Raw genomic sequence first — 288,358 nt, 5'->3', positions numbered from 1 at the left:
ACATAAGTACTTTTTTGTACAATCACTGCACACCACACTGCTCTGATTGACTTTGTTTACATCTCAAAGAGTGAATTATGCAAAAAGAGTGGAACTCCAATGAAGGTGCGAGTATAGCACTTGATAAACAAGTGTTAGCAATCTAACTTTGGGTTCAACTCAGGCTTAACTGTGTCATGACAGCTTAATCACAACAGCAGTTTAGTCTGCTCTCCACAGAGGGACTGCTGCGAGGGCAATACTGCTGCAGTTGATCTCTAACTAACTCTTATTAACTAATCAAATCTGAATGGGGCGGCACGGTGGTGCAGCAGGTATACTGTCTGTGAGGAATGTGGTATGTTCTCCCTGTGTCTGCGTGGGTTTCCTCTGGGTGCTCCGGTTTCCTCCTACGGTCCAAAAACACACGTTGGTAGGTGGATTGGCGACTCAAAAGTGTCCGTAGGTGTGAGTGTGTGAGTGAATGTGTGTGTGTGAGTCTGTGTTGCCCTGTGAAGGACTGGCGCCCCCTCTAGGGTGTATTCCCGCCTTGCGCCCAATGATTCCAGGTAGGCTCTGGACCCACCGTGACCCTGAACTCGATAAGCGCTTACAGATAATTAATGAATGAATGAAAATCTGAATGGAAATAACAGGTGAATTTTGCTTTGAGCATTGACACTGAATTATGTACAAGAAATATTCTCACTACAGTGTAATAATATGCAACATTTCAGATGTTAAAACTCCCTAAAGGCCATAGCTGAACTGCAGTATACAGAGCATGTTGATGTCTTTTTCTTTTACACCATGTTTGAAGGCAGTGTAGCCTACCAGCTCAAAAACACCTGTGTATTATCCATTTACAAATATAATTAATTACTTAGAAATACAACTTGATTTTATCATTTGTCACTTTCTTTCTGTAAATATCTCACGTCATTGTACCGTGAACATCGGCAGCATTGCTCTGGCTCCACAAATTCAAACAAACGAACACAGGGCGCTCAATAAAAAGCGAGTTATGGACTAATTCTTGAGCTTGCTTTAGTCTAGAAAGGCCAAATTCAGACTTACAGCATGAAAAACGTTAGCATGGCCACAAAAACCTAAACTGTGGATGAGGTTGAATGTATATAAATAGCAGCTCTTGCAACTTGGAAATCATACTCTTTCAAACTAGGATTTCAATATGAAAATAGCTCACAGTGGAAGCCCAAAGCTACCAGTGAGCCCTTAAAATCAACCATGAGAACGCCTTGCCCGTTAACCTGGAGGGGAAATTCAAACAGCTCTGTGTATAATCATTACTCTGAACAGTGTGAGTAATCATTAATGATGTGGAAACACTGTGTGTGAAAGCTGATTTCCTCTGTTTTTCAGTCCTACCTGAAGGTCCTTCAACATGACACCGACGTCTGGTCTGTCCTCTGAAATATCGGCCTCAACAGGTAGTGTATAAACACCACAGCCTTGTCCTGATCACACCAATAGTGATGCTAAAACACAACTGAGGACACACACACAAACGATGCACTACTGAAATAGCTTATATCATGGACAGGTCCTTTTGGACCTATGGCAAAGTATTATAGTTTCAAAATGGACGCCTCACTCCCCAGTGTATATGAGGATTTCCTGCCACAACAACCCATTTAAACGACAAGTTGTTGTGATGTCACATATGCCAAAACATTTGAAAAAGTGTTGTTCGATGCAAGGCAAGGCAGGGCCCTGGACAGGTAACGATGCCTATCACAGGGCCCCACACACCTGTGGAGAGTTTAACACATTCAGAGTGTTTCAAACTGTTTGTGAACCATATAGTTACATACCTTCTTCATTTTCTGTGGTTATCACTTTCCTTTTACTACACTGATGGGCTCATTAGGCTCCTACTTAGCCTTTGATGTCATGAATGCTGCTTATTTATGCCATCTATTTGAGATTTTTATTCAGACACTGCATTATATAAAGCCTGCATTAATGAAGCTTTAGAAAAGAGCTGAATCTGGGTCTAAAGCAGAACAGAGGAGAGTGCAGCGTCAGCGAGAGACATCAGGCCAAACAAAGACAGCATGTCAACACAGTTTAATACAGGAAACATCAAAAGAGAAGCACCTTCCCAATCAACCTGAGCAATGCCACTCAGCACTAAGTGTGTATGTGTTCATTATACAACAGGTGGAAGATCACCAAAGGCTCTTCTGGGGGGGTGTGGGAGACGCCCATTGACGTTATTAATTGGTCCCGAAATAAATTACTTGTATAACTAACGTTATCGATTGCTCACCACTTAACTAACTTATTAAGATGGATTTTGGACGTCCATTGACGTTTAAAATATGTCCTTGACAGACAGACTAATTTTAGACCTATTTTGAACGTCCAGCGACGTTCCTTGTTTACTGGGTCACTACCTTTTAATGCCCTTAAATTCAGAGGAAATGTTGGCTTATTGATTGTCCACAAAGTTTCTACACATTAATTCTACACAATAATCGCAACAAATAGTGGGGAGGTTAGGACTTTACCCCCGTCACATTTCCTTCCACACACTGGTGCTAATCCAAGAAGACAGAGCCAGGACGATCTAAGGCACCTGCAGTAAAGAGCAGAGAAAGGTGATCTGTTGCGTAACGTGGGTCAGATGTGATGCTGTGTTGAACCCACACAAGGCTGCATTGTTGTCCGTTTGGCAGCAAGCCTCGTGCACAGCATCCACAGACAATGTGACTCCTATTCAGGGTGTAGCTGCCTAACAGAAATAAGACGCAACTCCAAAAAAAGTTAAGAAATGCTACAACAATCAGCTTGAAAGTGCAAGACACCACAAGCTGCTGAGCTGCTCCTTGCCAGCTTCTCACCTATAAGCTAAGTCAACCATTTAAAACCCAGATCCAGTGGCAGGAGGATAGGGTTTCAGGGGCGAGCTCACAGCTCAGGCCTCGTGACTTTTGCTACTGGGCACCGCACCATGTGTACTGATCACTTGACTGCAGAGAGAAACATCTCTGCTCCTTTAAAGTGACAATACACAGTGGAACATTTCCGTAGAGACGTAGCTATTTAATAGCACTGGAGCAGAAAGGTATCCACACTATAGGTCCGAGGATTTGTACACACTCCATGAGGTACTGACCAAAGGAACGTGACACTCTGGAGCAGCTGCACATGAGACCCTGGTCACCCTAGAGCACCATACAATACCTCTGGGATGAGTTGGAGTGGAGTTTGTGATCCGGAACTAATCATCTAACATCAGCACCTGACCTTACTGATGTTTATCTGGCCGAATGTCATCAAATCCTCACTGCAATGATCCACTATCTAGTACTAAGACTACAAGCTACTGCTGTAGTACAGGTGGCAAACTTAGTAACTCTCTTGGTTTCAAAAGAAACATATTTCAAGCACTGTACATAGAGCTTTACACATTCACCCTGTCACTCACTCACTCACTCACAGCTGGAGGACCTGGAGAAAGCCCACACAGACACAAGGAGAACACACCAAACCCAGACACTGACCTGAGGTGGGGACTGAACTCTGAAAGCTTTGTGGCAGCAACGCTACCTGCAGCACCACAGCGCGCACATAAACATGAACTGTAAATACCACAGAACATTGCATCATTTCCTTTACCACAGTGTTTCCCAATCAGGGTTCGAGAGCAATCCTGCCCTGCCCATTGTGATCTTTTCTCTAGTAAATAATAAGCTATTTAAGTGGGTATTTTCTGAGAGTGTATTTCAGGCCTGACAGATAGTGAGGTACTTATCAGGTTGTGTAAAAGTACTCAAAAGAAAATAGATGAGTGTGTCACATTTAAGAGGTTTAGCCTTAAAATTACAGCTCAAAAATGTGCTGTGGTGCAGCAGGTAGGTGTCGCAGGCACACAACTCCAGGGACATGGAGGTTGTGAGTTTGAGCCCTGCTCCGTGTGACTGTCTGTGAGGAGTTTGGTGTGTTCTCCCTGTGCCTGCGTGGGTTTCCTCCAGGTGACTGTCTGTGAGGAGTGTGGTGTGTTCTCCCTGTGTCTGCGTGGGTTTCCTCCAGGTGATTGTCTGTGAGGAGTGTGGTGTGTTCTCCCTGTGCCTGCGTGGGTTTCCTCCGGGTGACTGTCTGTGAGGAGTGTGGTGTGTTCTCCCTGTGTCTGCGTGGGTTTCCTCTGGGTGACTGTCTGTGAGGAGTGTGGTGTGTTCTCCCTGTGTCCGCGTGGGTTTCCTCGGGGTGCTCCGGTTTCCTCCCACAGTCCAAAAACACATGTTGGGAGGTGGATTGGTGACTCAAAAGTGTCCGTAAGTGTGAGTGTGAGTGAATGTGTGTCTGTGTTGCCCTGTGAAGGACTGGCACCCCCTCCAGGGTGTATTCCTGCCTTGTGCCCAATGATTCCAGGTAGGCTCTGGACCCACCGCAACCCTGAACTGGATAAGCGCTTACAAATAATGAATGAATGAATGCATACTTAGTTCCACCCTTTCACCCTGTTCTTCAATGATCAGGACACCACCACAGGTGTCCTGTGTGCACTGGAGAACGACCAGCACAAACTCTGTAGCAACAGACGAGCTACTGTCGCTGACTTTACAACTACAAGATGGTCCAACAAGGTAAGTGTGTCCAACAGAGTGGACAGTGAGTGTTTAAAAACTCCAGGCGCACTGCTGTGTCTGATCCACAGAGCAACACACACTAATACACCACCACCACAACAGTGTCGCCCTAATGTTGTAGGGGTCCTGCTCATTAAAGGACAAGATGAATGGGGGGAATGTAAGCAGAGCAACAGCTGGGCATATGTCTGTAACTGTGGAGTTACAAAGTGTTCCAGTGGAGCTGAGAGAATGGAGTGTAGATATAAGGAGGTAGTCATAATAGAGATTATAGAAACAGTGTGTGCATGGCTGAACAATTCTGATGATGCTGATGTTGTGAAAACACTGCTATTATAACAATGCATTAAAACAGCTATAAAACAGTAACATAAGCCCTGTGAAAATGCATAAAACAGGGCGGTGCTATTGTAAATTGTTGCAAGGCTTAAGCCGGGACAGCTGACAGGACATCTCTGACTCCCCATGAAAGTTAATTTGGTTTTACAGAGAGCCTCGGAGCACGGAAGCAGAAACAAGATGATAAAAAAAACTCCTGTGATGCTTAGAGGGCCTGCTTGAGTAGCTTGTGTGTTGTGTCATGCAGGGAGCAAAAACCCGGCTCATTAAAGGATCCTCCTGAGGACAACAGGACAGAGAACCGGTCTGTCAGGCCCTCCACACACACCTCAGTGCCCCAAACACACAAGACGCCTGCAGGTGTTGACGCACATGTGCAACAGCAGCAGACCAGAAATTCGCCAAAACTGTTTGGCTCTGTTATAACGTGGCGTGCGCTCTCCAAACTGAAACCAGGCTGAAGGCTTGTGTTTGATGAGCAGTGACAGTGCGTCATGTTACCGAGGCGCACTGAAAGAATGTCTCACTGAGTGTTCATTTGGCTGCTGCATGGGGGTCGCAGCTGCCCCAGAGCATCTCATTTCATTCCCTGCCTCCCATTTCACAGTGGCCGCACTCATTATCAGTGGCCTCTACAAAGTTTTCAAACACGGATGATCACACAGCTCAGTTTGGAAGGGGACTTGTCAAACCAGTCAAATATCTGATTTCAAACTGGGCCTGAGTAACAGGTTGACAAGCCAGAGCTGTGAAAACACAATCAAAAAGCAGTATAAATACGGCTTTATCCAAGTGCCCAGGCGCGTGATCTTCACCGACAGCCTGACTGCCCCATAAACTCCTCACTGAGAGCGTCCACACCAGCCTGCACTCATCAAGCAGAAAGAGACAAACTGGAAGGGGCATGCAGTGCTGTATTTAGCATTTAACACCAGCACACCATGTTTTAACTCTCCACACACTGCCATTCGAATGAAGCTGCCACATTACACCACACAGGGGCGTGGAAAAAAAAAGTAGATCCTTATGATCTTCTGGTCTGAGGAGAGACACACTGTGTCACAACAGTGAGTGAACACATTGTTTAAAAACTTCAGCAGCAGCTGCTGTGTCTGATCCACTTATCAGTGTCACTGCAGCGCAACCACCCAATCATACCTACTCTGCGGTGGTCCTGACCATTGGAAAACATGGTCTCCATGTACCCAAACTTTTAAATAATACAGTGCACTGAATTAAGGCGTGTATCCACACAGAAAAGACACTCGGCTGGTGTTGTAAACAATAACAGTGAATATAAAATGGTAATTAATTTTAAACTGCAAATCATAGGACTCTCAGAGTACTGTCCAATACAAACCAGCAGCAGCAGAGTGAATGCAAATAGAAAACACATGCATGCAAAATAACAAGGAAATATATAAAGAGAAGTTAATATTGAGCAAAAAATACAAAAAAAAAAAAAAACAAGCCTCTAACTTCAAAATGCATCAGAAAACCTTCTCCGGTTCTAAGTAAGTTAATGTAAAGTTTGAAGCATTTCTATTGGTCCATTCTTCATGGCAGAATTCAAAAGGCATCTCCTGTGTTCATACGATGGAGAAACATATAAAAGCAAAAAACAAAACTACGAGTAGTTGTGGATCCAGTCCAGGTCCGTTTGAGTCCAGTTTAAAGCTGACCTCTGGGACTAGAGCTCTCTGCTGTGACCCAGATTCGAGATAAAGAGTTGTAAACAGTGCTGTATAGAGGTGGGATCCAGTGAAACACACACTCACCTGCTCCTCTCAGCAGAAGCTCCGCAGCTGGACACACCGCACGCGCTCTCACTCTGGGTTTTGTTTCTGTAACACGTGACGGGGAGGCGTGGTCTGAATGTTGAGGGGCGTGACTGAAAGTTATTCCATGTAATAACAGCTGATGTTTAATATAATCATACTATTACACGTTATCATAGAACGCTGCTCTGTTATATAAAAAATTACACATTTTTTCAATGATTAAAAAGATTAAATTCTGTACTAGCATTGCCATAATAAATTACACAAAGACTGAAATCTACTAATGTGTCGTTTATTTAGTTTTACTGGTTATAATTTGACACTATATTTGGCTGGTAAAGAGGCTTGAGATGTTTATTTTCTTTGTGGTCATAAATATTAAAGTAATTATAATACTAAAATACACATTCCAAACAATTGTATTAGAAATATTTGTGTAACGATAATTATATACATTTTGAAAAAACATAACGTGACCTCATTTGGTCAGTGGTGAGTGTAGTTTTTAGCCACAACTTTGGCGCCATCTGTTGTTTTAACTACTGTACAGCAGGCTTAAAGGACCCATTCATATGTTCATTGGGACCACGGCGTCTCCACATACTGCACAGGGCTCCAGTCCATCGCAGGGCATCACACACACACAGTCACTCACAGATTCACACTAGTGAACCGTTTCACACACACACAGTCACTCACTGACTCAAACCCTCTAGATCTACCAAACCGCTGCCATTTGGCAATTAAACATTTAAATCCCAAAGAACTGCCATTTGGCAGGTGTGAACAGCTCTTCTCACCTCCAGTGTTATGTAAATGAGGCATTTACATTTGAAAGGAGACACTCTACTGCACTCCACACTCTTGTCTGCAGCAAATTGGTGAACCCCCACCTCCCAAAAAAGTCAACATTACCAGACATTTAGATTCAAGGTAGTTTTATTGGTATATGAACAGGAAAGAAACATTTTGCTTGGTTTCCCTGTACAATGAAATAGTAATAAAGGAAGTAATAAAAGATAAAATAAGCATGCAACAATATGATAACAAAAGTATTCATAAATAGAAATATAAACTATACAGAAATATAAACTATGTTCTTCATGCCACACTGTGCCATCTTTTGCCGTCTCTGTCAGCCACTCTTGTGTCTCCATGCGACCTCTCTTTCCTGGAGGTGGTGAACTCTCCTCATCTACAGGACCATATGTTTGAGATTTGATTAGTGAAAGGTTAAAATAGTGTGAAATTAGCACAAACATCGTATTTGAATTATAATTCCAAAACATCTCAAGTATGCCTCCTTTGTGCTAATGTAGGATTGTTTTCACAGCGCAAAAAGTGGCATATTGATTAGTCAAAATAGCTCTGATATGTTGTAACCTTATTTTAAGTAGTTTTTGTCTTTTGAAAAACTGCCAGTAGGTAAATATATTTTTACATAAATTTATCCAAAAATCAACCCTCAGCTACTTGTAAATAAGACATTTTTACATAAACTTTTTAAAACCCAAAGTAAAAGAATCTTATCAGGACATTTTGTCTTGTTTTAAGTCAAAATACAAGTCAAAATTACTTGAATTAAAATAGAATAATATTCTTGAGCAATTTTAACTTATCAAGATTGTACTTTTTGCAGTGTGTCTCTTCCAAAATCACAACAGCCATAACCAGCAAACAAACATAGAAAATTTAGGTAAATCTTGCCAGAAGGGATTTCAGAGTCACCGCTCTGATCAATAATAATTTCTTCTCCAGTTACAGGGGTTGACGTGGTTGAGGATCATGTCCAAAGCCTGCTGTGTACTGTAAACCTTTGCCATCTTTGCTTCTCGGTCAACAGAGTAAGTGAAATATGTGGTGATGTGGCTTTTTATCCACATGGAGGTAGATACATACATAATCGTTATCATCATCGTTCACGCTATCACCCACCACACCCATCCCTGTTCACTGTTACCTGTTACGGGCATATTTCGATCTAATGGCTGCAACAACAACATTTTTAAAATAAATATAGAACCCATCTCAGTTCCCTCCATTGTGTATATTTGTAATATTGTATTATAGTGAGAAATGTTTATTCTATTTTATTTCACTCAGCATGTAGCCAGATAGGCTATTTACTTTGGTGCAGTTTATTATATAAAGTTTATGCACTTTATTAACAAGTTTTCCAGTGTCTGCAGTCATCTTTCTCTTTATTCTAAAACTGTTACAAAGACATTATTTGAACTATAATTCCAAAACACCTCAAGTCTGCCTCCTTTGTACTAATTTTGGATTGTTTTCTCATTGATGATTGGTCAAAATAGCTAAAGTTCAGATTTCAAATAATTTTGTCTTTTGAAAAACTGCCTCCTTTGCGCTAATGTAGGATTGTTTTCACAGTGCAAAAAGTGGCATATTGATTAGTCAAAATAGCTCTGATATTTTGTAACCTTATTTTAAGTAGTTTATGTATTTTGAAACACTGCCAATAGGTAAAGATATTTTTACATAAATTTATACAAAAAAACAACCCTCAGCTACTTGTAAATAAGACATTTTTACTTAAACTTTTTAAAACCCAAAGTAAAAGTATCTTATCAGGACATTTTGTCTTGTTTTAAGTCAAAATATCTCACCCCATTGGCATTTTTTTTTCTCTTGACAGGTAAATATGACTCAAATTAAGATTAAATACTATTTTTGAGCAATTTTTACTTAACTGTTTTTTTTATTTATATTTCTCAAGGTTTTTGTAGGTTTCACATCAAATAATACTGCATTAGATCAACAAATATAAACTAAAAAGCTTAAATAATTATTTATTGTGTGTATTCTAAATAAACAAGTATTATTTCATCATATTTTTGAAAGATTATAATAATAATTTTTATTATCAGCAGCTGAGAAAACTGCCAAAGTATCAACATATTTTTTATTTGTTGAGACTGTTGCCCTGAACTAAACTTCTGAAAGTCTGTGCCTTCTGTGACCCTCAGAGCTTTATCAGTCAACACAGTTCACACTATCACCCATCCCCCCCGTTTTAGCACCTAGTAGTGGCTTAATGTACATAACAAAAGGTGGCCTAATGGGATGCAAATTACCCCAGCCCTGCCATTTGGCAGCCTCTGGTAGAAAAAGGGGTCATATGAAAATCCTGGTAGTTCTAGTGATAGGACAGTTTCACACATTCACCCAGTCACTGACAGATTCACACCAGTGAACAGTTTCACACACACACAGTCACTCACAGACTCACACCAGTGAACAGTTTCACACACACACAGTCACTCACTGACTCACAACATAGGACAGTTTCACACATTCACCCAGTCACTCACAGATTCACACCAGTGAACAGTTTCACACACACACAGTCACTCACAGACTCACACCAGTGAACAGTTTCACACACACACAGTCACTCACTGACTCACAACATAGGACAGTTTCACACATTCACCCAGTCACTCACAGATTCACACCAGTGAACGGTTTCACACACACACAATCACTCACAGACTCACAACATAGGACAGTTACACACATTCACCTAGTCACTCACAGACTCACAACATAGGACATTTTCACACACACACACACAATCACTCACAGACTCACACCAGTGAACAGTTTCACACACACACAGTCACTCACAGACTCACACCAGTGAACAGTTTCACACACACACAGTCACTCACAGACTCACACCAGTGAACAGTTTCACACACACCCAGCCACTCACAGACTCACACCAGTGAACAGTTTCACAAACACACAGTCACTCACAGACTCACAACATAGGACAGTTTCACACACACACTGTCACTCACAGACTCACACCAGTGAACAGTTTCACACAATTACTCACAGATTCACACAAGTGAACAGTTTTACACAATCACCCAGTCACTCACAGACTCACAACATAGGACAGTTTCACACACACACACACAGGCACTCACAGACTCACAACATACGGCATTTTCACACTCACACAGTCACTCACACACTCACAGCATTGGACAGTTTCACACACTCACCCAGTCACTCACAGACTTACACCAGTGAACAGTTTCACACACACACAGTCACTTACTGACTCACAACATAGGACAGTTTCACACATTCACCCAGTCACTCACAGATTCACACCAGTGAACAGTTCACATAATCACCCAGCCACTCACAGACTCACACCAGTAAACAGTTTCACACACACACAATCACTCACAGACTCACAACATAGGACAGTTACACACACACACACACACACACAATCACTCACAGACTCACACCAGTGAACAGTTTCACACAAACACAGTCACTCACAGACTCACACCAGTGAACAGTTTCACACTCACACAGTCACTCACAGACTCACACCAGTGAACAGTTTCACACACACACAGTCACTCACTGACTCACAACATAGGACAGTTTCACACACACACACACAATCACTCACAGACTCACACCAGTAAACAGTTTCACACTCACAGACTCACAACAGTGAACAATTTCACACTCACACAGTCACTCACAGCATTGGACAGTTTCACACACTCACCCAGTCACTCACAGACTCACACCAGTGAACAGTTTCACACACACACAGTCACTCACTGACTCACAACATAGGACAGTTACACACACACAATCAGTCACAGACTCACACCAGTGAACAGTTTCACAAACACACAGTCACTCACAGACTCACACCAGTGAACAGTTTCACACTCACACAGTCACTCACAGACTCACACCAGTGAACAGTTTCACACACACACAGTCACTCACTGACTCACAACATAGGACAGTTTCACACATTCACCCAGTCACTCACAGATTCACACCAGTGAACAGTTTCACATAATCACCCAGCCACTCACAGACTCAAAACAGTGAACGGTTTCACACTCACACAGTCACTCACAGACTCACACCAGTGAACAGTTTCACACACACACAGTCACTCACTGACTCACAACATAGGACAGTTTCACACAAACACACACAATCACTCACAGACTCACACCAGTAAACAGTTTCACACTCACAGACTCACAACAGTGAACAATTTCACACTCACACAGTCACTCACAGCATTGGACAGTTTCACACATTCACCCAGTCACTCACAGACTCACACCAGTGAACAGTTTCACACTCATACATTCACTCACAGCACTGGACAGTTTCACACACACACAATCACTCACAGACTCATACCAGTAAACAGTTTCACACTCACACACAGTCACTCACAGACTCACACCAGTGAACAGTTTCACACACACACAGTCACTCACTGACTCACAACATAGGACAGTTTCACACATTCACCCAGTCACTCACAGATTCACACCAGTGAACAGTTTCACACACACACAATCACTCACAGACTCACAACATAGGACAGTTACACACATTCACCCAGTCACTCACAGACTCACAACATAGGACATTTTCACACACACACACAATCACTTACAGACTCACACCAGTGAACAGTTTCACACACACACAGTCACTCACAGACTCACACCAGTGAACAGTTTCACACACACACAGTCACTCACAGACTCACACCAATGAACAGTTTCACACACACCCAGCCACTCACAGACTCACACCAGTGAACAGTTTCACACACACACAGTCACTCACAGACTCACAACATAGGACAGTTTCACACACACACTGTCACTCACAGACTCACACCAGTGAACAGTTTCACACAATTACTCACAGATTCACACAAGTGAACAGTTTTACACAATCACCCAGTCACTCACAGACTCACAACATAGGACAGTTTCACACACACACACACAGGCACTCACAGACTCACAACATACGGCATTTTCACACTCACACAGTCACTCACAGACTCACAACATAGGACAGTTTCACACATTCAACCAGTCACTCACAGACTCACAACAGTGAACAATTTCACACTCACACAGTCACTCACATCATTGGACAGTTTCACACACTCACCCAGTTACTCACAGACTCACACCAGTGAACAGTTTCACACACACACAGTCACTCACTGACTCACAACATAGGACAGTTTCACACATTCACCCAGTCACTCACAGATTCATACCAGTGAACAGTTTCACATAATCACCCAGCCACTCACAGACTCACACCAGTAAACAGTTTCACACACACAATCAGTCACAGACTCACAACATAGGACAGTTAAACACACACACAATCAGTCACAGACTCACACCAGTGAACAGTTTCACACACACACAGTCACTCACAGACTCACACCAGTGAACAGTTTCACACTCACACAGTCACTCACAGACTCACACCAGTGAACAGTTTCACACACACACAGTCACTCACTGACTCACAACATAGGACAGTTTCACACACATTCACCCAGTCACTCACAGACTCACACCAGTGAACAGTTTCACATAATCACCCAGCCACTCACAGACTCAAAACAGCGAACGGTTTCACACTCACACAGTCACTCACAGACTCACACCAGTGAACAGTTTCACACACACACAGTCACTCACTGACTCACAACATAGGACAGTTTCACACACACACACACAATCACTCACAGACTCACACCAGTAAACAGTTTCACACTCACAGACTCACAACAGTGAACAATTTCACACTCACACAGTCACTCACAGCATTGGACAGTTTCACACACTCACCCAGTCACTCACAGACTCATACCAGTAAACAGTTTCACACTCATACATTCACTCACAGCACTGGACAGTTTCACACACACACAATCACTCACAGACTCATACCAGTAAACAGTTTCACACTCACACACAGTCACTCACAGACTCAGAACATGAACAGTTTCACACACACACACAGTCACTCACAGACTCACACCAGTGAACAGTTTCATACACACACAGTCACTCACAGACTCACACCAGTGAACAGTTTCACACACTCACCCAGTCACTCACAGACTCACACCAGTGAACAGTTTCATACACACACAGTCACTCACAGACTCACACCAGTGAACTGTTTCACAACCACAAAGTCACTCACAGACTCACACCAGTGAACAGTTTCACACACTCACCCAGTCACTCACAGACTCACACCAGTGAAGTTTCACACACTCACCCAGTCACTCACAGACTCACACCAGTGAATAGTTTCACACACACACCCAGTCACTCACAGACTCAAACCAGTGAACAGTTTCACACACACACAGTCACTCACAGACTCACAACATAGGACAGTTTCACACATTCACCCAGTCACTCACAGACTCACAACAGTGAACAGTTTCACACACACACAGTCACCCACAGACTCACAAAAGTGAACAGTTTCACAGTCACTCACAGACTCACACCAATGAACAGTTTCACACACACACAGTCACTCACAGACTCACAACATAGGACAGTTTCACACATTCACCCAGTCACTCACAGACTCACAACAGTGAACAGTTTCACACACACAGTCACCCACAGACTCACAAAAGTGAACAGTTTCACAGTCACTCACAGACTCACACCAGTAAACAGTTTCACACTCACCCAGTCACTCACAGACTCAAACCAGTGAACAGTTTCACACACACACAGTCACTCACAGACTCACAACATAGGACAGTTTCACACACACACCCAGTCACTCACAGCCTCACACCAGTGAACAGTTTCACACACACAGTCACAACATAGGACAGTTTCACACACACACCCAGTCAATCACAGACTCACACCAGTGAACAGTTTCACACTCAGCTAGTCACTCACAGACTCACACCTTACTATGAGGGGCATGTCGGTTTGAGTCACAAAGCATGTCAGCCAGTTAGAACACAGCTCATTTACATATGTATGCACCTTTACACTTATATAGCGCCTTTCTAGACACCCAAGGACGCATCCACACTGCTCAGAACGCTCAATCCACACACACACACACTGGGGAGAAGCCGCAGCCAAACGCGCACAGCGTACTCTCGACCAGTACTCAACGACCACCTGGAGGACTGCATCGGGACTAGGGTTAAACCAGGCTAGAGCGCCAATCCATATCTGGGCTCACACACATTCATTCACACATACAGACATTCATTCACTCACACACCAGGACAGTTATTAGAGAAGCCAATTCACCTACCCTCCATGTTTTTGACTGTGGGAGGAAACCGGAGCCCCCGGAGAGAACATGGAAACTCCACCCAGATGGGACTTGAACCCAAGATCCCAGCGCTGGGTGGTGAACGTGCTAACCACTAAACCACTGTGCCGCCAATAGTATGTCAGTGGTAAAGTCACCGGAAAAGTGACAGTTTTTTTAAGGGATACAGGAAGGTTGTAAAATTGTAACATTTTTACTTTTTTATTTCATACAACAATGATATAAATGTAACTCAGTAGATAAACAATTGTGGATAAGTAACATAACCAATAGATAGACAGGTAGACCGAGTAAGAAAGAGAGAGAGAGAGAGAGAGAGAGAGAGAGAGAGAGAGAGAGAGAGAGAGAGAGAGAGAGAGAGAATGATGTAAAACAGTACAAAAAGAACACTTTATTAAACCTGGATGACTTACCTTCATCCCTTCATGAGACAACTCCACACAAGCAGTCCCAGCACTGACACTGACTGACCAGGAGAGGGCAGCCGAGACAAAGCAACAGAGGAATGCCCTGCCTTGCTGTTGTTTAGTTTAATGTTCTATTGTTATACGGTTTTAAAATTTCGTAGTGCTGTTATGTGTTGGCCGTATATCATTATAGCACAACCCCAGTCCTGCAGGCTGCCCAGCAATGTCATAACATAATTCACAAAGATAATATCTGAATGTTCTACTGGATCCTAATCTAAATATGAAATATGCAAACTCTGGACACTGTTCCCTACCTTTTTTCATGACCTGCATGAATAATCATCGCAGTTAGAACAAAGAATGGTTACATTTCATTAGAAAGAAAACCATTTGTAACTTGTAAGCTAAGGTAGGTTTTTGCATTACGGCAACAATATGCTGATCTTGGGGTTTTCTTACAAGGAACATAGCCTCTTAAGCACTAGAATAATATGAACTGCTGTTTTGAACAAGTGCAGCATATAAAGTGAATAGTACTCAATATATTTTTGTTTACTAATGAAAAAAAGCCCATTTATCCTAACCCTTAATACACACAGTCCCCTGGCACTTAGCCTTGTAGCTATCTGCTACAAAAATAACTAGATATCACATAGTAGAATTAAGCAATGCAGGTTTTATAAGGATATATCAGTAAACAATCACATTTACACACTGTCATAAAATTTTGTAATAATAATTACAATTGTAATAAAGTTAAGACTTACTACTTTCCATATGAACAACATTTCATGTTACTAATCACTGGCTTGATATTCATTAGCTTCTTGATATGTCCAGACTTTTGTGGACACCAGCATTTCTTCTGAAACTGGGACATTAATGAGTAGCTTGTGCCTCTCAGCAATAACAGCCTCTACTCTTTTGGGAAGCTTTTAGACCAAATGGTAGAACATTTGAGCCAAAAGTTTGTAGACAACCGTTCACCAAATGTTTCTTCTGCAATCAAGGGTTTGAAATCCCTTCTCTGTGACTTCTTGGTTGTTGGAGTAACAGACTTTATCTCCATTAGTGGAGACAGGTACTGATGTTGGGAATATTAGATTTGGATCACAAAAGCCACTTCCAGCTAATTTGGAATGTAGTTTTCCATCACCCTGGTGAATGCAGTTCCACTGCTGCTTGCTGATACATGACACTGAGCATGAGGGCCTTAAGCTCTATTATTTTCTACATTTTGATTCATGCTTTCGTATGATGATTATACAGCTGGGCATGGACAACTAAACATCCATGTCCACAGTGGGTGTTATTTATACAGTGGGAATTCTTATAATTATAAAGTAGGCCTAGAAATGTTTGGACATATAGCATACCTTAGACATTATATGTGACTTTTGTCTTTCCCTGAAAGGGGACATGTTTAAACTGGATTTATTTAATGTCCAGTTACTGGTTTAATTGACTTGTAATTTTCTCTTGGTATCCAGTTTGTAAATAGTCTGGTAACCATCATCCCAGGCGTAGACTTGCTTCTCTTTGGGGTGGTAGTGCATGCCTGAGTGGCTTGTGTAGCGCTTGGGGAAGAAAATCACAGGGATCTCCTCAGCCAGCAGAGTATCGTGGATGTCGAAGAAGCATTTAATAGTGGACCGTCCTCCAGATTGTGAGTTATAGACCACATACATTGTGCCACAGATTATGAAAGCCCCTTCTGCATCGTAGCTTTTGCAGTTGGTGTCCCAAGTGTGTTCCAAAGCCAGACTGTTGGAGTCCAGTTTGGTGACCACAAGGTTTCCCCCAATATCAGGGTCAGCATGGATAGCCCATAGGCCTAGTTCATCCACTGCTAGGTCAAGCAGAGTGTGAGGGGAGAGGCCATAAGCGGGTATACGTCCAGCACCAGGTAGAAGCATGCGGTCAGTCACAGTGCGATTGAGGAGGTGCACCTTCAGAACCTCATTTCTCGTGTCGGCGTGGTGATAGTAGATGAAGCCATTGTAGACCACATGGCCAGTCCCCTGCCAGGCCAGTGGCAGCTGGATAACCTCAGCCTTCTTGGTCCAGTTGGAATCAGTGAAGGCCTTTAGAGAGATGAACTCCAGCAGTGTGTTGTTCCTGGAGCCACTGAAGAAGTAAATCCTGGAAGAGCCTTTGGTAGGGTCCTTCATCCAGGAGCCATCCAGGTCGCCTGCTTTCTTGACAATTTTCTGTGACTTGATTCCAGAGAGCTGAGTGCTGCAGTCTGTGAAAAAAAAGGGGGGGGGGGATTAATATATATATATATATATATATGTTAAGCAAACCTAGGTAGTATTTTACATTAAAATTACAGCTTAAAAATAATTGCGATGCTTCACTTAGCTGTAATAGGGAGACTAGAGCTTCTATCATGTTTACTCTGGGCTCAGCACTGCAGAAACTGCACTATGTAACTTTTGGAGGAAAGTAAGGAGCCATCCACCAACCCTTCTCCCTCGATTTCAGGACAATGCTGTAAATGTGAATTACACTCTTTAACTGTAGAGGGAGCAAAATACTAAATTTTATACATTCATTCATTCACTGTCTGTAACTTATCCAGTTCAGGGTCGGAGTGGGTCCGGAGCCTACCCGGAATCAGTGGGTGCAAGACAGGAACACAACCTGGAGGGGGCACCAGTCCTTTGCAGGAAGACACACACTCACACATTTACTCACACACTCACACCTACTGACACTGTTGAGTCGCCAATCCACCTACCAACGTTTGTTTTTGGACTGTGATAGGAAACCGGAGCACCCGGAGGAAACCCACGCGGACACAGGGAAAACACACCACACTCCTGACAGACAGTCACCCGGAGGAAACCCACGCAGACACAGGGAGAACACACCACACTCCTCACAGACAGTCACCCAGAGGAAACTCATACAGACACAGGGAGAACACCCCACACTCCTCACAGACAGTCACCCGGAGAAAACCCACGCAGAAACAGGGAGAACACACCACACTCCTCACAGACAGTCACCCAGAGGAAACCCACACAGACATAGGGAGAACACACCACACTCCTCACAGACAGTCACCCGGAGGAAACCCACACAGACACAGGGAGAACACACCACACTCCTCACAGACAGTCACCCGGAGGAAACCCACGCAGACACAGGGAGAACACACCACACTCCTCACAGACAGTCCCCCGGAGGAAACCCAGACACAGGGAGAACACACCACACTTCTCACAGACAGTCACACGGAGGAAACCCACACAGACACAGGGAGAACACACCACACTCCTCACAGATAGTCACCCGGAGGAAACCCAGACACAGGGAGAACACACCACACTTCTCACAGACAGTCACCCGGAGGAAACCCACGCAGACACAGGGAGAACACACCACACTCCTGACAGACAGTCACCCGGAGGAAACCCAGACACAGGGAGAACACACCACACTCCTCAGACAGTCACCTGGAGTGGGACTCGAACCCACAATCTTGGACAGCGACACTTACCTGCTGCACCACCGTTGCCACCCTTGCTCTAATAATTTTAATACAATAATAGTAATTAGTAAATAAATAAAAAAATTACCACTGGCACTACTGAAACATTTCTGTAAGGGATTTGATGGCATTCATGAGAGTCATGAGAGCATTAGAGATGTCAGGTATTGATGTTGGATAGATGAATAATTATGGGCTAGATCATCCCAAAGGTAGAGATAGAATTGTCCAAATTTAGAGCTTCATCAGTCCAAACAGCACAGTTCCACTGCCCCACAGCCCAATGCTGGCAGACTTAATACCCTTCTGTTGACACTTGGCACTCAGCTTGGTGAGCTTAGGCCCATATACAACTGCTCTGTGGCAATCCCTTTTCAGATTTGCTTTGGAGATTACACAAGCTGTGCATGCACATTTGGAAACTACAGCATATTTTGTCTCACAAATTTATTTATTCACCTCACTACTTTAGCCTTTTCTGAAGTTCTCTAGTTCTCAAGTAATAATGAGATGACATTTCTTTATTCTTACCTCATTTATACATATGTAACAATGTTAGTTTCTTTGCTCATGTATATTCTTTATTCTTTGTTGTGCTGCTGTAACACTTGATTGTTCTTGTGGGATCCGTAAAGTATTTACTACTACGTTAGTACGTATGCTACTCAGATACTCCCAACATTTGTACCCTTTGATTCATATTTATTTTACATTCATTAAGTGAGCAACCACTGGTGGCACTGTTTCACTGCCTCCACTCAAACTCAACCTGTAGAAGAGCTTTGTGAGAGTATTGCACAAGTAGATCAAGTTTAGGCTCATGGATAGGTTTAAAAGACGAAGAAAAGATGACTTTTCAAACAAAGTTAAAGGTTTGTTATTAAGATCAGAGTTAGGTTTAAGGTTAGGGGGTGACGGCTGATGCTGAGTCATCAGAAATTCATGTGGACATCCACAAATATATTTAGTGCCAATTCCTGGGAAAGGTCTTTCAGTAAAATACCCATGAGTTCACCTTAAGACCCGCCTGCTATTCCACCCACATCTGACCTTTCTTCAGAATATTATTTATGATCTCCTTGAGGCATCTTAATCCATCTGCCAAATATACACAATCCTCTAATTATGCTTCTGTGCGTTACCTCTATATCCTTTATCTGCAGGAGGAGCTAAGGGCCTGAATGGAGAGTAGGGTATTATCTTAATGTTTACCTTTGCCCTGCGTGATGATAGCTTTCTTCTTTAGCTGGGCTTCTTTTACCTGTTCCTCCAGAACAGATTCTTCTACCTCCACATCAGATGTGTCAGGGATTTTATTCTGCAGGTACTCCACATCCCTTTCCACACGGTCCACTCTCAAAGCCAGACTGTCCACTTGACCTTGGACCTCCGACTTTAGAGTGTTTACACTGCGAAGCTGACCGCGCATCTCAGACGACATGTCATACACCTTCTGATTGAAGCTCTGGAGGTCCAGATCACATCTTATTAGACGTTCCTGTGTCAAAGGAGAAAGCCACAGAGGTGCTTGAGTTCAGCTTCTGTTCTTCAGGCAGGGTAGCTTTTGATGCTCTGTTTATGTTAGACATTTTTACATCATTTCTGGTCACAAAGGAAGTTTTTGAATGAAGTGGCAAATAAGTGAAAATAATAAGTGGCTATTCCTAGTGCTTTCTAAATGGATTTACAGGATGTTATATCATATTTAATACAATTTATAATAAGTGTATATATAATAATTTATGTATTTGTAAAGACAGGTTTCTATAACACAGTATACTATGTGTTTATAAGAATGTTATGGACCAGAAACTGTCGTGTTTGTGACCTTGAATACCTGAATACTGTATTATATTCTTATTTTAGTGTGATATAATAATTTAATTTCACCTACTATAATCACATATACAAGCTAATGCCTGGGATTTTAAGCAGTTTTGAATGCAAGTGTATTATAAGCTCAAATCCCAAAGGTGACCCTTCAAAGTGACTGGATTTAAAACTCAAGCTGGACTAAATTTAACTACATTCGCGCACATACCGGAAAGCTCCAGAACTTTGCAGGCTTTGGCTGAATAACCAGATGCTCCCCAGACGTCCCTCAGATGTGTCTGAATCTCTTACCTCCAGCTCCTGCAGACGTCTCTGAAAGTATTGCATCATGAAGACGTCCTGGGTGGTTCTTTGAGCCTGTCCAGTGCCCAGGGGCAACAAAAGCAGCAGGGGGAAAACTTTTAAAAGCATCCTGCACATCTAGACTTTTCCCAATCACGTTCACAAAGTCCTGGTAACTAGTAGAAGTTCTGAGGCGTCCAAGTGCAGCTCAATACAAACTGTGACTGGTGAGATTCCGGAGGCATCTGGTTGTTTGTTATTCCATGCTGGGCTGGTTCTGGGATGGGTTCCGAAGGATCTTCAGAGGCAGGTCCTTACAGGCAGTGTGTTGAGCTTTAATCATCTCCAGATGTCCTGACACGTCCCCACACATTACAGGATCATTACCACCAATCACTTTATGCATTAAATAACACGAGGATCGTGAATCTGCCCTGTTTTAGGATCCTAAGCTAAGAATTCTACGTGTTTGATTCATAAAAGCAGGGCATGTAAGCATGGAGCAGGGAATGGAAATTTAACTCGAGGAATTTTGGCAGGTGATGAACAAACAGAGCTTTTATTAGAATGGGGTCAGTCTAGCTCTGGGATCATGCATCTTGCTTTAGCCGTACACACACAGCATGAGGCTGAATTTCAGTTTAGCCACGAATCATAAGTGAACTGAAGTTTAGAATCAGGGTTGTGTCAGAAAAGCAGGCCTTCAGAACTGTGTACACTAACCCACTAACGAACAAGGTCTGTTGGGAGCAGTGCTCCTGAAACTGGGGAGTGTTTGATTAAACTGGTCTCCAAGTTTTAGGGTTCTAGGTTTGTAGGTTTCCAGGCTGCAATCTTCACCCACATTTATAGTTTATTCTCAGCAGAGCACTTTTTGATGCTGGTATTTATTTTAGAAATTCTCACCAGTAGAGGGTAGCACACTGTAAACTCAACCCAGTTCAAAAAAAAAAAAGAAATCCAAACTATGAACTGTGTCCAAAAGCAGTGTTCTCTTAGTTCTGAGTGTCAGCACAAACTAGATACATGCTGTCCTTCCTACATTATTGACTCAGATAAAGATTTTATTACCTTTAATCCATAAAAAACAATTTGTTTTTGAACAGAAATACCATAGAAAGTCATTTTGATGAACAAAAAGAAGCAGAACTATAAAAGTGATTATTATTTTAACACTTTCACTATAAAGTGTAAGTCCACATGAAATAAGTGACCCCTGCTTCACAGAGTGGGCACTCTACAAGTATCAATGTTTCTAATAGTTTTAGTAAAGTCCCTTCTGCCTCCAGGCCACTAGGTGTCACTATAAAGTTTGTTTTATGAATTTAACATTTCTGTTTACTTTTTTGTATTATTAAAAGTATAACTCTGAGGTCACTGCCTATAAACGATGCATTAGATCTCAGAGCTGAATCGATAGCTGAGGAGTTGACCCCATGACGTGTGGGAGTGTGTTTTCAGAGGACACTCTGCAATGCTAACAGGAAGTGGCAGCTCAGTAAAGTAGCGAAGTCTGTGGCCCAGTTTAGTCACAGCTTCCACCGCCAGCCTCAAACTGCAACTGAAACAAAGTGCTTAAAAAATAGAAAAGCAATGTATCATAGTTTTCCCACAGCCTCTCAGGACCTTGTTTAAACTAAGTGTTCACACTGGAGAATAGAATCAGATGCACTGTTAATGCCTAGGTGATTTGATTTTCAAAGTGCTGAAAAGTGAATGATGTTAGCAGACAAACAATAGAGCGATGAGGCATTCCATTTAAAGTTAGATGTCAGAATTACCGAGTTCCAAGTAGAGAATTTCAATTTCCAGAGTCTAGAATCCAAGATGCACACATATTAGCAGTGTGTAAATCAGTCGTATCATATAGGTCATTATTGATACTATCTATTTTTGTCTTATTAAATCAGCTGTACATACAGTACTATCCAAATGCTGTTTCCATGGTGTTTTAATTCATAAAATATTGCATAATGTACTGTTATCAACTGGTATTGCTAACAGTGCTAACCGAGAGCAAGCTAACAATGAAAACCTAGGGCATAGGATTTTCTGAATGTTTAACTGGAACGTTGTCAGCTTGGTTTGATGTCTTTCCCAGCTCCTACACCCAACTTACGAGCATTAGTGTTGATTGGTGACGGTTGTCTGATTAAAAACCTAGGCATGGCCTGTGCAGCCGAACTATGGAACAGTTCTTTCAGACGAAGGATATTAGACCAGTGAAAAACCTAGTCATAATCAGATGGATCTACTTCTTCTTTCGACTGCTTCTTCCCATCATTGGACCATCGATCTGGCACAGTTTTTATGCTGGATGCCCTCCCTAATGCAACACTCCCTCTTTATCCAGGCTTTGGGACTAGCACTGCAACACGATGCGTTCCAGTGGCTAGCTTCATAATCAGATAAAACTGTCAAAATGGCCAGTGAGCAACAGCCAATGAAAAGCTTTGCTATGGACAAATAATAATGTTGTTCTGGTCTTTGATGCCTGACAAATTATAAGCTTAATATTTGCTGATCGGTGGCATATGCTGGTGTAAGCAGTAAAGAACATCGTTCACACCAAAGCGCCCAGTATAAACCTCCACTGTATCCAACAAGGAGTGATGAAGACCAGTGAAGCAGTGCTTCTGTGAATAATACTGTCAGTAGATTCATAAATTCGTTATGCCACATTCAGTCCCTGAGCTGCTGTCCTACATGGTCTACTGTACTCTGCTGTCCACCGTGCCATGCAGCAGTGCACGAGGCAAAGGCACTTGAATCCCACTGGGAGCCTTTATAAGTGAAGCGTGACCCTGCCTTTTCACCGTGTGTGTGTTCCTGTGTCAGGCCTTTGCTCGTGTTGTCTGCAGAGATGTTTGGATGTCACCTCAGTGTGAGATCTGTATAGTCCTGGGCCTGTGTGCTCCGTGCTGTGATGGTAAAGATTGATGATGTAACTGAGGCCCAGTATTATGCAGTTCCTGCCCACATGAGGCTCGGCAGTGTGAGCGCTTTTAAAGCTTGATGTTAATTCCTTCTGAAGCGATGGTCTATTCTATCTCGCTCTAACTCTCACTCTAGCCACTCTCTGTAATGGCGCATCTTCACACATGGGGGATGTGGATATCTGCCTGGAAATAATGGCTGATGTGAATTTTTGAATACAGGACTTAGCTTGAATATAAAGTACAGTACTGTTTTCCCTTTTTGGCAAAGGACGACAGGTCACTGATCAGCTAAAATTATGCAGATCAACAGATAGACTACAGTCTGTAATTATAGAACTACATAGTGCTCCTATATGGTCAACAGCACTAATAATAATTATAATAATATTAAAATTAATCTAATAAGTTAGGCGGCACGGTGGCATAGCAGGTAATGTCGCAGTCACACAGCTCCAGCAGCCTGGATGCTGTGTGTTTGATTCCCGCTCCGGGTGACTCTCTGTGAGGAGTGTGGTGTGTTCTCCCTGTGTCCGCGTGGGTTTACTCCAGGTGACTGTCTGTGAGGTGTGTGGTGTGTTCTCCCTGTGTCCGCGTGGGTTTCCTCCGGGTGACTTTCTGTGAGGAGTGTGGTGTGTTCTCCCTGTGTCTGCTTGGGTTTGCTCCGGGTGACTCTCTGTGAGGAGTGTGGTGTGTTCTCCCTGTGTCTGCGTGGGTTTCCTCCGGGTGACTGTCTGTGAGGAGTGTGGTGTGTTCTCCCTGTGTCCGCGTGGGTTTCCTCCGGGTGACTGTCTGTGAGGAGTGTGGTGTGTTCTCCCTATGTCTGTGTGGGTTTCCTCTGGGTGACTGGGTGTGAGGAGTGTGGTGTGTTCTCCCTGTTTCTGCGTGGGTTTTCTCCGGGTGACTGTCTGTGAGGAGTGTGGGGTGTTCTCCCTGTGTCTGTATGAGTTTCCTCTGGGTGACTGTCTGTGAGGAGTGTGGTGTGTTCTCCCTGTGTCTGCGTGGGTTTCCTCCGGGTGGATCCCACAGTCAAAAAAACACACGTTGGTAGGTGGATTGGTGACTCAAAAGTGTCCGTAGGTGTGAGTGTGTGAGTGAATGTGTGAGTGTGTGTGTTACCCTGTCAAGGACTGGCGCCCCCTCCAGGGTGTATTTCCCCCTTGTGCCCAATAATTCCAGGTAGGCTCTGGACCCACTGCGACCCTGAACTGGATAAGCACTTACAGATAATGAATATATAGAAATATATATATATATATATAATATTAATAATAAAATAAAGGGGAGGACACTTATACCTGTAGAGTGCAAATGTACTGGGAGAAGAGGTAGATCTTTAGCTGGGATTTAAAGGCAGAAAATGAAGAGCAGAGACGAAGACAGTGGCTGTAGAAACAAGGAGGTGGCTTTAATGCTGTGACTGATTGGTATATAACTCTGCAGTCGTACTAGAGACATACATACAGAGTCACATCGGTGAGATTCTGCTGCTTTAAGTTTCCTCTCTTTTTGGACAATGTTCACACTGCTGAACATGGCTCTGTGATGACCTGGTTATAATTACATAACATTAGTTTACATAAGTATTCCAAAAGCTGATTAATCAAGACTGTACTTTTTAATCAAACTGTTATCGTACTGGAGCTGGGATTATAAATATCTGTTTGATATATTGTGATACCCTACTATTATTGCCTGGAGAGTGGAAGATATTGTGATATTAATTCCATATCACCCACTCATACTTTGTGACTCATATGTTTCTTTGCTTGCATCATTATTCCCCTCAGTGCTGATCAACTTTGAATTTCATCACGAAGCGTTTTTTCCTTAATGGAAAACGGTTCACGTGTGCTGTGAATTAATCAAACAGTTTGCGCCTTTTTAATTGGACTATGACAGTGTAGAGGAATACCAATTACACCACTAACTGAGTCTGACAACAGGGCAGGAAAAAGCTATATTTCTTATCACTAGGACCACACGGAGGTCATAGTTTGGCTCTTGTACCGAGGGGGGACAAATTCAGGCCCAGAAAGAAAAAAATCCTTCCCAGGACACTGTTTAAACTGCACTGACACATTTGATGGGGGTTTGATTTGATTAGAGTATGATTTGTGCATAATTCGTTTTTAGGTACAAACCTGGTGTGATGTTGCAGTATAAATTATGAAGAATTTACATTACTTGTATATTATATTATATTATTATATTTAGGGCGGCACGTATATTTAGATGACTGTTTGTGAGGAGTGTGGTGTGTTCTCTCTGTGTCTGCGTGGGTTTCCTCCGGGTGACTGTCTGTGAGGAGTGTGGTGTGTTCTCCCTGTGTCCGTGTGGGTTTCCTCTGGGTGACTGTCTGTGAGGAGTGTGGTGTGTTCTCCCTGTGTCTGCATGGGTTTCCTCTGGGTGACTGTCTGTGAGGAGTGTGGTGTGTTCTCCCTGTGTACGCGTAGGTTTCCTTTGGGTGACTGTATGTGAGGAGTGTGTTGTGTTCTCTCTGTGTCTGCGTGGGTTTCCTCCAGGTGACTGTCAGTGAGGAGTGTGGTGTGTTCTCCGTGTCCGCGTGGGTTTCCTCCGAGTGACTGTCAGTGAGGAGTGTGGTGTGTTCTCCCTGTGTCCGCGTGGGTTTTCTCCGGGTGACTGTCTGTGAGGAGGGTGGTGTTTTCTCCCTGTGTCCACGTGGGTTTCCTCTGGGTGACTGTCTGTGAGGAGTGTGGTGTGTTCTCCCTGTGTCTGCGTGTGTTTCCTCTGGATGACTCTCTGTAAGGAGTGTGATGTGTTCTCCCTGTGTACGCGTAGGTTTCCTCTGGGTGACTGTCTGTGAGGAGTGTGTTGTGTTCTCCCTGTGTCTGTGTGGGTTTCCTCCCACAGTCCAAAAACACACGTTGGAAGGTGGATTGGCGACTCAAAAGTGTCCGGTGTTAGTGTGTGAGTGAATGTGTGAGTGTGTGTCACCCTGTGAAGGACAGGCGCCCCCTCCAGGGTGTATTCCCACCTTGCGCCCAATGATTCCAGTTAGGCTCTGGACCAACTGCGAACCTGCACTGAATAAGCGGTTACAGATAATGAATGAATGAATGAATAATTATATTTTGCAGGCAGCAGTATGACTCTAGATGCATATATATAATATGAAGTACTGTGTTGTCTTCATTGCGGTGGCACCCCATTGTTCAAGCCCCATTCCGGGTGACTGTCTATGAGGAGTTTGGTGTGTTCTCCCTGTGTCTGCGTGTGAATTGGTGACTCAGAAATTTGTCCATGTGAGTGTGTGTACCTAGCCATTGGAATGCATCACATTGTAGTGTCAGTCCCAAAGCCTGAATAAATAGTGAGGGTTGTGTCAAGAAGGGCATCCAGCATAAAAGAAAAAAAAAAAACTGTGCCAAATCAATAATGTGGACTATGGCGACCCCTGAAAGGAGCAGTTGAAGGAAGAAGAAAGTGTTATCTTCATTGAACGTCCCAGTGTTTGACACAGTACCAAAGTAAACCTCATCATAATCATCAAATTCTTTTTATATTATATCTTTTCAGACCCGAGGATGAATCAGAAATTAACAACAGTTTTAATAGGATGTAAAATCTTGCCCCTTGGCTAACATTTATCTTTGCCATTGTAAGGGTTTTTACTGCAGTCACGACACCATTTCACCAGTAAACGGAAGTTGACATGGATAATATGGCCTTCTACAACAGAATACCACCAAAACAGTGGCGACAACAAAATTGGTCAATGACTGAAGAAACCCTGGAGAAGAGTTTTACTTTTAAGAGTTTTACTTTTTTAATGTTGCCCTACTCTAGAATTGACTCTAGCATCTGCACAGACACAATTAAGCTCAAAGATTTTCCACAAATAGCTTCTAACACAGCATGCCTGGCTTTATGATCACAGGAGGCTGTGATCTGTATAGTCCTACAGCGACACGTCAGCACTGCTGAGCTCTACATTCTTTTTAAAAAGCATCCTCACAGACATGAACGCCTCTGTTTCTGATCCTGTCTGAACAGGTCGTAGTAATGTATGTGGCCTTTCTACCTGAAGAAGTCATAACTTGTAAGTCATTCGCTCTTAAACACTCACTCACGTACTCATTCACATTTACCCAAATGCTCCACGAAGGGTCCTAGTCCAGTTACATAACGCTTCTTTGATTACTTACGTTACATTTTTGAGTGTCAGTGATGCTCCCTGTTAGACACAGGAGTCAACCCTGAAGAGAAATACACACTAAACATCAGTGCAATATCATACCACAATATTTTGTGATGAAATATTTGTCTGGGAAATATAAATGCACATCTGTAAATGAAGAAAATTCCAAATAAACCACATTTTAACAATGAAACCACAGCACTGCTGTAACACTTGCAGGGTTCAAAACATTACAAAATCTTCATGATTTAATGAAGATTAAATAAAAAAGAATTACAAATGTGTTTTCAGTTCCTATAACTCTTCAGGCTTTCTGTGAAGGCCTGGACAGCCCTGAGGACTCCATTGTATCATAGAAAAATGCCTGGATTCTGGGACGCCTTCTGTCCACCCACAGCATTTCCTGGACAGAAGTTTAAAATCCAGGATTTCTATCCAAGAAAATCCTAGGAGAATAAGTGTAGTACAAAGTTAGTGTGTACAGTTTTTAGCAAAATTTCCAGATGGCCTTAAATGCACAACCTGCTTTCAGGGAGACATATTATCTAAGTATTTTGGGGGGTTTATTGTAGTGAAATTTAGTAAACTTTCTTTTGATTTGCTCTTAATAATGCCATAATGCTGTGTAATGCTGTCCTGATTCGGGTCTCTTAATCAGCTGCTTCTTCTGTCGTTTGCTTGTTTGAACAGTCTTGTTTAGCGCTGGCTTCTCGGCGTAAGGAACACAGTGAGCTCAGATCCTTCCCTCAAAGCACATGCTGTATTTGAGAGAGAAAATTAATCAGAGTCAAAGCTTCCTGTCTGGTACCTTGGGGCTTGGTGGGAAAGCAAACGCTCCACTTTCTCCTCTTTCATTGGTGTTTGAATATTCATGCCGTATATCAGCGCCAGCGTCACTAACGCACATCAGGGAAGGTTTGTGCACATGTTGCAGTATTATCCTTCATTATTTCCAAAACTGGAGACTCCTGGAGGCCCCATATTTGCATACTGGAGTCCCCTTGGCTCTCACAACTTTATGGATGCTCCGGTTTGTGTTATGTAATGTTTGATAGGAGCTGTGGTGAGATATATGTGTTTTGGAAGGAAAAATAAGGTCTGGAAAACCATAAAAACCCTGCACAACAAAACCTATTATGTTCAATATAGGGCCTTTACATGTGATGGAATTTTACATAAACATGTAGCTTATAACAAAAAGGCATCAAAACTTGGGTACCTGAGTACAGGGTGGGCCATTTATATGGATACACCTTAAAAAAAATGGGAATGGTTGGTGATATTAACTTCCTGTTTGTGGCACATTAGTATATGGGAGGGGGAAAACTTTTCAAGATGGGTGGTGACCATGGTGGCCATTTTGGATCCAACTTTTGTTTTTTGAAACTACGGATACTGGAAGCCTGTGCTAGCATTTCTGCTGCTGTGTTGCTATCAGTGTGTGAAGAGTTGGAGAAGAGGGTTGCATTGACAATCCAACACAATGGACAGCACTTTGAACACATTTTATAAGTGGTCAGAAATTTTTAAATAACTCATGAAAGAATACAGTCACGTTAAAACCAAGCACATCATTGTTTTTCTTGTGAAATTCCCAATACGTTTGATGTGTCACATGACCCTCTTCCCATTGAAAAAAACAAAAGTTGGATCCAAAATGACTGACTTCAAAATGTCCGCCATGGTCTTGGAAAGTTGTCTCCCTCCCATATACTAATGTGCCACAAACAGGAAGTTAATATCACCAACCATTCCCATTTTATTAAGGTGTATCCATATAAATGGCCCACCTTGTACATTAGCTGAGGCCACTCCCACTCCTCCCATACATACTGGATGGGGCTCCATCACTCCAGAGAAAAGGAGTTCCACTGTTTCACAGCTCTGAGCTGTAGTATTAGTGTATGACATATTTGGAAAACAATTCAGTACACTCAATACTGCTTCGCTAAACCATAATAGGGACAAAAGAGCCTACCCTATAGTTGCTACTCTGGGCTCAGCACTGCAGAAACTGGTAATACTTACTTACCACCTCCATGACAATTTTTCTGAGACTGAACTAGATTCAGATGCATGTAAATATTATTAATGAGTTAAGAGTCATTGCTGTATCACACAGCTGTACGATCTCTGTATGTTCATTAGAAACTAATAAGATAGCTGTGAAGCTAAATTGCATTCCACAGTGACACAATAAAAAGAGACAGCGTGCACCAAACTGTTCTCTGCAAGACACAATCATTAGATATAATCTCTTTTCATGAACTCTGTAGCTAACCTTCATTTCTCTCCTATATATAATGCCAGGAATTCCCCTTCACTGCCTCAATATTAATGACATACACAGGATAAACATACTCTGTCTTAAATGAAATATAGCTGTGGCATTTGTGGGAGAATACAGCATCTTTCTCTACGGTTCCTTTACGTCAAGTGGTTCCTTACCCTAGGAGAAGATAAAAAAACCACCATATGTGAAGTTATGCTAATAACATAATTTTGGGAGTAGGACCACGCCCAAACTCCTCCTCTCAGCCCTATATATACCCTGCAAATTCACGTCATTCCTGCGACAGACAAACTCGCCTCATTCAGTTCAGGAGACGGATCTCGACTCGACTGCTTCACGACGTCAGCTCGCTCCTCCGCGCTGAGTCATTCCTGCTGATCCCCATATTCGGAGCCGTGTTCGGCCTTTATCAAGCCCACTGAGCCTCCTGTTTTAAACTCGCTCCTGCTAAACAGCTATGGGACTGCCCGGTATCTGAAGTAACGTACGGCCGTTGTCACGCCTGCAACCGCTTCAACTGTTTTGTGCTCTGCTGTCTTACCCGCTCCGGATCGGTGCTCTGTTCTCCTGCTTCTCCTCCCGCCGCATTCGGCCTTCCGAGTGACCCCCTGCATATCCCTCCGACGCTGGCGAAAGGCTTCGAGCCTCCCCTTAACTTTATCTTCGGCTACACTGCCACGGGACTGCCTCGCGTTTTGGGGAACGCGAATCTACCGTCGTCACGGCTGCGGCTCCACATCTACGAGCTCTACAGCGCCTTGAGACTCCCATTTCCTCCTCTCCGGCAGAACAGCCTCGGCGTTCCAGCAACGTGCTCCGAAACAATGGCGTCGCTCACTCAGCTAAAGAGAGAGAAACCCGTCTGCCGGTGTAAGGATCCCCCGCGCAGCAATGCGATGACATCACAACCGTCTATCTCCGACGCCCCCTGCTGGAGTATCCTTCGTCTTCCCGTTACCCTTTCTGGTCGTGTCTAAGCTGGAGACATTAGCCTCAATGTCTTATAGTCTTTGCTGTCTCACAGGTCGGTGCCTTAGAGGGCTGTTTTGATAATAATATAATTATCTGAGCTGAATTGGATAATGGCTTAGAATCTGCATTATTTATGCACATCTCCCATGCAGTAGTTTACCTACACTGCTTGCCAAACTGGTCCTATCTGAAATGTTGGAAGAAAAAAAAAAAAAAAAAAAAACAAAAAAACAGGCAGCATGTTTAAGCCTCCATTCCAAACCGGCTCCTCTTTCCACCTGAACACTACCTTGATTGACAGCATCGCACCCATTTAGACAGCCCTCCGAGTTCATTTCGTTCTCTCTTATCCTCTCTACGCATCATCCCACCCCTCCCCTTATCATCCCACCCCTCCCCCTTTTTTCTCTCTTTACGTCTGTCTCTACGCATCATCCCACCCCTCCCTTTATCATCCCACCCCTCCCCCTTTTTTCTTTCTTTACGTCTGTCTCTACGCATCATCCCTCCCCTCCCTTCATCATCCCACCCCTCCCCCTTTTTTCTCTCTTTACGTCTGTCTCTACGCATCATCCCACCCCTCCCTTTATCATCCCACCCCTCCCCCTTTTTCTTTCTCTACATCTGTCTCTACGCATCATCCCTCCCCTCCCTTCATCATCCCACCTCTTCCCCTGTTGCAGCCGCAGCTGCATGCCTCAGACCTTCTAGCTCGCACCCCTCGATAGGTGCTGCGGCGGGCCCGTCACCTGTCCAGCGCTCTGACCACTCGACGCGGTCTACTCTTCGTAGGTCTACTCTACGCATCATCCCCCCCCCCTTCATCTCCCCATTTTTTCCTCATTGCAGCCGCTGCTGTATGCCTCAGACCTTCTAGCCCACGCCCCTCTATAGGTGCTGCGGCGGGCCTGTCTCCTGTCCAGCGCTCTGGGCACTCGACGCGTTCTTCTCGCTGCATGGCTTCCTCATTGCTGATTCAATTTCTTTCCATCCTCTTCCCCTGCTGCTGCTCTATGCCTCATACTTTCCAGCTCACACCCCCTCTATAGGTTGCTGTTGCGGGCCTGCCTCCTGCCTGGCGTTCTGGGCATTCTATGCAGTTTCCTTGTTGCACAGCTTCCTCACCCTAGATTCGCTCTCATCCGATCGTCTCATTCTCCCAGCCTCTACATCAGCAGCTTGCATACTTCATGGACGCTCATCCCAACCTCTTTCATTTGCGGCCACGCCATACCCCGCCTATAACATTACAATTCTCATTTTTCTATTTAGGTGCTGCTGCAGACCCTCATCCTGACTCCTCTGCTGATGTGCTTCTCCCAACCTCCGGCTCCCAGTTTATACTCTCTTTTCAGATGCTGCCGTGGACTATCGTACCAGACCCTCCTCTGTGCTGCCTTGCTGCTCACACTCTACAGCTTCTAATTCCTGCTCTGTTTTCAGGCACTTCGGTGGACCTTCATCCCCCACTTCTTACAGCTGCACTACTCAGAGTCCCTGACTTTCCAGCTCATCATCTTCCCGGGCGCCGTTACAGGCCATGTCCTAATCCTCCGCTTTGCATCTGTCCCGCACCCCGCCTCTTCCTTTACAGCACACCCACTCTCCTGATGTGGACCTTCATCCTAATCCCCTTCCCCTCGTGGTTTCGCTGCATCCTGCCTCTTCCTTTACAGCCCTCCTCTCTCATGCCACAGACCTTCGTCCCAACCCCATTGCTTTGCGGCCGCACCATTCCAGCCTATGCTCTCTCCCTAGGTTACCTTGGACCGACACTTGATGCCACCTAGGGCACCTGTTATTTCAACACCCTCTAGGCATCTTCGTTATCTTGTAGTCAACTTTCTACTTTGCCACCTTGCTTGAGCACCTCGGCACTTTTTGGATTTCCTCTTCCAGAGTTTTCTCCCGTGCGACAAAATGCCTTCCTTTCTATCTCGCTTTCCTGCGGTGCTGACCTTTTTGGGCTTCTTAACTGGCCTCATCTGTCATCCCTCTAGATCACCATTCCGTTCTCTATTCTCTCTATGCCATTGGAAAGGCACCACCAGGGGGCACACTTGCCAACGAAGAATATCTCGCTTTATTAACACTGCCCCTCTGTAGTACTTGACTTCAAGGCTGCTACTAATCCACTTTTCACCCATTATTGCCAGCCTCAGACCCCTCACTATTACCCAATCACCATCAATTACACTGAAGTAGAAATTGGACTTAGCAACACTATGTCCAGTGCATGGCGGCCTAGATAAACGTCACTATTATTGTTACTCCGTAGCAAAATGACATTTAGCTGGTGATACGTTAAAAATTCTATTATTAGTTGATCAATTTGATTTCTGCCAATGCGATGATCTTGTCCATCTTAAGACCAACTCCGACTTTATATCACTTCTCGCAATCATCACCTCTTTACCCTGTGGCATCTGAATACTCGAATTACCAGTCACACTAGAATTTCCGTTATCATAATCAACAAAGGACATTCAACTTACTCATGCTATTTTCTCTACCGTCTCACATGACACTCAGTCATACACCAGTTAATTAAAGGTAGTTCATTCAAAGACTCACTAACCCCTTCATTTCACTTAAACACAATCAGGACACCAATCAAACCCTTGACCAGAGTACCTGAACCTATCCATTCTGTAGCACTTAATGACCAGCATTCCTGTAAATTTTTGGGGGTCCGGCTTCATACGCATTCATAAGCCGCCCTAAACTCTTCCCCAAAAGACTTCTGAGTTTGCCTCCCCGTTTCAGCCTCTGAGGGCGTGGTCCGTACTAGCAAAGTGAAGTTATGCTAATAACATAATTTTGGGAGTAGGACCACGCCCAAACTCCTCCTCTCAGCCCTATATATACCCTGCAAATTCACGTCATTCCTGCGACAGACAAATTCGCCTCATTCAGTTCAGGAGACGGATCTCGACTCGACTGCTTCACGACGTCAGCTCGATCCTCCGCGCTGAGTCATTCCTGCTGATCCCCATATTCGGAGCCGTGTTCGGCCTTTATCAAGCCCACTGAGCCTCCTGTTTTAAACTCGCTCCCACCTCCACCCCATCTCCACCCTTTTCTCATATTACTTTATCCAACGGGGGGGTCCGGCTTCATACGCATTCATAAGCCGCCCTAAACTCTTCCCCAAAAGACTTCTGAGTTTGCCTCCCCGTTTCAGCCTCTGAGGGCGTGGTCCGTACTAGCAAAATATATATATATATATATATATAGTAAGCATGTGTGAAGCAAGGAGATGGAGTCCTAATTGTTTCAGCCTGTGAGTGCTGCAGTTAGCGACTAATAGCAGATATTGGCTAACCATGTGCGAACGAAATCCCCCAATGGCTGAGCTGGACTAGAAGTGGCCAATCCTGCGCAGAGCTTTCTGAGTAAGTGATGCATGCTAACTGCACAGGTCTAATTTCCAATAATTCCTCCAGGTTGTAAATCATAGGCGTGTAGACATGAGGTTTATGGAGCTGCCGGCCTTATTGCTCTCCATTTAGAGGCAAGAGCTCACGAGGGGCTGCAGTGATGGCTCAAGTGATGAAGGCCCGTTAAAAACACAATGAGTATGAGAGAAGCCAAAGAGGTCCCCAGTTACTACTCAGGAACTCTGCAGGAAAAGGTGTGAGAAGCTGAAGGAAATAGGTTTTGTATCAGTGTAAAGTAGGAGCCAAACCAGTGTAGAGTTAAATGGGGACATCTATGATTGTGAGTAAACAATGTTCTCTCTGTTTTTTTTTTTACATTCTGAAGCTCTGTCTTTTAAGGTGGAACGTGTAATGTTGTACATGTACGCTGAAGTGTAACTTGTCTGCAAGTTTTTGTTGACTTGTTGAATTACCACAGAAACTCATTTGTTTAGTTTTGTAGCACTGTTGGTATTTGCAGTTAGCCGTCTTATGAATATGGAGACATTCCAGCTTAAATTATAAGAAATAGCAAAAGTAAGTCTATGTTACCTATGGAGCAGGAATAGAGCAATAACCTCACCTCTGTCCATGTTTTTCAACATTTGGAGTTCTCTCAATTGTCTAAAAAACTTCAGATGCCTCTCTCTCTCTCTCTCTCTCTGCTCATGGCTTGGCAGAGAGAGAGAGAGAGAGAGAGAGAGAGAGAGAGAGAGAGAGAGAGAGAGAGAGAGAGAGAGAGAGAGAGAGAGATACACTAACGGACATTTTTGTTTTTTACTATATTTTAAACTATTTTTTACTATATACAGACACAGGAACTTTGTAAACACACAATTTGTGTGTTTGATTTATGGTCTATAGCATGCAAACAGACTAAAGAGCAGCAAATGTTGGGGAAACATCCTCAAATTTTTATAAAAAATGTGTTTTTTAATTGAAATCATGAACGTTGTCTTAAAGGGACCAATAAGTTATTTTTACCACAAAAAAATTTTTTTTGGGACGTATCGGTTTATGGTATCTTTATAATCCTTTAATAATTCAGTTTATGCTTCATATAGTGGGTCCACCACTCTATTAAAATATTCTTTTTAAAATCTACTTAAAGCTCGTTCATAGATGTTGAAAAGGGATGCAGAGCTAAATGAAACTCAGCTTTAATAAATAAATAATAGCACTTACCACCTCCATAGCAGTGTGAAGACCCTGAAGCTAACAACACTAGCAAATGTTTACAAATGTGAATATTCATAAAGATAGCAGAATGTAGGTGTGTATGTGTGTGTGAGATCGCTTAATTACGTTAGCCTGGGGTGAACTACGCTGCTGCAAAATTGCATTTTCAGTTGTCCGCTAAACCAAAACAGTGATTAATCTTTATGTTAATGAAGGAGATGATTAGCTGCTAGTTTAGCATTTCACAAGGTTTCCAGCCTTCCTCAAACCCTTCTCAACAACAGAACCTAGGGTTAAACAGGAGCTGAAGGAAACAGCTTCTTTCCAGTTGTTGGCTAAATGATATTGCTAGGTGGCTCATCTTGAAACTACTATGCTAGCAGTTACACACACAGCAAATGAGTCATATTCCCCTTCTCTTTATCTTACAGTTAGCTTTGTTTGTTTATTTATTGATTTATTTAGTTAACATATTATTTAGTTAGCACCTTATATGTTGGAGTTTTAAATCCCTGCTCTGGCAGTGAAATTAGCAAAAAAAAAAAAAAAAACCCAAACAAACACCCAAAATCCCCCATAAATGTGCATTTGGTTTGCTCTGAAACATGATTACAGTATCTGGTCGGTGGAGGTCTTATTGTGGCTCTTTTCCATCGATTAACAGGTTATGGGGGGTGGAGGTGGTGTGAGAAATGATACAGCAGTTTCTGGTCAAACGGTAAATGAGTATTTCATTTAGTGTTTCTGTTAGGCTTTTAAACAAAAACAAATGTCTAGAAATAGGCATTTTTAAATATTAAATTAATTTGAATGATCTTTTCACATTCCATGTGGTTGGATTATTCCAATAACACAAAATGTAATAATGATTTGGCAATTAAATATTGAGAGAGAAAAATCACAGTATTTCTTTTGGTTTAATTGAATAATCTCCTCATTAGAACATCCTCCCTAACACTGGCTGGCTTTTATTTGGAGGTGTAAGAGGGGAAATATGAATGTAATTAAGTGGAACACCCAGGGACATAGTGTCCAAGTTGGCATTTACAGATCATCTATTGCCAATGCTGCAGTTTCAGAAGCTTTTGCAGTGGAATAAAACCCAATATATGCTTGTAGCCTTTGTACTGGAATAAAACACAGTATTTACTTGCCTCCTGCATTAGGGCAGATTAGCTCAAATTCCACTAATCTTCAGTGATACCGTGTCATAGTTTTAAATACCTTGTATCTTTTCCTTCAGTTATATTATTAAAATGTATGCAATTTAGCAATATTTCCTAAGTCGCCCCAACTTTATTCATCCCTTTCTGCTTCTGAGGTGGAGGAATACACAATGAAGAATTGTTCACAAATGTGACCCAAATCCTCTTTCCTCTGCATCGTAACCTAATGCTCTACCAATGACCCTTAAAAGCAGGCTCATAAAACTGAGTACAAATGTGGCCTATATAGACCCACCATGTCAGTTTCTCACTTTGAAGCGCTGTATCACAGAGAAGGCAGCATGCGGTCCAACACAGGGCAGAACCGTCTGAAAATATTTGGAGACTAGTTGCTTTCGAAACTGGTCACTGCCGAGTCAGCTGCGAATTAAAGGAATTAAAGTAGTTCTCAGAATCGACAGAAGGCACCAGTCCATTACTTAGAGCTTGGAGAACCTACTGCAGAGGATTTCAAACCCTGCGTGGCACCCGACTGGGAAACTTTAAACAAATGCAAATGAAATTGCAAACAAAAATATTTAATTGACTTTTTCATAAAACTTTTTATTTTAAATGACACCTTTTCTGAGTAACCAATTCACCTACCAACACATGTTTTGGGAGGAAGATGGGGCATCCAGAGGGAACCTACATGGACACTAGAAGAACACAACGAACTCCTCACAAACAATCACCTGGAGAGAGGCTCGAACCCACAACACCAGGACCCAGAGAGAACACACCACACTCCTCACAAAGTCACCCGGAGGAAACCCCCACAGACACAGGGAGAACACACCACTCTCCTCACAGACAGTCACCTGGAGGAAACCCACACAGACACAGGGAGAACACACCACACTCCTCACAGACAGTCACCCGGAGCGGGACTTGAACCCACAACCTCCAGGCCCCGGGAGCTGTGTGAGAACGATCAGTTGCATCACCTGAAATAACAATGGTTAATTTTATTTTATCAGGTGAGAAAAGTAGATCACAACTTCAGAGTTGAGCCTGCTTATAAACCCATGGAACCCTGTTCACACAAGCAGAGAAAAGCTCTTATTGTTTTCTGCTATATTTTATTTTATTGTGTAAAATAAACCAAAATAAAAAGAAGCTCTCATTGCCATGTGCTTTTTTTTCACAATACACACAATTCAATCCTGGACAAATGGTTGGTTTTAAAAGTTGCAGTGCCCTACAGCAATTTCTGAAGGTTTTGTGCATAATTAAGTGGTTGAAATGATGTCAATGTCTGCATTTTTCACAGTGATAATGACAGCAGCTTGTCTGGCGAACTAAGTGTCTTTAAAACCACATCTAAAATAGTTGTTTTATAAAATATTTACAAAAATGTCAGACAGTAGAACCACTTACACAACAGCAGCCCTGACTCATGTATCTGAAACCCCTCATTTTCCACACCATTATGTCTCTTTCACACTTTGATAAAACACTTGGGTTTTAAAAGTGAAGATCCTTTTATCAATATGGAAACAGCCGTTTGAACCAGCTATAAACTATATGGCAAATAATTGATAAATCACAGTAGTGTGCTAAAGCAGAGACATGGATCATGCGGTTGCCATGGAGAGCAGTCTGATTTGACGCTGAAGCATTGGACAGTCTTACCCAGAGGCTCTTCAACATCTCCTAGACCCAAACTCCTGCAGAGTGGGCTCCAGAGCTCAATCTAACACATCCAGATGCTCCTGAAGACCCTGATTGTCTGGAACAAATGTGCTAGATGAGGGCTGGAGCTCGGCTGGGCACAAGTGCTTGAAGAATCGCTGGCCTGTTAAATAGGACCGTATGTGGACATTTAGGTCAGCCTGGACCACAGGGACTCACAGGAAGTCATAATAGGCAGCTGTGCTTCTAGTGAATGAAAGAGCAGAAGAGTCTGTGGAAATGGCTGCTATATCAGTGTATTTTATTAAGCCACTCTAGACATAAACATTTGCAATATAAATGAATGTAAAAGTCACATTTTAAAGGGTCGAGATCATGTTGTTCAAAAGTGTTTAGAAATGTATTGAAGAATATAGACAAAATATATCATTCACACGGTGTAAAATTTAGGCTGTAAAATCAGCTCGTTTTGAAATCCTGTTTTTTGTGATGTCACAGACAATATTTACACATATACATTTATCCACCTGTTTAAACTACACTGTAAAAAATTGCTGTAAATTTACAGCGAGTCTGCTACACTATTTTACTGTAAATCACAGTATTTACAGTAAATTATTGTATTATTCAATTACAGTAATATGCTGTAAATTTGAAATACAGTAGTGTTCCTGTAAAAATACAGTAAATGGCTGGGAACTCTGCTGTCAGTATTTTACTGTAAAATTTACAAGAAATTTTTTACAGTGTATTCATGGTGAAGTTATTAGGACTGTTTGAGCCTTGCTTTTTTGAAAGAGGACCAACACGGAGCGGCCAATCAAAACAGAGCTCATTAACGTGTAAATGAGTTACAGTAACAAAATATTTAAGTATATCTGAAAATAGTTTTGGTGCATAACCCACAAAACCATAAAAATGCACATAAATGGACTTAAGAACCCTCAAGAGACAAATGTAGCATATGGCACAAAAACACTCAAAAATAAAAAAATAATAAAAAGAATACGTTATATACCATTGCTATAATTATATTAATGAAAGAAGACAAATATAACTTGCTTTTAACCAGGTGTGTGGGAGGAGAGTGTTTTAAAAAAAATAAAAAATAAAAAGAATGTTTCGCTCCCACACAGCATCAGTGCATTGTTATGTGGTTCAGTGCAGATTCACAATCAAATGATTTTGCTGTTGATGGGACCCACTGTCAATGAGCTGTATTAAACAGAGCCACATGAAAACATTATTCAAGTGGATGCGCAATGCTTCGGGCAAGCGGTCAGCTTCACACAATTTTCAGTAAACCGTGTGGATCCTCAGCTGTCAGATGAGGCCTGCTTTCCCATTCAGGATAATTTGTTTCCATCAATCGGCCAACTGCAAAATCAGATACGGCAGTGAGCTGTGATGAGGATTCAAACCATGGCCTCATGCTTCACCACAGGGCTAAAGGCCATGTTCCCGGTGGCTATGTGGTCATAAAGACTCAAATATCCAAACCTTCTGCTGTATAGGCCCCAGGGGAGTCCCTCTCTAACACACTGCCAGCCTGATTCCGCTCACTGAAGGTGAAGTCTAATTCATAGCCCATTAGGAAGAGGCAATAAATGAGAACCATTAAAATATACGAGTATTGGATGGTCCATTAAACCTTTAAATCCAAAATCATCTCATTTCTGTCTTTTAATCTACTTTTCTTCACTAGAAGGCCTATATAATTCACATTCTGTGCTTTTATGAATAAAAAAAAACACATTTAAACCTACAACTGAACAAGGTTTTTTGTAGTTTTGTTACTGTGATTAAAAAAATAATAATTTTTGAGTGATTTCTTTCCAACCCACAAACTGTCAAACAGTCTGAAGCCATGGGATAAATTAGACCCATTGTGATTTTGTAGATAGCTGGGATTTCAGAGCTGTTACACCTCCTCACTTGAGTCTCCAATCACAGCACTGGACCGGTGTTTATGTTAGAGCACAAAGACTAGGTTAAGCAGCGTAAAACAGACACAAATAGCACAGAGAATAAAGAGTACTGAGTAAAATGTGAGAAAATGAGAACAGAGAAGAAAGAAATCAAAGCAGAGATGACCTGCATTACTGCTCCTCACCCAACCACCTCAGTTACACACTGCTTCGACAAGTCTAGTGGTGTCAGCTGATTATATTTTTTGCAGTTTGTACATAGTGTATGTGGTACATACAGTAGCAAAACAGCTGTTCCATTTTAATGTAAGATACAGTTAAGGAGATGAGGTGGGCAGAGGGAGGGAGAGCTTAGCCTAACTATGATCAGGCCTCCACCCCCTCAGGCTCTGTGCTAAATAGGCCACAGGGGCAGTGGCTTCGCTAGTGACACACCAGGCTCCAGTGAGCCAACTAGGACAGCACATATTTGGCTCAGCTTTGCACTTCACAGAGATGCCTCTGCTAAATAATTCATATCTGGAGTGGTTATTAGGGAGCGCTTACTGGAAACAGCTTTCCGGCGCCCTGTCTGGCTGCCCTTGATTCACGTGAGGTTAAGCATTAGCATTAGCTTAACGGCTCAATGCAAAGTCATGTGACCTGGGTTAGTTCTGTCAGGTGTCATTTGGGATTAAAGTTGTAAATGTTAAGTAAAGAAAAGGGTTTAAGGGGAAATGTTGCAGGTTTAAGGCTGAATTAATTTTGCAAGGTCTTAAAACGTAAATAACTTTAGTAGATTAAACCCAATTAAACCTTTATTTAAACGGTCACTGTCCAAAATGTTAACATTCAATTATCCATTCAACATGAATGATTTCAAAATACTGAGAATATTTATTAGGGCAATGCTAAAAGTGAAGGCCCTGAAGTAACCTTAATGGACATTGACCTGGTAAAACAGGTAACCACTCCGAATACAGCAGACCTTATCAGAACTGCTGTACTGACTTTGTCTACCTTGTCTTGTCTATATTACGCTGTACCACAAGGAGTTTTATAATGACTGTGATTTGTGTGCTGGAGCTAATCAGGCTCTTCTACAGGGTGTCAGTAATTTCCAGCTCCACCTGTTTGCCTGCAGGAGGATCTCCGCCATTATCCACCTCTTGCTGACTCTGTGTGTGATTGATACTAGTGATTGATGTTCATTTTTAAAAGCTTAGACTCCACCCACAGATCTGACTCTGAGTCGCCCCATGTGGAAGGCTTTGTGCAGCAGGATTTTGATTAAAAGTCCATCACTCATTGTTTGTTACAGCTTGCTTTTTTTCTTTCCTCACAGGGCCCTCAGTGGCGCCCCCTTGGCAATCCACTTATTTGAAGAAGACTCTGGCGTCAGGTGACTGATCACAGGGAGGGGAAAATGGGAGCTGCTGTCAGTACTACAGAGGTTAAAGGGTTACTGATGTGAGAACAGTGAGTCTCAGTGGCAGATCTCTTGTGTTCAACAAAGACATCTGGTTACCAGGCAATTTTATGTGAAATCTGCACTGAGATTTCAGGTTGCCACGTACACTGTGCATACCTTTTACATACCTTCAAAAAAACCCCTGTAGTTAGTGGTGTTAGACAGCCAGCTACTTAATGTTAAGTGAGGAATCAAAACAAATACATATATAATTTACCATTGTTTATCATCATGTAGTGATCAAGTAGTTGTACATTGGAGGACCATGTACATTTCTTCAGAATGTATCAGTCTTTCCCATAATTCCGGCCACTGCCGTATACGGTGCAATTCCGCTCTCTCTCTTCGCCATTCGCATTGGGTAAAACAATAAAACGTAAGTTCAAGCCTTAGTAGGGCATTTAAATATCAGTCTTGCAAGAAATCACACATCTAAACAATATTTAAGTATCTCTAACAGTGTTGTACTTCTTTGTGTGCAAAACTGAACACAACACATTTCCATTTCACGACAGATATTTCCCTCAGTGTAAAAGTTAGCTTAGCGGTTAGCTTCCTTTCTCTGAGGGGAAAATCTACCGCCATTGTAATCCTCACATGTAGAGTACGGACACCAACACAGGACAAATGTAATCTCATTGTGAACCTCTCAAAACCACTGAATGTGGTAGCAACTGTCTCGTTTGACTGTCACAAGCAGGGGCAGTGGCTTAAGTTAGTGGGCGCTAGTAATCTTAGCAGTATTGGCACCTACTTAAACAAAAGCGTTTTTATCTAAAAACATATTTACTTTCAAAGTCAAGCAAGTCTTGGACATTAATCTACACACATATTACACCTGAAAAATGTTGATTTGAGTGAGTAAAATACTTCTATTTATTTAAAGTTAGCTAAGATTTCTAATATTGTAATTAAAGTGGCCGGAAGTTGGGGTAATTACGCTATATATTTCTTAATCAGTAAAATCAGTATCTAGGATTTTGCCTGATGTTGGATATGGTGATGCATTAACTTTTTAACATTTTTTTATTGATTTTAATTGTTTCAGATCCTGTGTCCATCATTTTGAGTGTTCGTAGGACTTTTATTTGCTGTATTTTTGTAACTGTGATGCATTTTTTTCATTCACATATATTAGTTTTGATAAGCTCTAATCACGGACAGACGACTTTGCTGTTGTACTTCTGATGTATTTTCATACAGAATGATAGGCATTTTACACTGTAAGAACAAAATTACACAAAATAGAGCCCATGCACTGCACTCAAAACATCAATGAATTATTACAATGTGTTATACAGATACATAAAACATGACCATGTCAAAAAATACTTACCTCTCAAATAGAGTTTAAACAAATCCGGAACCAGAATCTGTTTTTTTTTGTTGTTTGTACATATCTTTCTTCTTTTTTTTCTATTATTATTTTTTAAAATATTTTAAACAAAAGCCTACTCACACGCACAGTCACTTTGACATGCATTAAAACCATTTTCTCATGGAAACGTCCCAGGAGTGTGCCGCTTGATTGAGTGTGTGCACACATTTGGAGTGACCTTTAGCTGAGATGTCTCACTTTTCCCCTTGTTTTCCCCAAGCGCTGTGATTTGGGCTCAGCTCCTTTCTCTTGAGCCAGAGCTCGGATACATCTTTCAGGGTGATGGAGGCGTCTTGAGAGAGTTGCAGGAGCCTTGGCTTCCACCAGCATTTCCCTGACCACTCCACTGGAACAGAGAAGTAAGGAAGAGGGGGTTAGGCTAGGCCACATTGCTTCCACCAGGTTATAACAGTGGGAACAGGTTACGGCAGGACAAGAATCTCTACCCAGCACATCAAATATTTAAATACAAACATAAATAAACTATTTGTTTTGAGATTTAAGTTCACGTTTACCTGATAGAACACATAACTCCCATAAAAAACCCAGTTACCATCTATAATTCTGGGTCTAAGCTCAGGATCACTTTGGGTTCCACCTCCTTGAGCTGGTTCCCTTTACCTGACTTGAATGAGGATGTGAATCCTGAAGTTATCCATACTTTTCCTGATCTTGACCTTTGCCAGGATAGTGACGATCCATCCCACCCTCAGGAGTCATCCTATACCAAACTATATCCTACTATCCTGACCTCTATGACTGATCCCCTAAACCCTGCCAAGCTTCAGACCACCTTAAAACCCTGGATCTTTGTTACCTTCACCGATGCTGTGCAATATGAGGAGTCTGGTGTCTAAACTAGCCTTGCCCCAGATGTGGACACAGTCCTCTGAGGAATCTGAGCTAAGTTAGCCAACGGGTAGATCATCACTGACTGTCTACGATAAATTATTTTGCACCAGTGTTCAGTTCAGTTAAGCACAAAAGTGAGGTTAAACAGAACAAAACAGAGAAATGAGTACTGATTAAACATGTAGAGAAGAAAGAGAACAGAACACAAATGCCTAAACGCAAGGGATTATACTCATTAGTCCTGGAGTGAACATTATCATTTAAAGGCAAGGTTGATAATTCTGTGGAACTGCTGTTCTCTCTGGTTTGTTTAAGTTCAGAAGCACCTTTTAATGTGGAACACTGTTTGTGTGTGGCTGATGTTTAAATTGTTCAAAAATATTTATCCAGTGTTTAAATTACAACAGAAACACATTTGCAACTCGAGTTGTTTATTTTTTTGTTGTAAGACATTCAATATGTGTTTTTGATTTTCATGCAGTTAGTACTCTCCTGAATTTAGAGTCAGATCTGAAACAGCAAATATAAGTCAATATTGCTCACCTATGAAGCTGGAATACTGCAATATCCTCATCTTATTTCATGTATTTCAATTTATTTGGAGACCTCACCATTGTCTAAAAACCTTCAGATGCCATTTTTCTTCTTTGTTTTTTCTTTTTTTTACAAAACCCATTTCTCCATAAACACACAAGACTGGTTTTGAGAATGTAAACAGACTGGAGAGCTAGAAAGCCATAAGGAAACATCCTCAGAATTTTATAAATAAGTGTTCTACGGCTGTTTACACAGGGTGAGGTTGGTGCTGTGGTGCTGCTTCATTGTGGAATTAAAAACACAGGGATCTGTGTTAAGATAGTAATGTCTGCTGTTAAACAAATTTAGTATTTTATCTCAAAGTAATTTGAGATAAGCCTTTTCACTAGGAAAAAAGTAAGCTTGTTTTTTGTCCCCTTATTCTGAAGGAACAGAACTAAGCTGTTGTAAAGTGTAGGGAATGTTCTAGATTCCTGGATGTTTCAGAAAATAGTTGTCTACTTTGTTTAGTCTGCTTTGAGCTACTGACTGCTTTAAATGTGTACTAAGTATATCAAGATACTGTCTGTGATGTGTTTACATTTTGTCTTGATGTGCAGACATGTCCTCATTGTGCCAAAGTACTGCAAATAATTTCTGAAGCTAGTCTAATCAAAATAACTCATTTGAGGTCTGTCTGTACTGTGAGATATTGGCAGTGGTGTGTTGATCTACTCAGCCTTTAGCCTCTGCACTCCTGCTAGTGTATTATTCTGTAAGTATATCCTCTAGCACTGTCCTTATGGATGCATTCGCTGCCCACAGCAGGGGCTAGGAAATGTATTAGTTAACTACTTGACCAGTCTATGCAAACACTTACTGAGTAATAGTTGGTTCAGCATTGTCCCAGCTGGGACGAATTTGAAAAAGTCCACCAGATTAATTCTAATTCCTCTACACTACACAGGGAGTATGGAGAGGATCTGGGCTATCATTATCAACCCAGTGCTCTAATTCAATTTTTCAGAATGACCCCCTCTGTGCTGGACATCCCCGCCGGGTGTCATTTCAGGCCTGGCATTAAATCAACTCCCAGCCTTGTGGGATACGCCCATGATAGTCCTACCTCCCTCCTCTTAAGGGAGCAAATAACATCTCTAATTGAATTTGCTTCCTTTTCCTGCCTTCAGACTGATTCCTCCTGGCCTTCTGGGCTGAGCTGGCCTGGTGTTTTCATAAGCCTTTATATGAATAGAGCTCTAACAGGGAGCGCTTTCTTTTTTCTTCACTCTCCCATACACAAATGTGGCAATAAAACCTCTTTTTTTGTTCACTGAAGAATGAGGATGTTCAGAGTGTTTAACCTTGGCTGGACTGGCCAGGGATTTGAATTATTGAGGACCACACAGTCTGCAGTCTTACAAGACTAGCTCTATCACTGCAGCTAAAGAGTTTCCAAAAGTGAATTATGTGCAAAAAGCCTCTGAGAGGGAACGAGAGAGAAGATAAAAAACGAAGCAGCAGTTCCTGAAGAGAGTCCGGGTGGGACTGTGTGGTGCTCAAAGAGCTTGAAGGTAAAGAAAATAAAAAAAAACACACGTTGGCCTTTACGTCTCACTTGAGTCATCCACCTTCCTCACACTAGACACCAGTCATCATTTTAAACATAACTTAACACTGTGTTTCTGCTTTTTCCTCAACAGTTCCTCTCAAAAGCACTGCACATATACGACATCGTAGAGTAACAATGCCGTTTCACTAAAAGTATATTTAATTTAATTTTAATTTAATATTTGGGAAGTGGTCTATGATACAACAAGAAGTATTTCTTTTTTATACAATGCACGTCGTTCCCTTTTATCACAGTCTGACAGAGCATTTTAGAGTACAGTGCTGTGCAATACAAAGAGACCAGCGTTCATGTACCATATATTTATTTCCCCAGCATTAGCGGAAAAAGTAAGTAGCAGATTTTGCATTGAACATTGCACCGAAGCCTTAGGGATTTAATAAATCTCTTTTTAATTGTGTCCAGGTTCCTTTGCTTATATTGCTACTTCAATTTTATCCCTGGATACGATGATCTCTCCATACTTCCAAAGTTCAGTCTTAAAATTTGGTTGAATAGTCCACAAAAAACAGTTATTCCTAAACACATTCAGTGACGTTGAGGGCTTGACACTCTTGGGACACTGGTGGGTCCGGCACCAGCACATGCAGAAATTTGATCACGGATGCACCCTGGTAGATGATTGGTTATTAGGTTTTTAATCCTGGATACCTAGATATCCTCAGTTTCTTCTTTTCGGACACAGGAAGGAGCAGTTTTTACTTCATAAACACAACTTTTAACTCCAACCAAACTTATCTACCTAATAAATAAAATGTCTTACCTATAATTTTGTGTTGAAGGCTCTTCAGCCAAGGAGCTTCAATGCAGTCAGTACCAAAAGAAGTGGAGATAGGTTTTTAAATATTACTTCTCACACAAGTATTATTTAAAAAAAGAATTGTCTGTTTACTATAGAGCATGTAGACTTTCTCTAAATGCAGAAAAATATTTGGATTTGTAGTCCTCCTTTTATCAAACTCACACCACCGATATATACAGGATGAACAGTAAATGTGATCAGGACTTTGAAATCATATCGTCATGATTAATTTATGCTAACCCAGTTTTACCATTAAATCAGGAATGGCATTACATATGAAGGGAAACAAGATGCCATTTATTTACAGATGTCAAAGTTTGAACAGGGTGAAATGGACCCTAAATATTAGATCTTGTGTGTATACACTGTCTGCGAATTGTTATACATTACCATACACATAAATATGGCTCAAGTCCAGATAGAGAAAGCTGGCTTTAATGAGGGTTCAGGGGCAGGGTTTAAAGAAGAGGCTGTTGTTTTGCTGCATTACCTCTATGAGTGGGTGCCAGTGGGCGATGGGTTTGCGGGGGTACGTCAGCATCTCGTTCCAGTGGTCTCGGCCTAGACTCTCTGCTGTGTTCCCCACTCGACACACACCGATGATCTCATTGTGGCCTACGCTGTGGAGGGTAGAAGAAATACACACATTCTTTAAAGATTCAGACTGAATTAAGACCATAGAGAAGTGAATGTGTTCTGCTTTGCTATAGCCGTTGGGACTTTGCTGCTCACCCTTCAAAATACAGCTGTATTCAGTAGCTACTTAATGAGAGGGTGTTGAAGGGTTTAATAGTTTAAAGAACTTCCGTGGAATTACTTGATGGATACTGAAAATGGCTTAGAATCTGTATATTACATAAATATTAGCTTCCAGGTGGGTCTTTCACACTTCTCAGTTACAAAATGCAGATGGTTCTTCCTTGGCTTCACTCCAAGAAACTCTTTTTGACAGTTTTTAAGTCTTCTTCTGTTAAGTTGCTGGATATTTTGTGTACAGCACTTTCAAGCTAGGACTTCCTCTTAGACATGTAAACAGAGCTGCAGATCCACTATAAAGCTCAACACACTTTGAGGAGAATGCTAACCAGACTTTACTGTTAATTTCACTAACAGAAGCCCACTTTGGCTCATATTACAATGACTTAAGAGTTAAGAGTCAAGCCAGTTGTGCTGTTTTACTCGGACACTTGGATGGCTGGGGCATCACTGGGATCTCAACATTTCCTAATGATAGAACTGATTCTTAGACTGTATTGACTCAAAATTAAATAATCTTAAATTACCGACAGTGTACGTGTCACAGTAGGTACCACAAGTCAACATCCATCCCTATAGACTTCAGACTCTTCCCCTTGGACTTTCAATGCCAGAGGTTCCCACTTTTCCAGAGAGTTTAAGTATTTTCTCAGGGTCTGGGTCTGTGATAGCACAAGCAGCCCAGTGGTACCCCATGACAGTGTAAGTGTAAGGAATCTCAGATAGCGTCCTCAGGCCTTTCATTTCCAACCAAGTCCACATACAAAGGGTGAACCTGGGTGAAGTTAGGTAAACTTGGGCAAAGCACACTGGGAGAACATCTGGGGAGAGAAGTAGCTCAAAGCTTTTAAGGCCACCATGACTTTACTTTAAATAAAATGTTTCTTCCTTTTCTCTAACACAACGGGTTTCCTCAGAATGCTCTTTAATGTCCCCGGACACGGCTTCATGGAGATGATCTTGTTGGAAAACTAGCCTTCTACTTGCCGCGGTTTGATTGAGACTTTAATGCACGCCTTCCCAGTGTGCATTGTGGCGAGGCTGAGAGGTCTACAGGATGGGTGGGTAACGCTATTTGGCAGATTATATCATCTCATAAAATATTCACTCTTAACAACACTAGGAAGCTAAAGCCTACTCCATTTCTTTCTATCCCTCTCTGTCTCATTCTTTCCTCCACTTTGCTCTTTATTTGTCTTCCTCAAACCATTATCATTTTCCTCTTTTACTGCAAGTGGTGAATACTCCTCAAACTTGGCAGCATCTATATGCATGGTCTGAATTCGTTGCTGAGTGATCATTGGAGTTCAGAGCTCTTCTCTTAAGCTCACTCTGTAGGAGACAAAGCCATTGCTTCGAAAAGCAGCTCGCCAAAAATGCAACAGATCTTTTTTAAATGAGACGCCTCTTCAGCTCTGATTCTGACCCTGAGCGCTGACTGCAGCCCTCTCCACTTCAAAATATATTCAGCAGCTTCTAAGAACAAACAAGGACAAGCTTTATATCACCGCTGTCTAAAGAAAAAAATGTATGTTCGTTTTTTGTTGATTTTTAGTTTACTTCATCATTTGAATACAGCAGCTGTCCTTCACACTGGGTGAATTTCAAGAAGAATGGACCAATAGAAATGCTCCAAATTTAGGAAACGTCACGTTTGGATTAGATCTATCATGATCTATTAGATCTATTGATTCATGAGTGTGTTAACCCCAGCAAACACTCAAGTGTATTTATTTTCATGCACAATGTTGAGTATGAAAATGCATTTTATCAATGTTATTTATACATTCATTCACTTCTGAATGCCTTTCATCCTACTGAGGGTTGTAGTCCGTCTGGAGGCTACCAGGAATCATTGGGTGCAAGGCAGGAACACACCCTGGACATGGCTTTTACTGAGAATATTAATAAGTGAAACTTTAAATGGTTTGTCTAGCCCTATGAGGTCACAGACAGTTAATCTGTATGTATTTATTAATATATTTGTGATGATGCAGCATATAGAAATATGTTTCTGCCATTTCCTGAATGACATTCCCTGAGTCTGCCATTTCTATTCCACTTTAACACGAGGTTGTACACGACTTGCATCGAGAGTTATGTGAAGTCACTTAAATCAAATAAAATGGGACGTCATAAAAAGCCAAACTACGGCTAAAAATCGATGTGAACGCGAGAGGTGTAAACAGCCTAAGGCTAAATGAGATTCGTTTGGAGTGGGCAAGGTTTCCAAATCTAAACTGTAGTTGTATTATGAAGCTACAGTGGTTGTCATAGTAACCATGCAGGTTTGAGCACACTGATGGTGGGAATACAAGAAGCATCACACCCTCAATGACAAAAATGTCAATATCAAACTGAGGCACATGTTCTGAAATCCCCATTTGAATCAAATTTGTAAAGACCTACAAATGAGGCTGGAATCAGACTGGGGAAGAGAGTCAGACTTCATGTGGCATTGTGTCATTCGGACCAAAGGGGAAAACACAGTAAACTCAGATTTTGAATAATTCTTGATTATTCTTCCTAAAACATTTGTTATTTAAAGATTCTTTAAAGTTTATAAAATATCCGTAAATACAAATTTTATTTACAGTTTGGTTCTGTAAATAATCATTCACTGAGGGAATCATTAGGGAACTAAGAACGGTTCTTCAATGGCATCCCACAAATTGCTCTGTTTGGCACATTTATAATTAAGCGTGTGGTTTCTGAAGTGCCTCTCACCGATCGTAGTCCATCACTGCTATTAAGAGACTTATTTGGTCGATGTTTTCAGGAGGGACGTCAAAAACTATGGCTTCGTTGTAGATGGGGTTGAGTGTGTTCCGTTTGGTGGATGTTTTCCTCTTTTTCAATCTCCGTCCATCGCACATTAGAGAGACCTTAACGTAGGGATCTGAAACCACAAACGTCAAAATGATTTAGGGTGCAAATATCAGACAGTTGTGCACGGCATATCAATGTTCTTAAATACAATGTACTGTACATTAATGGGAAATTCCTCCAAATGTGAAATTCTCCTTTCTAGAAATATTTCTCAAGTCAGAACTGTTCATACTGGAGATAAGAACCAAATATCTGAAGCATTGTATGTCTTAATGTTAATAAGCATTTTCTATTATTAACATATTCTTTCAGATTTACCACTGTTTTATAATTTGTTATTACCCAAATAGACCAGCTTCACTGGAGGATGTGGATATTAAATAAAATGGTTGTAGATGTTGTGACCTGGTAACTATGACCACCCTCTTCAATTAAACATTTCACATCAAATCTCTCTGATATACTTTGTTTACTCTCAATGTTTGTATCGTTCAGACATTTTTAAAATGGCAGGGCTATTGTCCTTTAATGGAACAATGGTTTTGGAAATGCTTGTGAGATACACCAGCGCATATGTTTACCAGCACTCTGTTTACTCTGACGTCTGATATAATGAAGATTTTAATGAAGATTACGATAAAGACTCTAAATTACCAGAGGCTCCTGTGATGTCCATGGCTTTAAGGTTTCTAGCTTTGATGATTGTAATGGTCAGTCGGCCAGCAGTTGGAAGATAGCAGAGGGAAAACATCAGGTCACCCAAGTCCACATTATCCTGCAATGCAATCACAAACACACAGGAATCCTCAGCTTTCATCTTTGAAAGGAAATCCTTAAGAACAACCATTTGCAAAAGACAATATTCTGCAGATTTGCGCTTGTAAGGACATGATGTGAAAGTCCATACTGCTCTACCTCAGCCACTACAAGTGTATTTCAATGGAACACTAACATTTAGCAATACACAGTTTGATTCAGCCAGCTTCACAAGTGCATGCCATGTTCAATTTTCTCTAGTTTTATTTAATTGCAATTTTTTAAAATTCCAAATATTAATTAATTTTGAAACATTTTGACATTTTCATATTATTTTTTAAGTCAGAAGAGAAGACTAAGTGTAATGCAGAGTAAGAACCTCATTGTTCAGTGCTTGTTTTACAGTGCATATGACAATAAAGCTCTTGGATTTTGAATGAACACTAAAAAGGAATTCCCCTAAAATCACCACGACCCTGAAATGGAGAAGCGGAAAAGAAAATGAATGAATGAATGAATGAATTCCACTAAAATTTCAAATTGTTCATTTTTTATTGCCTTTTATTGTCTACACCATTGTAATTACTATTCAAAGCACCAGTGAAATATCATGCGTCTTCTGCGTTTTTGTGTATTGCTAATTTGTTTAAAAAAAAGACAAAATAAAAGGAAAAGTTTCCTTTTCCCCAAGTAATCTGTTCCCTCCTTATCCACAACCACTGACTAGACCTTTCAACTGTTTCTGATAACTCTTTCACAGCTGCCCTTAGTTTCAGACTTGGCTATAAATCCTCTAACATCTATCTCCACTGGTCTTACATGTGCCTGCCACCCACGTTCCCTCACCTCAGCAGCCAGGTCCGCATACTTCAGCTTCCTCCTTTCGAATGCTTCATCTACTGCATCCTCAAATGGAACTGTTAACTCTATGAAATAAACTATCTGTTTACTTTCAGAATAGAGCACCATATCGGGCCTCAGTGTAGTGAATGAAATGCACTCTGGGACCTGCATCTGTTTTTCTACGTCCACCAGCAATTTCCAATCTCATGCTTCACCCCATCTACAAATATTAGCAGCCTGCACCTGTTCTAGAAAACATTCCCCATCACACACAAACCTAACCATTTTATTACTACAGGCACTCGTCAATGCATTAACTATTTGCTGTCCAACAAACATGCTAAAGCCCTGTTTTGTGTGAAACATCTCTGATACCATCTGTTTATTTCATTATGGATTTTTGTTTATTGAGCATTTTCAAAAGGTGGCTGGTCATTCAGAAAATAGTTATCCATTTTCATGCATTATAAAAAGTTTGATATTAGAATTTCTTCTGTCAACAATAAACTATTAATACAACTTGTAGTACTATTACTATAGATAGTACATTATATTTTTAAGTGAAAACAAGTTACATTAAATAGTATTAAAACATAATTTAAAATGTTCTGGTTTTCCTATTGAATTTCAATGGCTTAAATAGGCCCTTGTGCATGCACTGCTCTACTTTTAGGAAGACATAAGTTAATTTTACCTAACAATATTCATCAAAAATATTATAATGATAATGAATAAGCAAGTTTTGCACCATAGAGCGGGTGTCCCACATGAGGGCAGACATATTTTTAAACAGAATTAGTGGCTAATTCATGTTGAGTATACTCACTGAAAAAATTACTGAGGCTAAATGTGTGAATCTAGAGCCTAAGGTTTTGCTCAAAGTAGGAAACCACTCAAGCGAAATGTTCAGACTAGTTCTCAGCACTGGATAAGTTACAGTGTCCTCAAGCATGTCTGCTTGAATGTGACAAAAATCAGCCAGATGAGGTACAAACAGCACGCAGCTGGCTGTAATTACACTGTACCGCTTCCTAAATGCATGTGGTGCATTTTGATGAGTGGAAATCTGGACTGGGTTTAAAGAACCAGTAGACAGTGTGGGAAGAGTTGAGTGTTTGGAGATACAGCCCCCCATTAGGGAATCCTGCTCCCCCTGCTCTAGTTTTGCTTTTCTCACCCTCAAGCGGAGACCTGCTCTCTAATTAACACCTCTTGTAAAAATAGCACAATTTCACAAGAACACACCGTCACACAAATTCAAATTTTTGTTGTTAATTGAGAAAATGCGGTGATAAAATATTTGAAGCCGAGTCACCTGATGTTGACTTGGAGATCTTCAATGGAATTGCGCTAGAATTGAACATTTCTGTCTATATTTGATCTATTATTAGATTTGTTTAAAGGAGACAGCACTGTGCCAAAGTTTTAGGCACCAGAGATTATGAGATTTAAAAAGCTATTTATCTGAGCAGTATGTGTTTATTTGCTAAAAAGCAAACAAACATGAAACAAATAATGGCCAACATTAGAATAAAACCAAATAATGTTATACCAGTGTGATCCTCTGTGTGTGAATGTGTTAATTTAACTTTTTCTAAATCATTCCAGGAGTCCATATTATTTGAGGTTATCATCCAATATGTAGTTTTAGGGGTTAATAAATAATGATTTTAAATAATGTGTGCTGCTGATTCACGAAAATCAAGGAGAATCTGAACAAAATAGTGTTCTTCAAACTCACTCTCACCTACGACTTTATAGAAAATAATAATGATATTTTTTATTTGTTTAATTTTATTATTTTTATTTGTATTTACTGTGATTATATATAACTTTATACAGGAATAACACCCAGTCAGTGTCTTCTGGTCTGCCTTAGTTAGAAAACATGGCATAATTTGAGCTGTTTTCCTTTTGTTCTGCATCTTAAATATATAAACATTTCATCACAGATGAGTGAATATTTGCAAAAAAATAATAAAGTTTATCCGTTTGGACATTAAATATCTTGTATTTGTAGTGTATTCAATTGACTATAGGTTGAAAAGGATTTGCAAATCATTGTATTCTTTCATTCATTATCTGTAACCGCTTATCCAAGTCAGGGTCGCGGTGGGTCCAGAGCCTACCTGGAATCATTAGGGGCAAGGCGGGGAATACACCCTGGAGGTGGCGCCAGTCCTTCACAGGGCAACACACACACTCACACATTCACTCATGCACTCACACCTACGGACACTTTTGAGTCAACGTGTGTTTTTTGTAAACATAAACTAAAGCAGAAAATCTAATTCTAGAAATTAGTGCAGCACTAGAGATGGCAAACGTGTGTTTTTTGGACTGTGGGAGGAAACCGGAGCACCCGGAGGAAACCGGAGCAAACCCACGCGGACACACCAACTCCTCACAGACAATCTCACAGACAAACGGAGTGGGAATCGAACCCACAACCTCCAGGTTCCTGGAGCTGTGAGACTGCGACACTACCTGCTGCGCCACCATGCCGCCTCATCATATTCTGTTTTCATTTATGTTTTACACAACGTCTCAACATCGGAATTGGGGTTGTAGTTATTCAGCTTGATAACAATTTATGAGCTTGATGCCTTGTAGATCTGAGAAGTCATTTCTGTTGTTTGAGTAACAATGATTTCCAATCCATTACTGGATCATTCTATTGAACCAGCTTCTTTCATTGAGTCTGTGGAATCAATGTAAAAAGTCTGTTTAATTAAACTTTTCTTTAGCACGGTTTACATCTGACATAGGTTTAAAACTCTCAAACTTGGACTAATACGAAACAGTTCAACCTTGTGGATTCATAACAGGAAATACCACATATATAGAGTTAGCATGTATTTTCTCCCTGTTGCCTGTAGCTTCCTGTGTTGTGTCTGTGCTGCTATGTGCTAACGCTAGTTGCCGGACCAAACTGAAATAATCCAAAACTAGTTGAACCTCGGTTCTCAAACATGTATAACTCAATAAACCTGTCAAAACGGGCCAGTCCACCACTTTTGACTCTAAATGAGTTGAAACTACATGTGGCCTGTACTGAAAGACAATGCAGCACACAGGTTGATAACAGGAAGACACAGATATTGCAGTTTTTCTCAATCACTTTGGAGCATTTCTCAGATCAGTACTGATTTTCTCAAAATTACTTGTTCAAACTTCACATCATCTAGTTACTTGTGCACCTCATAAAAGCTGATTCTCATTCATTTTGGACAAACAGTACATGCTTTGGTTAATCGTGCAGATGATTTTGCACAGCTATCTGCGCTTTTGTTCATGATCAATTTCTTTTAACATGTTGATCAGAATGCATTAGGCTGGTTCTTTGTTGAACAGTTTAACCCCCCCAGAATATACAGGCAATGGTTCATTGCATAGGTCAGTACACTCAGAAATGTTGATCCAGTTCGCATTAGCTGTAAAGATTTTAAACATTTTTGTTGGACATTTTTGGTAATGACTTTCACTGATAAAGGGGAGTGTTTGAAGCTTTAGATCAACCAGTGGTCAACATTTTGACTGTCCTGTTCATAATCACACACACAGCTCCAGGGGCCTGGAGGTTGTGGGTTCGATTCCTGCTTCTGATGACTGTCTGTGAGGAGTTGGTGTGTTCTCCCTGTGTCTGCGTGGGTTTCCTCCGGGTGACTGTCTGTGAGGAGTGTGGTGTGTTCTCCCTGTGTCTGTGTGGGTTTCCTCCGGGTGACTGTCTGTGAGGAGTGTGGTGTGTTCTCCCTGTGTCTGCATGAGTTTCCTCTGGGTGCTCCGGTTTCCTCCCACAGTCAAAAAACACACGTTGGTAGGTGGATTGGCAACTCAAAAGTGTCCGTAGGTGTGAGTGTGTGAGTGAATGTATGAGTGTGTGTTGCCCTGTGAAGGACTGGCGCCCCCTCCAGGGTGTATTCCCGCCATGCGCCCAATGATTCCAGGTAGGCTCTGGACCCACCACGACCTTGAACTGGATAAGCGCTTACAGATAATGAATGAATGAATGAATGTTCATAATCAATGACACAAGGTCTTATAATTCTGACGACACTGACATGTTAATTGACATAAAAACTTCATTTTAGGACATAAACTAAAGCAGAAAATCTAATTCTAGAAATTAGTGCAGCACTAGAGATGGCAAATCTGAAATTGTAATGCCAACTGAACCAGAAAACTATGCTGAATTTAAGGTTAATGTCACTGGTACGTCAACATCACCAGGCTGTATTACAGCAATGTCGTAAAGTTTTATATTCTTCAGCTGCATAGTTTCTCCTCACTCTGTGCACCAGAGACATGATAGGATGGAGAAGCCTGATGTCAATAAAGCATACATAAGCTCTAAATCATTATGTACATATCCTAAATGGCTTACTAATGCAGCCAGGCCTTACCCAACCACACAGCTGCCAGAACTTCCATGTGCTCCCAATTATTCACTGATATACGTTAATGGAAACCACTCCACTCCAGACTGGTGGTAATGTTGCCAAGAGCATTTTATGGGTCGTACCATGACTATTACCAATGCTGATCACTCGGAACAATCTTAATGCACTCATATACTAAAGGCTAATTGTCATGGAGGCCTCTTACTAATATCTTAAATTAGAATTAGATCCATGATACGGATCCAAAATCACTCACTGACCTTAAAGGCGCCCTTCACCTATAAGTGCTTGAATCACTATTACTGCTTTTGGATGTATTTATTTATTCTTATGCATTGGAAGGTATTGCTGGACCTACAAGCTTCATATCCTTTGCACATACCAAAGTGTAGCAATGTGCTAAAGTCATAGACAATCCTTATTTGAAGTTATTAATTTTTCAGGAGATTTGTGTTTCTGGATGGACGTATGGATGGATGGATGGATGGGTCTTGGCAGAGAGGTGAAAATTCAGCATTAAATATGAACAAACATTGGACAATTCGCAATGGGTTTGAAAGAGTGTGTAGCTGGTGGGGTACAATGACTGATATAAGAATATAGATAATTGGAACAAATCAAACAAAAGAGCTGTTGGTCTTGTAAGGACAATGGACTGACCACCCCCAAACCCAGACTTCCACATCTTTGAATGTGCTTGAATTTACTTGCAAGCAGCTTCTCTGAACTTTGGAGGTGTGGAATAAAGTCCTGAAAGTCCTGTGTTCTCAAAAAATCTGGAACTGTCTAAACCAAAAAGTGGGCCCCCAGAATACTAAAAATGATTTAATATTTAATTATGTTATTTCCTCTTACTGTAAAGCAAAGAAAATAGTCTTAATTGCGGCTTTGAAAATATGTGAAGGTTGTTTCTGGCTTTTGGTCTTTACTATGCATTAAAAGAAAATTAATTTTGGTCATTGGTCATTTATTTAGAGCAGTTGCAGTTAACTAAACACACTCTTGTCCCATGTTCAATAACCTAACTTACAAATATCTCACCATCTCTAACTTTTAATAAACGATATTGAGTAAAATCCTCTTTCCGTCCACAACACACTACATCCCAGATCGATACAGACGGCCTCTAACTAACACCTTGCTGAGCTGACTTGTGCCTAACACATCCAGGCTCTCTGCCCATGCTCTAAGGGCTTGGAAAGATAAATGGGCACCATTCTGGGCAGTTCAGGGTGGTTCAGGACCCACAGGTTTCTCTCTCTGCAGGAGATTTCATTTATTATCTCAGTACTGAAAGGTCAGTGGGGGCTGGCTGCAGAGAGGGGCTCATTATCGGAGCAGGTCCCCCAACTGTGCCTAGCAGGCTGGGAACAGCGTTCATTACCGCCCAACTGGGAGGGCGTAGCTGCTTCTGGAGCTGCTTAGTTACACAGAGGTACCTTTAAATACAGGGGATTAGTTACATACAGTTACATCAACCGCAATATAGCAATATATGTTCCAGCCTGAACCACACTGCAGAAACTGTGTTCCACCAACGTTCCTTTCACTTCTTCTTGCATTTCACAACCACTGTCTCCAGCTCTGTTTAGGGTGTGGTCGAGTTGCCAAGTTGCATTTTGCCTGCCTTACAGGAACAGTAAGCAATTCTTATATTAATATTACAAGTTCAAAATCATTGTGATGCTCCACTGACCTGTAATATGGAGAACAGCGATTCTGTCGTTGCTACTCTGGGCTCAGCACTGCAGAAACTGCATTATGTAACTTTTGGAGGGTAGTAAAAAACTGCCCCTTGCATCCCTCACACCCCAATGATTTTAGGACAATGTGAATTACTCACCGCAACTCTAATGAGAACCCAGGAGCAACACAACAACAACAACAACAAAACGAACAACCCCAGTAAACATTTAGCCGTTGATTCAACGTTGAAATAACGTAATGACTGCCATCTAATCAACATTCTCTTAAGGTAGAAAATGAACGTTGAAAAGACGTCCAAACACAGACATTGAAAAGACGACTGTTAGACGTATTTTGGACGTCCATTGATGTTATTAATTGGTCCCGAAATAAATTACTTGTATAAAACGTGTTTTGGATGTCCACTGACGTTATCGATTTGTCACTACTTAACTAACTTATTTAAATGGATTTTGGACGTCCATTGACGTTTAAAATATGTCCTTGACAGACAGACTACTTTTAGACCTATTTTGAACGTTCAGGGACGTTCCTTGATTACTAGGACCAAACAACCACCACAAAAAATATTCTTACCTTGTGTTCCTTAAACATGCAGAGAATTCTACATTTATTTTTTTTATATTTTTTTATATTTATATTTTTTTTCCTTAAACATGCAGAGAATTCTACATTCATATATAAATAAACATAAAAACAATTGAGTATGTTGCAGTTGAACATAAGGAAAGCTATAAGCATATGCATGTAATAACCTGTATATAGCCTTGACTCTGCTTTGCTTTCACTGTGAATCTGATTAGCTGCTTGCTCCGGAAAAGTGTTGAACTGGGAGCACAGCTTAACAACCACATGGAATCAATCTTTGTAGAAGAAAAAAAAGAAAGCAAACGTTGTTCCGTTTTGCTTCAGACACAACGAGCTGACTTCAGTTCTGTGCTGCCGATCCCGTCACCTTGAAATGGAGGCTAGTCAACAAAGGAAGGCCTCGGAAACCAGCCTCTGTTTAGCCTTTGTGAAGCATCCACTGAGATCAAAGAAATGCCTTGGGCTTGTGATGATATTATATACGCTTTTCTGTTTATTTCTTGAGCATTGTAATTAATGTCTAGGGAAAGGTCCACTATAAATAATGCTGCCTCTTGTTGGCAGCGTCCTCTCTCTCCATTCAAAGCACAGGCCCTCATTAGCAAAAAAAGGGTGAAAGGGTCAGATCTTTTGCAACGACCTAAATTGTGAAGTTGGAGCATCCATTTCTGCATCAATACGAGTCCTGGCTGCTTCGTTAGGATGACAAATGGGTGGAGGAGAACAGTAGAAAACAAGGTGAAGTTACTAAGTAGGAAAGCTATGAACACTTCTGTGCTCAACCTTGCTCATCAGCCTGTGGAAAAAGTATCAATTTATTATTCAAAACAGATCGATTTTGGTTGTAGTGTGTTAACGACTGTGTGTGAAGCGTGGTGACATTTCCCCTCCAATGCCCCCATGACAGTGCAACAAGCTCTTGAGACTACACCCAAGTCTGGGTTTTTAACCCAGTGCAAATGATTGTAGCACTCACTCTCTTAGCGTGAGTGAGACATTAAAGGCTGGACCTCATGAATCCACCCATTGCTCTCAGCCTGCCTAATTCAATTACGCCCTTCCATCTGTAGACTATAGGATAACAGTCGCCTCCGTTCTCATAAGCACTTAAATCAAGTCAGCGGTGAAATTATGGTCACTTGCGGACTGTCAATGAAATTACCGTGCAGTTGTGAAGAGGTTCAATATGGCTGAGAGAGAGAGTGGAGGCGGTCTATTATGAGTGGAGGCGTGTGATTATCTGGGTGTGCTAGTCCCCCCGAAGCACCTTCAACCTTTCCACTCTTCCGGGGGCCTCTTAAAGGAATACTTCACTAGGCTGACAAGATTAAGGATGAATTAATGTTAATGGTGACACTGTTAACATGATAGAAATGTGACCATAATAAACCCCTAATAACTTTAACTGGTTATGATCTATGATCACACAAAGTCATTTCACCCTGTCCTTCAATAGTCAAGACCCTCACAGTGGTGGTGGGTCTTGTCAGTGCTGTAGTGACACTGATGTGGTGGTGGTGTGTTGCTGTGGTGGTCCAGCAGTGCCGCTGGAGTTTTTAAACACGGTGTCCACTCACAGTCCACTTTATCGGACACACCCATCTCGTTTCTCCACTTTGCAGACTGGGTATCTTTGGTTGGTGGAACTATTCTCAGTCCAGCAGTGACACTGAGGGCTTTAGAAACTCCAGCAGCACCGCTGTGTCTGATCCACTAAGACCAGTGCTGCAAAACACCACCACCACATCAGTGTCACTACAGCAATGAGAATGATCCATCACCCACGTCATATCTATATTGTATTTAAGGCCTTTTAAACTGACCATTGCAAAATTATATTAGTTCTAATATGCATCTGAACCTCTGTCTAGACAGTAAACAAACATTTTTCCAATCTGTTTTAGATCTATTCTGTCTAACAGTGTGGCAAATATTCAGGTATCATCCAGATATTGAAATGAGCACTCTGCAAGCAGAACAGATCCCAGAATCATGTTTAAGTGGCGAATAAGAACATGACTTTCAATGTCTTTGTACAATTATTTCATTAGTGTTTCTCCAGATATGCCATTACATTGGTAAATGTGAAGAGGTGAGGCTCCCTGACAGCCCATTCAGAAGCACTAAATCATCATGATTGACCTTTTACTCTTCCGGATTAGAGATCCTTCAATCTTGCTCTCCCTCGTTCTCTCCGGCTGAGAGAAATGGATTGCCCTTTACATACATTAACTAGCTTTTATTTTATTTATAGGTGGCCCAGAGATTACTGAACACAACTGACCTGGGATCATCTTTTACCATGAGTGGAGTACGCTACAGTGCTATTATAACTCTCAAAACACTCATTCTGAAGCATGTATATTATCTCTGTACAATTGAAAACATATCTCCATTTTTGTGGATTTTTTTTTTGTTTACTGTGTCATTTGAACCATCAATTTGTGGTAAAATGCAATGATGAATGAACCAATAAAAATGCTCCAAAATTTTAAATTGACTTCCATTGAAGGTTAAGATGTCTCTTCCCTCCTGTAAAGTTGCTATTTGGGGAGATATGTGGTATTTAGTTGGACAGTAATAATATTCTACCCCTGTGAGGAGTTGGTGTGTTCTCCCCGTGTCCGCGTGGGTTTCCTCCGGGTGCTCCGGTTTCCTCCAACGGTCCAAAAACACACATCCGTAAATGTGTGTGTGTGTGTATGTGTTGCCCTGGGAAGGACTGAAGCCCCCTCCAGGGTGTATTCCCCGCCTTGAGCCCAATGATTCCAGGTAGGCTCTGGACCCGCCGTGACCCTGAATTGGATAAGTGGTTACAGATAATGAATGAATGAATGAATGAATGAATATTCTACCCTTTTTCCACATTAAACATCTGTAAACCGTTTTTTTGCCAAAATTCAAAACATTAAACATTACAGCAGCATAGAGTTATGAAGCTACATTTAATACTAACGAGATGGAGTGGTGTTTCTGATCCAGAATTCACCAAACCTCATAAGTGGCTGAATGCCATCAAATGATTCAACATAAATTTTGAGTTACAAACTCAAGCAGAGTAAGGAAATTCAGATGAAGCTTTGTCAATGAACTTTTGGCATCCAAGCTTTTTGATAAAGACTGATAAAAGATAGAATTAAGCTTAGACTTAAAACAATTAATTTGCATAGATTTCAGCGACCCATGCTTTAACCCTGAGGTACACCAAGGTTATGTTTCTGTTGTTTGCTGGTAATAAACTGAATACATTTTTCAAACAGTTCTCAAGGTAAAGAAAATGCAGAGTGAATTCTGTATCCATTAAACAACGACTATGAACAGAGGCTGCTTTCTCTAACATCTCCTTTGATCCAAAAAATAAACCTTCCCTACAAAGAACAGGAGTTGAAGCTATGTGGCAATATTACATTTTTTATTTCTGTTTTTTTCTTCTTCTAGAAAACACTGCATGCACATTTCAAATCAAATCTTTCAAACAAAACCTTCTAATCATCCTGATGTCACCAAGTCCTTCAACTTGATTCTGTAAACATGCAGAGATACATCTAACCATTTAGATTGTAATGGAAGGTTACCAAGCCCCTATTCCATATGAGATGTTAAATTAACAATCAGGGCTGTGGAAAATAATTTACTTATTTACAAATGTACAGCTTTGGAGACTGCCGGTCCCTAGCCACCTGTCCCAGGAGATACGGCCTACATATGAAAGGCCTGTGATGCCTCTGCTGCTGTCACTTTAAAGTAGACCCACAGAATCCATAGTAAAATCCCACCAGCTTTCGAGGAACCCCAGGAATATCTTGAGGAACCAAGAATATATCTAGGACAGGCACTTTTGCACAACTAATCCACCAACAAACGTGTTTTTTGGACTTTGAGATGAACCCAGAGCCCCCTGAGGAAACCCTCAAAGACACTGGGAGAACACAGCAAACAGATGATTAACCCATATTTTGGATTGAACACATAACCCCAGGCTCCTAGAGCCATGTGGCAGCTACAGCACCACTGGGCCATTCTGAAACTCTCAAAAATCTGGAACTGCACAGTTCCTTCTTATATAAAGACATTTTTAATGAGACGTGTGGACACAATTATAATAGGAATAATATATGACTGTAATCAATTTCCCCAGAGACCCAGACACTGCCCTGGAGGCTGCACGTCAGTGTGAATGCAATATGTCTCTGGAGCTACAGCTTCGTGTCAAGGCGAGGCCTGTCTTGCCACATCGCATGTAGGTCACTTCAGCGTGAGCCTCCTCCTGCCATCATTAACTATGCACACAAAGTATATTTTTATGTTCCAGCTCTGGAAGCAGAAAAAAAGATCTGCAGAGATGGTCATATATCTTCAAATAGTCCTATCCCTGCCAAGTTGAACTGAGCTGAACATGTTCTACTCAGAGTATCACAGAAGGACGGAGCCACGGTTCAGGAAAGGTACAATAAGGTCAAGGAATAATATCTCAAGAACTATGAGCAACTCCTGAAGTTATTAGAAGCTAAAGTTAAAAAGCACCCATCAACTTCTTCTCTACTGAGTTCAGACTGTCTTAGCATATGAAGCATGAATCAGCACAAGATCAGGAGTATTTGGGTCCTACACTGTCAGCAGAATTGTTCGGGTAAATTGTTGTTGGCTAATGGTGCAGACAGTGTATATCTCCCTCCTAAGGTACAGCAGTAGTCCAGGAATGCACACTACAGCCTCTCTTCCAGAAGCAAAGATGAATGTCACACTCCTATCAAAGAAAATGTCTTGTATTATGGGTACAAATGTACAAAAGCGCTTATCCAGTTCAGAGTCATGGTGGGTCCGGAGCCTACCTGGAAACACTGGGCGCAAGGCAGGAACACACCCTGTAGGGGGCGCCAGTCCTTCACAGGGCGACACACACTCACATCTATGGACACTTTTGAGTCGCTAATCCACCTACCAACGAGTTTTTTTTTTTTTTTTTGGACTATGGGAGGAGCACCTGGAGGAAACCCATGTGGACACGGGGAGAACACACCAAACTCATCACAGACAGTCACTCAGTGCGGGAACCCACAACCTCCAGGTTCCAGGAGCCGTGTGACTGCGACACAACCTGCTGCTCCACCGAGACGCCGTTCAAAAGCTACAGTTCATGTAAAATATGCTACAAATATTGGCAGATTATCAAGATACTGAAGCATACTTTTGAGGGTTGCATGCATCAGCTTCATTATTTGAAAGAATCCATGATTTTGAATATTTCTGTGTTTTCATTCATCAGTGCTCGCTCACTCCCTCCCAGTGTGCCTTATGCAAATGCATCATGCAACCACTGACACCCCCCACAGCAATAAAGAAATCCAGACTGCTGGCGTAGTCACTAATACAGATATGATAAATAACATTTACAGACATGTTCAGCATCCGAGCAGAGACATTAGCTTGCTGGCTCCTTTCTGCATTAGTCAGCTAGTGATAATATATGACTCTCTCCTTCAGTATGTGTTATAGGAAGAAAGTTATCACAGTCTTTAAACAAGAAAAACTCACATTTTGGACTAATCTGGAGACTCTGTAAGGCAAGGAAAGGCAAGGAGGCCCCCATGGCCCGTTCATTTTGAAATTTTAAATAAGCTAACAGCTCCAGCACGCTCGCTTCTCACTTCTGTGTGCTCAGGCTGGAGTGGATAGTGGCTCCTTATCATTTAAAGGAGCAGGGGCTGAAACCTGGAATTGGCTTTATTTACATCAAAACATGTCACAAACGTTACATGATGTTAAAGAACTTTCTTCATGTGTCCTCTACTTCTCGTTCACTCCAATATCTTCTTTTAAAGAGAGACATAGAGACACCTCCAATCTCACAGAGTCAAGGGAGGCTCCTGTTACAACTCAATTAGCCTCAGAATATTCATAGAGCAGAGCCTTGATGTTATCATGGAGGAATAACACTGAAAGGTGCTTGCGTCCAAACACTCCAATTATCATAATTTCATGGCCAATTAACTCATCTTCATTTTTATTGCTTAAAGAGGACACTTTTGAAAACAGCATGGGACCATGCTCTAATATTACATAATTATAAATGACAATGCTAATGAAGAAATAATGAAGAAATAATCCATTTTAAAAGTTGCCGCAACAACAACATGACACTAAGCACTGCCTCTTTTCTCTTCCCTCGCTCCACCACTCCCTCGTTTTACTTCTGAGCTTAAGGTCCTCTCAACTTCAGCAGCACAGCAGAGGAGACTTTTCATTTCCTGTAATCGAGGACCAAAAAGCACATTTTTCCATTGAACCCTTATTACTATTATTGTTTAATGTGACTCATAACTTGTTAGTCCCGTCTGTGAAGCAGGACAATTCCCTCTCTCTCCCAGAGCACTAATAAGCTCAGTGCTAAGGGCTCTAGCTCTAGCTGACACTTAACATAGAGCAAACCTGGCCTAATGGTTAGGTTAGGCTTGGGACTGGAAAAAAAGGGACGGGAATGTAAAGAAACAGCACTGTCTCCTCCCTCAACATCCACAGATAATGTACCCTTCAGCCAAGCAACTAACACTCGATGGCTCCCTGGGTGCAGGGATGACTGCCTGCTGCTTCAGGTGTGTGTTTGTGTGTGTGTGTCTGCCACAAATGGGTTAAATGTGGAGGAACACAGGGCATGGAGACCTTAGGCTCATGTGCAGCTGCTCCAGACCAATGCATTCTACTGATCAATCCTTTTCTTTATAAATTACACTTGTGCCAGCAGTGGGTATACCCTCAAACTTAACATAACTGAAACACTTGGCCATACAGTGCACTTTGAAAACTGAAATCCGTGTGATTCCACTATGAGACCACTTCTGTAAAGAGAGCTGGCCCTAAGCGTCTCACTTTTCTAGACAAAAACCATCAGCTGCTATTGATTTTCAGCGTAATAGCCACGTCCAGGTGTTGGCTGGCTTTGTCACTGGGGCGAAATCCCTTCCTAAAGGATGATTTGAAAGTCAGATGAGAAAAGCGAGGTGATTTGGAACATCCTTTTTACTTTATTTTTTTATTTCTGATTCGATTAGTCATTGATTTTGTGTTTGTTCGGCTGTCAAAATGCACTATTTTGTTTGCGGTTTTTCCCCCAAGTGTGTTTTAATTGTGCCTGACCCTTCCATCGATGTACAGATTCCTTGCATTGATTTCCAATACGAGTTGAGGCTCATGAACTCTTGCCTGTCAGATATAGTAGTGCTGGGTACAAGCTAAAGCCAGTGATTTGCTGCGATCACAACAGTAAACATGCCCATATTCACTATATGGTCTACAAACACTATAAATGTTCTGTTTTGGTGAATATGTCTCCTGAGAGGGTGTAGACCATTGTGGAATAGCTCCTTCCCAGTTTTGATTTTAGCCAGACATCATTACTCCTATATATTACCCGCCTTCTTAGAGTCAGAGCCACTCGGTAACTTCATAATGAATGAAGATATTTTTCCAGAAAGGTCTTAATCTTTTCAGTAAACTTAATGAAGCACACACCAACCAGCCACAACATAGAAATGACCTTGTTTCTACACTCACTGGCCTTTCTCTCAGCTCCATTGGCCATACAGGAGCACTTTGTAGTTCTACAATGGCATATTGTTGTCCATCTGTTTGGTCTAAGCTCCTCGTACAAGCTAGACATTATTTAAGCATTGTGAATGAGCATCTACTACAGTAAATATAACAAATGTAAACGTATGTTGAGGAAACGTCTTACCGCAGTGACGTAGACAATATCTTTGCACAGTTTAGTTTCTCTGGGGAAGTCAGGCAGGTCCAGGAAGTTGTCCACCACCACCTGTCCAATCAGGTCATGGCGGGAGAAGCGGTCAAAATCGTAGACGCTGAAGTGCAGTTTGCGAGTGTGCAGCTCGGCGTAGGCAACGGGGAACAGGAAGACCTCGTCGAACACGGGGTTCAGAGTCTTGCGGTGCACTTTGGTCTGATGCTTGGTCTTGCGTTCAGGCAGAAGGTAGATCTTCACGTACGGGTCTGAGGTCCCTGAGAAGTCCTTGGCGGGCAGATCCTCTGCCTTGTGGATCTTAACGATGAGCTGCTCCAGGTCGCAGTCGTACTTGAGGATGAAGTGTAGTCGCCCACAGCTATCCGCGCGCCGGCCATCATCCGTGTCCACCGAGCGTTGCTTGTAGAGCTCCGGTTTGATCCGGCCAAGACCCGGTCCGGAAAGAGACTCCTGCCTCTGGAACTGAGCTGGGTTGAAGTCAGGGTTGGACAGGTTCATTTGTCTCCGGATAGAGTTATGTCTGCAGTAAGAAGACAAGTGAGTGTTTAATGAGGATATTTTAATGAATCTGTAATTTATGTGTAATTTATTGTGTTTACAGCATGATTTTTCTTTCTCTCCATATGAGCACAATAAAGCTTTATTTTGTTCACTGATCATTAGCCAGCTGTCTAGTCGTTTCTGTCAGTCTGGCAGATGTCTTGTTTCTGCAAAACAAGCGACTACATCTTGGCTTAATAATGTAATCAAATATGAATGAATATCCATACCTGTGAACATCAGTGTATACACATCAACTGAACCATCAATAACCTCAGCTTCATTTTTTTATATCATAGAAGAATAACAAAGAAACCCAAGATTTTGCCAACGTTTCTCCCTAGTTATTAGTTGTCACCAATTTCCACTCTTCAGCAAGTCTCCCCCATTTGCACATAGTGCCACGAGCCTCAGGAGGGTGCGCTTCCTCTGAGACACAAAACACCAACCACTGCTTCTTTTTTAAACTGCCACTAACGCAATACCACTGAAGAGCTACGATAACCCCACAGTGTGAGGCTAATTATGCTTGCTAAGATTTCTGGGCTCTGATGGCTGGGTTCAAACTCATGAGCTCATACTTTCTTCATTCATTCATTTATTGTCTGTAACCGCTTATCCAGTTCAGGGTCACGGTGGGTCTGGAGCCTACCCAAAATCACTGGGTGCAGAAACACTCCCAGGGGCTCATACTTTTTAATAAATATATTTGTTTTTCAAACACAATTTCAGAAAATCCAAAAAGCAGTTTCAGTTTTAACGTGTGTATTCCTTTTCTGTGCAAATAAATCCTCAAGTGAGTTGTGTATTTTTTTTGTATTTAACAAATTCATATTCACAAAAATGTGGACAAAATTCAACAAAATTCATAAAAATTATTAGTTTTGCATTTTTTTTTCTAAATGCATCGCACATGAAACGAACAATCAAATTGCTTTGAAGTCCTTGAATGAACAAAATTACTCTCCATAGAGGGGGTCCCACACAAGGAGTTGAATCTATGACACATCCAGGGCACTAGATGTCAGTATAATGGCTGTTAAATAACATGAAAAAGACTCAACTGGTCCTTTAAATCATACAGAAAAGCTCTTCTGTGACTGAATCTAAGACACATTTCATGGTACCTTCCCAAATAAAAACAATGCAGTCTGAACTGGGATACAGATAAACTTCACAGCGACAGTCAAGGACGAGGACACTCAGGACCAGGACTTACCGGACAGAGGAGGTTGGCTCTGTGATCTGCCTCTGGACGCGAGCGATGTGAATGTGGTTGTGCTCCTTGGCTTTGGTCTGAGCCTCCAGATGGATGTCTGGTGACGTGTGGCTGATCTTCATGGCCGACTCGGGCAGCAGCACTGGGCTGGACGAGTCCTTGGGGAACTCTGCACTGTAATCGCGCTCCAACAACTCCTCCTCGGTCAGAACCAGCTCCTGCTCGCCCTGCTGACCCTTCAGACTGGCCGGCAGAAAGCGGTCTCGCCATGGCACCCAGAATAGCTTCCAGGACACGAAGAGGGAGACACCAAATAGAGCCAGACCACAGGAAGTGACCATCAACGACAGCAGGCTCACCGACACATCTGGCCACACACAAACAAAAGAAATCTAATCATTATTAATAATTATCACGTTACTAGACAATTTAAACAAGTAAATACGGGAAGAAAAAAAAATACTGCTAACCCTATTACCCCTGATAGCTAGGACCCCCATCATCGAAACCTGTCTCTGCGCTATGAGGATAACTCTACATTACACATGAGGAATTAGGACTGTTATTGCATTGTTATAATTCAGTACTATAACCAAGAGGGGATTAACTTTTGTAATATTAATGTATTTATATTCATTGCAAATCTTTTTACTCACTAAGTGTATTGTCCTTACTTTGTTTAGTTTATTATTGTACATTATCCAGAATTTTCACATTTGTTATGTCAATCTACTTGGTGTTAGGTGTTTACTGCTTTGGTTCTATGTCTGAACACTAAGGGTGGGCGATATGGCCCTAAAATAATATCACGATATTTCAGGGAATTTTGGCGATAACGATATACTTGGCAATACGAACAAAACACTGAAAAATACATTGCAACAAAATTAAAGTTATATTACATTTAATATATTTAATATACATATTAACAATATTCAAGACTTCTTTAATTTCTAACAGAACACCATGGTTTATTGCAGTGGCGGATGCTGGTCTTTCAAGGAGGGGAAGCTCAATTTCGGCCTACATAATAAAATGTGTTGATTTATTTATACATAAATTCTACCCTCCGTTCCTTTTCAAGAAAATGGTCTCTGACCCTGTCGTACCAACAAGGCGTCTTTTCCAGGGACTTGACTAGTGTCCTCTCAATGGCCAGCAGAGCTAGGCTACTTAAATGGCCTTGACCCATGTGAAGTGTGTCCGCCTGTGAGTGCTTTGTGACGGTGGAAGGGCTCAGCAGCACCCGCTGGACAGAAACTGCGATAGAAGTCAGAAAAAGTCAGTCTCCAAACACATGCAGCTACAAAAAAACCCACAAAAATAGAAGCTTGATTTGTCGCAAGTCGTTTTTAATAAAGAAAATGCCAGTAAGTGGATTAAAAAAGTCTCCGGTTGTCACGCCCTCGTCTCGTCATGTCTGGTTTCCCCGGTCATGTGCTCTTTTAGCACATGGCTATGTTTGTTATTACTTTAGTCCCACCTTTGTCCCGCCTCCTCGTCTGTCATTTGTTAACCTGTCCCCTCGTTATCTGTCCAGGTGTGTCTCGTTTATGTCTAGTATTTAAGCCCTCTTGTCTCACGTCCTGTTTGTCGAACATTTCTCCTTTGTCCTATGTCTAGTTAGTCGTGTTATATAATCTGTCCGTCTGTCTCCACAGTTTCTCCTTTCACCTTAGTCTTTTCCCTAGTCATGTCGTGTTGTTTATCTCCCGTTTCTAGTCATGTTTGTTTCCTAGTTTTGTCGTTTAGTGTATTTCCTGTCTCAAGTAGTTTAATATCCCCGTCTTGTTGTTTCCTTTATAGCTTGTCTGTGTTTGTTATATCTTTTGTTAAATTAAAACTCTCCATGTTTTAGCAAGTGCGTCCGCCTCCGTCAGTCCGCCCCGTGAGCCGTGACAGAATGTTTGACCCATACATGGACGCAGTTTGCCCGGACTATTATTTCAAGGAGTGTGCTATTCGCCGGACCCCATTTCGCACAGGCCCCAAAGATCCTGTGGAGGAGGCTTTAAGAGCAGCCTCAGACTGGAGTCGACGGCATCAGCTCTGGCCCGGCGCGGTTCCTGATCCCCTAACAGAGGACTCGATTCAAGAGTCGACGGATTACTCCAGTATTAAGCGTAAGAATCGCCGTAAGAAACGTGCTGGAGTTACCCCATCGATGGTGGATTACCCCCTCAGGTCCGGGGAAATTTTTGGGGGGGGTTGAAGGTTGGGGCTGTTAGCCTCAAACTATTGGATTCGGGAGGTGAGGCTAACAGGGGCGCATCTTCGGGGGAACCACGGTTGAAAAAATCCCTCAGGAGTGCGCCCAACAGTCCCCCTAAACCCTCTACAGCTCCAACGCGAGCCCGACGAGCAGCACAAGCCCCTGCCTCCGTGGAGGTCGTCGCAGGTTCTCCTGCCTCCGTGGACGTCGTCGCAGGTTCTCCTGCCTCCGTGGACGTCGTCGCAGGTTCTCCTGCTTCTGTGGACGTCGCCGCAGGTCCCCCTGCCTCCATGGACGTCGTCGCAGGTCCCCCAGCTTCCGAGGACGTCGTCGCAGGTCCCCCAGCGTCCGAGGACGTCATCGCAGGAAGGCTTACCGCTGCTGCTCCACTAGGCGCAGCGCCTCCAATCACTCCTGTCCCCGTGAAGGCGGCGAACCCAGCCGCTCCTGTCTCCGTGAGCGCGGCGCCCGCCTCTCCTGTCTTTGTGAGCACGGCGCCTCCTGCCTCTCCTGTCTCCGTGAGTGCGGCGCCCACCTCTCCTGTCTCCGTGGATGGCGTCGCAGCAGGGCCTCCTGTTTCCATGGATATCATCGCTAGGCCCCCAGTTCCCAAGCACCTCTCTGCACTCTCTCCTGACCTCCAGGAGAAGCTTACAAGCCTCATGGCACGCCTGGAGGTCTCCTTGAAGGCGGCGTCCGCCGCTCCTGTCTCCGTGAGTGCGGTACCCACCGTTCCAGCGTCAGTGGACGTCGCTGCCCCCGTGACTGTGGCTACGGCCGTTTCTGCCCCTGTGACTGTGGCTACGGCTGTTTCTGCCCCTGTGACTGTGGCTTCGGCCGTTCCGGCATCCGTGACTGTGGCCCCGGCCGCTCTTGGTCATGTCCGTAGGTCGGCCCGTAGGACTTCGGGGCCGATCCCTAGAGTTGTGCCCAGGCTGGCTTCTCAGACTTCCACTCAGACATTTGCCAGTCCTGGGCACCCCCCTGTTATATTGGTTCCCCTGTCTGTCCCTGTCCTGATTCCTGTCTCTGTCCTTGTCCCTGTACCCGTGTCTGTCTTTGTCTCTGTCCCAGTCCCTGTCACTGTATTCGTGTCTGTCCCCCTGAATGTCTTGGTCCCTGTTCCCCTGCCAAGTCATGTCCAGTCCCCTGTTAATCATGTCCAGTCCTCTGTCCCCAAACATGTCAAGTCCCTGTATCCATCCCGCGTTCAATCACCTGTCTTGTCTCAAGTCCAGTCTCCCTTTCAACCCTCTGTCCTGTCTCAAGTCCTGTCACCTGTCTCCCATTCTACTTTGTCCTATGTCTAATTAGTCGTGTTATATAATCTGTCCATCTGTCTCCACAGTTTCTCCTTTCACCTTAGTCTTTTCCCTAGTCATGTCGTGTTGTTTATCTCCCGTTTCTAGTCATGTTTGTTTCCTAGTTTTGTCGTTTAGTGTATTTCCTGTCTCAAGTAGTTTAATATCCCCGTCTTGTTGTTTCCTTTATAGCTTGTCTGTGTTTGTTATATCTTTTGTTAAATTAAAACTCTCCATGTTTTAGCAAGTGCGTCCGCCTCCGTCAGTCCGCCCCGTGAGCCGTGACAGAATGTTTGACCCATACATGGACGCAGTTTGCCCGGACTATTATTTCAAGGGGTGTGCCATTCGCCGGACCCCATTTCGCACAGGCCCCAAAGATCCTGTGGAGGAGGCTTTAAGAGCAGCCTCAGACTGGAGTCGACGGCACCAGCTCTGGCCCGGCGCGGTTCCTGATCCCCTAACAGAGGACTCGATTCAAGAGTCGACGGATTACTCCAGTATTAAGCGTAAGAATCGCCGTAAGAAACGTGCTGGAGTTACCCCGTCGATGGTGGATTACCCCCTCAGGTCCGGGGAAATTTTTGGGGGGGGTTGAGGGTTGGGGCTGTTAGCCTCAAACTATTGGATTCGGGAGGTGAGGCTAACAGGGGCGCATCTTCGGGGGAACCACGGTTGAAAAAATCCCTCAGGAGTGCGCCCAACAGTCCCCCTAAACCCTCTACAGCTCCAACGCGAGCCCGACGAGCAGCACAAGCCCCTGCCTCCGTGGAGGTCGTCGCAGGTCCCCCTGCCTCCGTGGACGTCGTCGCAGGTTCCCCTGCCTTCATGGACAACGTCGCAGGTTCCCCTGCCTCCATAGACAACGTCGCAGGATCCCCTGCCTCCGTGGACAACGTCGCAGAATCCCCTGCCTCCGTGGACAACGGCGCAGGATCCCCTGCCTCCGTGGACAACGTCGCAGGTTCCCCTGGCTCCGTGGACAACGTCGCAGGTCCCCCTGTCTCCGTAGACGTCGTCGCAGGTCCCCCTGTCTCCGTAGACATCATCGCAGGTCCCCCTGCCTCCGTGGACAACGTCGCAGGTCCCCCTGTCTCCGTGGACGACGTCGCAGGTTCCCCTGCCTCCGTGGACGATGTCGCAGGTCCCCCTGTTTCTGTGGACGACGTCGCAGGTTCCCCTGTCTCCGTGGATGTCATTGTAGGTTCCCCTGTCTTCGTAATGACGGCTGCTTCAGCCGCTCCTGCCCCCGTGACTGTGGCTACGGCCGTTTCTGCCCCCGTGACTGTGGCTACGGCCGTTTCTGCCCCTGTGACTGTGGCTACAGCTGTTTCTGCCCCTGTGACTGTGGCTTCGGCCGTTCCGGCATCCGTGACTGTGGCCCCGGCCGCTCTTGGTCGTGTCCGTAGGTCGGCCCGTAGGACTTCGGGGCCGATCCCTAGAGTTGTGCCCAGGCTGGCTTCTCAGACTTCCACTCAGACATTTGCCAGTCCTGGGCACCCCCCTGTTATATTGGTTCCCCTGTCTGTCCCTGTCCTGATTCCTGTCTCTGTCCTTGTCCCTGTACCCGTGTCTGTCTTTGTCTCTGTCCCAGTCCCTGTCACTGTATTCGTGTCTGTCCCCCTGAATGTCTTGGTCCCTGTTCCCCTGCCAAGTCATGTCCAGTCCCCTGTTAATCATGTCCAGTCCTCTGTCCCCAAACATGTCAAGTCCCTGTATCCATCCCACGTTCAATCACCTGTCTTGTCTCAAGTCCAGTCTCCCTTTCAACCCTCTGTCCTGTCTCAAGTCCTGTCACCTGTCTCCCACTCTACTTTGTCCTATGTCTAATTAGTCGTGTTATATAATCTGTCCATCTGTCTCCACAGTTTCTCCTTTCACCTTAGTCTTTTCCCTAGTCATGTCGTGTTGTTTATCTCCCGTTTCTAGTCATGTTTGTTTCCTAGTTTTGTCGTTTAGTGTATTTCCTGTCTCAAGTAGTTTAATATCCCCGTCTTGTTGTTTCCTTTATAGCTTGTCTGTGTTTGTTATATCTTTTGTTAAATTAAAACTCTCCATGTTTTAGCAAGTGCGTCCGCCTCCGTCAGTCCGCCCCGTGAGCCGTGACAGAATGTTTGACCCATACATGGACGCAGTTTGCCCGGACTATTATTTCAAGGGGTGTGCCATTCGCCGGACCCCATTTCGCACAGGCCCCAAAGATCCTGTGGAGGAGGCTTTAAGAGCAGCCTCAGACTGGAGTCGACGGCACCAGCTCTGGCCCGGCGCGGTTCCTGATCCCCTAACAGAGGACTCGATTCAAGAGTCGACGGATTACTCCAGTATTAAGCGTAAGAATCGCCGTAAGAAACGTGCTGGAGTTACCCCATCGATGGTGGATTACCCCCTCAGGTCCGGGGAAATTTTTGGGGGGGGTTGAGGGTTGGGGCTGTTAGCCTCAAACTATTGGATTCGGGAGGTGAGGCTAACAGGGGCGCATCTTCGGGGGAACCACGGTTGAAAAAATCCCTCAGGAGTGCGCCCAACAGTCCCCCTAAACCCTCTACAGCTCCAACGCGAGCCCGACGAGCAGAACAAGCCCCTGCCTCCGTGGAGGTCGTCGCAGGTTCTCCTGGCTCCGTGGACGTCGTCGCAGGTTCTTCTGCCTCCGTGGACGTCGTCGCAGGTTCTCCTGCCTCCGTGGATGTCGTCGCAGGTTCTCCTGCCTCCGTGGACGTCGTCGCAGGTCCTCCTGCCTCCGTGGACGTCGTCGCAGGTCCCCCAGCTTCCGAGGACGTCGTCGCAGGTCCCCCAGCTTCCGAGGACGTCGTCGCAGGTCCCCCAGCTTCCGAGGACGTCGTCGCAGGTCCCCCAGCTTCCGAGGACGTCGTCGCAGGTCCCCCAGCTTCCGAGGACGTCGTCGCAGGTCCCCCAGCTTCCGAGGACGTCATCGCAGGAAGGCTTACCGCTGCTGCTCCACTAGGCGCAGCGCCTCCAATCACTCCTGTCCTCGTGAAGGCGGCGAACCCAGCCGCTCCTGTCTCCATGAGCGCGGCGCCCGCCTCTCCTGTCTCCGTGAGCGCGGCGCCTCCTGCCTCTCCTGTCTCCGTGAGTGCGGCGCTCACCTCTCCTGTCTCCGTGGATGGCGTTGCAGCAGGGCCTCCTGTTTCCATGGACGTCGTCGCTAGGCCCCCAGTTCCCAAGCACCTCTCTGCACTCCCTCCTGACCTCCAGGAGAAGCTTACAAGCCTCATGGCACGCCTGGAGGTCTCCTTGAAGGCGGCATCCGCCGCTCCTGTCTCCGTGAGTGCGGTACCCACCGTTCCAGCCTCAGTGGACGTCGTTGCAGGTCCCCCTGCCTCCGTGGATGTCGTCGCAGGTTCCCCTGCCTCCGTGGACAACGTCGCAGGTTCCCCTGCCTCCGTGGACAACGTCGCAGGTTCCCCTGCCTCCGTGGACAACGTCGCAGGATCCCCTGCCTCCGTGGACAACGTTGCAGGTTCCCCTGCCTCTGTTTGTTATATCTTTTGTTAAATTAAAACTCTCCATGTTTTAGCAAGTGCGTCCACCTCCGTCAGTCCGCCCCGTGAGCCGCGACACCGGTTCAACTCAGAACAGAATGAAAATGAAATGCTCCCACGGATCTTTACACCAAAGGATCGCTGATTCGCTCATTTCGCTGTCAATCAAAAAGGGATTCAGCCTCAGACAGATCATCCAATCATCATGCAGAAGCTGAGCGTCTGGGCCAGCCGAGGCCAGCCTACTGCCCCGTAGACCCCCAGAGACACTCAGCGTCCTCACTGTTTAAGGCACTGTGAAGCTGCGGGAATGATTGAGAGGAAAGCTGCATCTTTACCAGTGATAAGAAGCTGATTCTGAACAAAAGTTGAGCGCGTTGTAGTGCATGTTTATTCAATGACATGTACACACAACAGTATATATTTGATCACTTATTTTTTCACATTTTAGGGGAAGTTGAGATTTCCTTGCAGTCTTAGAGCAATCGCCTCTGGTTTATTGTACATATGATATTTAATATAATTTAATATCCTCCTCCACGCTTCAGCCCAGCTGCCCATGCTCCAGCAACCACCAAGTGCCTTGAAGCTGCCCCTACACTGAAGTTCTCACGGACTACTAACTATTATTACCAGTAGATTGACCAGAGGAGGATAGATCACCCCTTGTGAGCCTTGGTTCCTCCCAAGGTTTCTTCCTCAGCTGAGGGAGTTTTTCCTTGCCACTGTCGCCCCTGGCTTGCTCACTTGAGGGTTTTTACATTTATTTTTACATTTCATGTCAAATCTTTGTCTTACTGGAATTCTGTGAAGCTGCTTTGTGACAACATCAGTTGTAAAAAGCGCTATACAAATAAATTTGATTTGATTTAATAACCACCTCCACAAGCCATTACACTTTTTTGGAGCAAATTCCTCCACCTCAGAGCCACTTTCCACCCTACTTTACTGTAAAGAACGTATGCCGTACTACGGGTAACTGCATGATGTCATTACATAAACAAGTCTGAATATCACTAGTATTACGATTTTTTTAATCGTTTTAAAATTTATGACGATATTACTGTGAACGATATGATATGGCACAGCCCCCTTGAACAGATCTGTGGCCCTGTGTTTCTGACCAGAGAAATCTCATGGCAGTGATGGTCACTGAGGTAGAACTCCATGTTTCATCTTTAACAGGCTGCATGAGCAGATTGGCTCATTACGAGGAAGAAGCTCATTTCTGAGAGAGCGAGCTGCTCTGACAGTAGGAATGAGCGAACGATCAAGTTGTGTGTGGAAAACCTCTCTCTCTTTGCATTTATCTTCTCCATCTCCTCTCTCTCTGTTTATTTCTCTACCTGTACCTCTCTCTTTTTACCTCCCTCATTCTCTCTCTCTCTCTCTTCTTCATTCATGCTGTCTGGCAGTTCTTGTGGGATGCTCTCCCTCTCTCTCTGTGAATTAGGCCACACAGACAGAGAGAAGTAGTGTGTGGACTGAATGAATCCCAGGCAGACTGCTCCTATCTTGCTCATTTGCTTTTCATTCCTGTCCACCCCCCCTCTCTTTCTCTCTCTCCTTCTGCTCCTTTTTTACAGGCCAGAACCAGACACTCTTTCCATTTCATCTGTGCTCCACTTAGCCCTGGACACTGAGCATGAGGAAGAGAAACAGCCAGTGATCACAATACTCCTCAAACCATGTGATTAAAAGAGAAAGAAAGGGAGAGAGATAAAGAGAGAGAGAGAGAGAGAGAGAGAGAGAGAGAGAGAGAGAGAGAGAGATGGGGAGATCAGATAATGGGGTAAGTGAGAAAGCAAGGAAAAGCAATAAAAAGAAAATGAACGAGAGTAAGAAAGTGAAATTAGAGAGAGTAAGAGATAGAGAGAAAAAAGTAGACAGAAACAGAAAAAAAGAGGGAGAGAGGTAGTGATAGACAGGAAAACAACAGAGTGGGCAACAGAAACAATGAAAGAGAATGATGAAATAATTAAAGAGGTTCATCAACAAGACTATCATACTTGGAGATCAATGATGCCTGTGGCACTGCTCAGCTCTGTGGTCAGACACTGACCATTGGTGAAGGTTTAGAGAAGGGTTCATTCAAGCTGTGTATCAACAGATGAGCTACAGTCCACTTTTGGCTCTCATGTGGAAATTAACCCCACAACACAAAAGCTTCCACACCACTAGCATGTCTGTGTGACTGCTGTGCTGAGAACGGTCAGCAGTAATAATATCAATAATATCTGGTCAGCAGCAATCCTAAGGTCAGGCCCTAAAGGGTTAAAGGATACAGTGATCAATCGTATGCACTTTTATGTGAATTCAAATCCAGTTGTAACATTTTTTGGATGTTACAGATTGAACACAGTCATTTGAAGCATGTTAAACACAATAGTCATGTTCACAGCTAAATGTTTATTTTACCTTCCATGTTGCAGTTTTACAGTGTCTCTTTCAGTAAATGACCCTGGTATAGAGCTGCCACTACTGCTTTCCAATTCTAACAGTGGATTGGTTCATGGCTGCTTCACTTACTATGTTTTATTTTTTCTAGGTGTCAGCAGTGGCCCCTCTTTTGGCACATCCTGTCTGAACACTTAGCACTTTTGTAAAGAAATAAAAAAAATATCACAGTCTCACAAATCTTTCTTTAACTGAAAAACTAACCAAAAATGATAACCAAAGCTTTCACTGATATTTTATAAATGTGAAAAAGTTTTGCGTAGTTAGATGTCTCTAACACAATCTTGTAAGGTAAAAATGACCACATCAATTGGCTGCTGAGTACAAGACAAGTGGTTTGGGTCACATCAATCACATAGATTTGTTCTGACACACCTAGAGCAAACCTAAATTTGCACACAATCTGTGGACATTAATGCAATGCATTATGGAGCTTGAGGATCTCTGATCTAGAAGTAGCCCTTCTCTTTGTGTAATATTCTTCAGGAAATAGATTCAAAGACCGAACTCAGGTCAGTCTGCTTTGGCCTGTTTCTCTTGTGATCCCTGCTCTTCCTTTTGTAGCCCTCAACAAGGTGCAACCTGCCTCATTAGACACCGTATCACAGTCCCTGACAGAATAACTGGTGATGCATTCAAATTAACATTCACTGCTAATTGCACGCTAAGACTGGAGAAACGTGGTGGCATGTTTAATTTTATTTGCATAACAGAAGTACTGGACTTAATCAATGCACATCGTATGGATATGACCCTCAAAAGTAAAATAAAAAATAGAGCAACAATGGAGGTTTTGACCTGTTGTTTGTTGGAGTTGGAGACAGAGACAATTGCATCTGTTTGATCCATCTTCCATTAGTGACCAACTTTCTACCATTAGCATCAACTTTCATCTATTAGAACAGAATATTAGTGCAAAATAAAATGTGTAACTATATATTTTCCATAATAACAAAAGGCGCTGATAACCCTAGATATTTGACCAATAAAAAGCCATTGCTTATAGCTGCGAAGTCCTGACACCTGGTATAGCCCATAGGAATGGTAATAGCCAACAAATACCTTATTATACCATAGGAATGCTACTAGCATCTAGGAGTATGATTTGCTTAGAGGTTAATCTTACCACAAGGGAAATGTTAAAAGCCAATAGGCATTTTTCTGTACACTTGAAATGTTGCTAGCCAATGGGAATATTCCATGGGGATAATTGTAATTATCCATATCTGTGGTGCTAGACCACAGAAATATTCTAATGCTTTTATTTGTTCATGTTTTATAATATTTTGGAAACATTTTTAAAAATATATGTTGTTTCATTGCATTATTTTCCATTTTATACACTTTTATTATAACTTTTTATTATTTGTTGATCATGTAGTTACACTGTTAATCCTTTAATTTGTTTCAAAGAATTTCTGTAAAGTGCTTTGAGCCACATTTATGCATTAAATGTGCTTTATTATAAAGTATTATTATTATTCATTCATTCATTCATTCATTCATTCATTATCTGTAAGCGCTTATCCAGTTCAGGGTCGCCGTGGGTCCAGAGCCTACCTGGAATCATTGGGCGCAAGGCAGGAACACACCCTGAAGGGGGCACCAGTCCTTCACAGGGCAACACACACACTCACTCCTACGGACACTTTTGAGCCGCCAATCCACCTACCAATGTGTGTTTTTGGACTGTGGGAGGAAACCGGAGCACCCGGAGGAAACCCACGCAGACACAGAGAGAACACACCACACTTCTCACAGACAATCACCCAGAGGAAACCCACGCAGACACAGGGAGAACACACCACACTCCTCACAGACAGTCACCCAGAGGAAACCCACGCAGACACAGGGAGAACACACCACACTCCTCACAGACAGTCACCCGGAGTGGGAATCAAACCCACAGCCTCCAGGTCCCTGGAGCTGTGTGACTGCGATACTACCTGCTGCACCGCCGTGTCGCCCATATTAGTAATTTTATTATTATTATTATTATTTAATATCATGTTACTAGCTAAATATTAATAGCTAGGAAAAGCCCATAAGAATGTTGCTATTTTGAAATGTTACTAGCCAATGGCTACTTTACTGTTCAGTTGGAATGTTGCTAGCTAAATGGATGTACTTGTTTAAGGTTACTCACCAATCGGAGCGTTATTATCCAGTCAGAATGTTATGAGCCTAGAGGAATTTTACTACTCATTTAAAATATAACTAAAGAAATGAAAATAGCTCAGAAAAGCCAATAGCAATGTTACTATCCAGGGGAAATGTTAAATTGAAAATGCCTACATTGAAAAGCCATTGGGGATTATACAAATCATTTCGAAATTTTGCCAGCCAATGGAAATATTACCAGTCTATCAGAATGATACATTGCATATCAGAATGTTACTAGATTGAAATTATGCTAACTTAGCATGTTGGAACGTGACTAGCCAAATATTTCTAGCTGGGAAAAGCTAATAGGAATGTTACCATCCAACTGTTAACATCCAAATGTTATTAATTAACTGAAATGTTACTTGCCAAAAATGTCACTATCAATGAGATTTGAAATGTTGCTAGCCAATAGGAATGTAGTTTTTAAATTAAAATATTACCAGCCTTCCCATGCTACTCCCTTATGATAATGTAACTACTCAAACATTTTAACTAACCATTAAGGAAGCTATTATCCAGTCTAAATATCACTTGCCAAAGGAAATATTACCATCAAGTGGAACTATTATGCTCCACTTAGACAATAACTAAGCATTTAAAGAACTCGACTTGCACTGTGTATAAGACAAATACACAAGAATCATGAGAATATGCTATGATACCTGCCTGGTATAATTACTTTTCCATGCACGTAGCATTCATGCATACTGCTGAGGGCCATCCATGTTGATTAACACTCTCTGCTAGTGCAGTGCACCAAAGAAAATAAAGTATATTATGTTAGCTCATTTCATTCCCCAATGTACACCAGGGTTCAGCCTTGAAAGTTTCTGGCATGTTGAAAATTGAGGCTATTTGGGATATTACAACCTCAGCATGCTAGAGGGCAGCCAAACAGATCTTAACCCAAAGATCAATAAGAAGGAGGAGGAAATAAATAAATAATAATAATAAAAAAACGTGCAATCATTATGCATCTGGAATATAAACACAACGAAAAACATAGCAGTTACTGTGTGTTTGCAATGAGCTGAGGATCATGGACGGTGAAACACATGAATGAACCTTCCACAAATATCAAACAAGTTCAAAAGATGCAGAGGTGCCAGTTCCACTAGACCACACCGGGGAGAGAGAGGTGAAGTGTTATTGGCTGCTTAGAATTTCTTTCAGCTTGAAGGCAAGGAAGAGAACTGTCAGCATTTTCCATACACTTTCTGAAGGATGTTCTCAATTAGCCTTTTAAACTCCCAGGTGGGGGTGGCCTTCCATTCCTCAGTCCTATATCTAAGAGTAATTCCACAGAAATCACAGAAACAGATGTCAGATGATTTAAAAAAGTAAGATCAGAGAAAGTTGACAGGACATGAAATGGTTATGAATACAAGGGGTCATGGCTGCACCGCAGGTTTAGTGTCAATGAAACACAGATCCTGAGGGTTGGGGTCTTGGGCACGTGGGGTCACTGTCTTCGAGGAGTTTCCCCATGTCTATGTGGGTTTCTTCTGGATGCTCTGGTTTCCTTCCACAGTCCAAAAAGACCCTGTGATCCAGTGTGATCTCGAAGAGGATGACGTGGATATATAAATGGATGGGTTTTGAATATTTCGCCTCCTTCCTGAGACACTGTACAACAGCTAGGACTAGTTGGACTAATGCGTGGTGTAGTTATGGAGTGTTTACCAGGGCAGGGAACTGAACGTTGGTCTGTTAAATAGAAGCAGACACATTGCTGTGGGGACATTGGTCATAAACTAAATATAAAACATGTGTAATAATATAGATGGTGTTTATCCAAAAAAAAGCCAATCGGGCTGACCAGGAACGACCGTCCACCTGGAGGACTGCATCGGGCACTAGGATTTCACCCAGAACAGAGCGCCAATCCATATCTGGACACACACTTATTCACTTACACACCTGGACAGTTATTAGAGAAGTCAATTCACCTACCATGTTTTCTCCCTGTGGGACCCCGGAGGAAACAGCAGGTAGTGTCACAGTCACACAGCTCCAGGGGCCTGGAGGTTGTGGGTTCGATTCCCGCTTCGGGTGACTGTCTGTGAGGAGTGTGGTGTGTTCTCCCTGTGTCTGCCTGGGTTTCCTCCGGGTGACTGTCTGTGAGGAGTGTGGTGTGTTCTCCCTGTGTCTGCGTGGGTTTCCTCCGGGTGACTGTCTGTGAGGAGTGTGGTGTGTTCTCCCTGTGTCTGCGTGGGTTTCCTCCGGGTGACTGTCTGTGAGGAGTGTGGTGTGTTCTCCCTGTGTCTGCGTGGGTTTCCTCCGGGTGACTGTCTGTGAGGAGTGTGGTGTGTTCTCCCTGTGTCTGCGTGGGTTTCCTCCGGGTGACTGTCTGTGAGGAGTGTGGTGTGTTCTCCCTGTGTCTGCGTGGGTTTCCTCCGGGTGACTGTCTGTGAGGAGTGTGGTGTGTTCTCCCTGTGTCTGCGTGGATTTCCTCCGGGTGACTGTCTGTGAGGAGTGTGGTGTGTTCTCCCCGTGTCTGCGTGGATTTCCTCCGGGTGACTGTTTGTGAGGAGTGTGGTGTGTTCTCCCTGTGTCTGCGTGGATTTCCTCTGGGTGACTGTCTGTGAGGAGTGTGGTGTGTTCTCCCTGTGTCTGCGTGGGTTTCCTCTGGTTTCCTCCCACACTCCAAAAACACTCGTTGGTAGGTGGATTGGTGACTCAAAAGTGTCCGAGTGTGTGAGTGAATGTGTGTGTGTGTCTGTGTAGGACTGGTGCACCCTCCAGGGTGTATTCCCGCCTTGCGCCCAATGATTCCAGGTAGGCTCTGGACCCACCGCGTCCCTGAATTGGATAAGCGCTTACAGATAATGAATGAATGAATAAATAAATATCAATAGCATGAAAATCATCCACTTCAATAACTACAAAACATAATTAAGGCATGTGAGGAATATAAGGCCTGCTGCTTTTTTGACAAATATGATGGAGTCATGTTGTTGTAATGTTGTTGTTAATTCTAAGACTCGTTACAACAAAACTTACAGGTTCCTTTCTTTATGTTTAATTGAAAAAGGGTAGATATTAAGAGCGTTAAGAGGATAGTAAACTTATGCTTCTGAGAGTTTGGTTTATTTGTTTAACGGTCCTGTCCCGTCATGCATTTCTCCTACAGTGGATTCTAAACCGATGATGAGGATTTGTGTGAAATCTCTCAGGGATCATCTTTAGATCTTGTTAGGCCGAGAGAAGGACATGGAAGCTGCATAAAAGGTGGTTTTGTTCAAGTTTCCTGAGTGATTAACATGCCTTTTGGAGTTGACTTCAAAGACGTTTCTGTGTTTCCGTCTTTATATTTCACTCACTCCCACCGCTCTAATGAAAAGAGCACAGACAGAGCACTGTTTGAGGAAGGAAAAACACACACACACACACACACACACACACTTTCACATAGCAGTAAGCTGACTGCAGCTGTGCATCTCCCCCGGAGTTTGGAAGCTCTGTCTCCATTTAACCACTATATTCACACATTTGAATCTAAAGACCACTCTGTGTCAGAAATGCCTCTAAAATGCCCACCACGTCCCTCATATGAAACATTTTTCCCTCTGATGTTTTCGGAAGCACCTCCACTGAGACTGTCATTAGTGTAGAGTCACTAGTCTGTGCTGTAGTGAAGTGAACAGGCTGAGGGGACCCCCTGTAGGGCCTACTGATGTAGAAAGGAATAAACGGTCATTTCTATAGCTGAGAGGGTTTGAATTTGTGAATCATAAACAGCCAGTGAATGACCTCTGTCTAAAAGCAGAAGTCTTTCTTTGCTAAAGGCCTTAGCGATAGATTAGCACGACATCAAATCAGCTTTACGCTTGGTGTTAATAAGTGCACAGGAGTAGGAAGCAAGAATGTGTAGGTTCCAATAATATCTGTCTGCAGAGCCTTAGTTTTAGGCCACCAGTGGGCTAACACAATTAATCATTAAGCAATGCTAAGAAACAAGAATTAGCATTGATTAGCATTCTTTTTTAGTAATGCTAATTATTGTCCTGTTACTTAATACCATCTGTAGTAAGGTTACTTAATGTACCCTTATTTCAAAGTGTTCCCAGGGAATCAAACATTTCTAAAATCCTTTAACTGCATTAATGAATATTAATACATAGACATGTACTCATTTACCAAGATTAATAAACAGCTTTAGCTTAGCCTGTACTGCTAAAGCAATCTTTTCATTTGAACTTGTCTTAAAACAAGTAAACAAGCAAAAGAATAGAAAAAAGTTTACTTTTAACACCTTTTACCTGTTATTATATTATATTAATATTAATGCCAGTGTAAACAAAAACAAAAAAATAAACAATACATCAATAAAATAATGAATGTCAAACCGGGCGGCACGGTGGCGCAGCAGGTAGGTTTCGCAGTCACACAGCTCCAGGGACCTGGAGGTTGTGGGTTCGATTCCCGCTCCGGGTGACTGTCTGTGTCTGTGAGGAGTGTGATGTGTTCTCCCTGTGTCTGCGTGGGTTTCCTCTGGATGCTCCGGTTTCCTCCCACGGTCCAAGAACACACGTTGGTAGGTGAATTGGCGACTCCAAAGTGTCCGTAGGTGTGAGTGTGTGAGCGAATGTGTGAGCCCCCTCCAGGGTGTATTCTCGCCTTGCGCCTAGTGACTCCAGGTAGGCTCTGGAGATGCATGTTTCACATCTTTTAAAGAGGGAAAAGGAAAAGAGGACTTATGGTCACCTATTTGATCTCTTTCTTCATGAGCTAATGTCATATCTTAAGCTTTAGACTGAAAAATAAAATCGTTCAAGTGCCTACAGATAGTCACAGCCTACATATTACACAAAATGCAGCTTATTTGGGATTGGTAAATGAAGGGTAATACAGACATCCCATAAAGCTTGTGTGAAGAACCACTACATAAAATGGTTCAGGAGGTTGAGCTGCCTTCAAGGCAGAACAAATGTTATTGCTTATTACCTAACTGGCAGTGCTGAACATTACTGGTTAGCACACCTTGGACGGAGATTTTAAAATACAGTGTCATAAACAAGCAAAGCGATGCCTAGAAACAGACCGCTAGTGTGAGCTATATATCTTTCTTTTTTTTTGTTATTGTAGGCTTAGACAGGTTTAATGTGGTTTGGCTTCAATGGAGGATCCCCCATCAATCATACATGAGTGTAGGCCTTAGAAGCGAACACCTTAATTACATGAAATAATTATCAGCACAAAATATCACTCTATTATCATTGAATTGCAAGGGTCATATTTGTCTTGGCTCATGCATGGGCTTTAAATTGTACACATACACAACATTTGAAGCATATATTTGCATTACAATATCAGAACCCCAAAATAGTGCACTATATATGGGGCTTTTCCACTGTGTTGGATCGGCTTGACTCAACTTGATCTCACTTTTAGCTCGTTGCTTTTCCACTAGTGCAGCTCCCCGGCCGAATGGAACTGTGACATTGCATAACCCTGTCTCAAAGAGAAACCGCAGGCTTTGAAACCACAACAACACGGGCGGTAAAGTCAGGCACTGTTTATTCGTTGTGTATCCACAGAGGGCTTTTTTTGGACTGAACACGGTTCTGTGCCCCAGTTCTCACAGATATGTTTTCTTCGTGGCATGTTGGAATTTTGCTGGAAAGTTTAGTTGGCCACAGACTTAGACTCTTTGAAACCTCTTCAGAACACCTCAGGGTAATGTTATAAGCTGTGAGTCGGATAAAAATAAATGTGAAACTAGTCGTAACTTCAGAGATTTTCCAACAGGTGAGTTATGGAGCTCTACAATTTGTGGTAATTGACAGGTCTCTACATGCAGAGTTTACACTTAGCACCTACTCAACTCGGTTGGAACCCGGCATGAGCAGGGACTGAAAAAGTACCTGGTTCCCAGGACCAGATATGGCCAGTGGAAATGCAAAATAGACTAGCCGAGTCATGTAGGTTCCATGCAGTGGAAAGGCGCCTAGGTTAAAAGTGACTAGGGAACAATTTTGCACAGAGCATGAGTCTACATCACCTGGCCACCATCCATTCATACTGAGTATGGGGCGATAGAGCACAAGTAACCACTGTAGAAAGCAGTTTTAAAGGAACAGTAACACAGTCTGATTATTTTTAAGGAGCACACCGTAAGGAAACCTCAAACATAAGGATAAAATACGAGGGAAATATATATCTCCCTTTAATGGCTCATTTTGAGGTTGCTGTTTTTATGATGTCACAAAAACCAACACCTCTATGTGTCACTTTCCTATTCAAACTACAGTAATATCCATCCATAGTGAAGTTAAAAATCATGAAATACAGGCAGACCACCACAAATGATCATTAATGTGAGTGGACTTCAAGGAAAAGTAAATACAGGATACAGGCCTTTTAAGAAGCATGTGCATGAGCCCCCACACTCGCATGGGCATATGAAGTTATGACATACAGTGCGTCAACGGCATTCCATTCCACAGCTCGACTCTCTTCTAACAGCAGCTGGTGATTTTCAGCACCTCTGTCAACCGCTGATCTAAATTTGAAGGTGTGGCGTGAGGCCTTAAGTGTTACAGACGAGGCTCTCACAGAGCACTGGGTTGAATCAAATCAAGGACTGGAGGACGGAGAGATGTTCTCAACCACAGAGAAGATAAATATTCACAAGACAAGCCATTAAACTCTCCTCCAACTAAACCACAAAGCCTAGACATGGAAGCAGAGGAAGACATGAGCATCTTTGACTTAAATGCGCAATAAGTCATTTTTTCCACCAAATAGGTGTGAGGTTATTTATTTTTTCATCATTGTATCTATGAAGTGCAACTAACATGAGATGAAGAATCAAATGAGTTCCTGTCCCTGACTAAAGCACTTACTGTTCTACAGAGTAGTGCAAAGCCATTGACACATCCAGGCTACTAGGTGTCAGTGTAATGGCTGATTCATAACATGGAAAATCACTGGAGAAAATTACTGATTGCTCCTTTAAAAAGTGACAGTTCAGCCAAAAATCTAGTTAGTTAGTTCATTCATTTAATCATTTCTTCCTGATCAGGGTTGCAATGGGTTCAGTGCCTGCCCTCAGTCATTAAATATACAAAGCACTCGTTCACTCACACCTGTGCACAGTTTCACACTTTCACTCATTCACGCACTCACACCTGTGCATAGTTTCACACTTTCACTCATTCACGCACTCACACCTATCACAGTTTCACACTTTCACTCATTCACCCACTAACACCTGTGCACAGTTTCACACTTTCACTCATTCACGCACTCACACCTGTGCATAGTTTCACACTTTCACTCATTCACGCACTCACACCTGTGCATAGTTTCACAATTTCACTCATTCACGCACTCACACCTGTGCATAGTTTCACACTTTCTAATTCACGCACTCACACCTGTGCATAGTTTCACACTTTCACTCATTCACGCACTCACACTTGTGCATAGTTTCACACTTTCACTCTTTCACGTACTCACACCTGTGCATAGTTTCACACTTTCACTAATTCACGCACTCACACCTGTGCATAGTTTCACACTTTCGCTCATTCACACACTCACACTTGTGCATAGTTTCACACTTTCACTCATTCACACACTCACACTTGTGCAGTTTCACACTTTCACTCATTCACGCACTCACACCTGTGCACAGTTTCACACTTTCACTCATTCACGCACTAACACCTATGCATAGTTTCACACTTTCACTCATTCACGCACTCACACCTGTGGACAGTCTGACTCGCTCACCCATTCACTTTCACATTTGTGGGCAGTTTCACTTGCTCACCCATTCACTCTCACATCTGTGGGCAGTTTCACTCGCTCACCCATTCACTCTCACATCTGAGGGCAGTTTCACTCACTCACCCATTCACTCTCACATCTGAGGGCAGTTTCACTCGCTCACCCATTCACTCTCACATCTGAGGGCAGTTTCACTCGCTCACCCATTCACTCTCACATCTGAGGGCAGTTTCACTCGCTCACCCATTCACTCTCACATCTGAGGGCAGTTTCACTCACTCACCCATTCACTCTCACACCTGAGGGCAGTTTCACTCACTCACCCACTCACTCTCACATTTGTGGGCCGTTTCACTCGCTCACCCATTCACTCTCACATATGTGTGCAGTTTCACTCGCTCACCCACTTACTCTCACATTTGTGGGCAGTTTCACTCGCTCACCCATTCACTCTCACATCTGTGGGCAGTTTCACTCACTCACCCACCCACTCTCACATTTGTGGGCCGTTTCATTCGCTCCCCCATTCACTCTCACACTCTCACATCTGAGGGCAGTTTAACTCACTCACCCATTCACTCTCACATTTGTGGGCCGTTTCACTCACTCACCCATTCACTCTCACATCTGTGGGCAGTTTCACTCGCTCACCCATTCACTCTCACATTAGTGGGCAGCTTCACTTGCTCACCAATTCACTCTCACATTTGTGGGCAGTTTCACTCGCTCACCCATTCACTCTCACACTCTCATCCGTAGGAAGTTTCACTCACACATTCACTCTCATACTCACATCTGTGAGCAGTTTCACTCACTCACCCATTTACTCTCACATCTGTGGTCAGTTTTACACACTCACCCATTCACTCTCACATCTGTGGGCAGTTTCACTCTCTCATCAGTTCACTCTCATACACATCTGTGAGCAGTTTCACTCACTCACCCATTTACTCTCACATCTGTGGGCAATTTCACCCACTCACCCAATCACTCTCACATCTGCGGGCAACTGCACTCTCTCATCAGTTCACTCTCACACTCACATCTGTGAGCAGTTTCACTCACTCACCCATTTACTCTCACATCTGTGGGCAGTTTCACCCACTCACCCATTCACTCTCACATCTGTGGGCAATTTCACTATCTCACCAGTTCACTCTCACATCTGTGGGCAGTTTCACTCACTCACCCATTCACTCTCACACTCACACCTGTAGACAGTTTCACAATCACCCAGCCACCCAAACAGTGCTGCTTATTTTCCCCCACACACTGATAAGACATCTGCATTACCATTTAATGTGGAACAGGACATAAAAAAAAGAGGCTTGAGTGCCGATGCTCCATTTAAGGTGGAACAGGATGGTTGTACTATGAAATATATGTGTAAGTTCCTGATAATTTAGATAGGCACTTAGCACAAAGCTAATGAGTGACCATAAACCTTTTACATAGCTACATAAGCCCTTAACTCCTGAGTCTCATCCTGCAGCTGCATTAGAGATGATGGAAAAACTGTGGTAATTTGATTTCGGCATGAACTACGACTTAAAAGATGCTCCCTATATACACACTGACCACCGCATAAGAGCATAATGTAAACAGTAGCTGGTCAGTAATGCACGTTTTCTACACACAGGCCAAAATATTCAATGGCATGAGCAGTTCCAACAGTCCCATAAATATTACAGCATTGTGTTATTAACGTCTGACAAAGCCGTGCTCCCTTGGGCTCTATTACACCACACCGTTGGTGTCGTAAAGGAGCTTCTCCTGGTCCCCTTTGGGCTGGACATATATTTCCTGAGATTTCTTGTATCCCGTGCAGAGGTTAGTCTCAGCTGCTCACTTTCATTAGATTCTTGTGTAACTTCTCTTAGGGGAAAGGAATTGTGAGCACGGTTCAATAACCCTTCAACAGCAGAGCTATCAGACTTCAAATATATAGTGGTCTCTAAGGACAACCACCATTTGAAGACAGTCCATTCTGGGTAAGGGGGTGGAAGGGTGGTGGGGGATATGGCAGCTGCTGTAGACCTTTGTGCAATCCTAAGATAAATGTAGGATAAAAGGCATAGGGCCGGATGTAAGGGACCCAAGGGGGAATGGGTTATTGTGGATGCTGCTGGCAATGGCATTAACAATATCATAAAAATAACACAGAGGTTGAATATGGCACATAACTCTTCAGTGCTCTGCTCCATAGACTTTTTTTCTCAAAATAATCTATATTTTCAATGATAGCATGCTAACACCTTACTCACTTCCTGTTTAAATATGTGACCAGCAGGTGAGATATATGGATAAAGCAGGGGGACCTTTGGAAAGCCCTGCAGGTGACCTAATTAAATCAGACCTAATGAATTCTCAGCAGCAAATGAAATAAAGGCTAATGAATTCGGCCTGTAACTGTCGAGGACCAGCGATGAACCTTCACACTTTCCCAGTGTTTTTCCATTTGTTTAACACAGCTGCTCTTTACACTTTGTGGAATGTTCACAACAGATGGACCAATAGCAATGCTCTGGCTTTGAATAAAATCTACCTACATTTACTTCCAATTAATTCAAGAAGGTTTTGGACTTGCGTAAAACCACCGTTTGGGCACTTTGTTGTTCTTTGGACAGTTACAAAGTTCTAATGACGTAGCTCGGTTATTGTCTCTAGTTCGACATGGGCACATGCTGCCCTTTATCCAAAGTTAAAAAAAATTGTGACCTTTTACTGGCCTGAGTCTGTAGTAAACTAACTGTCCAGTGAAAGATCACCGGCTTCAGCTGGGCACATCTATCAGGTCATGCAGTACACGTCATCTCTGGACTGCCATGCTTTCCCCACGAAGACGACAAAGAGACACGCTAATGCAACTTTGGGATACAAATTCGAATGGAAATTACATTAAACTTCTCTCCTAAAGCTTCCATTCATAATTCATGCAGCAGTCCCTGGCTAAATTCAAAGACCGCCCTTCATTTCTGATTCTCATTTACCATTCAGTTTCATTTCAAGTCAAAACAGGCCATGATCAAAGGTCTCATTGTTTACTGTGTTCACCGTTTTTCCTTATAACAGTTTCCATAGTTGTTGAGACCGGCGGTCAGTTTCATTAAAGCAATCTCCAGACTTTACCTTCCACACATTCAAAGCTCAGAAGTTAGAAGTTGGTGCCATTTGATACACTGATGATATTGGGAGATAATTAGTTGCAGATGCTATTTTGAGTTCTGGAATTTAGAAATTATTTATTACTACATTTTCTAACAGACTGCTACTTTTATTGCTAGAGACTATCATTATCATAATCATTGTCAATCAGATGGAGTCAATTACAACAAATGAATATTTTCTACCATGACATAACCTGTTATTGTGAGTGAGACATAATATAAACATAAATATATAAATATATGAGAGCAGAGAAGTGGGCTTAATGCTTCCAGTTGGGATGTGAAAGCACTTATTGTCAGTAAATGGGTGGGGCTCCTCCACAAAGTCCATCTCCACATCTACAGGCGTGGCTTTCACAGCTGCCTCTGAAAATGGCTTTGTAAAGCAATGGGATCCTTCTGTGAGCAGTGTGTAACAGTCCAAGAAGGTGACAGAAAAATGCTTACCCTACATCAACAAGTCCTTTCTGGGGGCAGTTATTTTCTGGGTGCCTGGGTGTTCTTTTTTTGTGTGTGTCATCAACTAGTTTTATTGGCTGTAGTTTAGTGAGTGTAAATATGTTGAAGCTATGAGAAAGATGCACTGTAAAATTTTCTTGTAATTTTTACAGTAAAATACTGGCAGCAGAGTTCCCAGCCATTTATTGTATTTTTACAGGAACACTACTGTATTTCAAATTTACAGCATATTACTGTAATTGAATAATACAATAATTTACTGTAAATACTGTGATTTACAGTAAAATACTGGCAGCAGAGTTCCCAGCCATTTACCGTATTTTTACAAGAACACTACTGTATTTCAAATTTACAGCATATTACTGTAATCGAATAATACAATAATTTACAGTAAAATACTGTAGCAATTTTTTACAGTGTGGACTGAAGTGACTTGAAAATGGCCCTATTTCCACAGGGACAAAGTCCAGCAGCACATGTCCTCAGCTTAGCTTTTGAAAACAAGTCTATTGGTGGAGTATTACAAATACATGTAGCAATTTTTCCCACCACAAAGACTCCAGAACCAAAATGAACCTCAGGGAACTGGGGAAAGTGTACGGAACCTGGACTGTGTCTCTAGATATGGCCATTAAGTAAGTTATAATAATTTGAACAAGTTTCTCACAATCATGACTGGCCTCTGGTTGCTCCAGATCTTACGACTCACCATCTCAGTGATGACATACTATCTCCCGGTAATGAGGCACTACAACTCATAAGCCATAATAGTGATTTACTATCTCATAATAATGACTTAGCACGTATTATCTCCTTAAGATCATGAATAGAGAAGTGATAAGTCACAATAATGGATTATGAACTGTTGGAAATGCTGGGTCAGATACGTCTTGTGTAAAAACGTGATGGAAAATATGCCCATACGACCCTCAAGAGGCATAATCACACAAGTTGTACCACTACGTTTCACTCAAAACCATTACAATTTTGACCATTTGTGATTAGTTCTTACAGAAACTTAATATAAAGTGCGACCAAACTTCAGGATTAAAAAAATTCAACACACTGCAAAGGAAAAGACTCTTGAGGAGTGGGGGAGGTGTGAAGGGGGGGAGGGATGTCCACGCTTACCGGAGTCGGAAAACCTCGGTCTGCCCAGGTCTCGGAAATAGTAGATAAAATCCATGCAGTTGTCATTCTGCACTTCTCCAGAGGAGCAGAGCTCGGTCAGGAGCTCCAGCGCCTTTCGACAAATCTCATCCTCTCTTTCTGCAGGCATTTCCTAACAGCATCCTCCTGAATGGACAGGCGACCCTCTGCCTGACCGCTCAATCTGGCGCTCAGAGACTCAGCGCTGCCGGGAGAGCGCACTTCATCCTCGCGCGTTTCCTGTTTGTTTCCAAGGCTAGCGCAGATATCCAGCAGAAAAAGCCAACACTTTAAAGCACATAGCGCTTTGACTGGAGAGAAATGCACAGTGTAGACACCATCCGCCAAGAATCCAAGTCCAAAAGTTCCTCCCGCGCTCCGGTGCTCGGCGCTGTCCGCGGGGCGTTGGTGCTGACCCGCCGCTCTCTTGCCGCTGAACGGACGACGAATTCTTCGGAACTGCTGCTGCGCGATCCTCCCTTATGAATGAACGCGCTCGCTTCTCGGACCCTTCACTTTTCTGAGCGAGCCCCTCCTCAGCAACCCCACCACCACCCCTCCCTCTTCTCAATGATCCACTAATAACACACTTTTATTGCTGTAGTAAATTGGTCACGAACAAGAAACGTGATTTCTTAAAGGACCCACAAATAGGACCTCCTTGAATCCACAATTAGTGTCCATTTGTCAGGCTCCACTGACCATACAAAAATCACTTTAGTCCATCTGTTGCTATGCATACTCTGTTTCACCTTATTCTCCCATGATCAAAACACTGAGGACCACCAGGTCTAAAGCAGGTGGCTGGGAGTCATTTTCAGCACTGTGTGTTGTGCTGGACGTTGGTTGGTGACTGTTGTGACTACAGTTTGTAATTTTAAAACTACAAAGTGCTCCTGTATGGTCAGTGGAGCTGATAAAATGGAAAATGTGTTTCCCATGACTTATGCACTTCTTTGCAGCAGAGTGTTTAGGGGGAAGTGTTTTAACATCAGTGCATGATTAGAAGGAGATTTGATGTGGCGTTTGTCTCGAAGAAGACAAGGACCACAGTCATTTTAGGCAGGATGTGTTCTTTTTTTAAATTTTTTTTGTTCTTTTGTTTATTTTTTCTTTTGAAAAAGTAAGTCTAAAAACCTCTACAAGGACAGAAAATGCCTCACATAAATGGACGGGGTGCCAGTCCTTCACAGCACGACACACACTCACACCTATGGACACTTTTGAGTCGCCAAACCACCTACCAACGTGTGTTTTTGGACTGTGGGAGGAAACCGGAGCACCCGGAGGAAACCCATGCAGACACAGGGAGAACACAAAACACTCCTCACAGACAGTCACCCGGAAGAAACCCACGCAGACACAGGGAGAACACAAAACACTCCTTACAGACAGTCACCCGGAGGAAACCCACGCAGACACAGGGAGAACACAAAACACTCCTCACAGACAGTCACCCGGAGGAAACCCACGCAGACACAGGGAGAACACACCAACTCCTCACAGACAGTCACCCGGAGGAAACCCACGCAGACACAGGGAGAGCACAAAACACTCCTCACAGACAGTCATCCAGAGGAAACCCACACACACACAGGGAGAACACACCACAGTCCTCACAGACAGTCACCCGGAGGAAACCCACACACACAGGGAGAACACACCAGTCCTCACAGACAGTCACGCAGAGAAAACCCACGCAGAAACGGGGAGAACACACCACACTCCTCACACCCGGAGCGGGACTTGAACCCACAACCTTTAGGACCTGGGAGCTGTGAAACTGCTACACTACCTGATGTGCCACTGTGCCACTCATATACAGCCATGTTCCAGAAAAAAAAATGTTTTTTAAATCAGCATTTCTTTAGAGTTTTTTTAGTCACTTTAACACGGCTCATTTACATTTAACACTCACCAATTCTGACTTTAATTGTTTTAAAATGTGGTTATAATTTTTTGTTTTATTATTTTTTTATTTAATTCAATTATGTTTCTAATAGTGGTTACACCATTGACCCTTTTACATTTCATGTTTGTGTTAAAGCAACATTTATGAGCTGCATGTATGTGCTTTACAAATAAAGATTATCTTTTAGTTGTTTGTACTGTTTTCTATTAAAATATAGATTTATTATTTACACATCATTGAATTTTGCACTGCGTCCCAACTTTTCTTGAAACTACCATTATATCTCTCACCTGGGTGACTGCATGTCAAGCAGGAAGCCATTTTGCATGGCCACGCCCCTTTAATCCCCACATTAAACCGTGGGAACCAAACAGGATGTCAATACGTGTTTTTTTTTTTAATCTGACTAAAACTGTCAATACTGAGCAGATCAAAAGCCCTCCCCTGTTGTGTTCTGTTGTTTGATAGCTGTGCAGCTCCCGTATCTGACCCAAGCTGAGGCATTGTGTTTGTTTGACACAGTTCAATACCAGTGTTTGTTATTCAACACTGCAATGTACAACATTATAATGCAATACAAACACTATCTATCTATCTATCTATCTATCTATCTATCTATCTATCTACCTATCTATCTATCATTACACTGCAATAAAGACTATAATTCCTTACACTTACGCGTACATGTACACTGATTAAATGCGGCATACCAAGCTGCAAATGAACAGTCAGTTCTTGAAGATCACATATTGGAAGCAGGACAATTTGCAAATGTAAAGATCTGAGCACCTTGAAAAGCTCCAAACTGTGATATCAATAAAGTTTTGGTCAGAGAATCTCCAAACCTACAGGTCTTGTGGGGTGTTCCCTGTACGTAGTGATTAGTTCCTATCAAAAGCGGTCCAAGAAAGGCTAATTGGTAACAAAGGATAGGGTGATAGGTGCCCAAGGCTCATTGATGTGTGAGAGAAACGAGGGGCCAGCGTGGGCATGCAGTTTTCTACACAATATAATAGCACAGATCTTAGCAACAAAGAACACTTCCGGGCTGAAGGGCTAAAGGATAGGATTTCCTTCCTCTAAACCTGTGAAAACAGCTTCTGATTCTTTTGAACAGCAGCTAACAAACTGCCATTGGATACATCAACACACTTGGAGGAGAACATTAACTGTAAGCTTTGTTCTGAGTGAAGGGTAGAACATGAAGCAAAGTTTATGACCCTCTCTTTCCTACTGAGAACATTCATAAGAAACTTGACTTGCTGCGGAAACTGAATATATTTGGGGTCAGTGTGGACACTTGATTCCCTAAGAGAATCTATTGTGATCCGTGACACTATCGTGTCTCTGCACAAGGTGCAAAAACATCCAGTGTTGTTCAAAGCAGCTGAAAAAATAATTGGCTGAAAGCAGAAACAGGAAACTGACCTGTAGAGATGTGCACACGGAGCTACAATAACTAATGCCAGAGCTCCAATTTTTAAAGAAGGGCTTCTGGCTGCCAGAGAACACCAGTAGCCAAAGAGAATCTCTAGAACACATCTCTTATTCCAATATCAGTTCACTGAACATGTGAGGAGTAGAGCAAAGTTGGGTGTGTTTCCCAGTTTGGGCAACCACCGCACAACACCAGTAAGAGTTCTAGGTCAAGACTCCAAACGCTGCCTTTCATCCGCAGAGATAAATGAAATAGATCCATAAAGCAACAATACGCAACATTTTTATTTTGAAATTACAGTTTCAAAATAATTATGAAGCTTCACTTAGATGTATTAGGGAGACTAGAGACTCTGTTATTGCTACTCCAGGCTCAGCACTGCGGAAACTGCACTATGTAACCTTTTGAGGTGTGCAGGAAACCACCACCCACCCCTGAGTCCAGATGTCTCATGCCTGTCTCCTCCTGAATTTTAGTGGAGCTCTCAGTGGAGTATCACACTGGGCTCAGATTTGCTGAGATAACGTTTACCTGCAAAATAATAATTTCTCAAGTCCACAGCCATCTCAGATTTCTACTTTTTGTCTGGAGCAGAACTGTTTCATGTCTCCGGTGTGCTGCAGTGACCTAAAGGGGCGGGGCTTTGTAAAGCTGTTCTGAAAATCCAAAATGGAGGAAATGCCAATTGTAGCTGCGTGACAGCACAAAGGATTTGTTATAAAAGTCTGAGCTGATTATAGCGTGGCACATAAACACAAGGTGCCCTGGAGTCAAGAGGTCAAATTAGACGGTAGACGGCTCTTGTGGTTTGTTTTTACCGTTTGCTCTTGGCCAGTTTGTTCAATAATAACGTTAAAATGGATTATAGCAATTTAGCAATTTTCCAAAATGCCTTAAAAACAACCTTGTATTGTTCCACCCTCTTTTTTGAAATGTAGAAGTCAGAGTCCCTGGATTTATAGCTCTGTATTTTAGGGAAAATTGGCTTGATTATTGGCAGAGAAAATCCAAACCTGAACATTTGAGGCCCCTGTTTCTCAGGAGTCGACCCAGTCGTTCAACACTGTTCTGACTGTGAACATTACCGTGTTCTCATTGATTGTTCTGGGAGGCATTTGAAGTTAGAACATGTGATGTGATATTATTGGTTATGTTTTTTTCTTTCTTTCTTTCTTACTTTCACCCACACACTCACATGTGCATGCTCACACATCTAGCGCTCTCAGAGAAACATCATTGTTCACTTAAGGCAGAAACAGCGTATATTTTCCTTTTAATAAAGCTTCAAAAGTGATTTTAAGGTCCAGTTGTGTTCCATTCTCTTCTCCAGAAGGATATGTGAATATGTGTATGCTTTCATACAATGGTGCACTTTAAAAAATTGCTGTAAATTTACAGTGAGTCTGCTACCGTATTTTAAATTATTGTATTATTCAATTACAGTAATATGCTGTAAATTTGAAATACAGTAGTGTTCCTGTAAAAATACAGTAAATGGCTGGGAACTCTGCTGCCAGTATTTTACTGTAAAATTTACAAGACATTTTTTACAGTGTGCAACAAAGTAATGTATATATATCCTCGAGGGGACCACCATAGTGACAATTTCTTGGAAAGTTTAACAGGAGGAAATTCCCTAAACCCGGATTAATGATAAATAGAAGCATGTATTCCATTTCAGCTCAAATTTAAACTTATTGTTTCTTAATTTTTGGAATTTTTGGAGAGTCAACATTAATCTCTTGAGAAATAAAAGAGCAATGTTTGAGCGCTAAAATTGTATTACGTTAATAAATCTGTAGAGAAATTAAAGAAGAAAAAAGGTCTGTTTGGGCCATGATACAGATGTATCACGACAAAGTCTGTACATTGCTTTATTTTTTTTCCCTTGTGTCTTTTTTCTTTTCTTGCCTGTCTCTTGTTGTCTATGGCAACTAAGAGACTAAAGTTTCTCACAGAGACTCCCTACGCAGCCATATAAACTATTTATGCATCTCTACAGGTGACAACACACACACACACACTATTATTAGGATCTTGTTGCTTAATGAGGGTGTACTGCACATATGGTATTTACCTTATTCCATTTTTACACACCAATCAGCCATTACATTAAAGCCACCTCCTTGTTTCTACATGCATCATCCATTTTAGGAGCACTTTGTAGTCCACCTGTTGCTCTGCATACTTAAAAAAAAAAACGTTGGTGTGTCCAATAGAGCGGAAAACGAATAGGAACAGGGTTTAAAAACTCCACCACGTCAGTGTTCACCATTTAAATCCCACCTGCCAAAATAAATACAGGATGAAAGAGGACTAACAGTATGCAGAGCAACAGCTGGACGACAGTCTTTCTATTTTCAGAATTGGGACGTTTTTGTCCTGAAAACTTCTGAAAACAAACAGATCCAAACACACACACACAAACACACCCTCACATTCTCACCTAAACAGCACACACTCTTTCTCTCTCTCCTGTGTGTTCTCTCCTCTTTAACACCCCGTCTCTCCTGTTTTAATTAGCTCTTACTCCAGCCATCACTTTCCTCAGTGTGGCAGGAGAGAGGCGGGCTTCTGCTGAGGTATTTATAGAAAGAGTAGACAGACAGGCAGACAGACAGAGACAGGTCAGTCAAAGATTGATACCCACCATCTCAACACTGGGATAAAGTGTTCCACACGGTGCGAAAAGAATGGGACATTTATAGGTCATCCCTTATTCTGTAATTCTCCTGTCTATTTACATAATAAGGATGGAGGGGGTGCATCGTGATGCGCAGGATGATGTTTTTTGTTGTTTCCTTGGGGTAGGCAAAAAAAAAAAAAAGACGAAGAGACTTCAGTTTCCCTTCAAAATGACTTTGATCTATTCTGGGAGAGTGCAATTAGACCCCTAGCTGAAGCTCAGTGTTGTGCTATGGACAGTATTCTCTTCTGTGAAATTTGGACTTGTAAATGTGCCATGTAAACAATTTGATTTGGTTTTCCATAAATAAGTAAGAGAAATTTTATACAACACTTTACAGCTTTTGTATTAATTGTTTTACCAATTTCTCCCTAATTTAGTTGTTGTTACTTCCACCCATTAGCTAAGGCTCTTAGAACAACAGCACCCAGCCTTGGAGGACGAAGCGCATTCTTCTTCTGAAGCGTGTGAAGCCAGCGACCACTTCTGTTCAAACTGCTGCACAAAAACGCAACATGCTTGGAGGAGAAAACTCATTATTATGTCAGCTAAGAGTTGCTCAGGCTGTCTAGCACTGTGCTTGTGATGAGGGTAGGAGGAGTGTCATCCTATCCACCCAGAGAGAGAGGCTTGTACTGTTCTCTTGGACTCCCAGTTGTGGACGGAACTGTAAGAAGCAGCTTATGACTTTCCAGATTTTGCTGTTTTGTAAATTTGTACTGTAGAAATTTCAGTTAACTGTGATTAATGGATGTCAGTAGAGTTAAGTTTAGGATATTACACATATTGGCGGCACGGTGGCGCAGCAGGTAGTGTCGCAGTCACACAGCTCCAGGGGCCTGGAGGTTGTGGGTTCGATTCCAGCTCCGGGTGACTGTCTGTGAGGAGTTGGTGTGTTCTCCCCGTGTCCGCGTGGGTTTCCTCCGGGTGCTCCGGTTTCCTCCCACAGTCCAAAAACACACGTTGCAGGTGGATTGGCGACTCGAAAGTGTCCGTAGGTGTGAATGTGTGAGTGAATGTGTATGTGTGTGTCTGTGTTGCCTTGTGAAGGACTGGCGTCCCCTCCAGGGTGTATTCCTGCCTTGCGCCCGATGATTCCAGGTAGGCTCTGGACCCCCCGCGACCCTAAAATTGGATAAGCGGTTACAGATAATGGATGGATGGATATTACACATATTGCTAGTACAAATTATATTGAATACACAAGAGTACAAATCCCAGGAAAGTTATTTTAATATTATAAAATATTTACATAAAAACAACAGCAAATGTTACATTTCATTACATGTTACATTACATTTAATCCAAGTCACTGTACCTCAGATTCCTCTGCTCTAGTGATATCCTTCTCACAGAGGGAAAGACTGATGAAGATGTGTGACAGTAGACAGTGGGTTTCCAGAGTCTAGAGTCTGAAGGGTGTGCTGCCCCTTTATGTCAAAGACTATGAAGCCTGAGGCCGTGGACCTCTCTCACGCTGGTTAAAGAGAGAAAACTCTGCTGTGTTTTCAGCAGCTACAGACCTGAAGGGGGGGATGTATTATCTATGTTGTGATGTGATTCTCACTGTGCTGAACAGATAAAAGCAGAGAAATCCCTTCTGCATGGACATGGTCTGTTTTATAAGAATCAGGACCTTACCCAAATCTAAATCAACCCTTATATGGGAACAAAGCTGATGTATGAAAGATTGTGAGAAAAAGATAGAACATACTTTTGAAATGAGTATTAACCTTTTGATTCTTCAAAAATATACTTCATATAGTGTTTCCTATGGGGGATTACTTAGTGCATGTGGTGTGGTAAAATGTGGGGCAGTCAGCCCTAAATGGGTCATTCACACTGGACTGTGATAATACTGAGAGATAGTGTGATAATTATATATATAATTTACAGTGAAAAACATACTCTATTGGATATACAGGGGTTGGACAATGAAACTGAAACACCAGGTTTTAGGCCACAATAATTTATTAGTATGGTGTAGGGCCTCCTTTTGCAGCCAACACAGCATCAATTCGTCTTGGGAATGACATATACAAGTCCTGCACAGTGGTCAGAGGGATTTTAAGCCATTCTTCTTGCAGGATAGTGGCCAGGTCACTACGTGATGCTGGTGGAGGAAAACGTTTCCTGACTCGCTCCTCCAAAACACCCCAAAGTGGCTCAATAATGTTTAGATCTGGTGACTGTGCAGGCCATGGGAGATGTTCAACTTCACTTTCATATTCATCAAACCAATCTTTCACCAGTCACGCTGTGTGTATTGGTGCATTGTCGTCCTGATACATGGCACCGCCTTCAGGACACAATGTTTGAATCATTGGATGCACATGGTCCTCCAGAATGGTTCGGTAGTCCTTGGCAGTGACGCGCCCATCTAGCACAAGTATTGGGCCAAAGGAATGCCATGATATGGCAGCCCAAACCATCACTGATCCACCCCCATGCTTCACTCGGGGCATGCAACAGTCTGGGTGGTACGCTTCTTTGGGGCTTCTCCACACCGTAACTCTCCCGGATGTGGGGAAAACAGTAAAAGGTGGACTCAGAGAACAACACAGGTTTCACATTGTCCACAAACGGACGTTTGGCATTGGCGTGAGTGACCAAAGGTTTGGCTATAGCAGCCCGGCCGTGTATATTGATCCTATGGAGCTCCCGACGGACAGTTCTGGTGGAAACATGAGAGTTGAGTTGCACATTTAATTCTGCCGTGGTTTTATGTTTTTTGGATACAATCCGGGTCAGCACCCGGACATCCCTTTCAGACAGCTTCCTCTTGCGTCCACAGTTAATCCTGTTGGATGTGTTTCTCCCTTTTTGGTGGTATGTTGACATTACCCTGGATACCGTGGCTCTTGATATATCACAAAGACTTGCTGTCTTGGTCACAGATGCGCCAGCAAGACGTGCACCAACAATTTGTCCTCTTTTGAACTCTGGTATGTCACCCATAATATTGTGTGCATCGCAATATTTTGAGCAAAACTGTGCTCTTACCCTCTGCTAATTGAACCTTCACACTCAGCTCTTACTGGTGCAATGTGCAATTAATGAAGTTTAGCCACAAGGCTGGTCCAATTTAGCCATGAAACCTCCCACACTAAAATGGCAGGTGTTTCAGTTTCATTGTCCAACCCGTGTATGTGCGGCATTTTGATTAACCAAAGTAAGATCAGGGTCAGGGTGTCCACAGCCTATCCTATATCACTGGACACAAGGTATGATCACACCCTGGACAGGGCACAGCAAGTCCATTGCAGGGAAACACACACACAATTTTGTAGCCAATCCACATATCAGCATTTGTTTTTTGGACTGTGGGAGGAAATGTCGCACCTGGAGGAAATATGCAGACACGGGGAGAACACAAACCTCTCACAGCTAGTGAGAGTGACACTAGGCAAGGATTGAACCCAGAACCCTCAAGACCCTGGAGCTCTGTGATCATGACTCTACCTGCAGTGCCAGCGTGCCACTTTAAAGAATATATAAACTCTTCGTGATCTAGCTGTTTAGATTTGTATGATTTTCTCTGAAATATTCATATTACATATTATTATACTATTACATATTATTACATATTATATATACATATTACATTTTCAGTTTTTTTCTCCCAACAATGACACACTACAGTATATCTGACAGTTATTTATCCAATTCAGGGTCGCAGTGGGTCCAGAGCCTACCTGAAATCATTGGGCGCAAGACGGTAACACACCCTGGAGGGGGCGCCGGTCCTTCACAGGGCAACACACGTTCACTCACACACACGGACACTTTGGAGTCGCCAATCCACCTTTGGAGTCGCCAATCCAACATGTGTTTTTGGAGCATGGGAGGAAACCGGAGCTGTTTAGATTTGTGTGATTTTCTCTAAAATATACATATTTTTCAGTTTTTTTCTCCCAACAATGACACACTACAGTATATGTGACAGTTATTGCATATAACGCACATAGCTATACATCAGTAGCACTGTTGTTTTATCTCCAGCAGTGGATTAAAACTGCTTTGAATTCACATGATCAGTTGCGTATGAATAAAATATATCACATCCACACAATTGCAGTCTTTTAGTTTATTTACTTTTGGCAAGAACATAGGTGTGTGACATATTTTATTCATGTACACCCAGCTGGCACATTCTAAGCATGTTAATTAAAAAAAGACTATACTTGATTTGATATAAACCAATGACTTTCAAGTAAAAAATTCAGAATGTCTAGCCCTAAATGTCTGTATGTGGTCCACATGCTAACTGCTAATGCTAATTGCTTCAGGATACAATGCTAAGTGAAATTTGCTAAACACAGTGGTTACAGTAAGAAATTTGATATAATGACAATACTAACTCATATTACAGAGGAAACCAAACTGCAGTATTTGGTTGATGACTGGCTTAAATGTTTTCCACAAACATCACTGGACAATAGATATCTTCCCTGCTGTTGCTCTGCCCATCCAGAAAAGCAGTTGTTTAGCCATTTTCAGCTCCTGCTGTTTTTTAGAGAGATTTCGCTGTCAGTCTGTTTTTCTGTAAGTGAAATACCCAGGGGGACTGAGCTGGGATGATTTATTGGCCACTGCAAATACTCTACTTTTTGGCCCTTAAGGCTCCACAGTTGTCATAGTTGATTGGGTCACTGGTGCACTTCAAGGGGAAGTACCATGTTTTTGAGGCTTTTTTTTTTCATATCTGAGTAATTATAGTAATTTTATAGATTTGAGAAATCTTCGTGCCACTGCTGTTTTCCTCTGTATGATCAATAAAGGCAGTTGGCATAGACACATAGACACCTGAAGTTCTGCATTTACTGCATTTACAGACACACTACCTTGTAATATGTACATTAACATTTTAAGTCCTTAGAAGTCTATTTATAATTACTTTGTGATCATGGTGTGTCCAACGCCTACCCAGAATCCCTGGGTGCTACATTAAGACAGTGTTGTTCCAGTAAATAAGTATTTAATGTTAAACTCTAAGCAGAATTTTGAAGGTGGAACTTGCGCCCTATCTGATGGAGATAAGTAACTGTATGGAACACAAGGAAGTATTTTTAGTACCGTGAGTTGTGCTGCAGCACAAATGTTCCAGTTCCCTGAGTTGATTCATTCTACGATTGCTTCAGGTCACAGCACCTTGGCCAGTTTTGAAAAGTTGCACATGAGCTCTCTCCTCCTATTCAATCTCTTTCAGTCTGTACAAATCAGCTCTCTCAGCCATGGCACTAACCTCACTCAGGTGACCAATCCATTGAGCCAAAATTATTTTTTAGATTCCATGTGTGATGTTAAGTTTATTTCCCAAAAAGAAAAAAAGAAAACCCAACAGCTCTTTCAAATAAGTATTTCAGTCTTTACATAGTGACTTGGAACAGAACGATACACAGTGTGGCCAAAAGACTGTAAAAACAAACCAAATCAAATGCACAAACAACAGCAAACAAATTATGCACAGAACACATAGCTATGTAGTTTCATTCAGTTGCTCAGAAAAGCAAGATGTAACCATAAATATACTCACATTGTACTTAGGTCCAACAGGTGTCAGCAAGGGAAGATTAGGGAAATCTTCCTCAATACAGGGCTTTCCCTCAATTTCACTACTGACTCTTCTTTGATGCTGAATTTTAAACCACTTAGCTTATGTCTGCCCCTAGTGGGCAAACAAACTAACTACAACATGACACAAACTTTATTTTATTCATTAATTCATTGTCTGTAACCGCTTATCTAGTTCAGGGTCACGGTGGGTCCGGAGGTGTTCATTGGGCACAAGGCAGGAGCACATTCTGGAGGGGGTGCCAGTCATTACACACTCACAATTGTGGACACTTTTGAGTCGCCAATCCACCTACCAATGTGTGTTTTTGGACCGTGGGAGGAAACCGGAGCACCTGGAGGAAACCCACTCAGACACAGGGAGAACACACCACACTCCTCACAGACAGTCACCCGGAGGAAACCCACGCAGACACAGGGAGAACACACAACACTCCTCACAGACTGTCACCCGGAGTGGGAATCGAACTCACAACCTCCAGGTCCATGGAGCTGTGTGACACTACCTGCTGAGGAGTGTGGTGTGTTCTCCCTGTGTCTGCGTGGGTGTCCTCCGGGTGACTGTCTGTGAGGAGTGTGGTGTGTTCTCTCTGTGTCCGTGTGGGTTTCCTCTGGGTGACTGTCTGTGAGGAGTGTGGTGTGTTCTCCCTGTGTCTGTGTGGGTGTCCTCCGGGTGACTGTCTGTGAGGAGAGTGGTGTGTTCTTCCTTTGTCTGTGTGGGTGTCCTCCGGGTGACTGTCTGTGAGGAGTGTAGTGTGTTCTCCCTGTGTCTGCATGGGTTTCCTCTGGGTGTCTGTCTGTGAGGAGTGTGGTGTGTTCTCCCTGTGTCCACGTGGGTTTCCTCTGATGGTCCAAAAACACATGTTGGTAGGTGGATTGGCGACTCAAAAAAAGTGCCCGGAGGTGTGAGTGAACGTGTGGACTGACGCCCCAGGGTGTGTTCCTGCCTTGCGCCCAATGATTCCGGGTACACTCCAGACCCACTGTGACCCTGAACTGGATAAGCTTTTACCGACAATGAACGAATGAAGGATAAACTGAAGTAGATAATATCAAGTCATTAAATTTACAGTAACACAGCTGAACTATCAGAAGCATTTAGGGCAACTTAATTTGGACTTACATATGAACAAATCCAAACACCAATAAAAATCTGAACTGAAAAGTGTTGTAGTATATAGATTTGCTATTATAAAGTGTGCTGGGGTTGCGCTGTCCATTTTATCTCAGCGTAGCTGTCTCTATGAAGAAATTATTGTTCACTAGCAGCTCAATGCAAAATATTTCACACACACACACAGAATGAACACAGCCCTTGCTGTGGGGAAGTGTATTATATTCAATTAAATGAGTGAAAAATATCTCAGTCGACTTCCATTCTGCTGGTACGCTGGCCTCTAGGAGGCCTTGAGAAGAAGGCAGCCGTATACCTGGTGAGTGAAAGGAACGTTAAAATTTTTTAGCTGTGCATAAATAGCACATCAGGAGCACTACCGTTCGCTTCTGGATACCGCTCAGAAGAAGACGGACGCCAGGATCGTCGTCTCCGGCCCCCTACCCACCTACAGACGAGGATGTGAGGCGTACAGCAGGCTCTTCGCACTCCACTCCTGGCTCCGGGTTCGGTGTGGCACTGTCGGCGTGGACTACGTCGACCACTGGGAGTGTTTTCGGGAACGTCCTGCCCTCTACCGCCGGGATGGGCTTCACCCTACTCGTCTAGGTTCTGCAGTTCTCTCTGGGAACATCGAGGATGTTCTTCGCCAGGCTTGACTAACCCCACCCACCAGCACAAACCAGGCAAGTAGATTACACAGCGAACAGGTAAGTGATTTTAAGGATACACTTACAGATAATGGCCATTTTTTTGCCCATAGTAAGGGTATATCTACAAAGCTTGCTTTAAGAAATATAGAAATTTGTTACAGTATCAAGACTGTGTCTGTCCCCCGAATCAAACTTAAACCCAGAAAATATCAAACAGCGTGCCCCAATAACCTAATCACTATTAAACCATCAGAAACAGAGGGTAGTATCATCCCCACAGACCTAAAGTTTGGCCTACTCAATATAAGAGCACTTAACTCTAAAGCAGTCATTATACATGAAATAATAATGTATCAGAAACTTGATGTTTTATGCCTTAGTGAAACTTGGGTCAGAAATGATGAATATTTAGCACTAAATCAAGCCACTCCTACAGGCTATAAATATGTACACAGCCCCAGACTGACAGGCAAAGGGGGTGGATTATGTATAATTTACAAAAATAATTTAATTATTAACCAAAAACATGGTTACAACTGTACTTCCTTCGAAATTATGTACATTAACATAATTAACCCCGCCACAAATAAGAACACTATCTCCTTATTAAACATTTATAGACCACCAGGGCCCTATTCAGAATTTATAAAAGAATTTGGTGAACTAGCTGCTAATTTAGCAGTGTCATGTGATAAGTTAATAATTGTAGGAGACTTTAACATTCATTTTGAGAAAAGTGATGATCCCCTAAAAAAGGCGTTCACATCAATCATAGATTCTGTTGGGTTCACACAAAATGTATCAGGTCCTACTCATTATTGTAATCACACACTAGACTTGGTTTTGACCCTGGGCACGAACATAAAAAACCTAAATATTCTCCCTCAGTCTTCCACGGTCTCAGACCACTACCTAATTTCATATGAACTGAGTTTAGATATTAAAAAATGTACATGCCCACATTATTATCTAAAGCGCTCATTAACCCCATCTACAGCCCCTAAATTTACTGAAAACATCACTGATTTATTGACCTCAGTCAGTAGTCTAGCAGACCCACTGGAGCTGGACAGACTAAAGCTGGAGCTGGTGTGGATGATATAGAACAAAACATAGAAGAAAGACTAGAGGACTTTGACCCACTACCACAGCTAGAACTGGAGAAAATCATCTACTCGTCAAATTGTACGACCTGCACACTTGATGCAATACCAACAAAACTATTTAAAGAAGTATTACCAGTCATAATCAATCCCATCTTAACAATCATAAATTCGTCCCTTAGACTAGGTCACATACCCAAAGCATTTAAACTAGCAGTTATTAAACCCCTGATCAAAAAACCAAATCTTGATCCTAGTTTACTATCCAATTACAGACCCATCTCTAACCTTCCCTTCATATCTAAGATCTTAGAAAAAGTTGTGGCCCAACAACTTAGGTCATACTTGCATAAGAATAACATATATGAAAAATTTCAATCTGGTTTTAGGCCACACCATAGCACCGAAACAGCTTTAGTTAAGATAACAAACGACCTTCTTCTAGCCTCTGATCGAGGCTTCTACTAGAGTTCTACTAGACCTCAGTGCAGCTTTCGATACAATTGATCATACTATTCTGTTAGAAAGATTAAAAAACATGGTTGGAATAACAGGAACAGCCCTATCATGGTTTAAGTCTTACCTCACAGATCGCTATCAGTTTGTAAACGTAAATAATGTTTCTTCTACTCATACAAAAATGAGATTTGGAGTTCCCCAAGGCTCCATTTTAGGACCTTTACTATTCATATTATACATGCTGCCACTGGGCAGAGTTATTAGCAGGCATGGCATTACCTTCCACAGTTATGCAGATGACACACAGTTATACATATCAGCCAAACCAGATGACAAACCTACACTAAAGAAAATGGAGGACTGTGTTAAAGAAGTGAAGCATTGGATGTCATACAATTTCCTTCTGCTAAACAGCGACAAAATCGAGGTTCTCCTTCTAGGTCCAAAACCTGCTATAAATAAGGTATCAGACTTAATACATAATTTTGACTTCCCTGTTCTCCCGAGCTCATCAGCTAAAAATCTGGGTGTTATAATTGATTCAGATCAATCATTTGATCAGCATATAGGTAACATTACAAGAACAGCTTTCCTACATCTTCGGAACCTCGCTAAGTTAAGAAATTCCTTATCCCTCCCAGATGCGGAAAAATTAGTTCACGCTTTTATTACATCAAGATTAGATTATTGCAATGCACTTTTATCAGGATGCTCCAGCAGAAACTTGAGTAAACTCCAGTTAATTCAAAATGCTGCAGCCAGGGTCCTCACTAAAACTAGAAAATTTGATCATATCAGCCCTGTCTTATTGGCCCTTCACTGGCTTCCAGTTAAATTCCGTATTGATTACAAAATTCTTTTACTCACGTATAAATCCTTACATGGTCTCGCCCCTGAATACTTGCAAGACCTCATCACACACTATGAACCACCAAGATTACTCAGATCTCAGGGCGCCGGCCTCTTACTAGTACCCAGAATTCATAAGACTTCAGCGGGGGGGAAAGCCTTCTCCTACAAAGCCCCTCAGCTCTGGAACAATCTTCCAGCTAGTGTTCGGGACGCAGACACAGTCACTATGTTTAAGTCTAGGCTCAAAACACACTTGTTCAGTTTAGCCTTTGGCAACTAACCTCTGTCTAGTTTAAGGTTGTCGTTTCAGGAACTCATGGACATGGATAATCAGGGTAAACGTGGATGATGTGCTCACAATTTCTCTTGCTTGGAACGAAAGGATGTCTTTGCCTGAGCTCCTTCTGGTTTCCCTCCTCCCAGTCTGTTACAGTCAGATCCGTCACTACACTAAAGAAAATATTCACATGCTCTTATTCTCTGCTGCACTCAACCAAACTAACTGATTCCCTTTACTGTTTTACTGTTTTCTGAGAGAATGGTGGCCCACTGATGGAAGATTTTTTGCTGGATTCTCCTGCAGACCAGACCAGATGCTCACCTTATTATTATTATTATTATTATGTAGCATAATGACACTTCATTGGTGATCATTTAAAATTCAATCTATAGTTTGATCAGAGGAGGATGGGTCCCCTTTGTGAGTCTTGGTTCCTCCCAAGGTTTCTTCCTTCAGCCTCGGGGGAGTTTTTCCTTGCCACTGTTGCCTTCGGCTTGCTTGCAATGGGCTTTGATTTAAATGTTCTGTTTTGAAACTGTGAAGCTGCTTTGTGACAACGTCAGTTGTAAAAGGCGCTATACAAATAAATTTGATTGATTGATTGATTGACTCCTCACAGACAGTCACCTGGAGGAAACCCACGCAGACACAGAGAGAACACACCACACTCCTCACAGACAGTCACCCAGAGGAAACCCACGCAGACACAGGAAGAACACACCACACTCCTCACAGACAGTCACCCGGAGGAAACCCACGCAGACACAGAGAGAACACGCCACACTCCTCACAGACAGTCACCCAGAGGAAACCCACGCAGACACAGAGAGAACACACCACACTCCTCACAGACAGTCACCCAGAGGAAACCCACGGAGACACAGAGAGAACACACCACACTCCTCACAGACAGTCACCCAGAGGAAACCCACGCAGACACAAGGAGAACACACCACACTCCTCACAGACAGTCACCCGGAGGAAACCCACACAGACACAGGGAGAACACACCACACTCCTCACAATCCCTGGAGCTGTGTGACTGTGACACCTACCTGCTGCGCCACAATATATATATATATGGCGGTTGACTGTTCAGTTCCATTGGAGTCCTTGTTACAATAAGGATAATGAACTGAATTAAGTGCTAAACTGGGTCTTATAAGTAGATCTGACTGTCCTTGCAGATGTACTTTAGCTATAAGCCACAGGAAAAAATAATAAAACCAGTCTAAGGAGCACTCTCCTCAAATGCATTATCCCTGATGTCTCATTTAATGTACATTTATGAGCCATAACAATAAAATGCTCTCTTTTCTCAGCTTCACTGGGCATATAGGTGCACTTTATAGTGCACTTGTGAACTTGTGGTTCATCGGTTACTCTGCATACTTCATTCCCCTTTTACATTGTTCTTCAGTGCGACACACACAGGACCTCCAGCACTGTTGGCTGGACATTTTTGGTGTGTGGACTATTCTCAGGTGTCTGGAGCACTGGTTTATGATTTCAAGAGGATGATGGGCAGCATTAAATACAGTAACATGGAACAAAGAATTTATATAAGGAAGCCATGCAATAAGGCCATACCTGGAAAGTGTGATCATAGGTGGGTCGTCCATGTTTTTGCCACTCTCTGTGTATTTAAATCTAAAGTAAGAAGAGATGTTCTATGACCTCAATAACCAACATCACATTAAAAGTACGTTAAGCCAAAGCAATTACTCATTAAAATAAAGCCCTGAGCCTTTTACCAAATCATCCTCAAAAGAAAGCGACTCCCAATATAGGACATGTTCATTTCTCAATGATCTCCCATAACAACAGCATGTTGTCAGCAGGTCTCACGCGTGTTCACTTCTAAAGGCCATGTCCCAGGAGGGCCTAACGCACCGCTGCCGCATACTGTTACCATAGCAACAGGGCCTCTGCTGGTAGAGGTGTTAAGCTCCTTCGGTAACAAGGTTAAAAAAATATTATCGTGCGCATATAATTCGTTCCCATGGTGCCTGCATTCATTCAGCATCGAGCTGCAATTCATAAAAAAGCTATCTGACAGAATCTAATATAGCAGCAGGCTGACGGAAACAAACATGTTCACCACAGCCAAGTAGGAGACTGCAAAACTCTGTCTAATTCACCCCCAAATACACCTTACATCGCCAAAAGGTTTTGGACTCCTGTTTGTCCAACGTGAAGGGTACGATGAGAATTTGTCTCCATTTTGCTGGAAGAAACAGCTTCTGCATTTCTGGCCTGGGTTTTACTCAAAGATATTGGAAGATTACTGTAAGGTCTTGATTGCATTTAACAACTAGAGCATCACTGAGCTCAGGTACTGATGTTAAATGGTTCTGGAACAACAAGGTCATCCCCAAGCTATGCGATGGAGTTCTATAGTCTTAAATGTTTTTAGAGCAAAGCCATTGAAGAACAATTTTAGTTCCATTAAGGACCATTTTTGCGAATAAGTTTTATATTTGTTTGAGAAATGTGTGAGTGTGAAGAACCTTTTAACTGTTTAAAGATTCATCACTTGATTTTAAGGTACTTTACCCTTTTTAACTTATTAGCAAAAATGTTTTGAACAAATGGAGGTTGTTTTATGGCATTGCTTAAAGAACCCTTTGTAGCACTGTTATGTTTAACAGTGTACCCCTTCAGATAAAGCATTTCTGAATCAAATCAAAGTTTGTTTGTCACATACATAGTTATACACGGTGCAAATTGCAGTGAAATGGGTTGACGACTGACCAACGCCGTTTAACAAAATACAAGTTAAGTAGAAAGGAAATAGAATATATGAATACAAATAGAATAATATAGAGTAAAATAAAATATATAGACATTCTCAAAATAAATAATTCATTCATTCATTCATTCATTTTCTGTAACCCTTGAGCTTACCAGAGCTTACCTGGAATCATTGGGCGCAAAGTGGGAATACACCCTGGAGGGGGCGCCAGTCCTTCATAGGGCAACACACACACACTCACACCTACGGACACTTTTGAGTCGCCAATCCACCTACCAACGTGTGCTTTTGGACCATGGGAAGAAACAGAAGCGCCCGGAGGAAACCCACGCAGACACAGAGAGAACACACCACACTCCTCACAGACAGTCACCCGGAGGAAACCCACGCAGACACAGAGAGAACACACCACACTCCTCACAGACAGTCACCTGGAGGAAACCCATGCAGACACAGGGAGAACACACCACACTCCTCACAGACAGTCACCTGGAGGAAACCCACACAGACACAGGGAGAACACACCACACTCCTCACAGACAGTCACCCGGAGGAAACCCACGCAGACACTGGGAGAACACACCAAACTCCTCACAGACAGTCACCCAGAGGAAACCCACACAGACACAGGGAGAACACACCACACTCCTCACAGACAGTCACCCAGAGGAAACCCACGCAGGCACGGGGAGAACACACCACACTCCTCACAGAGAGTCACCCAGAGGAAACCCACGCAGACACAGAGAGAACACACCACACTCCTCACAGACAGTCACCCAGAGCAGAACTTGAACCCACAAAATAAATAATATTAAGCTAAAAAGAATTAAAAGTAAAACTGTACAACAAAGACACAAGAAGAATAAAACTTAAATAAATAAAAAGTATAAAAAATATAAAAAGTGAGCTGTGCATATGGCATACAGATGTGGACAGAAGTGCATAATGTGCATCTGAATATGCAAATTAATGCAGTGCAATATCTAAGTGACAATGAAAAAGTCTGTGCAGTAAAAGCAGTTTACAGTCCTCTATGTGGTGTAAAGTGTGAGCTGGATGAAGTCTGGGTTTAGACCTGGTTCAGAGTCTGAATAGTCATTGGAAAGAATCTTCTCCTCATCCTCTCTGTGTTCATTTTCAGGAAGTGAAAATACTCTCCTGATGGCAACAGAGTGGAGAGTTTGTTGTTAGGATGACTGAGGTCCTTCATGGTCTACGTGGCTTTGGACCAGCACCGCTTCTCATAGATGGTCTGGAGGTCAGGAAGCTCGACTCGGATGATACGCTCATCTGAGCACACTAAGTCACTTAGGCGTTGGAGGTGAAAGAGACACTGACGGGCCTCCACTGCCAAGTTGTTCATGTGGGATGACCATGACAGGTCCTGCAAGATGTGAACTCCAAGGTACTCCAAGGTTTCTCCTCTGTTTCCTGCTGTAATCAGCTCCTTGGTCTTGGTGACCTCTTCTACCACTTCACAGTCCAGTGCTTGGAGGGTTTATACCTCTTTAACCTACATTTGGTACATTCATGTAGTGTCTCACAGTTCCAGGGTCTTAGGGTCATGGGTTTGAACCCCCTCCAGGTGACCGTCTGTGAGGAGTATTGTGTGTTCTCCTCATATCTGCATGGGTTTGCTCTGATTTCTTCTCACATTGATTGGTGGATTGGCTTCTCAAATGTGCCCAAAAGTGTGAGTGTGTGAGTGAAACAGCTACTTCAGAGCACGCCGTGTCATTGCAGATTATATTGTTTTTGCATATTTCAATGTCTCTTTCCAAAATACTCAAACCTTTGGATATTTAGTTCAGTTAATGTGCTGAATTACCTATTAGAATTAGCCAGAAGGCTCGTTGTAATCAGTTGTTCCTGGCCTGATTTAAGAATACCCTCAAATAACTCAAATAACAAAAAAATGCAAAATTAAATCTTACCACAAAATGAGATATAACTTGACATACTTGAATGAAGATCTCGAGAGACTGGACCAGGTGAACAAAGAAATCTAAATAAAGAAATTATATATAGAACTGATACCATAAGGCCATGCATGGACAATGTAGGTGTAGGTCAATTGACCATGCATTTGGCAGTTCCAGTGTAGTTAAATATAAAATATGAATAGACGTTCTGTGAACTCCATAACAAACAACACATTAAGAGTACATTATGTTGAAGCAATTACTGTTTAAAATAAAGCCTTGAATCTGCTACAATGGTGTCTGAATGTATCCTATGTTTCATATTGATTTTAGTCATCTGGTCATATAAGTGATCAGAATTACTTTCTAGTTTATTGTTCAACACTGTGGAAGTAAAATGGCAGTGAGTCAAGCACAAGGTTGCCTCAATATTAGAGCTACAAAAAGTAACAGAAAAGCTTCATTCCAAAATGTACTTGGACCACTGTTGCATTCTTTCTATCACCATGGAAACCCATTTCAACATGTGTTGAACCTCAGGTGACCCACCGTGGCTGAGACGCTCCAAACTCCACTCGGTGCAGAGCCTTAACACTGGCCTTTGAGCTTTCTAACAGTGAATCTCCATATGCATCAAGCCTAAATGTCGCGTGTTGTCCAAACTAAAGTCCTCCCTGATGTTATTACCCTTTCAAATGTCATCTGGGAACCACCAATGGACTCTGGCATTTACAAAGCAAATGAGGAAAATATGCAGGTGTGAAGATCTTATCTGTAAACTCTTGAATACAACAAGTGATGAAGGAAGGATTTCGTATAGGGGTTAAGGAAAAATCAAATGGACATATTTTCCACTGATCCCAGATAGAGTCATATCGACAAGACACATTGATGATCCAGGTTTTGTTTTTTAGCTTAGAACTGGAGCTACAATGCTAATGTTGCTAACAAACAATAGAAGTCAATAGTCACCCAAATAGCCTTAACCATAAATGTATGACAAAATGGTCATTTATTTACCCTAAAACATGCCTATAAGCCCTATAAGCTCAGTAAATATATTTGTATTTATGCCAAATGAACTGGAACTGCATTACACTGTGTTTTCCAGTGGTATTCCACCTATCTGAGGCTGGAATGCTGGACTAAGAAGGATAGTATATTCCACTAAAGAAAAAGGTGATTCCCAATTCTCAAACACATTGACTCTATTCCACTAACTAAAAGCCACATGCTGGCTGACAAAGGTTTGTGAGTGTGTATTACAAAGGCTAATTGGGTGACTACTGACATCCAGTGTTTGTTAGCAACATTAGCCTTGTGGCTCTAGCTTTAAAGAAGTTTAGGAACTGCTCCACCCACATTTTTTTCTTAAATCAAAGATATTAACAGAAAGGTGGAACACTTCTGCTGCAGTAATAGCCTCTTAACTTCAGGGAAATCTGTTGTAGATGACGGAACATTGCTGTGAGGCTTTAATAGCAGGAAAATAGCAGTGATATGGTCAGATACTGATCTTGGATGATTAGTTGTGTGTCACAAAAGCTACTGCCACTCTTCAGAAAGGTACAGGATGGTGCTCCACAGAATATGTTTATACAAACTTATGTGTACCACAGTCCACTAATTAATAAGTATTGTCTACATACTTTTGGATATACAATGTATCAAGTCAGCCTAAAGTCTGAAGGTTAGATATTAACCTACATTCTATGTTAAATATAGTATTTTCCTTAATATTACAGCTTGAAAATCATTGTGATTCTTCACTGTCCTGTAATAGGGAGAATAAAGCCTCTGTTAATGTTACTACTCCAGGCTCAGCACTGCAGAAAATCCACTATGTAACTTTTAGCACTTTTACACCAAAAGAACTCTAGTTCTTGAACCGATTCTGTTCCTGATATTTGGAAACTTGGTTCTTTCCAGTGAAGCAGCCTGCGTTTCTACAAATTTGGGGGTGGAACCAAGAATAGGTCATCAGCGGGGGGCATTGCTGTAGCTCAATACAGCACCAGAGCTACAGATAAACTGAAAAAGAGCCATGACAGAGTCATTGGAGTCAAACCAAAGTGACCTATAATGCTGTGTAAATGTTGAAGAGTTCAGAGCTGTTCTGCTGAGCTTGTGAACAGTGGAGAAATGTAACCAAGAGAACACTTCTGCTCTGACCAATATGCATGGTGTCACACCAAACACAGCCCCAGAAACACACACAAACAGAGCATGTTCCTGTTTTATTTCCTGTTATTTATTTATATGAAAACGTGAAGTGTATTTGAGGCTCGAGCTCTTTGCTGAGTTACTGAACCTCGACACGCCCACTACACAGTGTCACGATATGTGCTGAAAACCCTTTTTTGGTTCCTGCTGGAAACTAACTTTTAGGGTTCATAAACCTGTTTATGTCGGTGGAAACGAGCCAAAAGGATCCAAATTTAGCTTGCGAACTGAAACTATTCCAGTTGCTCGTTGGTGGAAAAGTGCTATTTGTGAAGGGGGCAGTGCCCCCACTCACCCCTTGATTTGATGCCAGCTTTGTGAAAATTTATTACACTCTGTATTACACTCTGGTCAATTTTCCTGGCTTGGACACAAATAATATAATATATAAACAAACCTGGCGCAGCAGGTAGCGTCACAATCATGTAGCTCCACGGACCTGTATGTTGTGGGTTCAAGTCCTGATCCGGGTGACTGTCGGTGAGGAGTTTGGTGTGTGCTCCCCATTCCTCCGGGTGCTCCGGCTTCCTCCCACAGTCCAAAAACACATGCTTGTAGGTGGATGGATGACTTAAAAGTGTCCGTAGGTGTGAGTGAATATGTGAGTATGTGTTGCCCTGTGAAGGACTGGTGTGTTCCTGCCTTGCGCCCAATGATTCCGGGTAGGCTCCAGACCCACCGCGTCCCTGAACTGGATAAGTGTTTACAGACAATGAATGAATCACAAGTACGCCACCTAATTTTGAGAGCTGTTCAAACTCAAACAATCCATGAACCCTGTGGAATATTTTTGCTCCGGGTTCAAAGCGATTCCTGTGTATTTCAAGCTGCCCCCAAAAAGACCAGAAGCCATTCTATAGCTTTCCAAAGCTTCACTCTCTGATGTGTGTTCTGTTGGTTTGGGACAGATAAAGATACATTGTGTGTGCACCTACAGGTAGTAAACAATACAGACGTGATGCACTAGACGTCCCACAGGAACTATAGTCAGATACAGTCCAGTTAAGTTTAACTTTACCCAGTCAACACTTTCAACCAGTGGAGATTCTGAAAGAGAGGGTAAGGGCTGTGGAGAGACAGACAAAGAGAGAGAGACAGAGAAAAAGAGAATCACCTTGCCAGTTGCTGTCCATGGTGACAATGGAGGTCTATATTTATGAGCTGACACTGCACACCTAAACTATAACAACAGTAAATGACCCCCCCCCTCCACCCCCCCCCCCCCCCCCCCCCCACACACACACACAAAGGCTCTACATACCTGAGGTATGCATTTAAGACTTTTCCATTTGGCTGATTACTGGCCTGTTTTTCACTCTCATTAAGACCCCATTCAGCTCCTGGCCTGTGCCCCACCTTTCCCCCACAGTCTGCAGCTGATCAATACAAGTGAAATTAGCCTGATCACAGGGGTTACTGAAATCACAGGGTATGACTGTTTGCTCAAGTTCAACTTAGCAAATGTCCCTGAGCCATTGAATATATTCATCAAGTTCCAAGTAAGGACTTCAGCAGCTGTAGTGTGAGTTTGCTGAGATGTGGGACTGTGTAGTGAGAGCCTCTGCGAAGTAAGTCTCTGTAGTGTGAGCATCTGAGATGTGAGACTATAGTGTGAGTCTCTGAGATGTGAACACCAAGTCAGTCTTCAAGTCCCTTACATAGGAGTCATGTCAGTGTGGAGTCTCTGTGAACTGAGCTCAAGTAAAGTCATGATTCTCTAAAGTGGTTCCAGCTGGAGTCTCAACTTTATGTAGTGTGAGTCAAGGTCAAGTCTTGAATCTATTCGATGCGAGTCAGAGTCTAGTCTTGAATCCCTGAGTTAAGAGTCCAGGTCAAGTCTCTGCTGTGTTTGCCTTTGCACAAAGAACATATGTGTGCATGTGAGGACACACTATTTACGTTACCGCTGGCTCATTTTCTATTCTATGGCTTGCCTCAAGTTTAAATGTGCATGATATATGTGCATCTCTCTTGTCTATTTCAGACAGCACAGCATAACATTCTGTCACAAGAAATATGGAGTATATGATGCACTCATTCATTCATTATCTGTAAGCGCTTATCCAGTTCAGGGTCGCGGTGGGTCCAGAGCCTACCTGGAATCATTGGGCGCAAGGCAGGAATACAAGCTGGAGGGGGTGCCAGTCCTTCACAGGGCAACACACACTCACAAATTCACTCACGCACTCACACCTACGGACACTTTTGAGTCGCCAATCCACTTACCAATGTGTGTTTTTGGACTGTGGGAGGAAACAGGAGCACCAGAGGAAACCCTTGCAGACACAGGGAGAACACACCACACTCCTCACAGACAGTCACCCGGAAGAAACCCATGCAGACACAGGGAGAACACACCACACTCCTCACAGACAGTCACCCAGAGGAAACCCACACAGACACAGGGAGAACACACCACACTCCTCACAGACAGTGACCCGGAGGAAACCCACGCAGACACAGGAAGAACATACCACACTCCTCACAGACAGTCACCCGGAGGAAACCCACGCAGACAAAGGGAGAACACAGCACACTCCTCACGGATAGTCACCCGGAGCGGGAATCGAACCCATAACCTCCAGGCCCCTGGAGCTGTGTGACTGCGACACCTACCTGCTGCACCACCGTGCCGCCTATATGATGCACTGTGATATAATTTTGCATGCATTTTTACGCACCTCATATTTCATGTAATATTACACGTCAGTATGCATAACATTTGCATGTGTGATGATTCAAGTATAATATTTATTCCCAGCAAGAGGTTACAGTGGATTAAGTCTCTCTCTTACAGACTTCGCTACTGTGTGCTTTACAGTACGCTACATTACACATGATTTACTCAGAGCACAATCACTGAGAGCAAAAACACGGCTTCACAGTGGTGCTAGGAGCATCAAAACGATGAGTCAAAGGCTCAGACTGTAATTACACAAGCTCTGCTTCATCAATTTTGAAATTGTGAAGGTTTTGGACAAGGCCATTTATGAAAAATACCAGGTATCCGATCAAATAAACGGATTTAACTACAACAGTGGTTCCATAACATGTCGACTCTAAATTTTTGACTGTAGAGGTTCACTCTTATTCCCTTTGTTAATGATGAGTAGTGTCATTCCAAGGTTTGAACTGATGAATCAGCAGCTGTTTTCGAGGCTAATCCACTTGCAAATGCATACACTGCCCGACATGTCTGGGCATGTCTGGACATGCTATTGATCTATCTGTGTTTTCTGGCAGATAATGAATTATTTAAAGCCCTTTGTCATATCCACTGTGTGTGCTCCAGTAGGTGATAAAACACTCTGAATGGGGAGTGTGAATGGTAGCAATGGTAATATTTAACATGAATATTATATAAGATATATATTTTTGTTGTTATGGCCTTTCTAAGGCCCTGGACTGTGTAAGACAAAGGCTGGAAATTCTAAATCAGAGAACAGTGGGAGATTGTTGGGGGCCTGGCATGAATTACTGCGCACACACACACACACACACACAGTGGTTTGTTTTATACAATGCCAAGATACTGGGTTATACCTGTTTCCAATAAGTGTTATGCACAAACACTATAGGATTTATGTGTTTTACTAACAATTCCCATGTGTTTAGTGTGAGTGTGAATGTTGTTGCTGTGTTAGCAAAACCTTGACTCTCCATTTTTCACACTGTTTACAGTGAATCAACAGAAATCTAAACCTGTAAGTTATTGTAAGTTAAAATGGGGTCAGTATCCAGCTCCACTTTCTGTTAAAGATGAAACAGATGGTGCTGATTCTAGATCAGTCTCCTTACCTCGCATATGCCTGGTGTAAATGGCCTCAGTTTGGGTTCAGAAGTGTGGGGTTTATTCAATAACATCTGTGTGACTGATGTTAATATGAAACAACTCTGACCTCAGAACATGAGTCAAAACCGAGAAGACTGCTCTGAGCAATATTCATAGCTGAGGTGTTTTTTAAACTCTGGATATGAACCCTCTTGTTCCTGAATAGCAGCTTCCTGAAAGGCTGCTGAGTGGTTAAGCCAAAGCACAAATCTAAGTTTTAACAACAGTGTTACAACATTCGGCCATTTCCATTCATTTTATTAGAAACAACTCCACACTTCATTCTTGCACTCCCTGACCACTTAAAGGGCTATATTGTCTTTACTGAGCTCTGTGTAGGTCTCATCCATGGTCCAGACGTAAAGCATGAGCCGCCAAACAGGTTGCAGCTGTAATATAGCCTTATAGAATCTAATCACTCGTTTTGTGGCCTTGTCTGCACTGTAAAAAAATGCTGTAAATTTAAAGCAAGTCTGCTACAGTATTTTATTGTAAATCACAATATTTACAGTAAATTATTGTATTACTCAATTACGGTAATATGCTGTAAATTTGAAATACAGTAGTGTTCCTGTAAAAATACAGTAAATGGCTGGGAACTCTGCTGCCAGTATTTTACTGTAAATCGCAGTATTTACAGTAAATTATTGTATTATTCAATTACAGTAATATGCTGTAAATTTGAAATACAGTAGTGTTCCTGTAAAAATACAGTAAATGCCTGGGAACTCTGCTGCCAGTATTTTACTGTAAAATTTACAAAATTTTTACACTGTGTGCTAAGATGAATGGGTGTAACAGGTGCAGCTGGTGCTTGGCAGAGTGATACAGTTATTTTGAGAAATAATAACAAGAGCATAAGAGCATCAGTTGTGCCATTAGAAGTAACTGCTGTACAAACCATTACATCCTTTCTGACACTTTAGGCACTACAGTTTAACCCATTCACCATAGGTTGGGTAATGTGTGTGTGGTTCTGTATACGTGTATCCTGCATGGTGGAGTTACTGGAGTTGGTACACACTTAAGGGTCACTGCTGGGTGGTCCACAACCCAAAAATATCCAAAGAAAAGTGACTGACTGAAAGACTAAACAAGGCATTAAGAAACTGTACCAGCAACTTGGATAGGCCTCTAATAAATTGCCCAGAGAATGTTTTCATATTTGCCCTATGTCAGATGGGCAGTAATCAAACATTTCCTTTGAAAGAGCTCATTAAGAGGTGTAATTCTGACACTTTTCCAAAGAGGGACACTTAGCTGCTAGGCCGCAGTGTGGTATTTCTTCACGTCTGGAGCGTGGCGAGTCTTTGAACGTGTTTGGCCTCAGTGGATGCCTCTACCTTGCCATGGATATTTATATATTATGCATCAGCAAAATGTCTCTCTGACAACGGCGAGTAAATGTTTCATGAGCATGCCATGTAGGCTTGTGTGTGTTGCCATAGCTACAGCTGCGCAGGATAACAACACTGGGATGATAGTTAATTCATTTTTATGCTCAGTGGAAGATTAGGCCAGAGGCTCCTTAGCTTACATGCGTTCACACCAAACATTTGCATTTTGGCTGTTGCGTAATTTCCCATTGGGCTGAAGGCGAACTCGTAAAGGAGATTGACTGGTGGTGTGGCCTCGTTTGACCTTGATCATCAGCGTCCTGAACATCACCACTAAATGGGATTTACACGGATCATCCAACCTTTCTGCATAATTCTAGTAGTGGGATGTACACTGACCTTCTGTGTTGTTTGCTGTGAAATGGTTCATTTTTGAGAAACGTATCAACATTTGTGGTGATAGGAGCCTGGGGTTGCAATTACTCTAAACCAAATATAGGCACTTTATCAACTATGGACAACTTCATCAACATCTGGTTGCTATTACCACCAAATCTGACAATTATAGACTTCCCCACAACAGTGCATTTCACATCAAATCACTTTCTATGACTTTATTTACAGCTTAATGTACTTTATGTTGTATAAATGCAACTTAATTCATAACCCTAAATATGAAATGTTGCAACAGTTTAGTTTCTTACATTTCCTCACTGTCAAAACATCTTTAAAGCAACGCTTTATGTATATGTATATTTTTACCTTTAAATTACAGATTTAAAATCATTGTGATGCTTCACTGACCTGTAACTGGGAGAAAAGATCCCCTGTTGTTGCTACTCCAAGCTCAGCACTGCAGAAACTGTACCATGTAACTTTTGGGAGGATGGTAGGAAACCACCCCAATCCTCCCCTTACCCCTTGATTTTAGCACAGTGTAATAAACATGAAATAAGTCAAAATAAGAATCACTTGAATTTATTATACTGTCTCAAATTTCCCCTTGTTCACTGTTAACAAATATTTTAATATAAAATCTAAGATAAAAGGGGGAAAAAGTATATAACCATTTAAAATGTGTTGTTAAATTTCCTGTCCTTGTGAAACAACAAAAAACAATGGACTCATACACATTGTTATAATGGAAGGGAATGGTAGATTCTATAAATCAGGTGACCTCACAGAATTTATAAAAATTTTGTGATCACAGTATAAAGGATCCTAATGATTTAATAAGTGACCTGTTACTGATTCAAGATGGATTTGAGGGTGTTTAAATGAGTTTTAACAGTGTCCTTCAGGAGTGTAATTAAAGTAACCATTAAGGAAATTCCCATAAGCTAGCAAAACAATGCTAATGTTTCTAATTGTCTTCTTCAGTAGGGTCATATTTAAAGATATTTAACACATTTTCTAAGATGCAGCATTAATTACATACAAATTTACTGAAATGTACTTGTAGGCAGTATACAGTATGTCCTAGTACACAAGAATTTAAACTTTCGATCATAGGGTCGAAGGCTATTTTATCTGTTTGGTTACTACCCCCTCTAGCGGAGAAGAAACCGTTCCATAACTCCTGGACAGGATCGACCTTTAACATCAAGACATTTACACCAAAGATATTAATTTTTATACATTCAAATTCAAATACAGGGCAATGACAGATACTTATTTAACCAATAATAACTGTTTTGAAACAAATTTTAAATTATTTAAACATTAAGTTCTATGCTAAACAGTGTATGTTAGCAATGCTAGCATCCCAAATTTGAAACTACTAGCCATATTTACTAATTGTTTGTGTGTGTGTAGGTTATACAGTAGTGTTTTATACAGTAATATCTTTCGCAAACAACTTGGCAAAATGTATTTTGTAGACGTTTACAAACTGTTTGAACACAATTATTACATTTAGTTCCAGTTATCTGTCTTGGTCATGTGCACTTCTGAAATATGAGGATTTATTTATTGATTTATTTATTTTTGTTTACGATTTATCAGCTCTGTTTATCAATCTGAGCACGTCTTTTTTTTGTGGTTATTTTATTATATTATTAAGTTTAATGTACCTACACACCCACATATTAATGTTTGGCCCATGACTGAATGCCCTCCAGGGTCAGTGATGATAGCAGGATGGGTTACACTAGAGCCCACATGGTCAGTCCACCTGAAAACACAAAATCTCTATAACTTTAAACAACAATGCGGGCCCCATATATAGAGAGTTACTGGGATATGCAAATTTATACAATTCAGACAGCCCATCTGGGTCCCACCAAAAGCCTATTTACCAACACCCCAAGAGCCAATGTTCATCCCATGTGGGCCCAACTAAAGTGTACTGCATGTCTTACATATACCAAGCTTATAAGAATCACATTATATATTGAAACTTTAAATCTTTTTGCATAGCACCATCTAGTGGTAAATTTGCAGAACTTATCAGGAGACATGAAGAACAGTTTGTCTCCCTCTAGAGGACAAGCTGTTGTAAAACACTTAAACCATTTAGCTGGTGTACAGCTGCTTTAGAGTGGCCTTTCTCATTTCAGGCAGTTGTTTGAAGATTATACAGACTGTGAGTGCAGAACAAAACCTCTGTGTCAATCGAGTGTGCACATTAATAGAGCTTTAAGCAGTTCACTACGTTTAAGGGATGTCTACATGTTTTTGAACATGTAGCGCATGGTGGACACATTCCATTTGACAGGGAAGAGGAAGAAGAGAGATAAAATATGAAAGGGTTAAGAGAATCTGAGGTATAAAGATAAAAAAAGATAACTCATAAAGTGGTATGCAATGCATTTTTTGTCACATTTACTTTTATTGTAAAGGTGATTTATTCCAAAATAGTAATATATTGCAGAGGAGTGAGGGGGAGAGAGAGAGAGAGAGAGAGAGAGAGAGAGAGAGAGAGACTACACATGACTTTGGCAAGAGTTTCGGGTGTTGAGTATATCAAAAAATTCCACAGAAAAAAGTTAGAAAGTGTCTAAAATTAGAACTGCACACCTTCACTCCCTACTGTGTTACATCAGCCTCTACAAATTATTACAGTGGAATAAAAAGTCACAACGTACCTTGTACTTTCAAGCTAGAACCAACATGTCATGTTTTTATTACGAAAAGACTCGGAATGATTATTCTTACCTGTACTTTCTGGCCAGCAATAACATTTCAGACAATCCACAGGCTATTATATCAATTAATATCTGCAGCTTGCTTTGAAAAACAGGGAAAAAAAACATCCTTTCCAGCTGGGCGTCTTCTAGATGGTGCGGCAAAACTACTTTGTAGAGACAATGGAAAATCAATCCATCCTCAGCAGATGGTTGCTGTCCAAATCGATCGGGCATTGATTGCGGGCGACCCACCCTTGATAGCGGTCAATAGCGGTGTCTTGCTGTGGCCGCGCTGACCCTTGGATTAGAGGCAGCGACAGCTGAGAGGGAGAAAACTTGACTGAATTGCAAATCCTGGGTGATGCCCTTGACAAAGAACAGCACACTTGTTTTTTCCAATTCCGGATGGGACTGTAAACTGTGATCCGACAGCTACGGCTTTCTGAGGCCTTTTTCCAGCCTTGGGATAAGCCTAAGAACTCTCTGCTGTTGTCACCGCTCAGGCTCGGTTTAAACAGCCCTTTTGCGCTGAGATAATTTTGAAAAGAAGAACAAAATCATGGTTTGTTGAGGTGTACCAGGCCTATATAGTGCATTTACACTTGGGGACTGTAGAGTGCATGCTAATGGAGGGGTGCAGACAGATTTAGTGCAAAAAATAAACAATACAAAAAAGATATTACTCATGTTTTAGTATGTTTTAGTGTGCGACTGGTGAAGCTGAGTACTGTGGGTTATAGAATAATAATAATACATAGGCCTTGCTGAAAAGGCAAAACTAAATCTAATCACAGAACGTCTGCCTAGTCCTCACTCGCGAAGTGAGGAAGACTCTAAAAGCCTACGAGCTCTGGCTGCAGAACGCAGGGCCTGGCCAGTCCAAAAAAGGCCTCACACTGAGCGTGTGTGGGTTTGTGTGTGTGTGTTTATGTGTATGTTTGTTTACTCGTATCTGTGTGTGTGTGATCGGTTTGTAAGGTGTTAGCAGGGTTGCACGTTGCAGGCACGGCTCTCCTTCTTGGGCTTGCAGCTGCTGGACCGTGAGGCTTTTGTCCTGATGGCCATCTCTCGCCCCTGGACGCCTCCGCCGCATGGTTTGGTGCAGTGTGACCAGCTGGACCACGGGTGGAATTTACAAACTGTGAAGAGAAAGATGGTTTGGAGTTTTACTGAGGTAAATGTGTGTCTGCACTGTGGGAGGGAACCGTACACACTCAGTAGTGTTTATGGACAGACCTGGAATTTCGTGGCCTGAAAGAGCGGATGCTTTTCCGTGTCTTCCTCCTCGTTCTGGAGCATTCTGCTTCCCGTTTTTCGGCTCACTGGCTCGTGGGTCACGGTTACACTTCCTGATCCTACACCCCTTCCTCTGTATAGTCTCTGGACAAGGAGCGCCACCAAACTGTGGCTCCAACTTCACCATACGGGTGCGGATTACGTGGCCCTTCCCACAGGACTTGTTACACTCTGACCACGGGGTCCACTCGGACAGCATGCATTCCACAGCTGTGGAAGAGGGGAGAGAAACAGACAGGAGGTTTATTCTTAAGAATTTTGGTTATACATGATATAAGACTGCTATAAAATACTTATAGCAGTGTTTCCTCTAGAATTTTGTTTTGCAGGGTTTTGCACCCCCCCCCCTCCCCCCACCCACACACACACACACACACACACACTCACACACACTCACACACACACACACACCTACAAGCTACATGTTTACCTGAAATATTTGTGTGCATTTATAAGAATCTAATTCTGGCAATCTTAACCACTGATGATAGAAACTATCCCAAAATATACAGTTGCCACCACCATCCATCCATTATCTGGGGGCGCCAGTCATTCACAGGGCAACACACACACACATTCACACCCACGGTCACTTTTGAGTCGCCAATCAACCTACCAACGTGTGTTGTGGACTGTGGGATGAAACCGGAGCACCCGGAGGAAACACACAGACACAGGGAGAACACACCAACTCCTCACAGACAGTCACCCAGAGCGGGAATCGAACCCACGACCTCCAGTTCCCTGGAGCTGTGTGACTGTGACACTACCTGCTGTGCCACCGTGCCGCCCTGTTGCCACCACCTCCTTATCACAATGCAAGTGTAAATGTTGCATAGTCATTAACAGTCATTATGAAGATTACTCCTGTGTGTGTGTGTGTGTGTGTGTGTGTGTGTAATACTCACGGCATTCTGGCATCATACACTTTTCCACTTCCTCCAGTGGTTCTCCACACTGACTGGGCAGCGAGGGTGTCTTTAGCATGCGCCGCCGAATTCGCATGCCCACCCCACATGACACGCTGCAGTAACCCCAGTCGGACCACTCTGACAGCATGCAGGTCAATACATCTGCATAAACACACACACACACACACAAGCTTGTGGAAGTGGACTTGGCTAATCTTCCCAGAGCTGTGGGAAGAGGTGCATAGAACATCATGATGCAGCACTGCCCCCCCACACACACTGAAGCTAACAGTGATAACACTTTCAGCCAAAAATGCTTTTTGGCTTCAGCTGAAAAGGAAAAAGTGCACATTGTCCATGATGTGATTGTGGACGATTCCTAAACAGAAATAAATGTGTATGCGAATGAGTGAGTGTGTTACAAGGCAGTTCCTGGTGGAACATAAACAGTAAACAGGCCTAAAGGTGCTGTGTGTTTCTGGCGCCCTCCTGTGGCATTAAACAGAGACTCAGTAGAAGTGATGTCACTGTGTGGAAGTAGTCCATTATTAAGGCGTTACAGGAAAATAACTATAAAGAGACTTTTAATCACTGTAGAACTGACACCACATTAAAACAACTGCGAAACACAATGGTCCACAGCACAAATGCTGTGCAGTCAGTGATTTAAAATAATGGGAAAAATGAGAAAATTGACAAAATAAATAAATAAATAATGTTTTAAAGGGACAAAATACACCCCTTTTCTCACGTGAACACACTTCCCTGGGGTCTTAATGAAACATCTGGGTTTGTTTGGTTAAAATACCACAAAGATTATACAACACTGTTTAAACAGCACTGTTCAAAATGACAGCATCTGTTTTTTTAAATGAATATTTATAATTAGTTAAAACTAAGTGTAGTAAAAATGTCAGAGCAAACAAGAGAACAGAGTGAGGCTCAAAATACTCACTGCACTCTGGCTGCATACACTTCTCAACTTCTTCCAGCTGTGCTCTGCACGGAGATCCGTCTGAGGCCTCCATCTTCATCATCCTCACCCTTCTCCTCATCCCCAGGCCACAGCTCACAGTACACGGCTCCCAGTCCCCCCACTCCGTCACTATACAGCTGCTGGGGGCTATAGCACATGCACAAGGATCAAATAATTACTGTACATTGAAAAAAGAGATGTATAATTCTACTCAGATTTAGATTCAGATTCAGAACACATCAGTTATTCGTAAAATTGAGTGATTTTTTTATGATGAATGGACCAATAGGAACACTTTATATTTAAATGGAATAAAGGCTTTTCACATTAACTACAGGGCCATGTATATGGATACACCTTAATAAAATGGGAATGGGGAAACTTTTCAAGATGGGTGGTGACCAGGGTGGCCATTTTGAAGTCAGCCATTTTGGATCAAACTTTTGTTTTTTCAATGGGAAAAGGGTTTTAACGTAACTTTATTCTTTCATGAGTTATTTACAAGTTTCTGACCACTTATAAAATGTGTTCAAAGTGCTGCCCATTGTGTTGGATTGTCAATGCAACCCTCTTCTCCCACTCTTCACACACTGATAGCAATACTGAATAACTGATGTGTTCTGAATCTGAACACCATTGTTTTTCTCGTGAAATTCCCAATAAGTTTGATGTGTCACATGTCCCTCTTCCCATTGAAAAAACTAAAGTTGGATCCAAAATGGCCGACTTCAAAATGGCCACCCATCTTGAAAAGTTTCCCCCATCCCATATACTAATGTGCCACAAACAGGAAGTTAATATCACCAACCATTCCCATTTTTATTAAGGTGTATCCATATAAATGACCCACCCTGTATTGTAAAAAAATGGCAACTAAATCAAGATTAATTGCTTTAGGCCTTAATTATAAATAAAATAAATCAATAATAATAATAAGTAACCAAGGAGGCTCCATTATGATTAGATGTTACTCCATAATTGTTTTACAAAACCTGGACATAAGACCACTCTTGGCTGACTGATCACGTCTTGGGGAATCTGTGTAAATTAAATTTTATAAATATAGATTGCGCCTAATTTTCTTTAATGCAGATGTTACAAGTTTTTCTTGCCAGTGCTACCACTGCATTCTCCTCATAGTCTAAACATAGGCCCAAAGCACTGGGAAATTAGGCTTCAGTGCTAATAGCTCCATTAATATTACCCTCAATAATCACTGAATGAATAAACTCTCATCTTATTTCTAATAACAAACACTGTTATAAATAGAGGGACTTAGAATTCGTAATCATATTACACAGGAATGCTATAGAAGGTTAGCAGTCTTGCCCAGTGGCTCTTACTGGAATTGTATTCTATACCAAGTACTATTCAGGGACCAAAGCATCAAATCATAGAAACACACAAACACACACACACTCATCCATTTTTGGGATCCATAATAAGTCTGATGAATCCTTAGTCACACTGTCAGTGGGGATCCTTCAGAGAAAATTCCTTTTCGGGCAAGGCTTAATCCCCGCTCTGCCTTCTAGCAGAGTTCTGTTCAATGAGCCCACAAATAACCATCAGGAGTCTTCTCCCACTCTCACACACACACAAAACCACACACAACCACAGCCACACTCTCTCATACAAAGCCCTGTCTACATGGTGTCAGAGCTACTAGCCTAAACCTACTCTCCACCACTGCCCCTGAGCCCAGCCTTAACTTTAAACTAATAATTTAAGACATGTTTTCACCTTGAAATGTTATGGTTTAGGTGCTGAAGACATCATTTGTGTCCCTATAAGTAAGACAGGTCCCCACAATGTGATATATTACTGGACCACTCACTGCAGTCCTCGTTGACCACACACTTCTCTGTCTCCTCAGTGGGCTCCCTGCAGCTGGACCCATCCTCAGGATACTGTTTGATGTAACGTTCTCTGGACCTCATGCCCATTCCACAGGACGCACTGCAGGGTGACCAGCTGATCCACTCGGACAGCATGCACGTAGACGTCTCTGAAGAAAGAACACACACAGTTGAGGCCTTCATGTAATGTTACACAGGGTCACACAGTTTTGTTTAGCATGTCCACACACACACACACACACACACACACACACAGGGAAGCCCAAGGCTAAAAACGTCTATCAAAAGATTCAAAGCAACAATGAATTATTCAGAACACAGTAAAATGTAAAAGGCAACCTGTCTGAATGTGTACGGCCTTCACTGTACTATAGTGGAAGCTATGGAAAAAAATAAATCACATGAATAATAACATGATGCATGATGGGATGTCCACTTCAGGCACATTGATTAGGACAGAATTTACCACCGCTGCTGACTGCATAAAACATAGCACATTGTGTGCCTTATTTTTTTTATTTGCCTCACGTATGTTCACAACCTTCCAAGCATTTCAACTGACGAGCTCAAACACACAGTACAGACTCACAATCGCACACTGAGCAGTCCGTCACATAACACAACTGATATGAATCTGCTACATGTGCTGAAATGGGCTGTATGGTCCAATTTGATTAAATTAATTCACATTTTAGGGCGGCACGGTGGCGCAGTCACACAGCTCCAGGGACCTGGAGGTTGTGGGTTCGATTCCCGCTCCGGGTGACTGTCTGGGAGGAGTGTGGTGTGTTCTCCCTGTGTCTGAGTGGGTTTCCTCCGGGTGACTGTCTGTGAGGAGTGTGGTGTGTTCTCTCTGTGTCTGCATGGGTTTCCTCCAGGTGACTGCCTGTGAGGAGTGTGGTGTGTTCTCCCTGTGTCCAAAGGTGTGAATGTGTGTGTTGCCCTGTGAAGGACAGGGTGTATTCCCGTCTTGCGCCCAATGATTCCAGGTAGGCTCTGGACCCACCGCGACCCTGAACTGGATAAGGGTTACAGATAATGAATGAATGAATAAGTTAAGGCCATTTAGAACTGGATCTGGTTCGAAAACCCACCATTACCTACATGGCCAAATGTTTGTGATGTGTGATGTTTGTACATGATTTCATTCGATTATTTTCTATGGACGTAGAGCATGTAGCGAGTGTCTCCACACTGACGTTTTCCACCTCTTCAACTTTTCTCCCCATTGTCCACCTCTGTCCTTCACCTCACTCTTCTCCTTCTCACGGCTGATAAGGCATCAAACTGCCTCACTTTATCTCATCCCTGCCGCTCCAATTAGCCCCAAAGCAGGAGCTTGTAAATAGATTTGTTATCAGGGCTGGACGGAGGAACTTGGGGCCGCTCTCCACATGCTGCATCCCGGTGAGACTGATCGGCGGTGGGCGCTGAGCTAATGAAGCAGAACTAAGTGAATCATTAATAAGAGATGTAAATAAATAAGGCCCTGACAGAGGTGGAGAAGAAGGGGGGCGGAGGGCTCAAGCGAAGGCCCCCAGCACGGCCAGGACCGTCATCAATCAATGCAGCTCATTAACGGACCATTAAATAAAAATAAAAGAGCGCGGTGGAGGAGCGCCGTTAATCGATGGGGAGCGGTGGAGGAAAAACAAAAGCCTGCTACTGGAACTCGCCACTGGAACGTCTGGAAGAGTACAGCCGGGACGAGGACAGATGGGTTGGTGTGTTTGTTTATTTATTTATTTATTTCAAGGGTATATTTCACTACTTAATGCATGTAGATATGACTGTGTTACTATCATCTATAGATACCACAGCAGTCAATGACCAGGAGTCCAACAAGACTAAAACTACACTGTAAAAATTTATTGTAAATTTTAAAGTAAAATACTGGCAGCAGAGTTCCCAGCCATTTACTGTATTTTTACAGGAACACTACTGTATTTCAAATTTACAGCAATTTTTTACAGTGTAAGACTAACTATGACAATAAGGCTAAGACTAAATGTGTCCTCAGTCTCTCTCTGCATTCTCCTTCTTTCGCCAAAACACTGTGAGTAAAAATCTGAGTAACTCAACTAGCAGTTAGTGTTCTCCTCCAAGCGTGTTGTTACATGCTGGCACACTAATTCATTAAAGATCAGAGACAGAGAAAACAGCGAGAGAAAAAGTGAAAAACTGAAAGGAAAGAGAGAGATGAAGAAAGACGAAGTAAGTGGGAGAGGGAGAGGGAGAAGGAGTACGACATGAACTGTATGAACTGGTGGAGTGTCGGTACACCATCAGAGTACAGTGAGATCCACAGCAGAGACAGATCCAGACCAAGAGTGGCCACAGAGACAGACAGGTTTAAGAAGACCTGGCTGCCAGAGACAGACGTGTGTGTGATCACTGGGACAGTTGTAAGGTCAAGACAGAACTTGTTTTCAGTTCCTGCCAAACATCAGTGTGACCCTGAGCATGATGAAGCGGTTACAGAAATTGAATGAATGAATGAATGAATGAATGAATGAATGAAAGAAAAAGTGAGTACAATCAATTTAATGTGAATAAAAATTTAGAGTGATACTTTTTTCCTCTTAGTTTTATTCAAACAATTTCAAATTATATCAACACTCTTTGTGCTGAAGAAGCTGTTTTGGGAGTTTTTTTCTGAAAAGACTCGCCTTATCCCAGTCATTCCTAGTCCACACAAACCTCATTTATTTCTGTATTGCTGCCAGTAAATGACTCACAGGGGTTGCTTTTTATATATAAAAAATCTATTTACTCGTTAAGTATGCTCAAAGCTTTCAACCTTGAAACTATTTGAAATAAATCCAGTGTTTTCTGTTTACTGCATTCTGCAGTAAACTATCACTGGGAAAAGCTGCATAAATACACTCTGTACACCATCAGAGTACAGTGAGATCCACAGCAGAGACAGATCCAGACCAAGAGTGGCCACAGAGACAGACAGGTTTAAGAAGTCCTGGCTGCCAGAGACAGACGTGTGTGTGATCACTGGGACAGTTGTAAGGTCAAGACAGAACTGCATTTTCTCCTCCACTTTAAAAATATTATACAATTTGACAAATATATGAACAAAACAATGAACAATCCTAACTGCAAAATATGTAGTAAACTGAAAGCGAGAGAGAGAGAGAGAGAGAGAGAGAGAGAGACATAGAAGGAATGACAGCACTGATATTTTATGAACGTATACGTTTTGAGAGAAAGAACAGTGCAGCAGAGAAAAGGAGGGAGGTAGATAGTGCTTGTTATTTTTCCTCCTCATGTTTAAAAGCTTATACACTATTTACACAGCTATTTTTCATAGTCTCAGCACTGTAAATATGTACACTACTTTGTACAATAACAAAAAATGCCTGTTTAAATTATTTTGCCTTAAATCGCATCCAAGTAGGGAGCACATTTCCCATTGATCCTTTTAAACGATAAACTACTTCCAGAGGTAAACTTCTTTAAAGTGTCTCAAGAAAACAAGGCTGAGCCACTCACACTGACACTGAGATATTATTTGCATAAAGACAAGCATAAAGATGATGACTGTAACAGGAAGAGTGACAAACTCATTTGCATTTCATAAGTCCGGGAGATAAAGATATTTATGTAAAGTAAAGTAACAGAGATTATTTTTCATATAAATAAATGTTGCTGATATGAAGCTTCATCCTTTTGGATGTATATCTGTCTCTCCAGCCATCTCTCTCTGCGCATGCGTGGGCGTCCGAGTGAGCGGAGTGCGGTTTGTGAGAGCGACCGGATCTTTTTCGGTTTATTTACGGTTTCTAACTTTTTTTTTTTCTTTAGTGTGTTTGTTTGTTGTTTGGGCACAGAGGAGTGAGGGGTTTAGGGGCAACGGGGTAAGGGTTTTTTCTCTAAGCCTCGGCCGGATGTAGGGGGGGTATGGGGTGGTTGGACATAGAAGAACTTTCTCGCCGGCATGGCGTCAAAGTGCCGGTCGGAGTGGAGTGCTCGGTGGAGGAGTGTAGTTTAGCGGTGGGGAATGGCGCTATTCAGACGGCCTCTAGAATGAATGGGGCCATCGTTATGTTTTGGATGAGGTAGAGAAGGTGAACGCACTGGTAGAAAAGGGTATTGTTCTGAAAGACACACACACAGCGGTGTTTCCCCTCGTTAATCAGGCTAGGAAAGTTATCATTAGCAACGTCCCCCCGTTTGTTAAAGACGAGATGTTACTGCGCGAGCTCTCCCGACACGGACAGATTGTTTCTACAATTTATAAAACCCCTTTAGGCTGTAAATCTCCTCTGCTGCAGCATGTCGTCTCGTTCAGGAGGAGGGTGTTTATGGTTTTAAAGAATAATGATGAGGATTTAAATTTGGCCATAAAATTTAGAATTGATAACTTTGACTATGTAGTTTTTGCCACGACTGCTACTATGAAATGTTTTGGATGTGGTTTAGAGGGACATTTGGTGAGATCATGTCCGAATAAGGCCGCAGAGCCTCAGCCCGGACCGAGTCACGCCGAAACAGCTCCCGCCGGCGGGAATCAGCCGGAGGCCTCGGCTGACGGAGAGGCGGGAAACGCGGACGGGCTCGGGGCGAATGATGGAGAAGGACACAGTGGTCGTGAGGGTGAAGGAAATGGGGATCAGGTGCAGACGGACAGTCAGGATGTCACTGAGGAACAGGGGGATGTAGGGGCAGACCAGGTGACTGAAATGGAGGTGGGAGAACAGGTGCTGAGTGAGGAAACGAAGGAGAAAGAGCCTGTGTTTAAGAGGCCGGCAAACAAGGCTAAGTCCAACAGACGCGCCAAAAAATCAAAAGCAACTAAACCCCCAGCATCTCCGTCTCAGTCACAGGCGGCAGGGAGTGAGTCCGAGAATTCGGCCTCGGAATACGAGTGCGACTCTTCGGACTCCTCTCTCACCGAGAAGAAGGCGGGTAAAGCGGGGGTGTACAGCGTGGAGCAGGTGCGCAGGTTTCTCGATGACACCAAAGGTAAAAGGAACGTCAAAGTTGAAGATTATTTTCCGAATCTAGAGCTGTTTATTAAGTCTGTGAAAGGTTTTATGAGAAATGAAGGGGAGGGGGGGATAGGGGAGCCCGAGATGCATCGGCTTAAAAAATTACTGTTGAAAGTCCGCATGCAACTAGAACGCGATGATGACGCGAAGACCTGAGCTCTGTCTCGTGGCTCTCGCACTGAGTTGGTTGTTAGCCACTTTTTTGTTAGGAATGTGTGACGTTAAAATCTTGACACTGAATCTGAACGGGGCGAGGGACATGAGGAAAAGAGCGGCGCTGTTTGAGCTGCTAAGGGTTAAACGGGTGGACGTTGCTATGGTACAGGAGAGACACAGCGACAGGCGGAATGAAGCGGACTGGCACAGGGAGTGGGGGGGCACGGAGGTGATGGGACACGGGAGTTCCACCACTGCTGGAGTGGCTGTGCTCTTCTCAAAGGGTTTTTTTTTCCACAGTCTTATGTTTACGAGGAAGTGGTGTAGGGACGGCTTTTAAAAATTACAGCTAGTTTACTGAAGTCAAGCCAGCCCCCACTTAGATTTGGTGGAACGTCGTATTCTGAACATTACGGTAATAGCTTGCAGAGGAACAGATTTCAAAATAAAAGTCAATGACAGGAAATGTATGTAATAAATAAGTAATTTTCTAAACAAATAATAAATGGATAAACAACAAATATTTGCTATTTTGTGGAAATGATGAAGATTTTAGGACATGACTCTCAAGTCACTCTGATGTGCCATTTAAAAAAAAAAGGCTTTGTGTAGTCCTATGTCTGTAAATTTATTTCCAAATTTATATAATTATTAAAAAGAAACCTTTAGTTTGCACAGAAGATTTTCACTTCATAATCATAGTACCACACCTGATTATGTCACTCACTGAATATCAAGTCATTCTGATGTGTCATTTCAAAATAAAGGCCCTTTGAATTGTCCTATGTCTGTAAATTTATTTTCAAATTTACATAATTATTAAAAGTGAACTATTAGTTTGCAAACATTAATTTCACTTCATAATCATAGTACCACACCTGATTATGTCACTCACTGAACATCGTCATTCTGATGTGTCATTTCAAAATAAAGGCCCTTTGAATTGTCCTATGTCTGTAAATTTATTTCCAAATTTACATAATTATTAAAAGTGAACTATTAGTTTGCAAACATTAATTTCACTTCATAATCATAGTACCACACCTGATTATGTCACTCACTTAATATCAAGTCATTCTGATGTGCCATTTCAAAATAAAGGCCCTTTGAATTGTCCCATTTCTGTATATTTATTTCAAAATTCAGATCATTATTAAAAGGAAACCTTTAGTTTGCACAGAACATTTTCACTTCATAATCATAGTACAACACCTGATTATGTCACTCACTGAATATCAAGTCATTCTGATGTGTCATTTCAAAATAAAGGCCCTTTGAATTGTCCTATGTCTGTAAATTAATTTTCAAATTTACATAATTATTAAAAGTGAACTATTAGTTTGCACAGAACAATTTGACTTCATAATCATAGTACAACACCTGATTATGTCACTCACTGAATATCAAGTCATTCTGATGTGTCATTTCAAAATAAAAGCCCTTTGAATTGTCACATTTCTGTAAATTTATTTCCAAATTTACATAATTATTAAAAGTGAACTATTAGTTTGCACAGAACAATTTCACTTCATAATCATAGTACCACATCTGATTATGTCACTCACTGAACATCAAGTCATTCTGATGTGTCATTTCAAAATAAAGGCCCTTTGAATTGTCCCATTTCTGTAAATTTATTTCCAAATTTAAATAATTATTAAAAAGAAACCTTTAGTTTGCACAGAATAATTTCACTTCATAATCATAGTACCACACCTGATTATGTCACTCACTGAATATCAAGTCATTCTGATGTGTCATTTCAAAATAAAGGCCCTTTGAACTGTCCCATTTCTGTAAATTTAATTTCAAATTTATATAATTATTAAAAGGAAACCTTTAGTTTCCTGAATATGAAGTCATTCTGGTGTGCCATTTTAAAAAAGAACTATTGTAAATGATCACATTTCAGCTATATTCACTCCGGATGTTGGAATTCTTATTAAAAGGAATCCTCCAGTTTGTAAACACTACTTTCACTTCATAATGATAGTACAGCACATGCAAGCATCAATCATTTAATGTCATACTTTTGTAGTGTGTCTAATTTGTTCATCCACTCATTACATCCAGATCACATTACTGATTTATGTGCTCCCAATGAGCTCTATTATGCTAACGAAGCAAGTCCAATATGCTGCTGTAAAGGTTCTGACTTGATGGAAAACAATGGATTACATTACACCTGAACGTCAATCACTGAACTGGTTATTGGTAAGACTACATTATATATTTTAGGAATGTTTTTTAAATTGGCTTTATGGTCATGTTCCTATTTTACCTTAGTGAAATGATTGTACACTATTAAAAATAAAGCTGCTGTCAGAGGTTCACTGTCACGCCCTCGTCCTGTCATGCCCGTTTTCCTCGCAGTCGCCTTTAGTTTCCCAGTCGTGTTGTTTCTCTCCCACATCAGTTCAGGTTGTTTTTGTTTCCTAGTCGTTTCATTTTGTTTCCAAAGTCATGTCGGTTTGTGTAATTCTCATTTGTAGTCATGTCATTTCGTTTTTCTCCCCAAGCCTTGTCATTTCTTTCCTCTAAGTATCGTTGTTTTGCCTCCAGTGTATCCATGTCTTGTTTCTTAGTTCGGTCTGTCTCTGTCGTTTTCCTCATTTCATTTCATATGTCTAGTTGTTTCTGTAGTTGCCAATCTTTGTTTTGTTATATCTTTTGTTTAATTAAAATTACTGTGCTTTAGCAAGTGTGTCCGCCTCCATCAATCCACCCCGCTAATCATGACAGAATCACCAATCACTATAAGGACGCAGCTAACACAGACAATCCTTTTGCGAGGTGTGCTATTCGCCGGACGCCATTCCGTATAGGCCCGTAAGGGTATGTTTTAAAGGCGGCTTCGGAATGGCCTCCGTGGACATCGTCGCAGGGCCCTCTGCTGCCAAGGACGTCACTGCACTCCCTCCTGATCTCCAGGAGAACCTTGCAAGCCTCTTGGTACGTCTGGAGGTCTCCATGAAGGCGGCACCCGCCGCTCCTGTCTCTGTGAAAGCGGCACCAACCGCTCCTGTCTCCGTGAAGGCGGCACCAGCCGCTCCTGTCTCTGTGAAGGCGGCACCAGCCGCTCCTGTCTCGGGACACGGGACAGAACAGGAGGCTGACAAAGGGGGGCTACAGGAGAAGAGACTTGGGAAGAGACTTGGGACAAGACAGAGGACAGAATCGCTGCACTCCCTCCTGATCTCCAGGAGAACCTTGCAAGCCTCTTGGTACGTCTGGAGGTCTCCATGAAGGCGGCACCCGCCGCTCCTGTCTCTGTGAAGGTGGCACCAGCCGCTCCTGTCTCCGTGAAGGCGGCACCAGCCGCTCCTGGACCCGTGACTGTGGCTCCGGCCGCCTCTGCACCCGTGACTGTGGCTCCGGCCGCTTCTGCACCCGTGACTGTGGCTCCGGCCGCTTCTGCACCCCTGACTGTGGCTCCGGCCGCTTCTGCACCCCTGACTGTGGCTCCGGCCGCATCTGCACCCCTGACTGTGGCTCCGGCCGCTTCTGCACCCCTGACTGTGGCTCCGGTCGCTTCAGGTCGTGTCCGTAGGTCGCCATAACTGTGCACAGGCTGGTTCCTCAGACTTCCCCTCAGACATTTGCCAGTCCTGGGCATCCCCCAGTTGTTTTGATTCCCATGTCTGTTCCTGTCCTGGTTCCTGTCTTAGTCCTCGTCCCTGTACCTGTGTCTGCCTTTGTCTCTGTTCCCGTCCCTGTCACTGTGTTCGTGTTAGTCCCGGTAAACTTCCTGGTCCCTGTTCCCCTGCCAAGTCTTATCCAGTCCCCTGTTAATCCAGTCCAGTCCACATTTCAGTCTAATGTCTTATCACCTGTCTCTTCTCCTGTCTTGTCTCCAGTCCAGTCTCCATTTCAACCCTCTGTCCTGTCTCAAGTCCAGTCTCCTGTCCTGTCACCTGCTCCTGTCCAATCTTCTGTCTCTGGTTCTGTCCTGTCCTCAGTTATGTCCCCTGTCTCATCACCAGTCTCTGCTCCTGTCCAGTCCCATTACCCAGTTCTGCCATATGTTCTGTCTCCATTCCAGTCCCCTGTCCTGTCACCTGCCCATGTCCAGTCTTCTGTCCCTAAACCTATTCAGTCACCTGCTTCTGTCCCGACTCCAGTTCCTAGTCTCGTCCAATCCCTGTTCCCATCCATTGTCCTATCCAATGTCAAGCACCCTGCTCCGGTCCAGTCTCATGTGTCCACTCCCGTCCTGTCTAGTCCTTTCCAGTCTCAAGTCCTGTCTCCTTTTCCCTTTTTTCAGTCACCCGTTCAGTCCCGTCTGCTAACCAGTTTTGTCTCCAGTCCGTCCCCCTCTTCATTCCAGTATTTCATCACCCGTCTCTAGTTCCGTCTTGTCCCGTTTCTGTCCTCTGTCTTGTCCCAAGTCTCTTCTCCTGTAGCCCCCCTTTGTCAGCCTCCTGTCCTGTCCCGTGTCCCGAGACAGGAGCGGCTGGTGCCGCCTTCACGGAGACAGGAGCGGTTGGTGCCGCTTTCACAGAGACAGGAGCGGCGGGTGCCGCCTTCATGGAGACCTCCAGACGTACCAAGAGGCTTGCAAGGTTCTCCTGGAGATCAGGAGGGAGTGCAGCGACGTCCTTGGCAGCAGAGGGCCCTGCGACGACGTCCACGGAGGCCATTCCGAAGCCGCCTTTAAAACATACCCTTACGGGCCTATACGGAATGGCGTCCGGCGAATAGCACACCTCGCAAAAGGATTGTCTGTGTTAGCTGCGTCCTTATAGTGATTGGTCATTCTGTCATGATTAGCGGGGTGGATTGACGGAGGCGGACACACTTGCTAAAACACAGTAATTTTAATTAAACAAAAGATATAACAAAACAAAGATTGGCAACTACAGAAACAACTAGACATATGAAATGAAATGAGGAAAACGACAGAGACAGACCGAACTAAGAAACAAGACATGGATACACTGGAGGCAAAACAACGATACTTAGAGGAAAGAAATGACAAGGCTTGGGGAGAAAAACGAAATGACATGACTACAAATGAGAATTACACAAACCGACATGACTTTGGAAACAAAATGAAACGACTAGGAAACAAAAACAACCTGAACTGAAGTGGGAGAGAAACAACACCACGTGACTATGAAAAAGGAAGAAACAACACGACTGGGAAACTAAAGGCGACTGCGAGGAAAACGGGCATGACAGGACGAGGGCGTGACAGTGAACCTCTGACAGCAGCTTTATTTTTAATAGTGTACAATCATTTCACTAAGGTAAAATAGGAACATGACCATAAAGCCAATTTAAAAAAACATTCCTAAAATATATAATGTAGTCTTACCAATAACCAGTTCAGTGATTGACGTTCAGGTGTAATGTAATCCATTGTTTTCCATCAAGTCAGAACCTTTACAGCAGCATATTGGACTTGCTTCGTTAGCATAATAGAGCTCATTGGGAGCACATAAATCAGTAATGTGATCTGGATGTAATGAGTGGATGAACAAATTAGACACACTACAAAAGTATGACATTAAATGATTGATGCTTGCATGTGCTGTACTATCATTATGAAGTGAAAGTAGTGTTTACAAACTGGAGGATTCCTTTTAATAAGAATTCCAACATCCGGAGTGAATATAGCTGAAATGTGATCATTTACAATAGTTCTTTTTTAAAATGGCACACCAGAATGACTTCATATTCAGGAAACTAAAGGTTTCCTTTTAATAATTATATAAATTTGAAATTAAATTTACAGAAATGGGACAGTTCAAAGGGCCTTTATTTTGAAATGACACATCAGAATGACTTGATATTCAGTGAGTGACATAATCAGGTGTGGTACTATGATTATGAAGTGAAATTATTCTGTGCAAACTAAAGGTTTCTTTTTAATAATTATTTAAATTTGGAAATAAATTTACAGAAATGGGACAATTCAAAGGGCCTTTATTTTGAAATGGCACATCAGAATGACTTGATATTAAGTGAGTGACATAATCAGGTGTGGTACTATGATTATGAAGTGAAATTGTTCTGTGCAAACTAAAGGTTTCTTTTTAATAATTATTTAAATTTGGAAATAAATTTACAGAAATGTGACAATTCAAAGGGCTTTTATTTTGAAATGACACATCAGAATGACTTGATATTCAGTGAGTGACATAATCAGGTGTTGTACTATGATTATGAAGTCAAATTGTTCTGTGCAAACTAATAGTTCACTTTTAATAATTATGTAAATTTGAAAATTAATTTACGGACATAGGACAATTCAAAGGGCCTTTATTTTGAAATGACACATCAGAATGACTTGATATTCAGTGAGTGACATAATCAGGTGTTGTACTATGATTATGAAGTGAAAATATTCTGTGCAAACTAAAGGTTTCCTTTTAATAATTATGTAAATTTGAAATTAAATTTACAGAAATGAGACAATTCAAAGGACCTTTATTTTGAAATGACACATCAGAATGACGTGATATTCAGTGAGTGACATAATCAGATGTGGTAGTATGATTATGAAGTGAAATTGTTCTGTGCAAACTAATAGTTCACTTTTAATAATTATGTAAATTTGGAAATAAATTTACAGAAATGGGACAATTCAAAGGATCTTTATTTTGAAATGACACATCAGAATGACGTCATATTAAGTGAGTGACATAATCAGGTGTTGTACTATGATTATCAAGTGAAATTAATCTGTGCAAACTAAAGGTTTTCTTTTAATAATTATGTAAATTTGAAATTAATCTTACAGACATAGGACAACAGAAAGGGCCTTTATTTTGAAATGACACATCAGAATGACTTGATATTCAGTGAGTGACATAATCAGATGTGGTACTATGATTATGAAGTGAAATTGTTCTGTGCAAACTAATGGTTTCTTTTTAATAATTAAATAAATTTGGAAATAAATTTACAGACATAGGACTACACAAAGAGCCTTTTTTTAAAATGGCACATCAGAGTGACTTGAGAGTCATGTCCTAAAATCTTCATCATTTCCACAAAATAGCAAATATTTGTTGTTTATCCATTTATTATTTGTTTAGAAAATTATTTATTACAAACATTTCCTGTTATTGACTTTTGGCTTTTATTTTGAAATTTGTTCCTCTGCACGCTATTACCGTAATGTTCAGAATAAGACGTTCCACCAAATCTAAGTGGGGGCTGGCTTGACCAAGATTTTCCAAGTGGGGGCTGGCTTGACTTCAGTGCTAGTTTTGAGAAGGTTCACCTGGTTTTAGTGTGTGTTTATGCGCCTGTGCTGCCGAGGGAGAGGTGTGCTTTTCTGGCGAAGCTTTCAGAAACAATAGAAAAGTGTGACACTGATCATTACCTGGTGGTAGGGGGTGATTTTAACTGCACTTCCTCGGTTTTAGACAGGAACCATATTGAACCTGATCCTGCTTCCAGACGCGTTTTAAATGATTTAATTGAGAGACATGATCTGACGGATGTGTGGAGAATTAAACATGGCACGGTCCGACAATACACATGGGCACACACTCGGGAGGGGTTTATTTCTCTGGCTAGATTAGACAGGTTTTATTGTTTTAAACACCAGTCGCAGGTTTTTAAAAACTGCAGTATTTTACCTGTGGGGTTCACTGATCACTCTCTGGTGATTGGCAGTGTTTATATAAACTCTGTTAAGTCTAAAAGTGCGTACTGGCGTGGTGGGACATCGGTAAAGTGCAGATCCAGCAGTTTTGTAAACAATACACTCTCAATGTCACCAACAGCATCAAACACTCTGTCACTGAGCTTGAGAAGGAGATAGTGTTTCTTCAGAATTTGGTGGAGTCCAGTGGGGAACAGGGTCACATCCAGACACTTCAAAATAAAAGAACATCTTTGGCAGATCTGCTGGGGGTGAGAGCGCAGGGAGCATTGATCAGATCTCATTTCCAACACATTTCTGAGATGGATGCCCCATCAAAGTTTTTCTTCAATTTGGAGAAAAAGAACGGACAGAGCAGGATCATTCACTGCCTCCGCTCTGCTGACGGCTGGGAGCTGACGGACCCAGCGGAGATTAGAAGGCGGGCTGTGGGCTTTTTTTCGGAGCTGTACTCTAGTGAGTATAGAGAGGACAGGTTAATTTCACAGCAGTTCTATGACGGACTACCGCAGGTATCACCTGAACAGAACGAGGAGCTAGAGCGGGTGATAACCATGCAGGAACTACAGAGAGCGTTGCAAAGCATGGCAACAGGGAAGGCTCCGGCCATCGATGGCCTCCCGGTTGAGTTTTATAAATCTTTCTGGGACGTGGTGGTGGGGGGGGGGGGGGGGGTTTGCTGGCTGTGCTCAATGACAGCCTGGTCGGAGGACGACTGCCGTTGAGCTGCAGGAGAGCGGTCCTCGCCCTACTGCCCAAGAAAGGCGACCTCAGCGAGGTTAAAAACTGGAGGCCTGTGAGTTTGCTGTGCGTTGATTATAAAGTCCTCTCTAAAGTCCTGGCGAATCGCCTGGTGGACTGGGCCTGGAGGAGAGCGTCTTTTTAGTACACCCTGATCAACTGTCTTTTTATGGACTCCCTCTCTTTTACAGCAGTGTTTTTAAAACATGGACTTTATACAAGGTGGGAAAACAGACACCAGCTAACTCTGTCTACTGGCTTCTGAAGGAACCAGTCCTCCATGGGGCTCGACTCTCCTTGACAGACGGGAGTAACCATGGACAGTCTGAGAGGATGAGGAGCGCAGGTCTGATCACAGTGAAGGACCTAATAACATCTGCTGGAGTGGACTGTGACAAACCTGATGCTCTGGCACAGAGACTGGGGATGAGGTCCTGCAGGGTCGCTCTGCAGGTTTCAACGGGCTCTCACCGAAGACGAAAAGAGACTGCTAAAGAACTGGGACTGTCTACAAACAGGTCAGGAAACAGAGGAGCCTTTCCCCTGTCTGTGGATCAGCCCCAGACTCCCGGCTCCTGACTCTGGGAGCCCCCTGCTGAACTCTGGGGGTTTGAGCGAACTGCGTTTTGACGGTCTTTCTGCACGTGTGTTGTATAAAGGGTGTGTGAAAATGTTAAATCAGACTGAACTGACCGACCAGGTGGATACGCCCTGGCGAGCTCATTTTGGCCTCGCCAGTGACGTGAAGCCTGCCTGGAGGGCACTCTATAAACCACCATTGACTAAGTCAGCTGGAGATCTGCAGTGGAGAATTTTACATGGTATTGTCGCTGTCAATGCGTTTGTGTCCATTTTAAACCCCACTGTGTCTTCGGAGTGTCCTTTTTGCTCATTAAGAGAAACAGTGTTCCATTGTTTTACACAGTGTTTTAGACTGAACGCATTATTTAACTTCACTTTTTCAAAATTTTGGTGAATGTTTTAATCTTCATGTTTTTATCTTTGGTTTTCAGTACTGTCAGAAGAGAAGGAAAAAGTGTCAGTTGTTGAACTTCATTGTGGGTCAAGCCAAAAATGCCATTTATTTTAGCAGAAAGAAAAAACTGGACTCTGGGTTGAATAGTGATGTCTGTCTGATTTTTAAAGGGTTGGTGAAATCCAGAATCAAAGTGGATTTTTTGTTTTATAAAATGATGAAGAACTTGGACAGTTTTATAAATGTATGGGACTACGATGGGGCTCTGTGCACCACAGAGGGTGGTGTTTTATTTTTCTCTGACCTTTTAAAATAAGAACTGAATTTAATTCCTGATTATTTTCTTTTTGTAAAAAATAGTGATTAAAGTTTGTTTAAAAACTCAAACTCTCTCTCTTGCTTGCTTTCTTTTTTCTCTCTCTTGCGCTCTCTCTCTCCTCTCTTTCTCTCTCTCTCTGTCTCTCTCTTGCTTTCTTTTTTCTCTCTCGCGCTCTCTCTCACTTTTTCTCTCTCTCTCTCTCTCTCTTTTCCTTTCTTTCTCTCTCTCTCTCTCTCTCTCTCTCTCCCAAGTGCTGAGATTGCAGTTTGTGAACTTGAACCTGCCACACACTCTCAGCTTTAGAGCCCAAAAGATTCCAACTGTGTGTGTGTGTGTTTAATCTGTCCCTTACCCTCCACTCTGCAGCCAGGCCCCATACAAGGCTCAAAGTCCTGTGTGTGAAGGCAAGGCACGTTGACGTCAAGCTGAGCTTTCAGCATCCTCTGCCTCATTCGCCGGCCCTTATCGCAGGTGGATGAGCTGCAGGCTGACCATGGAGACCAGTTGGAGTAGATACACGTCTCTGGAGTGTTGTCTCCTGCAGAGGACAGAGAGGGAGAGAGTATATAAAAGGGGACAGCAATCTTTGAAGGCCTGGTACATGACTGGACTGCCTGATCACACTGCCCTAATCTTCAAACCTACAAGAGATTTACTCCAGTCAAATCTGTACATCATTTCCATATAAATAAGAAACACTATTTGTCCAAAGGATGGTACACTTCCCGTATAATTGGTCACTTTAGTTCCTTCAAAACACAATAAGCATGAAAGTTAATGGGACACACTGAAGCAGCTGCACACAAGCTTACGATCACGTCTGGGCTACAGGGGAATACAGCTGCATTGGTGGAGATGCTCACCTGGGGCTAGGACCCAGAATTCACTTCCCTAACAACTTGGAGACGTAATCATTGGGCGCATGCGAGGAACACACACTGAACAGAGTGCCATTGAAAAAAACACACCATCACACACTCACCCAGACATTTTTCACAGGAGTGTGTGTGAGAGCGTGGGATGCCATCTCTGCGCAGGGTGTGTTCCTGCCAAACATCAGTGTGACCCTGAGCATGATGAAGCAGTTACAGAAAGTGAATGAATGAATGAAAGAAAAAGTGAGTACAATCAATTTAATGTGAATAAAAATTTAGAGTGATATTTTTTTCCTCTCAGTTTTATTCAAACAATTTCAAATTATATCAATGCTCTTTGTGTTGAAGAAGCTGTTTTGGGAGGTTTTTTTCTGAAAAGACTCGCCTTATCCCAGTCATTCCTAGTCCACACAAACCTTATTTATTTCTGTATTGCTGCCAGTAAATGACTCACAGGGGTTGCTTTTTATATATAAAAAACCTATTTACTCGTTAAGTATGCTCAAAGCTTTCAACCTTGAAACTATTTGAAATAAATCCAGTGTTTTCTGTTTACTGCATTCTGCAGTAAACTATCACTGGGAAAAACTGCATAAATATACTCTGTTCAAACAAAAATTAGCTCATACAACACCCCTTCAAAATGAGAGTGATCTTCTTAGAATGACTTACATTGCATGTTGGATGGTTTCTATGAGGATTTGATGGAATTCAGCCATGATAACTGTAGTGAGGTCAGGTACTTGATCACTCCAAATCATTTATAACTTCAGAAAATGCAGCTCCACTGCTTCTTCACGGCCCACTGCTGAGGGAATTTATGTCCCTTTAGCCCAGGCTTGTTATTGGACATACTGGCATTGAGCTCATATACAGCTGTTTCAGAGAATGCGATAAAAAGCCATATATAATGTACAGCACTACCACAGTGCTGACACACTTAGACTAGTGCATTACACTGTTCATAGGATTGTCACAACCACAGTAAACCGAATAACTAACCAACTAATGCGTACAAGAAAGAGAGATCAAATTGCTCCCATTCTAGCATCATTACACCAACAGCCTGCTTCTTTTAGAGTTTATTTTAAGATTATTTCATTGATCTTTAAAGCTCTCTCTCTCTCTGTGTCTGCGTGTGTTTCCTCCGGGTGACTGTCTGTGAGGAGTGTGGTTTGTTCTCACTGTGTCTGCGTGGGTTTCCTCCGGGTGCTCTGGTTTCCTCCCACAGTCCAAAAACACACATTGGTAGGTGGATTGGTGACTCAAAAGTGTCCGTAGGTGTGAGTGAATGTGTGAGTGTGTGTTGCCCTGTGAAGGACTGTCGCCCCCTCCAGAGTGTATTCCTGCCAATGATTCTGTGGACTGTGGACCCACCGCGACCCTGAACTGGATAAGCACTTACAGATAATGAATGAATGAATTACTTTTTTTTAGACATATTTAGCTTCATCAAAAATACATTTAACTTATTAATAGCTCTTACTGTTATCTATTTACTTTTACTTATTTGGATCTGTTTTTCTAATTTATTTTCTATTTTTATATTATTATATTCAGTACTGTTATCATAATCCTTTTATACTTACAAAGCTGTTTCTTTTTTGTTGTTAATTACTGTTATTGTTGGTATTCATGTATGAAATGTGGTATGTATATAAAAGTATTTATTATTATTATTATTATTATTTTTATTATTATTTGCAGTAGTAGTATCTGTCATTTTAGCAATATTACAATTTGATTTCATGGTTGTCTATGACAATTCTATTAGCTATGTGTTCACAACTAGATACTACCTTGTATCACTGTATGACTTTATAATAAAGAGTGTTCACACACCCGTGGACGGACACTGTATTAATTATTTGGGAACTAGTAGTGTACACAGCCGAAGTGAGTTTTAAAGCTGTACTTGAACTGGAGTGCTACAGTCTTGGACACTACACTGCAGTTGAGCTTTAGCTTGCTTTACTATTGTTATACTGAATGCTCAAACTTGGAAACTACATTAATGGCTTAATAAAAATGTGGTTTTAACAATAAGGAATCATTTCTGTATTTGTTCCAATGAGAAATAAACAGACTGTTTCTAAGACTAGGAGTTCTACACCACGCTGAACCAGGATTGCTGATAAAAGACCTCATCCACTGAGCAATCCTCCTTCCTATCTTTCCCCAACCTGAATGATTTGGACACCAGAGGGAACCTCATTTACTGCAGCTACAAATTAGCACGAGAGCCTGTTGGGCTGGCTGATCGTAAATTACGCCCCACTCTCTCTGCTGCTGTATGGTCTTATCGCACCACGTCTGGAGGTTTACACAAGGAATCCTGCCTGCTGCTGTGTTAATTAAACTGTCCACTGGCTATGTTTTTGAAATGAGTCTCGACGAAGGAGATAAGATAGAGTGGCTCTCGTACCTTCCTCTGTCTCCTCCGGAGCTATGTCTGCCACGATATCATCCACAGTGTCTGGAACGGTGTTACACTGTTCTCCCTGCGGGTCAGAGGAACATAGAAGAACATTACAGCGCATGAGAGAGTGCACCACTGGCTGTCTGATTGCTATCTGCCGCAGGTAAACAAAAGCAGATTGGTGTGGGAAAGTGACTGGGAGCTGGCGCGAGGTTAAAGATCCAGAGCTCTAGTACGAGCTTGGTCCCAGTCGTGAGGTAGAAAGGAAACATCTGTGTTCTGAAGGATAACAGAAAGTCTGTAATGCCTCTGCTGGGCCCATGAAGGTCTACAGGGCTTTGCAGGACATCTGACACAAAAATAGTGCTGGAAACAGCAAAGTAACCAAAGCCCAGAGGAGCTTAATTGAATCTTTTGTGCCGGTTGATTCGTGACTCATTCTCTGCATGATTTAAGATGTTTTTGTTATGCTCCATGGTTTAGTTTCCTCAAGTAAATGAAATGTGCATGACTCAACGGTTCCAACAAAGTCCATCTCCCTGTAACACAGTACAGCTGCTCACACAAACATTCTCAACAAATCAATCAGTGCCAAAGAGCATGGGAAGAATCGCAAAGGAATTCAGCAAGTGCAGAGAATGTAAGATAGCAAGAAAGAGATGTAAGCCAGCAACCGGAAAGGTATGGGTTCAAATCCCCTGAGCATGACACTTAACCACTGCCCCCAGCTGGTGCAGCTATGCTAGTGACACTTCACTGACCCCAGACTAGGCTTAGCATAGCATTAATTATGACAAGGTATGGAGGGCAACAAATGAAGTACAGTGTGAAAAGACCTACAATGTGCACCAAGGTCAGTGGAGCTGATGTAATGCACAATAAGTGAAAGAAAGAGGTCATTTTAATGACATCTGTGGCTCATCAAAGAAAGCTTTGGAGGCTCACTCAGGTTACTACCCTTAAAGTGGGCTGGGAAGTAGAAAGGCGTGACTGCCAGTGCAGAGCAACTGTCAGGTGGTTGCTATGGTTGATAAGGTGTTTCTAGGAGGTTGCTCTGCAATGCACAACCTGGAAGAAAAACACAACTAACAGTCGAAGCAATAAAAGGAATATTATTATTAATATATATTCATGAATACATTTAAATGACACACAATATTAATTTCAACTTCTGCAACTACAAACAGCACACAAAGCAGCCTTGATGAAAAAGAGATGGGCCATATTCAGACACTGCAGCAATAAGGAGAGTACTGGTGCTTTTCCACTGCATGGTGTCTACACTACTCAGCTGTACTCGCTTTTTGGTACCTGGCACCGGGTGTGATTTCTGCTACCACAGCTCCTCCCTGAAACTGAAATGTATGTAGTGACATCACAAAACAGCAGGCTTTGGAAACCACAATAATGGTGAAGGTAACGTTAAGCATAGTTTATGAATAATTGTGTATTCACATGTTGTTTTTTGGGACTGAACATCGTTTAGCCATGAATCAGTTCAGACAGATCAGTAGAGATTTTACGTTCCTTGTTGCACCATCCAGCTTTTGCTAGCGGCTTTTGTTAGCCACCGATCCAAGGAGAGTTTCAACCTCTTCAAAAGACCATGGTGTAATTCTGAGCTGCTCTTGTGAGTTGGATAAACATAAATACGATTTCTGTGGTGGCGCAGCAGGTAGTGTCGCAGTCACACAGCTCCAGGGACCTGGAGGTTGTGGGTTCGATTCCCGCTCTGGGTGACTGTCTGTGAGGAGTGTGGTGTGTTCTCCCTGTGTCTGCATGGGTTTCCTCCGGGTGACTGTCTATGAGGAGTGTGGTGTGTTCTCCCTGTGTCTGCGTGGGTTTTCTCTGAGTGCTCCGGTTTCCTCCCACAGTCCAAAAACACATGTTGGTAGGTTGATTGGCGACTCAAAAGTGACCATAAGTGTGATTGTGTGAGTGTGGCACCCCCTCCAGGGTTGTATTCCCGCCTTGCGCCCAGTGATTCCAGGTAGGCTCTGGACCCACCGTGACCCTGAATTGGATAAGCGGTTACAGATAATGGATGGATGGAAACGGCGAGTTTGTGCTGGATGTCTGTTTTGCATCGTGTAGAGTGGCCAATCAGAGCTCTGTAAGGTTTGCACATGGTTTAAACTTTTGGGTTGCATGGAAACACGAGGGAGCAGTTACTGAAAAAAAAAAACATTACCAGGTATCAGGGAACACATTTGCCTAACAGGGACCTAATGGAAAAACAAAAAGGCAGATTAGAGTCAAGCAGAGTAGTGTAGGTACCATGTAGTGGAAAAGCACCATATGTGGGACTTAAGCAGGAATCACAGTTGTGTAAGACATTATGCTGTTGTATAAGGTGTACACACCTTTCTGGCAATCCTCTCCACCACCACTCGGGCCAGGGGCGTGATAGGACCACCCAGGGGGTCATAGAATGGGCTTTGGGGGTGGTCCAAGCTGCTGAGGGCCCGGATGCGCTCCTGGGGGTTGCTGGGTTTGTTGGGGGACTGTGTGAGAGAGAGAGAGAGAGACACTTGATGTTAAATACAATTTATTCAGGGAACATTTATAAGGGGGGTGGCCATCTGTCAAGGGCTCCCACCTTCATCTCCATCTGCATCCTTCATTCTCTCTGTAATCTTCCCTCTCTGAGTGATTTATGGCTCTGTTTTCTGTGGGCGCACTGAGAGGCACCTGCCCCCTGCCACCGTTCCACACTAACAGCTGCACAGAGGCTCAAAAGCCAAACACCAACTGCTCAAACTCACTCAAGTTCTCAAACCTCAACTTCTTTCAATGTTCAAACCAGAGTCACTGCTGCTCCAAGGAGCCAGAGTCTAAACGCTAATGAAATCCAGCAGCACTTCTTCACGTTGACCAGCAGGGGGCAGTGTGAAGGGCTGCAGAGTATATATTTACAGTGCTAAGACTATGAAAAACAGACTGGAAGCTGCATGTGTAAATAGTGTATAAGCATGTAAACATGAGGAGGGAAAATAACAAGCAACATCTACTCCCTTCCTTTTCCCTACTGCACTCAAAGCTTACACTGTCAACCCCCCCTCTGTCGTTCCCTTACTCATTTACTCATCCCCTGTTTGCTCTCTCTTGAATAGAGGGTATCACCATGAGTGCTGACCTCGTACGAGAGCCCACTGTCTGTCCCCGCGTCCCATGGCAGCAGGTCTTTCACCAGCCTCTGCACCCAGCCGCACTGCCGCGTGCACAGGTTCTCCCCAGAAATTCCCACGTTCCAGTCAGGACTCGGACCCAGCATGGTCAGGAAAGACATGAGGTGACGAGCTCGGTCCACTGAAAACTCAGCTGATGGAGCTGCTCGACTGCACACACACACACAGAGAGAGAGAGAGAGAGAGAGAGAGAGGGCAGAATGAAGGGAAAGTGAAAGGAGAAATAAAGAGAAATAAGAGAGATAAAGACAGTAAGAGATAGAGAAGAAGTGACAAATGAGAGGGAGATGGAGAAATAGAGAAAAAGACAGAAAGAGTGGTGGGATAGCATGAGAAAAATATAGCAAGAGACAGACAGAAAGAGAGAAAGAGTGTCACACATTGACAGTGAGTGAGAGAGAGAGAGAGAGAGAGAGAGAGAGAGCAATTATTGAAATTAGGAAACTGATAATATAATATACATCATTAAAACAAACAGTTAAAAATGTGTAACCAAAGAAATATTGCTGATTTATACTTAAAATGATTCTCCCTGCAGTGTCAAAAAACTAGTTCAGTTTCCACCATCTTGAGGCAGCTGTTGCCATCACAACAGACACAAACTATATAGTTATGTCTATATAGTTATGGTGCAGCAGGTAGGTGTCACAGTCACACAGCTCCAGGGACCTGGAGGATATGGGTTCGATTCCTGCTTCGGGTAACTGTCTGTGAGGAGTGTGGTGTGTTCTCCCTGTGTCTGCGTGGGTTTCCTCCAGGTGACTGTCTGTAAGGAGTGTGGTGTGTTCTCCCTGTGTCTGTGTGGCTTTCCTCCGGGTGACTGTCTGTGAGGAGTGTAGTGTGTTCTCCCTGTGTCTGCGTGGGTTTCCTCCGGGTGACTGTCTGTGAGGAGTGTGGTGTGTTCTCCCTGTGTCTGCGTGGGTTTCCTCTGGGTGACTGTTTGTGAGGAGTGTGGTGTGTTCTCTCTGTGTCTGTGTGGGTTTCCTCCGGGTGACTGTTTGTGAGGAGTGTGGTGTGTTCTCCCTGTGTCTGTGTGGGTTTCCTCCGGGTGACTATCTGTGAGGAGTGTGGTGTGTTCTCCCTGTGTCTGTGTGGGTTTCCTCTGGCTTACTGTCTGTGAGGAGTGTGGTGTGTTCTCCTTGTGTCTGCGTGGGTTTCCTCCGGGTGACTGTCTGCCTAAAGCACACGGAGCATTTCCTGCTGCTACAACATATCTGCCCCCCCTGTGTGCTGAATGTGTAAAAGGACCACTCTGGAACATTCATTCATTTTCTGTAAGCACTTATCCAGTTCAGGGTCGCGGTGGGTCCGGAGCCTACCCAGAATCATTGGGCGCAAGGTGTGAACACACCAGGGAGGGGGCACATTCACACCTTGAGACACTTTTGTGTCGCAAACCCACCTACATGTGTATTTAGACTGTGGGAGGAAACCGGAGCATCCAGAGGACACTCATAGACAGTCACCTGGAGCGGGACTTGAACCCACAACTTGCTGTGCCACCATGTTGCCCTTACTCTGGAAAATCTCAGAACACAAAGTTTCTCGAGATTTCAAATGTGAAAGGAGGTTTGTGTGATTATTTCCAGTCATTCAATCTTTGAATGGGGAGAGACCTACAGACCTCAGACTGACTTCCACAGATCTTTTCCAAAGATCTTTTCCCTCTTTAACACCAAGCTAATTGGGTTATTATTCTATAGACTTTCTCCATCGTCAGACAGTGTGTTGAGTAATATGGACTCTCCATTTAATTTTTCAACCAGTGAACTGACTCTTCCTCCTTTATCACATCTGCCACAGCCCATCTGTTGTTGCCATGTGTGTTGTTGCCACACTCTAACCCTTCATCACAGGTCAGTTTTGGACCACACAGCTGCTGTTGGTTGGATAGATTTGGGTGGCAGATAACTCTCGACCTAGTGGTAACACTGACATGCTGAAAGGCCCCTGGAGCAACTGAGACAAAGAAAAATGATGAATAGAGACAGAGATAAAGATAGAGAGGTAGAGAGAGAGAGAGAGAGAGAGAGAGAGAGAGAGAGGTGGTATAATGTGTCGAATAATGAATGTCACTGCAGCGAAGCGGATGAAATAAAAATCTTTTGTCACGTTTTCATTCGATTGAGAAGACAAGATGCTTTCTCCAGGGTCAAGAGAGGAGATGAATGAGGCGGCTGTTTATGCTGAAAACATGGTGCACACTTCTGATTGTGCACTATAGTGTAATTTCCACAGAGATAGCGCTCCGTAAGTTGGCACAGATGGTAATTAATCAAGTTAATTGCCCTGATTAGAAGCCATCTCCAAAGCAACTGTTGCCACTACAGAGGTGCTTTCTGAGGCCTGGAATATGCACCGCGTGACTCTATCGATTAACAGCCATAAAATATTCATCATCTGCCTCCTGACTCCCACAGACAGAACTTCATAAGCCTGAGCTTCAGAATGAGAGCGCGCTCCCTCTGTCTTTCTTCTCTCAGTCGTTTGTCGAGACACACACACACAAACACACACACACACAGTCTGTATTGTTTCTATATATTTTCAGGACATAACGTCCAGTATATCTTTACCATCCGTCATTGTTTATAAGGCTATATGATACACACCATCTCCTGCATCACTTCCACGTTCACGCATTTAGACTCTTACATTGTTACTCTGTCACTCTGTTCTTCAATGTTTAGGACCCCCACAGAGCAGGTATGATGTGGGGGGTGGATAATTCTCAGCACTGCAGTGACGCTGACGTGGTGGTGGTATGTTGACCAGAGGAGGATGGGTCACCCCTTGTGAGCCTTGGTTCCTCCCAAGGTTTCTTCCTCAGCTGGGGGAGTTTTTCCTTGCCACTGTCGCCCCTGGCTTGCTCACTTGAGGGTTTTACATTTGCCTTTACATTTCATGTCAAATCTTGTCTTACTGGAATTCTGTGAAGCTGCTTTGTGACAACATCAGTTGTGAAAAGCGCTATATAAATAAATTTGATTTGATTTGATTTAGCGTGTGTTGTGCTGGTGTGAGTGGATCAGACACAGCAGTGACTGCTGGAGTTTTAAAGCCGTCAGTGTCCCTTTCGTCTTCGTCTTTCGTATATTGTCTCATGTACTGAAAAGCTATCAAAACGAGTGCACTCACACACCTCACCTCATAACCGAGCAGAGTGGGAAGGTGGCAGTTGTTTGATGGGAATGAGCGCAGTGTGTATGCAAATTGTGGCGAGTTCTCACACACTCCTCATGGAGGAGAAGAATTATCTGTGGCTCTACCTGAGCGTCCTCCAGAGACTGCGGTGTGTGTGTGTGTTAAGTGGCAGCCCCCCTCCAGTGTTAAAGCGGAGCAGCTGAAGATTCTGGGCTCAAGGGGAAGCGTATTGCACATCAAAACGGAAGCCCTGCCTTTATCTCCAAATAAAACGCTGCATAAAATATTAAGCGCCTCATTAAAGAACGTGGGGAAACATCCACATGCCCAGCAGGTGCCTTGTGGAAATAAGCCACACTGCACCCCCCATCCCCCCAAAGCTGAGGCAAATATGTGAGAGTTGGAAGAGCAGAGGATCCCAGTGAGGGCAGATTCGCTAACACATTTAACACCAAATATTTCTCGTCGACCAACAACAAGGTAGTTTGTACCTCGTTGATGCAGCTTCTAATCATCAGGGATTGTTAGGAACATTTCTGTGAGGGTTTGATGATATGCAGCCTGAGGTAAGGTCAGTTCTCCCAATCCACACTTGACACTGGGCAAAATGAACTTAAGCTCATGTGCAGCTGCTTTAGAGAATCAATTCCATGTTTATATTATGCAAGATATAACAAATAAATAAATAAATAATAATAATAATAACTCAACACTATACCTGGATCTGCTCATGGTTCATTGGGGAATGTGGTAATGCGCCGTGAAGAGATTCATGGTGAGGAAAGACACTTCAGGCTGTGAGTGACAATAAAAGCAGAAAGCGAAAGGACACTGGAGATACTCACATATTGAGGGGCTGCCAGGCGGGCCACTGAGCTTTAGTCTTGATAACTGTCATAACGTCATCACCCTGGGAGAGAGAGAAAGAGAGACAGGGTCAGAGTGAAGGATAGAAGGGAAAAGCAGAAGAGAGAGATAAGGAGAGAAAGGGTGAGAGAGAGAGAGTGGAACAGAGATAGAGAGACAGTGAAGAGGAAACAGCAAGGTACAAAGAATGTGAGGGAAAAAGAGAAAGAAATAGAGAAAGGAAGAGAGTGAGAGAGGGTGAGAAGCAGGAGGGGGAGAGAGAGAGAGAGAGAGAGATATGCTATATTTAATCGTCAGGGGGTGTTTAAGATTCACATATCTATGGCAGCATGGTGAGATAAGTCCACAGTGCTGAACATCAGCGGACAGCAGCAGACATTAAGCTACAGGCGAAACACAGCTGCCACAGTCAGCGTGTGTGACATGTGCTTTTCTACCGAAGGACAGGATGTTCCACTGACAGCACAGAGCAGGAGGAATGGAAAACACACACGAGTGACCTACAGGGTCACCCTTTAGCTATGTGCCACCTTATTGATGTTGTTTACACACCTATAACTGAGGGGAATAAAGGTGATCTAATCATATCAATAAAGAGCAACAAAGTCTTTCAAGAAGCTACTTCACAAAGAGATTATAAGAAGTTGTTATCCTTGCAGTCAAAAGTAAAACTTTCATTCATTCATTCATTATCTGTAACCCTTATCCAGTTCAGGGTCGCGGTGGGTCCAGAGCCTACCTGGAATCATTGGGCGCAAGACAGGAATACACCCTGGGAGGGGGTGCCAGTCCTTCACAGGGCAACACAGACACACACACACATTCACATCTACAGAAACTTTTGAGTTGCCGATCCACCTACCAATGTGTGTTTTTGGACTGTGGGAGGAAACTGGAGCACCCGGAGGAACATTAAAAAGTGGACAATAGGTCGCTTTAAATAAGATTAAAATTACTGCTTATTACTGTTTCAATTTCATCCTGTAGGAGAGTGTGTTTTCCTTGTTTTTGCAGTGTTTTTTCAAGGTGTAGAGGCAGGTTTATTCCCACCACTGTGAACTTTTACAATGATGGGAATAATTTAAATTTGAAATAAAATGATTATCACTGTATAAAACTCAGTGATAATCATTTTGTCTGTGGTGAGGGTTCACCCAGAGGAAACCCACGCAGACACAGAGAGAACACACCACACTCCTCATAGACAGTCACCCGGAGGAAACCCATGCAGACACAGAGAGAACACACCACACTCCTCACAGACAGTCACCCGGAGGAAACCCATGCAGACACAGAGAGAACACACCACACTCCTCAAAGACAGTCACCCGGAGGAAACCCACGCAGACACAGGGAGAACACACCACACTCCTCATAGACAGTCACCCGGAGGAAACCCACGCAGACACAGAGAGAACACACCACACTCCTCATAGACAGTCACCCGGAGGAAACCCATGCAGACACAGAGAGAACACACCACACACCTCACAGACAGTCACCCGGAGAAAACCCATGCAGACACAGAGAGAACACACCACACTCCTCATAGACAGTCACCCGGAGGAAACCCACACAGACAAAGAGAGAACACACCACACTCCTCACAGACAGTCACCCGGAGGAAACCCATGCAGACACAGAGAGAACACACCACACTCCTCATATACAGTCACCCGGAGGAAACCCACGCAGACACGGGGGAGAACACACCACACTCCTCACAGACAGTCACCCGGAGGAAACCCACGCAGACACAGGGAGAACACACCACACTCCTCACAGACAGTCACCCGGAGGAAACCCACACAGACACAGAGAGAACACACCACACTCCTCACAGACAGTCACCCGGAGGAAACCCACACAGACACAGAGAGAACACACCACACTCCTCACAGACAGTCACCCGGAGGAAACTCACGCACACACAGAGAGAACACACCACACTCCTCACAGACAGTCACCCGGAGAAAACCCACGCAGACACAGTGAGAACACACCACACTCCTCACAGACAAAATTATCATCACTGAGTTTTATACAGTAATGCATCATTAAAAAGTGAGATCAACTGCAAGAGCATTCTCTGAAATGTGCCATTACTGTTCTGAAGCAGTCGATTCTGTAGCACAAATCCAAACTTTAATTAAACTGAATGGAGTGGCATGTTAATGTAACATGGCTCCAAGGCAGTATTTACAGCCACAGTGAATTCCTTTTGTGTGGACGTTCTTATCTTTGACCTTGGCTTAATTTTGTGTGAATGCATCTTTCTATACCTATGTGAATTAGATGTGAGTTCTCAGAAACAGGCATACTTCACCATGACCCCAAACAGAACACACACACACACACACACACACACACAGGCAGAGACAGGCACGTGCACATGAATAAGTGTGCATGTATTGAGGGTGTACAGACGGTTCCTGAGCTGTCTGATCAGTCTGACATCAGACATCAGACAGAGAAAACTGAAACAGACAGTGTACTCTCTGTATGAGTATCATTCATATGACAGTACAGGAAACGCTAAGAGAGTCTGAGGAAAAATCAGACAGCTTCCCAAGTGTTATGTCATGTTATTATCATTCAGAGAGGAAATCTTTGGCTTGGTGTTTTCTGTGAATTCAACATACATGTCTAATTTTAGCTCATTTTTATGTATTATGTATTAATCTCGTTAAATTTGGATTTAAACATGGATTTAAGCATTTATTATTATACGTTTTGGTAGGAAACAGAAATAATACAGAGATAACACAAAATTAACACTTTTTATTTTCTTCTGTGGTATCTAGGTACACTCCAGTTGGTTAGGCCTCCAGGAGCTGAACTGAATGTCTTACATTATTTGGAATCAACAGACCAGGTTTTAATTTTCATTCATGTAAGCGTTTATCCAGTTCAGGGTGGGTCAAGAGCCTACCTGGAATCATTAGGCGCAAGGCGGGAATACACCCTGGAGGGGGCACCAGTCCTTCACAGGGCAACACACACACATTCACTCACACACTCACACCTAAAGACAATTTTGAGTCTCCAATCCACCTACCAACGTGTGTTTTTGGACTGAGGAAACTGGAGCACCCGGAGAAAACTGACGCAGACACAGGGAGAACACACCACACTCCTCACAGACAGTCACTCGGAGGAAACCCACACAGACACAGGGAGAACACATCACACTCCTCACAGACAGTCACCCAGAGGAAACCCACGCACACACAGAGAGAACACACCACACTCCTCACAGACAGTCACCCGGAGGAAACCCACGCAGACACAGGGAGAACACACCACACTCCTCACAGTCACCCGGAGGAATCCCACGCAGACAAGGGAGAACACACCACACTCCTCACAGACAGTCACCCGGAGGAAACCCACGCAGACACAGGGAGAACACACCACATTCCTCACAGACAGTCACCCGGAGCGGGAAGCGAACCCACAACCTCCAGGTCCCTGGAGCTGTGTGACTGCGACTCTAACTGCTGCACGGACTTTTAAAATAGTCCTAAATCATACATTTGGAACAAAGAAAAAAAAAATAATAACGCTTGGGGGTTACAGAACATTCACAATTCCATGTGGGGTCACTTGTTCATAAAAAAAGTTTGTGAAGTCCTGTGTTAGAAATCCTTAAAGCTGTAGATATTGTCACTGGCGGTGAAAGCAAGCCATTGTCTAAATCGTTTCATTCAGTTGTTTATAGCTTTTGTAAGGCTGGGGCACAGTTAGAACTCCTTGTGGTGCAATAAATTTGAGCAGAATGGGCTGCTACACAATGTTGGTGTTTTTTTAATGGAACCATTTGGCTCGTGTTTTCTTAAAATGTGGCAGGATGCCTAGCGACATGCACTCGCATTGTGCCTCATAGGATTCCTTCACTGCTGCGTGGGAGTTTCTGATCACAGACTGGAGTATGCTGCACTTGCTCATCCAAAAACAATGGAAAAAAAAAAACAATAAAGGTTACCTACTCATTTTATAACATGGCCATGTGCCTGTGTCTTTATCTCCTGTATCTCATGTATCGAGAGTTTCAGAAATGAAGTTTGACATCAGAAAGCGAAAGTGAAAACCAAGTGTAAATGAATTTCCACAAGAGAGATGATGAGAACACTGTGTGGCGTAACACCAGAACAACAATTACTCAACACTGGGTCAGTAATGCACAAGCCCAATCCATCTCTGTAACCAAGTCCCACACTACAATCAGCTCTCAGGAGAACCACGGCTTAATCTCCCGCTATGGCCATTCAGGTGACCAATTAACAGCTGCCTCCTAGTAATTAAGCAATCACTCAGTTAATTGGCCAAATTGATGAATATTTTTCAGAGTGGCAGATGGCCCTGCGCATGCATGGAGACATTCATTTATTGAGCATCTCCCGCTTACTGAATCTCTTCTTGACTACTGAAACTGAGACAAACCCGCATTGCCCTAAAACAAGACAAATCTATCCTTTAATTTTATGGTGAGGCAATGATACATTAAATAATAGCAGTCGTAGCCTATAGTCTTTAAAGGCTAAGCACCAGCTCTATGAAAGTGTCAAACAAATAAATACAGTGGAATTTGAGTTCCTAACTTGTGTTTATTGACAGTCAGAAAACATGTTATTTCTTACTAACTCAAGTAATAAGGTTTAAAAGACCCCCCCCCCCCCGCCGAACGGTGTTCAGAAACTCTAATAGGCGTCTCGGCTGTGACGTAGATGGTGGACAACAACTCTAGAAGTTGCACTTAATTTAATGCAAAAAGACGAAAAGGTGTGTTGTTTTTGGCTGCAATAATTCAATGTACAGTGGGACATCTGTGCACAAATGGCCCAAAGATCCCAAAATATCCAGAAAATGGGCTAAATTTGTCAACTTTAAACGGGCACTTTGGAAAGGACCATCCGTTCACCCCGTTATCTGTAGTGCTCATTTCACTGGAGGTAAACAGGGTAAGTACACTTACTTCGCCTGTTTTAGTTGGTGTTAGTTAACGTTAGCTTGACTTGCTAAACTCGGTGGCTCAGATTACACTCGGCTACGTAGCTGCACTACGGAGGTTTATAATGTCGGATGAATTCGAGTTCGACTTCGATCACATTTACAAGAATAACGGTACCTCTAAATTTGAGTTTAGCTTATTGCTAGGCTATTGTCATGAATAATGTTGGTTATTTAGCTAGCTACATACTGTCATAACAGTCAGTCATAACAGTGTTTTACCGCAGCGTTGTTCAGTTGTTGTCAACCAGTGATGTCAAGGTTGCGTTCAAGAATTTCCGTAGCGAGCTCGGGTTTTTCCATCAATTTAATAAACTTGTCCATTTTAAATGAAATTAAGCAGATATTTTCATTTTAATTCATACTTATATATGTCCGTAACTAAAATAATGTGAAAAATTCATGGAGGTCCATTAAGTGGTGCTTAGCCTTTAACATTAGGTCGTCTAGACCCCCGACAATGGCTCAAAAGTGAGAAATCAATGGTATAAATTGGAGCTGAATGTCTTGAAGGAAACAAATTATGAAGAAACTATGGTGTTTGCTTGAGGGTGAGCTCAGTGTGGCTCCTCCTCATTTATAGGAACAAGGCTGTTTAGACAGGGTAACAAAGGAGCTGTGTTGTTTGATCCTTGTGGTATCATAGCCTGATTCATTAAGCCAGAACTGTGTTCTCTTTGATGCTGAAATAGCACAACAAACAAACATAAACACTTAAACGATATTTGGCGAAAACATGCATGAACACCTGCTACTTCAACTGCTTTTCCAATATTCAAGGGAATTAATAGGGCAGTGTGTGGAGTAGAGGTGGGAGTGTTTCCAAATTCTTGCCAACATTCCAACAGTCTTTCAGGTGATGATCAGCCCACTACAGCGCTAGACCATCCTCTTTCCTGCTGAACACAAAGTCAAAGCAATTACAGTGGTGCTGTCTGTAAACTAAAGCCATGTAACTGTACGGTCCCTGGACATGAGGTTGTCATCATAAAAAGAGAACAATAGAAGGAACAGTACAAGTCCCTGTGGAGAGCTGGTGCTCATACGGAATGAACTGCAGAGATAAGAGCCAGGAAATATGCTCTGTTTTCTGTCAGCGAGCTGTAATCCAATGACATACAGATACTTTAAGCTTCATTTGAATCCTTGGGATAATTAATTATACAGTGATTGATGCATTTTATCCTCGTATATTGTTGCCATCATCATAAAACTTATATAAGACTTTTTGAAAACACAATGCTGTGTACATTTCATCACTAATGGTGTAACTAAATAGAAACTTTTCAAAAGTTTGGAGTAACTTTAGTAGACTTTCTCAGCAGTTAGGCTCTGAAAATTCCCTCTAGGTCTCCAGCACATGTCTCCCATGAGACGTGACAAATCAGTCACCAGTTCTTTTCAAACTGCTGCTAACACTAAAGGACTGTACGACTCAACACGCTTAGAGGGGAACACTATCGACCTCGATTTTCGACTATGTTCACCTTAGCTAGGATCAAGCTGTGGGTGTACGTTATGGTGGTACTGATAGAAAGAAAGACAGACTGCCCCAATACTTTCATTATGTTTCATATCAGCGCTACAGCTCTGTACTCATTCCAGCTGCTCACTGTTATTTCTGGCAGAGCCTTGGAAGCAGTGGGAGATTTGCCTTGAGCAAGAGAATGATTGCACATCAATAAACTGACCAGTAGGATGATGGACCTACTCGATGTTTTATTTATTTATTTATTTATTTATTTATTTAAATCTTATACATCAGTGTTAGACAGGAAAATAATTTAATAATTAAAGGTCCATTTTAATAGTTTCCAAATCTTTACTGACTGCCCGTTGGCACTCATTGAATGTTAAGCCTGGCCGAAGCAAATGATAGAAATGTCCGCCCAAAAAAACGCAAATAGTGATGCGATTATAGTTTTTTGAAGACGGCAGCACCTCAAATTTTCTACCATTCACTGCTGGCATTTGTCATGTTTCCTAGTGACGATTGTACTTAAGGGTCTGTGAGGAGTTTGGTGTGTTCTCCCTGTGTCTGCGTAGTTGTCCTCTGGGTGACTGTCTGTGAGGAGTGCGGTGTGTTCTCCCTGTGTCTGCGTGGGTTTCCTCCGGGTGACTGCCTCTGAGGAGTGTGGTGTGTTCTCCCTGTGTCTGCGTGGGTTTCCTCCGGGTTACTGTCTGTGAGGAGTGTGGTGTGTTCTCCCTGTGTCTGTTTCCTCCAGGTGACTGTCTGTGAGGAGTGTGGTGTGTTCTCCCTGTGTCTGCGTGGGTTTCCTCTGGATGACTGTCTGTGAGGAGTATATTGTGTTCATCCTGTGTCTGCATGGGTTTCCTCCGGGTGACTGTCTGTGAGGAGTGTGGTGTGTTCTCCCTGTGTCTCCGGGGGTTTCCTCTGGATGACTGTCTGTGAGGAGTGTACTGTGTTCTTCCTGTGTCTGCGTGGGTTTCCTCCGGGTGACTGTCTGTGAGGAGTGTGGTGTGTTCTCCCTGTGTCTGCGTGGGTTTCCTCCGGGTTACTGTCTGTGAGGATTGTGGTGTGTTCTCTCTGTGTCTGCATGGGTTTCCTCTGGGTGACTGTCTGTGAGGAGTGTGGTGTGTTCTCTCTGTGTCTACGTGGGTTTCCTCCGGGTGACTGTCTGTGAGGAGTGTGGTGTGTTCTCCCTGTGTCTGCATGGGTTTCCTCTGGATGACTGTCTGTGAGGAGTATATTGTGTTCTTCCTGTGTCTGCGTGGGTTTCCTTCGGGTGACTGTTGGTGAGGAGTGTGGTGTGTTCTCCCTGTGTCTGCGTTGGTTTCCTCCGGGTGACTGTCTGTGAGGAGTGTGGTGTGTTCTTCCTGTGTCTGCGTGGGTTTCCTCCCGGTGCTCCGGTTTCCTCCCATGGTCCAAAAACACACGTTGGTAGGTGGATTTGGCGACTCAAACGTGTCCGTAGATGTGAGTGTATGGGTGAATGTGTCAGTGTGTTTCACCCTGTGAAGGACTGGTGCCCCCTCCTGGGTGTGTTCCTGCCTTGCGCCTAATGATTCCGGGTAGGCACCGGAGCCACCGCAACCCAGAAATGGATATGGGCTTACAGACAATGAATGAATGAATGAAGGAATGTTTATAACCCCACTGTGGGCACAGACAGCGCATGAGTTCTCATGCTCAATGCCAAGTGTCATCTAGAGGGGTATAGATGACCATCAACATGTCTTAACTGCATTTTTCTAGCATCTAGGCAAGGCAAGTTTATTTATAGAGCAACTTTCGTACACAATGGCAATTCAAAGTGCTTTACAGAGTGATACAGGAAATTTACAGTAGAATTTAAAAAGTGAAATAAAATAAAAACAATTAGAAAGTATACAAATTATTACTCTCCATTTCAAAGGTAAGTTCTCAATGTGTTTTTCTTACTTCTTTTTAAAGAGCTGTGTGTCTGAAGCCCTGGTCAGCTGGATTATCGTCAGTGCTGATAAATGAACATTGCTGATTTTATCAGACAAAGATATATTGGTTGGGGTATTAACAGAGGATTTTATTGATTTAATGACTAGTATAGATAAGACTTAAAATGATAGACACTGAGATGTTGGTTTTCAGCTCAGAATTAAAGCTCATTTTGTGTGTCGGCCTACAAGGAGTTTTTTTTTCTTTCCGTTGTAATTGGCCATACTGAAGAGCCTATTGCAGTCCACAGAGGAGTGCTTGTCTTCAAACTGCTGCTCTTGTAGTGTACTTCTTTTCTCTTTTATGACTGTTTTCAATTGTGATCGGGCCCTGCTGTTTCGCTTATCTCCACTCCGCTCCACAAATAAGCATTTTTGTCCTCATACAGATCAGCAAAATGTCCCCGGAATGTCAGAAGGTTCATCTTTTCCTATCATGGTGGGAACAGTTGGTAAATACGGCGCTCAGCCAGGCCGACACCCAGACACCCACTCAGCGGTTTTTGAGATGAGCAAGTTTGCAGCACACACACACACACAAAAAAAGAAAAACGTCATACAAAAGGGTTTGGTTGATGTTTGTCTGTTGCTGCCGCCTGCTGTTCTCCGAATCCTTTTATCTCTCTGTAGCCTCCAATCCAACTCCCAGCACCTTGGGGCAAATCTGCTGCTGTCTTTTCTCTTCTCTCCCTGACAAAGTTCTGACATGAAATTTCTCTCTCTCTCTCTCTCTCTCTCTCTCTCTCTCTCTCTCTCACACACACACACACACACACAAAATCCCCAGCTCTCTCTCTCTCTCTCTCTCTCTCTCTGCTCCAGCTCTACTCTAAAACAGTCATGTACATCTGCAAATACTGTATCATATGCAATAGACCACCAATAGGTCACCTGCTCAGCCAAAATCCCTCCTGAAATGAGAACTAGTTTGTCTCCTCAGTTCGGCATCACACCAATCCAATCCAACACTGTATTGGATGAAGCTCCACCACTCCAGAGAAACCACAGCCCTAAACATTAGGGTTGTCTACAAATGAGGAGGGTTGTGGGTGCCAGCCGTGGTGTCTGAGACTGGCTCAGGTTCTGAATAAAGTTTACAAACATTTCGGGTACAGTTTTAGGGGGCGTGGCTATAACCACATTCCCTCATCTGTGACAAGTCAGTTTGCAACTTCAAGACTAACTTTCTTGTGTTTTGTGTTAAGTCTGAGTCAACAAGTGCAGGAAGAAAAGCCAGTCTTTATTTCACAACCCTGAATGACTGTAATACACAACTGAACTGAAACAGCCTGTGTTTACAGTACTTTAAGCCAGAAGGTTAAATCAGCATCAAATCCAAACCGGAATTTTCCACATGGACACTCGAAAGTGAGGGAATGTCACAAGCATTGAGTGTTGCCTAAATATTAATTCATTCATAATCTGCCATCACGGTCAGGGTTACATCCTGCTCAGGATCAAAGGACAGGATCACATACTGGACAGAGTGCCATGGAACAGTTGCCTAAAATACACTGAGATAAATACATTTTTAGTTCATAAGCTTTCTTTGTAGATGCCATTGTGCATTTTGCTGTTGTACCTTCCTTAATTTCTCTTCCAAAATAAATTATTATTTGTATATTGTATATATTATTTGATTTATAATAACCTTGCAAAACATATCACTACATTTCTGGCCAATTGAAAGTCTGTTATAACCTGTGGTTAAATGTGGTTGGTACAGCATAGTGCAGGCGTCACTAAATGCAGATATCAGTCTAGACTGAGTTATGAAATTGTTATGATTCTATCTGGCTTTGTGACCTATTTCTGATAAATGAATGAAACTAAAAAATAATGTTTATGGACACAATGTGCCCAGTTAATCCAGTGAATACTGTAAGTGCTTCCTTGAATTATCCAATCGATTGTGAGTCGGATAAAATCATGTGAACTCTGTGAATGTAAATGTTGAGATTTTACAGATGGCTAGTTTGTGCTGAATGCTTGCGTTTCATTGTGATTGACATGTCTCTCTGGCCAATCAGCACTCTGCAAGGTTTATATGTCATGGTTTAGTACCTACTCTGCTTGTCTCCAACCAAAAATGAGCAGCTACTAAAAGAAGTACCCAGTTCCAGGGACCAGGTACCAAGTTTGCCAACTGGAAAAGCAAAACAGCCAAGTTCAGTAGGGCCGAGTACATGAGAGGGACTTGAGCAAGCCACCGTACAGTGTCAAAATTCAAACACACATCATGGCTGATTCACCGACTTTGGAGAGAGTAGCAAATGTCACAAATGAGATTTTCATTGAACTACCACTTTAACTAAGCCAGCCACGTGTATGCATGCGGTGGGTGTAATTAATTTCACTGGTCACTCTTGCTGTGAGGAAGATGAATCTCAGAATAATTTCTCCGCAGGTTTCTGCTTCTTCCTGCCGTGGCCATGTTTTACACTTCACAGCCAAGCGGCCCCAGATGACCCGAAGTGGCCTGGACAGGTGGGACAGGGATTGACAGAGAGATGGAGGAGTGAAAGAGAAGATAAAGAGGAGGAGTGTGGCAAAGTGTTCAGCTGCTGTCAAAGGATCGGCTTAGAATCGCCTGCGGAAAGGTCATACACACACCTTTTAAACTCTGCTGCATTCACTTACACACACACATACACTCTTACAATTCGGCCTTGGGCACACATCACATTAACACTGTAAAAATATACTCATGTATAGATGTGAAAGTGGTTGCATCAAGTTTGTACTGATTATAATCATTCAAAATAATATGAAATAAAGTATAATACATAGCAATTATACAGGATAGCTTCATATGTAAAGGCCCCCGCCTAAGGCTTGTTTCATAGGTCTTTATATCAGGCTTATACTCATTATTATATCTCTCATAGTTGTTGGTGATATTAGTTTTAGTTTGTTTTCCAGAATAAAAGTCTCTGTGAATTTAAAATCTGTTTGAGGAGATTATAAATCAAAGTTCAAAGTTCAAGAGAATTTATTGTCATTTGCACAGTAAGGAACAGGTTCCGTGTACAATGAAATTCTTTCTTTGCTCCTCACCAAGAATGCCAAATGGAAGAGAAAATATAACGAATAACTAGATAACTAATAAAGTGCTACAATCACAGACAGCAATAAGTAGAAACAATCATTTGTGTGACAGTAAATGACAGAGGCATGTAAACATGTTGACAGTAAAGTGCAGGGTTATTTCTGAGGTAGGTTCAGGAGTCTGATGGCAGTGGGGAAGAAAGAGTTATTTAACCTAGTGGTCTTGCATTTGACACTTCTGTACCTCCGGCCTGAGGGCAGAAGTGTGAACATTCCATGCTGGGGTTGGATGGGGTCTTTAAGAGGGAGGCAGCTCTCCTGCGGACTCTCTGGTGGTAGAGAAGGTAGTGGAGTCCTGGTGATCTTCTCAGCAGTCTTCACCACTCTCTGCAAGCGTTTTCGGTTCATCACAGTCGTGCTGCCGTACCACACAGGAAGCTCTCGATGACACAGCTATAAAAATTTCTGAGGAGCCTCCTCAGGAAATACAACCACTGCTGAGCCTTTTTGACCAGCTGCATGGTGTTCAATGTCCATGTGAAGTCTTCACTGATGTGGACGCCCAGGTATTTAAAGCTGCTCACCCTCTCTACTTCAAGCTCCCAAATGAACAGTGGTTGATGAGGTCTTTTCTTCTTCCTCATATCCACTATCAGCTCCTTCATCTTGTCTGTGTTGAGGGTGAGGTTGTTATCCTCACACTATCAGCCCAGTCAGCTCCCTCCTGTAGGCCTCTTCATCTCCATCAGTGATACGTCCTATCACTGCAGTGTCATTTGCGAACTTGAGGATGATGTTGTCCTTGTGATAGGGGACACAGTCATGGGTGAACAGGGTGTAGAGGAGGGGGCTGAGGACACATCCCTGTGGAACCCCAGTGTAGGTGGTGATACTGGCTGAAGTCCTGTTGCCAACCCTGATGGACTGGGGCCTGCCAGTAAGGATGTCCAAAAGTGGAGGGCAGCAGCAATGCAATCCGAGGTGGATCTGTTGGCACGGTACGCGTACTGCAGTGGGTCCAGGGTATCCGTTATAAATGAGTTATATCCTGTACAGGGCAGTAATCTGAGTGGTCCGATGGTGGACCAGTGGTCTACAGTCAGTGGTGTGCCAGCCTTTTATGCCAATGGACCGCTGTCTGGATAACGGTTGTCTGTTCTCATGAGGAAGATTATTGAGACGCTGTAACATAGAGAGCGACTGCGTCACGGCTTTTTCCCGCCCACCGCACGCAACCGGTGTCTAGCGTCGCCTCAGCGGTGGATTCTACTCTTCCCGTTTTTATTGTGATTTGAATTATTTTTGCTCTTGGAGAAGAGCAAAACAGACAGGAGTTGTTCTGCCATTGCATCCTGGGATTGTCTTCGCGGCTGAGGAAGAGTTTGATGCTGCTTTAAAATTCAGCTAGATTAAGACATCTTAGTAGGCAGCATAATGAGGTGTCTAAGAATTGGGACAGTCTAAGTGTTGGGAGCGCGCACACTGTGACGTAAAATGCTCTCTAGACAGCTCACTAGGTTTTGGGACAGACCTCATATTTAAGTACTATATAATTAATGAAAACTGTTTGTATTTTTCTGTTTTATAGTCAATAAATCTTGAAGAGTGTGGACTTGTGCTGATGCCATGCACTGCCTTACAATATCACCCCCATGGCGATCAGTTATTAAATGTGAGTGAGTGACTGAGTTAGTGAGTTACAATAGGGTGACCAGAAATCCTCTTTTACCCGGACATGTCCTCTTTTTTAGACTTAAAAAAAAAAATGTCCGGGCGGAATTTCACAAACGTCCATGATATTATTTTTCTAGAGCTTACATAGAATTTCGAGAAACGTTTCGTTCACAAACTAGTCCCGCCCTCCCCTACTCCGATTGGTTCGCTTGAGTGAGAAGGGGGCGTGGTGAAGTAGCCTAAAATCTTTTTAAAATCTCTGATTAAACGGTCTGACTGTACAGCTACCGTTATTGGTCGATAACCTTCTCTGTAAACATTTAATTGGTCAGTCTGCACGTCAGTAGTCCTTGTTTACATTAGGCAAAGCTCATGTACCTACCCTCATCTCAAGCAGCTATGCCGGAACGTAAATGTAAATTCTCGGATGAATTAAAAAAGAAATTCCCATGTTTTGTGTAGCAAATAAAGGTGTAAAGGACCTAAAAGCACACATAGGTTCCGCTAAGCATACAACGGCAGCCATCTCAGATCTGGTCACCCATAAAGTGTTTGCATCTAACAACAAAACACCCCCATATACACGCAAATACACAAATATACCCAGTCACTCACACACTCACACTTGTGGACAACCAACCCACCTACAAATGTGTGTGTTTAGACTGTGGGACACACAGCACCCTAAAAAAACCCTACACAGACACAGGGAAAACACAGCAAAAAAAACAAAACAAAAAAAAAACCTAGACAGTGAATCACCCAGAATCACTGAGCACAATGCTGGGCCACACCCTGGACCCAGGGCACCAGACAATCACAGGGCCTTTTCAATACAGTTTAGATCATATCTCAGTGTAAAGTAAAAGAAATGACACTGGACGTGATGTGAAGGTCTTATTGTATTAAATCTGCTAAAACAAACTCACTAAGAACAGTTACAGTGATATGTAATGAGTTATAATGAAGCCTTAAAATACTCCTTTCCCACCGAGTCAGAACTAACAACAGCACAGTCAGATGGCAACTTCTCAGCACTAGTAGATATCATCACTTCTTCAGCTGCAGCCACAACACAAAGCCTTTCCTCCATCTACAGTGCATCTTTCAGGTCAGCCATTTCTTTGACAATGAACACAATAACTTCACTTTCTGTCACACCCACACACTCACAATGCCCTCACAAACACACACATGCAGTGAACACAAACTCCATAACTCCATTCCCTCCTGACTGTTATTGTTGTGTTTGAGTTTTGGTTTTTTATTAATGTGTGATCTTGACCGTGCCTCTCCTCTTCCTCCAGTGTGTGCTGAATGACCGCAGGCTCGGTCAGACACAGCCAGTTCACAGACAGCCAGAGTAGCTCTAATTGATTTGAGGGAAACTGTCAGTCATTGCCCGCTGTGGGCCTATGAACAGGAAGCTAGTTAACAAGGGGGCTTTTTCAACTCTATACAAACTTGAAGCACACTCAAGTTCATTTAATTAATTTATTTTTTTTAAACCACCCACCAGTACGTGGTAAATATTATAATTGTTGCAGTAACAAGAAATAAATGTTGTGTATAAGGCTAAATGCCAGCCCATATATTGGGTGATTGCCAGTTCAATCCCTAGCATGGCCTCCAAGAGACTACAATAGGCCTCGCTCTTGCCTTCACTCAACACTGTTCCTGAAGGTTAATGATCCCCATCCAAGTGTGCTGAGCTGAGTGGTATATTAAGAGCAACATTAAATGAAGAGGTCAATGGCTCACATGCCTCGGTGGAAGTACTTGCCATGACCCAACTGTCTTTGAAGCATTGAGTAGATGAGGGAATTTGTGACTTCTAACTAATAGTGGATCTGGCCATGACTAAAGTGGGAGAAATATTAGGCAAAATGAAATGTCTGTGAGGAACGTGGTGTGTTCTCTCTGTGTCCGCGTGGGTTTCCTCCGGGTGACTGTCTGTGAGGAGTGTGGTGTTTTCTCCCTGTGTCTGCGTGGGTTTCCTCTGGGTGGGTGACTGTGAGGAGTGTGGTGTGTTCTCCCTGTGTCTGTGTGTGTTTCCTCTGGGTGACTGTCTGTGAGGAGTGTGGTGTGCTCTCCCTGTGTCTGTGTGGGTTTCCTCCAGGTGACTGTCTGTGAGGAGTGTGGTGTGCTCTCCCTGTGTCTGTGTGTGTTTCCTCCGGGTGCTCCGGTTTCCTCCCACAGTCCAAAAACACACGTTGGTAGGTGGATTGGTGACTCAAAAGTGTCCGTAGGTGTAAGTGTGTTGCCCTGTGAAGGACTGGCGCCCCCACCAGGGTGTATTCCCGCCTTGTGCCCAAAGATTCCAGGTAGGCTCTGGACCCACCATGACCCTGAACTGGATAAGATCTGCTTACAGATTATGAATGAATGAATGAATGAATGCTTAAAGATACAGGCTACACGATAAACACAACTAATGCCTATTAATGAACCATTAAAATTAGGACAAGGTCTGAAGCAACCCAGAAGAAAGTGGTAATGCTCATAGGCTTCTCTGTAATGGCTCAGGAGAAATAATGGTGATTCCATTCCTTAGGAGAGAAAGAATGAGACAAAAACAGGTGACATGAGACATGGTAGTAGTATGAATAGATAAAGGAGAGATAAAAGAGTAGGGTTTTGTTCATCTGGCAAATCTGAGCATGGATGGTGACTTTACTGAGATCACTGAGATCTCAGGGGACACACTTGAGCAGCAGCAGACTTAAGCTTAAGTCTCCTTCGTCTTTCCATCTGATCTCATTGTTGTCTAGTAGAAACAACTGAGATATTAAGAAGAATTTTTTTAATTATTGTTTTTTTTCCTCTGGGGAGTGTGTGTTTATTAGACCAGCGTCTCCAGGGACCCCAGACTGTCTGTGTATTTTTTCTCTATCTGTATGTGGTTAGAATTACGATTGAGGATTCCTGTAAGGTGCTAATGTTGTCATGTCAGGTGCTATGTTGGAGGAACACTACTCTACACTACTCAGGAACACTACCCCGCAAGTAAGGTGTTGCCTGTCAAATATGGAAAGTAAAGCTGCAGTTAAGAGGATACACTAAAAGGCAAGTCTTTAGCCAATTAAAAATACAAAAACAATGAGCCCCTGTTTTGTTTATTAAAACTAGCTCTTTGAAGTGAATATAAAGATACAATAGTGCTAATGTTTTGGCTCAGCAGTGGGAGGCAGACTAAACAATCTGCAATCGCTGCAATTCTTGCCATCATCATGCTCGTTTGCTCCTCTTTCTAAACTGTTGCACTAGATTCCCATAAGCATTGCCATGGAAAGATCGTTTTTAGCGTCAGAGCGAACACTACATGTTTTATAATCACTTGGCTGCTCTTTGTGCTTGGATGCCTCTGGGAAGTCAAAGCAGGCGGAAGAAAGGTAAACCTTAATGATGGCGAGTGAGCAGAAAACTTAAAGAAGAATGAGCTAAAAAAACAGACAGAAACTCTGAAACTGATGCGGAAAGACCATCATATACTTTTGCAGCTCAGAGCAACATCTGACTTAAAGTAGCAGTCAGATATTTTATTACAAAGAAAGGTTGTGGGTTCAAGTTCCGATCCAGGTGACCGTCTGTGAGGAGTGTGGTGTGTTCTCTCTGTGTCTGCGTGGGTTTCCTCCGGGTGACTGTCTGTGAGGAGTGTGGTGTGTTCTCCCCGTGTCTGCTTGGGTTTCCTCCGGGTGACTGTCTGTGAGTGTGGTGTGTTCTCCCCGTGTCTGCGTGGGTTTCCTCCGGGTGACTGTCTGTGAAGAGTGTGGTGTGTTCTCCCCCTGTCTGCGTGGGTTTCCTCCGGGTGACTGTCTGTGAGGAGTGTGGTGTGTTCTCCCCCTGTCTGTGTGGGTTTCCTCCGGGTGACTGTCTGTGAGGAGTGTGGTGTGTTCTCCCCCTGTCTGTGTGGGTTTCCTCCGGGTGACTGTCTGTGAAGAGTGTGGTGTGTTCTCCCGCTGTCTGCGTGGGTTTCCTCCGGGTGACTGTCAGTGAGGAGTGTGGTGTGTTCTCCCCCTGTCTGTGTGGGTTTCCTCCGGGTGACTGTCTGTGAGGAGTGTGGTGTGTTCTCCCTGTGTCTGCGTGGGTTTCCTCCGGGTGACTGTCTGTGAGGAGTGTGGTGTGTTCTCCCTGTGTCTGCGTGGGTTTCCTTCGGGTGACTGTCTGTGAGGAGTGTGGTGTGTTCTCCCTGTGTCTGCGTGGGTTTCCTCCGGGTGACTGTCTGTGAGGAGTGTGGTGTGTTCTCCCTGTGTCTGCGTGGGTTTCCTCCGGGTGACTGTCTGTGAGGAGTGTGTTGTGTTCTCCCTGTGTCTGCGTGGGTTTCCTCCAGGTGACTGTCTGTGAGGAGTATGGTGTGTTCTCCCCGTGTCTGTGTGGGTTTTCTCCGGGTGACTGTCTGTGAGGAGTTTGGTGTGTTCTCCCCATGTCTGTGTGGGTTTCCTCTGGGTAACTGTCTGTGAGGAGTGTGGTGTGTTCTCTCTTTGTCTGCGTGGGTTTCCTCCGGGTGACTGTCTGTGAGGAGTGTGGCGTGTTCTCCCTGTGTCTGCGTGGGTTTCCTCCGGGTGACTGTCTGTGAGAAGTGTGGTGTGTTCTCCCTGTGTCTGCGTGGGTTTCCTCCGTGTGACTGTCTGTGAGGAGTGTGTTGTGTTCTCCCTGTGTCTGCGTGGGTTTCCTCCGGGTGACTGCCTGTGAGGAGTGTGGTGTGTTCTCCCCGTGTCTGTGTGGGTTTCCTCCGGGTGACTGTTTGTGAGGAGTGTGGTATGTTCTCCCCATGTCTGTGTGGGTTTCCTCCGGGTGACTGTCTGTGAGGAGTGTGGTGTGTTCTCCCCGTGTCTGTGTGGGTTTCCTCCGGGTGACTGTCTGTGAGGAGTGTGGTGTGTTCTCCCTGTGTCTGCGTGGGTTTCCTCCGGATGACTGTCTGTGAGGAGTGTGGCGTGTTCTCCCTGTGTCTGCGTGGGTTTCCTCCGGGTAACTGTCTGTGAGGAGTGTGGTGTGTTCTCTCTGTGTCTGCGTGGGTTTCCTCCGGGTGCTCCGGTTTCCTCCCATGGTCGAAAAACACACGTTGGTGTGTGTCTGTGTGTGACACACTGTGTCTGTGTTGCCCTGTGAAGGACTGGCGCCCCCTCCAGGGTGTATTTCCCGCCTAGCTCCCAATGATTCCAGGTAGGCTCGGGACCCACTGCGACCCTGAATTGGATAAGCGCTTACAGATAACGAATGATTGAATGAAATCAACATTTTCTTTTGGCTGCTGATACTTGGGGTCATCAATGCAGAAAATTACGTTCCACATATTTGACTTGTTAAAGGTTTTAAGGTGGATGATCTTACTGTTGCAAACCTCCAGTTTGTTTGGGCTTAGGACCAGCACTATGAGTGCACAAACATGTGCACCACCCCAGTGGCTGGGACTCTCATACACTCATACCAGTGGCCAATGTCTCATCGCTAATCAACCTTCCATTGCATGATTTGGACTATGGGGGGGCGGGGAATGAAACACCTCGAGGCAATTGCGAGGATTGAAACCATGACTCTGTGACCCCACAGCTGGGGACCCTAAGGATTCAGGATACTTCCCCATAAAATAATAAGTAATTATTAATATTGTTACTAGTTTTTACTGGAAACAGTACTTACTGCTCCTTTAATATGTCTTAAAAAATAAAACCAGCTAAATACCACATACTCAGAGCTGATGCTGAAAGTGTAGCATGCTCTTCCTCCAGCTTGAGGAAATGGATTTATTCTCGACATTCGACTAAATATGTCTGAAAACTGCTCTTTCATCTGCGCAAGACAAATCCCCTTTGTTCCAGACACTGTAGGCCTGAAGTTTCATGACAGTGATCAGACACTACAGCCTGATCTCGACATTAACCAGAGGAACCCTTGCTCAAACACTTCACTGACATTTTGGCTGTTCCAGAGCCTCTGGGAAAAATCTCTGGACAGACTCTCCATCTAATTGGACACTGTGTTTGCCTGCTATCGGCACAGACTTGATATTAAAAAAGCCCTTCCCAACACTTGAGCTTTTAATTCAGCGTGACAAGACTTAAATGCATAAACTGACAGCTGGAAAGGTTTGTTTTTGGGGCGACGTGGAATTTAATTGGCCATGTTCCATGAGGAAGGTTGACGTTGGCTGCTGTGGTGGTTGAGTTGATCATCCTCTTAAAAGCAGCATGACAGATTTTTCGTGCAATTAAATCTTTACACATTGTTTTCAACATAATTATAGACCAGAATTATTGGCCTTTCTCTATTGGGTTTCTACAAACTTCTGCAAAACACTCCCTGCTCCTTATCATTATAAAAAATACAGCATCATTTGCAGGAATAAATCCTAGATTGTGTGCTGAAATCCAGTGAATTATTATGATTCCTTGTTCAATTTGTTCGCAGATCCACAGTGTGTTCATAGACCCTACGCTGCGCATAACAATATAATTATAGTTCTTAAAACTGACTGGAGGCTCACAATCTGTAATGTTTTGACTATCACAAGGAAAAAAAAACAAACCAAGACAACATTGTGGCCAGGTAGGACTTCATTTTTTTGACCTGAAAAGAGCGTAGATCAAACAGAACCAAGAAAAAGCTGATAAGGCTTCTCCAATGACCTCAATACTGCAACATCAAACAAATTCATATCTTCAGCAAGGGATAACAACACCACACTGTGAGCCTGTGTTTATGGTAATATAGCTGAGAGAGAGAGAGAGAGAGAGAGAGAGAGAGAAGGGAACCCTATTCTAATAATAACTAACTCTTACTGGAACCCTATCCAAGGCCTTAATGTAATCCCTGGAAATGCAATACAGAAGCAAACAAGATAACACTGAGGCAATGTGCTCTCTCTCCCTCTCTTTCTCTCTCTTAGTCACAGTCATATACACATACATCTATGTGTGCTGTTTTGTCTTTCTGCAATGCTTCTGATTTATTTATTTTATTTGTCAATGCTACAGTTCGGCTAAAATAAGAAAATGGGACAATTATATAATGCTTCTCTTTTCTTTTCTTCTCTTCCCTTTTGCTTTCTTCTCTTGCCTTCTCTTCTCTTCTTATCTTTTCACTTCTCTTCTCTTTTCTTCTCTTCACTTCTCTTCTCATCTTGTCTCTTCTCCTCTCTTCTCTTGCCTTCCCTTCTCCTCTCTTCTCTTCTTTTCTCTTCTCATCTCTTGCCTTCCCTTCTCTTCTCATCTTGTCTCTTCTCCTCTCTTCTCTTCTTTTTCTCTTCTCCCTTCTCTTATCTTATCTTTTCACTTCTCTTGCCTTCCCTTCTCTTATCTTCTTTTCTCGTCTCTTGCCTTCCCTTCTATTCTTAACTTTTCACTTCTCTTCTTTTCTCTTCTCTTGCCTTCCCTTCTCCTCATTTTTCTCTTCCCTTCTTTTGTCTTTCTTCTCTTGCCTTCCCTTCTCTTATCTTCTTTTCTCGTCTCTTGCCTTCCCTTCTTTTCTTAACTTTTCACTTCTCTTCTTTTCTCTTCTCTTGCCTTCTCTTGCCTTCTGGTTTTTTATACAAAAACCAGAAGTGGAGAATTGGTCCATAAGAAAAGTGTAATTGCAAAAATATTCTATATGAGGTCAAGTGTATTAATAGGTGGTTGGCCACTCTTTGTAACAGTTTGGACTCTTCTAGGAGTACAGGTAGTATGTGCTAAGAGGATTTAAATGCTATAGGGCACATCAACGTTGATGGATTGTTTGTTCTGTGTCACAAATACTGATCCAGCTCATTTCAGAGATACTAGATGATGTGTCACTGATCCACTGCTTAATGCTAAAAGGGCTATTATACCCCTCTAGCCCAAATTTGGCATTGAACATGGTGACCTTAGGTTCAAGTGCAGCTGCTTCAGAGTGTCTTGTTTTGTGCATTTAGCTTTTTCTACGGTGGTTACAGAAGCTGTTCACCTACACATTAAATATGATACAAACACTTGCCTGATAAATACTGTAAATGCAAGTTAAATCCTTTAAGGAACTGCTAAGGTGATTATTTCACTTCATAAAATATCAGGGAATGTGCTAAGACTAAATAATCATCAGATTATGATGTTTTCTGAATCGATTTAGGAGCTATTACAATTAAGAATGGATTTCCCCCCAACTGCTATATTTTACTATGTGCATTGCATAAAAATCCAGGGATGTGGGCAATAATTGGACACAGCAGGAGGAGAAAATTCATCAGAAGCAAACATTTCCTCTGCATCTGATTAGCACAGAAATATGTCCCGCACCAACAAAACAATCCTCTGCTCCTCAGAGGCTGACTGACACTGGTGACTTGCTTCATCGGTTTAATTGTCCCTAATAATTTGTACGCTGGCATTTACGCTAGACGATGCTTCGCTAAGATTCATTAATCAACTCTTCCAAAAGCAGCAGAGAGCTCAGACATGACCACATTGCTGTCTCTCTCCCTGGAGGCAGGGAGGAGTCTGCAATTAAGAATAGCTTTCGATAAATTAGGAGCAGTAGAACGAGCCTTCAGAAATGTCTTTAGGTGGTGTACAAGCGGAAAGGGCCTTCATCAAGGAGATCCCTGAGAGTAAAACTTTTGGAAGAGCAATTAATCAATCCACAGCAAATCTAATTTCCTCTGGGATTGTTATATACTGATCCAACTTGTAGTAGGCAAAGCATTCACTATTAAAAATATTATCATTACAATTATCAATTATTTACAGATACAGATTAGAAAGAACAAGGTCATAGATTGGAGCTGGCGGCGCGCGCATCAACACGTGTGCAGCGGCCGCTCCGGAACCAAGCGGGTTTTTGTTTGTTTAAAAAACGTTTTTTTTCATTTTATTTATAATATATGGACGCAGGAACACCTGCAGTACGTATATATCACCGCCAGACACTGCTTCAATATCGCAAACAGGAAATTTACAGTATCAGCGATGACCTCCAGGAGACGCTGCGGAACCTCCGCTTGCTTCGGAGGCCTAGCCCTGAAGCCTCGACGTTTCCTGATGCCGGCGGCCGGGGAAGGAGACGACGCAAGCGGTGTGAGAGGAGACAGAAGCGCGGCAAGCGAGGGGGGATCCGTGCTAGGCTAAGAGCTAACCCGAGCCGGCAAGCTATCCCTTCTCTCTTTCTCTCCAATGTCTGCTCGCTGGATAATAAACTGGACTATATCAAACTTCAGCGAACTGCATGGCGAGAATACAGAGACTGCTGTGTTTTTGTTTTTACGGAGACATGGCTCAGCGACAGTATTCCCGACGCCGCCATTCAGCTAGATGGGCTAGCCGCATTTCGAGCCGACAGAGACCCAGCGCTATGCGGTAAGACTCGCGGTGGTGGTTTATGTGTCTATATTAACACTGAATGGTGTAAGAATTCTGTGCTAGTCTCTGCTTATTGTTCACCGTTAGTGGAGTTTGTGGCTGTGAGATGTAGACCTTTTTATTTACCTCGAGAATTCTCCGTTGTTTACTTAATCGCAACCTATATCCCTCCCGATTCAAATACAAAACAAGCGCTGTGGGAATTATACGAAGCCATAAGCGACTTCCAAAACACACACCCGGATGGTCTGTTTATTGTTGCTGGAGATTTTAATCATGCAAATCTCAAGAAAGTGTTCCCTAAATTCCACCAGTATGTGAACTTTGCTACGAGAGGAGCGAACACGCTGGATCTTGTTTACACAAACGTTCCAGACGCGTACAGGGCAGAGCCCCGCCCCCACCTCGGGCACTCAGATCACATGTCTGTTATGCTAATTCCTGCATACAGACCCATCATCAGGCGATCGAAACCTATCCTGAAAGAGGTGAAAATCTGGCCATCAGAAGCAATCTCTACTCTGCAGGACTGTTTCGAGTGCACTGACTGGGACATGTTCAGAGAGGCTGCAACTTACAGCGACAAAATCAACCTGGAGGAGTACGCATCATCAGTGACCAGCTACATAGAGAAGTGCATCGATGATGTGACCATCTCCAAGACCATCACCATCCGCTCCAACCAGAAGCCGTGGATGAATGCAGAGGTGCGTGTGCTGCTGAAGGCTAGAGACGTTGCTTTCAAATCAGGCGATAAGGCGGCCCTGAGAACAGCGAGGGCCAAACTCTCCAGAGCTATCAGAGAGGCAAAGCGTGCACACGGCCAGATCATCCACAGCCACTTCCAGAGCAGTAGAGACACTCGGCGCATGTGGCAGGGCATCCAGAGCATCACCAGCTACAAGACTACACCACCTGTTTGTGACGGAGATGCTTCCCTACCAGACGTGCTGAACCATTTCTACGCACGGTTTGAGGCACAGAACAATGTAACGGCGAGAAAGTCCACCCCTTCTCCCAGCGACCAGGTGCTGTCTTTTACTGTAGCCGACGTGAGGAAAACTCTATGCAGAGTTGACCCGCGGAAAGCTGCTGGACCAGACAACATTCCTGGCAGAGTGCTCAGAGAATGTGCAGCCCAGCTTGCTGATGTCTTCACTGATATCTTCAATATCTCTCTTAGCAGCGCCGTTGTTCCAACATGCTTCAAGAACACCACCATCATCCCGGTGCCTAAGAATTCTTCTGTGTCCTGCCTCAATGACTATCGTCCCGTTGCACTCACACCGGTCATCACAAAGTGCTTCGAGAGGCTCGTCATGAGGCACATCAAAACCCTACTTCCCCCCCACACTGGACCCTCTACAGTTCGCGTATCGTCCTAACCGTTCAACGGACGATGCCATATCCACCACGCTGCACCTGGCACTCACCCACTTGGACAAGAAAGACACATATGCCCGAATGCTGTTCATAGACTTCAGCTCAGCATTCAACACCATCATTCCTCAGCATCTGATCGGGAAGCTGAATATACTGGGCCTCAACACTTCTCTCTGCAACTGGATCCTGGACTTCCTGACTGGGAGACCTCAGTCAGTCCGGATCGGTAGGAACACCTCCAGCACCATCACACTGAACACTGGAGCCCCCCAGGGCTGCGTGCTCAGTCCACTGCTGTTCACATTGCTGACCCATGACTGTGCAGCGATGCACAGCTCAAATCATATCATCAAGTTCGCTGATGACACGACTGTGGTGGGTCTCATCAGTAAGAACGACGAGTCAGCATACAGAGAGGAGGTGCAGCGGCTAACTGACTGGTGTGAAGTGAACAACCTGTCTCTGAACATGGACAAAACCAAAGAGATGGTTGTAGACTTCAGAAAAACAAGGGGTGAGCACTCGCCGCTGAACATCGACAACTCTGCTGTGGAGATTGTCAGGAATACCAAATTCCTTGGTGTTCACCTAGCGGATGATCTCACCTGGTCCACTAACACCAGTAACATCAAAAAGAAAGCCCAGCAACGCCTCTACTTCCTGCGAAGGCTGAAGAAGGTTCATCTCCCCCCTCCAATTCTCACCACTTTCTACAGAGGAGTCATCGAGAGCATCATGACCAGCTGCATCACTGTCTGGTTTGGAAACTGCACTGTGGCAGATCGCAAGTCCCTCCAGCGGATCGTGAGGACAGCTGAGAAGATTATCGGTGTGTCTCTTCCCTCCATTACAGACATCTACACCACTCGCTGCACTCGCAAAGCACTCAGCATTGTGGGAGATCACACACACCCTTCACACACACTCTTCAACCTACTGCCGTCTGGAAAAAGGTATCGAAGCATTCGAGCCCTCACATCCAGACTCCGTAACAGCTTCTTCCCACATGCTATCAGACTCCTGAACACCTAGAGACTAAGACTGGACTGAAAGAAGCACACACACACACACACACACACACACACACACTTCACACAAACACTGGTCTGTTGGACTGTAAATGTTTTCACATATCCGGTTTACATCATGTTTACATCCAGTTACCGTTTACAGCACAAATACACTTTAAATTGCAGTGTCTCTCTCCCTCATCCCCTCCGTACTTATGGTTTTTGCCTTGTCTTGTATTACATTGTATTGTATTGTACTGTAGGGACATTGTTTTGTATTTTTCTTAGCCATATCTTCTGCACTTTAATGTGTATGCACTGGTTTATGTTGCACTAGATTTGTACTAGTTGCACTTTAATGTTGTGTATTGTTTTGTGTTCTATGTCCTTTGCACTTTAATGCGTGTGCACTGTTTCATGTTGCACTAGCTTTACACTAGTCGCACTTTAATGTTGTGTATTGTCTTATGTAGCACCTTGGTCCTGGAGGAACGCTATTTCGTTTCACTGTGTACTGTAAACACTATATACTGCTGAAATGACAATAAACTTCTTGAACTTGAACTTGAACTTGATGTACTAGCCAAGGGCAAGATGCCAAATAATTCACCATCCTTAAACAGCTCATAGTGTCCAAAACAGGTTTTTGCAATCTTTACTTTAAAAAAAAAATACAGTGTGGGCCATTTATATGGATACAATTGATACTGCGGATACTGGAAGCCTGTGCTAGCATTTCCCCTGTGGTGTTATCAGTGTGGGAAGAGTGGGTTGCATTGACAATCCAACACAATGGGCAGCACTTTGAACACATTTTATAAGTGGTCAGAAACTTGTAAATAGCTCATGAAAGAATAAAGTTACGTTAAAACCAAGCACACCATTATTTTTCTTGTGAAATTCCCAATAAGTTTGATGTGTCACATGACCCTCTTCCCATTGAAAAAACAAAAGTTGGATCCAAAATGGCAGACTTCAAAATGGCCGCCATGGTCACCACCCATCTTGAAAAATTTTATACTAATGTGGGACAAACAGGAAGTTAATATCGCCAACCATTCCTGTTTTATTAAGGTGTATCCATATAAATGGCCCACCCTGTCTAATACTAAGTTCACATTGAGAAAATTCTATTTATTTTTAAGCTTCTTATATCATTAATCTTTGTGCTAATTGGGGTCATACTGTGAATAATGCGTATGCAAAGGACACTTTTATTGTGATATTATAATAGCTGTCATTTGTGTGTGTGTGTGTGTGTGTGCGCAAGAGTCACCCTTCCATAAGATGAATCTCACTCAAAAGAAACACCTTTACACCCTCCAGCTCTCCAGTCTTCTAATTAAACGTTATATTAAAAGCATTGAAATCTAGTTTCTCATGAATATCTCAAATCAGTTCATCACCAGTCACCGCAAGATGAAGTGAAGAAAAGACAAAACCAGGGCACGAAGTGACAACCTGATACTACGTGACAAGTCAAGTCGCATAAAAAAAATGCTCCAGCATCTTGTCAGAGTGAAGGACCGAAGCCTTAATTGATACTCAAACAGCAGCGCAGCATAAATCTGTCCCCTCAATTAGAGCAGATTACACAGAGCACACGTGCATGCATGTTTCAGTTGATTTCCCTGCCATTGTTGCTACATTCATTAGCTCTTGGACATGACTCAATTTAATTAGGCAAACAGAATTGGAATGATTGCAGATGTTGCCGCATATCTTAGCAACATGAGCGGCACTTCTCATTTGTGCACCATAATAAGGAGGACGGCTCCAGATGGCGAACGTTTAGAGGACTGTTCCGTGCTAATAAGAGCAGACGAGGGTTTTAAGTAGAGTTTTGGAAATTCTAACTTCGCACTTCTGGGAAACGGCAGCTGTGCTGAGGTTGGCCTCCCTTTACGTAACCGGGTTTGCTCATTACTTTGGAAAAATATACTCCGCTGTTATTTTCATGGTGTTTGCCCTGTGGGAATTAGCACCTGAATGAAATAAAAAGTGAGAAGGAAATTTGGAAATTACAGACTTTCTCCGTAAACATCCCATGCACCATGCATTACTGCATCAGCATGTTTCTCCGCACTTAGTTTCTATACCTGCTGGGGTCCCTAAGAAGAAAATGAGGACTCGGGGGAGTCCTGTAAAAGCCTTGACCTTCGCAGTGACAAAGTTTACCCAGGTCTGAGTTTCAAAAGTAGTCTCAAATGACACAGACTGTCAAGGGGACACTCCTATTAGTCCAAAAAATTGACCCAATTACCTGGAACAGGCAGAAGCTCCCTCAAGAGCTGGAGAGTCGCAGGCTACACGAGATCACTGCATTTTGATTTGGATGGGATGAAGGTTCCATTTCAAAAACAACAGCAACAACAACAAAAATAGATATAATACCAAATTACTTTCAAATTCAATTAAGGTAAAAGTCTTCACTCCCTCATTTAAACATGTTTTTTTCATGTATTTTACTTTATATAAGGGGAGAATAACATGAGAGCAGTATTGGTTTTGCCTCTGTGTGCTTGAAAAAGTTAGGCATTAAACTTAATGGGTCACTGAAATCTAGATGAGCTTCTCTAATAACGTTGTTCAGAGCCATAATTGCTCTATTTCTCCTTCAGGGTGGCACTCAGTGTGGAGGAATTGAGCCATAAAAATTTCCTCTGTTTCACTCGTCTTGTACTTTCCAAACTTGCTGGGATTGGGGGAATTAAAAAAAAAAAAAAACAGGGGCACCTTCAGCTCCAAATGGCAGCACTATTTATTCATAAGATCCTCAATCATTAAAATAAGCTACAAGCAATGTCAGAAGCTTGGCTCCAGTGATTCGCAGCATTTTTCATACATCCATTCCCAGTTCATTCACAAATGGAGCTAGTTATAACATTATAGTATTCAACAAAGCTTGGTTTTAAATTATCAGTGACATGGCTCTGGCCTATGTCATGGGTTCCTAACCCCTCGTAAGCTCTCGACATATCTGATCCAGATAATCAGCATTCTGCAGCCTCTAATTTCCATATTCAGGTATGTCTGGGAGCAGGACTGGAATAAAAATGTCATCTGGCTGGGAGGCCCTGAGGGCTGGGGCTGTTTTCAGTTGTCGGTTCATTCAGCGCTGTGCTGGCATTGGCCATTACCTTCACACTTTTCCAATGTACTCAGCATTGCACTCACATAAAGACATTCCATCAGTATGTGACATCAATAGAGCAACCACTGGCTGGGAGGCCAGCTACAGAAGAACAGCGTCGTACATGCTAGCAAAAAGCATTAGTGCTGCATTCACAGCTGAAAAACAGTCTCTTTGGCTCCCAGACTCCATAGAGATGCAAATGGGGGTTCTCTGTGTTCTGAAGCATCCATCCAAGCTATCCCACTGTAATTATCTTGTCTTTCGTGCTCCGGAGGTCTACGCTTGCATAATGGGAAGTGACGCGCAGGGTAAGCGAGTCAAGCAATTAAGACAGGGGAAGAACAGAGGACCTGGCAACCTCTCTAAAGCCGCACAGAATCTGTCAACTCACAAATACGCGTTTAAATAAAAGGGACTCTACCCTCAAAAAAGGTAAATCAGTCAGAATGAGGAGGTAAACAGGACCCAAAGAAAGCCAACACAAGCCAGCAATTCAGCAGCGTAATCCAAAAGACAAGCCGCAACCACACCGGAGTGAAGGCTTTGGTTTGGTTGTCCATCTGTTTGTACAACACAGAACAAAAGAATCCATTGGTCCACAATAAACATGTTGTTGCTTAAGACTTAACTTCCAGTCTATTAGCTACATCAACTTTGCCTGAATGCTTATTTTATCAGAAATATCTCTCACATAAATATCCTGTTTTTCTGTGGAAATTGGTTATAGACCACCATTCTAAACACACTCTGAGACCAATATATGTATGTGTATACTTTGATTGGTGGGCTATTCTCAGTTTGTTAGCTCACAGTGTAGGATTCCACTGTATATTTCAGTTGAGCTTAAGCAAACAGCATTTCTATGTGTTATTTTATGTCTTTTGCTGTACACGGCACAATCTTACTGTTTATTTTAATTCATAAATAGAGATAACAGTTTGTTAAACATTCCTAAACCTATAAGATGATATTAATCACAGAGCCGACTCAGTTCATAATGCATTGCCATCTGAGGGATAAAAAGTCACAAGCTTTTAGTTATGGTTATGGTTAGTTACAGTAAAGACAACACTGGGAGCCACAAAACCCTTTTGAAATTTTAAATGAAATAACAATTGCCTTTGTGCTCTGTTTAAACAAATTATACTGTGTTACATTTATGAGAAAATGAAATAAAATTTCTGCATGCAACAAAACATTTAACATTTAATTAAAAAAAGACGTTGTGTTGACGGTTAAGTAAAATACTCAATGCCTATTTGAGTCCTTGTAGTAATGGAAAGAAAAACGCCAAACTTAAATTATCCACTGGCAGCAAACAAAAACGCTGTCCTCTCTCTGCGTGCCGTCATTATTTTACTGGCGTCGTGCAGTCAGCTGTCAAAGTTCAAGAAACTGCACACTGACGGGTGTCGCACATGGGAAGTTGTGACGTATTTTAAGAGCGACAAAAGTATTTTAAATATATTTAAAGTATTTTAGATGTTTCAAGATCGCAATATTCTTCATAGAATTACATTTTGAAAATGAACGAACCAAAATAAAATACATTTTAATTAAATTCTCATTAATTATTTTCAAAAGCTGAGCCGCATCAGAGGGATCAAAGAGCCGACCCCTGGTCTAGGCTTCTCTTGAATGCCTTTTATATCTAAGAATGATTGCTGGAATCGTTTAAGACGTCATTCCTTAAACCACCTTGTCCCTTTTTGGAACATCTGGTAAACATCAAATTTAATGTTAAGAAAAAGGAAGGAAAATAGTGATGAGTTGATAGCATTCATGAAATTTACCGTGCTTTGGTTTTGTGCTAATTTCATTCCTATTTTATTTCAACTTTGCATGCCATTCCAATATTTTTTAAATCTGAGGTCTGTAGCAATGCAGAACCCTGTATTATATATATATATATATATATATATTTATAAGTTATTATTATTAATAGTCAGTGAAGTGTAGAAATAATCAAATGAACATATGGCTCTACGGCAGATGCGGGATAGTTTCCAGCAGTGCTGATTAAGCCAAGTCATGGACAGACAACACATGAAACAATTTTAATAAAAACTAGCAACTGGAATTTATTTAGTCTATAACATGATACTGCTTTTCTGTCTCTAGATTCAATTGCTCAGAGGCTCCAGCAGATAAACAGAGAAACTCGCTGACCTTTCTTCTGTTCCCAGAGCTTTAGACATGGCATTTTCTGTGTTCTGTGTATTTTTATATTCATTACATGTGCTTGCATGGGCCACTGGGAATCATCTCAAATATTTAGCTTCTGACAAAAAGCCTAAATTAAACTCTGCCACCCGTTTTGTTCCAATACTCGCGAATAAAGAAAGAAGACAATTAAAAATCAGCACATATGAAGAAAAATGTTCTAATCTTTTTGTTTATCCAAATGCCAAATCACCCCAGTAAACATTTAGCTGTTGATTCAATGTTGAAATAACATAATGACTGCCGTCTAATCAACGTCCTCTTAAGGTTGAAAATAAAAGTTGAAAAGATGTCCAAACACAGACATTGAAAAGACGACTATTAGACGTATTTTGGACGTCCACTAACGTTATCTATTGGTCACCACTTAACTAACTTATTAAGATGGATTTTGGACGTCCGTTGACGTTTAAAATATGTCCTTGACGGACAGACTACTTTTAGACCTATTTTGAATGTCCAGGGACGTTCCTTGTTTACTGTTACAGGCCCTTAGGCAAAAAAGTGTAATTGCTAATTCCTACCCAGGCTTGGGTTATTTGTTGTGTTTATGTTGGACCTGTGATTTTTGTTGTATTCAGGTTTTTGTCACCCCATAAACAACAGGTGAGCATTTGTTGGGTCTCACAATTGTGCTGGCATTCAGAAGGAAAGGTTATTAAAAAAAAAACAAAAAACGCTTGACGTTCACTTGCATTGTTATTAAATCACCCTCCAAGCCATGTGATACATATTCATTATTTTAATCTCATTACTGAGTCAATCCCTTGACATGTGAAGAGTGTGTAGATCAGATATCTAATCACGATGCTTATCAGCAGCTTCTCTGTGGCAATTCTTCACTGTCAAGTCTGTGAGAATTCCTCTTTAAAGCCTGCGGAGGGGAATAAGTATTGTCCTCATTTTAAACTCACCTTTACAAGGCAGTGCTTTGAAAGTGTTGGAAGCAAACCTCAAATTACTACACGGTATCTTTACAATAGAAGAAAAATTTACTTACATTTAAACATAAAAAGTCAGGTATTATTAGTATTTTGTCACATTTTGGATCATTTTTTGTTGATTAATATATTCCTACATCATTTAAACACAGCAGTTGTCCCTCACAGGAATGTGTTTATTTATTTCAATATGTATTTCTTTGTTTGCTGGCATGTTGCTTGCTTAGTTATTGATTATTCAATTCTTGTATTCGCCAACACATCAGAAAATGAAAATATTATTAGTCATTCCCTTTTCCCAAATCCCTAAATTATTCCTTTAATCCCATGTTTTATTTCCTAGTTTTGATATCTATGTTATTACTCCCACGTGTGAAAATAGTAATAAGGAATAAGGAAAACCTGTCTATGAGAAGTGATTATATATTTGACTGGCAACAGGGACACTAAATAAAGATAACATCATCGGTGGTCTCTAGGGTCTAGGAGAAATGTCAGCAACAGAAGTGGAATCGATGCTGAATGTTTAATACTGTTGTTGTGTTTATGCTTCCAGCCTCAGGGCCGTAATGGTTTGTTCTGCCCAGTTTATAGATACATCTTCCATGGAGATTTATTTCAGATTTCATGAGCTACACTTCTGCTGACAGCTTCATTTCGCCCCATTCTTCATATAATACATTTCTTTCAGGAAAATTTCCAATCGGGAAAAAATACCACCATGATAAACGAGAGCAGAACCAGAAAGTTGATGGAAATAAGATTAATTTAGCATGTGTAATTTACATCAGACAGAGACAAGCACATTGATCTTTCATTCATAATGTTCACTTTCAAATTCATTATACTCCTTTAGACAGAACAGAAACGTTAAACTGAATTGAACTGGCGTTATGAGACGTCCGATTCGATTAAGTCGCTGTCAGACTTTCCAAACTTATGAAGAACATTTCTTTTAAAGGCCCATTCCTCTGGTACAGTATACGATGCACAAAGCTCAGTCTAACAATGTAAGGGTATGGAGCTGATGGAGTGGTGTGATTCCACTTGACAGAAAAAATAGAGGAGTAAAGAGGCTTCCAACGGCCTTAGATGAAGTGTCAGCAAAAGAAAAGGGCATTGTAAGGTACAGGCAATCTTAGGGTAGTCACATGACACATGTCCGCTGCTAAATCTGTCCAGTTGTTTGCAATTATTATTATATCTATGGTTGTTTTTGTTAATCATTGGCTAAATATCAGTTTTGAGAAACAAAAAAGTCCTCTGTGATACATGTTCTTGTTAACACACACACATAAACACACGCTAATCGCTCCCTCGATGAGCCTAAGCTAATCACTACGCTAAAGAGATCATTAGCTTATATTGCTATGCAAATGCCTTGATTATTCATTCTGTTAATTTAATAAGAGCTTGGAAATCTCCATTGTTTTCTTTTCTTGGATAACTATGCAGATTGAGCCTCTCTGTCACCACTATTATCTGCAAAGAACGTGGGTGTCATCTGCTTGACTGCTTCAGTTTCCATACAATGAATATAAATTGATTAGATTTTGATCCCTGACACCTGTGTTTGAATATGCATATCATAATTTCAAGTTTGCTTTGCATTGCCAAATACTTCTCAACAACTCAGGTGCCTCCTCAGACTTTGAGAGTGCCATTTTTTAAATGGAGTTTCATATTATCACAGAAACTTGTTACAACAGAACTGTAACAGCTCTTTCAAACACAGCTACAGTGAATGGTTTTCAAAGCGCTACCATCAGTGGAAAACCAAAGCATGCAACAAAAGCAACAGCGATGTGGGAAGCTCCTGTTTCACAGGTCGTTGGAAACACATTATTACTAAAATAATCAAATGAATGATATGGTTAAAAATGTGTGGTCTGATGGTCATCCAAAATTTCTTCCAAAACGCGCTAATTTCTGTGCAGATTTGATAGTACTGAGCCCAAAGAGCTTTAGAGTTCAGGTACTGATGTTGGGTGAGTAGATTTGGATCACAAAGCACACTCCAATTCATCTCAGAGATGCTAAATAACACTGCAACTTTCCACAGAATGTAGTTCCACTTTTTCACATCCCAGCCTCCCTCTAGCTGACAATTGGCCTTGAGCTTCATGAAATTAATTTCACATAGCACCAGTACATTTCATGTTTTTCTATAGAGACTACATAAGCTGTGTACATACAGCGGGCACACCTTAAACTAGCTGAACCGGCTAATTGCAAAGGTATAAGTCCTTCTCTAGGATCCAATTTTAGCAAATAAAACAAATGCAGTCCATGAAAGTATTAAGTTCTATTTGCAAAATATGTCTTTTCTTGTAGAGACTGCTTTTCAAAGAGATGCTTTCTGGGAAGAGATCTGGCATCCGTTGTCCGAACCTGCCCCAAAATGCTCCCAAAGCCCAAGTGATTGAGCCACGAGTGTTAAAGTGCCAATATGTCCGTCACTGGACTGCAGCGCTCCGTCTGATCTCCTTCTCAAAGAAAATGGCGAGAATGCAATCAGGAAACGGTGCCAGACAGGCTGGTTATTAATAGATAATACACTTTCCAATAAGATTTCTCCTACCTCTGAGCCTGCGTGCCCTCAGGTGCGCAATTAATTTCCATTCCATTTACGAAAAGACAAGAGCAGTCCTTGAGATGCACGGCTCACAAACGGAGAATGAAGTAATAAATTATTTGTAAATCCCGCTAACAATAAATTGGAAAGCAACAATAAAAATCAAACTTCCTTCACGTTCATTCAAATAGGTTCCAGGAGAATTCTCACTGAGATAAAGACTGGTCAAAGAAACCTTTGTCTTTGTTGTTCTCTGAAGATATGCTTGTCCCCCCGTCTTCTGTGTTAAATTAAATTCAGAATCTGCCTCTTAATTACTTCCTAAAAGATAAAAATAAAGCATTGAATTGTATCAAATTAGAATGGGTGCTGTACATATTCAAGCAAAAACCGTCTTTAGGTTCATTTGTCTGTAACTATTTTAAATATTGAATATGTTAATCATGAAATAACTGTATCCCTGCTATCTCTGCTAGCTTCATTTCCCTGTTTTTCTTCACCTTCAATTAAGCTATGTTCACATTACCAGACATTGCCATTGCTTTAATGGACACAGATCAGATTTTTTCAGGGCTGTGTGGACATGTCAAATCTGATCTTTTCAAATCAGGTTTGCGTCACTGTCATATATGGTCCTGGATCGTATACGTATAAGATTTGTGGGCGAGCGATTTGGATGTAGAAGCTGTCTTTTAAAAATGCTTTAATATTTTGCACTTCGCAGGACTTAAAGACCCATTTGGGACATCCATCCATTCGTCCATTATCTGTAAGCGCTTATCCAGTTCAGTGTCGTGGAGGGTCCAGAGCCTAACTGGAATCATTGGGCGCAAGGCAGAAACACACCCTGAAGGGGGCGCCAGTCCTTCACAGGGCAACAAACAAACTCACACATTCACACCTAGGGACATTTTTGAGTCTCCAATCCACCAACCAATATGTGTTTTTGGACTGTGGGAGTAAACCATAGCACCCGGAGGAAACCCACGCAGACACAGTGAGAACACACTACACTCCTCACAGACAGTCACCCGGAGGAAACCCACACAGACAAAGGGAGAACACACCACAATCCTCACAGACAGTCAGCCGTAGGAAACCCATGCAGACACAGGGAGAACACACCACACTCCTCACAGACAGTCACCCGGAGGAAATCCACGCAGACACAGGGAGAACACATCACAATTCTCACAGACAGTCACCCGGAGGAAATCCACGCAGACACAGGGAGAGCACATCACAATCCTCACAGACAGTCACCTGGAGGAAATCCATGCAGACACAAGGAGAGCACATCACAATCCTGACAGACAGTCACCCGGAGGAAACCCACACAGACACAGGGAGAACACACCGCACTCCTCACAGACAGTCAGCCAGAGGAAACCCACGCAGACACAGAGAGAACACACCACACTCCTCACAGACAGTCAACTGGAGCTTGAATCAAACCCACAACCTCTAGGTCCCTGGAGCTGTGTGACTGTGACACTACCTGCTGCACCACAGTGCTGCCCTCCATTTGGGACAAAGCCATATAAATGTATCAATATGTGCATGAGTGTGGCTTCAGGGACACATTTGTTCATATTAAAGTCACAAACAGGTAACTTACATTTATTAATGTGAACTATAAAGATAGTCAAATCAAAAGAAATGAGCAAAAAAAAAATTATAATGAGGCTTTGAATGTGAAGGTAGGCACGGAACCAAGCTAAATCTGTGAACACGAGAACAGAGAAGTAACAGAACTGAACTAAAATGGAGCATCTGTGTGCTCGGCTTCCCAATGCTGCACACTGTGAGAACTGTGTGTGGCTCAATCTTATTTAAAGGAACAGACGCAGAAACCAGTGTTTTTAATGATTCTGGGTTGGCTCTGGATCCACTGTAACCCCAATCTGAATGAAGAGGTTAGAAAGAATGAATGAAAGAATGGTAAATTTGTTCTTTTAACATCCACTGTTCTAAAGAAGAGGTTAAAATATTCCTCATACGAAAATTTAAAAAATTACATAAAAAGCAGAGCACATTACCAATCCCTAATAAACCACTATATTGGGATCCTATGCAAATATAACTCCAGTTCCAAGCGGACACATCATTAGCGCTGACCTGTAATGACCTCTCCTCCCATCACTTGTAAAGCCGCTGTTATGTGATGTAATTCCGCTCCTGTTCATTTCCAGCACTTGTTGGGAGGATGCTGTGGAATAATTACTCTGCCGGGGGGACACTGAACACACTCCCTGGAGACACGGTGTGTGATAATCACATGGAGAGCAGCGGCTCTTTACCACACGCTGGTTGTCAGCATAAGTGTAAAGACCAGGTGGAGACTGGACTGTTACAATGTCTCCAAGATTTACAACTTGGACCCAATAACACCTCAAACACACAGTCATACCGCGCTTGCCTGCTTTTATATACCTCTCTTGCCCCCCGTATCAGTTCAGCCCCCCCCCCAGTGTTCAACATAAAGTTATGCCCTTGGTTGTCAGGATGCAATCAACCTTGCAAACCCTGCGCTGGAGCATCCTGTCTTCCTGTGTGGAACCTTCATCTGAAGCGGGATCACACTACAAAGACAGTGTCTGTCTGTGCATGTGTGTGTGTGTGTGTGTGTGTGAGCATGTTTTATCAAAGACTTTGAACATCACAGAGTGAACATCACACTGGCCCCAGATTGAGTCATCTCTGCAAAATATTTCAGCTCCACAGTAATAGTGTCTTGAGTGGGCCAAGACGATGTAAGACCCCAGGTAATGCTTCCAATTTGCACATTCCCCAGAATTATTTTCAAGGATGTCACAGTTAATTTCTTTGTGCCTTAGTTTTTTTTCGCCCTCCCCACAACCTAAGCCCCACTTTATCTCCTGGACGTCCAAATGTCCTTTCTGCTTATTGAATTTCAGATTTATCCAGGCCATTTTCACTTCTTGGCTATCTATCTGGAAGTGTAATTATTTTAGCGTGTGAGGCTCTAAAACTAGTCTTTTAGGCGAGCCTCTGTCGACAGTTAGCATCTCTAAACGCTGCCTCTCACAGATCCCAGCCCTCATCCCCGAAAGCGCCCTAAAGGTAGCTTTTTTGCTTCTGTTTTCTCTGCTCTAGAGGCTAGGGTCTCTTTTCCTGACCCAAACATTATATTATTAGCGATAGCAACAATCAGTCTCTAAACACACTGTCCATTCAATCGGCTCCAATGACCACAGAGGTGTACTATGTAGTTATATGTTTATAGATACTAGTCCAACTGACACTGACTCAGAACTGAATTAAGCCGTTACTGACAATGAAGGAATGAATAATCCAACTGTTGCTCTGTTAGCCCCCTCTCACCCTGTTTGCCAATGATCAAGACCCTTCAGAAGACCCCCACAGAGCAGGTATGACTTGGGTGGTGGATAATTCTCAGTGACAATGACTTGGTGGTGTTGCCTTAGTGTGTGCTGTGCTGGAATGAATGGATCAGACACGGCAATGCTGCTAGAGTTTTCAAACATCCCAGTGGAATAGTCCACCAATCAGAAATGCCCACTGATGGACTAGAGGACGATGCAGCTACTGTCTCAGAATTTACATCTCCAAGGTGGAACATCAAAGTAGGAGTGTGTAACAGAAACTCCAAAAATGTGTGATCCACTCGTACAAGCAAAACAAACACTAACACACCGCCGCTATTTCAGTGTCACTGCAACCCTGAGAACGTTCCAACGTTCCATAATGTTATGGCTGATCCACTACTGATCAACGGCACTGAAAAGTTGGGGTTCAGAATTACTTTACCACATCATGTTACTTGAGCTTTGATATAACAGGAATTTGTTCTCCACATTTAACCCAATCCGGGCAGTGAAACACACATTTACCCACACACTAGTGAACACTAGGGGGCAGTGAGCACACATGCCCAGAGCAGCACCCAGGGAGCAGTTGGGGATTCGGTGCCTTGCTCAAGGGCTCTTCAGTCATGAACTGCCAGCAACCTTCTAGTAACAAGCCCAGTTCCCTTACCACCAGGCCTAATGGAGTATTAAAACGATAAATCGTTTGCTCTGACGCAAATTTCACTAGTGTAACTGCATTTTTACCTGCTCCAGCATATACTTAATGTTTGATAATACTTGAGAACCACTTATGTATTCAATTATGGTCCCTGGGTTACATCAGTCCCGAGTTATGATGTTTCGTGGTTACGACACATCTCCCATTTACCGTATAAAGCCTTGTTTTGACTTAAGTGGTTTTGCGTTGTAAACGTCGTAACGCGAACTTCGTGTTTGGTGTGCACAGCGGAAGAATACACAGTTACGCGGCTCGGGTCAGAGGAGGATAGGTGTTAGGATAGGAAAAGTGCTTACAGTATGTTATTTACGTACAGTATGTAGGTATGTTCCGACTTTCACCGAAAATCGGTTTATGACGCAACGTAGGAACGGATCAACGTCGTAAGTCGAGGACCCCCTGTATCTACTAATATTTACAAATCATTTGGTCCTGAATTTACTTTCATATTTTTTTATACAAAATATCTTCTTGTGTCAACTTTATAGAGCATTTCCTCTTTTAAACATAAGTTTTGAATATCAGTTTTGATTGTAATCTTGGTATGATTTTGTCTTGACCATCAGGTGCACTGGGTGATGCCATTAGGGCCGAAACCTTCCAGGGATAATCCAGTATTAATTTCCACTGTTCTTCATGCTCTTTAGTCTTGACTGGTTTGTCTAACCAGGCAAATCTAAGCTAAGCTATCTTATGGATTCAGTGCTGAAAGTTTTGAAATGCTAATAATTCACAGAGTTTGTCATACAGCTTTTACACTAAATGACACGTTACTGCAATTATTCATCCGCTGTCAAATTTGACAGCTACAACACTCCATTTTTCAACTTTATGAACGTGCATGACAGCACAGGGACTGGATGTAACTCACTGTACATGGGTTCATGCGGGTTGTTTAAATTAAAGCATTTTCCGTGATTATAAATGGTTTGGAAAAGGACCAATGTGTACCAGGGAACTTTTTTCACATTTTATAAATCTGACTCCCCAAAGCTGCATTAAGAATCATTAGAGACAAGGAAAAAGCAAAATGGCTTGAGTTCTTTGTGATTACTTCATCAATCCAGTTTGACATATACGAGAGCATAAACACATACACACACACACAAATAATGAAAAAACCGTGGCGATATCAGCTAAGAGCAGGCATCAACCAGAATGACGAGAAACTCAAACATCACAGAGAAGCCCTCGCAGATTTAATGTGGGTTTAAAATTAACAAAAAAAGATATTTTTCAAGTTGTTTTTTCTTATTGTGGTCCAGCCTCGCACCTCTTTATTCCTTCAGGGACTGGGTTAGTCTCTTGGCTGTCAATCTGCCAGTTCACAAGTATGTGTGTGTATATGTGTGAAACCAAAAGAAAGAGTGTGTGTGTGTGTGTGAGAGAGAGACTGTGCGAATGCTATATTCAAGGCATTGTCAGCTCGCTTTGTGCAACGCAGTTTTTAAGACTATTTTAAAGCCTTCTGCGAAGGATACAGTAGCACAAACTGAATTACGCTAGATTACTGACAGTGGGCTCTTCGGGGCTGAAGTCTCATTTACATGGTGAAACCATAGCAGGGGAATGGTGTGTGTGTGTGTGTGGGGGGGTTCTTATTGAAAACAGAATTACGAGGGCTCCCTCATGCATTTGGAGAAAGCAGGGTGCATAATGTGCACTTATTGTGTTATTGTAGCGAGTGCTGGGGATATGACTGCCCCGGTTAAGAGGGACTCCAGAGACAAGGCCACATCGCCTGCATCCTAATATGGGAAAGTTTCACCATTAAAGCCGGAGAGGGGAACGCTTTTAGAACCATTCTCCATTCCCAAGGGATCCGCGCACAACACAGAGAGAATTCACCTCCACCACAGAGCTTAAAACACACCAAGTCGTATGCAATCGTTTGAACGCCACTGGTCAAATGACACTCTAGAGACAGCTAACGTAAAGATGGAATTTTCTTAAAACCTACAGACAGGTTAACAAGCTTTCATGGATATACGATAAAGAAAAAAAACATTCTTCATCTCATGAGTGCATTCATTTGAATAAACTGGACCCTACCATCACACAAACAAGACCACCCAGTCTGGATTGCAGGCTGTCTAAGTCAGAAAACGTAGGATAAAATAAGACATCAAGCGCAGAAACTTTACAATTGTCCCGCCCCCTAATCTGTGTCTCTCCAATCACAGCACTGAATCTGTGTGAGAGCAAAAAACAAGAGGTTAAACACAGCCAAACAAAAACAATTGAGTCAAGAAATAAAAGCACTGTTTAAAAAATGTATAAAACAAGAGCGGAAAAGAAAGAGAACAGAGTGAAAAAGGCTAAAACCCGGAGCTATTGCTTGTCACTGCTGTGCGTTCAGGTTCAGGGTGAACAGTGTGCGGCTCATTATCATTTAAAGGAACAGCAGCTAAAACATGCCACAGACATTTCATTAAGAACACCCAATATTTTAAACTAACCTTTTTTTTCAACACTTTCTCTTTCATTTGCTCTGCTCTTGGGCCTAGAATCTCTTTTCCCAGCCTGCACTCTGACCTGACCCAAACATTATAATACTAGTGATATCAACAATCAGGGGGGCGGCACGGTGGAGCAGTAGGTAGTGTCACAGTCACACATTTCCAGGGGCCTGGAGGTTGTGGGTTCGATTCTCGCTCCGGGTGATTGTCTGTGAGGAGTGTGGTGTGTTCTCCCTGTGTCTGCGTGGGTTTCCTCCGGGTGACTGTCTGTGAGGAGTGTGGTGTGTTCTCCCTGTGTCTGCATGGGTTTCCTCTGGGTGACTGTCTGTGAGGAGTGTGGTGTGTTCTCCCTGTGTCTGCGTGGGTTTCCTCCGGGTGACTGTCTGTGAGGAGTGTGGTGTGTTCTCTTTGTGTCCGCGTGGGTTTCCTCTGGGTGACTGTCTGTGAGGAGTTGGTGTGTTCTCCCCCGTGTCCGCGTGGGTTTCCTCTGGGTGCTCCGGTTTCCTCCCACAGTCCAAAAACACACGTTGGTAGGTGGATTGGCGACTCAAAAGTGTCCGTAGGTGTGAATGTGTGTGTGTCTGTGTTGCCTTTCGTTGCTGTTCACATGCAGTTCTTCATTCTATCCTTCAGACTGTATCTGGTTCTAAAACGAAGGTGTGCTATTGAATGCCCTATTGAACCTGAGAGATTTTACTAAGCTTCACTTTGTTCAGGGTAATGCCAGCAGCACATTGTAAACGTCCATGTAAGCAATGGGGAATATCTGTGCTAGACTTTGTTAAACCATTTGCTCGGACTGCCTGATTAGACTGGGAAAGCGTTCCTGTCAAACTTTCCGGCGTTTCTCCAGTCGTCGAATCAGGACGCCAGACGGGCCGCAATATGTGCGATGCTAAGCTGTGTTTTTAAGTGTTAGAGTGTATGTGTGTGTGTGTTCCTGTTTCAGACTAAGGCATGCTTCAGAGCTGCCAAGATGTGAGCGTGTGCTGAAAGACATTGTCAGACGTTAGTTCTTTCCGCTGGTGTTTCTCTGCCTCATACTGTTGGGAGGCTTCTGCTGGGTGGGGTGGGGTTGTGGGGGGTGGGGTTGTAGTGGGGATCTACAGCAATTTCCTCAGAAACGAACAAGAAACTGAGATGAAAGTGTAGGATGGTGATGCAGACAGACAGCATGCACCCCTCTGCACGCCGCTCAAAAATTGAAGACCTCTCAGAAAGAAACGGGCGAGAAGAACTTGTGTGTGTGTGTGTGTGTGTGAGTGAGTGTCTGCACACACTCGCTGCGAGGTGGGTAGTTTTGGAGGGGGCAGAGGAGAAAAGGCAAGTCAGATTTGGTGGGGATTTGCTTAGTAAAGAGGAGTGACACACCGTGTCATTGGAAATGATTTGAAGAAGACTGTGTGACTCAGAAAGAAATAGAGACGCCCATCATTCCCTCAATAACCCAAAAATATACCCAGCGTTCAGGGGCACATTGCTAGTGAATGAATCAAATACCTCTCATTGAGTCTGTTGTAAGTATAAGGTTATTTAACATTTTTCAGGGCAGCACAGTGTCCTATGGGGGCCCAAATCCCCCTCGGGTCCATGTTTGTGAGGAGTGTGGTGTGTTCTCTCAGTATTTGCGTGGGTATCCTCTGGGAGCTCAGGTTTCCTTCCACACTGTAAAACCCAATGCCTCGTGTTCAGTGTCTTTGTGTAGGCTCCGGAACCCCTGCCACTCTGAACAGGTTTTTCCAATTGGTATCCACACAGACCACAGGAACTGCGCCCCCTGTTGGCCCCACCAACACTACTTCTAGCAGCTACCCAAGTTTTCTTGAAGATACCCCATCCGAGTACTGCAGATCAAGTGCTCCGTCTGGCTGTTTCTCTCTCACTCTGGCTGCTGGTGTGTTTCCAATTCAGGCAGGAAACACATTAAATTCCAATTAAACTCCAAGTATGTGCTTCTAAATGTGCCCTGCCCCCTTCTCCTGGCCAAAATACCACCCGTAAACTTTCAGCAGCAAAATCATTAGTCAACATTTACTAGCTCCACACTTCAGCCTTTCCACACCTTCAATACCAGACATTCTTACATTACATTAGATGGAGCAGGTCCAAATGTCTAACTACAAGAGCTTGGCTGGTGTAACCACATCTACACAGGTTTTAGATCCTGGAGCTCTGTTGTGAGGACTACATAACATCAGTGAGATTAGCTCTGAATCACAATCGCCACATCAACTCTTTCCAAATGTACTGTATGGACTCCATCACTCCTGGAAACACAGTCCTTTCCACCAACAAGTAAGTGGTTTGGCATATTTCCATGTAAATTAATTGGTTCCAGAAACGTTTGTTCTCAGCTGGAACCAAAGAGAGAAGGCTCTTCAGTGTGATGTGTGTGGACCTGTAGAGATAAAGAAGCTCCAGAAAAAAACTCTTAAATAATGTATAATTTCACAGTGGAGATGGACAGGGTCATTTGCTGTAAGTTGTATTTTCCTCAGTGGCTTGGAGGAAAATGCCACGCTGTGTGATTTTGGATACATGTCTTCATTGTTCTCACTGTTCACAAGATCAGAACCCACTGTAAACAGTGGATAAACCATGACTCTATTTGTTTATGTGGCTGTGGGTCTGAATTCAACCACAGCAATGCTGGAACCGAACAACAACACACCCACTGATGACGTATTCTAGATTCTAATCAAAACCGGTGGAAATGTGGCCAGTTCACTGGTTGCCACCAAGGTTTCCAAGACTCTTGGATGAAATCTGTTCAAGAAGCAGAGGTCCAGTTGTGGTGGGGGCTGATAAACCCCACTGTCTCACACTTGGCCCTTCAGGTTCATGTGGGTTGCCCCACAACATCCTACTCTATTGTAGGATGCCTCCTTTGTGGAGAATACACAAGTTGTATGTTCACAGCTGTGTCAGCAATGGAAGCACCTTAAACCCAGCAGTGTATATTTAATCTGGACAAGTATTCACCAGGATCAGGTTCCTGGACGTCCAGGTCCTGTCAAAGTCAAGGGATATTATCATTGTAATAACCACTATTCATATCAACATTTGACCTGTTGGCTTCTGCATCTAGAACATGTCATACACAATTAGGTTCTCATAGTCTGGTGTTGCGTATTACTCCAGGGAGCCTGGGGAAATAAATGAATTACCTGTCAAAAAGATTATTGGGTCCAGTAATGCGGCGACCAGTCTGCTTTCGGACCTCGTGTTTGGATGGTGGTTTTTTTTTCCTGTTACTAACTGCATGAATGAGCTCCAGTGCAGTGTGACTGGTTCGGAGCTTACTGCTCTGGTTTCTCTCTGGCTTTGGCTGCAGTAAAGAGATCTTGAGCTTTGTGTTAACATTATCATTATGGAGTGAAGTCCTCCATGAATGTTTGAGATTCCCCCGTAATCCCAGGCTTTACTGAAGCTCAACATCTGAGAAATTTGGAGCATGCTGTTACTGAACAGTAGCGTACACACACTCTCACACACGCGTGCGCGGTATACTGCGTACAGAAAGGCAATGCCTTGTACATGAACCGCTGCATGTGAGCCTAAAGGAGGTGGTCAGCTTTTTCATATTTAATTGTATTCAAACATGTACTGGATGGTACACATCAGACCGTTATCTTGTTTTAAAGCGAATTAAAACAACCCCCCACCACTCTGGACTCCAATCAATGTCAAAAAAAAAAAAAGTACACGCAACCCTCTGTTGCAAACAGAAACATTCATTGTAATAAAGCAGTCACCCTTATTGTTAATGAAAAGACATTTGTGGAGGCTAAAGCAACTGACTAACTTGTTGTTTTCAAGAAATACATATTGTCAAATTAATAATCAAATTAAGATAGATTGGTAAATCATATTCAAATGTGAAATAAAGCCGTGTTGAAATGTGGAGTATAAATTCCAGAGATTTGGGCTCTGAAGTAGTGGAAATGTGAGTTATGTACATTTTGGGATGATCCAACATCAATGACATTCCACTCAAATTTCCTTGTGGCTGCCAAGGGACTGGCATTCATCCATTCATTTATTCAGTGTCTGTAAACACGTATCCAGTTCAGGGTCACGGTGGGTCCGGAGACTACCCAGAATCATTGTGCGCAAGGCAGGAACCTACCCTGGAGGGGACACCAGTCCTTCACACAGCAACACACACTCACACATTCAGGAGACTGCCATTTTCTTGCAAACCTAACACAAAATAAGCGAGTTTAACATATTGGAAAATAACAAAACTGTAAAGATAAAATATAATTGATGCCATAACCTCTCAATAGCCCACATTCACTCCTTTTGTTTTCCCAGTGGGTTCATTTGAGCAAACACATGGTAGATCTGCATTTAAAATGTGCAGAAGTGTGTTTCTTGTGTGGTCCGTGCTGCAAATCTTTAATCAGACAAAGCTCAGTGTTGTTTTTTTTCTTTTGTACAAGCCTACACACTGTGCAAGTAAAAAAGAAGTGATCGCAGCCTTCGTGATGGACGCACAAAAAAGAAAATGGCCTGAAGGAAAATTCATAGAAGTTTTCCACAAAAAAAAAAAAAAAAAAAAAAAAAAAAACACAATAAAAGCTTTTTTTTTCCTTTCGCCCACTAGCCATCGTTCTGGAGTGCGTCTGTTCTTTCTCTCCTTTCTTCTTTGCTCTTCGGTGAAGCTGCGCCCATTGGAATCGTGGCCAGGGGATGCATTAGCCTTGTTTTTTTCCTTCTCGGACATCTCCACACAACGTCCAAAGCCGAGCTGACAGGCACCTCGAAAAACACCAGCCGTGCTGAAACGAGACAATTGTTCTGCCACAAAGTGTTGGGACAGCGTCTGGTGCTTGGTTCGGCCCGAACAGACAATGGCTTGTCCGACCCAGAGGAATCTGATGGCGGCCGTCCAATGGCACGGTTAGCTTAAGAGTGTGGGTTGAAGGCATTAGAGGATATTTCTTCTGTCATCACTCTGTTCACAGCTCCAGAAGCTGAGGAGGGGCTCAGGAAGAGAGCGGGAGGGGGCATTGAGAGTCCCCCAGGTGCTTATTTACTCCATCCAGCCTCTCTGCTGATCTTATCCAGAGAGAAACATCTTATAATGGTAGATGGATGGGCTGCCGTACAGAGCTGAATACAGTAGTTGTTGTGTATACAGCTTATTGCGCACATTGCACACAACAAGGAAAAGAGGAGCATTCCACACGGGCCAATCCCACGCCCTGCATTCATCTTTATGAACACAATGTAGTTTATTTCTAATGGTTATTGCCCAGAACAGCGAATTACAGCTTTCTACTGCACAAGAGTGGATACATTTTGGAAATATCAGCATCTGAAAGTGTATCTGCGGCATCCTGCACAAATTCCTGTTGTTACTATTTTCAAAAGGATGCAAATGAGACACCTGTCTGCCTCCAAATACACAACATTAGAGAGAGACAGGAAATGCAGCTAATTAATGCAGCCATTCCTAATCAAATGATTTCATTGAAGAATAAAAAGTCCAAAACATTATTAAAAATTATTATTATTATTAGTATTATCATCATCATCATCTTTGGAGTGGAGAGAGAGAGAGAGAGACAGACACAGAGAGAGCGATGAAGAGCGAGAGACAGACAGAGAGAGAGAGAGAGAGAGAGAGAGAGAGAGAGAGAGAGAGAGAGACAGAGAGAAAGAGAGAGACAGAGACACAGAGAGAGACAGACACACACACACACACACACAGAGGGAGAGACAGAGACAGACACAGATCGAGGGAGAGAGAGAAAGAGAGAGAAAGGGAGAGAGCGAGAGCGAGAGAGAGAGAGAAAGGGAGAGAGTGAGAGAGAGAGAGAGAGAAAGAGAGACAGACAGACAGACACAGAGAGAGAGAGAGAACAGAACAGAAACAAGATTTTCTGTTAATGTTCTCTGGTGGTGGGTCTAGTGCAAGGGTGTAGAATTAGCATGGATGGATCCCCGTCATCCCCGACTTTCCAGTCATATGCGAGACATACTGTGCGAGACTCAGGTGAGTGACACAAGCGAGTGACGAGGGCAGCAAAAAAGAAGGCACATAAAGAGCTATTTTTCAGAGAAACGTGTAACTCAAAGTCAAATTCGCTAATGAAAGGAGTCCATAATAACGTTAATGGCAATGCTAGAGTTTGGCGTGCACTTTCCAGGAACCAAAGATAGATCCATAAAATCAATAGTATCAAATAGTATGCACTACAACACATCTCTAACAACTGGAACTCACCAGCGCTGTGACTGGAGAGTATGGGACAATCCTAAAGTCTCATAGTTTCACAGGTTGTGGGCTGGTGAACTCAGCATCCCCTTTAAAAAGATGCTGGGAGCAGATGCACGCCCAGAAAACCGTGAATTATTCCACACCCTCTTTGATTTCGGCACTCACTTCAGTCTGATGGAGGCAGATCATCAGCTGTACACACTAGCCTGCATGTAAATGGAGTGTTCTCATACTGTTAGTAAAATGGAGACTTCACAGTGGCAGGTATATGAGTGTTCCTCGATACGCACCTGTTATTTCTGTACCAGCCATTTACCACCATCCCACCTATTTACCTCACACTGCTTCCCTGATAGACTCTGGAGCATGTATTTTAAGCAAGATGAAGCAGTAATGAGAGTAATAATGCTTTGTGTACTGTCGTGAAAAAAAGTAAATTTGACTCATTTTGAACGGATTAAGTTCAAAGTTTAAGTTGAGAGCTCAAGTTTGGTGTTACTTACATATATATTACATAATAGAGTTGTCACACAGCTCCAGGGACCTGGAGGTTGTGGGTTCGTGTCCCGTTCCGGGTGTCTGTCTGTGAGGAGTGTGGTGTGTTCTCCCTGTGTCTGCGTGGGTTTCCTCCGGGTGACTGTCTGTGAGGAGTGTGGTGTGTTCTCTCTGTGTGTGCGTGGGTTTCCTCCGGGTGACTGTCTGTGAGGAATGTGGTGTGTTCTCCCTGTGTCTGCGTGGGTTTCCTCCAGGTGACTGTGTTTCTGGTTTTCCAGAAAGAAAAGCCTATATTTTGGACTGCACTTCAGAGAATGAATTCTAATAATAGCTTTCTAATCTCTCAGAGTAATAATAATGATGTAGTTGTGGTGTCTCCTCTGCTGCTGAGGGCGGAAGACCTTGTGTAGTTGCTGGAGCATCACTGCTCTTATTCCACAAAGCAGGATTTCTCTGTTTAGCTACAAAACGTAAGCCCAAAGTCAAGCCCATCCAATAGGAAAAGAGCTGAGGAAGATTCCTATTGAACAGTCCTCAACTTTGGGCTTAAACGGCTAACAAAGAAACCCTGGTGATCTTAGAGCCTTGTTTACCTTTTCAAGAGTCCCCTGTTCTTTTCCATGCTCTTTTAAGGAGTGCATACACAGTCTGTCCACTCTGGGTGCACCTTAAAGGAAACTTTATTATGAAAAACTCACTTGTTTAGTGCATGTGCAAATGAATTTGGGAAACTGGAGCCTACCAACCTGTAAACTGTGAAACAGCTAGTGTCCTTAGGTGAGTGTGTGAGTGAATGTGTGAGTGTGTGGTGCCTTGTCATGGACTAGGGTCTCATTTGTGGCGTGTTCCTCCCTTGTGCCCAGTGACTCCCGATGGGATGCAAACTCAGTGCTACGCTGAGCACAGGATGAAATCCTTACAGAAATTGTTAAAAAAAAGGAGAAAACCAAGCAAAAACTGAGAAAAAGCAACCCAGCTAAAACAGAGCATCCGTGTGCCTCAGTTTGTTGCTTTGCAGGTGTGTGTGTGTGCTGTGTGTGGCTCATTATCATTTAAAAGTACAGGTCCTCAAACCAGCCGTATTGAAAAAGGCGGATTAGACAGTGGGAGGATGCTGCTGTGAGGTTTGATTCTTGTGGTACTTTGATCAAAGCATGGAACCAGTGGCCCAAGAACCATGCTCACTTGAAAAGGGGAGAAGATGTCCCTTTCAACATAGCAAAATTCATGCATTTTGAGGGGAGTCTACTACCCTTTATCTGTCTTTGTGGTTGTGATCTTGCTGGAGATAGTTAAAGTATGTCAAAAAGCAATTAAAAGTGTGCGTAGGCTTGCGTGTGTCAGTGTGTTTAGCCCTGTGAAGGACCTGTGAGGAGTTTGGTGTGTTCTCCCTGTGTCTGCGTGGGTTTCCTCTGGGTGACTGTCTGTGAGGAGTGTGGTGTGTTCTCCCTGTGTCTGCGTGGGTTTCCTTCGGGTGACTGTCTGTGAGGCGTGTGGTGTGTTCTCCCTGAGTCTGCGTGGGTTTCCTCCGGGTGACTGTCTGTGAGGAGTGTGGTGTGTTCTCTCTGTGTCTGCGTGGGTTTTCTCTGGGTGCTCCGGTTTCCTCCCACAGTTCAAAAACACATGTTGGTAGGTGAAGTGGCGATTATGTCCGTAAGAGTGTGCATGTGTGTTGCCCTGTGAAGACCTGGCGCCCCCTCCAGGGTGGGTTCCTGCCTTGCGCCCAGTGATTCCGGGTATATAAGGGTTACAAAAAATGAATGAAAGATGATGTCAAAAAGGAATCTGGATTCATGCTTTTGATTTGCTCGTCGACATGAGCACGCTCATCAAGGTCAGTTTCCTTTACCCATCAACAGTCCTGTCGTTTCCCTCCCAAAGCCACTCCAATATTTTAAGACGGCATTCTGAGCTTCACTCTGACTACCAAGCAGGCCTCGACAGAGCCAGACAGAGGAAGCAAGTTCAAGGTTAACACTCACCTAAGCAATCAAACCCCTTGTCGCCGAGGAAGACATCTGCATGCAGCTCTCAGCACGTAAATGGAAAAAGAAATAAACACGGGAATAAATGAGTGAGTGTGACCGTTAAAGAACAGGCCTGTGATATCCTCCCTGGGGAGAACAAAACCTCTTTCATCAGCTCCTTGTCTGTGCTACAGTCCACAGCTCAGATAGATGATAAAACACACCCTTTCAACCCAGTCAAACTAGGACCTCTGGGAAGAGTGTAATTTAAAATATTTTTATTAACATTATTTTTTTAACTGTCCTGGTGGTCTAGGAGCTAGGATTTGGTCTAGACCTTGGCCTGGGTTTAAGTCCAGGTCAGGGCAAAATTCTGTGTCCTAATGGTTAGAGAAGCAGGCTTGGGGCTGGAAGGTAGATGGTTTGATCCCTATGACAAGCAGGAATACTGGGAGTGAGGGAATGAAAAAACAGTGCTGTCCTCATCCAGGGCTGAGGTGCCTTTGAGCGAGGCACTTGAGCCTTAACTGCTCTCCGGGTGCCCGACTTCGTATGAGTGTGTGTGTGTGTGTGCGCGTATGGGTGAGTGTTCACTTCCACAGATGATTTAAAAGCAGAAGACAAAATTTGTTGTATGTTGCAAAATGAAAAATGCACGTTTAGATTTATCTGACTGATTAAACTACTTTTAAATAGAGTTGGAAATGTAACAAGATACTCTGGAGCACTTGTGCATAAGTTTAATGTCACCAGGCAAGTGTGGACCCCAATGAGCACAGACCCTGAAAGCATGTGCAGCTGTCAGACAGACAAAAAAAGGAAGAAAGTAGACAGTAAAACTTGGAGAAATAAGAGAACAGAGTAAAAACAGTGTAAATGAGAACAGAGAAGAGAATGAACTAAGTGAAAACGGTAAGCCGTCAGAAATCATAGGGAGGGACGCTTAAGACTCGGCCTGTCCAAGCAATTGCTAAGCAATTGCTGCCCTTCAAAGACAGAGAGCCATCACGCTAACCAACGGCAGAATCTAGCTGCGTTTTTCTGTTTGTCTGGATCCATTATTCATCAGCCGAGAGCTGTGTTCACAGCCTTCCAAGACAAATGGTGGTGTCAAAGGAAACCAACCAACAGCATCGATATCGAATCCAAGCAAGTGGAAAAAGCCCCCCCGGGCGTCAAGAACAAAAAAACAGCCCTGTGACAAATGGACGAGACGGGATGGAAAAAAAAAAAAATCAAAACCAACCTTGATAGAGAGTATGACGGATGGACGACAGCGCCCTGAAAGATATGACAAACTGATGTATGAGACCACCAGCACCAGCTCGGGGGGGGTCGAGAGCATGGATCAATGAAGATGATTGAGGCCGAAAGCAGCAGCCCACCCACACAAATCAAACTCTTAACCAACGCCGGAGCAGAGGGTTAAATATGATATCATCTGATACAATGAGAGGCCATCTGCCATCAATCCTCATCAACAATCTTCAAATTCTAAATTCTAATTCGTCCTGCATGGTCACCACTTCCTCAGCCCATATGAGGTGTACTCGCTATGACACAGGCATTCAAATCAATACATGAAGCACTGACCGATAAACAACGCTCTAGAGCTCCCACTTATGGACCTTGGTTCACCAGGCTCAGTGTCACCTGCTACGTAGAGGGATCGAAAGCTCACAAACACAGCTGTAGACGTCAATGCGCAATGGTGCACGTGTTTGTGCGTTTCATACCTGCTCTGTGATGGTCCTGTGGGGGTCCTGAATCAAATTCTCACAGCAATGTTCCAGTATATAGTGTGTACAGTAGGAATGGGACAAATGAGCAGGTGTCCAAAGACTTGATCAGTTATTGTTCCAGGACAAAAAAAAAATCAGCTTTTTAGCTAAATGAAATTGGACAGGGAGCACTGACGGAACAAGCGCTGGTCACCAGAACTGACACAGCAGAAGGTCCATCATCTCGAAGCTGAAACGACCCCTCCGCCATCGGACAGAGACATGTGGAGACCCGACATTGGCAGTCCACCCACGCCTGGAATTGTGTTAAAAGACAAATGGGAACATGTAGGGGATGAACCTTTTCTGAGTGACCTTTAAAATGCTGTCCCTTGTCGTGGTGTTAACGCTATGCTAGGTCTGGCGGCTGCTTGCTGACCTTCTGGATCTCATCTCCCTCCGTCTGCCTCGCCGCTGCTGCCTCTCCTTTCAATTGGGAGGAAATTAACATGAAATTAAAGCGCTGGCCAAGATTGGCTCCTACTGACTAATGGGACTAATTAAGATGCAAAGCAAACCCCCGCCTCTCTTATAACTGATCAAACTCTGACTCGCTGTTTCCGAGGTCTAGGAGTTTGTAGGGTGGGAGGTGGTGGTGGGAGGGGGGTGGCATTAAGAATCGAAGTGTTGACCAAAGCAGCTTTGACAGAATAACAGCAATAAGAATGCTAATGAGGCGCCGGGTGAGATTGCAGTGGGCCGATAAAAAACGAAACAGCATAAACAAAGAGACCCGGGTTCACAGAAGATGCAAGCTTTTAAACACTTCAACTCTAATGACCTGTCGGTGGGTCCAGATTTCAGGTCCTCTCTTTAGTAATTGTATTACAGTTTCTTGCAGGAAGACCACACGCTGATCCAGGACATCTAAAATACCTTTAGCCATTAGTTCCTGAATTTGAATTGCCATTGCATAAGCCAGGATTGTTCAGTCAACCCCAACCTCCCCCTCTTAAAGGCACACTACATAGTATGTTTACATTAATATATTAATTACTTCAAAATCATTGTGATGTTTTACTGACCTGTAATAGGGAGAAGAGAACCTCTGTCATTGCTAATCTGGGCTCAGCACTGCAGAAACTGCACTATGTAACTTTTGGAGAAGGGTAGGATACCACCATAGTGCTTTGAGTGAGTGAGTGAATGAGCTATAAGCCACTTCCATGAGGTGATTTGCATCTAAAAGCAGTTTTACATTGTAAGTCATTCCAAACCTATTAAAAGTTACTATATGTTATATATTAACCTGATAATAGTTCAAAAATAATTCACTGTAGGCACTGAATAACAATGAGTTCCATGGTTTAATGGAGGCTCTGAGGCTGGAACACTGGCTTTTACTGAAGTTTCATCTCCAGCTTCATTAGCGAGACCCTGGAAAATGTGTGACTTGGCCTTTAACGTAGACTTATTTCATACATCTCCTGCCCACTCAGCTACAAATGTCAGTGTGGAGGAAATTCAGAGTCTACCTTTTGGCGTATCTCCTCTTCCATCTTTACAGGAGAGCCGAACTCAGCCACTTGGCGGACCCCCTCGCTGGCGAACCCCCCGTATTCCCACAGCATGTAGTTCTTGGAGTGAGAGGCTCCGATCAAAGCTGACCAGTGATTGGCACGCCCTTTAGGAAAAAGCACAGCGGTCAGTGATGCAGCAGAGACTGGAGTGAACTCCAGCAGGTTTCATTTCACAGCTGTCTTGAGGAAAAAAATCATTTTCTTGAAATCATAACTTTACAGGAGAAGGATACAACATTATCATCCATCCATCCATCCATACATCCATTGTCTGTAGGCGCCTGTCCAGTTCCTGGAGGGGCACCGGTCATTCGGAGGGTGACACACACTCACACATTCACTCACACACTCAATCACACCTACGGATAATTATGAGTCGCCAATCCACCTACCAACGTGTTTTTGAATCATGGGAGAAAACCAATGGGGACACAGAGAGAACACACCAAACTCCTCACACAGTCACTCAGAGTGGGGCTTGAACCCACAACCCCAGGCCCCTGGAGCGGTGTGAATGTCATGGATTGCTGGGCACCGGTGGGTGCTTGCGCTACGACAGATTCAGCCCCCAATTAACTGAGGAACTGTGAAAACTCAGAAACCTAAAAGTGGGAAACACCTGGCGAGGAGAAAATCCAAGCAGGAGGAACAGGGGGCCTTGCCTTTAAACCTAAACCTGGAACCTGCCCACATGTTCAGAATCCAGGGGGCTAGTTCTGCGGTAGCGCAAAGCAGACCAGCGAACCCCCAGGATGATTTATGGTTGATTCCAAGACTAAGTTATATTGTGGTAGCTCTAGGCTCATGTGAAGCTGCTCCGGTGTTGCATTGTGTTGGTCTGTGATTGACACCAGGGGTCCATATAAATGCAGACCTACAGATACGTCAAAGGTGACTGCATTGAGGTGAAGTTACATCAAAACTGACCAAAGCAGCTTTACAGACAATTGCCCAAATGCCTTTAGGATTTATTAATGACCACTGAGTGCTAATGTGGAATGGATTTGTTGTGAATACTACTCCAAAAATAAGACAAAAACAAGGAAAGCTGAGTAGACCAATAGACTAGAATAGTGCAAATGCTGCTATTGCTCTGCGCAGATAGAGGAGGATTCTTCAGTGTCTGCTTCTGAAAGCCTTGGTAGGTGACCTCTCAGCGCACGCCCCCCCCACCCCCCCCCCCAGTCTCTCTCTGACAGGATCTCTCCTCTTTCTCCAGTTTGGTAAATGATTAGGGCCCCAGCTGCTGTCCTGTCCTCAGTAAATAACTGACTGTATGCTTTCAGACACGCACACTGGTAATGAAGCCTGTCTCTCACATTAAACAGGCAGAGAGACTCAGAGAGACAAAGAGAGAAGCTTCTTCTTGTCACAGTTACACACACTCTCTCTCACACACAAACTTACACACACACACAAGGGAAGTGTCACACTGCTGCTTATGTGATAATACAGCCAAATCATTTCATTAAAACTCAAGGCCAAATGTATTTGGACACCCTTCTTAATGACCATGTTTCACCCGTTGCTAGCAGGGGTTTAAACTCAAGCAAAAATCCATGCAGTGTCCACAGAAAAACACTTAACATGGGTCAAACTCAAGAGCTCAATGACTGTCAAAGGACACCACCTCTGTCATCGGTCTGTTTGTTAAATTCCTGTATGTTGTGAATAGAATACACAGCGGTGGTGAACGTTGGTGGAGGAGCGATAATGGTCTGGAGCTGTTTGTCAATACTTGGGCTAGACCCTTTAGTTTCTGTGAAGACAAAGACATTTAGACAATTACAGCACTGTGCAAAAGTGTTAGGTCCCTTCCGCACGGATAAGGATTGTTTTTAAAAATGGTGGTTTTCAAAAATACTATTTGAGATGGAGCTATTTGAAAATTTTTTCAGTGTTTACAGGCAAAACAGAGCTTTTAAAAAATGCTGATATCACACAATAAGCCATGGATTTCTGTTTACAGACCATGTTCAAATAGTCATGCTGTTTCCTTTTGCAGGTTTAAGGATAGAGATGATGACACATACATAGGAAGAGAGAGAGAGAGAAATAGAAAGGAATGTGAAAGAGCTAAAAAAAAAACAAAGAACAAAGATATTTGAATCATTTTGTGCCCTCGTGCATGTGGATTTTTTTTAAATGCTGATTTTTTTTTTATTGCAAAGGAATACCTCAGTTTTTAAAAATATGTGGAAACCTGTGGAGACGGCCTTAAGCACATTCACACCCAAGGACACTTTTGAGTCGCCAATCTTACGTGTGTTTTTTTTTGGAGAGTGGGAGGAAATCCAAGCAGACGCAGGGAGAACACACCACACTCCACACAGACAGTCACCCGGAGGAAACCCACGCAGACACAGGGAGAAAACACCACACTCCTCACAGACAGACACAGGGAGAACACACCACACTCCTCACAGACAGTCACCCGGAGGAAACCCACGCAGACACAGAGAGAACACACCACACTCCTCACAGACAGTAACTCGGAGGAAACCCACACAGACACAGGGAGAACACACCACACTCCTCACAGACAGTAACTCGGTGGAAACCCACACAGACACAGGGAGAACACACCACACTCCTCACAGACAGTAACTCGGAGGAAACCCACACAGACACAGGGAGAACACACCACACTCCTCACAGGCAGTCACCAGAAGGAAACCCACGCAGACACAGGGAGAACACACCACACTCCTCACAGACAGTCACCAGGAGGAAACCCACGCAGACACAGGGAGAACACATCACACTCCTCACAGACAGTAACTCGGAGGAAACCCACACAGACACAGGGAGGACACACCACACTCCTCACAGACAGTCACCCGGAGGAAACCTACACAGGCACAGGAAGAACACACCACACTCCTCACAGACAGTCACCAGGAGTGGGACTTGAACCCACAACCTCCAGGAAATAAACTCTTACTACTCAACTAAACAGCTTTTTACATCTCATTTTCTCAGGTGCCTAAAACATCCGCACAGTATATACTTCCAACTTTGCTGACAGTTTGATTAAGTCTCTTTCTTGTTCCCTTGTGTGCAACCTGAGGTCTGTAAAGGTGCATTCTGACTGGGTTTGTGTGTAGACGAACTCCAGTGGCCTGAACAGAACAGCTTCTAACTACTTCTCCAACATTCTGAGAATCAAGATGACTGCCACATTCTGCAAAATTCAGGGTGGGCTGTTACTCACTGGGGTAGTCTTTGGGATGCACCTTCTCAGACCAGTTCCCATAGAAAGTGAGCCGGTACTTGGCTGTTCCACAAGCACAGCAGTCAGCTAGGGGCGTTTCTGTAGTTGCAAGAGGGTCTGAAACACAAACACACAGTATATTAAATTGGCTACACTCTTAAAAACATGGTTCTTACTGGGTTCTTCAGTAAAGACAATGGTTCCATCTAGAATCACAGATTGAAAGTTGAAAGTTTCTTCAGGCTAAGGCTGCACGATACGGCCAAAATTTATATCACAATATATTTCTTAGTTTTGATCGATACGATATAATTCCGATATCGATATGAACAGTGTAAAATTCACTGAAAAAAACTTCCAAGAATGAACAAGAAACATGACATCACCATCAAACAAACTTATTGGCTTTGTCAATGTTAATATTTTTAAACTAAATTTTAAACAGAGTGTGCTGAACTGACAGCAGGGCCCTCTAATGACCGTCAGCCAGTAACAGATGGTGTAAATAATACAGTGGAACCTCTACTTACGAACGCCTATACTAACGAACTTTCCAAGATATGAACCGGGCATTTGAATATTTTTTTGCCTCCACCAACGAACCATGACTCTAGAAACGAACCCGAGCCTCCGCCGAGCCGGCGGCTGAAAATGGCCACTGACCCCAAAAGACAAGTCTCCCAGCGCACCCAGACTTGAGTGAGCTTTTAAGATTAGCAAATTGTAGTTTTAGCAATTTAGCATTAGTGTAAATAGCAGACATCGAAATTCGTGCTAAGTTAAGCCGTATCTACGCTTCGTCTCCCCACATTCACCTGTCTACTCTCCGTTATTCCACCCACCCCCCACCTCCCGTCATACAGCCAGTGCCTGTGTTACTCCTCCAGCCAGTCGTTTATTACTGTTACCACTGTATTTCTCTTTTATTTTTAGTAATGCTACATGTATTTTTTTTTTAACTAATTTGCTTTTCCATTATTTTAAATGGGGAAAATTGACTCGAGAAACGAACTTTTCTACTTACGAACCGGGTCACGGAATGGATCAAGTTCGTAAGTAGAGGTTCCACTGTACACACTAAAATATTGAAAATGTGTTTAATAATTTTAAATCATACCATTGTAATTGAAAAAATGTTATATTGTGATTTAATAAATAAATAAATAAATAAATTTATTTTGTCAAAAATATTCAACATAAAACCATTTACAAAATACATTGTCCTCTGTCTAAAGGGAACCTTTCCTGATGCATATAATCATTTAAGCAATGCATATGGTCACTTGAGTGTTCCAGAACCATTGTCTTGATTGAAGAACCCTTGAAGAACATTTTAAAGAGGGTATAATAAAAGTATAATGAAAAAATGAAAGAAAAAAACTTAAACACTGATGTGCTCATTTGTATGCAGCCATTGCAAAAAGCTACAATTAAAACAGAAACATAGAAAGAAAAAAAAAAGGAAAGAAAAAACAACGAATGAAAGAAAGTACAGATACAGAACCATTCTGAAAGGAAATTACACGGTGCAAATTGGACAAACAATGCAATGATAAGCTCCTAATTGCAGAGCTGAGAAACAATTTTGCAATTACCTCTCTCACAGAACCTCCAAGTGAGAGAGCCTTCTTCCTGGAAGTAAATGATCTTCTTCTGTACGATGCTGGCCCTGTGGAGAAGACACAAAGTTTATGTCCCACTTATCCGTGTCTCCATTCACTGCCTAGCCCCTTTTTATCTGAGACTAAACACCTCCATCATGTGCACAGACGCTCTGCTGTTAGCTGGAGTAGTGAGAGTGCTCTTTCCTCTCCATTTTCTCCAGTCTCAGAAATATACAACACAATATCTCCCACACCTACTGTACATTAACACCTTTAAAAATAGCACAGTCATTTTTAACCGGCAAAATGAATCAGAATAAATTTATGACCATGATTATTAGACCACTTTGCTTTGTGGTCTCTAAACAAGAACCCATAAACATATGAGGGCAGCTATATCTATGAGGTTTAGTACAAAATCAATGATACATCAATGTGGCTGTCAGTATAATGGCTGTAATACAGTGATGAAAAATCAGTCGGAAATTGAATGATTGCTCCTTTAGGGGCTGCATCTAGAAAACCAGTAAAGGACTGCTTCACTTTACATAGACGGATCGGTTTCTGTGTCATTTCCCTTATTAACATCCTTCACAACTGATGTGACAGTGCTATCATTATCTTGAAGCTGCTGCTACTAGAACATTCTATTTTTAAAACCTGACACTGATTGGTATGCCATTATTATGTTAAATGTAAGCTTGGGTATTAAAGGCTTTACAAAAATCAAATGCATTGTTTAAAGGAACACTACGTTATATTTTTACTTTTTTATAATTTTTAAAATGACCACATCAAAATCAATGACCTGTAATAGGGAGAATATAGCCACTGCCATTGTTGCTCTAGGCTCAGCACTGCAGAAACTGCACTATATAACCTTTGGAGGAGTGTAGGAAACCACCGCACCCACTCACACGTGGCTGGCAGCCAACTCTGAGTCCAGTGGGTGTCAGGTGCCTTTCTCAAAAGCACTTCAGCCATGCTTTTGTGGGAGGACACGGCACTGTTTCGTACTTTTCATGGCCCCACTCAGATACACCACATTTCCTGAAAGCTGGATTTCTATCTGTATAAAAGGAAGACGCCACTAAAAACCTTCAACATCGACCAGAAGTAGCCAGTCTGAAACAGCCCTGGAGGCTAAGAGCAGCATCACATCAACCCCACTCCACACCTCCACTCTCCCAGCATCTCCACTGAATACTAATGCAGTCCAGCACTGTGTCCCAGCAGAGCTGCGAAGCGCTGTCAGTCAGTGATATGACACGCAACTGAGTAGAGCTGTCCATCTCACGCTGCCCACAGGGCAGCACCACACACACGCATCACTTTTTATAGAGCTACACACGGAAAACGATGGCGGTCTTACTGAGAAAAACAGGTGTGTACTCACATTCACATAGCACTTTAATAAAGTAACTCTATTTGAATCCCATTTCTGATGCTATTTGTTGGGAGATGAATATCGCCAAGGCGTAACCAGCCTCCATTTTGTGTGCAAAGTAAAATATAATTTTACTTAAATGCGTGTAAGACAAATCAATTCACTGCCCAAACGGACAAGCTGTTGTCCAGAGTGTAAGAAAATTAAACTGTTGCGGTTTGCTATGCGCAGAGTCCTTACATTACAGTGATAGAACCAGAGTGAAAACAAAATGGCTGTCTCGCTGAGAAAAAGACTCGTATTTACATATCTGTATTCCATTTCTAAAGCTATTTTCTTTTCCATTTGTCTAAATTACAGGGTAACATGCAAAACAAACAGCAATGTACTTCACTTTCATACTCAAAGATAAACAATGCTTCATCTTAAATGGATTTAAAGTAGCTGCCCAAATTGTAGATAGTAAACAGTAATGCTGCTGTTAGAGTTAGAGGGAAACAAACTGATATGCTCTGAGTCACAAATTACAGTTTGTTGTGGATCAGTGTTGTAGCCATGTATTACAGTAATATAGGAGTAGATAAACAGTTCCTGCATTTTGTAAATGTACAGACTCAAATCTACACAATGCCTGTATCAGGAGGTCAAGAAAGGTATGGTGTAAATCATATGAATACATTTACTGTTTTATTTCATTATGGTTCAACATGTGAACCAGTGACATGGTCATGGGGGGCCCAAAGCTCACTGATGATCGAGAAGAGGGATGGCTACACCATCTGTGGTTTAAGGTGTGAAAGGTAATATTTTATTGATTAATTGTGTAACGTATAACTGTAATTCAAAATTCAGATAATTTCCTGCTCTTGTGATTTTATGGTAACTGTTATGTGTACAAAAATATTCATTCATTCATACATTGTCTGTAAGCGCTTATCCAGTTCAGGGTCCTGGTGGGTCCAGAGCCTACCCTGAATCACTGGGCGCAATGCAGGAATACACCCTGGAGGGGGCGCCAGTCCTTCACATGATGACACACACGCACAGGTAGGCTCCAGACGCACCGTGACCCTGAAATGGATAAGTGCTTACTGACAATGAATGAATAGCAGGCAAGAAGATTTAATTCACCATGAGCATGAGTTCCATCAAGAAAAAACTTTTTCTTCTTTTCTTGGGTATAATATTGGATCCTAAAGTACATGTGAATTTTGGTTAAAACAATATAAAGACGGGGCGGCACGGTGGCGCAGCAGGTAGTGTTGCAGTCACACAGCTCCAGGGGCCTGGAGGTTGTGGGTTCGGTTCCCTCTCCGGGTGACTGTCTGTGAGGAGTGTGGTGTGTTCTCCCTGTGTCTGTGTGGGTTTCCTCCGGGTGCTCCGGTTTCCTCCCACAGTCCAAAAACACACGTTGGTAGGTGGATTGGTTACTCAAAAGTGTCCGTAGGTGTGAGTGTGTGTTGCACTGTGAAGGACTGGCGCCCCCTCCAGGGTGTATTCCCGCCTTGCGCCCAATGATTCCAGGTAGGCTCTGGACCCACCGCGACCCTGAATTGGATAAGCGGTTACAGATAATGAATGAATGAATGAATTTAAAGATGGTGATTTTAATTTTAATGAAGTGTATTAATATTTATGATAATGTTTAAAATAATTTTTAGTAGTTTTTTAACCATAAAATGACAAAAGGAGAATGTTAGATTTATTAAATTGAAATTATACATTACACATGTAAACCTAATAGCACAATATGCTGAAAATGAATGCTGGCTCTGTTACAAAGTGTTGATATAATGGCCTTAAATGTGGCCCCCCTTTTGATGAAAACAAAACGCAGCATGCTTCTTTTCTCCAGTCACTTATCCCATCGCTGTATGCACAATCGACAGACTAAATCCTACGGTACATATGTCCGTTTACAGTCAGACGCTTTCAATTGACTCCAGCATGTTCAGCATTCAGCATGACCCACAATCTGTGTGCTCTGAATGATCTAAGCAGCCTTCTAATAAAAGGGGACTATTTATTTTACCATTTTCCGTCTCCTCTGCTGTGTAAACATGACTCTACAGACCAGATCCCACCCAAGACCACCATCCACTCAAACACTTGCTGCATTGACAGCAGCTTATTCATCTGTCTGGAGGCTAAATCTCTTCTGTTCAGCACCTCATGCATGACAGCAGAGGTCAAATTTGACCTGCATAAAAGATTTTCACCACAGTTCCCAACTTGCTTCTGGACATCAGACCTCCTGCTGGGTTTGTAGGCTTCGTTTTCCAAATGCTTACACTGTGCCCAATCACTGGCATCTATTTTAGACACGCCTACCTCAATGGTTCACTTTGTAAAGTCAGAGAAAATAGCTCATCTGCTGCTGCACACATTGTGTTGTTCGTCCTCTAGTCCTTCAGTAGACACAGGACGCTGTGGGCTTTATATTTTTGGTTGGGGAACAGTGACACTGAGGGGTTTGAAAACTCCAGCAGCACTGCTGTGTCTGATCCACCTGACACACCAACAGACCACAACCACCACGTCAGTGTCAGCTCTCAGTATGATCCGCCACCCAAATCTGCTCTGTGTTGGTCCAATCTATCCATCATTCATTCATTGTCTGTAACCTTTATCCAGTTCAGGGTCACGGTGGGTCTGGAGTCTACATGGAATCACTGGATGCAAGGTCGGAACACACCCTGGAGGGGGCGCCAGGCCTTCTCAGGGCCTTTTTAAATAAATCATAAGCTCTATTAAATTCAGACATTAACCCACATCCATACAACAGCCACGAGTTTTACTACACCACAGAACACACCTGTGAACCAATGGCACTCAGTCAGGAAACTGATCTGACCTGTGGTCTCCAGTCTATCACGGTCTTTTGGTCAGTGACAACAAACAGCAGAGCTGAAATCCTCTCCAATCAGCATCTCCCTCCACTGCCGTAAGACATATAGATTACTGACAGCCCCTCGCAGGAGAAGAGCTGGGCACCTCCCAGAAGTAATTGGACTTTTATTTGATGTTGGCTGCCAGGAGCTGCCAGGCATATTTCATGCTCTCAGCTGGCACTGGGCCCGGAGCTGAGGAGATCCCGCCTCTCTGACCCTACTGTGCCAACACCGAGAGCCGCCTTAACACAGCAGATGTTTCTGAGTGCCAGAGCGTTCCGAAGAAACTCACACACAGCTAGAAGCTGGCAGAGGCAGTGGGAGTATTAACCCTTTAAAACAGGGTTATGTTTCCACCTGCCACTCTGCTTACTTTTAACCCCCTTTCAATCTAAGCTTTAAAACGGTTAGGACCACCAGACAGAAGGTATGATTTGGGGTAGTGAATCATTCACTGTGACCTTGATGGGGTGGTGGTGTGTTATGCTGGTACGAGTGGATGGACACAGCAGTGCTGCTGGAGTTCTTAAACCCCTCAGTGTCACTGCTGAACTGAGAAGAGTCCAACAACTTTTAACGGACTTTTAAAGGACTAAGAGGACGACCAACACAAACTGTGCATGTAGGTGTGTCTAAAAGAGTAGACAGTGAATGGACACAGTGTTTGAAAACTCGAGCAGCACTTCTGCGTCTGATCCATTCATACCAGCACAACACACTATTACACCACTGCAGCGCTGAGAATGATCCACCACCCAAATCATACCTGCTCTGTAGGGGTCCTGTGGGAGCTCTGACCATTGAAGGACAAGATGAGAGGTGGCCAAAAGAAGTACCGCTAGACTACAGTTTAATTGTAGAACTACAAAGTGCTCCTCTGGACACAGGGGCTACGATGAGTGTAGAAACAAGGAGGTCATTCGCAGATGTTAGAGAATTCACTGACTCGCTAACAAATCTTTGGCCGGAAAAAGAGATTCAGAGTGTGGAAGAGATAATTGCTATAAATGAAACAGGAGGATGGTTCTACATTGTCTGTGCATCAGTTTAATCTCACTCCTGGATCAGCTCTCACAGAGAAGTCACTCCACAGCTCAGCTGCATTCGGCTGAATTAATGGCTCTTGAACTTCCTATTTAAAATTTCGGGGGTCTGTGAGATATCTCATTAAGGCTTGATTCACCTGGCCTTCTCACTAATCACTCAGTAAAGTATAAGTGTGTGTGTGTGTGTGTAAGTGTTAGTGGGAGAGAAATGGAGACGTGTGCTCAGACAGAAAGTGAAAAACACTGAGAATATGACAGCATTCAGCAATGAATCCTACATGTCAGAGGTCACATTCTGATGTTGAATCACAAACACCAACTCATCCCAGAGGTACTGGATAGAGCTCCATCACTCTTGAAATTCCAGTTCCACTGCCTCCAATTGCCAAAGATGGTGGGGGGAGGGTTAAATGTACCCCTCTAGTTGGGGCTTGGCATTAGGCACGGTGTCTATTGGCTCATGGGCAGCTACTTCACAAATTCTCATTTAATTGCTCTATGTTGTTTATTTATTTATTTTTAACTGTGATTGTACAAAATGAACACCTGTATTAAGCACACCCTGAAAGACGCAATAAGAACTCATTAGAAGAGGGGTCTACAACCCTTTGGCAGGTATTAATGTAATATATCAAACTAACACACACTTAAAAGTGACAGAAGTGTGTGAACTACCCTCCATTCTTCAATCTATTAATTTTTCATTCATTCAGTCATTATCTGTAAGTGCTTATCCAGTTCAGGGTCGCGGTGTGTCCAGAGCATACCTGGAATCATTGGGCGCATGGTAGGAGTCCTTCACAGGGCAACACACACTCACAGACAATTTTGATTCGCCAATCCACCTACCAATGTGTGACACAGGGAGAACACACCACACTCCTCACAGACAGTCACCCGGAGAAAACCCACGCAGACACAGGGAGAACACACCCCACTCCTCACAGTCACCCGGAGGAAACCCATGCGGACACAGGAAGAGCACACCACACTCCTCACAGACAGTCACCCGAAGGAAACCCACGCAGACACGGAGAACACACCCCACTCCTCACAGACAGTCACCCGGAGGAAACCCACACAGACACAGAGAGAACACACCACACTCCTCACAGACAGTCACACGGAGGAAACCCACACAGACACAGGGAGAACACACCACACTCCTCACAGACAGGCACACGGAGGAAACCTATGCGGACACAGGGAGAACACACCACACTCCTCACAGACAGTCACCCGGAGGAAACCCACGCGGACACAGGGAGAACACACCCCACTCCTCACAGACAGTCACCCGGAGGAAACCCACGCAGACACAGGGAGAACACACCACACTCCTCACAGACAGTCACCCGAAGGAAACCCACACAGACACAGGGAGAACACACCACACTCCTCACAGACAGTCACCCGGAGGAAACCCACACAGACACAGGGAGAACACACCACACTCCTCACAGACAGTCACACGGAGGAAACCCACGCGGACACAGGGAGAACACACCACACTCCTCACAGACAGTCACCTGAAGGAAACCCATGCGGACACAGGGAGAACACACCACACTCCACAGTCACCCGGAGGAAACCCATGCGGACACAGGGAGAGCACACCACATTCCTCACAGACAGTCACCCGGAGGAAACCCATGCGGACACAGGGAGAACACACCACACTCCTTACAGACAGTCACCCGGAGGAAACCCACGCAGACACAGGGAGAACACACCACACTCCTCACAGACAGTCACCCGGAGGAAACCCACGCAGAGACAGGGAGAACACACCACACTCCTCACAGACAGTCACCCGGAGGAAACCCATGCAGACATAGGGAGAACACACCACACTCCTCACAGACAGTCACCCGGAGGAAACCCACGCAGACACAGAGAGAACACACCACACTCCTCAGAGTCACCGGGCGCAAACCCACACAGACACAGGGAGAACACACCACACTCCTCACAGACAGTCACCCGGAGGAAACCCACACGGACACGGAGAACACACCACACTCCTCACAGACAGTCACCCGGAGGAAACCTACGCAGACACAGGGAGAACACACCCCACTCCTCACAGACAGTAACCTGGAGGAAACCCATGCGGACACAGGGAGAACACACCACACTCCACAGTCACCCGGAGGAAACCCATGCGGACACAGGGAGAGCACACCACATTCCTCACAGACAGTCACCCGGAGGAAACCCATGCGGACACAGGGAGAACACACCACACTCCTTACAGACAGTCACCCGGAGGAAACCCACGCAGACACAGGGAGAACACACCACACTCCTCACAGACAGTCACCCGGAGGAAACCCACGCAGAGACAGGGAGAACACACCACACTCCTCACAGACAGTCACCCGGAGGAAACCCATGCAGACATAGGGAGAACACACCACACTCCTCACAGACAGTCACCCGGAGGAAACCCACGCAGACACAGAGAGAACACACCACACTCCTCAGAGTCACCGGGCGCAAACCCACACAGACACAGGGAGAACACACCACACTCCTCACAGACAGTCACCCGGAGGAAACCCACACGGACACGGAGAACACACCACACTCCTCACAGACAGTCACCCGGAGGAAACCTACGCAGACACAGGGAGAACACACCCCACTCCTCACAGACAGTAACCTGGAGGAAACCCATGCGGACACAGGGAGAACACACCACACTCCTCACAGACAGTCACCCGGAGGAAACCCACGCGGACACAGGGAGAACACACCACACTCCTCACAGACAGTCACCCGGAGGAAACCCACGCGGACACAGGGAGAACACACCACACTCCTCACAGAAAGTGACCTGGAGGAAACCCACGCGGACACAGGTAGAACACACCACACTCCTCACAGACAGTCACCCGGAGGAAACCCACGCGGACATGGAGAACACACCACACTCCTCACAGACAGTCACCCAGAGGAAACCTACGCAGACACAGGGAGAACACACCACACTCCTCACAGACAGTCACCCAGAGGAAACCCACGCAGACACAGGGAGAACACACCACACTCCTTATTTTTCACATCTCCGGTCGCGGTGGGTCCGGAGCCTACCCGGAATCATTGGGCACAAGGCGGGATCACACCCTGGTGGGGGCACCAGTCCTTCACAGGGGTGAGATATGAGATTGCAAAAAAATAAATAAATAAATAAATGATAAATGACCCTGTCTTAAAACTGTTCATTGTGTGATATTTAGTTACTTTCACAGTCAAATGTATTAATTATATTTACATGTCCAAGAAATGGACATGTGCTCTGTTCACATGAGCAGCAAAGAGAAGAAATTTTGAATAACTCTGCCTTATGTCGGGATTAAACTACACAATATTTTTGTCTTTAACAATGGTGACTATGACAGATTTGGCAATAGTAGTGCCATACATTTGTGCTTTATTTTGGTCAGAAGACTGGCAACCCACTTTTGACGTCGACCAATCATTGTTCACGTTCTGGGGTGAGTGCAGAGGTCATTTTAGGGGTGGGGGTCAAGAAAGTATTAGGCATGGCTACAGAGGTATGCCTAAAAAGAAAAAGAAGAAGAAAAAAATTGAAGCCTTGACTCTGTGTGTCAGGAAGAATACAGTAAACGCTGTCTATTCTTCACAGAGAATGAAGTAATGTGTTTACACCTCAAGAACATTTCAGCAGTGTTCCACTTTCCTTTGTCCATGTTTTTAGATGTGCATTAGAGTGTACTCTCCTCTCATTGGTCAACATTATGGAACTTGTCACAGATGTCTTCTAGCTAGGTGGAAAAATACAAAATATTTGGACACGCTAGATTTTCTTTGGGTTGCTGTAGACACAGACTACACGGACCAACTCATTTGTTTAAGGTCCACTTGAAATGTGCCATTAGAAATTTGTCAGACACAACCAAATCATGTCATAATCTGGCTAAATCCATGCAGTCGGATCTCAGCATTAGCCATTAGTTTAGAGAAATCAAGTAATCACTAACTTGAGAACCACACAACCCGTGCCAGTAGGGGGCGCTGTCCAGAACACTTGAATCCGAGTGCGTCTCCTGGGGATGCTCTCTGTGACGGCCGGGAGACAGGAGCCCATGAACTGAGTGTCTTCCTCATCTATGATCTGTGGACAGGGAAAGCAAATATATTAAATATCTGTTATGTCCCAGGCTTATGAAAAAATAAACACAAAAATAAAAGAAATCAACAGGACGAGTCACCTGTCCGTCACCCCCTATATTACAATGAATACAATACTGTCTTAAATGGATTTTATAAGCATTTTATGGTGCACCCATGCTCCAGTGTGCTTACATGATTAGAAATGACTTTTAGAGTATGTTTTCAGTTGGAGACTGAGCTTCTCTTTGGACAGTCACTGGGAATAACCCGGAGCTGTGAGAGAATATGGATTCATGGAGACAAGCAGTCAAATCACATTTGTGTTTCCACATACCTGGCCATTAGATGCAATCACGTCTAAGCAGGTGTTTTCAGTTCATATCTGGGCCACAGTCGTTTCAGCAGATTAGCACATATTGCTAGCATGCCAAAACCCTTTAATTTAATCAGGGGAAAGGCTAATCTAATCGGAGCTCTTCACCTTGATATTGAAGCGTAGCCTAACTCTACACTAAATCCCAAAAGATTTTTCTTCTTGGAAATGGAAGACAAATGGGTCAGCACAAACTGACCCCACAAAACAGATTTCAGGGTTAGAGAGAAATGTGGAAAACTAGACTTGAAGTTGTTACCACGGCCTCCAAACTACTTTCCACAATCTGTGCTGAGACCCTGCCATCGTGTTCCCAAAAATCAGATTCGAAGAATCAGGACCAGATCCATTCTATATCTATTTTTATGGGTCTTCATTGATTTCTTCATTTCTTTGTTTATTTTAAATAGCCATTGTGGTGGGTCCTCACCAAAATCACTTAGCACCAGGCAGTAAAACAACAGCAAGAAATCCCACCCTTTACAGAGCCCCAGTCCATCACATACTCACCCATTCACCCACACACTCACCCCAGTGGACAAGTTCACACAGCCACATGTGTGTTGGGATTGTGGGGGGAAACTGGAGCACCCGGAGGAAACCCATGCGGACACAGGGAGAACACACCACACTCCACACAGACAGTCACCCGGAGGAAACCCACACAGAAACAGGGAGAACACACCACACTCCTCACAGACAGTCACCCGGAGGAAACCCACGCAGACACAGAGAGAACACACCACACTCCTCACAGACAGTCACCCGGAGGAAACCCACGCAGACACGGAGAACACACCACAGACAGTCACCCGGAGGAAACCCACGCAGACACAGGGAGAGCACACCCCATTCCTCACAGACAGTCACCCGGAGGAAACCCGCGCAGACAAAGAGAACACACCACACTCCTCACAGACAGTCTCCCGGAGGAAACCCACGCCGACACAGGGAGAACACACCACACAGACAGTCACCCAGAGGAAACCCACACAGACACAGAGAGAACACACCACACTCCTCACAGACAGTCACCCGGAGGAAACCCACGCAGGCACAGAGAGAACACACCACACTCCTCACAGACAGTCACCCAGAGGAAACCCACGCAGACACAGCGAGAACACACCACACTCCACCCAGTCACCCGGAGGAAACCCACGCAGACACAGGGAGAACACACCACACTCCACACAGACAGTCACCCAGAGGAAACCCATGCAGACACAGGGAGAACACACCACACTCCTCACAGACAGTCACCGGGAGCAAACCAACGCAGACACAGGGAGAACACACCACACTCCACACAGACAGTCACCCAGAGGAAACCCACGCAGACACAGAACACACCACACTCCTCACAGACAGTCACCCGGAGGAAACCCACGCAGACACAGTGAGAACACACCACACTCCACCCAGACAGTCACCCGGAGGAAACCCACGCAGACACAGGGAGAACACACCACACTCCACACAGACAGTCACCGGGAGCAAACCCATGCAGACACAGGGAGAACACACCACACTCCACCCAGACAGTCACCCAGAGGAAACCCATGCAGACACAGGGAGAACACACCACACAGACAGTCACCCAGAGGAAATCCACACAGACACAGAGAGAACACACCACACTCCTCACAGACAGTCACCCGGAGGAAACCCACGCAGGCACAGAGAGAACACACCACACTCCTCACAGACAGTCACCCGGAGGAAACCCACGCAGACACGGAGAACACACCACACAGACAGTCACCCGGAGGAAACCCACGCAGACACAGGGAGAACACACCCCATTCCTCACAGACAGTCACCCGGAGGAAACCCACGCAGACAAAGAGAACACACCACACTCCTCACAGACAGTCACCCGGAGGAAACCCACGCCGACACAGGGAGAACACACCACACTCCACACAGACAGTCACCGGGAGCAAACCCACGCAGACACAGGGAGAACTCACCACACTCCACACAGACAGTCACCGGGAGCAAACCCATGCAGACACAGGGAGAACACACCGCACTCCTCACAGACAGTCACCCAGAGGAAACCCATGCAGACACAGGGAGAACACACCGCACTCCTCACAGACAGTCACCCAGAGGAAACCCACACAGACACAGAGAGAACACACCACACTCCTCACAGACAGTCACCCGGAGAAAACCCACGCAGGCACAGAGAGAACACACCACACTCCTCACAGACAGTCACCCGGAGGAAACCCACGCAGGCACAGAGAGAACACACCACACTCCTCACAGACAGTCACCCGGAGGAAACCCACGCAGACACAGGGAGAACACACCACACTCCACACAGACAGTCACCGGGAGCAAACCCACGCAGACACAGGGAAAACTCACCACACTTCACACAGACAGTCACCGGGAGCAAACCCATGCAGACACAGGGAGAACACACCGCACTCCTCACAGACAGTCACCCAGAGGAAACCCATGCAGACACAGGGAGAACACACCGCACTCCTCACAGACAGTCACCCAGAGGAAACCCACACAGACACAGAGAGAACACACCACACTCCTCACAGACAGTCACCCGGAGAAAACCCACGCAGGCACAGAGAGAACACACCACACTCCTCACAGACAGTCACCCGGAGGAAACCCACGCAGGCACAGAGAGAACACACCACACTCCTCACAGACAGTCACCCGGAGGAAACCCACGCAGACACGCAGAACACACCACACAGACAGTCACCCGGAGGAAACCCACGCAGACACAGGGAGAACACACCCCATTCCTCACAGACAGTCACCCGGAGGAAACCCGCGCAGACACAGGGAGAACACACCACACTCCACACAGACAGTCACCGGGAGCAAACCCACGCAGACACAGGGAGAACACACCACACTCCTCACAGACAGTCACCCAGAGGAAACCCATGCAGACACAGGGAGAACACACCACACTCCTCACAGACAATCACCCAGAGGAAACCCACGCAGAAACAGCGAGAACACACCACACTCCTCACAGACAGTCACCCAGAGGAAACCCACGCAGACAAGGAACACACCACACTCCTCACAGACAGTCACCCAGAGGAAACCCATGCAGACACAGGGAGAACACACCACACTCCTCACAGACAATCACCCAGAGGAAACCCACGCAGACACAGAACACACCACACTCCTCACAGACAGTCACCCGGAGGAAACCCACGCAGACACAGTGAGAACACACCACACTCCACACACACAGTCACCCAGAGGAAACCCACGCAGACACAGAGAGAACACACCACACTCCTCACAGACAGTCACCCGGAGGAAACCCACGCAGACACAGGGAGAACACACCACACTCCACACAGACAGTCACCCAGAGGAAACCCATGCAGACACAGGGAGAACACACCACACTCCACACAGACAGTCACCGGGAGCAAAGCCATGCAGACACAGGGAGAACACACCACACTCCTCACAGACAGTCACCCGGAGGAAACCCACGCAGACACAGGGAGAACACACGACACTCCTCACAGACAGTCACCCAGAGGGAACCCACCACACTCTTCACAGACAGTAGACATGAGAGTAGCAACTCTTATTTGTTTATTAGTGACTAAGTTTACAGCAGATATCAGCTCTAATGTGTTTGAGGCGAGACAATGGGATGCAATTGTGAATATGGTATTTTGTAAATAAATAAATAAACAAACATGGAGGTTTACAGAGACAGAAAGCTATTCATTCAATAACACAATGAGTGACAGTGCCAAGACTGAAACAGGGCTTTTACATATTAAGAAAACAGGGAACAGCTTACAGGTCTGTCACATGACCACTGATACATCACAGGTGCAGAGTATGGCCAGGGCAGGAAACATGAAAGGACATGGACGGTGTCAATATATCAAAAACATGAAAAAAAAAAAGAACTTGAGAAGTCATCTTCCAAGATTCAATTCAGGATTCCAAAATGATTGGACTTTCATCATTTAGTCAGCCTTGTTATTTGGGGTGGATCAAGAACAGTATAAGGGTTAGTGTTCTTGAATATCGGAACATAACTTGAGGAGTGGAAAAATATGTCAAGATAGAACATGAGAACATAAAGACACAGAAGAATGCATAATAAGAAATAACCATGACAACCAAAACAGGAGCAATAGGAAAGGAAAACAGAGCAAAACCAGGGCAATGCATGACAGCTGTAGGCATTTTCCCACATCTTACCCCAGCAACTACAAACCCTAGATACAATACTTGAAATCTTAAGGCCTAGACTTAAAAATATATATATATATCATGCGCATAAATATGCAATGCATGGCCTCTTATAATTTATTGCTTTATTATGTCATTCTTTGCATTGTTTTTGTCAGCTCTGAGATGTCAGAATGATCTGTGAGTGTAGATTTAGTGCAGGACAAAAAACAAATTCTACATTTACTCAACACCTCACCAGCTGTGAGTACACACAACATCGCCAGTATTGCGTAACAGACGGCCCTTAAACATGCTCCAGATGGCCCGAGAGAGGAAGTACATGCTTGCTCAATATTCCCCAGCTTCCAATAAGTGCCCTACAAAGTTAGACAGGGTCTGGACCCCACATCCATTTACTGCAGCCTGGTGGTCTGCAAGCTGCATTGACCTCTGCACTTTTTATATGTCCACCATATATTCTGACCTTAAAATAACACTGAATGACTTTATAACCCCTGCTTTACAGCCCAGTGCCGAGGGGATTTTGCCCCTCTATCTCCATCCCTACCCAAGTGCAGAATGCTGGCTGGAGGAACCAGAAAAGGAGGGCAGTGAATGGAGTAGAATACAAATGCGTGCTGGTGTTTCAATAAATGGAAACTGCAATATGAACAAGTTTGCGCATTTATATAATCACCCCAAATGTGAGGCACTGCAGACCCTTCCTTCCTTCCTTCCTTCCTTCCTTCCTTCCTTCCTTCCTTCCTTCCTTCCTTCCTTCCTTCCTTCCTTCCTTCCTTCCTTCCTTCCTTCCTTCCTTCCTTCCTTCCTTCCTTCCTTCCTTCCTTCCTTCCTTCCTTCCTTCCTGTCACCCCTCTACAAAGGTATGATGCAGGGCCGCTGTTTTCATGGCCTTAAGTACAGGGCCCAGCAGGTGTGCATAGTTGGTGCTGATTAGCCCAAAGGACTCTGGGAAATGGAGTTCACCGAGCTCACTGTGCCTGCTTTCCTACCACAACACCTAGCCCAACTGACAGTGCTCATTGCTTCTTTTTGCTGGTAAAACAGAAAGTGAGTGCTCATTTAAGAACTCATCACCAATAAACATGACCGACTAGAGAGGGGGAATAAAACATATGTGTTTAATGTTTCACAAACAAATAATTACTGCATGTTCAGTGCTGAATAAATACTGTGAGTACGTTAAATGTGGACGAGGTGGGTGTTTGGTGGGCAGTGTAGTTGAGAGCTTTCCAATGCCAGACACTAACGGAGGACACTTTAGACTCTGTCAGTTTGCCAGTGTCTCTCGCTCTTTCTCTCTTTTCACACATGCACACATTCTCCCCAGGGAATCGGCTGTAATTAGACACACTCCACCCGCACCTCGGCCCCTCTCCTCCAGATGCACAGATGTGTTGGGAGCGTCCTGAGTCGTGTTGCCCTGCTGCTCTCACGCAGCCCTGAGCAGAAGCTTTCCCACAACACCCAGCATTGTCTACTTCCCACTTCTGTTTACTCCAACCCTCCTCAGTCCCACATGGCCAACAGACCTTGATATGCATCTTCTTACATTTCCTTTAATTATTTTTCACTCAAAGCTCAATGAAATCAGTGGAGAATTTGGGGCTAAAGTTCCTGTGTGGCCTGTGGAATAAACATCAGGAGATCACTGCTCACTGGGGGATCCTTAGCCATCCAGGCTGGGACTCTTAAGAGAGTTGTTGACCTCACCCCTCCCTCCCTTCATCACATAGCATTGTGCCAGCCAGGACCTTTGGCGCCTGGGGCTGTCCGGTGATGTCGCTTTAGCAGCAGTGTGAAAAGAGGCAGTGGTTGACAACACACGTCTTGGAGGAAGCACATGCTTTTCCCCACCACCCCAGTGCAGGGAAGGACAGCTGCTGTGTTCAAATGATGCAGTAAATACTTAAATATTTTCAAAAATGGAGATACAGGTATTTCTTTGGACTGCAACGGCATACTACAAAATTTAAAGAGCATACATTTTCAGAGAGACATCTAAACACATCTCACTGTCACTGTTTACTCCTACATAAAGTTACACTACAAATACATTCAGATTTACTCTGATAACTGCCTCTGTTCCAGAGCTCAAGATAACATGACAATATCCAGAGACAATAAAATGAAATTAACAGAACAGAGCACAGTTTGAATGCTATTAGATGCAGTTAATGTGGTTGATCAGTCCACTGTGAGGGGTAAATGTGTGAGAAAAATAACACATCATTACACATAGTTACAAAAGGCTGGATGCTAGATGTAAAGTTTTAAAGGGGGATCCACGTCCACAGATGACAGCATTATTAATACATTGTCAATATTGTGGGACATTACCAGAATAATCACTCAGGCATCACCAGGTGAAGACCTACTTGAAATTGCCAGTACAGAACATAAGCTGTAACCTGTTCCATAGTTTCCATATCAGTAATAATGTAAATAATCTATGCAAATATCCAGCAAGCTGACAATAATTCTTCAATTTTACGAGATAAAGAGAAGTAAGAGTGGCCCAAGCAGAGCTTCCTGAGCAAGAACGCTGGCTCTAAGTGGCTGTCAGTGGCAGGCATCTGGGGAAATGAGGGAGCGAGAGGAAGAGAGGGGTGCAGAAGGGAGAAGAGTGTTTGTTTTAATTGTGGCTCCTGGTGTGCAGCCTGAACCCTATATCGCTCATATTCCTCCTCTCCTCTCTTCCTCTCATATTCTTCACTCTGACTCTCTCTCTCTATCTATTCCTCTCTCAATGCTTCTCTTTCCCGCGTCTTCCCCCACATTTTCCCTCTTTTACCACTCAATTTATTTCTTTTACACTCTTTCCCTCCTGTTCTCTCTCCCTCTTCACCCTTTTCTACTGCTCTCATGCTATTTCTCTCTCTCTCATGATCTCTCTCTCTCTCATGCTCTCTCTTTCTCTCTCTCATGCTCTCTCTCTCATGATCTCTCTCTCATGCTCTCTCTCTCTCATGCTCTCTCTTTCTCTCTCTCATGCTCTCTCTCTCTTTCTTTCTTTCTCTCCCTCTCTCTCTCTCTCTCTCTCTCTCTCCCTCTCTCTCTCTAAAACGCTTGAAGCTGGCATGCTCCGAGTAAACCCTCATTTCTCCTGGAGGAGCTGCGGATGTTTCAGCTTTGGAGAGGAACTGAGTTCTTAGCCTTTAAAACAAGTGCACGGAGAGCTGGAGCAAGATGTCTGGAGGTTTGTTTGGAGCCCTTCTGGTGAGGCTCAAAGACACATTCGTCAGTTTGTGTTAGTGTAAAAGGAGCAGGCTCTTGATGTGTGTGTGTGCTCTGCAAGACGGATAAGCACTGTACTGAGTTTTGACAGTTCTGCAAGGCATGGTAAACAGACTTTGGCTACAAACAGCTCGAGATGAGGTTCGGCGGAGGAAAAATAAAACAGCTCTGTGACCCTCCAGAGCTTTGAGGAGCTAATTTTAATTTGCCATTTGAAACTTAGTAGTTTGCCCCATTTCTGTGATGTTGCACCGCCTGGCACTGACTATGTCCCTCTGGACAGCAATCATAAACTTCTCTGCATTATCTGTTCCTCAGAAAAACAGTTCAATACTGTTGATATGCACCATATGTCCAAGAGTTTCTAGAAGCCTCTTATAATTAGTGAATTCAGTGAATGTAAGGTCCACCCAGGGGACATAAAGATTCAGTTGTGCAGCCACAACTAGTGTATAATCTCCAGAGTAATGCATGACAGGAAATGGGACATTCTAGAGCAGCTGCACATGAGCCTAAAGTCACCATGCCTAATGCCAAGTTTTAATTACAAGCTTTAAAGCCCTCCTCCCCACCCCTCTCATCCTCTGGTACTGAGTGGAGGAGCAGTGGATCTGCTCTGTATGCTCCAAATACATTTGGGATAAGTTGGAGTGGTGCAGTAACATCAAATCTTACCTTCCTCCCAAAGTTACATAGTGCAGTTTCTGCAGTGCTGAGCCTAGAGTAGTAACAACACAAGCTTTTTTTCTTGCTGTTACAGGTCAATGTAGCATCACAATGATTTTGAAGCTGTAATTTTAAGGTAAAAATACCACCTATTGTTGCTTTAGCCTTTTTTTTTTAAATCGAGATTCTATTCCATTAAGATTCCATCAAACATATGAAGCCACAGCAGTTCAGAGGGCTCTCTTGAGGATAAAGGCAGATCATAGCTATTAAATGGAGCCTATTAAGGAAAAAATCAATTGTTCAGTAAATGCACATATTAATTTGGGGGTCTGGAGCCTGCCAACCCACGAACTGTGAAGCTTTTTTTTGTGGGCAGAAAAACTCAGATAAAACATGCATTTCTGATTTTGTGCTGCGTCTTACATTGAGTGTTTAATGTAACACAAAGGCGAGGTAAAATGGAGCAAAACAGACACAAAGAGCACAGATATAAATATATATAAATATAAATAAGCACACTGACTAAAAACTGAGAAATAAGAACACATTAGAAAAAGAACAGAGCAAAAGCAGCTAAAAACAAGAGCTTCTGCTTCTTGCTACTCACTGCTATGTGCTCGGGACGGGAGCTCATTATCATTTAAATATAAATTATCATTTATAAATTATCATTTAAAGGAACAGGCGCTGAAACCGGCCATTCTGAACAAGGCTGTTTAGACAGGGGGAGAATGCTGCTGTGGGGTTTTGACCAAAGCAGGTCACAGACCTTTCATTACGGCATAGAACTGTGTTCACTCAGAGAAAAATGGAAGAATATGTCCCCTTTAAACTTTAAACTGGAGTGGCAGGGTAGGGTTAACCTTACCACATGACACAGGCACAGGGAGAACACACCACACTCCTCACAGACAGTCACCCGGAGGACACCCACGCAGACACAGGGAGAACACACCACACTCTTCACAGACAGTCACCCGGAGGAAACCCATGCAGGCAAAGGGAGAACACACCACACTCCACACAGACAGGCACCCGGAGGAAACCCACGCAAACACAAGGAGAACACACCACACTCCTCACAGACAGTCACCCGGAGGAAACCCAAACGGACACGGGGAGAACACACCACACTCCTCACAGACAGGCACCCGGAGGAAACCCAGGCAGACACAGGGAGAACACACCACACTCTTCACAGACAGTCACCCGGGGGAAACCCACACAGACACAGGGAGAACACACCACACTCCTCACAGACAGGCACCCGGAGGAAACCCAGGCAGACACAGGGAGAACACACCACACTCCTCACAGACAGTCACCCGAGTAGGTAAATATGACAATCGATTCTTGTCATGCCTTATTAATCTGACAAAGCATAAAGAAAAGATTCCCAATGTTTTTATTGACCAACCTGGTTGTATGTTGTTAACAATAATAAATGTATAATTTGATGCCAACAACACACTGTAAATCAATATATCAATAAAGCTTTGTCTTATGTTATATTGAGGCCTGGTACTGTCTTGCTGAAATAACCATGGACTCCTGGAAAGATGTTGCTTTAATGGCAGTGTATATATCTCTCGAAAATCCCAATATATGTCTTTGCATCAATCACATGTCGGCTCATGCACCTTTTGCCTTATAGTCTAATTAGTTGCAATTTTGTGTCCAACCGTGTTCCTTTTCAACTCTTTAATAACAATTCTCTTACAAAGTAGACAAAGCAGGAACAGACAAAATGCTCCAAATGCATATTCTACAGTAGCCAACATGGAAGAGTAGCCTAACTAGCTCCTGTGGGTCAAATTTCAATCACTTAAAGGGGACACAGCCACTGACATGTTTGATATGTTTGAACTGCTATAAAAAAAATGTATATACATTAGCACTGCATCTTCATTACCACACACACACTGTTCAGGCAGCACTCCAGATGAGATGAGGCTGATCTTAGGACAGCAGGGAGACACTAATGCTGATGAAGAACACTGCGAAAGCACAGGTTATTATGTATGAGAGCTTTTACACTTTAAAACTCTACTCTAACACTCGGCTGAATGGGACGTCTCTCCTTTCCCAGCGTTTCCCTCGGCTCCTTTCAGACAAAGCTCCAAAAACTCAAGTACCCGATTTAGCATTTGCAAAATGCATTTGTTTAAAAAAGAGATTGGAGACATCTGTTAATAAGGACCTCATCACTCAGTAGCTGATGTGAACAGACAAGTGTGGAAGCCAAGAAGAGTCCAGGGTCAGTGTGTTCTCGACATCTAGATTGCTACTTTGGGAACTGCTTATTCTTGCTCTCAGACCCTGCCTAACTGCCTTGTACAAGGGGGAATGATTTTCTCTTCTCGTGGGACCAGGTTTGATCTCACAATGGGAACAGACTTCTGGGAACAACTTGTTACAGTTTTGGTGCCTGATTTTGGCAAACTTCACTGCTATAACAAGGGCACAGCACTGAACCTGTCCCCAAATCTGCGCTCTAAAATGTTGAAACAAAGATGTTATGATTCATAGTTATGTCATGGTCACTGTGCAAGCTTTCATCCACTTGTGACATGGCTGAGGTAATTTGTTTCAAACACACGTGACTGTAGAAGAACTGAAAGAGCGCTGCTGTTTTAGGAGAATGTCAACAGGGGAACATCTGCTGTTTCTAACTTTTAGGAACTTGCTGTTAGACAGGAATAGGTTTAGGTTAAGGATAGGATTATGGTCATGGTGTTTTTATGGTTAGAGTTTAGATTTAGGGTTGATGGGCAGCCATGGCTTAATGGTTAGAGAAGAGGGCTTTGGACTGAAAGGTCGTTGGTCTGATTCCCATGACCGGCTGGAAAATTGGGGGCAGTGGGAGTGAAGGAACAGCACTGTCTTTCTCCCTCAGTCCTTGGCTGAGGTGCCCTTGAGCAAGGCACCGAACCCACAACTGCTCCCTGGGCGCTGGGGATGGCTGCCTGCCATTCTGGGTGTGTGTTTACAGCCCATAGTGAACTAGAGTGTGTATATGTGTGTGTGTGAGTTCACCGCCACAGATGAGTTCATTGTGGAAGATACATTCAATTGTAGGTTGTACAAATGACAAATAATTGCATGTTTACATTTTTTTTTTATGTTTCATGCTCAGTAGGTAACTGAAGTTCCTGATGTACCTCTGTAAAAAAGACTGAAATGTATTGTTTACACATTGCCAAAATGTGATCTATATGTGGGGTGGCATGGTAGTGTTGCAGTTACATTGTGGTTTCAAGTCTCGCTCTGTGGGTTTCCACCCATTGTCCAAAAAAATTGTAAAAATAAAACACACGTTGGTAGGTGGATTGGTGGCTCAAAAGTGTCCATAGGTGTGAGTGTGTGAAGGACTGTGAAGGACTGGCGCCCCCCCACCCCCCACCACCCCCCCCCCCCACCCCCCAGGGTGAGCTCCTGCCTTGTGTCCAATGATTCTGGGTAGGCTCCGGATGCACCATGACCCTGAACTGGATAAGTGCTTACAGACAATGAATGAATGATCTATATGTTGTACACACTGTATGGCTCCTGGGACTTTTTTTGTTTTTTTAAGAAATAAATGTAGAAATTCAGGTTGAGACCAGGCTAAATGTTTGGAGTTCAATCAACAGAACCCAGAAGAACTGTGTCCTTCTGCACTCAGCATCATGCATTATTTATACATTCTAAACTCTTTAAATTATTTTTTTCAGAATTAATGCAATCAACAGATTTCTAGGCCTCACTCCTGCTCTGTTGTAAACATACACTCAAAACTCAATACACATTGTCTTGTGGATTTATTTTTGTATACTGTACTTCACTGGAACCACATCAAAATAGGAATCTTGACAAAGCTTCCTGTCCAAAGGTTTCTGTTTGGGATTTTGGTAAATTCAGTGTGAGGCAGTGTAAGCTCACACGCTACAAAATTCCCATTTCAACTCCTTAGTGACCTTGTGAACCAGAGAATTCAGCAACACCGAGAAGCCTATAAGACAAACAGTATTGGTTTTGGAACTGTTCATGTATCACATGGTGCGACAGTGGTCATTTTTAGAAAGCTCATTTATTAAGGAAAGGGCTTAGATCCAGATTTCATAATATGAGCATGATCTGACTGCAGAATGATGGCACAAATTCAGTGTTATATAACCCAAGCAAAACAAGCTAGCTACTTATAGCATTATATTAGCTAGTTACTTATAACCTTATATTAGCTAGCTACTTATAGCATTATATTAGCTAGCTACTTATAGCATTATATTAGCTAGCTACTTATAGCATTATATTAGCTAGCTACTTATAGCATTATGTTAGCTAGCTACTTATAGCATTATATTAGCTAACTATTTATAGCATTATATTAGCTAGTTACTTATAGCATTATATTAGCTAGCTACTTATAGCATTATATTAGCTAGTTACATATAGCATTATATTAGCTAGCTACTTATAGCATTATATTAGCTAGCTACTTATAGCATTATATTAGCTAGCTACTTATAGCATTATATTAGCTAACTATTTATATCATTATATTAGCTAGTTACTTATAGCATTATATTAGCTAGCTACTTATAGAATTATATTAGCTAGTTACATATAGCATTATATTAGCTAGCTACTTATAGCATTATATTAGCTAACTACTTATAGCATTATATTAGCTAGCTACATATAGCATTGTATTAGCTAGCTACTTATAGCATTGTATTAGCTAGCTTGTTTTGCTTGGGTTATATACCACTGAAGTGCATTTACTTTCAATACTCACTCATGTTCATCACGATTACACATATACAAGCTAATTTTCAGGGTTTTTTTTTTCTTTTGGAGAATTTTTTTTTTTTTTTTTTTTTTAGCCAGGCTAACCAGATAATAAACTAACAAGAAGCTTGTTTTTCTTCAGACAGTGTTGACAACTGCACTCTTCCCTATTACTTACAATTCCAGCTTTATTTTGCATTAGACTGCTTAAGAGATTTCACTCTCAGGTTGTTCCTACTTTAACAAAGTTTATGATTCCACAAATGTTTAGTTCAGAATTTGTAATGGCTGTCCCCAGACGTGTGCTCTGGTTACAAGATAAGATCTGGCTCCACAATTCACCAGAACATACTTTGATTCCAGAGCACAAACAGCATTAAAGAAGGAGAAAAATATAATGCAAATTTTATCATATGCATTAGCTGAGTTAATCTGCATCGTGATAAGAGGGCTGCCTTAAAAATAATACAATATGATACGCATGAAATATGTATGAGCGAATGACATTTTTAGTAAAAAATTCAGATCCTACAGGAACGGAGTTGGAGTGAAGTCTTATTTTGTTGGCGTTGCACTATAAATGTAAATGAACAAAACAGCCCTCTGCATCCGTCTCCAGCATTTTAGTTCATCAATAATTTATTCAACAAATGAAATATTGATACAGGTGACATTTATGCTTTTGATGACTCTTTTCTACTTTCCCTGTCATGCTGTAACTATGAAGCTCTGACAACACACTCAGTTTGATTGACAAGAACATTAATGTTACCAAACATAAAATGTTCATGTTCTAAAACTTCACTAATATCCCTGGTCCCCAATAAACACAGAATAAGCAAAGTAAGACACTGACTTCATTCCCTGTTCTAAGACATGTTTTCTAAATCAGGGCCCATGTTCTGAGGCAGCATTTCCTTCTACGATGCTCACTTGGGCCTACGACATGGAGTTCTAAGCAGGGCAACACTCGTTGTAAAAGTCACCTCACTTGCGCTGCCATTTGTTTTACAACAAATTCACATTTTATGATCAGTACTTACGATTTCTTTTTTTTTTACAACCCTTTGTGTACGAAGGCTTTATACATGAGGCCCCAGGTCCTACTTTCTCACCATTATAATGTGTGTCTCATGTAAATACCCAACAGCTGTGTCGTCTTAGATGGCAAAGCACTTCTCCTCGAAAGTTGTCTTCTGAGATTAGACTCTGTTTAAACTGAAGCGCAATCTCCAGAGGCTGCGTTTGCTGTCTGAGAAGGCTCAGTGTTCTGAATGAGACGTCGGACACATTCCAGGACAGAAGCCAGGAAAGAGGCTTTTCTTGACAATTATCTCTTCATCTACATCAGTATGTTCAGGCCAGAGTTTCACACAACGTCATATTCCTGAGATCACTTCAGCTATGAGCAAGAAAGTCATATGCCATATGTGGAACACTAGATAGTATTTTTACAGCTTCAAAATCATTGTGATGCTTCATTGACCTGTAATACAAAGAACAGAACCTTTGTTCTTGCTACTTTGGGCTCAGCACTGCAGAAACAGCATGATGTCCATTTTGAGATAGGGTAGGAAACTGTCTGTAGTTGGAATGTAAGAGATCATAATCATATTTTCTCTCTCTCTCACTGTCTCTCTCTCTCCCGGTCTGGATGGGTAAGGCTGTATTACCCTCCATCTCCCATGGCTCAGTGTGATGGTAGCCAACATTAGTGACATAGAAAAATGGGAGTAAGTGTTCTCCTCCAAGTGTGTTGATTTACCCAATGGCTCTGCTTTAGTGGGAGCTTTAAATAATGTAGTAGTGGTTCAGCCATATCTTGGGCTTTTTCAAGCCTTCATACCCACACTGTAAAAAAATTCTTGTAAATTTTACAGTAAAATACTTGCAGCAGAGTTCTCAGCCATTTACCGTATTTTTACAGGAACACTACTGTATTTCAAATTTACAGCATATTACAGTAATTGAATAATACAATAATTTACTGTAAATACTGTGATTTACAATAAAATACTGTAGCAGACTTGCTGTAAATTTACAGCAATTTTTCATAGTGCACCGCTAGGTAGCATTGTGTGATCATGGGTATAGCAATTGGTGGGAAATGGACATGACTTAAATGGTGGCCGTTGGTGTGGACACACCATCATGTGGAATTCCTCTAAATGTTACATTTAAATGTACATTCTCAAAGACGTTTCTTTAAATAAGGGAGGGTGCCTTAGGAAAGCCAAAGCTGCTCTTCACTGGCATCAATTTGGCCCCTAAAATATTTTATTGCAACCAATGTAATAGAGTTTTTAGGTGTTTAAGGATCAACATGTGACCTTCTGCTTATTTTCCCTCATTGCTCCAATTGCTCAAGTTCAGCTTTAATTAGTCTCAACTTGCCCATTTTTCTGGGGGAAATTAAACTCGCAGAGGCGTAAACTCATGTGAATTACACCAGCACTCTCACATTCCAATCTGGGTCCAGCTGTAAGTCAACAAGCCACAGCAGTTTCAGACAGTCTGCTGATGCCAAGCATTGAGAGTTAAGCTTTGGGCCAGTGTTTAAAAAAAAAATCACTCATTCTGCAAAAATGTCTGTTTTTTTTTTTGCTTGATATTTTATGGGAAAAGGTGGAGAACGATGAAACACAGTTCTGGTGAAAGGTGTTTGTTTCATGGTCCCAGCAAAGCTCACACACCACTTTCAGAAATGTGGTCTCATCAGCAACAAGACAGTGAAAAGAGGGTCACCAAAAACTTCCGCTCACCTTGAAACTGCCGGCAAAATCGTCGAGATTGAATCCTTCCCTTCCTTCCTTCACAGCAATCAGAGTGAAACCTCGGAAATAGGATGGACTGGAGGTGTACAAACTCACTAGAGAGAGAGACAGAGAGATTGAGAGAGAAATATAGGTCAGATGTAGCAGAACTTAACTAAACGCTAGGCCAGATTTCTAAGGTGTGCTGGGGCAAGTCGCAAACCATCAGCGTGATTAGCATGAGCTCAGCGCTCCTCTGTGTGCTTTTCCCATGAACCAGGACCATCAGAAAAGGCATGCAAGCGCAGGTACGCTTGGCATGGACCCCACTGAGGCATCTGGGCCACTTACACTAACATTATACTTTAAACAGCAGTGACCAGCAATTCACCAGAGTCTGCACAGCTGCACTCAGAAATGTCCAGACACAGAAATTTCTTCATTTTAAAGATGGAATTCAACAGATTTATCAAAATATCTGCATATTAATTATAAAAGTCTACAACTGTAATCAAAGGCACTTACACTGGTGTGAAGTCAAATGCTTTTTTTGTTTTTGTTTTTTCCCAGAAATAGGAACATATACTCTGTCAGGACAGTTCGCAGTGATGGTGATGGGAACCAGACGTCTGAAGTCTCTAAAAGCACCCTCACAGAAAGTTATCAAATGCACCTTGTCCATACACAGCAGGCCAAGACTATGATTTAGATTATTGTGTTTTGATAAAAGTTAATATTACTAATCATACATACACATTTATAATAGTGTGCTGCATGCAGGGAGTCTATGGGATTGCATTGTGCACATCACAAAACCCTGGTTCCTATCACCGCCGCAGAAGAGGAGTCTCTGAGTTTTTTCAGAATGTATATATTATCTAACATCAAAGACTCTAAATGGAGGTTCAGACCTCAACAATGACATTAAACAGAGTATAATCTGGATTTTCGGATGTGTGTATCCATTCTGTCCATGCACTGGCATGTTCCGTATACAGTGCTTGGGGATTTCAACATTAACTTCCCTAACTTCTTTGAACAGCACTGAGATCTATTTATTGTGACACAGTACAACCAAATCAAAAGCAACAATATGATGCAATATCATAAGTGATTCATTTACAATTGGATGTTGACTTGCATATTGTTGCTCTCCAATAATATATATATATATTACATGTTTTTAATTGGACAGAGACTATATACTGCTCACAGTATAGGGGCAGGCAATATTAACACATTTTATTGCTGATGTGATAAATGTTGTTTTCATAATAAATGAGCCCTATTTGAGCTACAGCACAGCGTTTCCGTGAGGACGAAGTTGGATGCAAAAGAAGGAAGACTCCTAGTCCAGACTCACACTTTTTTAATTAAATGATTCATGTCAAATAAACTGTTCACTAAGGCTTTGAGTTCCATTCCCTACTGTTAAATGACCATTTGGAGATATGAGGTTTTGCAAAGTCAAAGACACAGTGCCTATGTATATGTTTGACCTTAACTCCTTTATAATGCATGTGTATGACTTAATAATATGTGGGAATGAGATACATAAACACACCACATACATACATTCCCCACACCTTATTACTTTGTTCCAAAACATTAAATGTCCCCAGCAGGGCTCCGTAGTTGTCTGTAGATAATGTTCACTTACATTTTTTATCTTCAAAACATGTCATTTGAGCACACTTTTAGAGAGCCCTGCTGGTGTCACCCCTTCTTAATAAAATGAAGGCATACACACAACTTAATAATGCGTGGGAATGAGTTAATAAGGCGTGGGAACAGGATTCTAAACTGAGAGTGAGGTTACTCGTCCCCGTGTCTTATTAAGTCGTTCCTGTGCATTATTAAGTCGTCTGCACGCTTTTGTCGTAATAACAACTGTTGTAAACACGTCCTGACGTATCGTGATATCGCGGTATTTCCCACCTTCGCCCAGCCCTCACCTCTGTAGGTGCTCCCCGGTTGGTAAGTGACCGGGTCCCCTTCGATTCGAAGTCGGAACGGGCTGTGTCCGTCTCTCCTCATGCCCCTCACCTGGGTCCGGAGGGTCCTGCAGTAGCGTTCAGATCCGGACACGGCGCTGAGGAGCAGCGCGCTCGAGGCGTAGAGCAGCAGGAACGCGTCCCCCGCGCGCAGCACCATTCTCGTGCTATGTCCACTTCGCGAGCGCAACTTTGGAGCTTTATGAGCAGAGTCCAGGGGGGTGTGAAGAAACAAACACACACACACACACACAAACACACGCGACCTCCTCAACAAGCCCAGCAGCGCTGCAGCAACAAACTTGTTCACGACAACAAAGACGAACCCATCCCCGTGTCCGGATTTGTGCGGGTTCGGTCCACGGAGCTCCGGTGCTGAGGTCCACTGAAGAGCGGAGAGGGCTCTCGCGCTGTTAAAGTGAACGGAGCTCGAGCGCGGTACTCTCCCTCCCTCCTGCACACTTTCATCAGAATTTTCCCCAACAGCAGAAGTAGAGCAGCTGAGGGGCTAAGACAAGCCCATCCTCACAGAGAGACAGAGAGCTGCCCGAGGGGAGGTACAGTAAAAGGAGAGAGAGAGAGAGAGAGAGAGAGACGCACACACACACACACAACGAGCGTGTGTTCTGTGTGTGTGTGTTTGGGAGAATTAAAAGCAACAACAAAATGTGCATCATTTGAATTACTTGAATATCTTTATCACTGTAGACCACCCCCAAGACCACAGCTTAAGAATAAAGTCAAATAATCATTTAAAAATGTTCTGTGTAGATTTTAAACACCTTAAACAAACTTCTGCACACTCCACAGCACCAGTTCTGTTTATTTGTTTAATGAGCTTTATTTGCATATTATAAATAGATATATTTTTATATATGATATGTCTTCCCCTGGGGCGGCACCATGGCGCTGCAGGTAGGCGTCGCAGTCACACAGCTCCAGGGACCTGGAGGTTATGGGTTCGAGTCACTCTCCGGGTGACTGTGAGGAGTGTGGTGTGTTCTCTCTGTGTCTGCGTGGGTTTCCTCCGGGTGACTGTCTGTGAGGAGTGTGGTGTGTTCTCCCTGTGTCCGCATGGGTTTCCTCCAGGTGACTGTCTGTGAGGAGTGTGGTGTGTTCTCCCTGTGTCTGTGTGGGTTTCCTCCGGGTGACTGTCTGTGAGGAGTGTGGTGTGTTCTCTCTGTGTCTGCGTGGGTTTCCTCCGGATGACTGTCTGAGGAGTGTGGTGTGTTCTCCCTGTGACTGCGTGGGTTTCCTTCGGGTGCTCCGGTTTCCTCTCACAGTCCAAAAACACACGTTGGTAGGTGGATTGGCGACTCAAAAGTGTCCATAGGTGTGAGTGTGGGAGTGAATGTGTGTGTGTGTGTGTCTGTGTGTCTGTGTTGCCCTGTGAAGGACTGGCACCCCCTCCAGGGTGTATTCCCGCCTTGCGCCCAATGATTCCAGGTAGGCTCTGGACCCACCGCAACCCTGAACTGGATAAGGGTTACAGTCCAGTTAGGCTTTAAACCCAGATAAGCTTTGGACCTACCGGGATTCTCATTATTAAGCAGCTCCAGAGCATCAATGAATGAACTAATTAATAAATTCAGCATATGAACGGTTCCTGTGCATTCGGGTGAGCAGAGGTGTGTTGTCTGTATAGAATGGACACTCCCTTATTGTTACCAGACTTTCATTTGCGACTCTGAATGGCTCAGTCACACTGAAGGATGTCACTCAGCGTCAGTTCCTTTAGTCTAATGTTTAAAGCTGAGAGCAGTCACTGCAGTGCTGCATCTTCCTTGTTTCTATACTCAGTATTCATTTGATCAGCTCCACTGACCACTGCTCTGCATGCTTTTTCCGTCCTCTTTTACCCTGTTTGTCAGTGTCACTGTAGTGCTGGGAATGATTCACCATGCAAATTATACTTGCTTTGTGGGGTTCCTGACCATTGAAGAACAAGGTAGCTGTAGGGCTCCATTTAAAACACCCTTTTGTGTGACCTTAAATTTACATTTACATTTAAGGCATTTGGCAGTCGCTCTTATCCAGGTAACTGGTATTACAGGTAGGCCAATGCAGTGTTAGGAGTATTGCCCAAGGTCATGCATTACTACTGCACTGATACAGTGACATAAGCTAAGACACTGAACTCTTGTCCCAACAAAATGTTTGATCAGAACTAATTGTGATGTGATTATTGCTAACAGTACATAGAAATGCAGTCTCCACAGTTTAAGGGAATGTATTATGAAATAAATCAATCAATTTACGGAACCTGGAGCTTCTACCAACCCACAAACACTTAAAGCAAGACTAGGTCATATATTTTGAAGTTCATTCATTCACTATCTGTAACCGTTTATCCAGTTCAGGGTCGCGGTGGGTCCAGAGCCTAACTGGAATCATTGGACGCAAGCCAGGAACACACTCTGAAGGGGGCGCTAGTCCTTCACAGGGCAACACAGACACACACACATTCACACCTACGGACACTTTTGAGTCCCCAATACACCTGCCAACGTGTGTTTTTGGACTGTGGGAGGAAACCGAAGCACCCGGGGGAAACCCACGCAGACACAGGGAGAACACACCACACTCCTCACACACAGTCACCCGGAGGAAACCCACGCAGACACAGGGAGAACACACTAAACTCCTCACAGACAGTCACCTGGAGGAAACCCACGCAGACACAGAGAGAACACACCACACTCCTAATAGACAGTCACCTGGAGGAAACCCACGCAGACACAGGGAGAAAACACCACACTCCTCACAGACAGTCACCCGGGGGAAACCCACGCAGACACAGGGAGAACACACTAAACTATGGACACTTTTGGGTCGCCAATCCACCTACCAACGTGTGTTTTTGGACTGTGAGAGGAAACCGGAGCACCCGGAGGAAACCCATGCGGACACAGGGAGAACACACCACACTCCTCACAGACAGTCACCCGGAGGAAACCCACGCAGACACAGGGAGAACACACTAAACTCCTCACAGACAGTCACCCGGAGGAAACCCACGCAGACACAGAGAGAACACACCACACTCCTAATAGACAGTCACCTGGAGGAAACCCACGCAGACACAGGGAGAAAACACCACACTCCTCACAGACAGTCACCCGGAGGAAACCCACGCAGACACAGGGAGAACACACTAAACTACGGACACTTTTGAGTCGCCAATCCACCTACCAACGTGTGTTTTTGGACTGTGAGAGGAAACCGGAGCACCCGGAGGAAACCCATGCGGACACAGGGAGAACACACCACACTCCTCACAGACAGTCACCCGGAGGAAACCCATGCAGACACAGAGAGAACACACCACACTCCTCACAGACAATCACCCGGAGGAAACCCACGCAGACACGGGGAGAACACACCAACTCCTCACAGACAGTCACCAGGAGCAGGAATCGAGCTCACAACCTCCAGGCCCCTGGGGCTGTGTGATTGTTTTTAGAGTCTTAGAGGAAGTTTCAGTGAGCTGTAATAGAGAGAATAGAGTCTATGTTGTTGCTACTCCAGGCTCAGCACTGAAGAAAGACTATGTAACTTTTGAAGCAGAGTAGGAAAATGGGTATTATATGTCCTCAATAAACTTTAGAATCAGTTGTTCATACTGAAAAGAAGTGAATGTAATGTTCAAAAGTTGAACACCTTGTGTTTACACACTTCACCAAATTAATTTACTCCAAATAATCCATTTACTCCAATCAATCAAGTTTGATTTTCAATGTAACCTTCTTACAATCCAAAATAATAAAAAAAAAAAAACAAAGAGAGAGAATGGACAGGAGTTCTGAACTCTTACTTAAGACCTGAAAGTTTGTAAGCATGTGTGAACTTTTCAATTTTTAATGAAGATAAGAAAAAGTGAGGCTGCTAGGTCTTCACCTTATGTTATGACGTTATCACACTTTTTTAGTTAGCCTTTAGGGTCTTTACTGTATGCCCCAAATGGGGCGGTGTGAAATACGACAGCAGAGGCGCTGCTCATCTGCATATATCTGTCCTCAGAGAAAGTCTTGTATGTTGTATGCTCGAACATGCCTTTTGTTTCTCCACATCGCCTCTGGCAAGAGCTCCACACCTCTCCACGCAGGTAAGAAACACAGGGGTAGGAAGCAGCCGTAGACATGAGCTATGGGAAGCAGCTGACTGACACAGCCTTTGATAAAGTTAGGGGCTCCCTGATGTTACCTGTGGAGGGACAAAAAGAGAAAGCAGCCGTTATGTTCATCAGGGATCACTAGCGTTCAAATCCCAACAAAAGCATTCAGCTTCTGCAGGAGATTCTGTGGTTTTCCTTTTGTAAATGCAATGTATTCATATTGTTCACATCAAAATATGGTGGGATTCACTTCTGATTCACTCCCAAAGTTGCTTAGGCTAAACATTAAACATGCTATAACGTCAAGCCTTTCTCTGGGAGCTTAGCTAACTAGGCACATTTGCACTTCAAGATAGCTTTGAGTGTTTTATAGGAATGCCTCAGCCAGAATGCTGACTTTACAAATAGGAAATGAATCCTAGAGGGATGGCGTTTTGCAAACGAAGCATACCGAGCCGTTCCTATAGCTTTTATACACCGTTAGTCAGAGATGGGAACTCAAGTCCGTAAACTGGACAGGTCACCACTTGATTCAGCTTCACCTGTAACTGACCCACACTCGGCTGAAGTCCTGTCCCAAATGCGACTCAACCCTGTGGCCTCGCAGTCCTTGCATTAACCTGCAGAGGTCACTGCCGGACCCTAAGGTTGTAGGGTGTTCCATTTTTCATTTTGCTGATCAAAAAGTGCCCATGACCATCATAGATCCATCCTTATAGCACCCTCCAGTGTGGACTGCAAGGATGTGGTTTTAAAAGAGGCTTGATACCCAAAATACCTTGAGATACATGCAATGACCATTAGATGAGAGTATGAATATACTGTAATACTAAGATAAGTATGAATGTAAGAAATTGTCCACAGGTGTGTGTGTGTGAATGACTGTGTGAATGTAAGAAATTGTCCACAGGTGTGAGTGTGTGAGTGACTGTGTGAATGTAATTTACAATGTAATGTAAATTGTCCATAGGTGTGAGTAAATGGGTGCATGTGTGAAATTGTCCACAGGTGTGAGTGTGAGTGACTGTGTGAATGTAAGAAATTGTCCACAGGTGTGAGTGAATGGGTGCATGTGTGAAATTGTCCACAGGTGTGAGTGAATGGGTGAGTGTGTGAAATTGTCCACAGGTGTGAGTGTGGGAGTGAATGGGTGAATGTGATAAATTGTCCACAGATGTTAGCGTATGAGTGAATGGGTGAGTGTGAGAAATTGTCCACAGGTGTGAATGGGTGAGTGTGTGAAATTGTCCACACTTGTGAGTGACTGTGTGATTGTAAGAAATTGTCCACAGTTGTGAGTGTGTGAGTGAATGCGTGAGTGTGTGAAATTGTCCACAGGTTTGAGTATATGAGTAAATGCGTGAGTGTGAGAAATTGTCCACAGGTGTGAGTGAATGAGTGAGTGTGTGAAATTGTCCACAGGAGTGAGTGTGTGAGTGAATGAGTGAGTGTGTGAAATTGTCCACAGGTGTGAGTGTGGGAGTGAATGGGTGAATGCGAGAAATTGTTTACAGGTGTGAGTGTGGGAGTGAATGAGTGAGTGTGTGAAATTGTCCACAGGTGTGAGTGTGTGAATGAATGGGTGAGTGTGAGAAATTGTCCACACTTGTGAGTGTGAAAGTGAATGGGTGAGTGTGTGAAATTGTCCAAAGGAGTGAGTGTGGGAGTGAATGGGTTAATGTAAGAAATTGTCCACAGTTGTGAGTGTGTGAGTGAATGCGTGAGTGTGTGAAATTGTCCACAGGTGTGAGTGAATGAGTGAGTGTGTGAAATTGTCCACAGGAGTGAGTGTGTGAGTGAATGAGTGAGTGTGTGAAATTGTCCACAGGTTTGAGTGTGGGAGTGAATGGGTGAATGCGAGAAATTGTTTACAGGTGTGAGTGTGGGAGTGAATGAGTGAGTGTGTGAAATTGTCCACAGGTGTGAGTGTGTGAATGAATGGGTGAGTGTGAGAAATTGTCCACACTTGTGAGTGTGAGAGTGAATGGGTGAGTGTGTGAAATTGTCCACAGGTGTGAGTGTGGGAGTGAATTGGTGAATGTGATAAATTGTCCACAGATGTTAATGTATGAGTGAATGGGTGAGTGTGAGAAATTGTCCACATGTGTGAATGGGTGAGTGTGTGAAATTGTCCACAGGTGTGAGTGACTGTGTGATTGTAAGAAATTGTCCACACTTGTGAGTGTGGGAGTGAATGGGTGAGTGTGTGAAATTGTCCAAAGGAGTGAGTGTGGGAGTGAATGGGTGAGTGTGTGAAATTGTCCACAGGTGTGAGTGTGGGAGTGAATGGGTGAATGTGATAAATTGTCCACAGATGTTAGTGTATGAGTGAATGGGTGAGTGTGAGAAATTGTCCACATGTGTGAATGGGTGAGTGTGTGAAATTGTCCAAAGGAGTGAGTGTGGGAGTGAATGGGTGAGTGTGTGAAATTGTCCACAGGTGTGAGTGTGGGAGTGAATGGGTGAATGTGATAAATTGTCCACAGATGTTAGTGTATGAGTGAATGGGTGAGTGTGAGAAAATGTCCACATGTGTGAATGGGTGAGTGTGTGAAATTGTCCACAGGTGTGAGTGTGGGAGTGAATGGGTGAGTGTGTGAAATTGTCCAAAGGAGTGAGTGTGGGAGTGAATGGGTTAATGTAAGAAATTGTCCACAGTTGTGAGTGTGTGAGTGAATGCGTGAGTGTGTGAAATTGTCCACAGGTGTGAGTGAATGAGTGAGTGTGTGAAATTGTCCACAGGAGTGAGTGTGTGAGTGAATGAGTGAGTGTGTGAAATTGTCCACAGGTTTGAGTGTGGGAGTGAATGGGTGAATGCGAGAAATTGTTTACAGGTGTGAGTGTGGGAGTGAATGAGTGAGTGTGTGAAATTGTCCACAGGTGTGAGTGTGTGAATGAATGGGTGAGTGTGAGAAATTGTCCACACTTGTGAGTGTGAGAGTGAATGGGTGAGTGTGTGAAATTGTCCACAGGTGTGAGTGTGGGAGTGAATTGGTGAATGTGATAAATTGTCCACAGATGTTAATGTATGAGTGAATGGGTGAGTGTGAGAAATTGTCCACATGTGTGAATGGGTGAGTGTGTGAAATTGTCCACAGGTGTGAGTGACTGTGTGATTGTAAGAAATTGTCCACACTTGTGAGTGTGGGAGTGAATGGGTGAGTGTGTGAAATTGTCCAAAGGAGTGAGTGTGGGAGTGAATGGGTGAGTGTGTGAAATTGTCCACAGGTGTGAGTGTGGGAGTGAATGGGTGAATGTGATAAATTGTCCACAGATGTTAGTGTATGAGTGAATGGGTGAGTGTGAGAAATTGTCCACATGTGTGAATGGGTGAGTGTGTGAAATTGTCCACAGGTGTGAGTGTGGGAGTGAATGGGTGAGTGTGTGAAATTGTCCAAAGGAGTGAGTGTGGGAGTGAATGGGTTAATGTAAGAAATTGTCCACAGTTGTGAGTGTGTGAGTGAATGCGTGAGTGTGTGAAATTGTCCACAGGTGTGAGTGAATGAGTGAGTGTGTGAAATTGTCCACAGGAGTGAGTGTGTGAGTGAATGAGTGAGTGTGTGAAATTGTCCACAGGTGTGAGTGTGGGAGTGAATGGGTGAATGCGAGAAATTGTTTACAGGTGTGAGTGTGGGAGTGAATGAGTGAGTGTGTGAAATTGTCCACAGGTGTGAGTGTGTGAATGAATGGGTGAGTGTGAGAAATTGTCCACACTTGTGAGTGTGAGAGTGAATGGGTGAGTGTGGGAGTGAATGGGTGAGTGTGTGAAATTGTCCACAGGTGTGAGTGTGGGAGTGAATGGGTGAATGCGAGAAATTGTTTACAGGTGTGAGTGTGGGAGTGAATGAGTGAGTGTGTGAAATTGTCCACAGGTGTGAGTGTGTGAATGAATGGGTGAGACTGAGAAATTGTCCACACTTGTGAGTGTGAGAGTGAATGGGTGAGTGTGTGAAATTGTCCAAAGGAGTGAGTGTGGGAGTGAATGGGTGAGTGTGTGAAATTGTCCACAGGTGTGAGTGTGGGAGTGAATGGGTGAATGTGAGAAATTGTTTACAGGTGTGAGTGTGGGAGTGAATGAGTGAGTGTGTGAAATTGTCCACAGGTGTGAGTGTGTGAATGAATGGGTGAGTGTGAGAAATAGTCCACACTTATGAGTGTGGGAGTGAATGGGTGAGTGTGTGAAATTGTCCAAAGGAGTGAGTGTGGGAGTGAATGGGTGAATGTGATAAATTGTCCACAGGTGTGAGTGTGGGAGTGAATGGGTTAATGCGAGAAATTGTCCACAGGTGTGAATGGGTGAGTGTGTGAAATTGTCCACAGGTGTGAGTGACTGTGTGATTGTAAGAAATTGTCCACAGGTGTGAGTGTGGGAGTGAATGGGTGAGTGTGTGAAATTGTCCAAAGGAGTGAGTGTGGGAGTGAATGGGTGAATGTAAGAAGTTGTCCACAGTTGTGAGTGTGTGAGTGAATGCGTGAGTGTGTGAAATTGTCCACAGGTGTATGTGAGTAAATGCGTGAGTGTGAGAAATTGTCCACAGGTGTGAGTGAATGAGTGAGTGTGTGAAATTGTCCACAGGAGTGAGTGTGTGAAATTGTCCACAGGTGTGAGTGTGGGCGTGAATGGGTGAATGTGAGAAATTGTTTACAGGTTTGAGTATGGGAGTGAATGAGTGAGTGTGTGAAATTGTCCACAGGTGTGAGTGTGTGAATGAATGGGTGAATTTGTGTAAGAAAAGTGTGTGAAATTGTCCACAGGTGTATGTGAGTAAATGCGTGAGTGTGAGAAATTGTCCACAGGTGTGAGTGAATGAGTGAGTGTGTGAAATTGTCCACAGGAGTGAGTGTGTGAAATTGTCCACAGGTGTGAGTGTGGGAGTGAATGGGTGAATGTGAGAAATTGTTTACAGGTGTGAGTATGGGAGTGAATGAGTGAGTGTGAGAAATTGTCCACACTTGTGAGTGTGGGAGTGAATGGGTGAATTTGTGTAAGAAAAGTGTAAGAAATTGTCCACAGGTGTGAGTGTGTGAAATTGTCCAAAGGAGTGAGTGTGGGAGTGAATGGGTGAGTGTGTGAAATTGTCCACAGGTGTGAGTGTGGGAGTGAATTGGTGAATGTGATAAATTGTCCACAGATGTTAATGTATGAGTGAATGGGTGAGTGTGAGAAATTGTCCACATGTGTGAATGGGTGAGTGTGTGAAATTGTCCACAGGTGTGAGTGACTGTGTGATTGTAAGAAATTGTCCACACTTGTGAGTGTGGGAGTGAATGGGTGAGTGTGTGAAATTGTCCACAGATGTTAATGTATGAGTGAATGGAAGAGTGTGTGAAATTATCCACAGGTGTAAGTGACTGTGTAAATGTAAGAAATTGTCCACAGGTGTGAGTGTGTGAAATTGTCCAAAGGAGTGAGTGTGGGAGTGAATGGGTTAATGTAAGAAATTGTCCACAGTTGTGAGTGTGTGAGTGAATGCGTGTGTGAAATTGTCCACAGGTGTGAGTATGTGAGTAAATGCGTGAGTGTGAGAAATTGTCCACAGGTGTGAGTGAATGAGTGAGTGTGTGAAATTGTCCACAGGAGTGAGTGTGTGAGTGAATGAGTGAGTGTGTGAAATTGTCCACAGGTGTGAGTGTGGGAGTGAATGGGTGAATGCGAGAAATTGTTTACAGGTGTGAGTGTGGGAGTGAATGGGTGAGTGTGTGAAATTGTCCAAAGGAGTGAGTGTGGGAGTGAATGGATGAGTGTGAGAAATTGTACACACATGTGAGTGTGGGAGTGAATGGAAGAGTGTGTGAAATTATCCACAGGTGTAAGTGACTGTGTAAATGTAAGAAATTGTCCACAGGTGTGAGTGTGTGAAATTGTCCACAGGTGTGAGTGTGGGAGTGAATGGGTGAATGTGAGAAATTGTTCGCAGGTGTGAGTGTGTGAGTGAATGGGTGAGTGTGTGAAATTGTCCACAGGTGGGAGTATGTGACTTGGTGAGTGTGTGATGCCCTGTGAAGGATGAGCACTCTGTCCAGGCAGTTACAGAAAATGAATGAATGAACGAATAAATAAATTAATTAATTAATGAGTGAATGAATGATACCATTAGGGGGTGAGTCAATACTATAAAAATGAACCCTGCGAACAGCTCTCGACTATCTGGCATTTTAAAGTCAATGCTGCCATTATCTTGTGGGAAAATGAACCCATCCCTCGAGCAGCTTCTGGAGGTCAAGGTATACAGTACTATTCAAATGATCATTTCCAGTTTACTCCAAGCAAGACATCATAGTGCACGAAGAAGTTACAGAGCTGACAATAAATTCAGAGTACAGATAGATATATGTGTGTGTGTATTAATACCTTGTGAAGCATGCTGAAGAACTCCTTAAAAGCCCAGGTGTGAAGTCTCTCTCATATATATGTTAATCATCTGCAGCATCAGCAGACTTGGAGGAAGCTGGAGACCCAGGATAGGAGTGGTCCTGCAGGGCTAAATAGCCATTCGGTCTCTGCAAGTCACCTCCTCCTTCGTGTGGGCTTTTACTGACTTTTCCATTTTGTAAATTACGCATTACTGAGGCTGCCTTGTATTGTGCTGTAGTCCCAGTGGCAGTGATGCAGAGAGACGCAGAGCCCTGGGCCCTGGCTATAAGGCTATGGATCTATAGGGTCTATGGGTCATGAGCACTGGGTCTATTTCTAAATTAGCTTCCTGTAGAGAATATATTTTGTCTGTTTATCCAGTAAATTCATTAGTTTGTTCATTTATTCATTCAATTGTTAATTTGTTCACTGGTTCAAATACTTCGCCTTCCTCAGGGTCCGGAGCATACTCAGGATCATTAGTTGCAAATCAGGAACATTCCTTGACATCAGACAGGCCACCTGTCAATCATACTTCTATATGCTTGGAGGAGAACATTAACTGTTAAGCTCTGTAAAGCAGTTTCATATGCAGTAATATATTTCATAATATGCACAAGAACCACCTGCTGATACCAGCAGTTAGCAAAATCTGTAAGCTATCTGCAAGGTTCCAACTGGGGAACAAGGATCGGGAGGGATGTGTGTCTTGTTATGGACACAGCAGAAGCAATTAAAATAAAGTTCTTGAAAATTATTGTAAAACATGTCCACAATCTTTCTGAGCAGAACCAGACTGAAAGTTATTGTCAGACTGCTCCACTCCAAACATTTCAGACCTTGTCCTACTTTCTTTTCTTGATCAGCCTGAGGAAAGCAAATGGATTGGAAGTAGGAGCTTCAGCCTTAATGCAGTAAATGATCAATCCCTTTGTTTCCCTTTGGTCTGATTACAGAAAAAAAAAACCTTTTTTTGTGATGTATAGAACATGCGGTACATGTAATCAGTATGTTACACTGAGCTGGGTAGCTGTGGAACTGTGTTCTTAAAAATAATGGAGCTTCCTCCAATTTGGTGCTGAATGGTTGGATCAGACACATGGAGAACAATCCATCCATCCATTCATCCATTATCTGTAACCGCTTATCCAATTCAGGGTAACAGTGGGTCCAGAGCCTACCTGGAATCAGTGGGTGCAAGGCAGGAATACACCCTGGAGGGGGCGCCAGTCCTTCACAGGGCAACACAGAAACACTCACACCTTCAGTCACTTTTGAGTCGCCAATCAACCTACCAACATGTGTTTTTGGACTGTGGGAGGAAACCAGAGCACCCGGAGGAAACCCACGCGGACATGGGGAGAACACACCAGACTCCTCACAGACAGTCACCCAGAGGAAACCCAAGCAGACACACCACACTCTTCACAGACAGTCACCCAGAGGAAACCCAAGCAGACACAGGGAGAACACACCACACTCCTCACAGACAGTCACCCAGAGGAAACCCAAGCAGACACAGGGAGAACACACCACACTCCTCACAGACAGTCACCTGGAGGAAACCCACGCAGACACAGGGAGAACACACCACACTCCTCACAGACAGTCACCCGGAGGAAACCCACGCAGACACAGGGAGAACACACCACACTTCTCACAGACAGTCACCCGGAGGAAACCCACGCGGACACAACACGCCACACTCCTCACAGACAGTCACCCGGAGTGGGAATCAAACCCATGGAGAACAGTCCATCAACCAAAAATATCCAGTCAAAAGATTTTACAGTTGAAGTTAACAAACTTATTTAAAGCTAGCCTCCTGAGGCTGGTGGCACTGTGTGCGACCGAAGGAGACTCACCATTGAGCAGAAAAGGAGGCTAAAATTTTGCAAAATGTAGTGATTGATGTAATTAAAAAAATAAAATGCTCTAGAATAACTTGGAGTAAAATCCCTTTGGCTTAACTTACATTCAAAGCAAAGAAGTGTTTTCTTCTCCTGTGTAGCTGCTCAAAAAAAGAGAAAACTTTTTTTCAGCCTGATGATGACTGAACAAAATAAATCCAAGCAGCTTAAACAGCATAGATGACTACAAAAAGCAGCTGTTTAAAAAATTCAAACCCCTTAATTATTTTTCAGTTTCAGTGTATGGAGTTTGTTTTACACTTGCTTTCTTACCTTAAGCCCAGGCAGCATTTTACAGAACCATAAATAGGTCTAAAAAAAAAACATCATCTCCACCTACATTTGAGCCTCATCTGGCATGTGGCCCACATGGCTGAAGAGATATTCAGGGCAGAATGAATCACCTCTAAATGTAAAAGATGCACACGAGGCTTCTAATGATCGAAATGCAATTTTAGTTGTTCAAACAAGGGGGAGAAAGATAGATCAAGCGAACGACATGCAGATATAAACAAGAGAAGTCCAATTAACAGCTAAGCACTGCTACTGTGCAGAGATGTAAGGACGTATGTTGTGGCCAGGGTTGACAAGAGTACAACTGTTCTGCTGCTTGGTCATTAGTTGGAAACTGTGCAGTGGTGAACTTTGCTTCTATTAGAATAAACAGTGTGGAAGACTGATTTATAAGAAGTGAAATATTTTATATTTTTGGAGCTGTTGCTGCTGTAGGGCCAGATGGTGAGGCAATTGCTGTTGTGTTAAAAATAAGTGCCTGATTCCTTGGATATACAGCTCTACCAAAAGCATTGTGTGGAAGTTCTCTAAACTTTAGAAAGTTTCTTCTCTCTTAATAAAATAATAATCTCTCCAGAACCCGAAGCACTTATAAAAATAGTACAAGGAATAAAAGACAAACAACCAGACAAACAAACAAAAAAATAGTTGGGTGCATGTGGACAGCCAGCGAGCAGAGCTGAACAGCAGAGGCCCGCCTAGGTTAACAGTTGTGACAGATTACAGCAATGAAATCAGGCAACTACCTTGAAAACTGTTCAATATTCTGATATAATATAGCTGCAGTGATAGCAGGCTACTAGCGACCGAGCCACGATTAGCATTGGTCAACCAGTGTCCTTTCACTACAAACCCCAGAATGAATTTTCCAGTAAATACCTCTGGGACATTAGCAGTAGCTAGCAGCAGGAATAGCAGACGGCTGGCTGCTGAGCAGTTGTGGGGATGAAACTGGCTCCCTCTGTCAACACCAGCAGCAGCTAGCCGGGATTTTCATATATAAAAGTGTAACTGGTCATTTACAAGGGAGGGCAAAAAAAAAATTTTTTTTTAACAGCCAGTATATGGTCAAATATTTGTGAGCACCTGTTCAGTCAACATTTCTTCTGTAATATAGGATCTTAATGGACAGTCTGTCTCCCTTTGCTGCAGTAACAGCTTTTACTCCTCTGCAAAGAATTTACACCAGATGTTGTGACATTTTATGCTGATTTGATTGCATTAAGGCAGTTGAGCATCGAGTTCAGGTACTGATGTTGGATGATTAGTCTTGGATAATAAACGCAACTCCGGATCATCTCGAAGGTAATGGATGATGCTTCATCACTCCAGAATGCTCAATTCCACTGCTCAACAGCCCAACAGTAGGCAGATATAATATTTAGCTCCCTTGCAGTATTGATAGATAACTGGCTTTCTGTTTCATTAGCTTTTAACCAGCTAGCGAGGAGGGAACGAATACATCCAACCCAAAGCACTTACACTTGTTTTAGAGATTCCTCACACCTTCAAATTAAATAATCAAAAGAGGATCTTCGAAACTTTAAATGTTTTTAAAATCTCACTCTAGGATATATATGTGATTCCACTAGGGGGCGAGTAGACATGTTTACAACAGATGTTGAGATGATTACAATTTTCATTTTGGCTAAGGTGCTCAATTGATATAATTAATAAGATAAAATGAATATATAGATGGTGTTATGGAGATTTTGAAATGGTGGGTGGTTTTGATCAAGAACTGCTATTTGAAACGTATAGCTAAATTTGTTACTTGAAGCTAAAACAATGGAATATTTCACATGGGAGTAAGATACAATACTGAATTATAAGGGGGATAGACTTCTAAGAAGACTTCTGATATCCATTTTAATGCACTATGTATATTTTGCCCTATGTTCCACATCCAGCCCAGGACAGAGAAATTCCTCAAATGCCTGTTGAGAAAAGCTTCTACTGACTGTGAGAACAGAGGAACTCAACACAGCAGGAACACTGAAGAAATGATGGGGCATTGACAGAATGCATTAAGAATATTAAGGCTAGCAGCACTGAATTTGAGAGGAAATGTGACATTGTCAGCACTTGGGAATTTTTATCCAGAAGGCAGAGAGGGCCTTGCTTTTTGTTCTTTTTGCACAAATTTCATGGTAAATGAAATGTCATTGACCAGATAGTTACTTTTCTGTTAAAAACATCAAGGTTGTGATCCCTCACTAAGGTTATTGTATTGAAAATTATGATTTTATAGCAAGAAATCATAGCACCATATGGCTAAGGTTTATATTTATGAGACTGTTTTAAGAATATTCAAACTATTTACAGGTTTTTTACTTGTTTTAGGAAATTTTATTTAGTGAGTGTCTTAATCATTTGAGAGATAATTGTGGTTTTTCAAAGAAACATTATTCAAAACAAGCAAAATGATCCAGATATACACCAATTAGTTTATACACAAATATACTCCAAAGCATTGTTTACCCTTTTACGTGTTATTAAATGGTTTGGGCCCTCACAGGACCACCACACTGCAGGTATGATTCTCAGCACTGCAGAGGCACTGAGGTGGTAGTGGTAGGTTAATGGGTGTGGATCAGAAAGAGCAGTACTGCTGGAGCTTTTAAACACTGCCCAATCACTGTTCATTTTACTATACAGGGTGGAGCATTTATATGGATACACCTTAATAAAATGGGAATGGTTGGTGATATTAACATCCTGTTTGTGGCACATTAGTATATGGGAGGGGGGAAACTTTTCAAGACGGGTGTTGACCATGGCGGCCATTTTGGATCCAACTTTTGTTTTTTTTGTTTTCAATTGGAAGAGGGTCATGTGACACATCAAACTTATTGGGAATTTCACAAGAAAAACAATGGTGTGAATGTCAACGAGTGCAAAACATTCACTTTTGTTTCAATCCCAAAATCTGCTTCTAATGACAACCACTGGCTCATGAACTGCTTAAGTTTTATATGTACTGCAGTGATATTGCAACTTCTGCACAAATTAGATTATGTTTGTGTGAGAGTTAATTTTGCCATGTGTTATGTAGTTTATACTTCTTTCTGGGAAGTCAATTCTGCTCTCACTTCTAGACAGCTTTGATGAATAAGCACCAACGTCTCCATCAGATTTAATGGTGTCCCTTATCATCAGAGACATGGCAAAGCAAAAGCATGGACTCTTAAGCTTAGTGACCAGGAGTACAAGCTTGTATAATCGGGAAAGAGAACATTGCAAAATGACCCCAACGTCTGCCAGTCCATTCCTCTGTAGGATCTTTTATTTTGATGTGGAAAGTCAACTAGACATGTTATTTCACTAAAGCTCACTGTGAGTCAACTAGAACGGTGTGTTCATGGGGAGACAGCAGGACACATGAGAGGTGTGTTTATGAACCAAACCAAAGATACTAGTAAAAGAACAACTGAGACACCGGACACAAAAAAGAAGAGTCTAGAAACATGTTACATACATGTAAGTTAATCGATGCTCAACAGTGGGCTAGGATATAGCTTTAAAATACATAAACAATGACCAAGACAGAGCTAGCAAACAGCTGGGAACCATAGAAAGGGACAAGGAGTCTAGAAGGACAGGGTGTAGCAGAGGACATGTGTCAGAACATTAGGATCAGAGACAAACCCAAACAAACATGACCACATGACAATATTCTGAAAAACTAAACAAGATGCAGAGACGACACCCAGCATCTGGGATTAGTTGGAGAGGTATTTGTGATCCAGAGCTAATCCCCATCATGAAGTCCTGACCTCACTAATGTTCTGCGAATGGCTGAATGCCATCAAATCCTCACAGAAATGTCCCAACAGCTAGTTTGAAGCCTTCCTATAAGAGTAGAAGATAGAAAACAAATGTCAGATGACTGTGACTGTGACTATCTATGTGACGGTCTCCACATTTCTGTCTGCCAGACTTTCTATTCTGATGCAGCATTCACAATCATGTCATATGATGAAGATACGGATGTGTTTATATGTGGAGAGGTATATAGGATGTACCTGTCAGTCACAATATAGAACTTCAGATTTCAGACACTCAGAAAAAAAAGGAGAATGACAAGTGAATTTGAAACTCTGACACTGAAAAGCCACTGAAAGGTTGGTTGCTGGGGACGTTTTTAAACTGCTGGAACACAGAATGAATTAAAATGGAGCATAACAGAAAAAGCCTTGGTCTCCTCTCAATACAACGGCTTAATTCTCCTTGACATTTCCAACATCTTTCAAGGGGGAAGCAGTTAATCAACCTTTTCTTTCACAAGTACCCTTTTGAGAAGTACCTTTTTGTCAGTGACTTTAAATGTATCTCTTTTACAACAGGAAAATTGCTATTTGAGTGCATCATATGCAGGTGATATCAGTTAAACAATAATATGCTACTAACCTTAAGAATATCAAACGTGACCTATTGCTGTAACGTTCACATAATTCATGTTTTTCAGACTAACAGTCACAGTCAGAGCTGCTTGTTCCAAATGGCTGCAGAAAACCCCTGTAATTTGTGAATTGGTGTAATCCAAATGTAATCATCCAACATCAATATCTGACCACATTAATGTTCTTAATGCTGAATCCTCACAGCAATGTTCAGGCTCCGACATAGTATCATAAGTGTCTACAAACTGTTGTCTGCACTGTATTTCTAGTGGCAGAATTTTAAGCAGTTTCTATTCTGAGACAGCTTTCCATATGCTGTCATCATTCCTGTTCCGCTGTAAATATTTCGCTCTTTTGGTGATTGCCATTTTCCGAGGCTGTTCTGTGATCAAAGTGCTTTGAAAAGTCACAATGTTGCTTCCAAAATTCCCTTTTTTGCAGAAACATATTGCTTTATAGTAGGAGTGTGCAAAATATGCCAGTTTTCCAACACTAAAGACACCATTTAGGTTTTTATTTTTCATCACAAGACGAACACAACACAGATTAAAATTTGGTGAAACTGTTTTTATGTTGGTAAAATGGTAAAATGGGACTGTTTTGCTCATATCCATGAGTACGTATGCACTATAATCCACTTCAGGCTAGCTGATGTTAGCTAGGTCCTCATTATCTAATGGTAAAAAAAGGTAATGCCCCTACAAGTTGGATTTCCTACTTGTTCCTTCTTCCTACTTTTCCTACACCTCACCAACCCCGAGTTCAGAATCCAAGATGGCTACACCACACATAAATAGAGTGTAACAGCAGTAACGCAAGGCAAGTTTTATTTATAGACCACCCTTCATACACAATGGCAATTCCAAGTGCCTTAAAAAACAGAAAAATTACAGTGCAGCAAAAGATATTAAAGCAGTTTAAAAGCAGTTAAATGCGTCTGCCAAATGCATAAATGTAAAATAAAAATTAAAACAAATAGTTCAATAAAAGAAAATTCATTAAATTAGAATATAAAATGCAGAAGCTGTAAAGTGCCATTACAAAATAAATGAAGAGTATTTTAAGAGTAGAACAATTTACTAGCGCTTCTAATTATTTTTGCTAGTCAAACACATGTACACAGTACAGTACAACTTCTATGTAAGGACATGTTTCAATGATGTTTGGATGCACCAAATATCATATAAACTGCCCATATCTACTGGTGTTGCTAAAATGTTGATGTGAATCATAAAAATGGCACATATTTTCACTCTCCCAACAAAAATATCTATATATTTATGGAATTTAAGTTCATTATATCATTTCAGCCCTGTCGCTGTCCTTCACATTGTGTGAAAATATCATGAGGAATGGACCAATAGAAATGCTCCAAAATTACTTGGAATAAAACATTTTTACATTGACTTCTGTTTTTTTCCCTTCTTCTATAAAGATACAATTTTGGAGATACTTTTTTTTTCTATAACAGTGGTGTTATATTTAACTAATCAACTCAGGTACGATGTCACATCCAACTTTAGATGTGGAACACAGCTTTAAATAATAGATAGATAGATAGATAGATAGATAGATAGATACTTTATTGATCCCCAGGGGAAATTCAAGGAAATCTCATGAACTTACCTAAAAATGCCAGTCTCGGTTATTTGACCTGCTTGTAAACCTGCCTCAGTCAGAATACAGTAATCAGAATGTACATTGGAGTTAATACTTTATTGTGAACGTATTTTAACCTTTTGGTTCACCCCGATGCCTTCTATAACATCTAGGTAATACTCTTGTACTCAAGTTAGTCTGATCTCCATTTCTGTATGGTACAAAGTTCAGCTTCATCTGATTGTTCCCTGTACCTTTGGCTGCATAGGGCAATACAATTCATACCAGATGTAGCATATTTGAAGGTTCTGGTCAAAGACATAGTTTAAGAAGAAGAAAGACAATTCTGCTTAATTGCACATAAAAATGTCATTTGAACTTTTTTGTTCAGTTGCAGATGGCACTTAATTAACGCAACCTTCACTCATCTTAGAATAACACTTAGTGTTTTTCAGAGTAGACCCTTCTGAAAAGGTCATTCAAATTAGTGTGATAAGTAAAACTGCTATGCTTCAACTTAACCATATCCAGCACGTACAGTGACCAAAAAATGAAGAATGTATTTGAAGTAAATTATGAGTGGCAAGAATCGCTCCTGAATGAACGTTTCAGTATTGCCAGTTGTTCTCTACATTATGAAAATTTAATGATAAATGGAACAATTGGAATCATTAAAAATATCTTGGAATTAAATAACTTTCATTTACATTTAAGAATGTTTCACTAATAAAATTATAAGTTTGGAGAAAAAATATGTTGTTCTGACAGAAACAACATATTGCATCACACTTAATAACAAAAAATATTTTTAAAAAATAAAAAAAATAAAATAATTTTTGTAAAATGGAAAGCATATAAACATCAAGCAATTCTACCAGATAAAAAGATGTACGCCCCTGGTCACATTTCTCACTTTACAATCGGTTTATTTTGAAAATCGAAATAATCTTCTATAAGGAAAACACATCTCTGTACGAATGTAATGTTTTTTAACACATTGTATTTATTTTCAATGTATTACATCTAGCACATAGAGTTTGCAAATTTGTTACATTCTTCTAAATTGTACATATATTTAAACAGCTTTATTTTGCTTTGTTGTATTTTTGCATGTTACATTTACACAATTCATTAACAAATATGTTTGCATGGCTTTTGTTATTATTATTATTATTATTTTATTATTTCAATTTATGGCTGATTCAAATGACAAATCTAGCTATAAATGACAATGTGAAGAATATTTACACTTGCATGCTTGCAGGAATTATTAGATTTATTTCACTGATATTGGGCATAAAATGACTGAGTAGGTGAGTTTGTACAGGATCAAAATCACTAAGGTAAATTTGGTTATACTAAAATGACCTATTATACTACCCTCCTCATGTAAAACAAATCATATCATGTCAGTCATATCATATTACAAAGAGTTATCATATTCAGGACTACCACACAATCACTGTGCACACATAAAATTTACCCAGTGAAAATGAACCCTAACAATTATTAAAACCTTTTCAAGACTGCAAGAACTCAGGAAAGTAATAACATCACAGCAATCCTATAAACCCCAGAAAGCCCAGAGAGGAGCAATGTGCTGTAAAATGCTTCCTCTCCAGTTAAATCTTTTTGTTTTTCTTCACAGGGCTTTTTATATCACGGGGGATAAGGGGGACAGCATATACAAGCTGTTAGCAATTTTAAAGCCTCATAAATCTGGGGTAATTGTTTTAAAATGGGCCATATATCTGAGGCTGCTTTGTTGACTGCTGATGTATATGTAGCCGCTCGTACCCAGATGATGTCAGAATGAATTAAAAGCAACACGCTGGAGAGAGATTTTCATTCAGTCTCTGATTGAGTGTTCGGAAGTGCCAGGACTTCTCTTTTTAATTTAAGCATAATGTGATGGTTCACAGAGGAAGCAGACTTGCAGCTCCTGCGTCTGATGTGCGGTTGTGGCGGAATAATGAGCCTGGGATGGGTGTGATATACACATTTCATTAGTGCTGAAAAAGCAGGAAGGGAAAATCGTTAGATTGGGAGGCAGGCTCTTAAAGAGATGGGAATACACTTCTTTTCCAGGCCGATGTGGAGGTGAATAAAAGGACCCCTGGTCCTCCTTGGTTGTGGGGGTGGGGACTGTGGTATATAAAATTCCTTAAAAGTGCTGACACACTGCGGGTAGAAATACGGACATGGATTTCATCTGAGTGATGGCTTCATCTACTATAAAACTTTCTTCAGGTCACATATATAACACAGCTCTTTACAACTAACAACAGAAACCGTGATTTCAGCTAAGAGTTTGATATATAAGTAGACCTATGTTAACAGGACACTTTCCACAGTCAGTCGGCTAAACTAGTGATCATTTACATACACTAAAATGTATGTCCAAATGTTTGTGGCTACCCTTTAAAATCAGTGAATTCAGCTGCCTAAAGGTGCAGCCATATTTGCATACATAGCTCGTTTCCACAGAAAAGCACAAAAAAAAAATGAAATAATTCAATAGCAGCTGCACAAACAACTCCTGAACAAAAACTAATCCTCTAACTAACCACTTAGAGGATGTTTACCCAGATTTTATTTACTTGGTAACAAATAAAGATGTGACACAAAGCAGTTTTTAAGAGCTGAAAGTTCTGGCTTCATGACACAAACCCCAAAGTCCCAAAGTAATTTAATTCAATTCAGTTAAATGGTCATAATTAATGCCACTTTTCCCAGATCAAGCAGAGGAAAAAAATATAGAGTCATTCAAAACAAAGGAATCACCTGGAATCAGAGTTGGAATTTCTAAAATAAATACCAGCAGAAGTCTACTACAAATTATTCTGCATTTAGCAGGAAGGGCTTAGTGGTCTTACCAAGCTGCTGTGTGAGGCTAATTGAAAGAAAACATGGCCCCAACAAGGAAGTAGTCATTTATATCAAGGAGAAGGAAACCTAACACAGAGCACCTGAAACTACGGATACTGGAAGCCTGTGCTAGCATTTCTCCTGTGGAGTTGCTATCAGTGTGTGAAAAGTGGGAGAAGAGGGTTGAATTGACAATCCAACACAATGGGCAGCACTTTGAACACATTTTATAAGTGGTCAGAAACTTGTAAATAACTCATGAAAGAATAAAGTTATGTTATGTTTATGAAAACAAAAGTTGGATCCAAAATGGCCGACTTCAAAATGGCCACCATGGTCACAACCCATCTTGAAAAGCCCCTCCCCACCCTCCCATATACTAATGTGCCACAAACAGGAAGTTAACATCACCAACCATTCCCATTTTATTAAGGTGTATCCATATAAATGGCCAACCCTGTATATTATTTTTTACCGTCTGCCTAAAATATGGTGCAAGTATAAAAGAAATAAAGGGAAGGTTACAAAAAGACAATATACAGGTAGAGCAAGGAAGACACTAAAATTGTCACAGTAGAAAACTCAGAACAATATACCTTGAGAATCCAAAACAATATAATAAAAAATATGGAGGAAATGTGAGAAGACAGAAAGAATCTGACTGAATGAAATGGGATTCACATCAAAACAAACCTAAGGAAACCCGCATATACACCTCCACAGAAGAAAACAAGGTTACAATGGGTTAAAGAGAAGCAAACATGGACTGTGGATGACTGGATGAAAGTGATATTCAATGACTTGGCCAAAGATATGGTGTTGGAACTTATACCTGGTGTAGTTCACATTGAGAACTACCTGAAGAACACAGTCAAATCCCCCCTCTCATTTGTGATATACATCGGGTAAAATATCAAGGAAGATGACAAATGAGGACAAGCACGTTTGGACATGTGATGTAAGTAGGAATGTAAAGAGGAACCTGAGACACATTAGGAATGGACCTCAAGGTAAAAATGAAATACAAGAAACATGCTGTCCCTATGGTCAATACCTTCAAGAGAACAATGACCCAACAGTCCTCCTGGGATAATCTGTAATCTGCTCCATTCCCAAACACTGTAGATTAATTTGGCCTCTCTCTGCCATGTGCACTCAGCTCTGCCTCTGTCCGAGCTATTGTAATTACTTTGCTTATCTGAAAGCAAGGCTTAGGCCATTTCCCATTATCAAAAAAGCAGCCTCTTTGTCAGCCATGTTAAAAGACAAATAATGAGCTCTAAACAGACGCAGCGTTTAGGGGTGCGCTTGGGAGAGGTTTGATATTGGGAAAGAAAACAGAAATGCCGTTCTGTTTGCTTTGCTTTGCAACTCTGAGAGGCAGAGTACAATCAAAGGTCATTATAACTGGAACAGCAAATCATATCTACTGAATATAAATGCACTCCGCAGAGGAAATATGGCACAAATTAAATTTGATTGACTGGCTGCCCCCACTCAGCCCACTCAGCGCAAGCACAAACAGGCGGGGAGGCTGGACCACAGAAATTAAAGTTAACCAGAAAAAACAGACTCATCAGGCTTGGTATGACTGCACATTAAACTGCAGACTATAACAAATAGACAATTGTAATGGCTTAGTGTCTCTGCATAAAGGTAACAACTGCTTTAATACCTTAGAGACACAGGCAACTATTTTCATTTCTTACCTCTGTAGCATAACTGTAATTCAGTTCCATACATAAGAACTTAGAAACACCCTTCCTTTAAGTAAAAAATCCCTCAATTTTGGAAAATAGTTTGAGATGGGTTTTTTTTGTGTATTTTATTGTTTATTTGTATTTGTTTTTTGTCTTTTTGTTTTTTAAAAAGGGAAATGAAACAATCCATTGTTCAGTTCTTATGCATTTCCATTTGGGGATCTGGAGCCTACCAACCCACCCACTGTGAAACATTTAATATATACAGGATAAGCTTACACAGAGAAGTGAAACTTAGAGACTGAGACTAGCAAAAATGAATTAATTCATTCATTATCTGTAACCGCTTTTCCAATCCAGGGTCGCGGTGGGTCCGGAGCCCATGTCCGCATGGGTTTCCTCCGGATGAATGTCTGTGTGGAGTGTGGTGTGTTCTCTCTGTGTCTGCGTTGTTTTACCTCCAGGTGACTGTCTGTGAGGAGTGTGGTGTGTTCTCCCTGTGTCCGCGTAGGTTTCCTCCGGGTGACTGTCTGTGAAGAGTGTGGTGTGTTCTCCCTGTGTCTGCGTGGGTTTCCTCCTGGTGACTGTCTGTGAGGAGTGTGGGGTTTTCTCCTTGTGTCTGCGTGGGTTTCCTCTGGGTGCTCTGGTTTCCTCCCACAGTCCAAAAACACACGTTTGGTAGGTGCATTGGCAACTCAATTGTGTCCGTTGGTGTGTTGCCCTGTGAAGGACAGGTGCCTCCTCCAGGGGTGCTCCTGACTTGCTCCCAGTGATTCTGGGTAGGCTCCGGACCCACCGTGACCCTGAATTGGATAAGCACTTACAGACAATGAATGAATGAATGAATTACTCAGGATTTCTGTCAAAGCAGGTGTACTGAGTCTGAATTTGATAATTTATAAATGTTAAATGAAAAATAGGGGGAGGGAGTGGGTTTGTTTCCTACCCTCCTCCAAAGGTTACCTAGCTGCTGCAGTGCCGAGGCCAGAGTAGCAATGACAGAGGCTCTTTTCTCCCTGTTATCGGTGGAGAATCACAATGATGTTGAAGTGGTTATTTTAAAGTAAAAATATTATGTAGTGTTCCTATAGGAAGCTAAACTTAAACGTGTCCTCAGGCAGATGCTCCTGTTATCGGGGCTCCAGCTCTTAAGGTCTGTGCTTTGACTGATTGCACAGAAAGTGAAAATGGGAGATGGTGTCACCTTGGACTTAAATTCCAATTTACCCACTGTGTATGTCATGCTTCAGCATGAACCTCTCTGCTGAGACAATTCCCATCACTCCTGTCCAAGCTTAACCTGACTTGAACCCAAATTCTCGAAACCTACAGAAGATAGTTTGGACCAGCTGGACCACTTGAGCCATTGAGGTCCTGTGGAGCCATTTCAGTGGGGCTTTTCACCAATCTCTGCATTGACTGAAGGGTCATGGGGTCACAGCAGCAGCACCACAGCTCTGGGCTTTTGGTCTCCGTGTGTCTGAAGCAACAGAGATAAGAGACAGAGGGAAATAAATGGAAAGTCAGTGGCTTGTGAAGCGCTTTTGCTCCAGCCTCGGCACAGGTCACGCGGTGAGCAGCCTGCAAGGCAGAATCTAAAGTGCTACAGTGTTTTTCTATCAGGTTGAGAAGCCTCTATCAACACCGAAGGCAAGCCTTGAGCCTGGGAGCATCGCCACGATGGCGCTCATTTTTCACCCGGCTGCATGTGTCAGAAAAATGCCAGGGATATATAAGAAGTGGATACAGACACTTATCGGCCGTCCACATGCAGCACTTTTATGCTGCGTACATGGAGCCGGCTTAAGCCTTTGACTGCCTAATGCATCATGTTGCTAAATGGTCTGCCATGCAACAGAGTGCCTGGGGCGCAATGAAGAGATTCTTCTGAGAAATGAAACCCGCAAGACAGCTACGCAAGCGACATGTGGCACTTACAAATGGTGCAAATTGCATGCCAGAGATAAGTGCGGGGAAAACGGATCTGTCTGACAGCTGAAAATACATGTGAACACTGATGGGAATCACTGGGGCAAGGCTAAGGAACACGGAGCATCTATCAGGGAGTCGGAGAACCTACAAGTGGTGTTTCCTAGACCACATTGTAGATGCTGGGGTCACAGATAATGCTTACCAAGATACAACACTTACCTGTGAGATGACTTGTCAATTCAGTTCAGCACAACAGCAGATATTGTACAAATTTCAAAAAATGCAGGAAGCTGTGAGGAGTGTGGTGTGTTCTCCCTGTGTCTGCGTGGGTTTCCACCGGATGACTGTCTGTGAGGAGTGTGGTGTGTTCTCCCTGTGTCTGCGTGGGTTTCCACCGGATGACTGTCTGTGAGGAGTGTGGTGTGTTCTCCCTGTGTCTGTGTGGGCTTCCTCCGGGTGACTGTCTGTGAGGAGTGTGGTGTGTTCTCTCTGTGTCTGTGTGGGTTTCCTCCGGATGACTGTCTGTGCGGAGTGTGGTGTAGTTCTCCATGTGTCTGCTTGGGTTTCCTCCGGGTGACTGTCTGTAAGGAGTGTGGTGTGTTCTCCCTGTGTCTTCGTGGGTTTCCTCCGGGTGACTGTCTGTGAGGAGTGTGGTGTGTTCTCCCTGTGTCTGTGTGGGCTTCCTCCGGGTGACTGTCTGTGAGGAGTGTGGTGTGTTCTCTCTGTGTCTGTGTGGGTTTCCTCCGGATGACTGTCTGTGAGGAGTGTGGTGTGTTCTCCCTGTGTCTGCGTGGGTTTCCTCCGGGTGACTGTCTGTAAGGAGTGTGGTGTGTTCTCCCTGTGTCTGTGTGGGTTTCCTCCGGGGGCTCCTGTTACCTCCCACAGTCCAAAAACACACGTTTGTAGGTTGATTGGCGACTCAAAAGTGTCCGTAGGTGTGAGTGTGTGAGTGAATGTGTGTGTGTGTGTCTGTGTTGCCCTGTGAAGGACTGGCACCCTCTCCAGGGTGTATTCCCGCCTTGCGCCCAATGATTCCACTCTGGACCCACCGCGACCCTGGACTGGATAAGCTTACAGATAATGAATGAATGAATGAATAAGCCTATGTCCGCCGCATAAAATGATAATAAAAAATGAACGCCATTTTCTTCCCATTATGTCAGTTGCTATCTCGAACTTTTAAGATACTATCTCATTATGTTGAGATACTAAGTCAATATATTGAGATAACATCAAATTATTTTGGGAAAGTAAGTCAATATACTGACATTTCAAAATACTATCTCCAAATAATGAGTGTATATCAATATATTGACTTAGTATCTCAAAATAATGGGATAGTATCTCGAGATATTGACGTAGCAACTTACAAATTTCTAAAAATTATTTTATACGAAACTATGGGAACCTAATGCTATGGTTTGCTGTGTGGGGTTAATCAGAGAAGGATGGGTTCCTCCTTGAGTCTTGATTTCTCCTAGTAGTATTTCTCATATTCTAAGTGGTTTGATCTTGCTAATGTGACCTTGCAAGGTCCAGTGGGGCTACGACCCAGATGTCTGTGACCACGCCAGAGTTACAAAGTGCTACACACATAAAAAGGGGTTGAATAAGTCCCTTAGACTGACAAAAAAGAACATTTCTCACCTTTAAAAGTGAAACACTGCTTCCATTATGATTTCACTATGTACATGGACTCTGTAGTAGTAATTCATCTTAGCGGACTAGGAGAAAGAAAAGGATAATATCTAGACAGAAAAGCAAATGAAACTCAAGCTCTGCAGAGTTGGGAGAATGTGTGTATGACAGATGGAAATGGGTGTTTTAATTAAGTGTGGTTTGTGGACACTTTGTGGTGGTCTTGTGTGTGCTGAGCTGGCCCTAAACACAAACAATTAATTTGCATGTATTATGCTTGAAAGTGGTGGCTCGGCTATGGTGCTTAAGATTATGCAAGAGGACATTATAGAATATTTCTAGCCATGTGGTCATCCTTCCTTTGCGAAGATTTCACCATAGCAACAAGACAGAGACAAATGTATTTTAATAACATTTCTGCTAACATTTCTGCTCATGGATCACTTAGCGTTGGAGCTAATATTGATCCAGGGAAAAGTAGTACTAGCTAATTTTGTTGCCTTAGTCAGCACATGTTCTTCTGGTCAAGTCCAAGGTGGTCGAAACTTGGTGGACACTCGCTCAAGTGAAGGGGATTTATAGATATTTTGTCCTCCTTGGAAACAGTTCCATTGCTCCATAGCCCAATGTTGGAGTGATATATATGCCTCTAGCTGAGGCTTGGCATTGGGTATGGTGGCCTTAGGCTAATATAAGGCTTCTTTCTAGAGTTTCCCAGAGCTTATTTCAAGCTCTGAGTACAAAACGGAACCTGTTTCCACAATTAAAGCAACACTGGGTAATATTTTTACCACAGAATTCTAGTTTCAGAATCAATTTGATGCTCCACTGACCTGTAATAGGGAAAATAGAGCCATTGTCTTTGCTACCCCTGGCTCAGCACTGCGGAAACTACACTAAGTAACAGAGACGATTTCTCTAAGACTGCAAGAGAAGCTCAGTTTCCCCAAAAATGTCAAAAAATAAGTGATCAAATATATACTGTTGTGTGTACATGTCATTGAATAAATATGCACTACAACACGCTCAACCTTTGTTCAGAATCGGCTTCTTATCACTGGTAAAGATGTGGCTTTCCTCTCAATCATTCCCGCAGTTTCACAGTGTTTTAAACAGTGTGGACGCTGAGCGCCCACAGAGTTCAATAGCGAAGCAGCGAAGTGAAGCTAAATGACACAAGTCATTGGATAAATGCTGGACTTTGTCCCGCCTATTGGACGCTCAGCGCTCAGCACAGACTGGGCTGGCCTTGGCTGGCCCGGACACTCAGCTTCTGCATGATGATGGATGATCTGTCTGAGGCTGAATCCCTTTTTGATTGGCAGCGAAATGAGCGAATCAGCGATCCTTTGGTGTAAAGATCTGTGGGATCTTTCATTCTGTTCATCTATTCAATCTCAGTTCAACCGGAGACTTTCTTAAACCTCTTAGCGGCATTTTCTTTGTTAAAAACGATTAGCGACAAATCGAGCTTCTATTTCTGGTGGGTTTTTTGTAGCTGCTTGTGTTTGGAGACTGACTTCTATCACTCTTTCTGGTTCTATCGCAGTTTCTGTCCAGCGGGTGCTGCTGAGCCCCTCAACCATCAAAAAGCACTCACAGGCGTACACACTTCACATGGGCCAAGGCCGTTTAAGCAGCCTAGCTCTGCTGGCCATTGAGAGGACACTAGTCAAGTCCCTGGAAAAGACGCCTTGTTGGTACGACAGGGTCACAGATCATTTTCTTGAAAAGGTTTTATGATGTAGGCCGAAATTGAGCTTCCCCTCCTTGAAAGACCAGCATCCGCCACTGCTAAGTAACTATTTGAGGAGGGTAGGAAACCACCCCCTCTCCCTCCCTGTTGATGTCAGGACAGTGCTGTAAAAGTGATTTAACTCTCTTCAACTTTAGAGGGAGGACAGGAGCAGAAAATACCAAATCTGACTGACCAAGTGTTCCTTTAAGAGTAATTCAAAGTTAAGTGTAAGAAGAAGTATTTTTTTCCAGTGTAAAACCCACTTTATGAAGCCCTGACTTAGACTATAATCAAGCATAATGATAAAGGTTCCGCAGGTGTGCGCTGTAGCAGTCGTTAACTGTGCCTCTCTGCACCCCCGCTGGGGCTGGAGGTGTGTGCGCCACGCTGATGAGCAAGGTGTAGCCTAAAATTCACCCAAAGGCTGTAGGCCCTGTTCTGCAGGCTCGCTCAGACAGCTCCTGCGAAGGAAACCAGAGTCTGCAGCAGCTTTCATGCCCAGTGCCAGAAAACATTACTCATTCTGCTGGAGATAACATGCACAGTGAGCAGCAAGACTGCTCTGGCATCTGCATACGGCCTTGGCACCACCTAGCTCAGGAATAATGTTTCACTGAGGGAGCGAAGAAGAAAAACCAATGCACTTCTGAACAAATTCATTCAGAATGGTCTTACAAGTTCTGTCAAAGTTTTCTGATTTTGGGGGGATTTCGTTGCCCTTTCATGCTCAAGAATGGGGCAGGGTGAGAGGGATACATCGACTGAAGTAGATCATCAACAGATCTCTGAGATTTGTCTAAAGTGTTTAATTTATTATTATTATTTTTATTTTTATATTATTATTATTATCTTGATTATCAACAGCTAAATTGATAAGCAATTAAATCTTACTCCTGACTGGGGAGAAGAGCTACTACAAGGGGACAATCTCTTTGTGAATCAGCTACATATCTTCTGTCATTAAAGGAACACTAGGTAGTATTTGTACCTTAAAATTACAGCTTCAAATCTTCAAAACAGGGAGAATAGAGCCTCTGTCATTGCAACTCCAGTATCAGCACTGCAGAAACTGCACTCTGTAACTTTTAGTGGAGGGTAGGAGACCACTCCCTCCCTTCCACCACCCTTTTCAATTCATTCATTCATTATCTGTAGGGTCGTGGTGGGTCCAGAGGCTACCTGGAATCACCCACACACACATTCACTCACCCCTGCGGACACTTTTGAGTTGCCAATCCACCTGCCAATGTGTGTTTTTGGACTGTGGGAGGAAACCGGAGCACCCGCAGGAAACCCACGCAGACACAGAGAGAACACACCACACTCCTCACAGACAGTCACCCGGAGGAAACCCACGCAGACACAGGGAGAACACACCACACTCCACACAGACAGTCACCCGGAGGAAACCCACGCAGACACAGGGAGAACACACCACACTCCTCACAGACAGTCACCCGGAGGAAACCCACGCAGACACAGAGAGAACACACCACACTCCACACAGACAGTCACCTGGAGGAAACCCACGCAGACACAGGGAGAACACACCACACTCCTCACAGACAGTCACCCGGAGGAAACCCACGCAGACACAGGGAGAACACACCACACTCCTTACAGACAGTCACCCGGAGGAAACCCACGCAGACACAGGGAGAACACACCACACTCCACACAGACAGTCACCCGGAGGAAACCCACGCAGACACAGCGAGAACACACCACACTCCTCACAGACAGTCACCCGGAGGAAACCAGCTGCACCCGAGCATTGTTTTGTTTGGCAATACTGTTTTTTCTGTAGAGATTGTACAAGCTTTGTGTGCACAGTTCAGTGGATTTGCCAGTAATGGTACACCGTAAATTATAAGAGATTATATCTACACACTTTTTTATACACATCAACATTCTGAGACCCTTGTACAATCTACCTTCGTGTGTTCAAACACAGGCTGCTAAATGACTTGCTTTATCTCCTTCGTTAGGCCCTTTTTGCCTTTGTCTGTGAAAATTGACTTGGTCCAAACCGAGTCGATAAACATTAATACGCGTGACAGCCAGGTCATAGATTGGGCTTGGCACAAGTGTAAGGTGTGTAAACATGGCTCTGTTGTTTCAGGGAAGGCGTCCTATTGGTAAACAAACTAAGCCCACCTTTAAGGTCGGAGAGGACAGGACATTGCCAAAGGACTTTGGACCTATATCAAGCAACGTAGCATTAGCTAATGTGGAGTCACTCAAGATTAGAGTCTTCTCAAGCCGCTATTGGTTACTATTTCCATGACAATACACAAGGGCTCTGCAGCAAATCGATACAACTTACATGAAGGCACATTGAATTTAATATTTTTTTTCTTAACGGCTAAATTCATGTGGTACAGACGATTACTCAAAAAGAGCCAGGGATTGTTAAGTAAGCATCTTTCCAATCTCCAAAGTATCAGACATCAGCTTCCTCTCTGAGTCATTACTGCAGACGTCCAGCAGCTTTTGCTTTCACTGTGGAATGGAGCCCAACGTCCTGATTTAAAAGCTCAGAGATGATTGTGCCATAGTTAACTGCTTTATTATTGCAGATTCATGTAATTTCTTTTTAAAGACCACTACTACTACTACTAAGCTACTCCATCTATCATTCAACCCCCAGCCCCCCCACCTCTTCCCCTCTTTCTGCATGTGCTCCAACACTATGCCTCTGCATCATGTAAACAAGTCTGAAGCTTCACCCAGGTTTTCTGTTTTAACCTTGAATTACATTCTGCTGATGTACCACAAGTTCTTATATAAAGCTTATCTTATCCTGGGAAACTGACAGAAGCTTATTCTAAAAATCCAATTCCAGAAACATGGGGAAGTAGGTAAAATGCAAACAGAACCTTAAAAAGTATTTTGATATATAGTATTAGTCAAAAGTTTGGTCCGGGCATCCCCTAGGAAGAGCTGGTGGAAGCTGTGGGCAACACTAATGCCGGGACTTCTTTGCTCACCACGTTGCCACTCGTCTTCTCATGAAATGGATTAAATGGAAAAGAAGATGATGGTGATATTGTTTACTGCAACATTCTGTATGTCTTCCTTCATGGTTTTGATGCCTTCAATATTAATCTACAATGCAAAAATATATAAAATAAAGAAAACAATTGAATGAGAAGATGTCCTGGAGTTGTGGGTTCAATACATGCCTCGGGTTACTGTCTGAGAGCAGGTTGGTCTGTTCTCCTCGTTTCTGCATGGGTTTCCTCCAGTTGTGTCTTCAGGCCTTACACAAGTATTAAATCGTTGTCACACAGTGGTAGTCCCAGTGGAGAGTTAAGGGGTGGGGCTGTGTAGAGCAGCCCATGATTTGCAAGCACCTCCATTTTGGTAAAGAGTGAGAGGGGACAGTGTACAGAGTGTGGTGGCTGTGGCCCTGCTGACCAGTGATCGCAAACATGACACCTGCTCATGTTTATGGTGTGTTGTTTCTGGATATGATGCACTTATGATTCAGTTCCATCCATCTGGACAATTTGCTGAGGACTGGAACAATAATAAACAGTGACTGGTCCTGTTTGCCTCACATGAAATTGCAGTTAACACTTGCCAATCCAGAGTGTAATCTTTGGCAAAGAAAGTTCTCTAGTAATATTATGTCTTCTCTTTACATTATCAGAATTAATTCTAAAACCTCTCTGCGAGGGCAGACATATTGCTGATGGATTGACTTGCCAGCTGCTTTAGGAAACCCACACACTTTAGTTTCCCCAACTTTAACTGTCTGTGGTCAACAGCAAACCAGATATTCCATATGTTACAATGAAGCATCAACAGTGATGTCTTCTTTCACCCATCGAAACAACAGTGGCTAGCAGAATGTTTTGTCAGCAACAGCATGGCCTTGTTCTTAAGTGGGGGCTTCATAGAACCTGAAAAATCTCAACCACACAATCCTCAAAGAAAAACTGGTGTCCAAAATGGGGGCAGAGTGAAGTAGCTGAATTCATCCATTCAGAGGGGTGTCTGCAAACCATTGGGTCCACTCATTACAGAACAGCATTTATTATAAAAACTACTGAACAGCCAAGACAGAATTTACAGGTTTCCCTTCAGAACTGCACAGAATCCAGTTCCACTTTTATTTTTTTACATTGCTACTTTAGGGAATTTAATGAGGAGTGGAAATACACCCATTCCTATTTATACTATGCTAAAAAAAAAAGCAAAGCAATGTTAGTCCTTTCTACCTCACTTTTCAAAGCAAGATAAAAAGATTGTAGATGGAGAAAATAAAATTTGTTGACACCAGTTTCTGGTTCTTATCCAGAGAGAGTGTTGATTTAACCTAAACCTAAAAGAGTTGAAACTACTGCAGGGGCAGCATGGAAATCAGAGAATGTAAAAACTCAGAGGACTTTAATTATTCATTGGTTAGAAGTTTTCCCTTGTACGCACTTCCCAGAGTGAGCTTGAGAAACCACTGCCAAAACCAGATTCAAAATGAGGGTAAAATTAACCAGCGCAGTGGAGAAAAATTGGCTGGGGACAACTTTGATCTGAGACATTTTCTAACAATTATTCTGCTCTGAAAGTTCTCCTTATGAAAAAAAAACAAACAAACAAAAAAAAACAATGGCCATATGCTGACTGAGCAAAAGTGGTGAACCATAACTAGAGCTAGGCCTTTCAAACCATGATTGTGAAAACTGGGGTGACAGAGAAAAAAACTCTACAAAATACTAGTTACTGGGAAGAGGTTTAATTGAATGCTTGCTATAATATGTTTTAGATGTTCTACAGTAAAAACAATTGGACAGCTAAACAAACAAAGCTTGTAAAAGACGCACCTTAGATTGTTATTATGTTGGTTTGTAACAAATAATACCCTTTCAAACATCAATAATGAATGTTTTAGTTTTACAGTGAATCCTTCAGTAACAAGCCCAAAGTTGTTGCTGCTGTTTTTCAGTTTCTACCAGTTGAAATCTGCTTTAAATACAGCTAATAGTCACTGCCAGTCATGGTCAGTAGGATGAAAGGTAAACTCTGGACAATATATCTTTGTGCATATTTAACAAACAAGACCATGATGATTTTATCAAAACAGAAACAAGCTTAAAGTATTGTTTTAATTCCCAGAAACCATTAGGCCCTTTCGAAATACCCCAAAGTTTCCTCTTCACTGTGAGTGTGAGTCAGTCAAACCTAAAACCCCATGCTTACTGACAAGACTTTGCAATAACACACATTCAACACACCGAGTCGTGATGAAGCAACTCATGGGGGAAGCAGGCCTCATGAAAATAACCATCGCACTGAGCTCTTTCCCCAAGGCCTCACTTCTGAACAATGTTCTCAGTAGTGCGCCAACTCCAGCATCCTCTCACAACCATCCTGTTTACCCCTCTTTAATTAATTCAAAATCCCAGTGTACCATCTTCCACAGAAACCTCAAACGGTTTCAGTCTGAGGATGAACTCACAGAGCGGCCATAGCGCCTGTCAGTCTCTCTTTCTCTCTTGCTCTCTCTCTCTCTCTCTCTTGCACACACACACAGACACACACAAACACATATGCACACACAAAGAAGAAGAAGAAATTCCATATAGCCAGACTTCCACGCTCCAAACCCCAGATTTCGTGACAGCATTTGTGAAGCGGCTGGATGATACATAGACAAAATATTTGGCTAGGAGAAGCTCAATCCCAGCCCAGAGAGATGCATAGATAGATAGATAGATAGATAGATAGATAGATAGAAAGAGAGAGAGACTGGTAAAAATAACACATGACAACATTCCAAAACACACATTTTAAAAGAATATTTAATTTAACTGTGACCTAAATAATGAATGTAAATTATCCATCCATCCATTATCTGTAACCACTTATCCATTTCAGGGTCAAGGTGGGTCCAGAGGCTACCTGGAATTATTGGGCGCAAGGCAAGAATACACCCTGGAGGGGGTGCCAGTCCTTCACAGGGCAACACAGACACTCACACATTCACTCACACACTCGCACTACAGACACTTTTTTGCCAATCCACCTACCAACGTGTGTTTTTGGACTGTGGGAGGAAACCAGAGCACCCGGATGACCGGCAGACACAGAGAGAACACAGCTTCTCCTCACAGTCACCCGGAGGAAACCCACACAGACACAGGGAGAACACACCACACTCCTCACAGACAGTCACCCGGAGGAAAGCCACTCAGACATAGAGAGAACACACCACACTTCTCACAGACAGTCACCTGGAGGAAACCCACGCAGACACAGGGAGAACACACCACACTCCTCACAGACAGTCACCCGGAGGAAACCCACGCAGACACAAGGAGAACACACCACACTCCTCACAGACAGTCACCCGGAGCGGGAATCGAACCCACAACCTCCATGTCCCTGGAGCTGTGTGACTGCGACACTACCTGCTGCGACACCGTGCCGTCCGAATGTAAATTATATAAGAACTTATTGTAATAATGTAGATGGATTGTGTATTTTGTACCTGCAGTTGTATCAATAATATATTAATGCTACAGTGATGGAGTAATGTACAGGGGACATATTCTCCCCATTTCCACAAATGAACACAGTTCTGGTTCTTAATTAAACGTCTGTGACTTGTTTTGTTCAAAACCCCACAGCAGTGTTCTCCCCCGTCTACACAGCCCTCTCCAGCACGGCTAGTTTCATCGCCTGCTCCTTTAAATGACTATTCTGTAAGCCACTCTTCACCCTGACCCCAAGCGCACAGCAGTGAGGAGCGAGGAGCAGAAGCTCTGGATTTTCATTCTCTTTCTTCCCTGTTCTTTTTTGATCAGTTTCTCAGCCCTCATTGTGTCTGTTTTAATCTCATCTTTTTGCTCTGACATAAACGTAGGTCCAGTGCTGATTGGAGAGACACAGATGAGGAGGTAGGACAATAAAGAATGTCTTCACTCTCATGTAAAAATTGGAGCAGCATGAATGTAGGTGTAGTTAAAAAGGGAAACTGATTGGAGCTTTTCTAAAGAGCAGTGCTGATATTAATCTGTTATTTGTCTTACCTTTTTCTTAAACATATGCTGCACTATACAGAGTTCCCGATGACCTACAGCGCATTGCAGATGAATTACCCTGCATTCAGTTATGAGCTAATGTGGTAAGTCTTTTAAGGTTGAGTGAAGGGCTCACACTTTTGATTGAATTCCAACTACAGGCAACTTCCCATCCGCTTTTGGTCCAGAAAGGCACGAAGCAGAAAATGTTCCAGTACTGGACTGTTTTTCTTCCTTTTCTTTTTTGCCAGACCCACCCTCCCTTCATGAATCGATGGAGAAACAATTTTTCTCTTCTCCAGACTCTTGTAGGCCCGTAACATTATTGCCTTTCCTGGTATCATATTTCCTCATATCAGCCTCAGAGCAGGTATAAGCCGGAGTATGAAATTACACTGAATTATACGACCTCCGAGAAATTTACAAAAATCAATATTGTATTGAGCTGTGATTAATAAATGTTTTAATGTTCTGACCTTGAGAAATGGCAGCCTGAGCTTTGAAAGAATTGAAATCTTTTCAGGAGGCTTTGTGCCTGGCAGAATCATTCTAGGTGCGAGTGCGCCTTTCAAAGATACAATTTCCTCCAGTATCTCGTTGTGTGAAAAACACATAAAGCATCGTTTTGGCATGGGGTTTAAACACAGGCACCGACGACCCAGAGCAAGTGAGCAACAGGATTCAGCAGAAACAGAACTTGCAGCTCACATTTTTCTGTAGACAAAATAAAATAAGTAAATCTCTGTGGGGGAAAAATAACTTACAGGGCCAGGAGTCCTAGATAGCATAATTTGCCTCACTTTCTGGGTGCGTATGGTGGTCCTGCATCTCCAAAATCTTTCATAGTTCTAGCTAACATGGGCATCTCTCAGTTGATGTGACAGATCTAGGCAGTTTGCATTCCCAAATGGTGCATTGAGCTGTCCAGTGGCAGTTAAAAAATGCTGTGGATAGGCCTTATATGTCTCAAAGGATGCATATGATCACTCACACTCTGCTGAATCATTGATAGGTGGAATTAGATGACTAATAAAGAGGAAGATAATTAATAAAATGGGCAGCGTCCTGTGTCCACTGATGAAGGACTAGAGAGCGACCAACACAAATCGTGCAGCAACAGATTAGCTACTGCCTCTGACTTTACAGCTACATGGTGGATGAAAAAGGTAGGAGAGTCTAATTGAGTAGACAGTGTTTAAAAACACCAGCAGCACGGCTGTTTCTGATCCACTCGGTACGTCAATGTCACTGCCCATGTAGATGACCCATACTGTGGAGCATAAACTGATTCATTCAAAGCAATTTGACATATCATTCTGCTGCTGCTTCCACTCTCCCTTCTTCCTCTTCTGGGAAGTGCTGCAAGGTGTTGTACCTGGTAATTGTTGCTAGGAACATGGTACAGCTGGGTCCTTGACAGTAAACAACATTATCATTTCTCCTCCTGCCATTTTCACAGTTGCATAAATGCTGAGCTCTTTCCTTCCCATTCCCTTCTCCTCGCTTTTGTCCTCCCCTTCTCATCTCCTTTCCTCCGTCTCTGCTTCTTTGCTTCTTTCAGGCCAGCAGAAAGATACCCTCTTCTGATCTAATCTTCCTCCTATTTCTCCTCTTTCTCATCCAGAATAGGCTCTATTAGCTGTAGTCACAGAGGCCTGCGTTAATGCTTCCATCTCTGTGGCACTAGAGTCTCCGCTGATTACAGAGATTGCAGAGAGAGAGAAATGATGAGAGCATGACAGAAAGAGGAGAAAAGAGACAGTGATTGAGCAAAAGAAGAGAAATATGGAGAGGAAAGGAAAAGGAAAAAGGGAAAACAGAGTGTTGAGAATAAAGGGAGATAGAAAATGTGATGAGGAGGGATTCCGAAAGAGGGACAGGGGAAAAGGTGATGTGAGAGGCAATGAGAGAGAGATCAGAAAGAGTAATAGAAGATAGGGAGAGAGAGAGAGATGGGAAAAAAAGGAAAGTGAGTGATATGAGAAAGAGAGGAGAGAAAAATAGAGAATGAGTGTAAAGAAGGCAAGGTGAGAATTGAGAGACAGACTGTAGAACAGACACTGAGCTTTGTTCAGTCTGAATGTTGGCTGTGACAGGCAGGGAGTGGTACACTTGTGAAAGTGTGTAGAAGAGGATGAAGGTGTCTTTCTCGGCTTTAATGACTATAAATAGTCCTCTATCAGCGCAGTGTATTTCAGTGTGACGGGCGGATGATAAACTCCTCAGAACTACGGCTGGAGTTTGTAAGAATTATACATGCAATGGCTTCAACCTGATGGAGGGCAAGAGCCAACAGAGAGGATGGAATAAAATGGTGAAATGAGTCTCTCTGCACACACACACGGTCTCCACTAAGCCCTGCTGACATATTCTGGCAGGGGTCCATTAGTCACTTTCCCAGTGCCCTTCTTTGATTGGTCGAGGGAGGAGACTGATTTATTTACCGAAGGTCAACTTGCTCATCCCACCACTGTGCTTGGGAATGATCCCACACAGCTGTGTATGCTTAATTACCATGGCAACACGTCTCAGCCCGGTCCGATCGGCCCGACGGCATGTGCCCAGCTGCAATAACAGAATGAAATTAGAAACGTCAATCAGGAGGCAAGGAGGAGCAGGAGAGGGAGGGTCTGGGCTGAGGTCACTCCGCAGGACCCCTAGAGAGTGGCTTAGGCACTGAGTTGGTGGAAGTTTGCTTGATTCCCTGCCGTAACTCCCTTATTACTTTGCTTTGTCAGAAAATAAAGACCCCTTCTCCTCCACAGCCTTTTAAAGTCATGTAGAATCACCAGAAAGGCAGCAGAGCTCAATGACCATGGCTCTGATCATCCATATTTACAGTGTATGTCCAGAAATCTGTGGCACAGTAAAAACGTGAAATGAAATGAGATTCTTTGGAGCAGCGACACTTGGGCCAAGTCACCATGCCCAATGCCATGTCTGGACCAAAATGTGGCCGATATATGCAGTTCTTTCATGGTGCTTTCTTGCTGCATGGCATCTACACTACTCGACTCCACGTGGCTCTGCTCACTTTTTGGTCTTTGATCCCTGGTTTGTTTCCTACGATCACTGCTGCTCCTGATATGACATAGCAGATGACATCACAAAATGCTGCCTCTAACAGGCTTTTGCTGGATTCTTTTGTCAGCCTCCGTACTTGGCTCGCTTGGAACCACGAGTGCTTTCAGGTACCTGGGACTATCCATCCATTCATTATCTGTAACCGCTTATCCAATTCAGGGTCACGATGTGTCCAGAGCCTACCAGGAATAATTGGGCGCAAGGCGGGAATACACCCTGGAGGGGGCGCCAGTCCTTCACAGGGCAACACAGACACTCACACTTACACACTCACACCTACAGACACTTTTGAGTCATCAATCCACCTACCAACATATGTTTTTGGACTGTGGGAGGAAACCGGAGCACCCGGAGACACCACGCAGACACAGGGAGAACACACCACACTCCTCACAGACAGTCACCCGGAGGAAACCCACGCAGACACGGGGAGAACACACCACACTCCTCACAGACAGTCACCCGGAGCGGGAATCGAACCCACAACCTCCAGGTCCCTGGAGCTGTGTGACTGGGACACTACCTGCTGCGCCACCGTGCCGCCCTACCCGGGACTAAACTTGCCTAATTGAAAAACAAAAAAGCTGAGTAGGTTCAAGTAGAGTAGGGTAGGTACCCTGCAGTGGAAAAGTGCCATTGTAGCCTACAGTTACCTAACTCAGGGTGAGTCTCGCTCCTCAACTCAGCCACCGGGTCACAATATATGGACCAAATCACATCTGGCCCCCACAACAATTGCCAGTACTATGCATCAGGTGCCAAAATTGCCCAAATGTGTCTGCTATCTGGGTTACAAAGCCTCTCAGCATTAAGCTCCTGAACAACGGAACTGCCTTCTATAAAGTAATAATCTAGTACCTCTGGTAAGAGATGGAGTTCAGGAGTGGAGTTTGGAACTAATCATCCAAAATAAGCCCCTGAACTCACAGTTTTTTTTCTCATGGCCAATTGCCATCAACCCACAGGTGGCAAGTTCAGGTGCAAAAAGTTAAAGTCCTTCCCAGAACTTAGTTTCTGCTGCTCGGACACAACTGGCGCTGGTCTGAGATGATTAGAGTTGGCATGAAGTTGGAATGAAATCCTGGATTTTACTTCTAGATTTTTCCTTTTGGCATCGTTCACCAAATCCTCACAGCAATGGTCCAACATCTAATGTAAAGCATTCCCAGAAGAGTAAGTACTTACAGTGGGACAAACTCCTTAATAATTCCTATTAATCATATTAATTAAATAAGGCAATGCAGAGTGCTGCTCTCTAGGAAACACAGAATTTGAATGACGTACACTGGTGTTAATAGGAACCAAAGTTCTGAAAAGTTCTATGACTCTAAAAGCCATGTTTTGGCTGCTTCCATAAGGGGTTTCCTCAGCTGACCGTCTGCCAGCCCACCCCAGTGACCAACATGTGCAGTTTTAACATTGGATGACTATCCTGACATAACCCACATATTTTACCCATTCACCCAGTTACATCCAGACCTACTGAATTTACACAGTTCATAAGTTAGTATTTTTAGTAAGTCTTAGTAAGGATGCAAATCTGTCATTTTCTTCAAAGAACACAACACATTTAGTGGCCCAGGTTCTGCACTAAACTGTTTTAAACATGGCTGCCACTATTGGGGATATGGTTCATCCATCTACAACCAAAACATCAGGTTCTTATCTCATAAGAGTCTCACATCATAGAATAAAGAATAATAAATAGTAATCAATATTTGATGCTACCCTTAACAGATTGGCAGTGAGTGCAAAATAACCCTTTTTCCTTTTGACGCTTAAACCTATATTGACATAGACTTAAACCTCCTGCATATAGAGACAGTGACAGATGGGCTAAGATCAGATAAATCCCTTGCATTTATGCAGAAATGAGAAGGCTAACTTGCAAGCCCCCCCCCCATCACACACACATACACACACACTTATCAGTAAGGTCTATTCATGCATCCCACCTCTTGACCCAGCACCAGCCGCTTAAAAGAACAGATCAATTAAAAGAGTAGTGCATATTAATTACACCTCTCAACACCAAACCTCTGAAAGAAATCCTCTTATATCCTCAGAGCCACAGCTGCACTGCATGATAATGAGCAAGTTATGAAAGCAGCTGAAAACATGATAATAAATGCTATATATATATTTTTGAGGCCATCGCAACCCATTAGTATGCATCAAGTTCAATGACTCATATTCTGCATAAAGTAAAACACAACCAGCTAAAAAATTAACAGCATTAAATCCATCTATATGCATTTACTTCTACATATATTCTAAGCAACAGGCAGAAAAGTCTTTTTATTTCAGGAAAAAGAAACAAAAATAGAAGTCTCCACTTTCATTTTGCCCTCTCACAATGTGTAGTGGCCTAAAGCTCTCTTGCGTTCGATAAGTAACCAACATAATTTTGGAAAGTAAAATTTGTTTGATTTCCAGTGTTGGGCTCCAGGGACCTGGAGGTTGTGGGTTCGAGTCCCGCTCCGGGTGACTGTCTGTGAGGAGTGTGGTGTGTTCTCTCTGTGTCTGTGTGGGTTTCCTCCGCGTGACTGTCTGTGAGGAGTGTGGTGTGTTCTCCCTGTGTCTGTGTGGGTTTCCTTCGGGTGACTGTCTGTGAGGAGTGTGGTGTGTTCTCCCTGTGTCTACGTGGGTTTCCTCCGGGTGACTGTCTGTGAGGAGTGTGGTGTGTTCTCCCTGTGTCTGTGTGGGTTTCCTCTGGGTGACTGTCTGTGAGGAGTGTAGTGTGTTCTCCCCATGTCCTTGTGGGTTTCCTCCGGGTGACTGTCTGTGAGGAGTGTGGTGTGTTTTCCCTGCGTCTGCGTGGGTTTCCTCCATGTGACTTGTCTGTGAGGAGTGTGGTGTGTTCTCCCTGTGTCTGTGTGGGTTTCTCTGGGTGACTCTCTGTGAGGAGTGTAGTGTGTTCTCCCCATGTCCTTGTGGGTTTCCTCTGGGTGACTGTCTGTGAAGCGTGTGGTGTGTTCTCCCCATGTCCTTGTGGGTTTCATCCGTGTGCTCCGGTTTCCTCCCACAGTCCAAAAAAACTACGTTGGTAGGTGGATTGGCGACTCAGAAGTGTCCTTAGGTAAGTGTGTGTGTGTTGCCCTGTGAAGAACTGGCGCTCCATCCAAGGAGTATTCCCGCCTTGCGCCCAGTGATTCCAGGTAATGAATGATTGCATAAAAAAGATTTCCAGTTTTACTTCATCATTTTCATGTACAGTAATGAACATTCTCTGGGACACACTGCAGAGATGGCACCTTCCTTTACTATCCATGTTAGCTGGGTGTCAGGGACTTGCGGAGGGCGGGCTGACGGAGGCGGACGCATACGCTAAAACACAGATAAACTTTATTTGCAAAAAGGAATAACAAAACAGAGACTGGGACTAGGGCAAAAACCAAAACGAGGGAAAGTAGAAACAGACAGACGTGAGACTCAATGACGACGGAGAAACAAAACAATGACAGGAAACGAAGCGAGGCACGGACGAGACAAAACGAGGAACAGACAAACTGACGGGAGCGATACGACTTAGAAATGAAACAACTGGATACGAGACACAACCAAGGTGAAATGTCTGACCAGAGGAAGTGAGAGAAGGGGACTTAAATACAAAACACAGACGAGACGCACCTGAGACAGATAACGAGGGGGCAGGGTAACAAATGAGACACAGACGAGGAGGAGGAACAAAGGCGGGACTAGGGCAACAACAAACAGAACCATGTGCTGAGAGAGCACAGGGTGGGGAAAACAGACATGACAGGATGAAGGCGTGACACTGGGAATGTCCTTACCATGCTAGTGGAGTTGACTAAGCCTGATGCAAGGAATTTCTCATCATGATACACTCTCAGAAAACTGGCACAGTGGTGGTACCTTTAGCTGTCTCAATGGTGGGAACCTCAAGGGAACATATTTAGTACCTTTATTTAGGCAAAATACCTTATTGTATTGTGAGTGTAGATTTTAAAATTGTGTTGACTTCATAAGCCCAATTTAATCTCCAGAATTTATATTATGTTGTTTTATTTTACACAGTTCTGTAATCAAAGATAACAAATATTCACCTCCTTCTGGAGAACAGAATGGTATTTACCTTTTGGAGCACATTAACAGCATAGTTGACTAGGCCTAGGACTTCTTAGCATGTTCATTTTGACTTGCAATATCAACAAAACACATCATTCAAATAGGTTTACACTTTAGCATACATACATACATCACCCATATCTGCTAAATGTTCCAAAGATATGATTCAAATTTTAACCAAAAATAGATGGGACTAGGTGGCTTTAAGCAAATGTAATATGCTAACAGGCTCTAAATAGAATTTATTTGGGAAATATTTCTTTAAAAAAAAACAGGTAAGCAGCACGGATATATCTGGCCCTGAAAACTCTCCTTTAAAGGGTCACCAAGTCAACTTCACTTCAAAAATTATACAGAGCAGTAATGAGTTCCAAAGACACACTGAGGAGTTAAAGGCCCTAATTCTGAGTAATTGCCACTCAGTCCCTTTTGATTAAAATCTTCTTGGCGCGGACATATGACATCATTATTTCATCAGTCGTGGCACAGGCAGTATGCCCTCCATAAATCGACATTAACTCCAGTTTCTCTTCTGAAAGTGCCATGGGCATAGCCGCTTAAGTCAATATCATACTCACATTATGCTGGTTTTGCATATCCAGCGAGACTTTCACCATACCGAGAAATGACTTACTGATTGTGTGAATGTCACATATATTTAACTTTTCCAATAAGATATGGGACTCACAATTAAAATGTCACAGTCTAAATTACAGCCGTTAGAACACTGAACTGGGACAATTTATTATATGCTGTAGCAGGCAATGGGTTTAGATACTGACAACAACCACTTACTGTGAAAGGTTTACCACATTAACTTGGATATTAAGTATTTCTTTAAGATTTCATTATTTGTTTTATGTAGTTTGGTTATTAAACTCCTGTAACCTCCAACACCCTGTGGTGTCAAATTAGCCAAACTGCAGGCCAATGATCAATAAGCTAATATAACCAAGCTAATATAACATAAGCTAATAACCAAGTTAGCACATGTGTAAACCTTATCTTAGCCAGTAAATCTCTAAGAATATGGTTATATATTTATTCAAACAATATGAACACAAATATATGTTATTTTACCTTTTCAGACAGAGAAAAGCTAAACAAGTCAAGTATCTGGACAGTTAGCCTTGCTAAGTTTAGTTTTTTGTTTGTTGTCTTCCATATGTGTTGAGCCACTTCTTTTGTAAGAGCAATACAATCTTTCCATAATGAAGATCTGAAGACCACATACACATATTTCTTTTGCATTTCCCAAAAAATACATGAAGACACATCATCAGGGATGTTTTTCCATCCTAGAAAATCATATTCTAGGGACTGCTAAGGAAGTGCTAATATGCGTGTAAATACGTTTACAACAGATGAGGTAATTACTATATTTTCAAAGTGTGCCTTACACTCTAATGTCACTTAAAAGTCAGCTTGCAGCTATAGCTTTAACATACTCTTCTTCTTTCCTTTAAACTAATTTAAGGACTGCCTCTGCCTGATGGCTAATGTTATTTCCCATCACCTGGAAACAAAATGGCCTGCTTATATTCAGTTGAATACTGACCTTTCCAAACCTTCACTGAAAACGATTTTAGATAAGTCACTGCGAGCAGAAGAATGCTATCATCTCCCACAGGTCCCCATCAAACATTAAAGTCCCCAATAACTGTCCTTTGACAGGAAAAGCAAAGACACATGAGGCTCACCGTAATAACTTGTTCTCCTTGCTAAGTCCAGGAAAGATGACAGCTGTTTTGTCCTCTGTCAGCCATATTAAAAATCAATCATTTTTGAAAAATCTACTTCGCGATTGCTTTGTGCCTGTGTGTCAGAGAGGAAGACCACCAACGGCTTTCAGCAGTGATCGAAAAAGCCTTTTCCTACTGTGAGAAAAGTATCTAGATTTGTCTGCTTATACTGTCCATCAAAGGTTTGGGGACTGTTTTTGAATTTGAATTTTCTGTGGCATTTCTGTAATATCAGAAATAAAGTAATAACTGCAGAGATTTTTAACAAATATTTATTTTGCTTAATGTATTTCTTATACTCTTTATGTTCTTTGGAATGTGTTCACTGATATAGAGCAGATGTAGTGATAACTCAAAATGTAGGATGGGCCATTTATATGGATACACATTAATAAAATGGAGATGGTGGGTGATATTTACTTCCAGTTTGTGGTACATTAATATATGGGAGGGGGGAAACTTTTCAAGATGGGTGGTGACCATGGTGGTCACTTTGAAGTCGGCCATTTTGGATCCAACTTTTGTTTTTTCAGTGGGAAGACGGTAATGTGACACATCACTAATTAGGAATTTCACAAGAAAAACAATGGTGTGCTTGGTTTTAACGTAACTTTATTCTTTCATGAGTTATTTACAAGTTTCTGACCACTTATAGAATGTGTTCAAAAATTCGAAAATGGCGCCGACGACAGTGGCAGCATCTCGAGGTAGCTCCGTCTCCGCGTGTTTTTTCTAAGTCTTTGTTTACTTTTTTATCTTGCAACTTTTTTGGTTACACACCTTGAGGAGTGTTTTATTATATCCTATGGATATGGACCGATCACAACGACCCAGCGACGGCAAACTTGTGTACACAAGGAATCAGCTGGTTGCACTAGGGAAGAACGTAACGTAGAGTTAACGTAAACATCCCGGAGGAGCTATGGCGCTTTAAAGGGTGCCGTGGGGGGATTAAAGTGAAGACAAGGCGGCGGGAGAAGAAGTGGAGATACAAGCCCGCAGTTCCTTTGATGGTGATGGGAAACGTGAACTCTCTGGCTAACAAGTCTGACGAACTGGCTGCCTTGGTAAGAAACCAAAAGTTATACAGAGAATGTAGCCTGCTATGCTTAGCCAAATCCCCACTGTTAACGTTGAGCTGCCCGGCTCGCTTGGACAGAGACTGTAAACTTTCTGACAAGAAGAAGGGAGGTGGACTGGTGATGTACATTAACAACAGATGGTGCAATCCCAGACATGTTACAGTGAAGGAGACTGTATGCTGTAAGGATGTGGAGTTACTGGCGGTCAGTCTTCGACCGTACTAAATGCCGAGAGAATTCTCGCACGCCATTGTGGTGTGTGTTTATGTTCCGCCGCGTGCTCTTCCGGACAGAGCGTGTGACGTCATCCACTCAATAATCGCTAGGCTGCAAACTCAACACACTGATGCATTTTTTGCGATCTCGGGCGACTTCAATCACATAACACTGGACTCCACTCTCACGAATTTCTACCAGTTTGTCAACTGCCCTACTCGAAAAAACAGAACAATAGACCTCATGTACGCAAATTTGAGGGATGCATACAGTGCCACGCCACTCCCCCCGCTGGGGAAGTCAGACCACAACCTCATTCATCTACAGCCAATGTACAAGCCCAAAGTACAGAGGCTACCAGCCATCACACGCACCTTCAGGAAATGGACACCTGAAGCAGGTGAGGCTCTGAGAGACTGCTTCGGATCCACAGACTGGAGTGTGCTGCAGAGTGGGGAGGACTTAGAGGAGGTCACACACTGCACTACAGACTACCTGAACTTCTGTATGGACATTGTTGTTCCCACGAGAACTGTACGCTGCTTTCCCAACAACAAGCCTTGGATTACCAGCAATGTCAAGGCCCTTCTCAATAGGAAGAAAATGGCGTTTAGAGAGGGGGACATGGCAGAGCTGAGGCGCGTACAAGGGGAACTCAAAGTTAAGCTGAAAGAGGCTAAGGAGGACTACAGAAAGAAGGTGGAACAGAAGCTGCAGGAGAACAACATGAGGGAGGTTTGGGATGGTATGAAGACTGGCCTCAAAAAGAGCAGCAGTTCTGTGGAGGGGGATCTAGACATGGCGAATCAGCTGAACCAGTTCTACTGCAGGTTTGACCGCCCTGATCCGGATCCAGCTCCGATGGCAGTGGTATGCCAGCCACCCCTTACTGACTCAGACACTGCTCTTGTGTGCTTGCCTGACCAACCAACACCTCCTTCACACTCTAGGCGACCCCCATCACAGGCTATCACACCCCTCCCCCACACTGTGTCAACGGCTGCAGTCAACAGCCATCAGTCTCCAGCCATCCAACTACCCCCCGAGACAATCACCTCCCCTGCCCCCATCCCCCTTCCCCCCATCGTCACGGCTGATCAGGTCAGAGGACAGCTGAGGAGACTACAACCTGGTAAGGCTGCCGGGCTGGACAGACTGTGTCCAAGGCTGCTCAAGGCCTGTGCTGCTGAACTGGGTGAGCCACTGAAGCATATCTTCAACCTGAGTCTCCGTCTTGGACGAGTTCCAACACTGTGGAAGACATCATGTCTCACCCCTGTCCCTAAGAAGCCACACTCAAGTGAATTTAACGACTACAGGCCTGTGGCTCTAACATCACATGTGATGAAGACAATGGAGAGACTGGTCTTATGCATACTGAGACACCAGGTACGCCATGCACTGGACCCACTACAGTTTGCATACCAGGAGAAAGTGGGCGTGGAGGATGCCATAACTTATCTCCTACACAGGACACATTCACACCTAGACAAGGGGAACAGTGCTGTAAGAATCGTGTTCTTTGACTTCTCAAGCGCTTTCAACACCATCCAACCTCTCAGACTGGGAGACAAGCTCCAACAGATGGGTGTGGACGCTCACCTGGTAACCTGGATTACAGATTATCTGTTAGAGCGGCCTCAGTACGTGAGACTGAAGAACTGTCTCTCCGACACTATGATCTGCAGTACAGGAGCTCCGCAAGGAACTTTGCTCTCACCAGTCCTGTTCACCCTGTACACATCTGACTTCTGCTACAACACTGAGTCGTGCCACATGCAGAAGTTCTCTGATGATACTGCGATTGTGGGGTGTATCAGGAACGAGCAGGAAGAGGAGTAGAGGAGCCTGGTGGAGGTCTTTGTGCAATGGTGCAAACTGAACCACCTCCAACTGAACACTTCAAAGACCAAGGAGATGGTGGTGGACTTCCGCAGGTCAAAGCCTGTCCTGCTACCAGTCACCATCGATGGGGTCGACGTGGAGGTGGTGGACACCTATAGGTATCTGGGCTTACACCTAGACAATAAACTGGACTGGTCAGCCAACACTGAAGCACTCTACAAGAAAGGGCAGAGCAAGCTGTACTTCTTGAGGAGGCTGGGGTCCTTCAATGTCTGCAGTAAGCTCCTCAGGATGTTTTACCAGACTGTTGTTGCCAGTGTCCTCTTTTATGCTGTGGTATGCTGGGGAGGAAGAATAAAGAAGAGGGATGCTGGGCGACTAGACAGGCTGGTTAAGAAAGCTGGCTCTGTGGTGGGGGCTGAACAGGAGTGCATAACTTCCATATCAAACAAGAGGACCCTGAACAAACTGATTAGCATCTTGGACAATGAGTGCCATCCACTCCACAGTATCATAACCAAGCAGAAGAGCTTGATCAGCTGGAGACTTCGCTCACTGCCAGGCTCAACTGACAGACTGAGGAAGTCATTTGTCCCCAGGGCTATTGAGCTGTTCAATGCTTCACTAAAGGGGAGAGGAGAGTTGGACTTCTCTGCATAGTCTGTCTGCCCATCCAACACCACCACCACCTCCACCTCCTCCATATTTGCACATGTGTACCTAACTGGACAATAGACAGGTCAACCACTGGACAAGTCAACAAACTCATCTACCTCATGTGTACCTTAATCTGACAGCTACAATAATAGGTGTATACTTAATACAGGTACATTGCACTGAATTGCCTTGCACTATTTTATTTAATATATTTATTTCTAATTCTGAAACTGCACTGTACTCATATTGCACATTCCATACCCTTTGCACTATCCACACTTTTTCAACTTTTAAATCATATGCTGCACTAAAGAGATCATCCCCAGCTGCTCACAGTATCACAGAGTCTTGCCAGGCTATGTTTGATTATTCTGACGATTGATTGATTATTCTTAAGCACACTGTCAACTTCTTGGGTATTTGATTTTGATATTTGTTTTAGGGTTTTTTTTTTTTTTTTTTAACTTTATTAGTCCATTGCTGTTTAGTGATTGTTGTATGTGATGTCTAAGTCTGTAAGCTACTGAGACCTTGAATTTCCCCTGGGGATCAATAAAGTATCTATCTATCTATCTATCTATCTATCTATCTATCTATCTATCTATCTATCAAAGTGCTGCCCATTGTGTTGGATTGTCAATGCAACCCTCTTCTCCCACTCTTCACACACTGATAGCAACACCGCATGAGAAATGCTAGCAGAGGCTTTCAGTATCCGTAGTTTTAGGTGCTGCACATCTCGTATCTTCACAGCATAGACAATTGCCTTCAGATGACCCCAAAGATAAAAGTCTAAGGGGGTCAGATCAGGAGACCTTGGGGGCCATTCAGCTGGCCCACGACAACCAATCCACTTTCCAGGAAACTGTTTATCTAGGAATGCTCGGACCTGACACCCATAATGTGGTGGTGCACCATCTTGCTGGAAAAACTCAAGGAACGTGCCAGCTTCAGTGCATAAAGAGGAAAACACATCATCATGTAGCAATTTCGCATATCCAGTGACGTTGAAGTATCCACTGATGAAGAATGGCCCCACTATCTTTGTACCCCATATACCAC

The 288,358-nt window shown here is 43.0% G+C and overlaps 4 protein-coding genes across 13 annotated transcripts in view; all 4 read right to left on the bottom strand.

Annotated features, from left to right (window-relative positions):
- Positions 1-6,753, bottom strand: part of ppfibp2b (PPFIA binding protein 2b) — a 70,236-nt gene extending 63,483 nt beyond the window's left edge. For 6 of the 9 annotated variants that reach the window (XM_066650014.1, XM_066650013.1, XM_066650015.1 and 3 more), the window contains exon 1: positions 6,713-6,752. The gene's annotated coding sequence lies outside the window, so the exon portion shown is untranslated. Of the gene's footprint in view, positions 1-1,368; positions 1,384-6,712 lie in introns of those variants that run through there. The other 3 variants (XM_066650010.1, XM_066650012.1, XM_066650011.1) reach the window with 2 other exon arrangements.
- A 9,313-nt stretch (positions 6,754-16,066) lies between these two features.
- Positions 16,067-21,122, bottom strand: olfml1 (olfactomedin-like 1). The gene is made up of 3 exons (XM_066650034.1): positions 20,924-21,122; positions 20,012-20,297; positions 16,067-17,545 (listed from the first exon to the last, which is right to left on the bottom strand). The coding sequence occupies exons 1-3, from the start codon at positions 21,050-21,052 to the stop codon at positions 16,758-16,760; spliced, it is 1,203 nt and encodes a 400-aa protein (XP_066506131.1). The 5' UTR covers positions 21,053-21,122; the 3' UTR covers positions 16,067-16,757.
- Positions 21,123-43,322: 22,200 nt separating this feature from the next.
- On the bottom strand, positions 43,323-93,284 carry syt9b (synaptotagmin IXb). 2 transcript variants are annotated; one of them, XM_066649501.1, is made up of 8 exons: positions 92,799-93,284; positions 68,669-69,035; positions 66,883-67,429; positions 51,511-51,631; positions 50,755-50,926; positions 47,762-47,891; positions 47,233-47,268; positions 43,721-43,817 (listed from the first exon to the last, which is right to left on the bottom strand). In XM_066649501.1, the coding sequence occupies exons 1-7, from the start codon at positions 92,944-92,946 to the stop codon at positions 47,257-47,259; spliced, it is 1,497 nt and encodes a 498-aa protein (XP_066505598.1). In that variant the 5' UTR covers positions 92,947-93,284; the 3' UTR covers positions 43,721-43,817; positions 47,233-47,256. The 2 variants fall into 2 exon arrangements, with proteins under 2 accessions (XP_066505597.1, XP_066505598.1); XM_066649500.1 differs by lacking the exon at positions 47,233-47,268 and having other exon boundaries at positions 43,323-43,817.
- Positions 93,285-123,768: 30,484 nt separating this feature from the next.
- On the bottom strand, positions 123,769-239,545 carry spon1b (spondin 1b). The gene is made up of 16 exons (XM_066649442.1): positions 238,967-239,545; positions 237,021-237,127; positions 220,853-220,986; positions 211,513-211,586; positions 209,918-210,034; positions 206,659-206,807; positions 154,414-154,478; positions 150,373-150,574; positions 149,600-149,740; positions 147,243-147,318; positions 144,295-144,480; positions 129,108-129,278; positions 127,250-127,417; positions 126,292-126,456; positions 125,324-125,593; positions 123,769-125,226 (listed from the first exon to the last, which is right to left on the bottom strand). Exons 1-16 carry the CDS (start codon positions 239,163-239,165, stop codon positions 125,069-125,071), a joined length of 2,382 nt encoding a protein of 793 aa, XP_066505539.1. The 5' UTR covers positions 239,166-239,545; the 3' UTR covers positions 123,769-125,068.
- Between the last annotated feature and the right edge of the window lie 48,813 nt (positions 239,546-288,358).

The sequence above is a fragment of the Hoplias malabaricus genome, chromosome 17 (assembly GCF_029633855.1).
Source record: "Hoplias malabaricus isolate fHopMal1 chromosome 17, fHopMal1.hap1, whole genome shotgun sequence".
Lineage (NCBI taxonomy): Eukaryota > Metazoa > Chordata > Actinopteri > Characiformes > Erythrinidae > Hoplias > Hoplias malabaricus.
Note: the sequence above shows the minus strand (reverse complement) of the source record. Positions and strands in the feature narration are given on the sequence as shown.

Coding starts and splice junctions, on each gene's coding strand:
- spon1b (XM_066649442.1), bottom strand. CDS start 239,165: ATGGTGCTGCGCGCGGGGGACGCGTTCCTGCTGCTCTACGCCTCGAGC. Junction 211,587..220,852: donor ACGGGTTGTGTGGTTCTCAA/GTTAGTGATTAC, acceptor TCTTCTCCACAG/GGCCAGCATCGTACAGAAGA. Junction 125,227..125,323: donor TTCAGGCCACGAAATTCCAG/GTCTGTCCATAA, acceptor TTCTCTTCACAG/TTTGTAAATTCCACCCGTGG.
- olfml1 (XM_066650034.1), bottom strand. CDS start 21,052: ATGTGCAGGATGCTTTTAAAAGTTTTCCCCCTGCTGCTTTTGTTGCCC. Junction 20,298..20,923: donor GACGTCTGCAGGAGCTGGAG/GTAAGAGATTCA, acceptor CCTTTGACACAG/GAACGTCTAATAAGATGTGA. Junction 17,546..20,011: donor TATCATCACGCAGGGCAAAG/GTAAACATTAAG, acceptor TTTTTTTCACAG/ACTGCAGCACTCAGCTCTCT.
- syt9b (XM_066649500.1), bottom strand. CDS start 92,946: ATGCCTGCAGAAAGAGAGGATGAGATTTGTCGAAAGGCGCTGGAGCTC. Junction 47,892..50,754: donor GCAGTGATGGACTACGATCG/GTGAGAGGCACT, acceptor TACCCTCCACAG/CGTAGGCCACAATGAGATCA. Junction 43,818..47,761: donor ACTGGCACCCACTCATAGAG/GTAATGCAGCAA, acceptor TCTCTGTTCCAG/TGGAGTGGTCAGGGAAATGC.